At 35.3% G+C, this 288,358-nt stretch overlaps 4 protein-coding genes across 18 annotated transcripts; 2 read left to right on the plus strand and 2 right to left on the minus strand.

The window, feature by feature from the left end:
* Window positions 1-40,505: 40,505 nt before the first annotated feature.
* Window positions 40,506-71,526, minus strand: CUNH12orf50 (chromosome unknown C12orf50 homolog). Of its 4 annotated transcripts, none has more exons than XM_032874148.1 (13): window positions 71,461-71,526; window positions 68,470-68,589; window positions 67,992-68,112; window positions 53,287-53,445; window positions 52,760-52,837; window positions 52,564-52,677; window positions 50,554-50,664; window positions 49,277-49,384; window positions 47,795-47,911; window positions 46,254-46,358; window positions 45,784-45,987; window positions 43,843-43,935; window positions 40,506-40,738 (listed from the first exon to the last, which is right to left on the minus strand). In XM_032874148.1, the coding sequence occupies exons 2-13, from the start codon at window positions 68,479-68,481 to the stop codon at window positions 40,713-40,715; spliced, it is 1,248 nt and encodes a 415-aa protein (XP_032730039.1). In that variant the 5' UTR covers window positions 68,482-68,589; window positions 71,461-71,526; the 3' UTR covers window positions 40,506-40,712. The 4 variants fall into 4 exon arrangements, with proteins under 4 accessions (XP_032730039.1, XP_032730037.1, XP_032730036.1 ...); XM_032874146.1 differs by lacking the exon at window positions 71,461-71,526 and adding an exon at window positions 71,203-71,448 and having other exon boundaries at window positions 45,784-45,984; XM_032874145.1 differs by lacking the exon at window positions 71,461-71,526 and adding an exon at window positions 71,203-71,448.
* Window positions 71,527-74,897: 3,371 nt separating this feature from the next.
* Window positions 74,898-86,804, plus strand: CUNH12orf29 (chromosome unknown C12orf29 homolog). 2 transcript variants are annotated; one of them, XR_004384650.1, is made up of 8 exons: window positions 74,898-75,087; window positions 78,570-78,687; window positions 81,259-81,354; window positions 82,288-82,404; window positions 83,707-83,904; window positions 84,901-85,070; window positions 86,099-86,231; window positions 86,348-86,454. XR_004384650.1 is itself a non-coding variant. In XM_032874173.1 (7 exons), the coding sequence occupies exons 1-7, from the start codon at window positions 74,998-75,000 to the stop codon at window positions 86,537-86,539; spliced, it is 981 nt and encodes a 326-aa protein (XP_032730064.1). In that variant the 5' UTR covers window positions 74,898-74,997; the 3' UTR covers window positions 86,540-86,804. The 2 variants fall into 2 exon arrangements, 1 of the variants encoding a protein (XP_032730064.1); XM_032874173.1 differs by lacking the exon at window positions 86,099-86,231 and having other exon boundaries at window positions 86,348-86,804.
* Window positions 86,805-87,068: 264 nt separating this feature from the next.
* Window positions 87,069-182,126, minus strand: CEP290 (centrosomal protein 290). 10 transcript variants are annotated; one of them, XM_032874176.1, is made up of 53 exons: window positions 182,030-182,126; window positions 181,116-181,245; window positions 180,887-180,964; window positions 179,763-179,832; window positions 179,456-179,502; window positions 176,437-176,580; window positions 172,496-172,549; window positions 171,604-171,756; window positions 171,034-171,216; window positions 170,319-170,408; window positions 168,059-168,181; window positions 167,098-167,221; window positions 162,661-162,833; window positions 161,214-161,376; window positions 158,876-158,976; window positions 158,718-158,805; window positions 157,397-157,509; window positions 155,769-155,853; window positions 155,103-155,245; window positions 152,117-152,281; window positions 151,596-151,745; window positions 150,018-150,133; window positions 148,862-148,964; window positions 148,541-148,771; window positions 144,531-144,704; window positions 134,526-134,637; window positions 132,807-133,012; window positions 131,709-131,860; window positions 128,433-128,544; window positions 127,345-127,800; window positions 126,677-126,841; window positions 125,393-125,500; window positions 125,038-125,172; window positions 123,771-124,037; window positions 123,028-123,135; window positions 122,172-122,371; window positions 119,133-119,346; window positions 118,070-118,207; window positions 116,093-116,314; window positions 115,635-115,757; window positions 108,969-109,114; window positions 108,270-108,425; window positions 106,030-106,153; window positions 101,556-101,690; window positions 100,337-100,423; window positions 98,782-98,946; window positions 97,932-98,054; window positions 96,779-96,951; window positions 93,453-93,594; window positions 92,269-92,342; window positions 91,738-91,832; window positions 88,604-88,683; window positions 87,069-87,456 (listed from the first exon to the last, which is right to left on the minus strand). In XM_032874176.1, exons 2-53 carry the CDS (start codon window positions 181,215-181,217, stop codon window positions 87,226-87,228), a joined length of 7,422 nt encoding a protein of 2,473 aa, XP_032730067.1. In that variant the 5' UTR covers window positions 181,218-181,245; window positions 182,030-182,126; the 3' UTR covers window positions 87,069-87,225. The 10 variants fall into 10 exon arrangements, with proteins under 10 accessions (XP_032730067.1, XP_032730069.1, XP_032730066.1 ...); XM_032874178.1 differs by lacking the exon at window positions 182,030-182,126 and adding an exon at window positions 181,863-182,004; XM_032874175.1 differs by lacking the exon at window positions 182,030-182,126 and adding an exon at window positions 181,815-182,004.
* A 104-nt stretch (window positions 182,127-182,230) lies between these two features.
* TMTC3 (transmembrane O-mannosyltransferase targeting cadherins 3) lies at window positions 182,231-233,397 on the plus strand. Of its 2 annotated transcripts, none has more exons than XM_032874185.1 (14): window positions 182,231-182,405; window positions 195,799-196,015; window positions 200,074-200,292; window positions 202,031-202,130; window positions 205,023-205,138; window positions 205,572-205,744; window positions 211,356-211,608; window positions 216,185-216,333; window positions 218,115-218,235; window positions 220,203-220,314; window positions 226,409-226,512; window positions 228,082-228,251; window positions 230,109-230,335; window positions 231,491-233,397. In XM_032874185.1, exons 2-14 carry the CDS (start codon window positions 195,827-195,829, stop codon window positions 232,303-232,305), a joined length of 2,748 nt encoding a protein of 915 aa, XP_032730076.1. In that variant the 5' UTR covers window positions 182,231-182,405; window positions 195,799-195,826; the 3' UTR covers window positions 232,306-233,397. The 2 variants fall into 2 exon arrangements, with proteins under 2 accessions (XP_032730076.1, XP_032730077.1); XM_032874186.1 differs by lacking the exon at window positions 182,231-182,405 and adding an exon at window positions 182,428-182,513.
* Window positions 233,398-288,358: the final 54,961 nt, after the last annotated feature.

Here is a 288,358-nt window from a genome sequence, read left to right on the forward strand (position 1 = left end):
ACCTATTATATTAATTTTCTTTGTCCACATAATATGACATATTTAGTGGCTTAAAACAACACCCACCTGTCTCTATGGATTAGGAGCTTACACATGGCTTCCCTGGCTCAAGGTTTTATGTGGTTGCAGTGTGTCAGCCGGCTAGGTTCTCATCTGGAGACTAGGGAAGGATCTGCTGCTTTCGTGGTTGTTGGCAGTCTTTAAGTCCTTACGGTTATAGAACTAAGAGCTTCTATTTTTGCTGACTCATGGCTAGAGATCACCTTTGGCTCCCATAAGTTCCTTGCCATGTGTAGTTCCCCAATATGGCTTGGGTGATAGAGGCATCTAAACATCTATCTACCACACCTTAGTTAAGAAAAAGTCATTAAGGATGAAAAGCAGTGGATAAGTTCAAGCTGTATGACATCATCTTGAATAAGATCACATTGTTTACATTAATTATCATTACAACTGAGTCACTCATTAACCTGCATCATATTTATTAAACCTAAAACCAAAAACACATCTAAACCATCTTCCCCTCTGAGGGATATTTTACTCTGTTGGATGCAACTGCTGGGGTTATAGAATAAGTGGCTTCAGCACCATGCAATGATTATAAATTAGGTTTTTCTGTAAGTAGAGAAATAGACTTGGGGAGAAAAGCCCCCGCCCCCCGCCAATGGACAGTGAGTTTGAAGACATTCTTTTATTACCAAGAAAAGATGCCCACAGAATGACATCCTTTCCTAGCAATACTAACAGCAGGCATTAGTCACAGTCTTGGCACATAAGCAGATGCTAGAGTCCTGGAATTTCACCTGCAAGCGGTTAAAACCAAGCACATCATTTCAACATGTTACAGTTCTTTGACATTTCAGAATAGGGACTACCAGTTAGCTTAACCACGTTAGCCAAAACCTTGGGAAAATTTTCCAAATTATTTCCACCTTGTAGTTGTGTCTCCAAATTCTATTTTTCCAATATATGTCCCAAATGTAGAGACGATCAAAGCCTGTTCAAATCATTCACAGAAATCCCATAAGCTCTGGAGTATCCTGGGTAGTTAATAGCGCTAAATTAGAAATCCCTTATTTATCTTCAGTGCCGCAAGTTCAAATTCTTGAGTGTTGATCTAACAATAGATTACAAAGTATCAGTTACACAGATCAAGTATTACTCTTAACTGACTTCCCATAGCATTGTTAGTAAATAGGAATGCAAATGATTGTTTCATTAGTCTTGGTCTTGCTAGATGATGTCAGTTTAAATTTGAAATGCCTTCTTGATCACCAAGGTGTTACATACTTCATGCAAACTAAATTTGTCCCCAGTAAGCATCGCCCCAGCAGGTAAGTTCAAACTAGAAAGAGAATGTTGCCCACTGATGCGTTGGCATTATTCGGAGCAGCTGTGGAATAGCCTTGTGCTCACTTCCCTTAATAGAGTTTTATTTTTCTCCAGCTTGCTGCTCCTTCAGGCAAGACACATGGGCAAGGAAAGCAAGTCATGCTTTTAGTCTACAAGTGTAAATTAGATTGTAGAGAAATAACAAATACAGCTAATAAAATAACCATAACAATGCTTGATATTATTAACTGTAATACTAATCATGATAAATACAGTATGATAATTGTAATTACATAATGCTAGCTAAAAATACTAATAATAGCTAATATTGTGGTGCACATATGGGCAAATCAGGATGTTGAAGTAGTTAACCACCCTAAGCTTATTCTTATCCCCATTTTAGAAAAGAAACTGAACTCTAAGCCAAGCTCTGAGATTTGTTTTATCCAAAGTACCCAGAGGCAAGATTCACACCCAATTGTATCTTCCTTAAAGTTCTTTGAAGTTCTTATACAATATAGCCAATTCCATTCCAAGCATGTGAAAAAGTAAAATAAAACAACAATCTGAAAAAACCATGGTTGAGAAAAAAAAGCAAAAATTTTTGAAGAAAAATATATTGAAGAATTCCTGCCTACTGTCCATATCTCAAAGTACATTATGCTGTCAGGAAAATATAGCACTGTTTCCTAGAAATCATAATTTGAAAAAGAGTGCAATCCCGTGCCTCTTCAATGCTGACAAACAAATCTGGTGTTCTCTAACTTTAATTTGGTTATTTATTCCTTCTGTTTTCTTAAGGTACATTATTTCCTTTAAATGTTTGACATAATGTATTTCACAGGGTTTAAATAAGGTTGGTCTATTGGGTTGATTGCACCTTGCTCCTCTCTGTTTTCTCCCCTCATAAATAGCATGCAAGGGTCTCTCTGTTATCTGTAGCAAACAGTGGTGGCCAGTGAAACCATTACCTTCTAATGGCAACAGAGTCTAAGGCGAAAGCACTCAGCTCAGATTTTTTTTTTTTTTTCTCAGTTTGAATTCTGGACACATAATTATGCCATTACAAATACCGCCTGTGGGAAATGAGGAAGCAAAGCCATTTGTGTGCTATACCAACTGACATACCAGATGACAGCCAACTGCATAGCATTTAGCCAGTAAAACAAACAGAAACCATGTTGAGGCTTCCATGCGCGGAGGAGAATTGCAGGCATATGCTCACCATGCCTTTCTTGATGGAAGACGCTCAGCTTATTCCAGGTACTTTATGTATCACGTACCACCCAGGGCATGACAGAGTATGAGAGGATCACGATAAATAGCATAGAAAAATTGTACGGTGTTTGGAAGGTGGGGATGACTTCTCTGTGAAATGATTGTTTCTCTTTTTACTCACTTTCTCTCCCCACCCCCCGCCTTTTTTTTCCTGTTCCCTACAAATTGAGAATGTGCCTAATTGGCCAATAATGTCTCAAACGGAAAGTGAAGTCAGTGTCTAGCACATTATCTACAGCTTCCTCCTCAAAACCTTTCTTCTTTCTCTTTTTCACTCCTGGATAGTCTAAATGGTCCACAGCCCAGCTGAGAAAATCTGGGCACTTCTTAATACCCACCGTCATTTCAATACAGTCAGTGAAAATGGAACAGAGCTTTATGGGGAAAACAGTTTTGCCTGATTAAGGTACTGTCTCACCTCCAAACCAACCTTCTCCACTTTGTGACGGGGCTCTGCAAACCACTTTTTTCATACACCCGCCCCCCTGCCTTCTAAGCTCTGACAATGAGGGGAACTAGAAGGAGCCTGCTGGGTGGGGGAGAAGGAAAAGGCTTACACTTCCCTGTTCTTGGCTGGTTTCCAGTGAGCTTCCTTACTGCTCTGTTGCCTGGGATCATCCTATCAGCAAGATGTCTTCACCTTGGCAGTGGCAGTTCTATTCCAAAACAGCAAGTGAGTCCAGTTTTCCGTTTCTCTCCACCACTTGCAGAACCAGCTCCATTAATACCACCTCCATTTCACTGGTGTGCCCTCCTCAGAAGTCTGGCTTACAGTCCCTAGGACCCCTCCTCGGAGCTCAGAGATGGCAGCACCAACTGAGTAGCACCCCTTCTTCAGAGGAGTGTGGCACACTAGGTTCTCTCTCGCCGAGGCCCAGATGAAATATGGCTTAATGACAAATTCTTAGACTTTCTGTGAACTCTAAAGAACTTTAAGCTTTGTGGAACATTCTCACAGAGCAAATGGGAGATCCAGGCTGTGACTTCATTTTTTTTAAGATTTTATTTATTCATTTGACAGAAAGAGAGAGTGTGTGCTCATGAATGAGCAGGAGGAGGGGCAGGCCGAGGCAGAAGCAGGATCCCTGCTGAGCAAAATGCCCAATGTGTTGTGGGACTCCATCCCAGGACTCCGGGATCATGACCTCCGCAGAAGGCAGCAGCTTAACTGACTGAGCGACCCAGGTGCCCCAAAGCCATGGCTTTAAAGCTGAAGAATTAATTTTTCAGATGCTCTTCACTGAGCATTTTTGGACTCCATTTTTAGAACCTATTAGTATCACTGCCTTCACTGATTTTAGCTGCTCCCTCTTCCCTAAGAGATTATATATCACACTGTAAGCTCGCAGAGGGCAGGAGGCTTCTGTGTTGTATGCTCGGTTCATTGACAGTGCTCAATATGTTTGAAATGACAAGGGAATTGCTTGCCTTCTGTAGTTTCTATAGATTTGTGAACAGCAAAGTTCACAAAGTGCATGGAGATAGGGTTATCCCAAAAGAATAGAATGGTAACTTAATAACTACCTTAATTCAGAGCATTAGCAGGAGAGAAAATGTAAGCAGCCACAAGAAATGGCAAATTGTAACTTCTACAGGGCAAAGGGGAAAAAGAGCCAAACAAAACTTAAAAAATCCCCCAAAACTCAGGACAGTTATATTAAGATTGCTCCAGTAAAGCTTTCTTAAAACAGCTGTACCTGAGTCCTGCCTGCTGGCATCATTAATATCATGGGCTCGGAATAGGTGCTGTGAAACCCTAAGAAGCTACAAGAGAGTGGAGAGAAACTGAAGGGGTGAATGATACAGTGAAAACACAGAAGTGCTAGGCTTATGAGGCTCTTTATTCTGTAGCAGTTTTATCCAGAGCAAGCTGATGGCTTTTCTAATGCCTTAAATCAAACAGCAGGTATCTACAGCCTCAATGTAAGAAATATTAAGCATTAGCCAACTTTCAGACTTGAAATGTTGCCGAGGTGAAGCTGGAAGATTTCTCAGGGTGGTTTCTCTCCCAATTTTTTTTTTCTTCTTTTTTTTAACCTTCATATCCTAAAAACTGATAGAAATAAAATTCCAATTCCATATCCCTCTGTTGTGGATTTCATTGCCATCTAAAGAGAACTCTTTCCATATGAGTCATGGTTTCAGTCCAAACCCATGGTAAGTACTTTGGACATGTTTACACTCAAAACACTTCTGTTCCTTTTTTTTTTTTTTTTTTTTTAATAAAGTACAACGTAGAGATTCAAGATCACAACAAAAATAACTATGGTCCTCTTACTTTCTCTTTACAAATAATAAATCTTAAGAGATTTTGGCATTAGTTTTAGAGAAATTTCCAGAGGAAAGTGTCCTAGACTCTAGAATCATACAGTCAAAATCTCTATATTATAAAGGAACCAAGAGATCATCTACACCAAGAATCATAAACTTTTCCTGTAAAAGGCCATATAATGAATGTTTTAGGTTTTGTGAGCCATATAGTCTCATCCCTGAGATGAGGCTATATCAGTGTTTATTGATATAAACATTGGGGTATAAACAAGGGGAAAGGTGCCCCTTACCCATCATCCAAGAGCCATAAGGGCTTATGTGGTACAAGAGGGGTGGGCTAGCCTTCCTTTCCCAGGCTTGAAAGAGATCTGGTTACCCATCTGCAGCTTGTCCTCCCAACCTCACAGATGTGCTGTGCAGAGTAGTGTTTTACCCTAGCCCTGCCAGCTCATTCCATAATCAAGTCTATCCCAGGTCTGTCCAGGTCTCTCTTGCTGAGCTCCCTCACCATGATCTATTAAAGGAGGCCCACTCTGCCAGCAACTACACTCTCCATTTTAGGAGAGGCCATAGATGAGCCTCATTTGAGGTCCCAATAAGCATTCACACAGCTATTTAATTCCTCAGAACACTGTCTTAGAGGAGAGTCAGGACTCTGAGAGTTCATATTCAGACACCTCAAATTCAATTTCCAGATCTCTTACTCGCCAGCTGTGTGAAATTTGGTAAGATGCTTAGCTAATCTGTGCTTGTTTTGCCTGTGCAAAATGGTGATAATAATACCTACTTCATAGGGTTGATATAAGGATTAAATTAATTAATGTTGTAAAGTGATTGGAATAATGCCTGGCACATAGTAAGCTACATTACAGAATGATAGCAGTTAACCTGGAAAGGCAAAGCCTTCCCGCTCATCTCCTTTGTATAATACTGTAGGTATTATTAGTCTAGCCCCCATAGTAATAAAACTTAATTGCCCAAGTAGGTATAGTCAGAGGTTCCAAAATGGACTGATGCAGAAATAAAAAAGCTAAATACAAACTGAATATATTATGATCTTTAACTGTAAAAAGATATACATAGGCGTAGAAAACATACCGCGTGGAACACATGTCAAAATACTGATAGTTATTTTAAGACTATGAGATTATAGATTATTTTAATTCTCTCCTTTATATATTTTTATAGTTTCCAATACAATAAGCACATGTAACTTTTAATTTTAACAGTAAAACTGTCTTCGTGTGTAGCTTATTTAAAATAATATATATAAAACTTAACATTTGAGTGCTAGAACTTCATATGGTAGAGGCATAACCATAAGGTGAATCAACTGGCCTGTCCAAACTTTGGTTTGCTGGTAACTAAAAGAGAAATAATATCCCCACTTCAGTTGGTTGTAGGAATTAAAGGAGAAATCACATAACGAAATCACATTTATAATGTAATGTGCTATATACAAATATAAATTTGATTTCTTTGATTGTATTATTAGGTTTAAAAGGGCATATAAGGTCATATGCTCAGAAACTCTAGGTGTTCATTTATACTCAGGCCATTAGGGGAAAAGTGAATAAAAATTCCAGCTAAGAAAGTGATTTAAAAACTTATTAAACCATTCTTCCCTCACTTTCTTTGTGCATGGTAACAGGAGACAGTGGCTGGTTGGTTTACCTGCTTATAAGATAGAAAACCCACATGAACACACCAAGAGTGCTAAGTAGATTTCAGTGCTATAAACACTGAAGTCTGATAGGAGCCTACTTATTAAGGATGAAAAAATGAATAAGACAATTATCCTAAAAAGTTTCACAGTATAGAAAATTTAGAGATAATCACATTCATTTTTATTCTACTTAATCTCAGAAACACATATATTTTAAATTCTTCTGAAATGTATCTTGATTATTGTAGTTTCTGTTGCTTTTCATAAATTTTAAAGATTGACTTGGATTTTGTTCACGTGCACACACACACACTCACACACATCCCTATCATTTGACTGTTAAAGCTGGCAGACAGATCAGGAAACATGCTCTGTTCCTTTGATTCAATGTTCAGTATTCAGCTCTTATAGACACTAGTTTGTTTAATTAAACGGTGAGTCTGGAAGGCTGTTCCTAAGATAAGCTGAATAAAACGAAGTTCTCAATTCCTTCTCTAATTTTCTAAACTCTTCAAAGGATTCCTCCATCTTTCTCTTTCCCTTCTTCTCCCCAAAGGCAATTGCTGAGACTAACACACTGAAATTTGACTGGAAATTCGAAGAGGGATTAAAAGAACAATTATTCTGTGTTTGTTTTACTAGTCATCGCACCACTTTTTGTCACAAACACAGGGTCATCAGAAGTAGGTGGATCTCAGGAAAGTATGGTCAAAGTGTGGTCAGAGAGCTGCATTTCGCTGTCTGGGGTGGTAGCTCCAGTTAGAGGAATTCATTTTGGATACAGTCAGTCACAGATCTCCGCCCTAGTGCGGTGGTCCCATATTGACCACTCACTAGCTTTGTGAACTAAGTGGTTTCTACATGGTTTCCGATCCTCATCAACTTCCCTACTGTAAGGTGGAAAGCTTAATAAACATGGAGCTGTTACAAAGCACAAATGGGTTTATCCTCTTTCTTTCAGTCTTATCCAAAGCAACCTTAGGCAATGTACATAAAATACAAATGATCTATTTCTTTTATAATGGAGTTACAAAAGTCATGACGTGGTTAAAAGATTGAATTGGGATCCATTCACCTCTTTCATGGGGGAATGCCCCTGGGAAAAAGAAAAAGAGCAGGTAACCCACTAGGTTTAAAATTCTTGTCATTGAGATTTCTGGGTAAAAAACTATTAGTATATGCCAGGAAGTAGTGACTTTGTCTCTGAAATATCCTTATATTTCATAGATTTCCCTGATACCTCTGGTTAAGGATTACCTATAATGAATAAGACCCAGGATCTAGGAGGCATTGCTCCCTGAGGGATATCATGTAAGCTGTGCAGTTCTATGGGGTATAAAGTAAAGGTATTTCATAATTGTAGCACTATGATATGGTATGAAAAGCTAGCAAACCTCACTCAGGGACTTCCTCTGTTCTGGGCTACAGGGCCATATCTGATGTGGGAAGCACTTTGCAAATTATGCATTATGTCCCAGACCTTCCTCTGCTGCATCTGAGCCTTTTGATACCTTCATCCTCATTATCGTGTAGCTAAACATTGATATCTATTAAGATCTCTGATTCCTATGAATCTGTTTGGACAATCCAGTCCTATCTGTGAGTACAGCAGTATTTCAGAACTACTATATTAGTGATAATAACCACTCGATCATCATTTCCTCTGAGAGAACTCTCTGATCTAACAAATATTTTGACATCATCCTATAATCATGGATGTGTCCCTTCTTTTCACCAGGCCCTATATTAGTTAGCTCAATTACACTATAATAACAAATGCTTCCAAAATTTAGTGGTTTGAGGATCAAGAAATAGTTATTTCTTTTGTAAAAGTTCCAGGCAGGTGTTTCCTGTTGAGGTGGGATGGGGTGGGAATGCTGCTTCATAGAACTGTTCAAGGACTTGGACTTTTGGAGGCTTTTCCATCTTCACAGGATGTGGCTTCCAGATTCACCCTGGGGGTTGTGACCCTAGACAGCCAGAAAGGAGAGAAACCAAGGAAGAGCAACTTGGGGTATTTCAGTGCATTCATCACTCCAGTCACTGCCATGGCCCAGAGCTTGGCTACTTGGCCTCACCTAACTGCAAAAAGGGCTGTTCAGCCAATGTGGCCTTATGCTGGGAAAGAAAGAGTGAAAAGGAGCATGGATTTTGGACAGCTTAGTCTCTACCACAGGCCCTAACAGATGGACTGATCCTTTTCTAAACTTATAAATAGATCACTAAAAGGGGTCAGACAAAGGGTTTTTTGACGAGTCTTTTCTTTTTCTTTTTTTTTTTTTTAAGGTTTTATTTATTTATCTGACAGACAGAGATCACAAGCAGGCAGAGAGAGAGAAAAGAGGAAGAAGGCCCCCTGCTGAGCAGAGAGCCTGATACAGGGCCAGATCCCAGAACCCCAGGATCGTGACCTGAGCCGAAGGCAGAGGCTTAACCCACTGAACCACCCAGGTGCCCCAAGTCTTTTATTTTCTATCCAAGATAACATCAAGTAATAAATGCTTTCTTCACTGATTTCTCTTCTCTTCTGATTAAGTTTCTTCATTTGCTTAAATAGCTGGGGAGTAGGAGCTCTCCCCTACCCACTACCATCTTAGACCAAAAAGAGAAATATAGCAACAGTCACATTCCACAGATATTCTCCAGAGCTGCATCCAAAGACTGAGTGTATACTCACTCCTACCAATGCCCAAATCTGTCTTTTATAAACTGGTCATTTAGGGGTGGGAAGGTCCAAGAACAACCTCTCTTTCTTATACTCAAGTCACTGAGAGGCAGTGGCACTGTTTCTGTTCCCTACGGAAAAATCAAAAACTAGCAAGGAGCAGATTCCAAAACAAATTCCAAAAAGAGGGAGATAAAAGAATTGGGGGGAGAAAAAAAAACATTGTTCATTCCTATTTTCTCTCCTTGTAACATGTATAAATTATTTCCTCAGATGGAAAAGTCAAAATCTACAGCCCCTCACCTTAGGAACACTAGTGACCATTTTTCAATGATGAGGGTAAAGAACTGTCACAACTCGAAGATGCAAAAGGTTTCTTAGCCCATGAGTAGGAGTTTCAGAGGGCCGCTTGAGATCCAGAGGGAGTCAAATTCCTCAGTTATATGTTGTAAGTCCACTTAGCTCTCTTTAGGACACCCACAAAAATATGATTTATTTGTGTGGTTATTTGGTTTATGTTTTTCACATCCCCTCAACCATAAGCTTCATGAAAGCAGAGACCTAGTTTGGTGTTTGTTTGTTTGTTTGTTTGGCTCACTATATTATCCCCATTGACTGGCATAGAACTTATCATATAAATGGAGCTTAATAATATTTGGTAAAGAGCAAAAAAAAAAAAAAGAGAGAGAGAGAGAGAGAGAGATAATGGTAGTTAATATTTATTGAAACTTTCCTATATGCCAGACAGTGCTGAGCAGTCTGCATACCAATGCCCTGCGGATAGACACCTCATTACGTCCCTTACATAGTGATGAAATAGAGGCTTTGAGAGGTTGAGTTATTTGCACAAGGTCACACAGCTGGAAGGATGCATAGCCACTGAAATTCACAAGTTGGACTGGGTTACTCCCGACTCACATCCTATCTATTCTCTTCTTTGTTCTTATTTTTCTTTTAATCTTTTAAACATCCCCTTTTCTACTGTAATAGCACAGTGAAGAAAGAACTAATGGTCGCATTTCCTACGTAGTCTCACATTGAGAAAAGTGATTTCAAGCTGCAGGTTCTTTCTTAGCTAACTGTTCTATGAGTCCAACCCTGAAGAGTGAGGAAAAGAGCTCCGTACACCTGACATTCTCTCTGAAAACCTGAGGCCATAAACACAGTTGGAGAACACCGGTACAAGGAAATTTTTTACAAAAAAAAAAGGAAATCTGAGTGTGTCGCTAACTATTAGCACTTAAATATAAAGAATAAAAGCAAAATTCAGGTACTATCCCCAAATTACTATAACTTGCAGTTATAAAAGTGAAATATTTGGAAGTTCTACTCTTTCCTGTATTTTGTTCACCGGGTTCAGTGTTCATAAAATTACAGTCATCCCAGGCCTAACAATACCTACATTGTGGTTTATCTGTTCTTGTGTAAATAACAGTTTACCGAGGGCTTTTCAACATCAGCATTGTTGACATTTAGGATAAGTATGTTGCGGTGGGACTGTCTTATGCATTGTAAGATGCATTTAGTGTTATCCTCTGCCATCTAGATACCACTAACATCCCTTATGACCATCAGAATGTCTCTAGGTATTGCCAAATATCACCTGGGGGGCAAAATTACTTCTGGTTGAGAACAAATGCCCTTGCAAAATTTTTAGTTTCGTTTTTCTTTTCCACAAAATCAGGAAAAATACAACTAAACTTTGAGTCTGTGGCAGTTACCAGTCTTCCTCCCATCTGATGTGAGGTCTATCTGAAGAATACTCAACAATAGCTGTAGAGCTCAGTACCACCTACTTCTTTTCTTTCCATTTTATTGAGGTAGAATTAATGTACAACGCTGTTAGTTTAAGTTGTACCACATAATGATTTGATATGAACATATATTATGAAATGATTACCACAATAAGCTAACGTCCATCAAATCACATGTGTACAGTTTTTCTTTTTATAATGAGAACTTCTAAAATCCACTCTTTTAGGGGTACCTGGGTGGTTCAGTTAGTTAAACATCCAAGTGTTGATTTCAGCTCAGGTAATGAGCTCAAGGTTATGAGATTAAGCCCCATGTTGGGCTCTGTGCTAGGAATAGAGCCTGCTTAATACTCTCTCTCTCACTCCACTCTCTCCCCCTCCCTTTCTAAAAAAGTAAATAAATAAATAGTAAAATCCACTCTTCCAGCAACTTTCAAATATATATAATTGTATTGTTCAAATATATAAATATTTAATATTGTATTGTTAATGATAATTGCCATGCTGTACATTACAATTTATTTATCTTCTCATTGTATTTATGAATATTCATGGGTCTGTGAGACAAATGTGCTAATAGCCTTTTTCCAAGGAGAAGGGATAAGCATGTGTGATACAGAAATTCCTGAAAAGAGTACTAGTGTGGATCTATAATCCTTTTCTTCTTCCAACAAGCTAAGTTGCTCAATAAATATTTACTGAATGACTAGACCAATGAAAAAACTATCCAGGATCTCAAAGGATGTTCAGGGAGTATATTTCCATAAGACATTAATGTATGTTATTCAGGGAAATAGGAGAATCAGTTGTTAACTAATTTTCATTTCATTTTGGGTAAATCAAAGTAAACAAGTTTCTTTCAAGCTCCTCAGAGTCTTTAATGGACTACACTGGAATTTTCTGCTCTGCAAGAAAGTCAGTCATAATATGTGGAATTTCCTAAAATTATTTGACACAAAATTTTCACTATAATAATTTTCTAGACTTTTGTTTCAGTTTGGGAATACATTCAGTTTGGGAATACATCCAAATACATTTAAAGTAAAACAGCAATATTTAAGATCACCTGAAGTTAGAATTTACCAAGAATAAATATTTTCAGAAGACAAATTACATAAGCACGTTACAGGAAATATCTTGTAATTTACTCATTCTGATGGGAAATCTGAACCATCATAACCAAGAAGTGAATCTGGTATAAAATACCTCCTGTTGTTACCTCTCTCCCCACCATTGACATTTTGCTTCCCTATTCCATCATTGTTAAAATATAAAATGGCTTCAGGTTTCCAGTCTGCCATGTAAGGAATCTAGAAATTGACATTCTATTTTAACAACAAGTAAAGCTGAACAAACTGAAAATAGCAGCAACTCTTCTTAAAGTGAAATCACAAGGCAAACCACTGGCCCCCAAACTGGAAAGACATACAGGCAAAAACAAAGCAGCATAACTCACCAGAGCAGAAACCCTCTGGCAGAAACCTCCTCAAGAATCAGTAACCAGTAGGGGCGGGTGGAGGGAGGGGCGTGAACTCTATATGATTGATTAATTGCTCGATGCTCAGTGTGGGCAACTCTGAGAGCTAAATACTCCCACGGGAGTTTACCTTCAGAAGTCCTACTAGGTCCTCACAGTGAACATTAGAGAAAATGCTTCCAACAGGGAAAGAGAAGAAGTAACCACTTTGAATACAGCAGAGCATTCTGTATTCAAAGGAATACAGAGGAAACTATTTTACCAGAGCCTAAAAATCAGGAAAGAGGGAAATCGCCAACTCCAGTCCCCACCAGAAACTATGTCCCATCTAAAGGGTGAAAAAGCTGAGAAGCTTTGATGAGACTTGCAGGCCAGAGGCACAGACTCACAAAAACCCTGGGACCTAATCATAGCTTCCCTTTCTCCACACCTGTTCTGCAGTTGCTCTTACATAATACATCATGTCCGCTTTTCAACAAAATTTACAATTCACACTAAAAGGCAAAAACAGTTTGAAAGACTCAACAAACATGTCAGATATGGGGGCTGCCTGGGTGGCTCAGTGGGTTAAGCCTCTGCCTTCAGCTTAGGTCCTGATCTCGGGGTTCTGGGATCGAGTCCCACATAGGGCTCTCTGCTAGGCAGGGAGCCTGCCTCCTTCTCTCTCTCTCTCTCTCTCTACTTGTGATCTCTCTCTCTGTCAAATAAATAAAATCTTAAAAAAAAAAAAACATGTCAGATATTACAGAAATGGTCAGACCAGGAATTTTAAAAACTGTGATTAATATGCTAAGGGTTTTCATGAAAAAAGTAGATAGCAACAAGAAACAGGCAGATAATGTAAGCAGAGAGATAGAAATCCTAAGAAAAAAATCAAAAAGAAATGGTAGACTTAAAAAAACATAACAGAAATAAAGAATACTTTGGATGGGCTCATTTAGAGACTCGAAATGGCTAAAGAAAATCTCTGTGACAGGAAAGAAGATAAATACTGTATAATCGCATTTACACATAGAGTCTTAAAAACAAACACAGTACACACACGCACACACACACACACACACACACACACACACAAGACAAGCTCATGGATACCAAGCTCATGGTTACCTGAGTCAGGGGATGAAGGATAGGTGAAATGGATCAAGGGAGTCAAAAGTTATAAAATTCCACTTATAAAATAAGTCATGAGGATATAACTAACATCTAGCATGGTAACTATACTTAATGACACTGTATTTGAAAGTAGTTAGAGGAGATCATGGAAGTTCTTATCAAGGGGCGCCTGAGTCACTCAGTCAGTTGAGTGGGCTACTCTTGATTTCCACTCCATTCATGATCTCCAGGTCCTGAGATCAAGCCCCACATTGGGGTTTGTGCTCACAAGGGAGTCTGCTTGGGGTTCTCTATTTCCCTCCCTCCCTCCCTCTCTCCTTGCCCCTCCCCACTACACATGCACTCTCTCTCTAAAATAAATAAATAGATCTTAAAAAAAAAAGTTATAATCAAAAGAAAAAAATTATAGCTATGTATAAAGGTGGATGTTAACTGCACTTATTGTGATGATCACTTTTGCAGTACAATTAAATCATTATATTGTATGCCTGAAACTAATACAGTGTTATGTCAATTATACCTTGATTTAAAAAAAAAAAGAATCTGTGTGTTTGATGATACAAGAGAAACTTCTAAAACTGGAAGGCAAAAGAAAAAAAATGAAAAAAATAGAATATCCAAGAATTATAGGACAACTAAAAATGTGCAACATATGCATAATGGGAACACCAAAATGTGAAGAAAGAAAAAAATGAACATGAGCAATATTTGAAGCAATAATGACTGAAAATTCCCCCCAAATTAATGTCAGGCACCAAACCACATATCAGGGAAACTCAGAGAACATCAAGCAGAGTAAATGCAAAACAAAACAACCACAACAAAAAAAACTACAGTTATTTTTTTAAGATTTATTTGAGAGAGAGAGAGAGAGGCAGCAGAGGTTCAGAGGGAGAGGGAAAAGGAGAATATCAAGCAGACTCCCACCCTGAGCAGAGAGCCCAACACCGGGTTGAATCTCACGATCCTGAGGTACTTATGTGATCTGAGCCAAATCAAGAGTCAGACACTTAATCAAGCCACCCAGACGCCCCCCAAAACTAAACTTATGAATGTCATATTCAAATTTGAGAAAATCAAAGGTAAAAAAATCTTTAAAGAAGTCAGAGGGTGAAAAAAAAAAAAGCACTTTACATAAAAGGAGCAAAGATGGGGCACCTGGGTGGCTCAGTGGGTTAAGTCTCAGCATCCAGGGATCAAGCCCCGCATCGGGCTCTCTGCTCAGCAGGGAGCCTGCTTCCCACTCTCTCTCTGCCTACTTGTGATCTCTCTCTCTCTGTCAAATAAATAAAATCTTAAAAAAAAAAAAAGGAGCAAAGATAAGAATTACATCTGGAAAAGGAAAAAAATAATTACCTGTAACTTCTCAGAAACCATGTAAGGAAGAAGAGAATGGAATGGAATATTTAAAGGGTTGAGAAAAGAAAAACACCAAACTAGAATTCTGTATCCTGAGAAATTATCCTTCAAAAAGGAAGGAGAAATAAAGAATTTCTCAGATAAAAACTGAGGGAATTTTTTTGCCAATAGACCTATCTTGCAAGAAATGTTAAAAGTTCTTCAGAGAGAAGGAAAATAAAGCAGAATAGAAATTTGGATCTACATAAACAATAGAAGCACATAAAGGAATAAGTAAAGGAAAAGTAAACTTATTTTTCTTATTTTAACTTAACAGATAACATTTGTTCAAAATAATAATGGCAACAATGTATTCAATGTACTTATGCGTGTGGTGTGTGTGTGTGTCTGTGTGTCTGTGTCTATGTATGACAACACTGATACAAGTGACAGGAAGGAAGAATTAGGATTATTTTATTTTCATAAGTTACTTGCACTACCCATGAAGTGGTATAGTGTTACTTGAAATGAACTTTGATGAGTTGTAAACATATATTGCAAGCTTGGTGAAACCACTAAAAAAAGTTTTAAAAGAAGAATAATTGATTCTAAAAAAGGATAGAAATTGCCAAAACTTTGAAGCAACCAAGTGACCAAAATGTCCTTTAGTTGGTGAATGGATAAAGAAGTAGTGGTACATCCAGACAATGGAGTATTATTCAGGGCTAAAAAGAAATCAATACATGAAGACACACAGAGAAACCTTAAATGCATAATGCATTTAACCTTAAATGCATAAGTGAAAGAAACCAATTTGAAAAGGCCACATACTTTATCATTCCAACTATGTGGAATACGCAAAATTTTGGGGACAATAAAAATTGCAATTCTGGAAAATGCAAAACTATGGGGACAATAAAAAGATCAGGAGTTTGAGGGGAAAGAGGGATGAATAGGTGAGCGCAGGAACTTTAGGGCAATGAAACAGTCCTGTATGATACTGCAACAGTGGATACATGTCATTACATACTTGTCAAAACCCCCATAATATACAGCACTGAGACTGAACCCTAATGTAAACTGTGGACTTGGGGTGACAGCAATGTTTCAATATAGGTTCATCTATTATAACAAATGTACCACTGTAGTGTGGGATGTGGATAGTGAGGAGGGGGAGGGGAGAAGGGAGGAGACAGGGGATACATGGGAACTATGTACTCTCTACTCAGTTTTGCTGTGAGACTAAAATTGCTCTAAAAATTAATTTTTAAAAAATTGATATAAACCATAGCTCATCCTTCAAGAGCTAGGATCTCTGTCAGAAGGGTGCAAACAAATCTAATAAACTAATTTGTACCACTGAAAGCATTCTGTATGGTATTGAATAGCTGAACAATCATCAGGGAAAAGACAGTCACTCAATTCTTTATTGAAAAAAAGAAGTAAGCTACATTGGTTACAGAAAAGAGGTCTAGCAATGAAGGTGACACAAAGGAGCTAGAAGGGAAGTTGGAGTCACAGAGAAAAGAAGTAATGAGAATGTTCTATCCACCCATGAAAAGGGACATAATGAAGGATGAGAATGAAGTGGCAGCATGGGCATTTTGGAAACAGCACCTTCATGCTTGTTTGAGAATTGTGATTTTTTATGTGTATCATTTACATCTCTAATCCTTTTATCATACATGTAAAATGAAAATAATATATATTCTACTTTCCTGGGTTATGAGCTTTTAAAATTGAGAAAACGCACATTTTCAATATAGCATTTAGTGAACAGCACTTTATTTGTTCTCATACCCATCTAAGTGAACTTGAGTTTCTAGAGGGCAGGGACTTTGTGTCATCTTCACCTCTCTAATCTTACCATTTAACATAGTGTCTGCCATACAGTGATCTTAATACATACTCATTGAAAACAAGAAGATGGGAAAAAGAGAGGGGGAGACGGAGAGAGGAAATAAAGGGAAGGGGGAGGCAAGAAGGGAGACAATAAGGGAAGTAATAAAGGAAGATGAGAGGGAGGGAAGGAGGAATTAAGAAAAGGAATGAAGGAAAGAAGGAAGTATGGCTTTAACAATCTAAGAAAGAAAAAGTGGGATCAAATTCATCAAAACCCAAAGTCCTTTGTCTAGAAGAGATAAGAGACTACAGCTGAAAGGAGCAAAGCTATGTAATTGATCTGACAGATGAGTGAAGTAAGGATAAAAAGGGAATTTCAAGGGGTTCAAATAATGAGTTGTATTTATGGAGCTTTGTAAGCATGTGTGCCTAATTGGTCTTAATAGTGCTTCAGTCCATTTACCCTATTGTCCTTCAGGGGTTCAGGGCAATAAATTATAGAGCGTTTGTCCTGTCTCCCTAGAAAATGATATAAACATGTTTATCCTTCTCTATTCCACAGAGAAAGTGAGGCAACAATTTTGACATATAATAATGTCATTCTTTGCATCGTATTTTTAAATGCCATTGCAAAGAAACATATCCTGGCTGAATTTATTTCTAGCTATACATAGCAGTTTAACAGAGGGTGAAGCAGTCCATGGAAAAACAGATATTTCGTCTCTTTCTTTGTCTCTCTCTGATTCTGTCTCTGCCTCTTGTACACACACGCCTTTTAATTTGTTTATCAAAATAATTGAATTTCTCCAATTAGATAATCACCCTTTCCCCAAATTTAAATCTTCTATATTAGATTCTAACAATTTACTCATCTATATCAACACCCACTCTATTTTCTAACCAAAAAAAAAAAAAAAAAAAAAAAAGATAACCTATTTTACACAAGTCTGTGGTATCCCTTTTGCTGATATTAAATAAATAAATGTTTCTTTTTTTTCTCATCCATTTTGGAAGACACTAACGTTTTATTATTTTGGCTTTAACTCTGCACTTTCTTCCTTTATGCACTATTTCTTTTCTTGTTTTATTTCTTGCATCCTCCTCTATTCCCTGATGGAAGGAAGATTACCATCCCTGACTCAAGCACTCATGACTGACTGGCCCCAACAGCTACACCTGATTTAAGGAGGGCCCAGGCTGCAATGTCACCTTTCTTAGGAGGCACATATACCAAAACTGCAGCCTGGTCCTTGAGAGGAATACCAAATTTGAACTGGGGATACCCAGGTTGCTCTCTTCTCTATGCTAATGCAATTTATCACTGCCAGCGTGATTTCAGCAAGAGCATCCAGAAAAAAAAAATATGCCCCAGTGTCCCTGCCTCCATCTGTTTTTCTGCTCGTATTTTCAAATACTATAGAAGCCTCCAAGCTACATTATAGTTTTTCTGGACCCTTATAATCTGAAATAATTATTTTTTCTTTATATAAAATGTCTTCGATGAAAAGGTTATGCTTTGTTTATTTTCATTACTGAAGACTTCTACTGCGAGCATCAGGGAGTTAGAAATAAATGTGCCCAAACAAAATGTCTTACTGTGAATGCTTCCTAGATTCATCTTCTATTTCAGTGATACTGCTGACCTCTGGCGTTCAGATCACTGATATTTTCTTTAACTTCCTTTACATTTATTATTTTCAAGCTTTCTTCTGGGGTTTGGCTCTTTTATTAGGGAAATCTGATAAAAATTCTATATTCAGTAATAAATAACTCTTTTAATGAGAGAACCAAATCTGAGAATTAGGGATTGGGGACTTTTTAAAAATCTGAATTTTTAGAAGAGATACAGATATTTTCAATGATCATCATAGACATTCCCTTTGAAACATCTCAAACTTAACGCAATCCTAAACCAAACTCCCCATTTCTCTTCCAGCCTTCAGCCTTCCATTTGCTCATGCTAAAGTCCTTGGAGTTAACCTTGACTTCTCTATCTCTCCCTCACTAAAAATCCATGAGAAATCCTTTGAACACATCAGAATTCAGCCACTCTTTACACTCTTGCCACCACTACTCTGTCCCAAATCCCATACTCTCCCACTGGGATTATGGTGCTAACTTTCTAACTGGTCTCCCTGAGGCTATATATAGCTTCCCTCCTACATGGACTTTGTTCCCTTTAGCGACCATCATGGTCCTTTGGAAATGGAAAGCAGATGATGGCATTTCTCTCCTCTAAACCCGATGGCTTCCAGGGCTCTCTGAGAAAAGGTTAAAGTCTGGAGATACCAACAAATCCCTATCTAACCACACCCCACCTCCCTAACTTCACTTCATATGTCAACACCACCCCAAACCCACACACACAATCTAGCAACACGGAATTTTTGGTTATTTCTTAAACAAAGTCACTGACCAGCATGACATGAAGGTTCTCAGCTTCATTAACCTTTAAACTGGATTTTCTTGACTTGAGGGCCTTGACTTCATTTTTCTTAGAGTTTTTACTTTAGAAAACCTGTAATTGTACTTCTCTTCCCTTTTGAGATGCAAATAGTTTCCTTGTTTAAAATCCAGAAATGTCTGGGGTGCTGGGTGGCTCAGTTGATTAAGTGTCTATACTCAATTCAGGTCATGATCCTGGAGTCTTAGGATCAAGTCCCAAGTTGGACTCCCTGCTCAGCGGGGAGTTTGCTTCTCCCTCTGACCCTGCCCCTCTCATGCTTTCTCTCTCTCTCTCTTTCTCACTTAAATAAATAAATAAAACCTTTAAGAAAAAAAGAAAAGAAAAGAAAAAAAAAAAACCCAGAAATGTCTTTCTCAAGGACCTGAGAGGCATATCTTTGAAATGTGACTATCAAGGAGGATAGTGCCCCATCTTCCAGTCTCTGTGGGATAGTAAGAGACTAACTTCCATGTTCTACATTCTAAACTACCTCCTGTCCATGAAGATGTGAAGAAGTTTACTTTTCCTTTGGGTAAAGCCAATTAATAGACACGATGGCTTCTGATTTCCCCACCAACCAAGCTCTTAAAAATCTCCAATTCTTTGTTTGTAGATTTCAACCTCTGACTCCTGTTACAATAGTCTTAAATAAAATCTTTGCCTGTTTCTTTGTAGGGTGTAATTTTCCAGGTACACAAATTCCTTAGGCACTGACTATTTGTTGTTCCATCTCTCTGGCATATGTGAATACCTACTTGTCTACATGACTTGTGCACCCATTTCCTTCAGACCTTTGTTCAGAACACTACCTGATCTGTGAACCCCTCTACTCTACATAAAATTGTAAATTCTACCCTCTCAAATATCCTATACACTTTAATTTGCTTCATCCTTCTCCATAGAATTTATCATTATCTAAACTTATTATATATTCATTTTCTCTCTGTCTCTTTCCCATACAGTATAAGCTCCATGAGGGCAGGAATTTTTTTTTTCCTTTTTCAGGTTTGTTTACTGCTATAATCCCTCACATTTTGATAAAGGTATTGAGGATATGTTTGAGTAAGTATTTGTTGCATGCAAGAAGAAAAATGAACTGAGAAATCAATAGCCACGGTATCTTTTGTGTCTTGAGAGGCAAAAATCCAAGTTCAAACTTTAATAATTCAGTTATCCCAAACCTGTCAATTTCTGATATAAACAGGCTGAGCACGTTTATTGGTATAGTCTGTGAAATAAATATGTGAATGCATTCCAAATGCGACTTTACCTAGGATGTAGACAAATATGAGGTAAAATAAAAAAAAGTAATAACTGAAAGAGGATTTCATTAGAAAAAAACACACACTTCATAGGCTTATCACTTCTCCTTTGCTTTCCTGTATTTCCAATTCAGCGACTATTGAGGAATCTACAAAATAGAATTTTAAAAAGACATTGCAATGAATAAAATGTAGTTCCTATTATAAAAAGTTATGTTCTAATAAGAAATAAAACAACTTTGAAATGGAAATTAGGAAGAAAGTTACTAATGATAATTGAACATCTGAAGAAAAATGGGACTATATTTTTAAAAAGAAACCTGTGGGTCACCTGGGTTGGCTCAGGTCATGAGTTCAGGGTCCTGGGATTGAGCCGCACACCAGCAGGGAGTCAGCTTGAGATTCTCTCTCTCCCTCTCCATCTGCCCCTCCCTACCCACCCTCCCACACCCCTCACTCCCCCCCACACACGCATGCACACACATACACACGTAGTGCTCTCTCTTTCTCAAATGAATAAATAAATCTTCAAAAAAAAAAAAAAAAACAACTTGTAAATTGTCAGTTTACTGGAATAGTTGATAGAATATGTACCTTCTGGAGAGAGGACCTTTACTGTGCCCTGGCCTTCATTGTACTCCTCACCCCACCCAGGCCCTGTAAAGTAATGCCATACTTCAGAGTAATGAACAGTGGTCAGCCGTCTGTCACCTAACTGGTGAAATGCTGAAAAGTTATTCTCTCTTAGCTTAGATCTCTCCAGTATTATTCAAAATAACAATACTAAGAGCTAACATACAGAAAGTGCTTACCATGTGTGAGGTACTATTTAAAACACTTTACATGGATCATCTTATTTACTCCTCTCAACTCTATGAGGTTGTATTATTAATGTCCCTATTTACCTGCCAAGAGTCATACACCAGTAAGTGGCAGAATCAGGACAGCTACAAAAATCAGGTGAAGACATTGGATAAATTATCATATAAAAATCGTACAGCTACTAGCTAAGGGAATAAGTAGTAGTTGGCATAAAAAATGTATAATACCCTGCTTTCCACCAAAGGCCCTAAAATACCTATCTAAAGGGAACTACATCATTAATATCTATTCACAGCTTGCCAGTGGGTTCCTCAGACCCTTAAGAAGAGAGGATTATATATGACTCCATCCTTTCACAACCTATAATGAACTCATTTAAATCCTGTGGCCAATTTTAAACATTTTGTAGAGACACTATTGCCAATGGTAGAGCATCTTTCATTTGTAAAAATAATCCTAATTGCTGGTCTTACAGCTGCAGATTGCAAAACATAATATCCAATAAATGTCATGCTACATTTGAACCTAAATATTTCTGATTCTAGATGCTGCATTCTTAACCTCTTTAAAGGTTAACACAAATTTCCCTCTTTTTTATTTCAAAATAATCTTGGACAGTTCATATTTTCATTTTTAACTTGAGTAAATTACTGAACTATTTGGAACTGAAGTTTTTTCGTATATTGGAAGATAAATGTAGTGCATGTTTAAAGAATATTTTGAGAATTAAATTCAATAATACGTATAATTCAATGAGTATATGCCTATCATGGAAAAAGCACTCTGGAAATTATTGTTACTCTTGGTGTTATTGGTGCTATATTTTGCAGAATCACAATAACATATAGCACTTCAATAAAATATAATTTTCACCAGTGATATAAATTATTAATATCATAGTATCATAGAATTTATTATAATTTAATTTTCAACTTTAGAAAAATACTAAAGTTTCTTAATTATACTCTGCTCTAATTTGGTTTTCTCTTTCAAATAGTATTTTTTTGTTTCCTTTTCTGATAGACTATATTCTCACTGAAGACAGAGATTGAGTCTCCTTCATTTGATTCAACAAATTTTTATTTATTGCCAGCTTTGTGTCAGCCATCATTCTAAGCTCAGAGAAATAAATAATTAACTAAAAAGAAAAAGTTCTTACCTTCATGAGGCTTTTTTTAGGATAAAACCTGGCAATAAACAAACAAATAAATATACTATATATAATATATATTTAGAGGGATACTCCCACTATCTGAATAGGAACTGGTTCATAATAGGTATTCAATTACTCCAAATTAATTTAATTTTATTATTTTAATATGTCTTTATAACGTGGAAAATATATAGAGGTATGTGGGAGTGAGTTCTTTCAAGCTTAGTAGAGCAGATTATGTGCATTTCTTCCTAATTCTGTGTTCGGTGACAACTTTTGTAGCTTTAAATTAGCCTGGTAGAAGAGTTTTTACCCTACAAAAATCAGCAATGCTACAAACTGCAGCTGTTTTTTCTGAGACCCAGTTGTTAAACATTTATCAGCACACTCCCTGATTGAGGCTGACCAAGTGTGGAATCTGAATTTTATGTACTTCTGAAAATAAATAACACTTAGTGTATCACGTGAATATATTAACATATGTTAATATAACAACACATTAATATACTAATATATTTCAGATAGTAAAATTTACAAATTATGTAACACCATGTTAGTCTGAAGATGATTTTTAAAATATACTTATAGAAATAGAATGGATTTCTCCCAATAATAAGTAACTATCTCTTGATTATTCAGACCAATGGAAGATATAGAACATGGATAACCCAGTAAATCAATCAACTAATAAATGTCTCTTGTTTAATATTAAGTATGCTTTTTAAATAAACAATTTGTGTTTTGAATAAGAATTTATTTAGTATGATATTAAGCATTTTATATACCTTGAACATAATAACTCTCTATCTATTGAGGGAAAAAAGAAGCTTCTGGGTGTTAGAAGGAAGCAAATTTAAATTATTTTTATGTGGAAAATCCCATGAAGGGCGCCTGGGTGGCTCAGTGGGTTAAGCTGCTGCCTTCGGCTCAGGTCATGATCTCAGGGTCCTGGGATCGAGTCCCGCATCGGGCTCTCTGCTCAGCAGGGAGCCTGCTTCCCTCTCTCTCTCTCTCTCTCTGTGCCTGCCTCTCCATCTACTTGTGATCTCTCTCTGTCAAATAAATAAATAAAATCTTTAAAAAAAAAAAAAAAAGAAAATCCCATGAAAATCATTCAGAAAAGTATGGAGAGCTGCAATGCCCTGGGCTAGAAATTTCCCAGGACCTCATGCCTGAGGAGTATAAATTATTAAATCATAATTTTAAAAAGAAAAATGAAAAAGCACTTTAAGTTCTGCTACAACATGTGATTTATTTTTTAAATTTTGGTGGTATAATGTATAAAATTTATTTTATTATGTTTTAGGTATATATTTCTACTAAATACTGGATATAGATTTGTTTCTGAATCAAAAACTTAAGGAAGGAAAACACTTATGCATCCTTAGTCACCCAGAGATCTCATAGAAGAGGAATAAGTGAGTCTGAGAATTACCAATCTGTTTTCCAAAACCACTTCAAATTGTATTTCTAGCTTATGCCCCACCTGCAACATCCAGATTGTATTGTATTTAGTTCAATAGTAATAAATGCTTATCATTTATGGAAAACTACCCATATCCTAGAAACAATTCTTGGCACTTCATATATTATCTCTAATGCCTCAAACAACCCTGTCAGGAAACCCAAATATTACAAATGAGTAAATTTGTGCTCAGAGGCTAAGAATCTCCTCCTGAGTCAAACCACTAGCAAATGATAAACCCAGAAGTCTAAAAAAACGCACTTCTGGCTCCAAAGCTCGTGTGAGTTTATTGAACTTATTGGTAATTACCTACTTTTCCTGCTAATCACCCTTAATTAGTTCTATGGCAGTCTTTTTCCTGGGGAAAAGAACATACACATCAGTTTGGCAATGGGGGCAATTGTTTCCATAAACACTACCATCCAAAACCAACTCAAAGCAGATTGAATTGGAACCAAAAGTTCTCCCAGCTTCAGTGTGGATGATCTGTTTTGATTAGCTTTACAAATGGTACAAATGTCCTTTTGAGTTCATTCCAGGAACAAAGTAGAAGTTCTGGCCTTTTTTTCCCCTGCCAAGCAGTTTATACTTAAATTTGTGACAAAATAGTTGTAAGTAAAAAGAAACTGTCTAGCTAGAACTTCATTTCGAGGTCAAATGGCAGCTTTTTTTTTTTTTTTTTTTTTAAGATTTTATTTATTTGACACAGAGGGAGAGAGAGAGATCACAAGTAGGCAGAGAAGCAGGCGGGGGCGGGGGGAGCAGGTCTTCGCTGAGCAGAAAGCCCAATGCGGGGCTCCATCCCAGGACCCCAGGATCATGACCTGAGCTGAAAGCAGAGGCTTTAACGCATGGAGCCACCCAGGTGCTCCCAAATGGCAGTTTCTATTAAAGAGGCCAAAAATCATGTTCAAAGAAAGACTTTCTACAGTAAACTTTCCTTAAAGGTAGCATACACATACGATAAAATTTGAGTGGAAAACAAGCTATTTGCGTCCCTCAAGTAAACCTAAGGAAAAAGAATGTAGGTAAAAATAGTTGTATTGTGAGACAAGAAGTTATGTACAATCCAGGAATAATGAATTAAATAAAAAGAAAGATACTATGAATTACACAGTCACCTAAGTCATAAATGATGAGGGATTGGAAAGCACTCTGAGGGCAAAGCACAAGCTGACACCCTGCTAACTCCCCTCCCCCCGCACCCCCTTACCCCCTACGTGGGATATGTGTGACATTCCTCAGGCACTCCTTCCCTTAGGGAAGGGAAAAACAAATGGTTAACTAATAGAGCTCACATTCCAGCAAGATAGGAATCTCCCTCAGTTTACAAAGGTCTTAGTGATTTACAAGAAAAAAGCATTCTTGTCAATAACCTAACTTCCAAAAGGAAATTCCCAACTATCTTAATGTTAATGCTTTACCAGAGGGAAAAACAACCTTGACAATGGCAAAGCCTCTGGTATCGCCTTGATCCACTTTGGCATTTGAAAGTTCTTTTTGAAAACCTCCCTTTTTCCTTACCCCCAACTTCCATATATAGTCTGTCACCCTTCACAATTCCAGTGTAGCAGCTCTTTCTGCCCATGGGTCCTGTCCCTGTGCTTTAATAAAATCACCTTTTTGCACCAAAGATACCTCAAGAATTCTTTCTTGGCCATCAGCTCTGGACCTCACCTACATTCAAAACTACATCAAAATTTGTCAGAGGACAAGGGCCTAATTTCTTTAAAATGTGCCGTTATTTATTTACAACATATATTTAGAGCGTTCTATGTGACTTAAGGAGTGAAACATACGTGCCAATCTCTCTTTCTGCCTTCCTTTATTTACCCAAATTTTGCAAGCATCAGTTAGTTAAAACATATCAAACTTTTCAGTCAGTGGTACATTTCTATAAGTGCTATGAATCATGTATGCATTCAACTTATACATTCTGTAAATTTTAAAGGATTGTCTGTGACATTTAAGTGTTTGATTTATCTGAAATTTACTTTTTGCATGATGTTAACAGTCCATTATATTTTTTTCTTGTGTGGATGCTCAATTTCCTGAAACATTTTTTTAATAGCCTTTTTTCTCCATTTGCCTGAAGTACCATTTCTGCTATGTATCGGATTTATATAGACTATAGATTTGTTTTCTATTCTTTTCCATTTTTGCCTCAAATATCAATACTATGTGGTAACAAATTTAAAATATAGCTTTATAATATTAGATAGCTTTATAATAATAAATTTTAATTTCTGACAGGGCTACTCCTCTTGTTTTACTTTTCTCTATTAGTAGGGGCTTGACTATTCTTGAGGCTTTGATATTTCATATTAATTTTAAAATAGGCTTCTCAAGTTTCATGAAAAGAACTTATTAGAATTTTTGGTTGACATGATATTGATAAGCCAACTTGCAGACAATTGACATTTTTAATATATTATGTCTATCCATGAGCATGGTATAGCATTTAATTAATTAATTTAGGTGTTGTTAATAACTTTTATTACAGTTTTATGGATTTCAGCACCAAAGTCTTACCCATTTGTTATTTTATTCCTAGACATATTTTTGTCATTTTTATAAATATATCCTTTCTCACCTATTTGCTTTTTCTATGTATGTGTATTAGTACATAAAAATACAATTTATTTTTGTATATCAACTTTATATCCCAAACTAGCTAATTTCTCTTAACAGTTCTAATAATTTGTAAATATTTGGAGATTTCTCTGTAGATAGTTAACACCTAGGAACAATGACTTATCTATCTCCTTAATTCCAATTATTATTTTTTTCTTATTCTTACTATGACTACTAAGACCTTTAGGAAATTGATAAGGCAATGATAGTGGGCACACTTGTTTTGATCTTCAATTTAAAGCAAATTATTTAACAATCACAAGTGAATATGTTCATTGTAAGATTTTATGAATAACCAGTTTAAAGAGATTCCTCCTGTTCCTAGTTTGCTAAGAGTTAGGTGCATTTCACAAACTTTGACACACAGAACTTTATCATTCATTGCTGAGTGTATTTTAATTACATTTCTTTCTTTAATTCATGAGTTGTTGAGTTTTAATTTCCACATACATGGGTATCTTTATTTTTTGTTGATTCTGACCAAATTGTGTTATCAGAGAGGATGTTACACACGTAACACATTTTTTGAAATTTGTTACAAATTGCTTTATGACCAAATCTGTGGTCATTTTTCATAAATTACCAATGTGTGTTTGAAAAAAAAATGTGAATTCTTTAGTTGTTGAATATAGTAGTTGTACAGTTTTCTATTGCTCTATAACAAATTACCATAAATTAACCACTTAAAACAAAACTCACTTTTTAGCTCATAGTTCTGGCTCTGATCAGAAATCCATGGTATAGCTAGGTTCTCTCATCAGAGTCTTAAATGGCAGGACTGTATTCCTTTTGGAGTCTCTAAGGAAGAATCTACTCCCAAGCTTATTCAGGAGGTTAGCCAAATGCAGCTCTTGCAGTTGTAAGACTGAGGTCCCTATCTTTTTGTTGGATGTCAACAAAGCTGGGGACCACTCTCAGCAACTAGGTAAGACCCACAAACCTTGTCATGCAGCCTCCTCCATATTCAAAGCCAGCAAGAAAGACTCTCCTATGCATTGATTCCCTCCCATGGTTTTAATTCCATTCATCAGGTTAAAAATTCAGTACCTTTTGGTGGAGGGGTAAGATTTTTTTTTTCTTTAAGATTTTTATTTATTTGTTTGACAGACAGAGATCACAAGCAAGCAGAGAGGCAGGCAGAGAAAGAGGAGGAAGCAGGCTCCCACTGAGCAGAGAGCCCGATGTGGGGCTCTATCCCAGGACCCTGGGATCATGACCTGAGCTGAAGGCGGAGGCTTTAACATACTGAGCCACCCAGGCGGCCCAAGATTTTTTTTTTTTAATTAACATATAATGTATTATTTGTTTCAAGGGTACAGCTCTGTGAATCATCAGTCTTACACAATTCATAGCACTCACCATAGCACATACCCTCCCCAATGTCCATCACACAGCTGCCCCATCCCTCCTATCCCTCTCACTCCAGCAACCCTCAGTTTGTTTCCTGAGATTAAGAGTCTTTTATGGTCTGTGTCCCTGTCTGATTTCATCTTGTTTCATTTTTCCCTCCCTTCTCCTATGATCCTCTGTCTTGTTTCTCAAATTCCTCATATCACTGAGATCGTATGATAATTGTCTTTCTATGATTGACTTATTTCCCTTAGCATAATATCCTCTAGTTCCATCCATGTCATTGTAAATGGCAAGATTTCAGTTTTTGATGGATGCATAATATTCCATTATTTATTTATGTGTGTCTGTATACACACACACACACATAGACACACACATACATACATATGTATGTGTGTACATATACATATATGTACATATACATATGTGTATACATATATACACATACATACATATACATATATGTATGTATGTGTATGTTATATATATATATATATATATACACATCACATTTTCTTTATCCATTCGTCTGTCAATGGACATCTAGGTTCGTTCCAGTAGTTTGGCTATTGTGGACATTGCTGCTCTAAACATTAGAGTGCAGCTCCCCCTTCAGATCACTGCATTTGTAGTTTTGGGATAAATACCCAGTAGTGCAATTGCTGGGTCATAGAGTAGCTCTATTTTCAACTTTTTAAGGAACCTCCATACTGTTTTCCAGAGTGGCTGCACCAGTTTGCATTCCCACCAACCTTTCTCTGCACTGTTAAGGGTTTTTATCATGAATTGATGTTGTACTTTATCAAATGCTTTTTCTGCATCTATTGAATAGATCATATCATGTTCATCCTTTCTCTTGTTGATGTGTGAGTATTGTTTGATTTGTGAATATTGAACCACACTTGCAACCTGGGAATAAATCCCACTTGATTGTGACAAGTGATTTTTTTTTTTTTAGAGTATTATTAGGTTCAATTTCCTAATATTTTGTTTAAGATTTTTGCATCTATACTTGTCAGAGATATTGGCCTGTAGTTGTCTTTTTTTGTAGTTACCTGGTTTTGTTATCTAGGCCAATACTGGCTTTATAGAATGAATTGGAAGCTTTCCTTCCTCTTTTATTTTTTGGAATAGTTGAGAAGAATAAGTATTAGCTCTTTTTTAAATATTTGGTAGAATTCACCTATGAAGCCATCTGGTCCTGTACTTTTGTTTGTTTGGAGTTTTTTGATTACTGATTCAGTTTCATTTCTTGTTATTTTGCTGTTCACATTTTCTATTTCTTCCTGATTCAGTTTTGGAAGATTGTATGTTTCTAGGAATTTATCCCTTTCTTCTAGGTTGTCCAATTTGTTGGCATGTAATTTTTAATAATATTCTCTTATAGTCTTTTGTATTTCTGTAGTGTTGATTGTTATTTCTCCTCTTTCATTTCTGATTTTGTTTATTTGAATCCTCTCTCTCTCCTTTTTTTTTTTAATTTTTTTTTTCTTTTAAATTTTTGATGAGTCTGACTTAAGGCTTTTTTCTATTGGGAAAACTAGCTCCTGGTTCTGTTGGGGTTTTTTTTGGTTTTTGTGTTTGTTTTACTTTCTATTTTATTTCTCTTCTAATTTTTATTATGTCCCTCCTTCTACTAGTTTTGGGTTTTGTTTTTTTCTTTTTTCTAGCTCTTCTAGGTGTAAAGTTAGGTTAATATGTGATTTTTTCTTGCATCTTGAGGTAGGTCTATATTGCTATAATTTTTTTAGAACAGTTTTTGCTACATTCTGAAGATTCACTTTCATTTGCCTCCATCATTCTTTTTAATTTTCTCTTTGATTTTTTTGGTTGATTCATCCACTGTTTATAAATTTTTTATTTTATTTTATTTTATTTTTTATTGAGAGAGAGAGAGAGAGCCCACCACATATGAGCAGGGGTGGGAGGGGCAGAGAGAGAAGGACAGAATCTTAAGTCCAACACCAGGCTTAATCTCACAACCCTGAGATCATGACCTGAGCCAAAATCAAGAGTCAGACATTTAACTAACTGAGACACTCAGGCACCCCTCATTTATTGTTTAGGAAGATGTTATTTGACCTCCGTGTATTTGTGTTCTTCCAAGATTTTTTCTTGTAGTTAATTTCTAGTTTAATAGCATTGTAATTAGAAAAGATGCATGGTATGACTTCAACCTTTTTTAATTTTTGAGACTTGTTTTGTGGCCTAATATGTGATCTATTTGGAGAATGTTCCATGTGCACTTGAAAAGAATGTGGATTCTGCTGGTTTAGGATGGAATGTTCTGAATGTATCTGTTAGATCCATCTGGTCCAATGTGTCATTCAAACCCACTGTTTCCCTGTTGATTTTCTGTTTGGACACTTTATCCATTGATGTAAGTAGCGTGTTAAAGTTCTTTACTATTATTATATTACCATCAACTACTTCCTTTATGGACATATTAGCTGCTTTGTGTATTTGGACACTCCAGTGTTGGGTGCATAAATATTTACAATTATTATATGTTTTTGTTGGATTGTCCCCTTTATTATTATTTGGTGTCCTTCTTTGCCTCTTGTAAGAGTCTTTGTTTTATAGTCTATTTTGTCTGATGTAAGTACTGCTACCCTGGCTTTCTTTTCACTTCCATTTGCATGATAATTCTTCTCCATCCTTTTACTTTACATCTGCATGTGTCTTTAGGTCTGAAATGAGTTCCTTGTAGGCAGCATATAGATGGGTCTTGCTATTTCATCCCTCCCATCACCCTGTATCTTTTGATTGGAGGTTTTAGTCCACTTACATTCAAAGTAATTCTTGATAGGAATGTACTTGTTACCGTTTTGTTACTTATTTTATAGTTGTTAGTGTAGTTATCTATTTTTTCTCTCGTAGTCTGCTGGCTTTCTTTAGTGATACACTTTGATTCCTTTCTCTTTTTTTTTTTTTTTTACATATCTATTACTGGTTTTTGACTTGTGGTTATCATTAGATTTGTACATAATGTCTTATGCATATAGCATTCTATATTAAGCTGATGGTCACTTAAGTTTGAACCCATTCTTTAATTCACCCCACCCCGACCCCATACTTTAGGTATATGTCATATTTGACATCCTTTTATTTTGTGAATTCCTTGAGTGATTTTTATAGATATACCTATTTTTACAGCTTTTGTGCTTCCTACTTTTTCTTTCTCCTACTTACGTTCTTTCCTTTCCACTCAAAGAGTCCCCTTTGACATTTATTGTATATTCTTCTTCTCATATACCCTAGGTATTTTTCAAACTGCAGCCTCTGTTCTGTATCTCCGTTGGGCTCTTCATTGTGTTACCCTGATGGTTGCCTGTCATCCTCCTGGCTATCCCGGAACTGAGCCCACTGATTTTTAAAGGTCCCCCACTGATTATAAGAACTCACAAAATCATGTCCCTTGGTTTTCAAAACCAACTGTTATGGGGATTTGTCTTACGCCTGAGAGTTCCCCATTTGTGGGGTTCCTGGTGTGCTCTGTTTCTTTCTCTGTTTCTTTCCCTGCTTCATGCCTGTGGCCTCTCTCCCTCCCTTGGATAACGCAGGTCCATTTCAATCCAGACTGCATTTTCACCCCTCCTACCCTCTTCCAGTGTGACCTCTTCTCTACATTTAGCTGTGGAGAGTCTGTTCTGCCAATCTTTGGGTCATTTTCTGGGTTACACTGTTGTGGGCATTTCTACTTCTATCCGTAGGATAAAGCCAGCTTAGGATCCACCAACTCTATCATCTTCCCCCTGTATGCTGAAATTTTAAGTGGATGTCTTTGGAATTTATTTTTGGTGGTTTATTTTTTGTTTTTATAGCACTTTTCTCTCTCTTTCTCTCTCTGTTTTACTTTTTAAAAATTTCCCTATTCCATTTTATTCCCTTTACCACTTTGGCAATAATATATTTTCTCTTTCCTTGTAGTTATCCTAGAAATTTTAACATGCATAATTAAGTAATGTCTAAGATTATACCACATCTTATTCCTTTATGCTGAGTACAGCTATACAGGTGGTGGACTTGCACTTGGATTATGATTTGAATGATGCCCCTAGAATGTATACAGCATATTGTACATAATCTTACATGTTTAACAAATCTAGAAACAGTTTTCCTTAACTCTGGCCACCCATTCTTATAACCTATGTATAATTGTTGTATAAGATTTTAGTTTTATCATGATTTTTTTGAACTTACAAATTAGAAAACATTGTCATTTATTTATACATCGTTTCCTTAGATTAAGCCATAAATTCATGTTCTTTGCTGACCATTCTTTTTGCCCATCAGATTATTTTTAAAAATCACTTTCCTTCTTCATGAAGAATTTCCTTCAGAAGTAAATTTAGTAACTTGGCAAATATTTGTTTTGATTTGTTTCAAAGATTTTTATTTATCTCACATTCCTGAAAAGTGACTGGGCATTCTTGTCTAGAGTGATAAATATTTTCTTCCCATGATTATTTCACTGTTGTCTGGATCTGCTGCTATATAGAATTCTAATATGAACATAATATTTTCTTCTTTTGTTCATAAATTGTCTTTTTTTTTTTCTATTTGCTTTAAGATGTTGTTTTTGACATATACCAGTCCAAGGTAAAAGATACAGCTATGAGTTTCTCTTTGTTTATTCTTTTTTGATCCAGTGGGCTTCCTGAATCTGATGGTGGTGTTTTTCAACAATTCTGAAATACTTCCAACCATTCTCTTATCTTTCTCTCATTTTCTCTTTTGCCACCTCTGGAATTCCAATTCTCTTTATCTTTCTTTTATATTTTTCATTTTTTAATCTCTCTGTGATATATTATGAATAACTTATCCATCCTTATTCATAACTTATTCAGTTTATACTTTCTTCAGCAATTTCTTATCTTTGTTTACCCTATCCTTTATTTTTCCGCTTTTAACTATTTTATTGTCACTTTTAAATTTTCTATATGGTTCCCTTTCAAATATTTTTGTCCAGTACTGATAGATTTTTGTCAATTCTTCATATTTTCAATGCATTATTTTTATTTTTTTAATTATTAAAAACACTTCCAGTATTGTTGCAAGTCTTATTCCATATATCGTTGCTACTGTTGACTAATGGTTGTTTGCATCTGTTTAATTTTTTTAATCACAAATTTGCATCATTTGGAATTTTATCTTTGGCAATTTCTTAATATCTGAATTTAGAGACCAGACACCAGAAATTATTTACTTTTACTTCATCCACGTGCCTGGGGTACTACCAATTTGAGAACACTTTATACTACACTTTTCACTGGAAGTTTGTTGGGACATTTTGGTAATGTAAATTCAAACCCCAAATTCACCTGAAAAAAAAGTTAGGTCTTTAAAATTTTAAGAGAAGAGGTATCTATTCCTGGTGTCTCTGTCTACAAGCTAAGTGTTCTTTTTCTAGTTTCCTCTCTGAGCATATCATCTTCAGTGTGTCCTGGCTTTTTGTGATATTTCTCATCCTGTCCCCAGCTCTGTTCATGCCTTAGACATTGTTTCTTATTGTCCAGTTTGTGGACCCCTGAAGACCAGACTCTATGGCACCAGGAATCTGCAGATACCCCAAGGCAAATGCCAGCTTTTACGCTTCTTTATTCTTCTGGATTCCCCCTTTGTCATTCTGGCTTCTGAGAAAATCTTTTTCTTTTCTTCTTGCTCAGACATGCACTGAAAGAGATGTTTTTGTTTTACATGGTGTTGTTTCCAAATGTGGCATATTTAGGTGTGTTCTTACAGAAAGGCTATTCTCTGAATGAACATTTTACCATACTGCTAGAAACTGAAGATGTATATTTTCATTCTTTACAATGAATTAGGTTTTCATAGAAGCTACAATTTCCTGGGTAGTCACTGTTTTTAGGCACTATACTAAATTCTATGTATCACCTTATTTTTACAACAATTAATAATGAAATACTGGAACAACATAGCATGAAAATACTTGAGAAAATATGACCACTTAAGAGATGCGAGTGCTGCCTTTATGACGCTATTCTAGATCTTAGGCTTACTTTGCTTCAGATTCTTAGTATTAAAGGTTAGAAGATAGACTAAACAAGCTTGATAACTTTCCTAAGTTGTTATTTGGTTAATAGCAAAGAGCAGTGGTATGCATTACTATTCACAGAATAGGTCACAGAGCTTCTGGTTTTGCCCAAGGCTTCCTTAATATCCACAACAGTTCTGCACCACAGTAAGCCCCTGAATTATCTAGGCAGAGTAGAATGAAGTAATTAGAAATTATTTAGGGGTCCCGTATTTGTCCAGTACATTCTCCATCTGAAATATATTTAAAAATGTAATTAACACTGATCCTTCTGCTAACCCGGCTTCTTCACTGCAATGACAAATCTCTGGCAAAAGGCCAGATTCCTGTCACAGCTTGTACACTGTTTGCATAAAAAAAGAAACAATTAGTGTTAAGATCCCACCTGTTACTGTTGCTTCTTGGTGTGTGTGCTAAGTGGGCTAAGACTATTCCTAATATTTGCAGAGCCTAGAGCAAGAGTAGATATAAAGATCCACATGTCATTTATTTAAGTATTTGAAAGTTATAAATCGAGCTAACAATTAACCCCACATAATAACTAGAAGACCAGGTTTGTGTTTAGAATTCTGGGCCAATTCAGAGTTCTGCACTAGAAACTAGAAGCAGGAAGAGCCTCACTCTCCTGGGAGATGCATCCCTCTTTTCTTTCCATTCCCTGATATGTCCTAATGCTCAAAAGACCCTATGCACACGTATGGACAGGACAACTCACACTCTCCACTTCCATCAACACCCTGAAAATAGCTTCCTCTTCTCCAACCCTTTGATAGCAAGGATCCTTTGGAGTTCTGTCTTAGCCGAGAGATCCATATAGCTCAAGAAATGGGCTCAAGATGATTTGAACAGTGAAATCTGGCATCTGTGATACCAGAACCTACTCTAAAAGGAGAAGCATGTCTCCATGGCCCTGTGGAGTCCTTGCCTAGTGTAAGTCTTTACAAAACATAAGGACCTCAGCAAAGGTCCCTCACTTCTTTGTTAAGGTCTTTAATGGTTGAGGCAAGGAAAAGGAACCTCAGAGATAGGCATTAGAGTGTTCAACAAATATTGACTATTATATGCCAATGGAAGGGATATAAAGAAAGAAAGAGACTGTTTTTTCCTTGAACATTCATCACCTAATAGAAGAAATAAGCTAATCACTCTGCATAATATAATATAATTGCATAATGGGATAGTTTTGTGTCCAAGTAAAAAAGTTCACTGCAAAACTGGTATTCTCAGTGACACCTCTCTGGAGAGCACAAAGAGTTTCTCTCCAACCTAAAGCAGAAGGTAATTGCTCCTGAAAAGTTCATCCTTTATCCTGCAGTGGTGCCAGTATGGGGTATAGGCCAATACCTCATCAGTGCTATAAATTGGCACTCCTGCTCATAAAAAGGAACACTAGCAGCAAGGAAATATTTGAGAGAACTTGTGACCAGTCAATGCCGAGCTAGATTTTCACTTGAAATATCTGTGAAGCATGCCTTTTCTATATTCCCCTAGCACCTATCCTGTACTTCTTCTGTGGCACACCTCATATTATATAAGTGCTTTAATCACTATTTGCATTACATGAGAAACATTTAGAGGGAAAGACTTCATTTATCTTTGTGTCCATAACCTCTAGCAGACGGCTTGATGTTAGTGGGTGTTCTTTCAACATGTGTTCAGTGAACTGAACTGCTGCTATAGACTGAGTATGTGTTTCCCCCACATTCATATGTTGAGATCCTAACCGCCCCCCCATGCGGTGTCTTTGGGGAGTAGGTTGTGAGGGTGGAGCCTTCATAAATGGGATCAGTGTCCCTGAAACAGGGACCTCAGAGAGTTCCCTCTCCCCTTTCCACCATGTGAGGACATAGCAAGAAGTCATCCATGAATCAAAAAGCGGACCCTCACCAGACACCAAATCTGCAGTGCCTTGATCTTGGACTTCTCAGCTTCCAGAATTATGACAAATAAATGTTTGTTATTTAATACCTCCTAGCCTATGGTATTTTGTCATAGCAGCCCAAATGGACTAACACAATTATAGTTATTTTTACATAAAATAAATTATCTTTAGAATGTAGTGCTATTAAAAAAAATTATCCTGGGAATACTAGTATAATTTTCTGATATAACTGTGTTTTCTTTCTTGCCTTGGTTATCAGAAGACTCAACTGTAATAAAATATACATATTTTGATATTCACTTTTTCCTTATTTTATGAGGAAAAGACATGGATATGATACAACATACGACATAGCTACACCACTCTCAAGGGAGGGCAAAAAGACAGAAATGGGAAAGAAACTTTGACTATGAGTTTTACTGTCATGGCTCTGAAGTTATTATTGGTCCAGAGTGGTCCAGTGTGGCTTTAGAGTAAGTTGGGCCCTGAGGAAAAAAGTATAATCAGATATTTAACCAGTCTAGTAGAGTGAAGAGAATAATCTAGAGTCACCGACACAGGTGGTACCATCCTGCCTTTGTCACTTACAAATTATATGACTACTCAGTGCCTAAGTTTCTCATTAATGGAGGCTTTTAATAACTCCTCTTTTTTTTTTTTTTTTTTTTTTTGTGGGTTGGGGTACTAATGTTTCAGTGAGTTATTTCATGTAGTATAGTGCCTGCTATGTAGTAACAACTCTACATAAGGTGCATAAGGAAAGGTAGTTGTGATAGGCAGAAAAGTGGTTCCCCAAGAAGCCCACCCCCTGATCCCTGGAATCTGTGACTACATTAGCGTATATGGCAAAGGGGAATTAAGGTTGCTACTCACCTGACCTTAAAGTAGTGAGACTATCTGAGGCTATCGCAGGGAGATTAATTAATTATTCACTTTGGCTAGGCCACATTGCCCTGATATTTAGTCATACAGTATTCTAAATGTTTCTGTAAGGAAAATTTTTGTTGGTATTTACACTTAAATTGGTAGATTTTAAGTAAAACAGATTGCTCTCCATAATATGGTTGGGCCTCATCCTAAATAGCATAAAAGGTTGACCTTCTCAAGCGAAAAGGAATTCTCCATCAGACTGCCTTTAGACTCCACTGAATCTCCAGCTTGTTAGCTTCCTCCATCAGATTTGAGACTTGCCAAGCCTCAACAATTGTATAAGTCAACTCTTTAAAATAAATCTATATATAAAAGTATATGCATTTATACAAAATATAACATATTAAAATTATATATATATCCTCTATCTATTCTGTTTCTTTGGAGAATCCCAGTATGGATTTTGGTACTAAGAGAGGCTCTATAGGAACAGAATCTTAAAGATGAGTTTTCCAAAGTGGCTCTGGGATTTCTGGAATTTGCTCTCTAATCTGATTAGACTTAGAGACTCTAATGACTCTATTTTTAGTAGTAAAGAGAGCACTGATCATTCATGGTGTGATATGGCACTAGAAATACACAAAATATCACCATTGTATACTCACAAACACTTGAGAAGCAAGGATCTTGAATTCGTAGCTCACACATCACAAAAATGATCTGAAAGCTGCCCTGAAAAAAAGACCCTTATCTCTCCTAGGCACAGGGCTAAGATTTCTGAAAAACACATATCCTGTGAGCCACTAATTACAACACAAATTGAAATCCCAGGCTCCCAGGTTATTTACTGTTAAAGTGAGGACATTGACTAGGGAGAAGCATCATCCTGAAAGTTGGAATGGAGAGATATGAGAAGACCCTCATGAAGCTGGGAACATTTGAGCCTCTATGTTCTGATGAGTCTTTGCCAGTAGAATTAGCCTCTCCACTCCCAGTAGTCCCACCACCCTCATCAGATTAACTGAGGCAGTTGCCATGCAAGACAATGCTGATTTCCCTCAGGACTGACCCCTACCACTGCTTTTGGTACTAACCCAGCAGGCTACTAAAGGGATAGTATGAAGTGTACTTCCATGAAGAAGTACATTGCTCTCCAAAAGAGGTACTTGAGTTTGCTAATTTATACAAACAAAAACCCTGGGACTGTGTGTGGGAGTGAGTATTAAAGATGTGGAATAATAGTGAAAGAAGTAGACACTTAACAAATTCACTATGATCTGTCTACTAAGCAGAGGTTCTACTTTTAATGTCACAGCTCAGGGAATTATAAAGGGCTCCAACAGTTTGGTTGGTAGGTTGGTTGGTTGGTTGGTTGGTTGGATGGATGGCTTAAATATAGACTAAAAGGTGGCCCAGAGTGAGCGAGCTAGAAATACCAAACTTGCCTTGGTTTCCTGTCAAGGAAGTGATTCAAAAGCTTAGGGAGATGGAAATGTTAGAGTGGATTTGTTATTTAAGACCTACCTACCCTGGGAAGGTCCAGGAGACATCTTTACAGCCTCCACACACCCTGCCAATTCATACACTGCAGTGCTTACCCCCATTACCTTAGAAATTGACCTTATATGGAAAGTGGGTCCTTATAGCGGTAATCAAGTTAACATGAGGTCATTAGGGTGATTACTAATCTGACTGATGTCTTTGTAAAAGAGGAAGTTTGAATACATACACACACACACACACACACACACACACACACACACACACAGGAAAGGTGATGAGGAGAAACACAAGAAGTCAAATCAACAAAGCCAAAGAGATAGGCCAAGAACAGAGTCTCCCTCACAGTCCTCAGAAGGAACCAGTGCTGCCAACATCTTGATTTCAGACTTATAGCCCCCAGAACTATGAGACAATAAATTTCTGTTGTTTGAGCCACCCAGTTTGTGGTATTTTATGACAGCCCTAGCAAACTAATATACTAAGCATTGAATACATGCTGTTTTTGTTAACATTTTTATTACTGCTGCATTTTGAAAAGAGTAGAATCATAGTACACCCATCAAATTCATTGAAAGCTTTTGGAAGTGATGGAAAAGGCAGTTGCTTTTTCCATCAGCTCCAAAAGCTGGCCTCATAAACTTAGGCTTCAATGCCTTACTTTTATGTTCAGGAGTCAGCAGGCATAACTTCTGGCTGGCTTACCACATTTTTGGTTGTCCACTTATCTTTGTCATCCTCTATCCTTTCTTATTTGGGGGCTTGTTATCTTCTTCTTTCTGGGTTATTAGTTTACCACATTTAAGCCATGGCTTTTCCCTGCCTCACAAATATGAAAACTGAGTTGGTTAATGCTACCATCCACTTGGTCCTCTTAGACAAAGTTTATCATAATAAAAATGTTCATTTGATCAGGGATGATACCTGTACATATTCAGAAGAATGACATTCAAATCTTCTTTCAGATTTTTCTCATTCCTCATTGAGTCTTCAGCAGTTTGCATGTAATAAAGATACACACTGAGAATCTGTACTTTGAGAAAGATACCTTGAATTGCCTTCTGAGAACCATTCCTTCTTCACCACTAGATGAACTTTCAGAAGGACAGAGGTCTGTTAAGTGGAATTACAGATGTTTCCTATTAGCCTCCCTCTAGAGAGCTTTTCAACCCAGCTCTTTTCTTCCATCCTGCTCGGATCTATCTCACCAAGACATTTTACTGGCACCGTTTCCATTTCTGACCACTCTGTTTGTGAAAACAAAAGGACTGTATCCCTATGTTCTTCAAAGTAGGTAGACAGAGCACCATTAGAAGCTAGAAACTAGGACTTACTACTCCACAGGCTGGAATCAAATCTATAAAATGTTTTAAAAATAAAATATTTCTAAACTCACACTCTGAGATCTCCCCAATAATATCGAACAAGTGGTGACTAATAACCACGAGATTCATGTAAACATAGACAAGGTGTCCCAAAGTCTTAGTGAAATTCTGAGCTTTAATAAACTCAGAAGTATAAATGCTACAGACTTACAAAAACAGCATTTGAAAGGTTAATCACATATATTGCCGTCATACTGGTCTTTGAATTTGAAGAATAAATTCTCAATTTTAAGTTCTTGTTTCAGTCATTCTGCAGATGAATTTTTTAGAACTCATTAAAAATGTATTATTCTAAACAAGTGCAAAAGACACGGAATTAAGTTTTCAAATGATATCTCTGTTATAAGCATTAATACTTCTAAAGTTACTTAAAGCCTTAAAATCTAGTACTTTTGAGACATCACATTATTAACACACTTCTTTCCTTTTACAAATCCTTTTCTTTAATATGAACATATAATTTTTCTGTTCTTCATAAGAAAATGTTTATTTTTCCGTTTTGAATCTCACACGTCTCAGCAGTTAGGTTTTGTAGTTGCCAATTAAAAGACATTGTTCAGCACTCCTCTGCATAATAAACCAATCTTTTTTTTTCCTTTTTACAACACATTGAAGTGTATTTCTATTGGAATTCCTCTAACATTCTCATCACCAAATTATAACTCTGAGACTTCACTGAATTTGTTTACTTTATCTGTTATTATCACTGAGGACCCAGCTTAAAAATCTAGGTTAAGAAAGAAAATGGGAGGTTTCTTCTGTAAAGAATATTGCAAAACAGAGATCAAAGACACGATTTCACTTTTCAATCTGTGCACTCTAACTCAGTTTACAATTAGAGAATGATTTTAATTGTCAAACTTTTAAATTTTATTAAATGTTTGTGGCAATGCATCGAATGAATTCCAGACCTATATAAATACACAGGCAGCTGTTTGCAATTTGCATTTTTATCAGTTTTGAAAGAGCACAATGTACTTCCTGCATCTTATTTTCAGAATTTGCATTTTATCATCTTTGGCTACCCAGTATATAGTATGGAGTACTTGAATATCTCATTCTTTGAATTTTCATTTTTGATTGTAAATCAGATGATATCTGGCACGTTTCTCTTTTCTCATTTTTCTCTTCTCTCAACCTCCAGATTTACTTGCTCCCATTTCTTCTTGGCTCTAATAATAAAACACACAAAATACTTAAAATTATTTTCTTTTTTGGCATTCTTCAAGATACCGATGTTCTGAATTTCTTTGGCTAATTGCTTACCATACATCTAAAGGCAAAACAAAGCCCAAACACATTGTTTTAATTCACATATTTTCAAAATGCTATTCAAACTAATTCCATTTCTTTCCAAAGCTTATTGTGTTTTGAATTTGGATGGAGGGATGAAAAGGGATGGAAATGATACTCCATATAAGGCTGTACCTTAGTGTACTCAGAATGAACAGAATGAATGTTGCATCCTACAGACAGGCACCTCCAGTCCCACCAGCTATATCCGTATCGGAAAGGACACGTGGCCCCAAGGGAAGGCTGAGATCTCTAATCACCTTCAGCTCCATTCATTGGTCCCCACACATTTTCCTCTCCTGCTGCATTATCCTCATAGCATCGGACATTTTCCCAAAAGGCTCTTCTCACCCATTTACACTTCTATGGCCTTCGCTCTGAGATACTCCTTAGTGGAATAGACTAGTGGCAGCTTGTGCTTTCTGCCTCCTCTCTCCAGCAGTCCATCTGTCCACTGGGAAATGGGAAATGGTGAAATCGCTCCTCTGTGCCCTAGCAGGAAGTGTAGGGGGAGGAAACACAAGCTAATCTTTCTCTAGCCTGATGATGACAAGAACAATTGGAAAGGACAGGAGTTTACGGGTTGCAGATTTCCCAGTCAAAAGCTCAAGGTAAATAAGAAAATGATTTTTATAATTCTTTTCTATTTCTTGAACCTAAGTCCCTATTCTGCCTGATGTAGAAAATTTATCTGGTCCTTTGCACATAAACTTAGTCCAATTCAGTGATTTCTTAGTTATTTCACATTTATATTTCAACCACATTCAGATTTGAAATTCTTTCTCAGGATTTCTTTCCCTCCCTCTCCCATCTCCCTCTGCTTATGTAGATTTCTGGGGTTGGAACAGGGGAGAATGGTTGCTGCTTTGTGATGGCTAGGAAGAGAATATTATCACAACAGTCATGGGTTGGGTCTTTAACATGGCTTGGGTCTGGTGCTGGTGAATGGTGGCCCAGATAATATAGCCTAAGGTTTCTCAAACTTTGATGTGCATCTTGATCATCTGGAGAACTTGTTAATATGCAGATTTTAATTCAGTAGGTCTGCTGTGGAGATTCCACATTTCTAACAAACTCCCAGGTGATGTCCTTGCTGGTTCCCCTCAGACAATACTTCAAGTCACAAGTGACAAGTGGATGATTTGGGTTATAATCAGCTACCCAGCAGAGCCGTCTTTTGAGATTCTGATTGAGTTCTCCCCCGATAGAACCCAACCACAAAGGCCATCTTTCTGGTGCTGTGCTTTCAGCCCCAGCCAAGAGACTTTGGGTAGACTGGCCGGCCCTTTCCCAGGAACTGACTCTCACTTGAAACTCACAAGGATATGTGATGCCTTCCCAAGCAAACCTGAGGCTTGGGAATCCCAAGAGGCTGTCTCCAGCCCTCTCTCATGTTAGACATGACTTGCTCCCCCCCACTCCCACAAACACATGGCATTGATAAATTCTCTCCAAAGCTTCTTTCCCCTGTCTGCATCTGGGACGTGCAATGCAGATCCTCCTTATGCTCAGAGTATCATAACTTCAAAGGGAAATCCATCCCTGACTTTCTTTCCCTGGGCCCTGGCACAACTGGAGGTGATAGAAGAGCAGAAGGGGACTTGTCTAGAGTAAGTGACCCCACACTGTAGCTGGTCACTTTCTGCCTCTCCATGCCCTCCTCTTGCTCTACACATTGGACCAAAAAAGTGCTTTTATGAGCTCACATCCCCTGTCACATTCCCTTTCCTGGGCCATACATGGATGATACATGTTTCATGCCCTGAAGTGACCCCCTTTCCCCCCAAATCCTTCTGTAATTCATGTTCAACTCCCTGGGATGAGAAGTGAGAAGGGTGCTGGGATACAAAAGCAGTCGCCGGGAGAGGAGCAGGGATGAGGGGTGAATCCTTAAATACTCCAAATAATGTCACACTCACAAGGGAAGAATGGAGAAAAAGATGCAGCTCAGGAATTTGTAGTTTTATCTAGGATTTCTACCAATTTTCATTTCCCCCCAAATTAAGTGCAATCACATGTGAAAACCCACAGAAAGCGAAGAGAAAATATAGTCAGTGAAATAGCATGGCAGCAGCATTCTCTTAGAGTACAATATGATTTGGAAAGATATGGTAAAAGAAAAGAAAAGCAACTGACTTCACAGTCAAAGTAAAGAGTTTTGAGAAATACTAAAGATCTCAGCTGTTTTTGTTTTTGGAAAGTAGACAGTTTCTAATCTGGATGTCCTTGGGTTCATTCTGGGAAGCTCTTGTATAAAAGTTTATGGATTTCAGATGATTCTGGAAGTTCTAGGCTAAAGATATAAGTAGGAACTCTCTATTTAGAACTTTTTTTGAAAGGTTCCTTTTTGTGGAGTAACTGAAACCATTTTATCCTGTATGGTTTTCCAAACCTACTTTGCCAACCCTAGGATAAACTTGGAGAAGACATTAAGGTTTTTAGCAAAAGAACCACCTGAGGTCAGATCTGCTTCAAACCTCTACCCTGGGGAGGTTCCCAGGATTCCCATATTCTCCCAGAGAACAGAGCACAACAAGGGGGACACCATAGTCACTCAGAAACTCCTGGCCTGGAAACTTCATCTTAGGTGCCCTGTTGGTCTGCACCAGCCAGTATTTGTCCATGGTGGATATAGTAAGGCTTTAATATTTTGTGTCCAAATATGGTTTTATATATTTGCTTTGTAGTTCAACAAAGAATGAATTTTAACATATAATTGCTGCAACTACTAAGCTTGTATCTAAGGAGAGAAGTATATCAAAAAGATTTCTGATAACATAAAAATAGGCAAAGGAGACCACAATAAAACAAAGTAAAATTAAATTGCTAGTAGACAAGATATCTACCAAACTCCAAGTAACTGTGTTTGTAAGTATCATTAAAATTTCCTAAATTTTTCTAAAATATGTTTCCTGATCTTACAACTTAAAAGATTGTCATTCATTTTTAGAATGCTACATTAAAATTACTAGTAAATATTTACCTGTATATATCTTTTCAGTTTTTGAATATGTTTTTGAAAAAGGAATTCTTTTTCGCCAGGCTGAACCATTATATGATGTTGACGTATATTTATCTGAGAAAAAAGGAAGACAGGAATTAAATATTTTATAACTTCAAAATCATATTCCAAGAGTATCTCAAAGTTATAAATATCTCAGAGGTGAAGCTGTTCTCTAAGTAACTTATTTTAGCATTTCAAAACTAAAGCATCAGGGACCCAAGTGAGTTTATTAAGACCATTTTATGATGGGGCACCTGGGTGGCTCAGCAGGTTAAGCCTCTGCCTTGAGCTGAGATTATGATCTCAGGGTCCTGGATGGGCTCTATATCAAGCTTCCTACAGTGGGGAGTCTGCTTGTCTCCCTCTATCCATTTACCCCCAAATCCCCGCTCGTGCTCTCTCTCTCTCAAATAAATAAAATCTTAAAAAAAAAAAAAAAAAAAGGAAAGACCATTTATGTTATCAATGAACATGGATGGTTATGTACCTCTTAATTGGCTGTCCAATTCTTCAAATAAGGCTCTCTCCCATGAGGCTAAGCTATATGTGAGAGTATGCTATCTAGATGTGACCAAAATATTTCATTGTCTTGCTTTACCATATAATTCTGCTAATGCTTATAGAAGAAAGAAGAGAAAGAAAAAAAGACCTGGAAGGTCCCACCAATTCCTTTTCCCTTCCATGAAGTAACTCCCATGATGGCAGGGAATATTCTACCATAGTGAATGTGCTATCCCAGGAAACCAAAGCCTTGATATGCTGACTTGGTTCTTTAATATCTACTTCCCTCTGACAACTGTATATTTGAACTATTATCTAACAATGTTGAATTTGTGTTTTTAAGTATTGCTATGCAGCTACAATTCTCAAAGCATGGTTCATAATAATACTAAGAAGTTATTTGCTTTTTTTCCTGTGTTAACATTTGCACTAATGGTGCAAAAGCAATAGTGAGCATAATTCAAATGCAGACACCTTAACACAAATCCAGACAGCCATTCACTGCCAGTAAAATAATAATAAAATAATAATAGTAATAAATAAGAATATTTCACCCAAGAATATCCTTATTTTTGTATATAAACCCATATACCATTTTATTCTAAAACTAATAGAAGAAATACAATTTAAATAGAGCTAACTTCTATTTAAAATATAAAAGAAAGGTCCTAAGAGAGACATTGAATTTTTACTTATGTTTCAGAAAGTAGAGAGCATTCAGAACTCCACAAACTAGTCTGCGAACACAGGAAAATAGAAGCATGAAATTAGAGGGAATTAAGTTGCTCATGTTAAGTTGAGAGAATTGAAACCCAACTTCAAAAGAGCAAAATTCATCTGAAACAGGAAGAAAAGATGTAGTTCCCTCCTCCCTGGTGGCCTTGTACTTAATGACATATACTGTGACTTAGCCTATTACATGATGAAATGATTTAGAAGCAATCTGTACATGGTAGGAGAGATGAGAGGTTGTCAAAAATATTGCAGTTAACCCCCAAACTAACCCTTCCAGAAAGTAATCATGAAGGCTTAAGGATAAGCCAGGGCACTAGCCTGAAAGTGATGGTTGAACAACACAGTTAGTGGAATGAGAAAATGTCAACCATTTGAAAACAATCCTTAAGAGTGAAATAAAGCTATCCAGGGGGAACAAAGTGCAGTGCTGTGAGACAAAACTCTAGGGAGGTTCAATGTCTAGTTGTCTGCACCCAACACGTTTTCTAACATATCCTTTAAACCATATGCACTCCTGCTCATGGAAGAAATCCTCTCACCAGTTTTCTAAGACGTCCTGGTGTGGTGATGGCCTGAAAACAGAAGAGGAGGGTGGGTAGCAATGAAGATTAATTGGACCATGACGTAATTCCACGGGGATGCAAACCATGGACATGAGTAAACGACATAAAGAAAGAGCTTTACCTGGACAGAGGTTGAATTTGGGTTCCTTGTTAACATCAACTTTACTGTAGGACCCGCTTGTGGGCCTGCTGCGGGGGGGTGCACTCAGTGAGACAGTCCTGATAGCATCTCTCTGAACGTGGATATAGGATGCGTTCTCAGCATTTCTGTTTTTATTATTGCGATGGTAACTCATCTTATTTTTGGGATTTGGGGCCTGTACTGCTGTAAAGGAGAGGGGGAAGGGAGTGAGGGCTAAAACAAACTGGTATCATACCCATAAATAACATACTGCAGGTTAAATGTTTGACAGCGCTATGGAAGGCAATGTGTGCTAAGTGAACTAAATTGATAGGAGTTGGGTTGACATCTAAAACAGCATGTTGTACAACAGTAATTTGTTTTTCAGGTAGGAAATATTAATTTATATTTAATTTCTTAATTTCGTTTCAAATTATAGTTTAGAAATACCAGATATATAGATACTTTACCTCTCCGCATTCCTGGGCCAGGAAAATTCTTTGGTTCATCATAAATCCATTTTCTTTTTTTCACACCTTTAAAGTGAGGCTTCCTCACTGGTTGGACATCATTCACTTGAAGAAGATACAAAGTTTTACAGTTTTTTAAAGAGATGCTTTCATCTAAAAATTACTGTAGGTGATAATTACATATCTGTGCATTCACATGTCAAGCCAGAGAAAAAAACAAATGCACTCCTCTAATACTTTACTTTTTAGAACAAAGGGTGACTTATTTCTTAAAGCAGCGCCCCCTTCCCCCAAAAAAATCTGTCCTGGAAATTGACTGATGAGAAAACTTTCAATATGTAGCATTCCTCAGGGAAAAAGTGCTCTTTCCCAAAGGAATGTGTAGATTGTTTAAAAGACTATAAAATTACGTTCCAAATATAATTATTTATCTCATTGTGTTATTTTTTAAGTAGTTTTAGAATTGTTATTTTGAACATAGATCTACTTCTTAAGAAATTGGATTAGTGTAAAATGCATTTAGTGAATATTACTTTATTCTTTTAAGTTTTAAGAATTTGAGTGTGTTGTTAGTTTTGGAGAAATAAGACTAAGTAGTCAGAATTTGTAAGTGCTAAGATCACTAAATTATTCACTTTTTTACTGGCATGTTTTTACATTTAAAGGTTTATATACAAACTCAGTTTTCTAGGAATTTATAAAGGACATTTCTGCAGAGAATCTTAAAACAATCTAGTAGACAGGGGCACTCATGACTTCTCTATGTGGAGATCCTGAACATGAATAAGTAACTATTGCACAGAGAAAATGAACAAGTTCACTATGTAGATTACATTAGCTCTCTCTAGTGGACTACTAAATCTGTCTTTGCCTTAGCTCTCAAGACCAGTTTCAGTGTTAAATTTGAATTCTGATTCACCACCTGCTCTCCAATTATTGTGCTCCACCTTTACTCTCAAGTCCCCACTTCTAGGATTTGGAAACCATATTTTTAACAAATGTCACCAAACTGAGGTTCTTAGGAGTAAACCATCATGGTTTCCTTCAGGGCCTGGTTGGGATCCAAGAGCATTACTAGGACTCAGGAAATGAAATAAAGGAAAGAAGGAAGGAAGGAAACAGAAAGGAAGATTCATGAGTCTTAATTGTATTAAGAGAAGTAGCTTAGAATACTGAATGGCATGGAGAAGTCAAATCATGAAAAATAATCCAAAACATAATAAAAATCTGTCAGTGTATCCCATGTTGCATTAAATTAAAAATGCTATACTAAATACTAATGAATCTTCCGAGAAGGTAGTATATCATTAATTTTAATACCTAAATTAAACTAGTGGGAGTGTGTGTAATTTACTAGGACCTACATCACAATTCATTGTCAGAGTTAGTAGAAGAATAATTGTTTTTAATTCTTAATCCTGAATAATTTTCAAACCATCATTTTTTCTTTCTTTTTAAAAATTCTATTTCAAATAAGCAAAACAAATCCATGATAAGACAAATATATCTAAGGCCAAAAAGTGATAGAGCTAATGTCTCACTTGAAGAGGGGTCCTCTCTGCACTTCATACTGATATTCTCAGTAGCATTTAATACATGCGTTGTAGGTACTAGTCGGGTAGTTAGGGAACGCTTTGGATGAGGACTGTCCGTGTTATCTTTTAAAGCAAATTAAGAAAATAAAATGTCAATATTAGTAAAAGAAGCTTTCAGTTGGCATTTCACTTTTCAAACATTATATGATGGGCATACCTCTTTAAAAATATATATATATGTATATTAATTTTTACAGTTCATCACTGAAATTCCCTAATCCCTACCATGAGTCCCCAAAATTTGCCACTAACAAAATATTAAAAATCTAAACTACAGACATTATCTTCAACATATAAATTATGTATTTGTGGCAATATTTTAATACCTTCATATAAAAGAATCAGAAATTTATTAATTTTAAATCAAATGTGCTTATTTAAATTAAGGTTCTAGAAATAATTCAAATGTAACAACTTTCATGTGTTCTATGCTTTGGATCAGGACAGCCAAGCAGAGCTTTATACAATGATGGAAATTATCTCAGTTTGTACTGTACAAAATGATAGCCGCTAGTCTCATGTGGATATCGAACACTCGAAACATGGCTAATGCAACTGAAGAGCTGATTTTTTTTAGTTTTATTTCATCTTAGTTTAAATTTAAACAGCCAAATGCGAATTGTAGCAACTGTTATTAGTGTAGTAAGAATTTTGTTCGTTTTTTTTGGTTTTTGTTTTTTTGATAGATTGGGCAAAGTGTTTGCATCTCTGAGAGCGAGGAAGAGACTTACATGTCATTTGCCATTGATCATAAGTGCCTTAACCTACTCTTGAGAACATTTATTTAACGGTGGGGAAAATGGTAGATGAAATTTGTTATTATTTGGATGGAGAATATGTAAAGCCCTCTAATTACAGGACAGCTATACGGTTAGTCTGAGAGAACTGCCTAGCAGAGAGGTACGAGCGGGGGGATTCTAAGCATGGTGTAACGGTAATCTAAAACTGTAAAGGATGGATTTTGTTATCATATCTCTTGATTATTCACAGACTAGTAATAATTATAAAATGGAGAGGTCACAGACATCATGAGATTAATACTCTTCACAGTCTTCACAAACAAATCTCCCTAAGAAAATTCAATCACACTGAGTATTTGGTTGGAAAAAGAAACTAAAGAGGACTTGGTTTTACTGTTTAACAGAACCAGTTAACAGTAGAGATAGCAAGACTCCTAGAAATTATGGAGTTCAACAAGCCAGTATTTTAGATAAGGAAACTGAAGCTAAAAGAGATGGTCTCAGGGTCAAACAATAAGGGACAGACCAGGACTGAAAACTTAGAGTTTTTGACTCCTGTTCACTGTATTCAATGCATATTTTTATTTATTATCTCGCCTCTTCTTTTGGTTTCTACAAGTGTCAAGTTTTGTATTTAACATACCTATCCAAATTATGAATGAATTAAAATTATAGGATGATTCATTACCTTTATTATTTGAACATTTTGATATGGTGATTTCCTTCTCTTCTGTTAAAGCTTTATTTTCATCTACTCCAAGAAATATGATCCTCTGTGGAACATAACAGTCACCTCCTATGACAATACCTTATGGTCAGTGGCCATGGTGGCAGAAAGTTCTACAGAACTATCTTCCAACACAAGATTATCCTTTTCTATAGTACACCTTTTTCCCGGTTTTTTTAAATACTTCTCAGTGATAATCACACACATCTCCACACATATTACATATGCTTAGATTAGAGTATGTATGCTTACATAGAGATAACTCCAAAGAAATTCACATAGACAACACAATTTTCCTTTAACATATATAAATCTTTACTTCTACCCTTTATCATCCTTTAGAGTTACTCAGAGTTAGTATAGTTTATCTTCAATATAACATCTTCAGATATATGAGAGCAATTTTTAGCTCCTTAAAGGTCTTCTATTTTCCAAGATAAATATCCATAATTGCTTTAAATACTACTTGTATACTTAATTTCCAGATTCTTCACCATACAAGTTACCCTAACATAAAATATGTTTCAAGTAACCTTCTTTTAAAATGACACACTCATGTGGACTACCATTACAGAAATCCGTAGAATTAGTATAATAATAGTTGACATTTATAGAGCATTTTTCTATATGTCAGACACTACTGAGAACTTTAAATGACTTACCACATTTAATTATCTTCCTATACTATTCCTAATAATTCAGTGTGAGTTTACCTGAGTTTTTGGTAACTGACACCCAGTACTGAATCATTTTTAAACCTTGTGGCCAACAAAAAACACTTATTTTTCTCTTCACAATCTGTATCATGTCAAGTCTTTCCCAACTTGAAGAAACCCTACCATTAATGTCTTGAACTTAAATGCAAGATTTTATGTGTATCACAGTTTGAGTTTACCTTGTTAAATTTCGCTCTTTCATCCAGCATATTAACGTCCAGTCATCTGTAAATTCTATAAAAATGTCTCCATTCATCCACTCATTTGATTGTTTAAACATTTGATTGTTTAAACATAAAATCTACAAATACTCACAGAGTGCACATCACATGTCATTCTCCTATAGGGATTCATCTACAGCAACTGATTACCTACAATTCCAGTCCTCAAGTTCCTTACCCAAAACCAACAATAAAAATGTCCAAAAGATTTTGAAAAAATGAAATTAGTTATGAGAGGAAATTCAGAATCATTTATTATATGGCGATACATTCAGAATCAACCAGGAATAACTTAACTCACCTCCATTTTCAAAAGCGGCAATGTCAGTCCTTGGTTTCCTATCCAACGATGTTTTTATCTCACCTTGCCTCTCAAATAGGCTAAATTTTGTTGGAACTGTAAGACCATCCCCTAAAAATTTTTTTTAAAAAATTAGCAAAGGAAAAAGAAGAGAAAATCACCCCACGAGCCATAGGCACTTATATAAATCTAAAGTAGAATTCATGATGACAGTATAAAGTCAAAAATTAATATAAGTATTATTTGCATAGTTATATGATGAACTGTAAATTGATAGGAATTTTAAATAAATCTTGTAATTATCAAGAAAATAACAAGCAAGTTTACTTTCCTATGTGGATTATTTATTAAATGGCAACTTAAAAATTTAAAGAATCTCACATTATTATGTATGTGTAATATATTTAACTGGTTTCATGTGTTCTTCATATAATTAATTTTATATTTCTTTTGATTATATCTATTTATCATGATCAAGTTGAGTGAAAAGTATGAGTCTACCACTGAAAAATGAAAATCATACTGTCAGAATTAAATAATTCTTAGTGTTTTTCTTATACATCTCTAGATAATTTTCTTCTAAAATAAACTAATAAAAGCAGAATAAGAGAGAGATGATAATCTAATGTACCATATGATACTATATTGGATTCTAAATCAGGAAAAAAGTTCATTTCGCCATAAAGAACATTGATGGTACTGCTGGTGAAATTTATTTCAAAAAATCCTGTAAATAATATGCTATCAGTGGTAATTTCCTGATTTTGATATTTATACCAATGTGAGAGTTATGTAGGGGCATCATATCTGCAACTTACTCTTGCACAAAGTGTTTAGAAAAAAACACAGTGTGTATATTTAGAGAAAGAGTGAAAAATTGAATGTGTAAAATACTAACATTTGGGGAAATCTGGCAAAGGCTATCATGAATTAACTGAAATTATTTAAAAACAAAAGACTTTTAAAACCATAATATAAAGTGAAAGTACGTGTAATTATCTTTCTAATCTGCCCTTCTTATATTCCTTGCTAACTTGTTTTGTTTTCTTTTTCCTTGTCTAGTTAATGTGGGCAGTGTGCCTTTCTCCGGCTAGGGTGCCCACCTCTCAGCTGTCTTGCCAGTCATTCCAACATCTAATGGTCTGTTGCTGCCACCTACCGCCATATGTTTAGTTTGCCACATCTGTACTTTAAGGGCAGGCATTTTACTCTTGATCCTCTATTTCATTATACCCTCATCTTGATGTTGAGAGATTTCCCCCAACTATCTTTTTTTTTTTTTTTAATTTTTAGGGAGAGAAAGGGATTCAAATCTCCTACTGCAGCAAAACTTTTCAGCTCATCCTAGTGGCAAGACAACTGTATAAACTCGTGGCATCCATGGGTTTTCACTGAGTTTCTGGTTTTATATCCAGAAAATAATGCATTTATCTTGCCTTCAAGGGCAAATTGTTTACCAGCATTAAAACAAGATTCACCAAAACACAAGACCCATGAAAGGCCCAGCCTTGGAATCATCCACCTGCATTGCTTCTGAAATTGCCTGGTACACAAAAGGTACTCATTCAATGAACAAATGTATCCTTGTTCTGCCACTAACATCGTTCTCTGATCTCCTTTTGTCCTTCTAGGGCTAGGTTGTCCTTTCTATTCACAGAGAAAAATATGCACCTATTTCACAGGGAGATTTATTTGCAAAGAAAAATAAATGGTAGAAGCAAGTTATTTACAGAATGACTTGCGTGGTCAGGGCGGGGGTGGGGGGGGAAGTGCCACCATGCGCCTATGAAGCTTATTCGTTCTTTAGCTCCTTGAGGAAAGCTTAATTACATTAACTGCAGCTTTTCTTATTAAATATAGGTCATCTGATGAAAGCACTTCCTCCTCATTCTCAATTCTGATGTATTCTTTATCATTTAACTCTAGTTACATCTTACTAAATAATTCACAGCCTATCACACCAAGTATCTCTTACACAGCACCTTGAAGTGCTGTCTTTTCATTCCTTACCTTCTTGCAATTCACTGCCGTTTTCCAAAGGCTTTTCTATTTCTTTGTCTGCTGTAGAGGCTATGCTTTTTGATGATGAAATATCTGGAGGAGTATGGAATCTGTAGTATTCACCTAATCTCCCATTAGAAAAGTAGGGGGTTAGTGTTTTTGTCACATCAAGCATTTGAAAATCCACAAATGTTTGATTTCTTACCAGATTTGTAACACATCTCCTTTATTGCTCTTTTTTCTTCAATCTCTTCAGGAGTCTTTGTCCATAAACTAGAAGCATCTATAGGATATATATTTTTTTAAATAAGTTGTCCAAAGACAAATAATATGAAAATATTTACATCAGAATGAAAAACCCCAGACATTGTTCTCATGGATTTTTTTTTTAATTTTTAAAATCAATAATTTGCATACTGGTAAATGTGTCGAGTTACTATATTTCATGTATTAGAAAAATCAGTTTAAGTAACTGTACAAATTTAAATGAAATGTATCTCCCAGCCATCATACAACAAAAACCCTCCAATCCAAATGATCATAAGCATGTGTAGACATAGATCAAATTGGAACATAATGAATTGAATATACTTAATAATATTTAATCTATTTTCTTACCAAAATCTACCTAACATATTATGTTATGAACCTCTCACAGTTAAAAAAAATATGTAAAAAAAAAAAGTAGGGCTTTTGAGTATGCGTTGTAAATCTGAGAAAAGCCTTACTAACCATTTTGTTCATCTCCTTCCTCCTCTTCTTCCTCAAAGTTAGTTTTTAAAACTAAAGGATGGTGAATGGGTCGTGATATATTCTCCTGAGGTTTCAGGGGTTCCTGACTCTGGGTCAAGGGTGGAATTCCTTCCTGACTCTCTTTCTGTGGTGTGATACCTACAGAGGAAATGCAAAATTTCAGTCTTTTTAAGATACATTTTATGTGCATGTTCAATGATCGACAGTGTCCTCCTAATTTACTGCACATTTTATTAAAAGGTGTCTTATCTTATTTCTGAAAAGGTTATTAATCTAATAAATATCAACATTTTGCCTGGAAGGTGCAGAAAATACACTAATTCATAGATTTTAGATAGGAATTATAACCATGACTTGGCATATCACAATTTTGGTATAAATGCCAAGTGACCAAAAAGTATTACTGTATTCTTACATTGATTGTACCTATGGAATAAGAGTAAATTAATCACTTTACAACAAATTAACATAGACAAATTCAAATAAGGCATAGCTCATAATGGCAAAGTATATATGCCCAAAAGAGAAAAACATCCAATGGTTCTAGTTTTGTCGGGCTGCATGATTACTTGGACATGAGAAAGAATGATACTTTCAAATTTCTCTGTTGGTTGCACATTGGTTAAACTGTCCAAAGCTCTAGGTCATATTTAAATGTCCTGTAACTTTAAAACTAGAAAGCAATTAATAGAAAAATTTAGCGAACACATGAATCATCTATTATCACTAATTCGATCCCCTTTGTTTTCTAAATGAGTAGTTACCAAATTTGGCTAATTATCAGAATCAACTAAAGAAATTATTCAAGACAGGGGCACCTGGGTGGGTAAGTAAGTTAAGCATCTGCTACTGGACCAGGTCGTGATCCCAGAGTCCTGTGATCAAACCCTACATCGGGCTCCCTGGTGAGTGGGGAGCTTGCTTCTCCCTCTTTCTCTGCCCTTATCCTCCCCTCGTGCTCTCACTCTTTCTCAGATAAATAAATAAAATCTTTAAAAAAAAGAAATTTAAAACATCTTTTGGGTCTCTGCTTTCTGAACTTTGATTTAGAAGGACTGGATTAAAGCCTGAAAATCTAATTGCATTTTTTAAAAGTCTCAGGTAATTATGAAATCAGCCCCATTTGGAAACCACTACCCCGAATGAATGATCATCTAACTAGGGTCCTGGGTTATAGGAAATCTTTAGGTGTGCCATTCTAATAATTTGAAACCAATGAATCCTATTTCAGATCCTTAATTTCCACATTTATTTTTCCCCTAAAGTTGGTTAGCCTAAGAACAGGCTTGAGTTCACAATAGCCTTCTCTCCACTTTGTACAATAAAGGCCCTTCATTCATGCGAGAATATACTAGAATACACTGCCCAAAAGACAAATCCTCCTTTATTGATGAACCAAACTACCTCAAACCCTCTGTTACCTTAATTTATACACATTTCTACCAGGAGAAAATCATGATGTGGTAGGCAGAATAATGCCCCCCTAAGGATGTCCATGTCCTAAATTCCCAGAACCTATGTATATGTTATATGGGAAAGAGGAATTAAGGCTGCAGGTGGAATTAAGACATAATCAGCTGACCTTAAAAATGGCAGATTGTTTGTTCTCAGTTATCCAGGTGGGCCCAAGGTAATCAAAAGGGTCTTTACTAATGGGAGAGAGATGCAGAGGAAGAGAGCCAGGAAAGTGGTGTGACCATGGAAGCTCTGTCGAGTGATGCAGTTGTCAGGAGGACTTGACTTTCATTGCTGATTTTGAAGGTGGAGGAGGGAGGATATGAACCATGGAATACAGAAAGCCTCTAGCAACTGGAAAAGGCAAGGGAACAGATTCTCTCCCAGAGTCTTCAGAAGAAATGCTATAATATATAGATGTCTGTTTGGTTGTGCTATTTTATAGTTGCTCAAGTCTTCTGTTTCCTTGTAGTTTGTAATTGTTTGCATAGGATATCTTTTTTCATTCTTCGCTTTCAACTTATTTGTGTATTTAAATCCAAAGTGTATCTTCTATAGATAACATATAGTTGGATCCTTATTTTTAATCTGGTAATATCTGCCTTTTTATTGTATTTTAATCAAATCACATTCAATGTTATTATTGATATAGTTGGATTTTTATCTGTCATTTTACTTGCTGCATTCTTTTTTGTTCCTCTATATTTTTTTAGTGTAACATTTTAATTATTTTTATGATTTTTCCATATTTTTAAAGGTATCTTCTGGGGAGTTGCTCTAGGGCTTACCAAATAGTTCCTAACTTTTCAAAATATACTTCAGATTTATATTATTTAATTCCCCCTAGAGATAATAAGGTTATTCCTATATAGCTCTATTCCTTCTTCATTCCTCCCAATTTGTGCTGCTGTTGTTCTATCTATATGTGTTACAAACCCAAAAATACATTGTTATATTACTTTAATTTTGTATTTTTTAAAGAAGCTGAGAGAAGGAAGAGAAAATGTGTATCTATAGGGTTTGTCATATTAACCTTCTTATTTATCATTCTTGATTCTATTCATTTATTCCTATGGATTTGAGTCACCACCTGGTATCATGTCCTTACCATAATATAGGTTTGCTCTCAGATGCCTCCTTTATGCTCTTATTGCCAAAAACTCAAAAATACAATTATATACAAATGCAAGTGTATATGGTTTTTTTTTTTTTTCCTTTCAGTATTTTGAATATGTCCTACTGCCTTCTGGATTAACAACGTGTCTGAGAAATCAGCTGTTAATCCTACTGAGGTTCCTTTAATATGTGACTAATCATGTTTATTTTGTTCTTTTCCAAAATTGCTTTTGTTTTTGGCATTTAACCCTTTAACTATGATATGTCTGGATGCAGATATCCTTGGACTTATCCTACTTAGAATTTGTTGTTTCTTGAACATGTAGATTAATATTTCTCATTGAATTTAAGGAATTTTCTTTTTTTTTTTTTTGAAGATTTATTTATTTATTTATTTGACAGAGATCACAAGTAGGCAGAGAGAGAGAGAGAGAGAGAGAGAGAGGAGGAAGCAGGTTCTCCACTGAGCAGAGAGCCCAACATGGGACTTGATCCCAGGACCCTGAGATCATGACCTGAGCTGAAGGCAGAGGCTTAACCACTGAGCCACCCAGGCGCCCCTGAATTTAGGGAATTTTCAACCATTATTTCTGTTTTCTCTCTTTTTCAGGCTGTATAATCTCTATTCTATTTTTAAGTTTGCTGATTCTTTTGTCATCTCAAACCTGTTGAGCCCTCTAATATTTTTTTCAGTTATTATACTGTTCAGTTCTTTTCATAGTTTGTATCTATTTATTGATATTCTCTATTTATTGAGACATTATACCTACCTTAACATCAAGCATGGTTTTCTGTATGTCTTCGAACATATTATAACTGCTTAAATTATGTTTGCTAACTCTAACATCCAAGCCATCTCAAGGCATTTTGTTGCCTACATTTATTTCTTATGTATGGGTTACACTTTCTTGCTTCTTTGTGTGTCTCATAAATTGCTATTCATTTTTTTTAACTGGACAGTTTGCACAATGTATTGTAGCAACTCTAGATCTTGATTTCTTACCCCTAGCCCCAGGATTGTTGTTGTTTGATTTTTAATATGTTAATGACTTGGTTGAACTATTTAAAAAAAAATCTATTTTCTCCCACAGTGTGCAGCACCTGATGTCGCTCCTCAGAGGATGCAGGCTTGATAAATCCATGGATGACAATGGTTCCACCAGTACTCTCTTTGTCTCTTTCCCTGGTTTCTCCGTTAAGCTATCTACCTCTGTCAGTTTCACTCCCAGCTGTCAGACTCCATTACTTGCGGGTTGATTCCTCTGTTGTTTCCATCAGTGCACTGGGGCATAAACTGCTTCACCGTTTGATTCAGTTAAGTTCTGATCCCTTTGCAGAGGTAGTCTTTGAGGCCAATCTTTCAAGTATGTTCCAATCTCAGGACAGCTCTTCTTAACTCTTCCCTTGGTTGTATTTGTTCAACTCTTATCTGGTCTCTCGTTTTAGCTTGTTGCTCTTATGGAGCTACCAGTCTCTTCATCATTGCTTACCCCCAAACTCTCCATTGTTTTCTAGAATGCCATGATAAACTTTCCCATACTCTGTTCTGTTCCAGATAAATTCAGATCTCTTTTGGAGAGCTTCAGAGTTCTCTGCCCCTACAGCTTATCTCTCTTGCTCAAGCAAAACCGCAGTGCCATTATTGGGAACAGGGACAGTCACTCACTTCTCTTGGAGTGATACCCCTGGTTTATAAGCAGGCACTGGGCAGGATTGGTAACCTCTGATATTTATGGTTTGCCCCTTTCTGGCAGTTGGACAACTGGGGGCTTGTAATTCTCTGCCTGCTACCTCTGTAACAGAACTTCTGCTCTATGAGTAGTCCTGGATAGAAGACCCAGAATTCTTAGCCTCTCTTGCCTGAAAAATACAGTTCTTTCAACATGAAGCTGTAACTGAGGAGTATAAGAAATGCTAGCTGCCTGCTCCTCCCAGGAAGATACCATAGTCCCCAGTAGGGAGCTGGAGGTAGAGTGTACCCTGTGTTCTTGGCTCAACCCACATAGAGTAGAACTTCTTTCACACTGTACTGGGGGTGGGAGAGGAGTGGGTGGTGACTCAAGTACCACAGATGGGCTGTTCTTTTTTTTTTTTTTTTTTTTTTTAATAAGGTTTTTGTGAGAGCACAAGTAGAGGGAGCAACAGGCAGAGGGAGAAGCAGGATCCCCACTGAACAGGGAGCTCAATGTGGGACTCAATCCCAGGACTCCAGGATCATGCCTTAAGCTGAAGGCAGGCACTTAACTGACTTAGCCACCCAGGCACCCCAAGATTTGTCGTTCTAACTGATATTTAATACTAACTGATATTTAATAAATTTTCCTTTCTTTCTCTCTTTCCTTTCTTTCTTTCTTTTTTTCTTTCTTGGTGTGTGAGAGAGAGAGACCATGCTCAAGTCCGGGGGGTGGGGCAGAAGGAGAGGGAGAGAGAAAATCTTGAGTAGGCTCCACACTGTCTGTGCTGTATATGGAGCCTGATGTGGGACTCAGTTTCATGACCCTGAGACCATGACCTGAGACAAAATCAACAGTTGGATGCTTAACTGAATGAGCCACCCAGGTGACCTGAATAGATTTTTTAAATAAATTCTTGCTTTGTGCCCTTAGGACAATTTCCAGACACTTTACTTTTTGTTTAATATATAACTTGCATCAACTATTGTTGTTTAACTGAGGAATATATCTATGAAACTCCTTATGATACCTTTTTGAACATCAACCTACAATCACAGTTTTTTAAATTCAGGTGTAATTATTTACAGGACTGCCAAATTATTCATGATATCTTAGATAAAACCCATGCATAAAAAATATTTTGAAATTATTTTCTTCCAATTGAGTGTTATTCCACCAGGTAGTTAAAACCCATTTTATCGAATAATGTTGTGAAATGTTCTTATTAAAATCAGGCCTTACTTTATTCCAGCTTATAAAATATTAACTATCTCCTCACTCTCTTAGAAAAGTTAGGATAATATGCTAGCTCTGGATATTACTTTTAGCTATATGCCTTTCTGCTTCATAAACAGATGGGAATAATTTTGATCATTAGCTCATTAATAGATACCTTTCCAATAAAAGTCTACTCTTATGTGCAGTAATTATCAGTGTGCAGCATAATTATGTTGTTTTAATAAATTATGTATTAATAATAACTATAATAATAACAATCCTAAGGAAATGTGTTTTAAAATGTGTTAATGACTATGAGATTTCATAGTGTGGAGCCTTACTGTCCTAGAAAATAAAACAAAAATTTAGATTTCAACTTATATGTACATTTTTATTATACTTAAATTTGACAGGTGGATCAATAAACTCAAGCATAAAAATACTAGTTTAGGATAAAAATGTGAAAGAGTAGGGGTGCCTGGGTGGCTCAGTTGACAAAGCATCAGATTTTGGCTCAGCTCATGATCTTGGGTGATGGCATGCACCCCCATGTCAGGCTCCCCAGTTAGAGGGGAGTCTGCTTCTCCTTCTCACTCCGCCCCTCCTGCCACTCATGCACTTGTGTTCTCTCTCTCAAAGGAATGGATGAAATCTTAAAAAAATTGTGAAGGAAGAAAATGAAAATAGTAGTTTTAAGAAAAGGAAAGTTTTCTTTTAATTTTTAAAGAAATGTTTAAAGTATTTATTACCCTTTGAAAACTGTCAAATATAACACATGTACAGAAGTGTGCACAAATCATAAAATATGCAATGTAATAAACATCACAAAGCCAACACTTATGTCAAAAAGTAATAGTCCCTGTCTTCAGCACTTTATATCACTTTCCTTCTCCATTGCCCACAATAAGTATCTTCATCCTGATTTCTAATAATCGCTTTGTCGTTTTTCTTATAGTTTCACTACTAGGTGTGCATCTCTAAAAATAAAGCTTAATTTTGCTTATTTTTTAAAGATTTATTTATTTATTTATTTATTTGACAGAGAGAGAGAGATCACAGGTAGGCAGAAAGGCAGGCGGGGGCAGGGGAGAAGCAGGCTCCCCACTGAGCAGAGAGCTCAATGTGGGACTCGATCCCAGGTCCCCGAGAGATCATGACCTGAGCCGAAGGCAGAGGCTTAATCCACTAAGCCACCCACGTGCCCCTAATTTTGCTTATTTTTGAACATTTTATAAATGGAATCAGGAGTATGTGTTCTTTTTTCTGTCTTCCATCATGCAACATGTTAACTCTGAGATGCATCCTTGCTTGCATATTTCTTTTATTCATTTATTTTCATTACTTTATAGTATCCATTGAATGAATGTGCCACAATTTATTTATATATCACACTATTATTGAACATTTAAGTTATTTTCAAGCCTTTGGACATTACCAAAAAAAGGTGCTGTGAACATTCTTTTACATGTATCCATGTACACATGGGAATGAATTTTTCTAGGATATATGCTTAAAAAACAGAGTTGGTTGGCCTAAATTATGTCTAGCTTTTTCTTGATGAGATCATGCTAGACTGTTTTTCCAAGTGCCTGTTTCAGTTTAAACTAACTGCAGTGCCCAAGAATTCCTAATACCCTTTGTTTTACCAACAGTGGGTAGATTTAAACTTTTTGCCAAGATAATGGGTGTGCTTCATTTGTTGGTTGACATTTGGATTTCTTATTTTTCAAAATCTTGTTTATGCTTTCTCTACATGTCCTAGCGCAGTGGTTCTCAACCAGAGATGATTTTACTCCTTCCCCTAGAGAACATTTGGCAATGGCTGGGTATATTTTTTGTTGTCACAATTAGGAAGATGCTCTTGCCGTCTCAAGGGTAAGAGCCAAAAATGCTGCTAAACCTCCTATAATGCATAGGATAGTCCCCACCGACATTCCTAACACCACCTCACAGCCACTACCACAAAGAACTATCCAGCCTGAATGCCTATAATGCCTGTACAGAGAAACCTGTTTCATTAGGTTCTCCAGATTCTCTTTCTTTTGATTTTTCTTCAAATATTGAATTCAAGTCTTTGTTGCAGTCATGTAACAACATATGCTGCAGTCATGTAACGACATACGCTGCAGATATTTTCTTCCCTTCTATGGCTTATCTTTTCATTCTTCAGTGGTGTTTTTGGTGAATACAAATTTTTATTTTAATGTATCCAAATTTATACATCATTTCTTTAATAGTTAATATTTTTGTGTTCTTATTACCTTCTGAAACCTTTAAAGATTGACCTTTTATATATTGGCTTATAATTTACCTAGAATTGATTTTTATCTATGGTGTCAGAGGAATTCATCCTACCCTCATTAACTGAAAAGATCATCCTTTACCTATTGATCAGAGCTGTTATAAATCAGGTATCCATCTCTGCAATGTATAACAAATCTATTCCATTTGTTAATTTGGCTAGCCCTTGGTGAATAGGACACTCTTCTAATCTCTACCACTCTGTAGGCCCTGATATCTGGTTAAACAAGTGCTATCATTTTCTTGTTATTCAAGCAGACTTGACTGTTCTTGGCTCTTAGAATTTCTACATAAATTTTAAGACCCATATGAATTTTGATTGAGATTATTTTTAAATTTTAAAAAATATATCATGAGTATCAAATCATATGGCAATTAAATTTTAATTGCGAGGTGTCAGTATTGATAAAATGTTGGAACTTTTGCAGCTATTTAAATTTATGATGAGTCTAATCAAAAGTGTTTTAAGGAATAGTTCATCAAAAATAAAGACTAAAGTTCATTATACCTTTCCATTGAGGGTATTAAAATATACCTCAGAAGAAGAAAATTACAGTATAGGAAAATATATTTAGTGATCAGAAACTATCCAGTTAAAATATGGAACAAATAATTCAGGTGAATTACTTGGTAATCAAGTAATGCAAAAAAAAAAAAACAAACCAAACTTCATTTAGACAGTTAAATTTACCCTCTCTATAATGGTTAAAACAATGGTATGCTAAGAGTTTTGATACTTATTATTATACCTTTGCTGTTTTACTATAACTTTCCCATGGGATTTGCATTTCAAGGAAGTACTGTAATGTATTTTCTATGAATTTACAGAAATAGATCATTTTGGTCACCTTGATTTTTCTACCCAAAGCATAGTTCCATGCCATTAAGACCAATTTTGGTGTGATCAGATAAATCTCGTCTAACACTTTGGAAAAAGATTTTTTTTTAATATTATGTAGTAATATCAGTGTCTGTTTGCCGCATAGTCATTTCGTCCCTCATTTGAGGCAAAGAACATTAGTTTTCCCTTGGGAAAATTTTCCACATCTTCAATCCATTTAATTTGAGTGATGATGACATCCTAGACCTCAGGATTAGCTATTCCCTTGGCCTGAACCATTCCTAGGAATGAACATGTTTTCCATGTCATTAGATGAGGTTCAGTGTTAAGGCTTTAGCTTTAGCTTGAAAAAGATTTCTTTCTTTAGAGGTTAATTTAAAATGATGATGATGATGATGATAATGATGATGATGATGATGATGATGATGATGTTGATGATGAGACTACCGAGTGCTTACTCTTCGCCAGGTATTCTGGCAGATATCTGAACTATTAGATATTAATTCATCAAATATCCAAAAATATCCAAAACAACCTCATTACTGTCTCTATTATATAGATGAAAAAACTGGGCCACAGAGGTATTCCATTGCCTAAGGTTATTGGGAAGTACGTGGCAAATTGAGATTTTAACCCAGTCTGACTCAGGGTTCTCCATCCTTGCTTATTCTGCCTCCAGGATCCAGATGTGAGCTTCTGGGGCAGCCCCCACATATGAATGGCAAGAAGTGCAGAGCCAAGAGTTGGTGAAGGAAGCCCTGGATCCAGCGGGGGTTGAGGTCCCTTCTGGGCTTATCTCTTCAGTTACATGAGCTAATAATTTCCAGTTTTCCCTTAAATCCAACTGAGGTGGGTCTGTCTTCTTAAAATCAGAGGTGTGCTGGAGTGGGCTCAGATCAGCAAATGAGAACCAGTTGCTATTTTTGCAAGCCTACTGATGTTACATTGGTAACTGAAAATTGTTCATGTAGGAGTGTTTGCTCTCTGGAAGTTAGCAAATGCTGCTTTTCGTTTTGTTTTTGTTTTTGATTTTGGTGAAGTGGGGACAGGGAGGGGAACGAGTTTCTTAACAGTTAACAGGACATCATTACTTTTCAACCAAGAAAGTCTTGTTTATTCCATATGATAAACTGCCATGTCATGCCCAGGTATTTCTAAAATAAACAACTATTGTCTGTGCTTAGTCAATTTTCCAAAAAAAATCCAGTTCTTTTCACTTAGGTGACATGCATCACTATAATGCACTACTTCCTGCTATAAATCCCTTCCTAACTAAAACACAAATGCACAGGCAAAACATGGAGGTTATAAGAATCTTCTGGTTGAATAATTTAGTTATTTTTAACCAAATAAGTTGTTTTTATTCATGTTCTTTGGGAATCGGGTACTATCCTTCCCTTTGCTTGAAAGAGTAAAAATGGTGATTATTTTTGTATAATTCACAGAGCAGAGGCTCCTCACCAATTCTTTTTCTTCACTTTTCACTAATTCTTTGGGAACACCCTCATGCAATAGTTTGATTAGGACATTAAGAACACTTGCATAGCTTTTACAATATATTGTATTGTTCTTGCAAAAAATGTTTAATCTAAATCTGATTAACAGAAAACAAATGAACATAAATTCCCATTTAAAGGGTATTCTGCAAAGCAACTAGACCAAACTCTTTAAAATGTCAACAATATGAAAGAAAAAAAAAACACAAAGAAATGTAGATATTAAAGAGATATGACAACTAAGCATTAAATGATGCTTAATTGGATCCTGGATTGAAAAAAAAAAAAACAAAACAAATAGTTATAAGGCAATGCTCTTCAACACATAGTTCTGGGAACACATTGTGTGACAGCTTGTTAGAAATGTAGAAACTTAAGCCCCAGCCTGGACATACTGAATCAAACTGCAATTTCACTGGATTTCTGGATCTCTGAGTAATTTCTGTGAATATTAAATTTTGAGAAACACTACTATAATAAACGTTTTTGGCAAAGTACAAACTGTGGATTGACTCTCAGACATTAGTATCATATCACTGTTAGATTTCCTCCTATATATGATAGTTGTATATAGAGTATTTATGTATGAGATAAATTTGGAAGACATATACAGAAGTATTTAGGGATGAAATGTCTAATAGTTGCAACTAACACTTGAATGGTTCCAAAAAGGGGGGATAAGTATGTATTGGTACAGTATATGCATGTATATAATACAATACTTACATGTATGTAACAACAATAGAGGGAAAAGAGAAAGTAATCTGACAAAATGTTTATTTGTGCATCTGGTTAAGAGCACATGGATGGGTGTTCATTGAACTATTCTTGCAACTTTTCTTTTAAAAATTTTTGAAATAAAATGTTGCAGTAAAAATGTACACTGAAGGCTGGCTTAACACTGATTGGTTTAATTGGTGGTCTGGGTGGTGACTGGGAACTTTTTTTGGTTGTTTTTATTGTTAATTTTTGGTTGTTATTGTTTTTTTTTAAGCTCCCACAGTAATTATAGTTGGAAATCAGAGCTGAGGACCTCCAGATAAGGTGAACACCAGATGATGGTACCTCAGCTTCTAGACTTCAGATGACTAAAAAGAAGAGGTTCCACTGTGTGGCCACAAATTAGTGGAGAAAAGAAGAGAAAGAGGAAACCTTATTTATGGAAAAACACCTAACTCAGAAATGCTAGAAGTCCACTGTTTACTACAAATTAAAGGAGAAAAAAAAGGAGTTTTCTATTAAATGCAAAGGATCTTAATAGCTTTAAAAAGAAGGCTGCAGGGTAGGGTAATAGAATTAGCCTCTCAAAAGGAAGAAGCCAGATGAGGAGGTCTTATGGTTGAGTCCATTAAAATGGCCAAAAGAAATGACATATTCTTGAAATGCCACAGAGAGTCTTAGAGTCTGACAGAATTGTTTTTGAATTCAAGTACAGTGCCTCAGATACTTAGCTTCTCTAGGCCTCAGTTTCCCCATCTGTATTTGGCAGGTTTCTGTGGTGAGGCATGCAAAGTGCCCAACACAGTGCTGCCACAAGGATATATAAGAAATTATTTGAAAGTACTGAATATGAGATTTTTCTTGTTTCTCGTAACCTTACTTCATTTTTTGTTAAATCATAAAATTTTAGTTTATACAGTCCTAAAGTCTGTGGAGGTCTCAGACCCAAATGAAACTAACAAATGTTAGGTGTAGAGAACTGACATTTCAGTACTTGCCTCTATTTTGTTGTACTGTTAGAAGCACTTTGGACCAAAGATGCAAACAGATACAGTGTCTAGTCAGGATAAACATCCCAACACAAATTGTTCCATGCACCACCACTGTGTGGCTTATGGCATTTTCTCTACTCACCCCCCTCTCCCCAAAAAAGGAAAGAATTGAGCTGAACAGGTTTTTCCTCCCTCTTATAACCATTAACAATTATTTTCCACCCCCCTCCACAAAAAATTAGTCTATTTTACCAACTCAAATATTCAAGACGAAGTGTTTATTAAACTACTTAGGAACCATCTAGTAAGCAGTGGTTTGCCAAGACTTAGAATAAAAAGATCATGTACATATATCTATTCAGGCTAGACCTTCTAAAGTGAGCTGATCTAAAGTTCATTTCAACTGGCCAGATAGTCAGCTATCCAAGGTACCTTAAGAACACTGACTTAGAAAAAAAATAAGAATCAAAATAAGAATCAAATTATTCTGATCAGTTTTTCATTATAGAATGACATGGCAATTAGGCAAGAAGGTGAGAATGTGCTTCAGTGTTTGAGCAACTGTGTTGTGAATAAATTGTCATTAACAAAACTTGAGACGTTTCACCACAGAGTTTGTCTGAATACACTAACCTCTCACATATACCATGAAAGAAAGAGTACATACCATCTTGCAAAGAAAATATGAAATGTACTCAGATATGTCCACCAAATATCAACTGAATTATGTTTTCTTAGCATTATCTTTTGGTTTTGTAGTTATTTACTTTTAAACTTGAGCATGGTAACCAGAGGGATTAAGCTTCTTTTTTAAATGACTGGTTTAGCAATATTTAAATGAAGTCTCTTTCAAAAGAGTCCAAAACCTCTTTTAATTTGCAAGCAGATTAAAGTTTAAATTGCAGGAAGACTAACTGGCAGTTTTATATTCTCAGACAAAAAATGTAGAACTCTTGATAATTGCACTTAGTGCTTAGAGATGACACACAATGGCAAATCGACTATTGAAAAATTGCTTTTGGCAAGCACCTCATTCTGGGAGAGCACAGCTGGTGACTTAGATAGCATTGCCATGGCTCCGATTCACGATGGGTCTCAATTCCTTGAGCAGAAGCCCTAGAAATTCTTACAGGTTGTGTATTTAAATGTCTCAATTTTATTTTATTTTAACCTAAGGGACAAAATTATATATGAATTCCACAGTGCTATATGTGAATTGGTACTTCTATTTTGCTATCAGAAAACTGTGATAACCCCACCTTGAATTTATCAATTCCATGCACTTACTGAAACATAAAACAGGTTGATTTCAATAAAGGCTCAACCTTATAATGTAAACTTCATTTAAGGTGAGAAGATTTATGGGTCCTAGTTTGGGTTAATGTGAATCTTGGTAGATAGGTATTCCTGGAAATACTGTAGGAAAGATCAGGTCTACAAAAGATCAAATTATACTTTCTGAGGTGTTGAGGTAATTTTTGAAATGAACAGATGATATGGCAGTTCAATACATAATTCGAACAAGCTCATTAATTCCCTGCCATCTGGAAGCTGAATCCTTTTTCCTAGAGCACAGAAATGTGTCTGGACAGAAGGAAAAAAGTTACTGCACAGAGGTACAGGATGTTTTCCTCTAGTCCTGAAAGAACTAGTTCCAAAGATTGCTAATTTTATCATAGACCATTAAGAAGCAAACTATTGGTGGAATAGAAGGAATTTAATACAACATTCCTAGTAAAATAAAATTACACTGTGTAAACCAATGAAGCCAAGTTAATCAGTTAGTAGGTGCAATCACTTTCCCTGCAGTGGGTCCCCAGTAGTTTCAGTAGTCATCTATCCATCCCCATCCATCTATGTCTTCATCCAGTTTTACTGAACATCTGTGCTCTAGACACTGTGGAGAGGATTGCTAAAGAAATTAGTTATAAACTCCATCCTCATGATGTTTACAGTCTAGTGAGGAAGAGAATCACTGATTAAGGTATTGTATATATGATGAACACCATGAGGTCAGAGTTTTCCAAAAGAACATAATAAGGGGACCTAATGTTTACCATTTGCCAAAGGATCACCTGAAGCCAATTTTTCAGATCCCAAAGGACTGACATCTTGTAAGCTTGTTTCTGGAAGGATTCCATCTTGAAAAATATGAGAGCCATAGCAGAAGAGTGCTATAGCTATAGCTATAGCACCAGGGAAATAAGTTCCAACTTCTTAAGCAGGCTTCTTGCCACTGACTGATTGAGGGAATGGTGTCTTTTGTAGCCTCTTCCCAGTATCTAGGCCAAGGATCACCAAAAAATAGAGTCTCAGTACCATCTAGGAAGACTGAATTGTGCCAGAGCTTTTGCAGCAATGGGATTGCATTTTCTCCGCAGTTGAAGCTTAGAAAGAGCCACATATATAGCTCTTCTTCTAGAAGCTGAACTGTGATCTGTGAACTTCTTCTAGAAGCTGAACTGTGTAGCTCAGATCATACCCTTGCTCTCCCTACCTGCAAGACAGGTTTCTGCACATCCCCAGGGAGCAACAGCAAGGGGTGACCTCTAAGCTTGGCTCCCAGCTGTATGACGCTTTGCAGAGACACAGTTTCCCTCTGCCTAGTGAGGTCGGTAGCCGTTTCACGTTCAGATGAGTAAAGTCCACTTTCAGTATGCATGGAGAAAATGTAACTTACTTTCTTCACTTCATCTTGTGGCTGCTTGATGGCTCATTCTAAGCTTTAACTTATATTTCTTGGCAAAATCATCCCAAACCATCCATTGGCTATTAAACCACACTCGTTTTGCCATACTTTATTTAGTGTATCGTTCTATGCTGCTATTCCAAAACCACATTATATGGCATGTTATTTGAAAAATATACTCACTGCTACTTGGTGGCAAAAATAATCCATTGATATTGCGAGGTTTGCTGTGATAAAAGATACAACTGATCTTCACACAACCAAGAGGCTGAGTTTCCCAGAAGCATGAAATGCTGCAGTTTTGCTAGACAAAGGAGGAGGGGGAAATGTAATGATCAGATGCCACATTCAAAATAAACACAATGTGCTACAACACAGTACAATGTGACAAAACTATCCCAATTACTAACTTAGGATCATGTGTGTTTCCTGAGATTCAGTATTTCTAAACTATGCTATGTAAAATATACAATAGATATTTCTAAAATATAATCTACCATTTTTTATAAGCATTTAAGTTGAGCAGCATGCAAAACGCCTAAAAGTAAGTAGTGGAAGAAAGAATCATTTTTTTTTTCTCTATTGTGTTGTAAGAGTACATAGCTCAGTCTTATTGAAGGGAGATGCTTTTAAGAAACATGATGATGGTGAGTAATTCTACCTGCATTTCCATGTGTCTAAATCTGCAAAGTGGATCTAAACATTTTCCCTCTCTCCATAATGAGCACACAGTGTCACTGCCAAGGGCCTCTTCACAGTGTCGGAATCGGCACTGGGAACCCTGCAAGGAAAAAGTAAACAGTATAGAAAATTCAGTGTAGTAGTGATAGTCTTCAACAACAGTAAGTTGCTAATTAATTAGGGAAAATATGACATCAAATTAGAATCACAAAAAAATACTTTACAAAATAAGGTCATGAGTCTAAATTTTAGCAAATTTGTTTAATTTTGGTCAGAGACTGAGAATATAATATAGCAGAGCATGCAACAAGTCACTGATAAAATGCTATTTTTTGTTATCAGTTAGTCCATATGATTCAGAATAAATATATGATACCACTGATATTCTTGATCACAATCCAGTGACAGAACAATTTCATTTCTTTTTCTGGAAAAGGCCAGTTTTTTGTTTTGTTTAAAAATCACAAGCCAGGGCGCCTGGGTGGCTCAGTGGGTTAAGCTGCTGCCTTCGGCTCAGGTCATGATCTCAGGGTCCTGGGATCGAGTCCCGCATCGGGCTCTCTGCTCAGCAAGGAGCCTGCTTCCCTCTCTCTCTCTCTCTCTCTCTCTCTGCCTGCCTCTCCATCTACTTGTGATCTCTCTGTCAAATAAATAAATAAAATCTTTAGAAAAAAAAAAAAACATTAAAAATCACAAGCCACATTCAAATGGTGGAGATGATCTCTAGTAATCTTTATTAGATAATGTTTTCTTAGTCTATTGGAGATATCGTTAAGTGTGTTTTTACAGGGAAAGTGAATGGAGCTTAAACTTTATATTACTGTGGAATTTTAAGTAATTAGTACATTATGCTACATTAAATGTATATCCTTTATACCCTTGGTCTATAAGATAAACAATTGTGCCAATATATATACATATACCAACAAAAGCAGATGTTGATTATTTTCATGGGCTGCTATTACATTTTTTTTTTTAATTCTATGTATTTTACACATAGGCCCACACTTGGAAAAGCTGCAGGCTGCTGTCTTTCTGACAGAGAGATGCATGACATACAATAAAAATATTCCAGGAAGTTCTGTCTTTTGATATATGTTCCATGTTTTTTTCTTATTTTTTTCTCACCCTCTTACTCCTGTCTTCACAATTTCCCCCCTTTAAAAGTGGATCTGTGGATCACATAATACAAAATACTGGACAAGTGGGACACCTGGGTGGTTCAGTGGGTTAAGCTTCTGCCTTTAGCTCAAGTCATGATCTCAGGGCCCTGGGACCAAGCCCTGCATTGGGCTCTCTGCTCAGCAGGGAGCCTGCTTCCCCCCACCCCAACCCCACTGTCTCTGCCTGTCTCTCTGCCTACTTGTGATCTCTCTCTCTCTGTGTCAAATAAATAAATAAAATCTTAAAAAAAAAAAAAAAGATACTGGACAAGGCTAGATAAACCCATATTTGAATTCCTGGTTCCATTATTTGTCCACAGTTGACAAAAGTTAACAAAAATTAACACATTCCTTACCCTGTCTGTGCTTCAGTGTCCTCATCTGTAAAAAGGGAATAAATGCCTCCCTCACAGATTGTAAAAATTATATGAAGAAGGTATTGTGGTTGCTATTATTATTGTTATGTATTCATTTATTTATTGAGAATTTAACACCCATCGATCATGGTGCTGGGTACTTGGGGATACAGCAGTAAAACAGACAAAACTCTCTGCATACATAGAATATAAATTCCATTATTATTTATCATCTCTAGGTTTAATCGTAATAGGACAGGCAAATAAGTGAGCACTGTGTGTTATAAGAAACATAAATTATTGAACACTACATCTGAAACTAATGATGTACTGTAAGGTGGATAACTGAATTTAAAAAAAAAAGTGAATCAAACTCGAATGGTCAAAGAGATTGACTCCATTCAGGCTTCCTAGCAGAGATAAAATACTTTAAATCAGACACAATGTGTCTTTCATTTAGGCATGAACATGAAGCTCCAAATTTCTACATTTGGTTTCATTGAGATCCATTAATCCTAATCTCTCTCTCTTTTTTTTAAAGATTTTATTTGACAGAGATCACAAGTAGGCAGAGAGGCAGGTAGAGAGAGAGAGGAAGGGAAGCAGGCTCCCCGCTGAGCAGAGAGCCCGATGTGGGGCTCAATCCCAGGACCCTGAGATCATGACCTGAGCCGAAGGCAGAGGCTTTAACCCACTGAGCCACCCAGGCACCCCCCTAATCTCTTTAATATCTTTTTCCCATTTAGACTTATAAACTTGAATTCATATTTGGCCAATTTGTTTATAACATTTCTTTTCCTTTTTTCCATATTATCAAATATTTGCTGTTAGACTGTTAATGGGAAAATTCAGTAACTGGGTTAATGAATTTCAGATAAGGAATCAATTCGATTTATTAAAGTAAGTTTGATAGCTGAATTTAACTTTTTGAATTAACATGATTGGAATCATATTAACTAACAGTATGATGTATCATATAATGTTTCAATATGTTTGAAACTATAACAATTTTAATTTCCTCAGACAAAGTCAGTATGTCAAAAATACATGATAAGCTTTTACTTCAGATTTTAAATATGTATTTTTCAGGAAAAGAGTAAATTTTGACTCAGCAATACAAATTATTGCCATATCCTCCTTCATTCTACTAAAAAGCTTAAGTATGTGAAGTACCGTAAATTGTATAATATTTACCTTTATGCATGTGGAATTAAAAAAGAAATAGCAGTCATTCCCAACTTCTGCCATTTTCACCTCTCTTGCTGCTAATCCAATGTTTTTTAATATGAGAATTGCAGGAATGCAAATATAAGAACTATCAGTGTGTAAGGGGGAAAAAGAATTTCTTTTCCAGTCTTTCAGGCTATCAGTAGTATTCCTTTAAAACTGACCTCCTGTCGACAGTATATTACACAATAGATAATTCTTAAAGAAATTTAAATTAGAAGATACCTTCTCTAGCTTTGCAGAAATGTTGAAAGTGGTTGCTAGTAAGCACACAAACTCAAACTTCCAGAATTTTCCTGATTGTTACCTAATCCATTGTTTGCTCATCATAAATGACCTCACACGTAACTGTAACTCTAGGCTGGCCTACCTTAGCAAATTTTGTGTAGTATTTCTCTTCCTCAATTCTAGTATATTAACCAAATAGGCTAGTAAAAAATAAGATATTTTATCTTTTAATGTTCTGGTTGACTTTGGGATATAAGCTAGTTCATAATTTCATAATTAAAAAGCATTAAGTATTTCACAAGTAAATAGCTGTTTTCTAAATCTCATTTCCATATATGGTTTGGAAACAAACTCAAATTTTCTAATAGGTAAATATACTATCTATACTCCAAAATAATAAATAAAATTATTTAAATATGTACTCACTGCTATCCATTGAATTGGGAAAAAAATCATTCAGATTGTGTTATTTTAATAGGTACCTGAAAATAATTGGACTATTTATTCATCTTGTAGCTATATTCCATTCATTTTTCATCCATCATAAAAGGAGGAATAGCTTCTTCCTATAGCAGAAAGATCCAGAGTGTGTATAAATTTTGAGAATTTGTTGAAGACAAAGTGAAGTACTCTGATTCCCAGAATGAGACATTTCAATCAGCAGTTACTGAGGTCTTTCTTCATCTTAATATCTTTACTAAAAGAACTAAAACCTGGCAGAAATTAAGAAAATTACTCATAAGAGGTGACTTAGAAGTTGCCATAGAGATGACAGATTATAGTAGATCAAAATGCATTTTTAAAATGCAATGTACTTTGAATTGGAAATTAAAAAGATAAAGGCATATGGATTCTCACTTTAGTTAAGTAAAACAGGCTAACTGGTAAGAACTTTCTGAATACTTTAAGGTAAAAATCTAGGAAATAAAATAAGGAGCTAAAATTTAGAAGAGTTGTTTGCCTGTAACTGTAAATAAGAGAAAAAATAAAAAGAAATAGGCAGTATTAAAAGTAAGTGAAGAAGTAGAGAAAATTTGGCTAAACCCTTGAAAATATTGGCAAAGATATATATCTATATGTACATATAGAGATATATATATATATAAATAAAAAACCTTAGTATCTTGCCTTCTGTTTTGCCCCAACTTCTAACTCTAGAACAATAAAGTACTCATTTTAAGCACATAGGTTATGTAGAAAAACACCTCTAAGAAATATCTTTAAGTGGTCTTTGCCTCCAGATAAACTCCCTCTCTGCCTATGAGCTTTTGGCTACAGGGATTATTTCCAAATACTGTTACCAAACACCATTATTGCATGATTACATGTAACATCACGATTAAAGCCATTGTGGGAATCCCTGTTTTACATAGGGGAAAGGCTGAAAAAAATGTTTTTACCTTTTGGGGTATGTTGGGAATAATTACATTCCATTAGAGACAGCAAAAAAAGGTCAAACTAAAATGCGGATTTTTTTTTTTTTTTTTTGGTCTTTGCAAAGTGCAGTTTTGTACGTTTTGGTAGTCTTTAGACTGCATGGAGCCTTAATTTCTTCTTTCTCTCTTTTTAAAACAAACTCTATTTTCCTTTATTTTTCTCCTTCCTCCCCTCCTTTTCTTATTCACTTCTTTCCTGTTGTGAAATTCATTCTAGTCTTTCAGGAAAAGCTATGACCATTTTCATGAGGATTTTTATTCCCTGTAATGAGCAATAGGAAATTTGCCTCCACAGCTGGGAGTAGGCCTGAGAATTCTGTAAGTATTTTGGGTTGGCCGATGTAGACTCACACTGAGTGTCTTTCATCTTTGATGCATGCTAGAATACTAGCACATCGGTCAGAGAAGACTTTGTAATCCGATTATACAACTTTAAGTACAGGGACTGGTAGTAACTCATTGCTGGCGCTTCAGGTTTATGAAAAATGAGGCAAAGCTGTTGGCTGCTGCCCATTAGAATAGGAGCCCTGTTTGCAACTGTGAATTGGACCTCTGGCTCTCCCCTGACTTGGACTCCTTTGTTTCAGCCAACTGATGAAATCAAAGCACTGGAAATAGAGAGTTTCCTGAGGAATGGTTAGCCTTGCTATTACTATTCAAACAGCAAGTAGAATGTTTTAGAAGATGATCTCTTCTCAGAAATGACAGAATGTTGGACCTAGAAGATTCTGTGGCAGTTTGGGAAATGGCGGTTGATAGTTGTGAGGGTTATTTAATTGTTGTTCCCTTGAGACCCATGAAACAAGCTGCTTGCTGGGATTCCTCTGGAGGAACAGAAAATCACTGGTGCTTGATTATAAAGTACTAAGTGTCTGGTCCCCATTACTGACAACCACTATCAGCATCGGGTATTCTTAAAAAAAAAAAAAAAAAAGTGGTTTGGTTTGGTTTGGTTTTCGCCTTTTTTTGTGTTTTCCTAGAAGATAGCAGAACAGAAAAATAAATGAAGTGGCAAAATCTTTCTCCTCTCTGAATCTGGCAATTAAATACAGTGCATTTTTTTAAGGGATATTTATTCTTTGGAAACCCTCTTATGGGTAAGTCAGGAAAACACTGGACTTTGTGGTACTTGTAGGTAACACAGTTTTAAAAAGGATACCTGGGCCTTGTCTAAGCATCTGGTGATTGTCAGAACTCCCCTGCTGAAGACTACTAGCTTCAATAAGATAGAAAGTCACTATTACTAAATATTTAATATTTTATTCGATCATTGACCATCTCATTACTTACCCTCCAATATTCTTTTAAGCAATAAGTCAAAACTCTTGATTGACTAGCTCTGTAGTTGACTGACTCTAACTACTCAAGCCATTTGAATTCTGTTGGAGCTCATATTTACGATAAATGAGATTCCTATGAAAAAAATTAAGATTGAAATCCGGTTTTGGATTAGTCTAAGGCTAAATTTTGCACTTAGAAAAGGACATTAGAACCAATTTCGACTATGTTATGCGGCACAATGAGGTGCAGTCCAAACGGTATTACAATTGTCTGTGTGTGTGGGAGGGGTGTCCCAGGTGTTTTAATTGTAGCGTTTTCTAGCACTCTTCCTGGGAAATCTGTTTCCGTCAGGCTTTAAGAGGTCTCTGAATATTTCTAAACTTCTACAGGAATTTATGAACGCGAACAGGCAATTCCTTTTCAACAGAGTGGTGTTAAGTCGCCACCTGAAATAATTCATTACTTATAACTTGCTATTCTTTAATTTTCATAAATATCATCGGTTACTAAGGATGGTTAAACACACACAACCCAGAAACGGATCGCTCGTTTCACGGTCATCACACCCCGGACTAAGGCTCGCGGGAGTGTAAACGGCGTTACCTCGGCGCCCACACTACAACTCCCAGAAGGCGCCGCGGCAGGAGGCCGTTTCTGCGCATGCGTCCCCGCCCCACGCTTGGTGTGGGGGCCGTGTGCGCGCTGCCGCCTGGCAGTGTTCGTGGTTTGAGCTGTGTGTGTGACTGTTGGGGACGCTCTCCTGGCCGGACGCTGCTTGGAAGCGTGCTCTGCGTTCGCACTGCCTGTTGGGCCCACCATGAGGCGCCTAGGTTCGGTGCAGCGGAAAATGCCGTGTGTATTTGTGACGGAGGTGAAAGAGGAGCCCTCCACCAAAAGGGAGCATCAGGTACCGAGGAGTGTGGGGGCCGGGGAGCAGCCACGCAGGACTTCGGGGGTCGTTAGAGCCGCCCTGCAGGCAGGGAGCTTTTTGCAGATTTCGCTGGGGAGGTCTGGGGTAGGGGGCTCTTGCTCCCTGAGCTCCAGGTTCTTGTACCTCTTTAGTTGCAAGGGAGGGAATCGTTGAGAGAATTTTTCTGATAAGGCGATTCAAACTTGCCGTCGCACGGAAATTGAAAACCCACGTCTTAAGTAATAGCCCTTTTTTCTACCACGTTTTTTTGGGGGAAGACCCCTTAAGTATTCACATAATCACCGCAATCCAAACTTTCCTGCTTTTCAGGAGTGTGCGACAAAGTGGAGATTGTAGAAAAACTTGGCTATTAACAGTTCTCAACAGGGAACCGGTGGTGTTGACCACTGCCCTAATTAGGTCGCTAGAGATCACACCTCCTGTGTCGTTGCCAGTAGTTACCTGTTTGATTCTGACTTTGGTGTTCCCACCTTTGGTGTTTCTCTCAGCACCGGGTTTTAGTCGTAGAGGGACTTTGTACTGGTGAATGATTAGTAACCTGTATCAGGGTAATTCTTTCATGTGTAGCAAAGTCCTTGATAGCAGAAACCCCGGGTATTCGGTGCTTCCAACTCATCATACAAAATTCTTCGTGTGCATATGGTATAGGCCCCCACCCTCCTTAGGTCATTTGCGTTGGAGGCCTCCTTGTTTTCTAGACTAAAAGACCTTTAAGGTGGAGACTCCCCTGTTACATCTAGTCCCAGTTTCTAGGAACCGTCGTGCAAGTAGGTTCTGGTTAAATATTTGTTGAATTAAAGAATGAACCGTGGAGTACTTTCATGCCAATTTTCCATTTACCTTGACCCTTTTTACTTTATTTACTTCTTTAAAAAATTATATTTATTTATTTATTTATTTTAGAGAGCACACGCAGGAGTAGGGGCAGAGGAGAGAATCTTCAAGCAGACTCCACTGAGCTGGAGCCCGTCTTTGGGCTTGATCCCAGCACTCATGAGATCATGACCTGAGCTGAAACCTAGAGGGGTCAATGGACTGAGCCACCCAGGCGCCCCTCACCTTGACACTTTTTACTTTATAATAGAACATTTCTAATGCCACAGCAGTTATAGTTCTCAATATTTATGTGCTGCTTACTGCACTGCCTGATTTTTCTTCCCTGCCTCCCAGAATGATCCATCATCCTGTTCTTTCCTGGTCTAAACCCCACAGTTACTACTAAGTGTCTATAGCAGTAGTTGCCACATTGTGTTTTTTGTTTTTGTTTTTTGGGTTTTTTTTTGTTTGTTTCTTTTTTTTTTTTAGTATCAGTAAGAAATACTGATACCACAAATAGTGGATCACTTTAGTTGTGATTCTCAACTTTGTGATTCTCAACTTTGTATGTTGGTGAGAGTGGATAGTTTGTAAAAGTACCCTCCAGCAGGAAAAATAAGCCCCTGCTCAGGTCCCTCTGCAGTTAAGATTTGCTTACACTTTTATTTATACCACAGTATTCAAATCCTTAACTGTAAGTCAAGGCTTCCCATTAACCAGGCCCAGTCTACTCTTGAAGTGCCTGTTGTACCCACCATGGGGGCCTGGGCTCAGTGCAGCAGAAAATGCCATGTGTGTTTGTGACAGAGTTGCTTGCTCAAAGCGAAATCTGTTTCATCCTGTGAACATACTAGGCATGGTCCTATCTTTATTTTTGCTTAGGCTTTCCAACTGTGCTTGGATTACTTCCACAATTTTTAATTTTTTCAAATCAGACTTTCTCTATGAAACTTTGATGATGTTAGTTATCCCAGTGATCTCCTCTGTCTGGAAATTGGAGGACCACTCAGTTGATATTCACTATTATTTTAAACACACATGCCTTGTTTTTCCAGTCGTAGTCTTTAATGAGAACTTTGTGTACCCTTTGGTATCTTACATTGTCTTTTAAACATGTTGGTAGCAAAGCGTGGTAGAATGGTAGACAATTAATTCTTATAGAAGGAGTATTTGGAGCTCATCAAGAGCTCTATCGGGTGGTGGGCTGGGGTGGGGGTTGTCTCTTGGGTGGCTCAGTTGCTTAAGTGTCTGCCTTCCATTCAGATCATGAGCCCAGAGTCCTGGGATCAAGCTCTCTATCTGGCTCCCTGCTATGTGGGGTGTCTGTTTCTCCTTATGCCCCTAACCCCACTCTCATGCTCTCTCACTCTCTCTCTCTCAAATAAACAAACAAACAAAAAAAAAAAACAAAAAAAACCCCTCCATGGGCAGAGTAGTCTCCCTAGGATTTCTGGTAAATTTGAATCCACACCAGCACTGATATTAGGCCAAGCCTTTGTTGCTTTGTTTGTTGCTGGTTTGTTGGTTAAACTGATATCCTCTGATGCTAATTGCAGAAGTTAGTGATGAATCCCCATCATTATTTTATCTTGAAAGTACTGAATCAGGGGCGCCAGGGTGGCTCAGTGGGTTAAAGCTTCTGCCTTGGGCTTGGGTCGTGATCCCAGGGTCCTGATCCCAGGGTCCTGGGATCAAGCCCCACACCGGGGGTCTCTGCTCAGTGAGGAGCCTGCTTCCCCCCGCTCTCTCTCTGCCTGCCTCTCTGCCTACTTGTGATCTCTCTTTGTCAAACAAATAAATAAAATCTTTAAAAAAAAAAAAAGAAAGAAAGTACTGAATCAGTAACAGAATGGTGCTAATTTCCTAAGTCTCCCTGACTCAGAAACAGTACTTCTATGTATTAGTTTTAAAACCTGTACACACCAGTATTGTGCAGTGTTTTTTACATTATTTGTAATGAGTGTTACTTCAGATAATTCATACTATAAAATGGTGGCATAAGTCTTCCTCAGAAATAAAAATAAATTACAGATAAAAAGTTGGTAGGAATTGTAGAAACTCTTCTCCATTCTTGATGGTCTTGGCTTCTCTTCCTGACAACAGAAGAACCATAAATCATGAGTTTACTACTGTGAAAGCTCAGAGACTCCCCATTTGTTTTTCTCCTTAACATTTATTATACTTAACATTGTATGTATGTATTACTTTGCTCCTGTTGTCTCGCTCATTAAAATAAAAGTTCCACCAAAGACAGGTACTTTTTTGTTAATTTCTATATTTCCTAGTGTCAAGGATGAGAATTAACCCATAGAAGACATTTAGCAAGTGATTATCAAGTAAATGATTGGACACACTGTGCTACAGAGACAGTGCTGCATAGGACATGGTTCCTATTGTCAGCTCATGGTGGATAAAGAAACAGAATAAAAATGAAGTGTGGGAGAACAGGTGTTGCTTTGATAGCATAGAAGGGAGGGGGGTAACTCATGAGAACTTGATGGAAGAAATATTTTTTAATTGTGAAGGGTAAGCAAGAAATTGTACTTTAGAAATAGTGAAATTAAGAACATTCCAGGTGAGAGTATGGATGAAGGCATAGAGGCTGTTTATCTAAAACCAATTTTCTTTCTCTCTTTTTTAAGCCATTTAAAGTTTTGGCAACTGAAACTCTAAGTCACAAGGCATTAGATGCAGATATATACAGTGCAATTCCAACAGAAAAAGTGGATGGAACATGTTGTTATATTACTACTTACAAAGGTAAAACAAAACTGTACTACAAATATTATTTGATCACTTTACAAACTATATATATCTGAAGTAGGGCATTTATCCTCATCAGCCCTAGGCAGTCTAAATATAAGAGCAAAATGATAAAGTCCCAGTTGTTATACTTATTTATTACATCAGTGTATCTCTGTCCTGGGGGGGAGGAAAGGAAGATAATTAACATTTACTTAATACTCATTAAAGGCAGGTGATAGGATAAATGTTTTATACATGTTATCTCTAATTTGCACAGTAAGCCTCTCTATTGCAGAGATAGAGCCTCAGAGAACTTAATTTGTTCAAGACCAGCTAATTAATGAATGACTAACCTGGTAATAGCACCTATGTATGATCCTAAAACTTGCTCTGATTTCACTGATTCCAGTGCTGACTCCATAGTTTTTATTACTATTGGCAGCATCTCTAATTTATTTCAATTTAATGCACTTTAAGAGTTAGAAACTGAAATAGAAATTGTCAATTAAGGAAAACAAATGCATCAAAGAGAGAAATAATCTTTATGATTTCCTTTTACCTCTTAATTCCAGCAAGAGAAACAGAACAGTTAAATAAATGCAAATTAGACATATTCCTGGTACCACGAAATCTCTTCTGAAATGCATTTTTTCCAGTATGAATTGTGATTAACATACACTTAACGTACCTTACCATCTTAACCATTTTTAAGTGTACAGTTCATTGTTGTGCTCCAGTCACCACCGTCTGTCTCCTATCACCACTTCATCTTGCAAATTGGAACTCAGTACCCATTAAATAATTCACCGTTCCCTCTCTTGCAGCCCTTGACAACCATATTCTACTTTGTCTCTGTGGTTTCGGCTATTCTAGATACCGCATATATGTGGAGTCAAACAGTGTTTGTCTTTTTATGGCAAGCTAATTTCTTTTAGTATAGTGTCCTCAGTGTTCATGTTGTAGTACCTACACGGTTCCCTTCCTTTTCATGAGTAACAGTTCATTATGTGTATAGACCTCATTTTGTTTGTTGTACACACCACATAATTTTATGTCCATATCATATCACGTAGTTTTTTGTCCATACCATTCATCCATCAGTGTATACTTGGACTACTTCTGCCTTTTGGCTGTTGGAAACAATGCTGCTATGAGCATGATGAACAAATATCTTCTTGACGCCCTGCTTTCAGTTCTTTTGGGTCTATATCCAGAAGACATATATTGTTGGATCGTATAGTAATTCTATTTTTAATTTTTTGAGGAAACTGCCATACTGTTTCTCCACAGCAGCTGCACGATTTACATTCCCACCAACAGTGCACAAGGGTTCCAGTTTTTCCACACCCTCACCAACACTTGTAATTCTGTTTGATAGTAGCCATTTTAATGGGTATAAGTGAAATGGATTTTTGTACTTAATAGTAAAAAGAACAAAAGGTCCATTCAGCCAGAAATAATGGGATATAATTTTAATCTGGTTCTTCATAATATTTATTGGGATAGTTAATAAGTAATACAGAAGGTCTGAACTAAACTATAATCAGTAATTTAAAAATCTAATATATTTGAAGAAACTAAAAGATTTTTCAGGCTTTCATGTTTATATTAAGCAGCTTAAATGTGCATCATTATGTGATCATGTATAATGGTGGCAGATAAACATGACTGGATTGCTGAAGAAAACTTATAGGGTCCAGAATGGCAGTGCTTGCGAATCCAGTTTATTACAGGTAAAGGATACACAGTATTAGCAAGGGCATTAAATGTAAGGATGTACATTGCAGCAAAGGGTCTGGGAGTCCAGGTGAAAGCGCCTGTTGTTACCCGCCTTACCCCTCTCCACCCCTCCCAGCCCCCAAGGTTCTGGCAGGACATACTTTGTCAAATCAAGAACCACTGATGTATGCAGGGAACACCTTGTAAACAGAATCCAAAATGGAGTGTCAACTGGGGATTTTTATATTCTGCGGGTCATGGAGATCTCCTCCTGCTAAGTAACCAGTCCCAACAGCAGAGCCCGCCGGGAATCTCACTCAGACCAGGTATAAGACTCATTAGTCTTAGTGTCATCAATAGAGAGTGTGGACACACTGCCCTGAAACTTCGCAGATCCACGATTACAGATCATCACTAATAATCACTCGACCGGGGATCAGAGCCATGCAAAATAGCTCAGTCTAATTCCACATTTTTGGGAATTAACCCTTACGGTACACCATCCTGTTTCTGGAAAAGTGTGACTACAATTCTCTGGGTACGTTTCCATTTAGTATAGAGGTTTCAGTTTCTCACAAATGCTCGTTGCTGATAAAATCTGGCTGTGGAATGTCCTTATGAAAGGGTCACATATTACTTTTTAATCTCATCCTCAGCATTCTTGAACCAAAGACTTGGGTCTTCTTACAGCATCAGGTACAGCTGGGCAAGATGGATCTGTTAGAATGTGTCTTACAGGGTTGGTGTTTTGGGGGAAGATGACCCTGTTATTTATTGAAAAAACTTTATACTGAAATGTCTTTCAAGATAAGTTTTATTGTTTGCTCCTTAAACTTTTCTTTTCCCTACTATTATTATTTTTTTTAGGTCAGCCATACCTTTGGGCTCGGCTAGATAGAAAACCTAACAAATTAGCTGAGAAAAGATTTAAAAATTTTCTACATTCAAAACAAAACTCAAAAGGTTAGTGGGCTTCTTTTTTTTTTTTTTTTTTCTTTTTAGCTTCTTATGATTTAAATAACCTGCAATTTTTGGCTTATTTCTTGCTATGGTGGTATTTTTATACATTCTGTCCTTCTTACAATTTAAGTACTTAGGGGAAAGAAGAAAATTATAATTGAGTATCTTTGTATGTAAAAGAATATTCTTGAAAAATATTTTGAGTCATTTTCCTAACATTTTTATAACTCATTAGAGTATGTTGATGTTATTAAAACATACAAAGTACTACACATATACTGTAATGAGCAACACATTTTGATTTTGTTGCCTAAGAGACAAATACGTAATTTTATAAATCAGGCACAAAAATATCAAAGGATTATCAGTGTGCTTAATTAAACATTAAAATTCCTCTAATATAAGCAGATGTATACATTAATTACTGTATCCACTCATTCATATATGTATTTATATGTTTATGTTTATAGTGCATTAAAAATTCATCATAAATCTACACATATTAGAACATTGGCTACTTTAGACTTTTATCCACTGTTTACAGAGTGGTGAGTTCAGAATTGAAAAATTGTTTTTAAAGATTTTATTTAATTATTGGACAGAGAAAGTGTTAAGCACAAGCAGAGGGGCAGCATGCAGAGGGAGAGTGAGAAGCAGGCTCCCCACTGAGCAGTGCACCTGATGCGGGGTTCAATCCTAGGATCCCGTGATCATGACCTGCGCCAAAGGCAGACGCTTAACTGAAGGAACCACTTAGGCTCCCCCAAAATTCTAGTGCCCTAACCCTGAGAAGTGCAGTTACATCATGGTGATAATGGAGAATGATTATATAAGACCTGATATTAATGGGGTTTATTAGCTCTTCCCACTTTGAATTTGTTCATCTTTTATATTTTTTAAAGTATCACCACATTTAAAATTACTTAACTCTTTTAGAATTTTTTTGGAATGTTGAGGAGGACTTCAAACCTGTTCCAGAGTGCTGGATACCAGCGAAAGAAATAGAACAATTAAATGGGAATCCGATGCCTGATGAAAATGGACACATTCCTGGTATCATAAAAACTTTTCTAAAATGCATAAGTAGTTTTTCTGGGAATGGGGAGATTTTTGCAAGTGTGCTGAGTAGAAAGATACCCCAGAATAAGGTTCAGTTCAGCAGGTGTATCTTGAGTACCTATAATATGCAGAGTAGTCTTAGGTTCTAGTAATACAAAATGAAGATTAGAATCTTATCCATGATCTTTTAGACACTAGGGGAAATCTATCAATATTGGTATGATTTAAGAAAGAACTAAAAGGAAAATATACAAAGGGGATAGTCAGGAAAAGAGGAAGAATTCTTGTTAGCCTGTGGTAGTTAGAGGAAGCTTCTAAGCAGAGAGGACATCTGTACCGAAGCATAAGAACCAGGAAGTTAGCTGGCAAGGAAGAGGGAAGGTCAGCTTAAGCAAACTTGCCTGAAGAGGAGCAAAATGGAGTTGTGGGAATTTTAGGTGACATTTCTCTGTGGCTGGAATGTTTAGGGTTGGAGGACATTAATAAAACTTGATGCTGGAGAGGTGGAATGGGCTCAGATCTTAAAGGAGTTTATATTCCATTTAGAGGAGTTTTAAGTTCATCCTGAAGATGATTATTAAGCAGGGGTACAGCAGAATTAAATTTAAAATTTTGAAGCAAGATTATGATAAAAGTGTGGTGGGTTTCCCTGGAGACTAATGGACTAGAAAAGAGGTTATTACAGTTACCTGAGTGAGTACTGAAGGTCAAAGATGTGACCAAAGATGGTCACAATGGCATATGTGTCCTAGTTTTTGTTTGTTGATAAAGAATTGTTCACATGAGGGAGCCTATCTGGTAACATAAGTTAGGAGAAGAATAGCAATAACCTTCAGTACATGTGGAATTAATACATTGTTCAGCAGATATTGCAACGGTACAATAAATTGTAGAACATTTACTGCATAGGTCTATTGTTCCTGAAACTGGAGAGATGGTAGAGAGAAACCTTTAAAGAAAAATGAAAAAGAAAAGAAAAAAAAGTTTTAGTGCTGTGTTTTAGAATGGTATTCGGTTCTTACTAAAAAATTTTCTAGAAAGGAATGCTGAATATTCTGTAGTGAACTGTCAAGCAGGTTGATTTCTCAATAGAGTAAAAAGTAAAAATAACCTTAGGATTAAAAGAATGATTAGGATTAAAAAAGTAAAATTGCTAATGCTTCCACTGATTAAAAAAAAAAGTTATCTGTGTGATTAACATCCAGAAAACATGGAAAATCTATAACAAAATTAAAATTGCTTCAAGTCTCAATCCAAAGAAAAGCAGTGTCCTGACAGTTTTTCCTTTACATGTAGGTTGGGTACCAGTGGAGAAAAACAACAAGCAATATTGCTGGCATTCCTCTGTAGTTAATTATGAATTCGAAGTTGCCCTGGTACTGAAGCATCATCCTGATGACCCTGGGCTTTTGGAAATTAGTGCAGTGCCACTCTCAGATCTCCTGGAACAAACACTAGAGCTTATAGGAACAAATATTAATGGAAACCCGTATGGTGAGTGAAGCCTTTTTCCTGCTCAGTTATAGTAACTGTCATTTATAAAGAGAACTTCCTAGGCTTAACTTAAAACACATACACTAAAGAGATGACTAATTTGAGTTAAACAGCTTCCTAGAATTATAGCCATTGCTGTTTATGTCCATGGAGAAATTGATGCGGGACTCAAACCATTTTATTAACCCAAAAAGTTGATTTTAGCCTCTCATTCTTTCACATAATAACACTATAAAACTATGTATGAAAGGGAAATATTCAAGTGTAACTTTTTGTTGCTTATTAAAATTTAGGTGAAATGAGTTGAATGAAAATCCTGTGTTTTTTCATGGCTAGGTATTTAGCATTAACAGCTAAGAGTAAATTAAGTAAAGAATTGACCATGAATCGAGTATTAAAATCTGTACTACAGTGAACTGAGTGCAAGTCCAGAGAGCACTGTGGAAAACACTGTTGATAGGAAATGGAGACAGACCCAAGGACATTAAAGCTGCGATAGCAAAGTCCTATATAGGGATCAGAAGCCGACTGATTGGTAGTTGGAAAGAAGATAGTAATTATACAAGTTATCAGAGGTACAGAGTGGCTGTTTGGCAAACACTGAATGATAGTTGAACTTGGCTAGTGGTATAGATCAGGGATTGGCAAACTTTCACTGTACAAGTCCAGTAGTAAATATTTAGGTTTTGTAGGCTGTAAACAGTACTTAAAAGAATGGGTATAGCTGTGTTCCATTGAAACTACAAAAACAGGCATCTGGTTGGATTTAGCCCACGGGTTATAATTTGCTGACCCTTGGTACACATTATATGAAGGTGAAATTTATATTTAATGGGATATGGTGGCAGTTTTGAATGACATCACCACTTAGGAAACCAACTAAGTTTTTTGGTAAGTTAATTGCTAAATGTCTTCAAAGGCTTTTTTTTTTTTTTTAAGTAAATTTTCTCAGTTTTTAGAACTTTTGTATGGCTAATGAAAATTTTTAACATTTAGGGTTAGGAAGCAAGAAGCATCCATTACATCTTCTTATACCACATGGGGCATTTCAAATCAGAAATCTACCTTCCTTGAAGCACAATGACCTATTATCCTGGTTTGAAGGTTGCAGAGAGGGTAAAATTGAAGGAATAGTGTGGCATTGCAACGATGGCTGTTTAATCAAGGTAATGACAGAAAATAGCTTGTGGTATGATATTGTCCTCCTAAAAGGAGGTAGAAGTGGCACTAGAATATTCTCTATAGATTGCAGAAATTCTGATGTGTCGTGAAGAAATTTAAATTCCTCATCTTACAGGCCACCATTCTTTATATAATAGTGTTTCCCAATGTGTATTCATTCTCTGGGGCATTGATTTTCCTAATGTACTTCAGAATTAAACTGATGAAAATGTTTGGAAAGCTCTGCATATTACATACTCCCTTCTTGGAAATTAATGTTGCAGATGAATGCCCTCTGAGATAATCTGTACCAGCTTATTTTAACCCAGCATTCCCCAAACTTACTTGACTATAGAATTTGAGTTAAAAGTGCCAAGGTAACAGTTAATATTTACCAAATGAATTTTTAGACTTTGTGCCCTTTCTGGCACTTGGACTATTTGATTTCTCACAGGTTTCTGAAATTAGTGATGTTCAGAACTGGACCTTAAGTCATATCAACCCCCTGACTCCCAACAGTTCAAAAACGGAAATGCCATTTTTAACCCCTCTCTCCATTACTTCATAGATAAAATTATTTAAAGATTCTGATCTGTTGAATCTATACTTCTTCCCAACCAGCTGGCAGTTAATTTTCATTTTAATTGTAGCCAAGATTCATGCTTGACCTGTTTATCACCCTCCTAAATGTTCTTTTTCAGTCTTATCCTTATTCTGTCCATTCTTCATAGTAAGTTAAAATGTTACTTTGTTGCATAAAAGTGCTTAGTGACATTAAGAATATTCATGATCTGACCCTTGCTTCACTTTCCAGAACGGCTATATACCCCTATCTGCCAAATATACCCACACTGTATATGTTCTAAACATATTTACATAATTGTAATCAGAGTAAAAAGCACCATTCTGTCAACGTGATATTTAGAATGCCTCCCACTCATATTTTTTAATTGGCTAGCTTCTGTACTCAGCAACAGACTCTACTCATTAAATTTTTATGGAGCCCCTGAATATGTTCCTGGCATGTTTCCAGGTGCTGGAAATACAGAGTCAACAAAACAATGTCTCTGCCTTCATGAAGCTCACATTCTAATGGGGAAGATAGACAATAACAAGTAAATATGTAATATGTCAGGAGGAGAACAGCTATGAAAACAAGAAAAAGGGTAAGATAAAGTGGAGCCTTAAGTAATGCTTGGCAGATGGTAGGCATTCAAAATACATATTTATAAGTGAATGAAGGTCAAAAAGTCTAAAGCTAATACCTTTTTTCTCTCTTCAGGTTCACCGCCATCATCTTGGTTTATGCTGGCCAATTCCAGAGACTTACATGAATTCAAAACCAGTTATTATCAACATGAACCTGAACAAGTATGACCATAGCTTTGATACCAAATGTTTGTTTAGTCTTTTTTCAAAAATAGATAATCAGAAATTTGGTAGACTGAAAGATATAATACTTGATATAAACTAGAAATGCAGTTAAGAACCAGCTTTATTGTTATCTTTGAATCTTGAAAATTCTGCCATATATGGAAGGTAAAAAAATCTCAAGGTTCCATGTCTAATAGAGCAGTAATCTTCTAGCATTTGAAGAAACGAATTTCTCAGTTGCAAAGGTCTATTCAAAATTTTATTTAGAACCAGCAAATGAATTTAAGCCACTACTGCATTAAAAATGTAGTAATAAGCTCCTTACCTTAAATGCAGCAATTAAACCAAAAATTCTGGATCATCAACTTTAAAGAGTTCAAGATGAATTTATTCTGACACTTAACAAAACTTATGGCTATAACATCATACCTGTTTATATACATGTACACATATATAAAACTAGAGTCTTAACACACATATAAATAAGTATATTTATAAACCCCAGCTTTAAATATTAAAGTTCACCCCTATACTCTTTAAAAAACTTAAACATTAGGTATAAAGAAATTCATTGTTATATCTAGTTATATGATCTAGTTATACCTTACACTAAAAGTCATCAAAAATACTTTAAAATTTCATATAACTTTATTTACTAAAACTTCAATTTAATAAAGGTACAGGGTATGAAGAAGGAAATCATATAGGTCAGAAATCTGTGTGATTTCCAGATGGAGTTTTGACTTATAAAGTAAATAGTTAAATAAAATTACAGGTATAGGTAGTTTAATAAATGGGAAGATCAGCAGGACTTTCCTCTTCATCTTCAAACTGTTCAGAATCAGCAATAGGACTAGTTAACTCAACTCCACATTGTTCAGAAAGTTTTTTTAACTTCTCTTCTAAGAGAATATTCTTCTTCACTTCTTCTTTATAATTATACTTGAGATCTTCAATTTCTTCAAAAAATGAAGGATCAAAGTTTTCCAGTTCTTTTTTCAGCTTTTTTATTTCCTCCTAACAGAAACATAGTATCTTTGAAAGGTATGTAGGAATATAATATATTCTTTAGATTTGAAATAAAGAGACTTAATTATAAACATAAAATCCAAAGTAACCTGAATAATCTAATACATTTATATACTATATAGGCAGAAGTATGTTTTTAGAATTTCGCAAACAAGGTTTCCTTGTACAGCAAAAATAACTAACTTGTTCGCTAACAAATTAAGTTATCCCGTAAGTTATGTCCTACTTTTTGACTAAAATTTATCAGTTCTTAAATGGAGATGGTGTTTAATCTTTCTCCAGAAGTATATCAGATACTCTCATTGAGGCAATCAAAAAGACTTGGCCAATCACAACATAGGTTATTTTGGTTAAGATTCTTTGGTTTAGGGTTCATTTATGTTTTCTTCATAAACACTTATTTTTAAAAAAATGAATAATAGTCAGTTTCTTATATTTAGAATTAGGGAAACTCTAGGACTTCTACCTGGCGAAGAAGCATCTGGTGAAGAGACAATTTGGACTTTAGAATAGCGAGTGATCTACTAGTTAATTCTTCAGCTTATGCTCTTTTATTCTGTTTATAGATTCCTTAAGAGATAAAGCATGGCAGATATCTTTCTTTAATAAAGGGAGCTATTCCTGAAAAGAATTTCAAAAGGAAATAAAAGGGGGCGCATGGGTGGCTCAGTGGGCTAAAGCCTCTGCCTTCGGCTCTGGTCATGATCCCAGGGTCCTGGCATTGAGCCCCGCATCGGGCTCTCTGCTCAGCAGGGAGCCTGCTTCCTCCTCTCTGCTTACTTGTGATCTGTCTATCAAATAAATAAATAAAATCTTAAAAAAAAAACAAAAAATAATAAAAAATAAAAGTTTTCCCAGTATGACCCAAAACTTATATTAAAATAATGAGCCATATTTGTTGAGAATCAAAAAATAAACGTCTCTTTAATCCTATTTGTTTTGTCTCGCATTTTTGTAGCTCTCGTTTAATATTTTTAACACAGATGAATATAATGAATTCTGCAGTATCGAGGTCAAATGTATACTCAGGAATTTTTAGGATACATACTTAAAACTCAAGGGTGGTGTTCATAGAAGTTGTCTTTAACAGTCTTTAACACAAAGCATTTATAATATTATAATTAGATAAAATTACCTTCAAATGCTGCTTTTCTAAATCTGAAGTTTTGAGCTGTGTCTCTAAATCCTTTACCTTTTCCTTGAGTTGATCAGGATCTGCCAAAAAAGTTAAAAAATCAGATTCTGCTTTCCCTCACTCTGACAAAGAGTTTATTTTAGAGCGTAAGTAGAAAACTAAGAAACTAGAGCCTAGGAAATACGCATTTTATGGCTAAAACGCTTTCCAGACTGAATACTGTAATCCTACCTCTATCCGGTATTGCAATTCCACAGCAGACCAAGAGAAAAGGTATGTACTGGGTATCAGAAGTATAGAATCGGGTTAATTTTTTACATGGAAGAAATTATTTTCAGAGAAAAAAGGACAACAAAAGAATAAGTAGACTGTTAGGTAAGTGGCTACAACCATAGCTGGCTAAATGTTCCTGGTCCCCAACAGTACTGGCTGTTCATGTAGGTCAGTACACCTTTACTGTGTAATTACTACGTGAAATACATGCCAGACAGGGTGGATAAAACAAAGACAAATAAATCCTGATACTATGGTCAGGCAACCCTGAGTTACACAGAGCACAAGGGCTTTAATTTACTGGATCCTTAACTACCCCCCTTTGGAGTTAACATCTCTCTAATTTTATAAGAATCAGTGGATAAATGGGATTTTTTAATTTAATTGCCATCTTTGCTAGAAACATTTTCTTTAAATTAAGCAAAATATAATGTGTCCTGTCATATTTTGTAGCCACTGGAAGGTAAAAGTTAGAAGTAATACTAAAGTTTGAGAAAATAACAGGCAGCAAGACACATTTTGATGAGTGAGACAGGAAGGTTTCTGTTCTATTAAGGTTCCCTTGATAGCATTTCCTAATTAGAAGTTGGAGACAAGAAATATTTTCCTCATCCTTTTCCTTTAGGAATAGTCACCAGAACCTATCTTCCTTTGGAAAGCAGAGCAAAATCATATTTTTCAAAACTTCCCCTCACCTTTGTAGAAAGTGCTAATTATTTTTTATAAATTTGGTTCTTAACCACTGTAATGCTATGTTGAGTTGACTGTCTTAATCAAAGGGATGCTATATGTTACACAGATTAGTAATGACATAGTGCAGTAAAAGTGATAATTATGTATTTCACTTTCTGAAAGTTAGCTTAATGGTATCTGATTGCATGATCAAAATGGCAAATTCTGTTTCAAAAGATTACACCAATTTATACCTGAACAACCTTTGACTATTTCATACAGCTTTTTCAATATTCTGCCAGTCTTGTTGCTACTTTATTTAAATAGTGCTTTAGAATTACCAAGACAGTCTGGTTTGATTTTGAACCTTAACAGTCTTTGATAGGTATCCTTAGTCTCCTTTAAATAGATGAGGAATACAGGGTTCTGAAATTCCCTCTCAGAAAACTGAGATTTAGAAAGAAAGTACTTGCCGAATATCAACAGCATCAACGGGTCTTTGGGAATGTGCTAGTCTGGTACCCTGAGCTGGCTGCTGTAAGAGATACCGTTGAGAGACTTACATGACTGTTTTAGTCACCAAGAGGTAGGTAAGGCAGTTTCCGTGGTCAAAAGCAGGACCAGGGAGGGGCTTTGGAGTTCCACAGATTGAGGTTTCATCCTGCCTCTCTCACTTTCTAACTGTTGTGATCTTGTTACTTAACCTCTTTAAGGTGAAGATCATAGGTAAAATGGAAACAGTAGTACCCACCAAACAGTGTTTTAATGGTTAATTACAAAATGCTGGGGTGGTGGTGGGGGGGGGGAATACTATAAAATGCTTGTAAAGCACTTAGCATATTGTCTGGTATAACTCATACATGATAGCTTTAATACAAAGTAGCAACGAGAATACATCCTAGGATACTGAGAAAGGTATGTGAAATAATCAAAGATTGTTCAAGTATAAATTGATATAGTCCTTTGGAATAGAATTTGTTATTTCCATCACACTTATCAGATATATATAACAAATGATTCTTGTTAACAGTGATGTTCTCAAAAGTCAACACGAACAATGGATTTGTGAATACTGAACCATTCATTGGAAAAACATGTACATATACACATACTCATATCTCCACACACAGTGTAATTTTAAGTCCTGGAAACAATTCATCCTGGTAGATTCTATCCTTTGATGAAAGAGAAAACAAAGTTCAGAAAACAAGTGACTCCTGAGGCCCCGCTCATAAGTGTCCGAGAGTTGGGATTTAAACCCAGTCCAACTGGCCCCAGAACCAGAGCTTCTTGCCCTGTCCTGCACTGCCCTGTCCTGTTTACATCCTCTAGTCATCTGTATGAGAGAGCTGAAATAATTCAAAGCCTCACTTTGTTGGATCGCATCTGGAAAAAGGTGAATCAGAACTTAAATTTTTCGCTGCTGTTGTATCTGCAAAAGCACCAGGAGTACTGGTTTTGGGGTTATAAGTAAATTTTAGTGAGTGGTTGAATTCACAAATACAGACTGAAAATAACGAGGATCAGCTGTTAATTATGTGTATGTGTATGTAATTCATATATATGTATACATATGCATACATATGCACATAGCAATAGAGTGATTAATCACTTCTGAATGAAAGCATGGAGAGGATTAGACTGTCTTACTTTGTAAAAGGGAAAAAAAAAGTAGGCGAGTTTACTATATGTAGTTTTTAAGTTAATAATAAGAGGATGGGGTACCCGGATGGCTCAGTCGGTTAAGCATCTGACTTTAGCTCAGGTCATAATCCCAGGAATCTGCAACAGGCTCCCCACTCAGCAGGGAGACTCTCTCTCTCTCTGCCCCTCCTCCTGCTCGTGCTCTCTTTCTCTGTCTCTCAAATAAATAAATAAAATCTGAAAAGATAATGTTACAGAGGGCTTAAAAGGGCCTATACTTAGAAAATGGAAACCACAGACCTAGTTTTCTTTGCTTAGCCCTGTATCATGATTAAATGTAACACCCACATGGAACATAAAAAGAAAAAACTTGAGTACCTGCTATTATAAACAACTCTGTTTTATGAAGGAAAGAGCTCTGGAATCATGCTATCAAGGATCTGAGTGTATAGGAAGACAATCATCAGACATCTGAATAAATAAAAAAGGCAAACCCTAATTCAAAAACAGGTTAGCTAACATGCTAGAAGAATAAAACACTTTACCAGATACAGTGCTTTCAGCTCCACTCTGGTCTTTGTTAACTTCTAACTGATGGATTAATTCTGCTTTTTCTTTTTCCAGCTGACTATTAGCTAATCTAGAACACAATGATTATGTGTTAAGACAACAAAAAATAGACATTGCTTCACAAAATATATGGTTATTTCTTATGAACTTTGTAAATTGCTTAGAACTTGCTGATAATCTATAAAGGTAAACATTTATTCATTTACTCTCACTGTTGCAATGCTACCATTCTCAAACTGAGATCAGAGAATGAAAATTCTTCATGCTTCTTAAAAGTGTGACCAGAAAGTTTAAATTAGAAGCTTGAGACTTATATTAGGATCTGGTTTACCCTTTTTTCAGTATCTGTTATGTTAGAGAGTAATTGGAATTAAAAGGATGAAATAAGACTGATAAGCTTGTTAGGCCACAAGATTAAAAAATCCTAATCTCTAGATGTAGCAAACTTGGTTATATTATTATTATTATTATTATTTTTAAGATAGCCTTATAAACAGACAATGTACCTTAGAACTTGAAGCTCCCGCTGAAGGCTTTGCTCTGTCTCAGCACCTTCAGGAACATGTTTGAGAATCTCAATCTTTGGGCACAATGAAAAGTTGGAAGATAAAGTCAGACATGGAAATATGTTTTATAAAGATGCAGATTTTTAGTAAAGCATATTAAAAGTTGGGTTTTCAAAAGCATGTAAAATATGAGTACATATCTGTCATGTTCTATTCACTATTCATTCCATAATTACTGAGTGCCGCATGCAGGCACTGTCCTAGGCACAGGGAATATAGTGATGGCAAAATCCCTCACGGCAGGGTCCTTATGTATTTAGAGGGGGGTACAGGTGGGGGAAGACAAAGATAAATAGTAAGCTTGTGATGTAATAACAGTGCCAGATGAAAGGAAGGGCTATCAAGAAAAATAACTCAGGGTAAGAGGATGGAGAGTCATGGAAGGTGGTATGGGGTTAAGGAAGGTCTGAGGAGTCTCTGTTTAAGCAGAGACACTGTGAGGCAATGAGCTGTGAGAATATTTGGGTGGAGAGTATTCTAGACAAGGGAAATAAGTCCAAGATCTTAAAGCTTGAATGAGTTTGGCCTATTCGAAGGACTGAAAGAACATTCATGTGATTAGAATACTGTGAATGAGGGGAAAGTAAGGATGAGGCTAGAAAGGAAACCAGATGCCAGACCATGTAGGTCCTCACAGGCTATGAAAAGTACTTTAGAATTTTATTCTGGGGTAATGAGGAACCACTGGAACACTGACGCTGTGATATTTCTTTTTCTTTTTTTTTTTTTTTAAATGCTTAGAAGGGTGACTCAGCAGCTATGTGGAGAATACATTCAGGGATAGGGAGAAGGTAAAACAAGGCAAGAGTGGAAGCAGGGAGACCAGTTAGGAAATCACTGCAACAGTTCAGGTGTGAGAGAATAGCTTAGACTAGACTGACAGCGTGGGAGGTGCTGCAACATCATCATATTTGGGATATATTTTGGAAATATAGATCTGATGTGATTTAATAAAGACAGTAGGGTAAGAAAGATAAAAGAATTGATAATCTAAAGGTTTGGGCTTAAACAAATGGTTGAATGGTGGTACCATTCACTTTGATGGGCCTTTTAGGGGAGGTGTTATCAAGTGTTCACTTTTATCTACATAAGACAATGCCAAGGAGTAGCTTGAAATTACTTGCCTGTTGCTCAAGGTCTTCCGTGTATTTCTTAGCTTTCTGTTCCCTCTCTGTTGCTTGTCTTACAAGCTGTTTAAGATCAGTAAGGCTTTGGGTTTTTTTGGCAATATCAGTCTCCAGTTCTTTCAACTTGGTTTCGTACATTCTAAAAGTGAAGGGAAAAAAATAGTGTAGACATGGAAAGTAATTTCTCTCATTGATTTAAAAGCCAATTCAAATTATTGCACTAAAAATAACAGATTATCTTACACTGTTTCTTCTAGTCAACTCTAGTCAAATTCTAGTCAAAACTAGTCCATTTCTACATATTTATGTAGCATTAGGTGACAAGGATTAAGTATCCCTAATTAACAGGCTAATTAAAATAGAAGATTTAGGTGTTACCAAGGTTTTAAAGAAGGATGGAGCCTGAATTTGCCATTGTCAAAAAGCTTAAATATAGTATCTTTTTCAGTCACAAAACAAAACAAAAAACAGTGTGATTCATCCATGAGAATATCAAATTCTGTATTATTGGGTACTCTTATGTATTTAAAGATCACAAATTAAAGTATTTCATATATACATCATGTATACACACACAGAAGCATAACCAAAAAAAGGACACTATTGGGAGAAGAAAAATATGTGGAGGCACATGGGTGGCTCAGTGGGTTAAAGCCTCTGCCTTTCGCTCAGGTCATGATCCCAGGGTCCTGGGATCGAGCCCCAGATTGGGCTCTCTGCTCAGTGGGGAGCCTGCTTCCCTCTCTCTGCCTGCCTCTCTGCCTACTTGTGATCTCGCTTTCTCTCTGTCAAATAAATAAATAAAATCTTTAAAAAAAAAATGTGTGAAAGCATGGGTGAAAAATTTGCATATGATATAAAAATCTGAAGAGATTTGTAACCTTTAAAGAAATGACCAATAGTTGAAAAAAAAAAAAAAAAACCCAGACTCCAAAAGAAATTTTTAAAACATGAAGTCAAAATTTTATAAGCAAATCATTCCACCTTAAAGGGAGACAATGCTTATAATATTCAAACTTCCCAGAGAAAGGAAAAAGAATGCTTTGGCAACAAAACTAGGTAAGGACAGTACCAGGAAGGGAAATTAGTATTTCAATACATTCAGTTTTTGATAAATCTTGGAAGCTATGATTAGAAAGCATTGTTCTTAATCTGACAGACTGTCCACCAAAGGGGTGACATATCAGAAGCTTACTCCTTCAATTCTCTCTCTGCTCAAATGCCCCACCCAATCAGAGGGCTCCAGCATCCCCAGCCTGTCTTAACAGTCCATGTCTGGCCTGATAAAAACAGATGTCATTAGTTTGTTGAGGAAATAACAGAGTAACTGTAAAGATTTCAGCATGAGGAAGACCTAATGTGTCATGGGTCCCGAAGAGATTTCTAAACTACTTTAATGAGCTGGGTGTATAATGCCAGTGGCAGATCTTAGCAAGTTTTCTGTTTTGTTTTGTTTTTGGGTTTAGGGAGCCTTGAGGCCAAGGAAGAAGAATAGGGAGGATCATCTCCACAGATGAAAAAACAAAACAAAACAACACTTGAGCTCACAGAAGACATGTAATTTACTTAAGGTCATAGTGAGACTTAAGTATTTCTAAAGCCATGGAAACCAGCTGGCTCCATGGGAATGAGGCTAAGTAGGCCATTTAGAGGTACACCTAACATGAAGCAGAGAATCTGGCATGTAGCATGAACTGAGTAAATTATCTGTAGAGTAAATCTGAAGTAACTCAAAATCCTTTCTGAACCTACATGTGATTGTAGAAGGAAATAAAAGACCAATCAAGCAGTCCACTGAGTCCACTCAGTCCACTGAGAGTTGCTGGTTGAGAGCCTCTGCTGGGGTCCAAGCAGACGAGAGAACCCCTTTTCCCTGGTATTGTCACATATCGTTTCATTTAAGCCTCACGCTAGCTGTCCTGCAGAGTTAAGAGAGAGCTAGAGAGGGGAGCAGTGGACTCTGAGTACTCTCAGGATGGTGTTAGGAAAGGGACCACCTAGCCTGGCCACCTAGGCCACCTTCTAATCTGCCTGCATAGCCTTCCTCCTTGAACACGTACAGGGCAGGAGACCCACGTGGGACTTGCTACAGCCTCATGGTGCTAAGGCTTGCATCCTAGTGGTGGTAGTGATGGTGACTACTGATTCACCCCTCAGCGAGCCCATTCTAAAAAACAGGGAGACATTGAAGGGGAGACTGGAGATGCACAGACCTAAAGAACTCTGTGAATATGCTAAGATAAAGATGAGTTTGCCTTTAGAAATGAGGCCAGCAGATGTAAAGAACCCAGCTTTATACAGGATGACTTTAATGGGAAGACATGGATAGGCTCTTATTATTTTCCGACTTCTATACTCCTTGAAGCAGCTGCTTAAGACTGGAAATGAGAATGGCACCAAAGCCTTTAAATGACTCACTGGAGTCATTACGAGCCACCCATGATGACAGTGGCAATAAACAGGAATGTTTACTAGTGAGTTTCTAACACCACTTTGACAGCTACAAAGTTTACATGACAGGTGAGAATTGCACCTGTAGGAAAGGGTCACAGGACAGGAGAAAGTCTAGTGCCAGAAAGCAGAGGCCAGTGACACACTGAAGCTACCATTAAATTCATCCGTCAGGGCTGTCTGAAGAACAAGCTGCGTACAAGAGAACTCCAAAATCGGTGCCTGGGCAGCTCGGTCAGTTGGGCAACTGACTCTTGATTTTTGGCTTGGGTCATGATCTCGGGGTCGAGATCAAGGCCGGCATCAAGGCAAGGCAGACTCTGCTCAGCGGGGAGTCTGCTTGGCATTCTCTCTTCCTCTGCCCCTCTTCCCGCTCATGTGTGCTTGCTCTCTCTAAAACAAATAATCTTAAAAATATATATAAACCTCTGAAATTGCTGTAGAGCCCAGATCTAGTATGCCACAGGTTGTGACAAGACAGGTAAACTGTTCCTGGCTTATGCTTGAGGTAGAAAATGAATGTAATACAGAAGCTAAATCACACTGGAGAAAAGCAACACCCAGGAGAAGCTGGGCCCCATCACGCCCGGCTCAACGATGCCAGCTGCTTCCTGATGTCTACCAGCTGCGACACCCTGAGCCCAGCCCCAGCTCTGCTTTGTCCTATGCACTGCCACCCAAACTAAATACATGAAGGAAAAAAAAAACACTTTTCCTGTCCTAGCATCAGCAAAAAGTATCATATTAAAGCAAACAATCAAACAGTTCATCAAGGAAAGAACTAAGTTAATCAGAGTAGTATCATATTCTTTTAAAACAATGACATTAGAAATGATTAAACTTTGCGCAAGTTTTAAACTATTTGTTCTTACCTTGTGACAACAATTGATTTCCAGCTCTTGCTGTCAGCACCTTCAAGCTGTGGGCCTCTACTCTCTGCCAACTGTAATCTCTTACCAGTCTCTTCTAGTTGAACTGTCATCTTCTCATTTAATATCTCTAAATTATTCTTAGCTATCCGTAATTTTTCTGCAGCTTCAGTCTCCTACCATTAAAGACTAATTAGTACAGGATAACAATACTGTTCTCATAGATGCAATATATTCAAAATTACCACTACAAATTATAAACAAAAGCAACCTGGCACTGTAAAGGCTGATTAAAATTCCAATAAAAATCTAATGTTTTCTTTAAAATAGCAATATGATCATAATAATTAGAACAACAGATCATGTAAGCAAGGTTAGAAGAATGCATTGCAAATATTTGACACTAGTGGTTACTTTACATTTGTCATCTTTGTAGTATTTACAAATAATGGGATAGTTTATGTCTTAATACACTTTGAAGATGTTTTGCTTTGACCAATACTTGAGAGATCTAGCTATGAGCATCAACTATGTGTAAGTACTATGAACTATTTCCACTATTAAACATCCATTCAAAGCACACTATACTCTGGACTCACGGTATATTCTGATACTATTGTAACTAGTTTAAAAATCTCAATTTCAATTTATTCCCTGGATCATCCCTATAACTAACAACACCTATTTGTGGGGCAAGGAATATATTTTGCAACTTAAATAGAAAGGAATTTTACTGTTTAACAAAACAATTTCACTCATTCCTTACTTTATATCAATCATTGTTCTGAGCCATGTGCACAAATACTAACTCACTCAACTCTTGCAGCAGCTCTGTGAAACAGATATATTTATTACTCCCAAATTGATGAGCAAATTGAGGGATAGAGAGGGGTCAGTAGCTTGCTCTTATTTCCACAGCCATTAAGTAACAGAGCTAGGATCCGAATCCCAGATGTGTAACTTCTATACTATACTGCCTCTTATTTTTTATTTTCAATGTACCTCATGGCGAAAGGATGGCAGCCATAAAAATGGAATTCCTACATCTCTTAACATCTACTCTAAATAGACACTCTCTTCAACTTTTTCATTTTTTCGAAGATACATTAGTTAATTAACATAAAAAGTAATTATTAATCAGTAATGAAAGTCATACTTTCTTAAGTTCTTTACGGAGCCTTTCATTTTCAGCAACAATCTTCTCTGTGCCTTTGGTCTTGGATTCATAGTGCATGCTTAACTGACGTCCAAGATGAACTTTAAGTTTTTCTAATTCAGCCTAGTTAAAAAAAAAAAAAAAGCCTTTATCAAAACCAGGAAATAAAAGATGACCCTATAAACTCATAAAACTTAATTCAAAGCAGTTTTAGAAGCCATTTTTCATAGAATGAAAGCCTTCCCTTTCATACTGGTCATCTAGAGCAGAGGTTCCCAACCTTGCCTACACAGTAGAATGAGCTGATGACTTAAAAATCACAATATCTGGGGCGCCTGCATGGCTCAGTGGGTTAAAGCCTCTGCCTTCGGCTCAGGTCATGATGTCAGGGTCCTGGGATCAAGCCCTGCATTGGGCTCTCTGCTCAACAGAGAGCCTGCTTCCCCCCCCCCGCCTCTCTGCCTGCCTGTCTACTTGTGATCTCTCTCTCTCTCTCTCTCTCTGTCAAATAAATAAATAAATAAATCTAAAAAAAAAAATCACAATATCTATGGTAGGACCCACCCCAAAAGATCAATGTCAGGACTGGGGGCTTATGTCTGTATATTTGAAAACAGAACAGGTAAGTATTTATGCTTCCAGAGTGAGAACTGCTGGTCTTGAAATAATAAAAAGACCAGTGGAGCTACTCTAATTATTCTCAGCCTTGTCTCCAACAAGTTCTTCCACATGTATAAAACAGTCACTGCATCCATTAAAGCCATTTCATAGTAGGAGTATATTTAAAATCTTCCTTAAAAAATAAAAACAGTAAAAACATTCCATGCAAATGATCACATTTAAAAATTACCTTCAACTTTTCATTTTCCAGTTCAATATTAGCCATTTTTTCACTGGTCAGTATTCCTGATGCTTTCTTCAACTGTTCATTTTCCCTTTGGACTTTTTCAACTACTTTTTTCATTAAACCAATGGTTTTTTCTAGTTCTGGGATTGTCTTTCCACTTCTACCAGACTACAAAAGAATATATTAACTTTTTATCTAATCAAACATCTTAGAGTATATAAAACACCAACAACATAACAGGCACAGTATTATACTCAGTGTTGATTCCTAACATTTGAAGCCAAAACCTGTATTAAATTCATCACTACAATAACCCTATGCAATAGGAATTATAATTCTTACTTTAAATACAAGCAAATCAAGACACAAGAGAATTTGATACTCCTACTCATGCAGCTAATAAGTAACAGCTCAAATACTCCAGCCTTGATGTCTGTTCCAAATGAATAAACCTTAGAACCTAAATATTCTATTTAGCTAATGTTCTTTCTTATATAGCAGAATTTCCTTTATATGAAAAAAACCCACAAAAGTTGTGTCATTGAAGAGTTCATGAGTTACCAAATTTGAATTGCAGCATAATAGAAGTGATTTTCTCTAATAGCCATTGATTAGAAATTCAGTTTCTGTCCAATATAAATACAAGAGACATCTGAAATAAAAAAACCTAGTGTAGTTATCAATAGAGATGGGTCACCAATTAATAACTTTAACTGCCTAATGCTTTAAAATAAGGTTTTCAACAGTTGAGCAAAAGAATCTGCTTACTTTTTTTTTTTGCAATTTAGTCAGTATTCGCACTATGCAATGAATAACCCTACAGTACATAATATATACTTTCATAATTAACTTGGAAGAGGTTGAATTAACATTTTTAATTATGAAATTAATGTTGCTGTCAGTGAAAGGTTTGTTCTGAATACTTTTCTAATAATAACTGTTTTCAACAAATCTGTCATATATTTCATATTATTACTTGATTAAGTTTTTATTATCGATGGCTTCCATTGTGCCACTTGCTAATGAAATCATTAGGGGCTTAAATCTTTGGTCGGGGCCTCAGAAGCAGCATTTATTCACTGTAAAAGGTGAGTAGAAAATAACGTGGGAAGAAAAATACAAGGATAAAAAAAAATTTGGGAAACATATGTACAGAGTGTTATACTAAGAAGCTCCAAGGAAAATAATAAAAAATAGTTATAAAATGTTAGAATTGGACTAAGAGCAGCTAGTAGTTACCTTCATGAACAGAAGGATTCCTAGAACTTAAGTGTTTTCAAGGGGTGAAGGGATATACAATGAAGAAAGATGATGTCGTATCCCAACAAATAAAATGCATGTAAGGTGTAACAGATGATAAAATACACTGACTTGAAACACAAAGAAAAGCTTTATGATGTTTTACATTGTAGACACAGCAGAATAAAAACCAAGACTACAGGGCCTGGTAGTAAAAGCATATCACTACTCTTAGGACATATACAAACTTGTTTTTTTTATTACCAACTTGGCACTTCTGAAACCCAAACAAATATATGGTATGTTCTCACACACTCACCCCTCTAACATGACCAAGTTTCCGCTCAACTTCTGCTTTTCCTTTCTTAAGAAATTCACACATTTCCTTCAAATCCCTTACTTGACTCTGAAAAATTAAAGCACAAATGTGTAACAGTTTAACACAGCTATAGTCTCTGAAAAGGAAAGGCAAATATTTCACATGAGCTATCAATCTCTTCAACTATAGAGCCAAACTGAACAAGATGGTCTCCACAGCAATAAGGATTTTGAATTAAGATATATGTTAAGTTAAAATTTAATACAAGGATATTTTACATATGAATTTCAAGAAATATTTTTCACATTACTGCCTTAATATAGAGTTTAGAATTCTGATTTTAACCATCCCATAAATTACACTTGTAGATCCTTAGACAGATGATAGAAACAGTATTGGTTCTAACAATGTAAAACTCAGAATGCTCTAGAAGCAGGACATAATTATATCATTACCAGTGAAATTAACAGATTGTTACTATTCTAGGTTAGAAAATAGAACTGAAAGAATTAGCCAGCCAGAAGAAAAAAGATTCCCATAAATAGGATGAGATTTGGAAAACCAAAGATAAACTATTATAAACACCAAAATAAAATTCCTAAAAGAGATAATTATCCTAATTGTTTTAAATGTAAAGACTTATTTTTTTTTAGGTATCTTAATATTTTAAAGATTGATGATTGTTACTGAAATACAACATCCACTCTCTTGCCTCAGGGCTTTGAACTTGCTATTTCTGTTGTCTAGAACTCTTTTTCCAGTACCTATATGACCCACTTCCTCATCTGTCCCCTAGCTCTGCTAAAATATCATTTTATTAAGAAAACCTTCCCCTATACCCCAGTTTAAATAGCTATTCCATACACTCCCAGATACACACACACACACACACACACACACACACATCTTTCATACCAACTGTGCTTTTCTCCTTACCACTTAACATCAGCTGACATTCTGTATATTGACTTTTTACTTATTATCTACTTCCCCACTAGAACATAAGTTCTACGACTGCAAGAAATTTTTTGATTGCTAAGTGCCTCACAATGAAGTAGGCTTTCAACGAATAATTGTTGCGTGAACAAATGTAGAAAGTGTAACACTACCATATTTTATGAATGTGAGTTTCTGACATCTTCATAAACTAATATGAAGAGGGACAAAAAGGCTTTCAGGCATTAGGTTTCCTAACTAGAGTAAAGAACATTAAATTTACCTTTAATCTTGGCAAATCTTTATTTGCTTGTTCAAGCTGAAATTTTAGTTCAATATTTTCAGATGACAACTTCAGATTTTCCTTCTGAAGCTCTTGTTCTCTTTGACAATGATCATCTGACTCTACCTCGGAAGTCTTCGGGAAAGTAAAGTTAGAAATATTTTTAAGTTTTAATAATAAAGTAGCATAAGACTTAACAGGATAAGAAAATACTAGCTAAAAGGGAACATTTTTTTTTGAGGAAAAATATGGAAAGTTGGAGAGCTCTAGAAAAAAATTGCCCCAAATTAATAAGTTAGAATATAAAAATGGCAAAGAAAAGGTAATGCGTTTTAATTAATAGAGAAAGCAAAATCAAGTATGTCTTAACATCCACAGACATAATGTCTCCATGTATACTCTCATAATGACTAAACTAATTTGTGCTAATTTTCCCCGTCGAAAATTATGGTTATTATTTGTTATGGATTATATTATGTCCTAAACCCTACCCCACCCTCAAATTCGTATGTTGAAGTCCCAACCCCAGTACCTCAGAATGTGACCTTATTTGGATACAGGACCTTTTCAGAGGTACTCAAGTTACAGTCATTAAGGTGGACCCTGACCCAGTAGGAGTGGTATCCTTATAAAGAAGGGAAATGTGGATACATAGGTATGCATAGAACAATGTGAAGAGACAGCGAGAAAATGGCCATTTACAAGCCAAGGAGAAGGGCCTGGCATAGATTCTTCCTTCACAAGTTAAAGAAGTCATCAACCCTGCCAAGACCTTCTTTTTGGACTTCAGGCTTCCAGAACTGTGAGAATAAAATTTCTGTCAGGCCACATAATTTGTGGTGCTTTGTTAAAATAGCCCTAGCAAATGAATACACAAACCTATAAAAAGAAATGCCATAATTTCTCTCTCCTTCTTCGGAAAGCTCTTCTTCATTCCTTGAGCAAAAGCAATTACTCCCTCCTCTGAAACCCAATTACACTATGTCTGCATTTCTCTTGGCACAAATTCACCTTGGGTTATTATTTATGTTCATTTTTACTTCTCGTTCTAAGCAACAAGTCATTCAAAAGGGAAATAAGTGCTTGATTACTTTTTTCTATACAGTGGGTAGAATACCACCTACCTCACATGATTATTACGAGCATCATATGAAATAATTTTGTGCAAGCACTCAGCATAGCTTTAGTGTGTCCTCCCCTCATCCCTTTCTCTCTCTACTGGTTTGATGGACTATCAAGTCAATAACTCCACAGACATTATTGTTTAAAAAATACAGTATTAGAAAAATACATCCATTATACATGGCTCTATACCATCTTTTTAAATTAGCAGTATGTTGAATATTTCACATTCTGATACACTTCCCCTTGAGTAATAAAAACAAAAGTAAAATAAATTAAAGACACTAAAAAACAGGATACAGAAGAGTAAAGAAACTCTAGGCTGTTGGGTTCTGACCTGAGGGCACAGAACACCACACGCCTCCCCCTGTGTCTATTTGTTCAAAGCAACGTGCATGTATATGCACATATACAGCGGCAAGAAAAAGAAGACAGATGTGTTTGCTGGTGCCTGTAACATAGGAACATGTCTGCGCTTATTCTCTGTCAAATCACCCCAGTATACATTCTATTCTGCTGCGGTTAGGTTAACACCAGGCAAATCATGCCACCTGCAAGGTCCTCGGTTCTTCCATCTTATAAATGAAGGCATAAGATGGGGTCATTTTTAAGGCCTCTTCAGACACAGAAATCTGTAATGCCCTGTCCCTGAGCGCTTCTGTCCCCCTCACTTCATCTCTTCTGTCTGTGGTAGTTGTTTAACAACTGATAAACACCTATCAGCACTGCTGATAGACAGACATAAACCATACTAAGTATCACTCACAGAAGAGAGTACTTCTACATTATCATCTCAAATCAGGGTTTTTGGTTTTTTTTGTTTTTGTTTTGTTTTGTTTTGTTTTGAACACGATTCTCTCCTCACTGCAACATGGTGGCAATTATTTAAGTACATATGGATCATTCTTCCCATTTCTCAAAAAACAAAATTAAAAGTATTTGTTGAAACTGTCCAAATGTCTGGAAAATAAATTCTAATGAAACTCTATTCTGTAAAAATAATATGAATAAAACTCTTACATATTGAATTTTATGAGATTTCCAGTTCTTGTACAGAAGAGGAATCCTGCTAAAAGGGATACACTGCTAGGGGCATGTGGGTCGCATTGTCAGCAAAGTGTCAGACTCTTGGTTTCAGCTCAGGTCATGATCTCAGGGTTGTTGAGACTGAGACCCGCTTTGCTCTGTGCTCAGTGCGGAGTCTAAGATTCACTTTGCCTCTGCACCTCCCCACCGCATGCTCTCTCTCTCTCTAAAATAAATAAATCTTAAAAACAAAAACAAAAACGGATGGGGGATACACTGCTAGAAACCAAATTCTTAGTGGGTGGGAGTTAAAGAAACACACAGTGGATGTCTCAAACTTTTAATTATTTATTATCAAGTAAAAAGAAAAAGTTTTATGAACCTGGATAAAGAAATGAAACAAGAATTAAGTCACTTTCATCCATTTTCTCCTCACATTTAAATGTCTGTTTTTATTGATGTTTTTAGGACTTGGGTCTCTGGAATATATAGGTGCAAGGGATAAAGAAAAAAAAAGATAACTGCTATTTGATTTCAGCTGGGGGCAAACATGTCTTAGCCTGTACTGCACTGTGAATGGACCAAAAAGTAGTGTGTCAAGAGAGATCATGAACTAGAGAGTCAGACCCGTGTTTAGATCCTGGTTCTGGATCACTAGAGATATTACTCATGCTCCAAGTTGCCCATGTAAAACAGAAATAATACTCCGCAAAGCGCTATGAAAATTAAACCTAGGCACAACATTGCAACACAGGCAAACTCCCTTCTTTCATTATAAAAAAGTGTATGTCATAAACTATGTGGCAAAAAGATGACCAAAGAATGTCATACGGTATCGTAACATACTTTTACTGATCGTATTCACTGTAGTAAAAGTCTGTGATGAGACTTCAGAGCAACCTACATTAGAAATTTCTAAGGCAACATGAACATCTCTATAGGGCCAGATTTTTGTCACCCCATAATGTAATCTAATTCTTTTTAAGTGAGTACTAGTGGTAAAACAGTGAGTACTAAAATGAATTAGGAAATGCATAACCATTAATTTTTGAAGGAACCAGCTTAAGACACATTTCTTAATATATATATTACATATAATATATATATATCATTAACAATATAGTTAATATTCTTTACGAATCCTATACAACGTATTTCCATTTGTCCCACATGTGTATACCACTTGCTACAGGAAGATTCCGCTAACACACACACACAGGACCGCCATGGACTCAAACCTGGGACACTTCGTCTCTTGGCCAGACTGGTCCGTCGGAGTCAGAGTTTGCCTGTGCGCCCTCCTCAGCACACCGACTCAGTGCGGCCGCAACTGTGGCATAATCAGGGTCCTCTCTGGTGGATTCCTCTGGATCCCAGTGGTGGTTGTGACCCACAGCTTCAGCTACTTGTCCCTCTCCTTCGTCATTCTTGCCTAGCTCATTCTCTTCCTCGTTTTCATGTTCCTGTTTATTATTTTCACAACTGTCTTGATTTATTTTCTCAATTTCGGGATCTGCTTCATTTTCAAAATTGGACTTAACATCTGCCAAGGTACCATTAGTTGACTTAAATGGACTTGACTTATGTTTTGGTCTTGTCTCAGATTTATTTAACTCCGTAGGCTCTACAGTATCTTCTGCTGTGTGTTTTTCTTCATTACTGGGATCCCGTAGAATATCTTTAGGTACCTGATCATGTAAGTCGTCACTGGCATCTATTCCCTTCCCATTTTTAATTCTGAAAACTGTTACAGGTTTTTTTTTGTTCCTGTGTAAAGTGTTCTTTTTGTAAAAAGTATTGTGCCTGTATTTATTAACACTGGTAGCAAGGGTAGAAAGCGTAGTTGTGTCACATAACAGATTCTGCTTGAAGCAGAAGAAAGAGAAGAAACATGAAAAGAAGAAAGAAATAACAAAAACATACACACCAATTGTTTTAAAGTAAGACACAACAAACAATTCTGTATTAGTGACTTTTTATAAAGAAACCTAGAAATATATAACATGTCTGAGTGGAAACAATGCTAAATAGACATATTTTTCTAATTTACCCAATTGTATGTTCTTGCCGCAGCAAAACTCAAAATGATAACTTCATTTAAAAACACATTTGTAATAAGATTTCATACAAAGCCTAAGAATCTTAAGTTTACTTATGTAAGGAGGATTAAAGAAGTTCACATACATCACTACCTGGTAAAAATAAAAGTTGAATTTATTGCATTAATATTATAAGAGGGATCTAATATTCTGGCTCAGATAAAGGTTTCTACCTTTATATCACTTTTAAACTTTAAAAACAGAAAAACAAAAAGGTGTATACTTACTGAAGTTCTAGAATATGCCTCCTTTGAAAACTGTTTTTCTAAAACATGAAGTTTTTCTTGGAGGTATCTATTTTGTAAACGTAAATCTTCAATGACAGAATCTCTAGGGAGAGCTTGGCGTGTCCTATGAGAAACAACAACAGACTCTTTACTATTCAAACTTCAACTCTCCACAGCTTTACTCTACCAACATATAGAAAAGAAAGAAAATATGTATTATTAATACAGTATTTACTTGAAATTCCACAAAACTTGTAAGCTTTGCAAAAATCAAGACATGACTCTACAGTATAAGTGATCCTCTACAGAGGATTCGCTGCAGGGGTCTTTTGAATTATGAGTTAACAAGTGTATTTTGATTTATGGAAACACATTTTATCTTTAAAGACCATGCATCTACTTATATGGAACTGTGTAAGCCAAATCAAAATAGCCACTATTTTTAAAACATTATATAACAATTTCATAACATCTGTGTGCTTCTTGAAAAGCTCAAGGATTCACAAAAGGCTCTTAGTGGTGCCAGATAATCTGTTATTCCAGGTCTCATGAGCGTGGCCTCCAAGGCCCTCCATAACCTGGCCCCACTACACCTATTCAACCTAATTGTCCAGGAGTCTACCTTTACTAAGGCAAAAAAGTCTACCCTTACCCACACATGAAAGCTTTACTCCTGCCACTATGTCTCTGATAGGGTTCTGCTCTCTTGGAATGTCCCTCCTCCTTTTAATATCTAGATCGATTCATTCAACTTAGAAATTCAAATTGAGCTGAGAAAGTAAGTTCCATCTCTTCTATCAGATCTTCTCCAATTACTTCAGCCACACAGATTCACATTATTAGGAAAACAAAACAAAGCCTCTAAAAGCATTAAGTTTCAAAACTAAAATATTTTGATCCTTGTGAAAACTGCAAAGGAGAAAAAAGGGTTTAATGTTGTTTTGAACATATGCTTAGATCAAGACAAAGAAGGGAAGGCTGAGATCAAACAGTATCTGTACAAGAGGTGTCGAAAGAAAGAATTCTTCAATCGCTTTTTTCTTCTCCATCATGAAAAATTCTGAGGGATTTAAGAAACAATGACTTAGGAAAAAAAGAAAGGAAATGTAGATGCTCAGGAGTGTTCCCTTAAAGGAGTTCACATTACATTAACACTGACACAATCACAGGCATTAATAAAGAAGCACTAATGGTAATTTTTGAAGATTAACAGAAAGGAAAAAAAGTATGATAAATTTAGGAACAGCAAGTATCCTCATATACGAATATGACAAGTAGGTAAGACCTTAAAAATGATCATTAAGATGATTCTGGACATCTTGTAAGTACTTAGTAGAGAAGTGACAGATTATGTAAAACTAACTGAAGTTCATCTAAGAATAAATGAAACAGATCATTACAGTTTCAGTTGTTGTTAGAAAATGATTTTATTTGGTTTTGCATGACTGATTATATCAGCATGGAAAGAGAGGACAAAACAAAAAAATTTCAAAGACTCTGCTAAAGAAATGACATGGCGGGGAGAGGGAGAGCTGGTTCTAGGTACAGGGGAGTAAACATATCCAATCTTGCCTCTCTCAAATGCATGGAACAGCTATTTGAGAACTCTGAAAAGTTAATATTTTACAGACTGGGATAGCATACCAGAATTTGAAGTATCAGCAAATAGGCAGTGATTTACCTTTCCTTTTCCTCTGGTGTTTCTTGGCCTGAATACAACACTGTTTGAAACCTGAAGATGAGTGTTAGTACTGAGGGAAAAAGCCCCAGATTTCCCTCAAAGTACCAAAAAGAGGAGCCCTAGGGAAATGGAAAGTATTAGGGAGATCAAAGAAAGGGAGGAACTAAAAAAAGGGATCTTATAAAGTCATTTATGAACTTCTGGGCTCACCACAGAGCGGTGTGTGCATGGATCTGATCTTAGGGTAGCAAAGACTCACCCCACAGAAAACAGTTCGGAATGTAGGCCTGAACCTATCCAGACTGGCTGCCTGCTAAAACAAAAATATCCACATTTTCTATAGAATTTAACCAAGATCCAAAGTTTCACCACATAATATTCAGAAGATTCAAGAATACAATCCAAAATGAGGCGGCATACCAAGAACCAGAAATATCTTAACTCACATAGGAAAAGACAATAGAACCCAAGCCTAAAGTAATACACATTCATTACATCAATTACTGTGGGTCAGTTTTTGTCCTTATAATGGGTACCACATTTTCATGAAACAGCCTACCTCATATATGAAATGTCATTTTCTAAGTCAAGATTTCTTTTTTTCAATTCTTCCAACTCCTTTTCTGACTCCAAAGCTCGCACTCCCATAACTTGATCAACAGTAATGCCAGTTGTTTTTAGTTTCCTCTGCAAGGTAAGTTTCTCTTTGTCAGCTCTGTGGGATTTAATGTAGCCTCATGAAAATATTTCACTGTTTTGCATTCAATTTATTAAACCACAGCTTACTCAATTACAAGCCCAACATAAAAAAATTAGATCTTTCTGTATTTGCTATGAGCTAAGTTATTTCAAAATTATAGTAAGCCCATTTACAAATTTTTTAAATACCCTTTTTTTTAAAGATTCTATTTATTAAAGAGAGAGAGAGAGAGAGAGTGCATACAAGTATGAGGGAGAGGCAGAGGGAGAGATAGGCAGACTTCAAGCCAAGCAGGGAGCTGACGTGCCACTCGATCTCAGAACCCTGGGATCATGACCTGAGCTGAAGGCAGATGCTAAACAAAGTGAGCCACCTAGGTCACCCAAGTTGTTAAAATACTTATAAACACATTTTAAAGAAAATAAAAAGTGAACTATAAACAATAACTGATAATTAAAAGTAGGAAAATTTTCAAGTATGATATCAAATATGATAAAACAATATAACTTCCAAATCAAGATTTTGCACATAATTAATTAGACTTATCTTTAAACTCACTTGGCAAAAAGATCTTTCAAAGTAGTCAACTGCTTTGTTAGAATATAGACTTCTCCCTCTTTTTCCTTCAACTTGTTTCTAATTCCCTCTATTTTGGTTTGCCATTTTTTACCTTCTTCCCACCTAATTAATTCTTCTTTAGCACTCTGTGAATAACAATGGAGAAAATTACCAATATTGTTTTTTAATTTCAAGATGTATCAATTACAATTTACTAGAACAATGGTAAACCAATATTTCTTAGAGATTATGTAAATACATTCATTTTGCTATGTAACTTCTAGACTCTTTAGACATGCCAAGCTATTAACAAAAATCCCCTTCAGTATAGGGTTCTGTATTCTATTACTTGACAGATGATATTCTAGGGAAAAGTCTGGACTAAGGCCAACAGACTTAGGAGTCTTTAAGATTATTTATTTATTTATTTACTTACTTATTTATTTTTCAGTGTTCCAAAATTATTGTTTATGCACCACACCCAGTGCTCCATGCAATACATGCCCTCCATAATACCCACCACCAGGCTCACCCGACCCCCAACCCTACTCCCTCCAAAGCCCTCAGTTTGTTTCTCAGAGTCCACAGTCTCTCATGGTTTGTCTCCCCCTCCAATTTCCCCAAATTCACTTCTCCTCTCTATCTCCCAATATCCTCTGTGTTATTACTTATGCCCCAAAGGTAACTGAAACCACATAATTGACTCTCTCTGCTTGACTTATTTCCTCAGCATAATCTCTTTCAGTCCCGTCCATGTTGATACAAAAGTTGGGTATTCATCCTTTCTGATGGAGTCATAATACTCCATTGTATATATGGACCATATCTTCTTTATTCATTCATCTGTTGAAGGGCGTCTTGGTTCTTTCCAGTTTGGCGACTATGGCCATTGCTGCTATGTACATTGAGGTACAGATGCCCCTTCAATACATTTGTATCTTTGGTATAAATACCCAGTAGTGCAATTGCAGGGTCAGAGGGTAGCTCTATTTTTAATTTCTTAAGGAATCCCCACACAGTTTTCCAAAATGGCTACACCAACCTGCATTCCCACCAACAGTGTAAGAGGGTCCCCCTTTATCCACATCCTCTCCAACACTTGTAAACTGTCCTGTTAATTTTGGCCATTCTAACTGGTGGAAGGTGGTATCTCAATTGGTTTTGATTTGAATCTCCCTGATGGCTAATGATGATGAACATTTTTTCATGTGTCTGTTAGCCATTTGTATGTCTTCTTTAGAGAAGTGTCTATTCATGCCTTCTGCCCATTTTTTGACGTGATTATCTGTTTTTTGAGTGTTGAGTTTGAGGAGTTCATGACAGACCTTGGATATCAGGCCTTTGTCTGTAGTGTCATTTGCGAATATCTTCTCCCATTCCAAGGGTTGCCTCTTTGTTTTGTTGACTGTTTCCATTGCTGTGCAGAAGCTTTTCATCTTGATGAAGTCCCAAAAGTTCATTTTCGCTTTTGTTTCCTTTGCCTTTGGAGGCACATGCCTTGAAAGAAATTGCTGTGGCTGATGTCAAAGAGGTTACTGCCTATGTTTTCCTCTAGGATTTTAATAGATTCCTGCCTCACGTTGAGGTCTTTTATCCATTTCCAATTTATCTTTGTGTATGGTGTAAGAGAATGGTTGAGTTTCATTCTTCTACACATAGCTGTCCAATTTTCCCAGCACCATTTATTGAACAGACTGTCTTTTTTTTCCACTGGATATTTTTTCCTATTTTGTCAAAGATTATTTGACCACAGAGTTGAGGTTCCATATCTGGACTCTCTACTCTGTTCCACTGGTCTATGTGTCTGTTTTTGTGCCAGTACCATGCTGTCTTGGTGATCACAACTTTGTAGTAAAGCTTGAAATCAGGCCATGTGATGCCCCCAGTTGTGTTTTTCTTTTTCAACATTTCCTTAGCAATTCAGGGTCTTTTCTGGTTCCATAAAAATTTTAGGATTGTTTATTCCAGCTCTCTGAAAAATGCCGGTGAAATTTTGATGAGGATGGCCTGCTTAGGAATGATTGGACCAACCAGGAAATCAAAGAAGAACTTAAACAATTCATGGAAACCAATGAGAACGAAGACACTTCAGTCCAAAACCTATGGGATACGGCAAAGGCAGTCCTAAGGGGGAAATACATAGCCATCCAAGCTTCCCTTAAAAAAATTGAAAAATCCAGAATATACCATCTCTCTTTACACCTTAAAGAACTGGAGAATCAACAACAAATCAAGCCAACCCCATACACAAGAAGGGAAATAATCAAGATTAGAGCAGAGATCAATGGGACAGAAACTAGAGCTACAGTAGAACACATCAATGAAACTAAAAGCTTGTTCTTTGAAAGAATCAATAAGATTAATTAAACCATTGGCCAAACTAATCCAAAAGAAAATAGAGAGGACCCAAATTAATAAAATTATGAATGAAAAGGGAGAGATCATGACTAACACCAAGGAAAAAGAAACAATCACCAGAAATTATTATCAACAGTTATATGCCAATAAGTTAGGCAAACTAGATGAAATGGATGCATTCGTGGAAACCTATAAACTTCCAAAACTGAATCAGGAAATAATTGACAACCTGAATAGACCAATACCTAGTAACAAGATTGAAGCAGTGATCAAAAACTTCCCAAAAAAACAAGAGCCCAGGACCTGATGGATTCCTTGGAGAATTCTACTAAACATTCAAAGAAGAAATAATCCCTATTCTCCTGAAGCTGTTTCAAAACACAGAAACAGAAGGAAAACTTCCAGACTCAGTATGCAGCCAGCATTACCCTGATCCCCAAGCTAGGCAAAGACCCCACAAAAAGGAGAATTTCAGACCAATTTCACTGATGAATATGGGTGCCAAGATTCTCAACAAGATCCTAGCTAATAGGATCCAACAGTACATGAAAACGATTATCCACAATGACCAGGTGGGATTTATCCATGGGATGCAAGGGTGGTTCAACATTCACAAATCAATCGATGTGATAGAATAAATCAATAAGAGAAGAGAGAAGAACCACATGGTCCTCTCAATAGATACAGAAAAAGCATTTTACAAAATACAGCATCTGTTCCTGAATAAAACGATTCAAAGTATAGGGATAGAGGGAACATTCCTCAACTTCATAAAATCTATCAATGAAAAACCCACTGCAAATATCATTCTCAACGGGGAAAGGTGACAGCCTTCACTTTGAGATCCGGAAAGCGACAAGGATGTCCACTCTTGCCACCGTTGTTCAACATAGCACTAGAAGTCCTAGCAATAGCTATCAGACAACAAAAAGAAATAAAAGGTATTCAAATTGGCAAAGAAGAAGTCTTTAAGATTCTAATAAAGATGATCATGACCAAAGTAAGCTTCTAACAAAGAATGTATATGTACAAAGGATCAACCCAATTTTAACCAAAACAGCAATCTTCTAGCATCACAGCACCTTCAAATCTTCAATCCACATGACTTCTCTTATCGAATATATATATAGTGCTACTCATCTGCCAAATATTACTCTAGGTACTAGAAGTAGAAGCAATGAATAAACCAGAGAAAGAGCATTATAGTCTAATTTATGATGGTTGGGTGGATTAGAGAAAGGGAACAAAATATAGACAAAAAGAAAAAAATATTTTGTATTACATTAGCTGGTGATAAGTGCTTAAAAAAAAAGAGCAGCGAAGAGAACTAGCTAGTGGCATTAACAATGCCATTGGGACATACAAACTTCCAATAGGATACATTTGTATCAGTCTGCATTTGTAGCTCTGAATTTCTACTAATGCTACACTACTTCATTATATTTTCTAATGTAGCATGTCAGAGCATTTTCATGTTGAAATATGAGGAATATAGAAATATCTATTATTTTATAAATTATTTTTTCTTTCTCCTTTATATTTCATTTATAATGATTATTTTGAAATTACACATGTAAGTAGATTCTATTAACTATAAATTTCATGTGGAATAGCACAGAGGATGTCATGAAACACTGTATTTATTACAAAAGGCAATGCCGGGGCTGAAAGAGTTAAAAGACATAGTTTAAAGTCAAATGCTCAACTAAGATAAGTTGCCCTATCAAAACTGTCTTCTTTGACACTGGCCAATTTTTTGCCTTATTTATTTAGTCCAGTTAACAAGTATTCTTTTAAAAAATGCAAAAACTTCAGTGTTTGATCATTATTAATTTCTTTTTTTCCTGAAATATATACAAGGAATTTTGTGACTTCCAGAATTATAAGTATTTGTTTGGGCGTAATGGTATATAAGTAAATAATTCTGCAGCATTGGCGTGCTTTGTAGGGATTGGGCAATTCTATCCTATCTGACATTACCCTTTGAATTAAGACTGAGCAAAACAAGGCTAAAACAACTTAAAAATGAACCACAACAACAATAAAATAACAAAGACAAATGTCACCAAGGATCTGTTCTAGATGGGGGAAGAAGAGAGGATACAGAGAGAACTTCTCTTTTCATATTTTCTGTACCAATAGCCACTCAGGCATGGACTTCAGAATAATGTAATTGCATTTTAAATTTTTCTTTCGTTTAACAAATACCAAGCATCTAATACATACCAAGTAGTGCTGTAGGTGGTGGGGATACAATAATAAACAGAACAGGCAAAATTCCTGCCATTAAAGCTTATAGTCCAAAAGATGAACACATAGATAAGTACATCTCTAGTATGTCAGATAATAATAAATGCTATGAAGAAAAGTATAGCAACAAAAGAAACAGGAATGCAAGGCATGGGAGTGAGTGTGGTATCTCATATAGATAGGCTATAAGAAATTGACAGAGAAAAGGTGTAGAAATTCCAATATAAGAGCATTTTTTTAATATAAAAGCATTCATGAATTCAAAATACCCCATACAGCAGAATTTGAAATAATGCTCTTACTAGATTCCTGGATACAAATTTGATTAGGGTTGCTCTTTGTGTTCTCTTTTCATAATAAGTAATAATACTATACAGTGCTATGGACTGGATGGCTTACAAAGGACTTGCACATATTGTTCCATTTGTTTTTGTTGTTGTTGTTGTTTTTAAGATTTTATTTATTTATTTGACAGAGAGATCACAAGCAGGCAGAGAGGCAGGCAGAGAGAGAGGAGGAAGCAGGCTCCCTGCCGAATAGAGAGCCCAATGCGGGACTTGATCCCAGGACTCCGAGACCATGACCTGAGCCAAAAGCAGAGGTTAACCCACTGAGCCACCCAGGTGCCCACATATTGTTCCATTTGACTGTCAAAATAATCTTGGGAAACTGGCAATGCAAGATGTATCATTTCAAATTATCAGGAGAAATAAACTGAAACACAGATGAGGAATCCAGGCAAAGCCACAGGCTACTGAGATATTCTTTAGGAAATGGCATCCAAGGATTAGACCTATGCCCAAGTGGGGAGGCAGCAAAGAAAGCAATCTGGTAGAGTAAGGACATTTTACCTTGTGATTTTTAAGAGCAAAGCTTCTGACAACGAGTACTGTGTGGTTCAATGTATACAAACACAAACATTTTAATAATAATTATAATAACACTGGTGAATTTTCATAGGTAAAATGAATTTTGGAATATATTATATTAAGGTATTTTAATTCGATTACTAATCTCTATTCAGTGGCATTAAAGACACTTTATGTTCATGTTACTGAAAATATTTTATAGATATTGACATTTTCTGGGTAAATTTTACAATAAAAATTTCCCTAATCTTAGCTCCTTTATTGTGATTTTCTACAGGGGCAAACATTACTACTAACACCAATATTTCCCAGGTCTCTCACGATATTTCCAATGTTACCCATATAAATCTTCAGCTTATTTGTAATAAGTTATATGCATTTTAGCAACCGATAATTCTTGTTAGTAATTTTTATTACAAAATAGTTTACTAGTTAACCTGTTAGCTAATTTTAAGCAACTTTTCTCACATTTCAGAGTCAATTTATGAGTAGTTTGGTTACTGATTACTACAAATATTGAAAGTGAAAAAAATTTTATTCCAAATTATTTTATTTACCCTGAACTAACAGTCCAGTCTACCGAAGGATAAAAAGGGCACATTTGGGTCTAGGTAGCAGACTAAAAACGCCCAACTTTCTTTCCCAAAATCAAAATCACCAATTTATATAAAAAATTAGGTTGGGGAGAAGTTGGATAGGTAAAGTTTGAGGGGATTTTAGAGGTACTATAATGTCAGGAAGAGGACATGGAGACATTCTAGTAACTTCTGAGTAAGAGTTACATTTTAGGAGTCTCCCATAAATACCTTTAAAAAAAAAAAACTTTATTTATTTATTTGATAACAGAGAGAGAGATCACAAGTAAGCAGAGAGGCAGACAGAGGGGGTGGGGGAAGCAGGCTCCCTGCTGAGCAGAGAGCCCCATCTGGGGCTCCATCCCAGGGCCCTGAGATCATGACCTGAGCTGAAGGCAGTGGCTTAACCCACTGAGCCACCCAGGAACCCCTGGAGTCTCCTATAAATTCTTAAAGGCAGAAACTTGTTTTAGACTGCTCTACACAATTTGATACATTTATAGTATGTATTAGGCCCACAAATTAATATAGTTGATCCTCTGTTCATTAGCTATATAATCGATCTTATTCTATCATTACTTTAAATATATTAATCAGTATGTTTCTTCACATACCTTTTCTTTCACAGGCTTTATTTCTGCCTCATCCACCTTTCTTTCCAGTTGGCTTTCTAGCTTTTTAATTTTCTTTTGGAGTTCTTCAATTAAACTTTGTTTATTATCTATTAGATGTTTCCCCTGAAATATAAGATGTATTTTTACATTTTACAAGTAAAAAGCTATCAACAAAATACACAATAAATATTCCAATTACAGAAATTTTCTGAGGCTATAGCAATCTCTTCTAAATGCACTACTGATACAGATCATACTTGCTACCTCTGCATTTTAAAGATAGGCTACTCTAAAATAACAGATATGACAGAGAGTCACTGAAGGAATCAGCTATATAATCAAAGTGATCTGGAAAGCTAGTTTTAGCAAATATTATAAATGAAATTAAAAAGGTAGAAATAAACCACTACCTATATATTTTAAATCAAAGACTTCATCACAATTAAATATAAAATCACCTGTAATCCACTGGTTAGTCTTTTAATTTGCCTTTTCAGCTCATCATTCTCTTGATCAATTGCATCTTTCTCTCTAAGTATTTTATTATAGGCTTTTTGTTTCTTTTGCAGTTCATTGGTTAAGTCATTCAAATTATCAGTTAGTGAGTTTTCTTTGTTTTTACTTGTTTTAAGAGCTTCTCTCAATTTTAAAAGATTTTCACTTAAATCCTCAATTTGTGTCTGCAAGAAAGGTTTAATTCATAAATCTTCATCAAGTATCAACAACAAAACAGAATATATCCATTACTTAATAAAAAGGCTTCAATCTAAGTATTTATTAAATTATTAATAATATTTATGAAAAGGGTTTAATGCTTATTAAATTAAAATTGGTTAAAACTAAAGTTTCAATCTAAATTTTGAAAGTTCACAGGGGGTAGAAAAACCCACCAACTACATCTATTTATCTAACTTCATTTCAAATGAACCAAGTCTACTTTGAGAAAAACAAAATGTGACAAAATAATCTACAGCAATTCATCTTCAACAAACACCCAGAAACAAAATTTTATCAAATAAGCAAATGTTTTATTATGGCTAAACTAACTTATTAAAGGAACAAGTACATACGAATGTACATGGTTATGTTTTAAGTGCTATGAAGCCTAAAAGTAGAATAAACAAATTCTCTAACTTGTAGTAGTTTTTAACCCATTTTGTAGAGACAAGACATAAAAGGGTAACTCCCTGTATTTGACAGTATATTTAAAGCCACTATATAGGAGTGTCCAGCTGTTCCATATAGTAACTGTGATGGAAATACTGGTACTTGGTTGTTTTGTTGCATAAATGACTACAGGTCAAAAGTATTACTAATAACACTAACAAGAAATTAGTACTACTATAATGCAATTAGAAGAAACACATAAGCTGTCCAGGAGTAGTCAGAAAAGGATTTGAGAAAAAGGACTTTAAGGCTATTAAGAATTTAGAGATGATGTTTCAGGCAAAAAGAAAGGTAATGAAGAAGATACCAATAAAGGGTAATTCCTGTTTATATATTTATTTACTTAATGAATTTTTGGTACTAACTATGCTCATGAACTTGATAGGTACAGTGGGAGATTTAAAAAGGCTAAGTAGAGACACCTGGCTGGCTCAACTGGAAGAGCATCTGACTCTTGTTCTCAGAGTCGAAAGCTGGAGCACATGATGGGTGTAGAGATTATTAACTGAACAATAAATGAAAACAACAACAACAACAACAACAAAAACAAAACCCTAAGTAAAATCCAGTCCCTACACAGTTCAATGGTGGTGAAGAGGAGAAACAAATAAATTCAGTAAATCAAAATTACAAACAAAACATAAAACGTGACATTTTCATTTATGCAGAATGTACTATGTAAAACTGTGTAAAGAAATATAAAACTCACTATGAAACACATATGTTTTGTAAAACGATTTTAAATTACCAAAACTAATGATTGCTCGGTAATGAAAACAGTAAAGTACATTGCCAAAAAATAAATAACTTCAAAAAAGGCTTCAGAGTCAGGCAGCTCTATGAATTACATGTCAAGGACTATATAATCTCCCTAAATTACTGCAGGGACAAAAAAAGGAAAGCTAATTAACTCATATTATGAACTAGCAAAATTAGAAAATTCTGACAAAGCAAAAGAAATAAAACAAAGAAATCTACACACCGACCTCACATCAACATAGAAACAAAAATCCTAAGTAAAATGTTTCTTAATTCTGTTAGGAAGAAGTAATTAATAAGGGCCTATCCTTTGCTAATCTCTAAGACGATAATCAGCGTATGAATATTATAAAGATTCTATTGTTAAAAAATGAATATATATATATCCACAAATAATTTATTAGAATAAATTCCCTATTCATTATCAAAACTACTATATGTCAAAGAGGCTCCTCTTCCAATAGCAATTATAAGGTATTTTGTTATATTGATGCATGTGTTACATTCACCTTTAGCTCTTTAGTATGTCGATCAATAATTTGTTGAACATTGAGATTTGCCTCTTTCTGAGATGTTGCAGAAATAATACGTTCTTCTGCTGCTGCCGTCATTTCTGCCCGGAGTTCCAAAAGTGCTCGACTAAGTGCCTGAAAATTATAACATACATGGTTTTTAAAAAATTAATATTTTATATGCGCAACACGTAATACAAAAATTTAATATGCTTCATCACTTTTAAAAATTTTCCTAAAATACCATGTGTTTAAGCAAACATAACTCACAATCTAACTGTCCTAATTTTTCCAAATGAATGTCCTTTAGTAACTGCATTCAGTTCATCCCAAACTGACAGTGAGAAACTTCAAAATCTTGACAATAATAATTTTGAGAACATAGCATTAAATCAAGACATTTATATTACAAAAACCAATGTTTTGTTTCACTATCCAAGTTTAGGTATTTATCTGAATTACTCACTTAGTACATACTTCTGTGTGAAATTAACCGAATTTATACAGACAAGGAAAATTATAGGATTAGAAAAGACTTAAAATTTGTCAATAAATTTCATAAACTAGCACAGAAAAATAGCATCTTCTAAATCAACTGAGTATATCAAATCTGAGATCAATTTTAAAAACTAATACATCAGATAATCCACTGACCAAATACTTCTCAAAAAACTATCTCTGTGACCTCCTCTTTAAACTTTCCTCCTCACTGTCATATCTCCCCCCAACTCCCCAGAATTGTTTGAAATTATTCAATTATTCAAACTGTTCAAAATAGCTTAGTAGCATAAAATCCAGTTAGAAAAGGAGAGAAAAGAATGGGATTAAGATCTCCCCTTATTTCCTATCAAAATCAAACTGATAACATAAAAAAGTGACACCACCAAATGGCTATTAAAAAGAAATATCTTGAAAAATTCTGCTTAACAGCCTAAGACAAAGCTCATACTTCTTATTACAACAGAGAGATACATGCTATCATCTTTTACTAGTCTTCTCTAAAAGCAATCTATTAGTACATGTATTTCCTAAACACTGGTAATACTCTCTTGTTACTTACTTTTTGTTGCTTCTCTTTCAAAGCTAACTGGCTCTTTAGCCGTTCCACTAGATTTCTCATTGTAGTTGTTGGAGCTCTTGAATTTGCTTCTTTTTGAGCCTGAAGTTCGGATTTTAAACTCTGTGACTCCTTTTGCGAGTGGGCCAGAAGACACCTTAAATCCTCTACTTCTGCCTTCACTTTTTTCACTTCATCCGCATGGTCTTCTTGGAGCCTAACATAAGCAAACATATGTATTTAAGGGAGTGGTTGCTGCAATTAACACTTAGATACAAATTTTATAAAGAACAAATGTTTGGTCCTAAGTATACATATGACCTAAGTCTTAACTCAAATCAAAACAAGAACAATTCTTTGTTTCACTTAACTAACTCTTAAACTTTACATAAAATAGACTTTTCCTTTTAGTTCGTCTACTCTTGATGGCAATGACTGCGTGAAGTAATTTTGTGGTCTAGACAATGAACAAAATTGCACTTTAAATACTGTGTCCTACAAGATGTACCAAAAACTGAAGTTAACTCAAATAATCAAACTGTGAAAATAGGAGGTTTTACGCAAGAAAATACACAGATCTACAATTTCCTAGGACACATTAAAATACACATGTCAATATACACACAGAATAAAAGAATAATTTTAGTTAACATGACATGGTAAGGTAGAAAATGACTCAAGTACTTCACGTGGCAAAAATTTATATATACAAGGTCATTTGAAAGGAAGATTACTTTCTGCATCCAGGAATTATATTCAAAAGTACAAGCAATTTCATATACCAAAACATGACAGAAACTTACTACACCAAAAATAACATTTCATGTATAAAATTTAATATAATGGGGAAAATTAGAGTGAAAAGATCCAAAATAGGTGCCTGGGTGGCTTAGTCAGCCTCTGACTCTCGATTTCCGCTCAGGTCATGATCTCAGGGTCATGAGATCAAGCCCCATATCAGGCTCTGCGCTGGCGTGGAGCCTGCTTAAGTTCCTCTCTCCCCCTCTAGCACACCCCCTCACCCTGCCCCGGCTCGGGTACAGGCGCATGCTCTCTCTCTCTCTCTCTCTCCTATCTCAGAAAAAAATAATAAAGAAAAGAACCAAATGCTATTGCTGATTCTCTTTTCTTTTCTTTTTTTTTAAGATTTTTTAAATTTATTCATTTGACAGACAGAGATCACAAGTAGGCAGAGAGGCAGGCAGAGAAAGAGGAAGGGAAGCAGGCTCCCCGCTGAGCAGACAGCCCAATGCGGGGCTCGATCCCAGGACCCTGAGATCATGACCTGAGCCGAAGGCAGAGGTTTTAACCCACTGAGCCATCCAGGCACCCCACTGATTCTCTTCTTTTAGGGAATAATTTCTTAAAAGTGGCAACTTCTTAATAAAGCAAAAATAGTGTTAATTTTATCAGAGACATACTGGATAAGTAGGTTAAGAATAAAAAGTTCTACTGCGGAACTTCAGAACTGGAATGGAATTACAAAGTCAAGTAGATCAACTTTCCCATTTTTTTTTCAGATAAGAAACTGAGGTCCAGAGAGACAGCTCTGTTTTTGTTGTTTTTTTTTTTTTTTCTAATTTTTACAATTTTTTAAATTATTTGTTTTATTGTGTTATGTTAGTCACCATACAGCACATTATTAGTTTTTGATGCAGTGTTCCATGATTCATCGTTTGCATATAACACCCAGTGCTCCATGCAATCTCTGCCCTCTTTATACCCATCACCAGGCTCTGTTAGGTAGAAGCCAGACAAGAGCTGTGGAAAGAATGCCCTCAGGCAGAGTCCCCAGTGCCTGAAGGGGAATGACTGAGACGTGAGCTGGAATAAGGATGGTAATAAAAATGAACAAAACAAAACAAAAAAGGCTATACATTGTAAGCCTGGGAGCTCAAATCCTGATTTTGTGGCTTCCAAGGCCTTGGACCTGGCGAATCACGAGCCACAGGTGCAGAACCTGTGCTCTCTTCTCCTACCTCTGTCCCAGGGTAACCCCTAGACTCACTATAATGTATTTGTATTGTGGGCACAGCTTCCCCTCCTACAGCCCCTTGAGAAGGGCTGCCAAGACGGTTCTGGTACAAACCTCACAGGGTCAAAAATTCCCCCTCCCAACCTGCGGGAGGATTTTCCCAAATGATTGGAAGCAGCCTCCATTAGAGACCGCCCCACTTACGTCACAGCACCTCCAAGCCCAGAGAAACCCAATAATATCCAATTTCAAAACAACCTAGGGGAACCTGCCCGCTCTCCCACTTTCACTTTAATAAACTGCTTTGTGCTTGCTACTTTCCTTGTGGGGGCCTTTATTCAACCACTGATCCCCATGCAAATCTCCTGGGGAATCCCAGGATGGAGACCTCCACTCAAACAATGCAGACACTCTCTCATTCCTAACAGTTTTACAGTGATTACAAAATATATAAATTATAAACCTATTTTAGGTTTAAAATCTATATCCTGATAAATTGGTTGAGGAATATTTAGAGCATCTAATACAGAGAATGAATCTACTGTCACTATAATTAATTAACAAAATAATGTTTCATTCAAGAAATATTTACTGAACCTCTATTATACACTAGAAACTGTAATAGGTGTGTAAACAAAAGTTTTTATATTTATATATTACTTTACAATTTTCAAATTACTCTCACACACAGTATCATTTGGCCTCCATAAAGGAGCCAGGGTAAGAACTGTCATTTCCATTTATAGATGATGAAAAGGATGCTTTAATTAAAGAGGTTAAAAATCAGATTCTAGAACAAGAATCTTGAGTTGGCTTTTGGGTCATACTGACTAGATTCAAAACATGGCTTTTCCATCTCCTCCTAAGGTATGTTACTGAGCATTCCTGTGGCCTACTTCCTATATGAAAAATGGGAAGAATAACCTATGTCATAGTCCTGAGGATAAAAATGAGATCATATACATAAAGTTTTTAGAACAGTGCACGACACAGCAAATGCTTGCATTTCTCCTCATTATATCATTATTACCATTTGCCTATTTTTATAATATGTTCCTAACACTTACCGTAACTTGATATTTTCAAATTCTTTGATTTTTAATTCAGTGATTTCTTTTTGTCTCTCTAAATCTTGAGATACTTTTTTTAGTTTGATCAAAAGTGAGGAGAGAGAATCATCTTGTTCTGCTACTGTCTGTTCCATCTCAGCCAGACGAATAAAATGTTTGTTGGTTGGAACTGGAGTAGGGGATTGTTTTATTAAATCCTAAGAAAAATGAACAATGTAGCCATGAGCATGTACAACTCAATACCATACTTATTCCATAATTTTAATTTGCTTCCTCAGATGATCAAAATATAATATCTAACCTAAAATGTAATGATATTTAAGAGCCAATATGAAGACTTAAAGAAGACAGGAAACAGAGATCTTATTCTTTGTATTCCCAGCATGGAGCAAAGCACCTCCCTGAAGTGAAGGATCAATAAATGTTGATTGGGTTCATGAGTTAAGACTCAGGAATGCCAAGATTTGCATGTTAGGAGGTGAAAGATGGGCCTTTTCACACATACAGAAGACAGAGACCAAAGGAAGCAAGGATGAACTGAATTCAGAACATGAAAAGCAGTTAGATATTGGTAAACTTACAATGAACACAACTTGAAAAGAAAGCCTGACGTCACCTTATGCAAGGTTCTGAGTACATAGCTAAGGAATATAAACATGATTTTGTAGGCAGCAGTGAGCTACTAAAGATGGGGATGTAGGGAGAAAAATGATCAGACCTGTGTTTTTAGAAGATTATTCCAACAAGAAAGGCAGAATGGCTTCTATTCCAAAAACAAAAACAGAAACATGAAAGCGAAATTTTCGATTATATGGTCTCAAAAATCAATAAAGAGTGGAACAAAGAATCTTACCCAAGCTGTTTGTTTGAATTTACTGAGTGAACTCTCAGACTGTAGTTCTAATTTATGATGAAGAATATGAAGGTCTTCCTCATGTTTCTTAACAATTTCTCTTTGCTCCTGTTTATATCAAATCAAAACTGCATTTTAAATTATGACTTAAATAAATACACATTCTAAAGATCTTACATATTTTATTACCTTTACTCTTCCAAAATCCTCATGAGATCAGGAACAATATCTGCACACAAACACACATACACACACACCAGTATGCATTCCCCTAGTACATGTTCAAGTTGATAAATCTAGCCTTAAATCACAATTTATTCTTAATATTAGAATAATATGTATCCATCACCTTTTAACTTGTTTCTAGGAAGTTTTTTAAATATTAGATTTTCCCATCAACGTTCTAGCAAACTGGATTGCCACTGATTACTGGTGTGATGGATTTCATTCTAACTTACTGCCTCAATCTTTACCTATAAACTCAACTGATTTTTTTCAAAATCAGAATGGTTGCACCAAGACAGCTATTCCTGGTTTAGTTAGTCCATGACAGTAAGACAGATATATACAAACTGCCAGTTTTACTGACAGATCTGTAACCCAATCGTGTGAAAGGAAAAATTCTGAATAGAATCCTCCGAAAGCAAGAAATGAAACTACCACTTCAGAGCAGAATAGTATTTGGCATTTGACTAAAAAACATGGTAATAAATAAAATAGCACAACATAATATAATAACATACCTCTCTGGCTTTTTCCAGGAGATGTTGATACTTCTTTAACACTTCTTCCTTTTGATTCAACCTTGCTTGCATATTTGCAATGGTCTGCTGAGCAATTTTCAGTGTGTGATGTGACTTTGGCTCTATCTCTCTTCTGCCTAGTTCAGCTATCAGCTTTTCACGTTCTGCAGTGGCAGGCAATCGAAGTCTCAGCTCATTGATTACTTGGTCTCTTGACAAAATATTTTGCTCTGCTAACCGTAGAGCAGATTCTTTTTCTTTTAGTTTCTGCAATGGTCAAATCATAATAAAATTATTAAGGTATATTTTTTCTTTTAAAAATGCTTCCATCTGAATTTTGGTCAGAGTAATTATAACCAAAAAAAGGAGTTTCACTTTATTTTCCACATCGTACTAATACTGATGATACTATATTGATATTAATAAGATTATATTTCTTATATTTCCATGGGACAGCAGTTATTTGCACCTACATTTATTTAGGAGATTATCACATGTGTTATAAACTTCACCGTTATGATGAAAATAAAATTTAATTAAGGTAGTTTATTTGGCTCTTAGAGCTTTAGAACTAGAAATGCGTGATGGTACTAGATTTAGAAAGGAAATGTAATAAATCATTCCTTTTATTTTGGCCCTAGAAGATTAGTCCATAAAAGTCAGCTGAATATGAAAATTGGAACTTCAGTGGGCTAAGTCAATAAATCACCATTATAAAATATGTAGCTTATTAAAATAAAACAGGAAAAATTATTACTCTTCAATAGGATTAAGACAGATATTTTAAATTAAGTAACTCAGTGGCAGTTCACGTAAATGTCAAATTTTACAATTATTGAAAGAAATCTTAGGTTTCTTCAACAGACTAAAAATGGACAATTTCACTTGCAAAATTTGTTGAAATGCATTTATAATTACTTTGTTTAGATGTAAACCATCTTCAGATGAAAATCATAGATGAAAGTCTTAGATGAAAATCATCTTCAGTTTATATTATTTTCTGTAAGTATAATGTAAGTGTAATGCTTACTACTACTGATCAGTGTGCCCAAAAGTGACAAGCAGTGATTAAATAGGCAGTAAATTCAAATTAGCCATAGCTGCTGTTCTTTACTGGCTATTAAAAATATTATAGTAGAGTATAGAAGGAGATTGGAATTAGCAACAGATTCATAATTCTATGCTTTACCTCTGTTGGCAAGTATTGAGAAAATTCCACAAGCATATCCAATAATATACAAATAAAAATTCAAATTCTTCTAATTACCTCTTCTAGTGATTTACAAGTTGCCCGTGTTTCTAGGATTATTCGAACATTCTCCTTAATTTTTCTTAAAGCAATCTCAAGTTGATTTGGAAGGGGCAAACTAGGGTCTGGCATTGATCCTGTAGCTTCTTCAAACTATTAAGAAATAGCATTTTTTGAAAAAAAAAAAAAAAAAAAAGGCAGTTACATCATTAAGAACAATACTGTTACAACTGTGTGACAAGGACATGGTTAAACCCCACTTATATTTGAAATATAAGAAGATAATATCAATTAAAATTCTATCTAACTTTAGAAAACATTTCATTGGTTAACACTGTAGGTCAGAGTAGCAAACAGAATTAATCATTCATACCTTTTGTGCTGCTTTTAGTATTTCATTTTGTTGATGGTCAAAAATGTCCACTTGACGTTCCAGCTCAACTTCTCTTTGGTCCCAGGCCATCTGCCTTTCTTCATGAAACTGTACCAGACACATACAGAGACACTCACCAAGCATATAACAGAAGTGTTTATATACATTTTATTTAATCCTTACAACAACACTTTGGGGTCACTATGTTCTCATTTTATAGAAAAAGAAAACACAGAGAGATTTAAGTAAGTAAGTTGCCTAAGGTCACAGAGATAGAAGATGAGAAGTCAGGATTTCAATCTCTCCAAGCACCCATCCATCCATAACATTTAATGACATGTACTATGTGCTAAGCACTTCGAGGTTATGTGAACATAATAATGAACAAAATCAAGTCCCTTTCTCCATTTCAGCATGAAACTTATATACTAGTGAGGGAAAGACAGTCAATAAATAAATGTGTTAGAGGATGGTAAGTGCTGGAGAAAAAGGAATCCCTACTTAGGGATTCTTGATGGTAATAGGATTTACAATTGTATACTGGGTGGCTAGTGAAGGCCTCACTGATAAGGTAAGACATTTGAGCAAAGACTTGGAAGCAATGAAAGCATAAACAATACAAGTATCTGAGCTAAGAACACTCCAGGCGGAAGGAACAACATAATTTCTAAGGCAAGCAAGCATGAGCTTGGTGAATTTGTCTGTCTCTAAAGTATATGTGCTTTATTCTACACCAAGCTGCCTTCTACACTCCATCAGTGAGAGCCAGTTGAAACTCCTGTGAAAAGTCAAATAACTAATATTAAAACAATAATTAACTTACCAACTAAATTTATGTATTGTTCCTTTTAAGTTTAAAACTACCATTATGGGGCGCCTGGGTGGCTCAGTTGGTTAAGTGTCTGCCTTTAGCTCAGGTCATGATCCCAAGGTCCTGGCATAGAGCCCCGAGTCAGGCTCCCTGCTTGGCAGGGAGCTGGTGCCTCCTTCACCCTCCCCACCCCAAACCCTATGCTCACACTCTCTCTTGCTTTCTCTCAAATAAATAAATAAATAAATAAATAAATGAATAAAACCTTGAAAAAATAAAAATAAAAAAAATAAAACTACCATTACAACGTAAGTAAATACCAGTTTTTTGAATGCCTTAGAAAATAAACAGTATTTTATAAGAATAAAAAAATGGGAGCTACATTCAATTAAAAAAATAATGCAATTGCTCAAGCAATATTCTTAGGTTTAATATCTTAGCAATGGAAGAGCAAAATATATATAAAATGAAACCTTGTTTTGCTGCACAATTTCCTCCTCCAGACTGCAGATGGTATTCTCATATTCAGAAATTATATTATTCAAATATTTTATTTCTTCTTTATCCTTGACTAATTCTCGATTTAGTTTAAGCTCTTGAAGACGAAGTTCTTCTATTTTCATGTGCCAATTGATTACCTAAACATTTACAAATAATAGGTACACTACCTATTTAAATATTTCTCCATTGATCCTAATAATTTTAACTGAAATTAATATATATTCTATAATAAGATAAAAATTATCCTTTGTTGAGGCACAGGTAAAATTCATTTAGAATTTTCATACTCTTCTAAAAAATATGTGTGATCTTAATATAACATTCTTCAAATGCTTCTATATGTTTACAAATAACTAAAATTACTATTTAATTAATACATATAAACTTTTCTAGAGTGTTTAAAGTTCTTCAATAGTAAACAATCTAAGCCTTTCTACCAAAACTATTATTTGGAAGAGTCTATTTTATTCTTACAAATAGACATTTAAAAAGCCAAAACTTTTAACTTACAAAATCGACATTAATAACATAACTGGAATTTTTGCCATTTAGTAAGCATTTTTCAGATAGCTACACATTAAGAACTTAAAATTACTACGTAACTCCTTTGGAAACACTGAATTGAAAGTCCATGTTTTACCTTTTGGGCTCCCCTGGCATCCTTTAGAGTGCTTATTAACTCTTCCAGGCCCTTTAACTTTAACTCCATTTCCATTGTTTTGTTCTCCATATTTCTCTGCTCTTGTTGAGATTTTTTCATCTCTTGCATTATCTTCAGTTTGTCATTTTGTAATTGAATCATTGTTTTAGAGAATTTTTCCTGTTGTGCCAAGGGTAAAGCTCCACTAAACTGTCGTCGTAGAGACTGAATTGTTTGGCGCAGATGTTTTGCCCGGTTTCTCCCTTCCAAACGGGCGTAATAGAGAGCCTGTTCTTTTTCATCAAGTTTCTGCTCTAAGCGCAAATTACAGGCCTCTGTCTTCTGCAGTTTAGATGTAACTGACTCCAACCTACCAAGAGCAGTGGCCTCACTAATTTGAAGGGAGACGATGTGTTGATGCAACTTGGCAATCAGTGCCTTTTCATCAGATTGCGCCTAACATAAAAAAGTATATATTTACAGAGTCAGTTTCAAGTTCTTCTAATGACACTTATCATGGATTTAAAAACACAGCTTACTAAATAAAATTTTAAGAAGTGTGGTACATGAGATCCTATAAAAATCTAGCCTAGCTTTAATTAAATTTTAATTATCAAAGCTTGTTAAAAAAACCACAGAACATATTTTAAATCCAAATATGGCTTCTAACTTTAAATAACAGTTGGCATTTTACTGATTTTTTCAACTCCCATATGTAAATAACAATATTGGTATAACACTAATGTGGAAAATTTTTTTTATCCTAAAAAATTTATAATGGGAGAATATGTGTGTGAAAAGCTACATATTAATACAAGAGAAAATATTGTTATCAAAGACTTACCTATTTCTCCTCAGGTCTCAACTTTGATTAGCAACCAGCACAATGTATTTGTAGGTATTTAAATGCTTTTCTGTATCATGAATGATATTTTAAATTAAAGAGTTTTTCTAATCAGGTTACAATGAACAAGCATAGGAGCTTCTGTCTGATATATTCTCTGATTAAAACTGTAAAATCAGCCAATATCTAATGCGAATTCAGTAAAAAGAAAAAGTCTGTTTAGAAGAGCCAATACTGTACCTACCTGATAGTCTAACAGTTGCATTCTGACAGACTCTATTTCTTTTTCCCTGGACTGCTGCTGTGCATTCAGAATTTCAACTTGTCTTTTGGCAATATCAGAAATCTCTCTCAGTCTAGGACGTGAAAAGATACTTTAGGAACAATTAGATACATTTTCTAAGTAAATATCAGTATTTTATATTTCCAGACTCTTGGAAAAGCCACTAATTTCCAGCATCTTAATATCAAAACTAAAGCAAAATTTCCTCAGCTATTTCATGAAATACAATTCCAGGAGAGGTTAACACATGCTCTGTTAAAATATAACTCCATTCCCAACATCCCTCTCCCCTGAAAATTCATAATACATAGTATTGTATAAAATGTTCTGAGAAATTTTAAAGTAAATTATCTCAAAGTATACATATACATACATATACAGCACTTATTATCCTAGTTTGGCAGAGTTAGAGTAAGGTATTGAGTAGGTTTATTTGACATAATTGTATAGTTAAGAATACAGAATTTAAAATTCCTGGGTTCCCTAGATAGATTAATATATGTTTTAATTTACAAGCTATCAGAAATGTGAAAAAGAGGGGTGTGCTTGGGTGGCTCAGTCGGTTACATGTCTGCCTTTGGTTCAGGTCTTGGGGTCTTGCCCCCCCACCCCCCACCCCCGGTTAGCAGGGACTGTCTGCTTCTCTCTCTGTCCCTCCCTACTGTTTGTGCTCTTTCTCTTTCAAATAAAATCTTAAAAAAAAAAGAAATGTGAAAAAGAGAGATTATATGGTTACTACAATTTAAAAAATGGGGGAAATGTGATAGTAAATAATGAATTTCCTATAAGACTACTATTATAAGAGCACAGAGGTAAAGTAAAATGCATTTTACTCTGGGCAAGAATAATTTTAGTTCACTGTGAAAGATAAGTCAGGTTTCCTCACATTGATTAGAAAGTCACACTGCCAGTTACATAAGTTTTAAAAATTAAAATATAATAAAATGAATAATTATAAAGTTAGTTTATTTCAAAAGGAGAGGTTGATGAGGTAAGAGGAAGAATACAAAATGGAATTTTCCATAGTGAAAGGGGCTGAGAATAACAGATATTCCCAAAGGGCTATTAAGGCTCCAAAAAATAACTTTATCATGGCCAAGCCATAAAACCCTTTTTATAAATAATTATTTGTACTTGACATATCAACTTATGACTCCTATTACCTTTCTACTGAATTGACAAAAATTACCCAGGAGAACGAGTACACAGCATCTACTTGGCACACAGTATTTATTCCTTACATATATTTTGTGTTCCAAGTGAATAAACGATTTCCACATGTAAAATAAAAATCACAATATTACTTTAGGATTATTAAGCATAATTACATGAGTTAATATATGTTTAATACCTAGCACAATACATACTATTCAATAAATGCAAACTGAAGCAAAATCTGAATTTTTCATACCTTTATAGCAATCTTATAGAAAAGTAGACTAAAATCTATTCTATTTCTTATAACTAAAAAATATTTTATTGCAGGGGTGCCTGGGAAGCTCATTGGTTAAATCTTTGACTCTTAATTTCAGCTCAGATCATGATCTGATCTGATCAGATCATGATCTGATCATGGTCATAAGATTGAGTCCCACATTGGGCTCCACGCTCAATGAGGGGTCCCCTTGAGATCTCTGTTCTTCTCTATCTGCCCCCACCCCCCGCTCATACTCTCTCTAAAGAAATATTTTATTTATATTTTATTAAATAAAATAAATATTAAATAAAATTAAATAAAATATTAGATAATTTAAAATTAAAAATTAAATAAAATTAAATAATATATTTTACTGCTAAAAAATGCCAACCATCATCTGAGCTCTCAACGAGCCATAATCTTTTTGTTGGTGGAGGGTTTTCCCTTAGTGTTGATGGCTGCTAATTGATCTGGTAGTGGTTGTTTAATGTGGCAATTTCTTAATATATTAATTTTGCTTTTATTTTGTTTATATTTATGTTATTGTATTTTATTCCACTATAGCTAACATACAGTGTTATCCTAGTTTCAGGTGTACAAACAGTGATTCAACACTTCATACAACACCCAATGTTCATCACAAGCTCTCTTTAATCCTCATCACTTATTTAACCGACCCCACCCCCCCAACTCCCCTCTGGCAACCATCAGTTGCTCTCTATAGTTAAGAGTCTGTTTCTGGGTTTGTCTTTCTCTTTTTTTCTTCTTTTGCTCATTTGTTTTGTATCTTAAGTCCCACAAATGACTGAAATCATATGGTATTCGTCTTCCCGTGACTGACTTATCTTGCTAAGCATTATACTCTCTAGCTCTGTCCTTGTTGTTGCAAACGGCAAGATGGCAATTTTTTATGGCTGAATAATATTTCAATGATTGGAATACTGGAATACTACTTCACATACCACTTCTTTCTCCATTCATTTATCAATGAATAAAAAATGGGCTGCTTCCATAATTCGGCTATTGTAAATAATGTTGTTATAAACATGGAGGTGCATGTATTCCTCTGAATTAGTGTTTTTGTATTTCTGGAGTAAATACCTAGTAGTGCTATCACTGAATCATAGGGTAGTTCTACTTCTAACTTTTTGAAGAACCTCCATACTGCTTTCCACCATTTGCATTCCCACCAACAGTGCAAGAGGGTTCCTTTTTTTCCACATCCTCACCAATACTTGTTTTTTGTGGTTTGATTTGCATTTCACTGTAGCTTTGATTTGCATTTCCTGGATGATAAGTGATGCTGAGCATCTTTTCATGTGTCTACGGGCCATCTGGATGGCTTCTGTAGAGAAATGCCTGTTAATTTCTTCTGCCCATTTTTAATTAGATTATTTGTATTTTGGTGTTAAGTTGTATAATTTCTTTATATATTTTGGATAACCCTTTATCAGATATAAGAAACTTAAGTTTAAATAAATTAAATGACCATCACACTTTCCTCCAAAAAAATATCACTATGTGGAAGAACTGGGCAGCATAGGGTCTGAATTCCAAGTTCAGTTCTTCCTGCACTACTATTCCTGGACTATGAGAAATATGAATCTTGGGACATTATTTCCTCTTTAGTATTATCATTTATGCCTGTTAAAAATTAATCTTTTTAATCTTATGTAATCTTGTTCTTAAAAAAAAAAGAAAAATAATGACAATCAGTATCAATTCCAAGAAGAGTATTATCCCAAACTACTGTAACTGGGTTTCTTAAAGACAAATTAGAGTAGACACATCTAATAACTGAAAAGTTTACATGAACTTACTTTGACACTTCAACTTTTAGTTCCATTTCACTCTTCTCTAATTCTAGAATCCGTTGCCTATCAGCATCACTTACTGTCTTGCTCACACTATCAGCTAATTCATCTCTTAACATCTGTTCCACCTTCTGTGCTTCCAAATTGATTTTGGTAAGCTAAGAAAAAGTAACAAAAAATGTTCAGGTTTATTAGTTTTGGGTGAGGTTTTCCCTTTCAATTTAGCTTTTACCATCCATACTGCTATTCTCTTTACTTGGCATTAGTCAAGTCATACTGAATTAGGTGTGATGAAATACTAAGAATAGATTAAAGAGGGTAAAGAGAAAGAGTGAGGAACAGATTATAGCAACTCTGGTTATATACCAACCCACCAAAACTCATTTATATTAGACAACTCAAAGTCTTATATTTGAATCCCTGATTTTCTTAAATTTCTTTGAAATGTGGTATACACATTATACTTTACTTCACTTATATTATCTATAAATATGAGTTAGTAAAATCTTCTTAATATATATTTAGTGACTCAGTTAAAATAAACAAATGGCAGGTTTAAAATACATACTATTTCTCAAAGTAAACATTACACGAGTTCTTTTTCATCATTAATTGTTGAATATTTGCAAACTGTATTTATTGCCATCCAATTTAATATTTCTGACCATATCAAAAAAGTCTAAAACTTACTATTAAAATGTAAAGTCCTGAGAGTAGAGATTACTGTCTATTCTGTTTCCTGTCCTAACACTAGCCCCCATACAGTATCTAGCATGTGATAGGCACTCAATAGATACTTGTTAAATGAACTGATGATAGTGGAAGGCAACATTGTTATTAAGCAAATAATACCTTTTTGCATTAACTCTAATGTAATGACTGCTGAGAAAAAAGAACTCATTCACAGAAATACATGCTTTCTTATTAAACATTTCAGATTTAAAAATACATCTTTTATTTACATATTACATGGAACACAAGCACTATATTGTTACTTCAGAAGTACAAACTAGTCTCCCACAAAATACAATGTCTAACAGACATGGACATATGTCTAACATGACTAATTCTTACTCTTATTACGTGATAAAAATTGTATCAAACCTCAGCAAATTTGGTTTCCAATTCAAAATTACGTTCTTCCATTTGCTTTAATGAAGTCCTGACATGTTCATACATTTTTTGAGAGTGTTCAGCCCGCTGCCTTTCATTTAATTCCTTCATCTCCAGCATAGTGATTTTTTTGGAAATAGAAAGAATTTCACTGTTGGTTATTGATTTCTTTGCCTTATCCATGTTCGATTCATTTCCTATATACAACAATACTAAGTCAATCTCAAGCTATTATCAAAATCATATCCCAAATATTTTAGCCATTATAGACAAGGATGCAGTAATAACATGGTTCAGTGGAAAACACAAGAGCCTTATGAATTATGACAGACCTAGATTCCAGCCTTAGCTCTATTCATGTTTGGATACTGTCTATCCCATTTCATCTCTCTGGAACTTATATTCTTCATCAGTCAAGTGATCGTAAAAATTATTCCTCATAGAAATTTAGGAATTTCTATAGGAAATCCAACACTTATTAAAGAGGGATAAGGTAAAAGGTACAGAGAACTTACCACAATTGTATGTAATACCTTTTTTTATATCTTAGGATATAAGATAACTTCTTTCATGTGGAAGCTACATGAAAGTCAATTCACTTTCAATCTCTTAATGAATTAAAAAGACTGCATTTCTAAAAGTAGCTTATTTTAGATAATGTTAGGCCCAATGTTAGCCTTCACTAAAGTACATGTCCCAATTGCTAATTAAGAAAAAAAAATAGCTCTGTTTCATAACAGAAACCTTGAACAGCATTAGAGCTCTAAGTGCATTAGAAAACATATGAAAACACTTTATCCAAAGGAGCAAATTTATGTGAAACTTATAAAGCACAATGCTAGTAAGATAAAAAATTATTTAAGTGCCATGAACTAGGATAACCATTTGAAAAACTGATACGGAAAACCCTAGCAGAAGCCACAAAGATTTTAAGATCTTGTGAGACAGTAATATCTATGTTAGATATACGTGAATATGTTCACTACAGTACCATAAGCAACAGAAAAATAAGAAGACCTAGTGATTTAATCACTGAAAGAGTAAGATACTGTGTGAATATACTATACAATGTTAAATACAGTTAAAGTATATATTTTTTTTCCATTAGAGTCAAACTTATACTTTATTTAAGTTTTTATTTAAATTCCAGTTAGTTAACACACAGTGTAATATTAGTTTCAGGGGTATAATATAGTGATTCAACACTTCCACACAATACCCAGTGCTCACATAAACATGTATAAAGTGATCTAAAAAATAATAATAGTCAAACTAGGGCTATATAAATTCTCTGCAAATTTTTTTGATGTTTTATGGTGACCTTTTAACTTAAATCTATCAAATGATGCATTCCCAATAGTACTTTAACATACAGTGGAAAATTCCACACACTACCACCAAGATACAGGTATTTAAAAATTATCACCAATCTTGATTTGTTAAATTGTTCAAAATAGCTAATGCTTAGACATAATTTTTTAACATATATGATTTCACTTGGAACAAATCTAATTAAATAACTAAAAACCAAATTTTGGTAGAGATTAGCACAGGATATTACTCATCAACTGCGTGCTAAATTAAACTGTTAAAGCATAGTTCATTTTTATCAAAATACTTCCTTTTCACCTGATATAGAAAAGGAACTATAAAAAAAATATTCATTATTAGGTCTTCATTACTTTATATTATCAGAGTCCTCATACTTACCTACTTTAGTTTCTTGCTCCCAGGCTTGTTCGATAGTGTAAAGCTTTTCCTTGGTAATCTCCAGTTCTTTATTTATAGACTCCATTTGTTCTTTTAGGGATGCATTTTCACACTGAATAAAACAAACATCACTGAGAAACTACATTGTAATTCAGACTAATACCATAGCAGTGATATTGCTTTATATAATATCTCCTTAAACTCACAATCTAAAATTTTTTAACAAAATTAGGAGCTCCCCTACATGTAATATATACATACGAACACACACACACACACACACACACATACATATAGAAAATAATATTTTAAAATAATCATCAAAATCTCTTGTGTATCCGATCTGTGGCTTCTGAGCATTAGTTTCTGCTGTGTGCATTTTGCCCAGCTGGAATACTTAGAATTTCACAACCTTCACAATGAAGGTTGCTCACGTCCCTTTCTCACCCAAATAGTTACTGAGCATCCCTAGCATGCTAGCAGTGAGGTGCTGCATGTCTACGGTAAAAAGAAACATAAAATTTTGGCCTTCACAGGCCTCACCATTTGGAGTCTGTGGGTACGTTTGTGTGGCAGGAGCTGGGGAGGGTGTGGAAGGCAGCAGTGAACAGGTAAGCAAACAAAACAATCATTAAAAATGTAAAGATCTGAGAAACAAACTGAGGGTTTCAGAGGGGAGGGGTTGGGGGGTGGTTGAGTCTGGTGGTGGGTATTACGGAGGGCACACATTGCATGGAGCACTGGGTGTGCTGCATAAACAATGAATTTTGGAATACTAACAAAAAAAAAAAAATTAAATTTAAAAAAATGCAAAGATCTAGGGGCGCCTGGGTGGCTCAGTTGGTTGGGCAGCTGCCTTGGGCTCAGGTCATGATCCCAGGGTCCTGGGATAGAGCCCCTCATTGGGCTCCCTGCTCGGTGGAAAGCCTGCCTCTCACACTCCCCCTGCTTGTGTTCCCTCTCTCGCTGTGTCTCTTTCTCTGTCAAATGAATAAATAAAATCTTTGAAAAAAGAAAAAAGTAAAGATCTAGAAAGATACAGAGTATGAACCCAGAGAAAAACAAAAGAAATCAAATCAAGATAAAGCAGTTGAAGAAGGTATTAACTCCTGAAGAGGTGGTATTTAAGCAGAAAGCTAAGGTATTAGAAGGAGCCAGTCTCGAAAAGAAACCAGCCAGGGAAAGAGCTGATGCACAAACAAATCCAGATGCTCTGATGCAGGACTGAGTCTGGGGCGTCAGCAAAAGTGAAGAGTGCTATGATGTAAAAGGGGAGAGATAACAGGGCCAGGCATGGTATGTCAAGTTAAGGAACTGGAATTTAACTTAATATATAATAGGAAACAAGTTAAAGATTTTAAGGAGGAAGTTTTAAATAATCATTCTGAAGGCAATGTAAAGAATATATAAAGAGTGCAAAGGGAAATCAGAAATTAGGAAGATACCGCAAAGTTCTGATGAATAGGGTCCCAGCAGTGAAGATGGGAGAAAAAAGGACAGATATGAATGAATTTTATTTGGGATATTAAAATGACAGGGGAGAGAAATGACTAGAAAGCAACTCTAAGGTATCTTCCCTGAGTAGGTAATAGTAGCACCTATTGAAACAGAAAAGACTGGGAGAAAGACAGACATCAGGAGATTATTTGGGATATGTTAAATTTAAGATCCCCTTGAAACAGGAGTTGTAAAGTAGGTAATTCCATTGCAGCACTGAGAAGTCAGGCTGGACACATAAATGTAGGAGTTGGCATACAAATTTAATATGCTCATTTTTTGTTATAACAAACAAAATGCTTACTGTATGTCAGGTATTCTATGCCCTGGACTTTAATGATAAACAAATGCTATCCTAGAACTTGTGTTTTGGTGGGGGAGGGGGTGCGTAGTTGGTAAGGAGCCAATATATAATATAATGTCAGGTAATATGTGCTAAGAAGAATGTAAAACAGGATAATGAGGTTTTCTTTAAAAGAGATGTTATAATAAGAAGAAAGGCAAGATAAGGGAATAAAACATGACTTTCTGGTAACAGGCATAATTACAACCTGGTCTAGGTCCTATAAATACACAGGAAAACAACAAAATAGGGATTAGTGTTTTGTAACATCTTTCTACCCTTTTTCCTCTTACTTCCTTTTTTTTTTTTTTTTTTTTGCTTTTTAAAAAAATTTTATTTTTTCAGTGTTCCAAGATTCATTGTTTATGCATCACACCCAGTGCTCCAGGCAATACGTGCCCTCCTTAATACCGACCACCAGGCTCACCTATCCACCTACATCCTTCCCCTCTAAAACCCTCAGTTTGTAAGAGCCCACAGTCTCTCATGCTTCGTCTTCCCCTCCGATTTCCCCGAATTCACTTTTCCTTTCCTTCTCCTAATGTCCTCCATGATATTATTCCTTATGCTCCACAAGTAAGTGAAATCACACGATAAATGACTCTCTCTGCTTGACTTATTTCACTCAGCATAATCTCTTACAGTCCCGTCCATATCGATACAAAAGTTGGGTATTCATCTTTTCTGATGGAGGCATAATATCCATTGTACATATGGACCATATCTTCTTTATCCATTCGTCTGTTGAAGGGCATTCTGGCTATTCGCAAAGTTTGGTGATTGTGGCCATTGCTCCTATGAATATTGGGGTACAGATGCCCCTTCTTTTCACTACATCTGTATCTTTGGAATAAATACCCAGTAGTGCAATTACAGGGTCAGAGGGTAGCTCTATTTTTAATTTCTTAAGAAATCTCCACACAGTTTTCCAAAGTTGGCTCCACCAACTTGCATTCCCACCAACAGTGTAAGAGGGTTCCCTTTTCTCCACATCCTCTCCAACACTTGCTGTTTACTGTTTTGTTGATTTTGGCCATTCTAAATGGTGGAAGGTGGTATCTCAATTGGTTTTGATTTGAATCTCCCTGATGGCTAATGATGATGAACATTTTTTCATGTGTCTGATAGCCATTTGTATGTCTTCTTTAGAGAAGTGTCTGTTCATGTCTTCTGCCCATTTTTTGACATGATTATCTGTTTTTTTGAGTGTTGAGTTTGAGGAGTTCTTGATAGACCTTGGGTATCAGCCCTTTGTCTGTAGTGTCATTTGCGAATATCTTCTCCCATTCCAAGGGTTGCCTCTTTGTTTTGTTGACTGTTTCCATTGCTGTGCAGAAGCTTTTCATCTTGATGAAGTCCCAAAAGTTCATTTTTGCTTCTGTTTCCTTTGCCTTTGGAGGCACACGCCTTGAAAGAAGTTGCTGTGGCCGATGTCAAAGAGGTTACTGCCTATGTTCTCCTCTAGGATTTTGATAGATTCCTGCCTTACATTGGCCTTTTACCCATTTCCAATTTATCTTTGTGTATGGTGTAAGAGAATGGTCAAGTTTCATTCTTCTATATATAGCTGTCCAATTTTCCCAGCACCATTTATTAAAGAGACTGTCTTTTTTCCACTGGGTATTTTTTCCTACTTTGTCGAATATATATTTTTTTAAGATTTTATTTATTTATTTGACAGACAGAGATCACAAGCAGGCAGAGAGGCAGGCAGAGAGAGAGAGGAGGATGCAGGCTCCCCATTGAGCAGAGAGCCCGATGCGGGGCTCGATCCCAGGACACTAGGATCATGACCTGAGCTGAAGGCAGAGGCTTTAACCCACTGAGCCACCCAGGCGCCCCTGTCGAAGATAATTTGACTATAGGGTTGCAGTCCATATCTGGACTCTCTGTTCCACTAGTCTCTGTGTCTGTTTTTGTGCCAGTACCATGCTGTCTTGGTGATCACAGCTTGTAGTAAAGCTTGAAATCAAACAATGTGATGTCCCCAGTTTTGTTATTCTTTTTCAACATTTCCTTAGCAATTTGGAGTCTTTTCTGGTTCCATACAAATTATAGGACTGTTTGTTCTAGCACTTTGAAAAACGCCTGTGGAATTTTGATCAGGATGGCACTGAAAGCATAGATTGCTCTAGGCAGTATAGACATTTTAACAATGTTTATTCTTCCAATCCATAAGCATGGAATGCTTTTCAATCTTTCTGTGTCTTCTTCAGTTTTTTCATGAGTGTTATATAGTTCCTCGAGTACAGATCCTTTACCTCTTTGATTAGGTTTATTCCCAGGTATCTTATGGTTCTTTGTGCTATAGTAAATAGAATCGATACTCTAATTTCCCTTTCTACAGTTTCATTGTTAGTGTATGAGAAAGCAAGTGATTTCTGTGTATTGATTTTGTATCCTGCCACATTACTGAATTGCTGTATGAATTCTATTAGTTTGGGGGTGGAGTCTTTTGGGTTTTCCATATAAAGTATCCTGTCATCTGCGAAGAGAGAGAGTTTGACTTCTTCTTTGCCATTTTGAATACCTTTTATTTCTTTTTGTTGTCTGATTGCTGTTGCTAGGACTTCTAGTACTATGTTGAATAACAGTGGGAAGAGTGGGCATCCTTGTCATGTTCCTGATCTCAGTGGGAAGGCTCTCAGCTTTTCTCCATTGAGAATGATATTCGCTATGGGTTTTTCATAGATGGATTTTATGAAGTTGAGGCATGTTCCCTCTATCCCTGTACTTTGAAGAGTTTTAATCAGGAAAGGATGCTGTATTTGTCAAATGCTTTTTCTGCATCTGTTGAGAGGACCATGTGGTTCTTCCCTCTTCTCTTACTGATTTGTTCTATTACATCAATTGATTTGCGAATGTTAAACCACCCTTGCATCCCATGGATAAATCCCACCTGGTCATGGTAGATAATCTTTTTCATGTACTGTTGGATCCTGTTAGCTAGGATCTTGTTGAGGATCTTGGCACCCATATTCATCAGGGATATTGGTCTGAAATTCTCCTTTCTGATGGGGTCTTCACCTGGTTTGGGGATCAGGGTTTAATGGTGGCTTCATAGAAGGAGTCTGGAAGTTTTCCTTCTGTTTCTTTCTTTCTTTTTTTTTTTTTTTAAAACAGCTTCAGGAAAATAAGGATTCTTTCTTTTTCGAATGTTTGATAGAATTCCCCAGGAAATCCATCAGGTCCTGGGCCCTTGTTTTTTTTGGGAAGTTTTTGATCACTGCTTCAATCTTATTACTAGGTACTGGTCTATTCAGGTGGTCAATTTCTTCCTGATTCAGTTTTGGAAGTTTATAGGCTTCCAGGAATGCATCCATTTCATCTAATTTGCTTAACTTATTGGTATATAACTGTTGATAATAATTTCTGGTGATTGTTTCTATTTCCTTGGTGTTAGTTATGATCTCTCCACTTTCATTCATAAGTTTATTAATTTGGGTCCTCTCTGTTTTCTTTTGGATTAGTTTGGCCAATGGTTTATCAATCTTATTGATTCTTTCAAAGAACCAGCTTCTACTTTCATTGATGTGTCCTTCTGTATCTCTAGTTTCTATCTCATTGATCTCTGCTCTAACCTTGATTACTTCCCTTCTTGTGCTGGGGTTGGCTTAATTTGTTGTTGATTTTCCAGTTCTTTAAGGTGTAAAGAGAGCTGGTGTACTTGGGATTTTTCAATTTTTTTTGAATGAGGCTTGTATTGATATGTATATGTATTAGGACCGCCTTTGCCGTATCCCATAGGTTTTGGACCGATGTGTCTTTATTCTCATTGGTTTCCATGAATTGTTTAAGTTCCTTTTGATTTCCTGGTTGATCAAAACATTTTTCAGGAGGATGGTCTTTAGCTTCTAAGTGTTTGAATTCCTTCCAAACTTCTTCTTGTGGTTGAGTTCCAGTTTCAAAGCATTGTGGTCTAAGAATATGCAGGGAATAATCTCAATCTTTTGGTATTGGTTGAGACCTGATTTGTGACCCAGTATGTAGTCTATTCTGGAGAAAGTCCCATGTGCACTCGAGAAGAATGAGTATTCTGTTGTTTTAGGGTGGAATGTTCTGTATGTATCTATGAGGTCCATCTGGTCCAATGTGTTATTTGAAGCTCTTGTTTCTTTATTGATTTTTCTGCTTGGATGATCTGTTACTGAGAGTGGCACGTTAAGATTCCTCACAATTAGTGTATTCATATCAATATAACTCTTTTTTAAAAAAATTTTATTTACTTATTTGACAGACAGAGATTACAAGTAGGCAGAGAGGCAGGCAGAGAGAGAGAGAGGAGGAAGCAGGCTCCCCGCTGAGCAGAGAGCCCAATGCAGGGCTTGATCCCAAGATCCTGGGATCGTGACCTGAGCCGAAGGCAGAGGCTTAACCAACTGAGCCACTCAGGCACCCCATCAATATAACTCTTTATTTTGGTTAACAGTTAGCTCTACATAGTTGGTTGCTCCCATATTGGGGGCATAAATATTTACAATTGTTAGATCTTCTTGGTGAATAGACCCTTTAAGAATGATGTAGTGTCCTTCTGTATCTTTGACTACAGCCTTTGGCTTAAAATCTAGTTTATCTGATATGAGAATCACTACCCCAGCTTTCTTTTGAGACCCGTTGGCATGAAAGATGGATCTCCATCCTTCACTTTCAGTCTGGATGTATCTTTAGGTTCAAAATGTGTCTCTAGACAGCACATGTCACTTTTTGTTTGTCACTAGATAAAACACTTGTTGTTTTATCCAGTCTGCAACGCTGTGCCGTTTTATGAGAGCATTTAGGCCATTCATGTTGAGAGTGATTATTCAAAGATTTTATTGACATCATGTTGCCTGTGAAGTCCTTGGTTCTATAGATTGTCTCTGTGAATTTCTATTCTATGTCACTCTTCAGTTCTTTCTTCTTTTATAGAACCCCCCTCAATATTTCTTGTAGTGCCGGCTCAGTGGTCACATACTCTTTTAAACCTTGCCAGTTCTGGAAGCTCTTTATCTCTCCATCCATATTGAATGTCAGCCTTGCTGGATAAAGTATTCTTGGCTGCATGTTCTTCTCATTTAGTGTCCTGATTATGTCTTGCCAGCCCTTTCTAGCTTGCCAGGTTTCTGTGGACAGGTCTGGCATTATTGTGATGGACCTTCCTCTGTACATAAGGAATCTCTTCCCCCTAGGTGCCCTTAGGATCTCTTGTCTAAAATTATGATTTGTGAATTTCCACAATTAAATGTCTGGAGGTCTTTCTAGATTCATTGATCTTGCAGGGTGTCCTTTCTGCCTCTAGGCATGAACACTTGTTTCATTCCCCAGATTGGGGAAATTTTCATCCAGAATTTGTTCAACTATATCTTCTAGTCTTCTCTCTTTCTCCGCCCCCTTGGGGATCCCAGTAATTCTGATGTCGGAACGTTTCATGGCATCATTTATTTCCTTAATTCTGTTTTCACGACTTATAAGCTATATGTTCCAGACCTCCTCCTGATCCTTCTTTTTTATCAGTCTGTCTTCTATATCACTAATTCTATCTTCTGCCTTGGTTACCCTAGCTGTTAGAGTATTTAGATTAGATTGGATCTCATTGATAGCATTTTTAACTTCTGTCAGATTGGCTCTCATTTCCACCCTTAGAGATTCTATGTTGCCACTAATGGTTTTCTCCAACCTAGCCATTGCCTGGGTAATTATTACCTTGAATTCCCTTTCATAAGTCCCTATGGACATACAGTTTATTTCCATATCCAATAATTCTGTGGCAGAGGGCATGGTCTCTGAATTTCTCCTCTGTTGGGTGTTCCTCCTCCTAGTCATTTTCGTGAGATGTGGTTGAGGGGATATATAGCTGAATATATCAACCACGATCCAGCTGAATATATCAACCACGATCCAGGCAAGGTGTATCCAGAATTCCCATTCTCCTCTCCCTGTGCCCGTGGCCAGAACGTTTCCCCCCACTTCCTTTCTTGGAGAACTTCGGTCTTGTTCCAGATCCTATTCTCACTCCCCTGCCTTGGCAGCAAAGGCACACTTTTACCACCCTCCTCTCCAATCTTCAATCATTCTCTCCCTATTTGTTCTAAATTTTCTTTCCCTCTCCCCTGAAACTTCACTGGTCTCCTTTACTTAAAAGAAAAAAAAAAGTTGATAAAACAAATCTTCCTCTCGATTCTACCTCAGCCCGTATCTACTTCTCTTTTCTTCTGTCATCAAATTTCTAGTTTTTCTATTGCTTTATCAGCCATTCATTTTTTGCATTTCCTTATCACCCACTCTATATTCTGAAATTTGATTTTCATCACCTTTACTCTCAAGAACTTCACTCTTCACAGGCATCAATGATTTCCCAATCAGCACATCTGATGGCCTTTGCACCATGGCTCTACACCATTAATCACTCTCTCAAGGTCAACATTTATTAGGTTTAACTGTGTGCCAAACAGGAGGCACTAAACACACAAAAATGAAATAAGTAGAGTTCCTGACTCAAGAAGCTTATATTCCAGCTGGGGATGCAGACGATCAACACTCACAATATGATGTGATATAAAGAGCAGAACTACGTATAAGAGAACTAATAGAAACAGAGGAACTTTATTCAATAAAGAAAGATGTTTCTGGAAAAAAAAAAAAAGATAATGTGTGAACAAAGTTTTAAGCATGAACAGAAATTCACTGAGCACATAAGCTGAGAGAGGGGGGAGAGCTCCTAGACAAGGAAACAGCAGGTATGAAAGAACATATATAGGGAAAAACACTGTGTTCCAGAAAACTAGTAGTTCAATGTCAAAAACCTAACTTGTAAAAGTACTTAGAGCATCACAGGAGATGACATGAGTTAAGTGGGGCCTAATCATGAAAGAAATTTGATTTTTACTGTTTAAGTGACTAGCAGCTGTTGATAGGTTTGAAGCGGGGCATTGCATGGTCAGGTTCATGTTTAGAATAATCACTACAGTGGTAGTAAGGAGGAGGTAATATGGGAGATAGGGATAGGAGTAATGGCTACACACAATACACATAATAAAGAATAAAATTAAGACATTGCCAATAGGGATAAATATATATTCATAATTATAATCAAGATGCGGGAAGGAGAGGAAGGGATATAATTCAAATACAATTTTTTTTTTTTTAATTTTAAAGGAAGACAAAAACTATTCTTTGCAAAAATAAGTAAACGTTAAAAATTACTTATTGCTGTGTTAACCTACCTAACACATTGCTATACTGGATTTTCAAATGCTTCAGAGGAAGAGGGAAAGGACATGAAAAATGGGGAAAAAGTAAAATAAATTATTACCACACCTAAATATTCAAATTTTCTATAAAAATTAACATAATAATCTCTCATTAGCAAAAATAGTAAAAAGTAAACTGATCGTGATTACTTATAGTTAGTATTAGTAAATAACTCAGATACTTTTGTAGGAGTCATTCAAAGCTGTTAATGACATTTGGGTGTTCTATTGATTGTGTCTCCCTACACAAGTACAATCTAAAAAGCCTCAAAATTAGACCTCACTCCTGTCCTAGGAGAGGATCACAAAAGAGAGTAAGTCAAAAGACATAAGCTCTTATTTTTTATTTATTTTTTTTTAGTATATGTGCTGCCAAAGCAAGCACATAAGCTCTCATTTTTGAAGAAGAAGATGAAAAAATCAGGAGCTGGTTTTGCCTACTGTTAAAGGTATGGAAGTCAAGTGGCTAGAAGAGAACTAAAAAGGACTCTGGGCCAGATTCACATATTATTTGAAAGAAACTTATGATACCTTATCCCATTTTTCTTATCAGTACAATAAGAAAGGATGGGAACTTCCAGAGCTCATCCATGGTCCAGGAAGAGCCATTCTTGGCTACATCATCCCAAGGAACATAATAAGCCAAGGACTATGAGAAAATAATTTGCACTGGGATTAGGGGAAGAGAAAGGGGTGGGTACTTAATGATTCTTCGTCTTTTGGTTATAATTTCCCTATTTGGTTCATGCTTGTCTTTTTCTTTTTTAAGTGACTGGAAAAAAGAGGCTTGATTCAATAAAATTATGCAAGTGGACTAAGGAAGGATTGTCATCCAAGGAAGGATTGAAATCATCTGGAAGTCATTCTGCACATACCGGTACCACCACCCAAGAAAAACAGCTAATAGTACAAGGTTCAAGGACCACATAAACTTACCTCTAAATGTTCCAATTTATTTGTTCTTTGAACCAGCATATTATCTTTTTGCAAGATATCCCTGTACTTTGCAGTCAACTCATTGTATTGTTTATTGGCCAATTCTAGTTCAGACAAAGAAACACTATTATCTATAACTTTTTGGAGAGCTGCGATCTTGAAAATGGCCATCTCCTGTGTAAATAAGGATACACTGAGTTAAGTTAGTGTATTTTTTTCTGGTGAAGCATAAGACAATACATCTAAAAGCAGCACACATTTTAGAATCATTTTTTTTTTAAAAAGATTTCTCATGTATTAAAAATTTAAAATAGTTATTTTGTTTCCTATAAGAAATAATATTATTTAGAGAGTTTAAATAATAAAAATAAAGGGAATTCCTTCATAACTATCGCAATAAAACAAAATTCAATTGATTTCAGAAAAGCACCATACAAAAGAGCAAGAAAATATATCACTCAGAGTATATCCCTGGATGGCTTTTCTAAATTTTGTAAGATTAAAAAAAATTTGCCTTTAGTTAGCTGAGTGGTAAAATTAGCATCACCACATTATGATAGCTATTTCTCCTTATTACAGTTACACAAAGTAGCTTTGTAATAAGAGAAAATCTTTTGTTCACATGAAGCAAACAATACTTGATGAGAAAAAAATTTCTCTCAATCATAGCTATCTCTAATAAATAATATGAAAGACTTTCAGTTACTTGTTTCATGTTCTACTCAGCTATACAACTATAAAAAGTCACAATACCAAGACACTATTAATACTAAGAAGAAGTAATCTGAACTTTTATCTCTCTCTAAAGTAAGTTGATGAAGTAGTGTAAGGAATAACCAAATTTATAAAGTGAGGAAGATAAAGAATTTACTGTTAAAATTTCTTCTGAAGTACAGTAATGAGCGAAAAATATTCATTAATTGCGCTTCACATCTCATTTTGACAGCTTTTCTTTTCCATCTACATAAGTACACATTATTCTACCATACCCTTGGAGTTTGGTTTCACAATTTCTTTGGATGGGGAGGAGTTTCCGATTTCCAATTCCCTAAAAATACCCAATTTTGGCTTTCCAGTTGTCATGCACCAGGCCCCAAATACAGGTTGAACAATCAGGTTAAGGAGAAGAGCATTCTAGTTCTTTTTTCCTTTCTACCCCATGCACTAGCTATATGTGCAATACTCCAAGAAAAACACAAAAATAAAAACAAGAACATTTCTTAAGACTCAAAGTTTCCTTATTACATGTCCAAATAAAAATAGCTTTCATTATTCAGTAAGTTCCTTTCTACATCAGGGGTCAGCTTTAAGATCACATTGACAATGTTTGCTAGCATGACAATTTCACCTATTACTATTTTTAAAAGTGAATAGTAAGGAACTCAATTTCATTTTAATTCTACTTTGAATTCTTTTGTGTTTACATGATCCTATGTAAATTTGGACATGTAAACTCAAAATGTACATGCTTAAAATAGGCTATCTAAGACAAGATTTATTACATCTTTTTTTTAAAAAAGATTTTATTTATTTATTTGATACACAGAGATCACAAGTAGGCAGAGAGGCAGGCAGAGAGAGAGGAGGAAGCAGGCTCCCTGCTGAACAGAGAGCCTGATGTGGGGCTTGATCTCAGGACTCTGAGATCATGACCTGAGCCGAAGGCAGGGGCTTTAACCCACTGAGCCACCCAGGTGCCCTATGCATTACATCTTTTAAGACATAACGCACCTTGTCTTAAAATAGGCTATCTAAGACAAGATGTAACACAGGTGTAAAAGAGTATACAGAGTATGCAATCATTAAAAGGATAATCAGTTATATAGAGCAGGGAGGGCAGAATGGAGTCAAAAGTATAGAGACAGAAGTAAGATTTCTCTGACTATATGTTTGAAACATGCAAATGTTTTATATATTCAAATCAAATTAAAAAAAGAAAACAAAAGTACCCTCCGAGTTTGAAGACAAATGCAAAACAAATGAGCCTAACTTATATAGCAAATTTATAGCATAACCACACAAAGAAAATTATTTCAAGTTACTGTAGAATAGATTACCTTGACTATACATCCTATTGAAAGATATTCTAAAGAAAATAAGAACTATAAAGAAATTCTAAACTAAATTTGGTAACACTGCTGCTGCTGTTGTTAATACCGATGCAAGATTATCTTCAAATTAATGTGTGAATACTATAGGATAGAGCAATTATTTTAATGTTAATAACCGATTTCCACATAAGAAAAAGGAAATATGAGTACTAAATCAAAGTTAATAACAGCTCCATACCATTTCGTAACCCTACTATATTAAATCTGAATTGGAGATAACAATATGAACTTATGGTTTAAATATACACATGTTTTCCCAATTTGTCCACTGAAGGGGACCAGTAGCAATGAAACTTCAAGAACAGTAACATCTAGTGACCAGTTTTTGGTATCTAAATGCCTTTCCCACTAAAAAGAACCAGGGTTCTTTAGCACAATGGTTTATTTCAAATCTGGATAAAAGCACATAAGGTAAATCCTGAACATCTTGTGCCAGAAAACAAACCAACATTTGAAGCTTGGCTCAAAGACTACTGGATTCTCATCAAAAGGAAATGAGAGCTGGCTTTACTAAGAATTCCCACTGGCCACACTTAAGACTAACAAACAACAACTAAGTGTGTGAGTCTGTAATGATACTGAAGGAACAGAAAGCTGGGGAAGTCAGGCAAACAGGTAGAAGCAGAGTACACCAACTCTGATTTCTGAAGACTAGTCATTCAAAAGAAAGAATGAAGCTTTTATCTTGTCTTTCTAGTAGGACTATACTTTAAGATAACTGAATATGCTGGACTAATGAGGAAAAGCTCTTTATTTTACAAAAGACTATTGGATAATACATGTAGAAAACAATATAACTAGAAAGTAATTTTTGCAACTCCTAATGAAATAACTGAGTCAGATAACAACAATCATCAGTGGATCCTAAAGCCTGGCAAACAACTGGTTATTTGCATGGTACCAAAATATCACCAGTTAACTAAGTCACTTATTAATAGAAATATATGGCTATTTGCCCCTTAAGACAATAATCATGCATGAAACATGGGACTACCAGACATTCCATCTCTTGAAGTGATGCAACATAGGGTATTAAAGTACAATGGATTATGGATGGAGTATTCTTTTTATTTTTTTTAATGTTTTAATTTTTTTATTAATATATAATGTATTATTAGCCCCAGGGGTACAGGTCTGTGAATCGCCAGGTTTACACTTCACAGCACTCCCCATAGCACATACCTTCCCCAATGTCCATAACACAACCACCCTCTCCCTACCCCCCCCCCCCCCCCCCGGCAACCCTCAGTTTGTTTTGTGAGATTAAGAGTCTCTTATGGTTTGTCTCCCTCCTGATCTCATCTTGTTTCATTCATTCCTTTCCTACCCCCTAAGCCCCCCACATTGCCTCTCAACTTTGGATGGAGTATTCTTATCAATAATGTTTAATCTGACATATCCAAGGCTTCAAAGCTTTTAGTAAATACAATGAATAGAAGAATAAGCAAAATTACAAAAAAAAAAAAAAAAAGGTAAATTTTCAACATTTTCACAGAGGAAAACAAAACCCAGGAGATTCTATGAATATTAAAGACTTACTGACATATAGCATATAAATATAATGCAGGGTCCTTGACTGGATCCTGGAACAACTGAGGAAATGTGAATATGGCCTGGACATTAGATAATGTAAGGCAATTATTGTCCCTTTTGTTAGATGTGATAAAGTTAGTGTTATATAAACAAAAAAAGGCTTTGTTTTTTAGAAATGCACACTAAAATACTAAGGGAAGAAATGTCTGCAATTTATTCCTACAAGGAACAGATGAAGCAATAATGCAGAATGTTAATAAATGTTAAGTATTAATCCAGGAGATGGCTGTTCATTATATTATCCTCTCTTCCTCATATTTCAAAGTTTTTATAGAGCAAAAAAAAAAAAAAAAAAATCAGATGTACCTTAAATCGTTGCAAACGTCCAATTTTTTCACCAACTTCAGCTTCCATTGCTATCAATTCATTCTTCTGTTTCCCATTTTCTTTCCTAAGCTGTCGCTCCATTTCTACTAAAGTAGTATACTGTCTTATGAGTGACTTTTCATTCACTTGCAGGACTGTGATTTTTCTACTATTTTCTGAAATTGTTTTTTTCATTTCATCTGAATCCATCTGAAGAGCACTGAGCAAATTCTGCACAAAGACACATTTATATTACTTGTTGAATGTAGCTATCTTAGTTGGTACAATATTGTACACTGATTTTAAAAGAGTTTTACTTACATTATATTCTTTTACTTTTATAGCATCTTGTTGGATTTGATCCTCTAGTTTTTTCTTTTCCTCTTTTACTGTTTCAGATTCTATTTTCCAGGCCTCCTTTTCACTTCCAAAAAAATAAAAATGACAATATAATAAAACCTAATAAAATACTTAACTACAGGAAAATAAGAGGCATCACAGCTCCTGGTATCTGGTAAGAGAGTATCTCAAAATTCCATTTGACAAGGATTTAGCCTGGAAGTTCTATTTTTATTAAATAAATGCAGTATAAAGAAATTATTTTATCTATCAAGTTACTTTCATTATTCCATGAGTCACAACTCTACAACTGTTACAGTAGAACAAATGAAGCTGAATCTTACAACATTTTATTAAAAACAGAAAACAAATAGGAAAATAATCAACACTCCAAACTAATTCTGGAAATCAGTTCTCAATATTCTGACCCTACTCTTAAAACTTGAGGGTTAACCAGTTGCAAAATACTTAGAATATAAACAACAGTAGTAATCATTTGATTTAAATGAAGGTGTGTAAGACACTGTTCCTTACCTGAGAGACATTCTACAGTCACCTACAATCTGGCTGGCATAAACAAATTATAATGGCACCACTCTCTTTGCCACTGAATGGTTGAGACTTGAACATATGACTTGGATAGCTCATTAGCCCAATTCTGGCTAATGTGACCTGAGTCAAAGTCTGCTATGTTAGAAGGTTCTGGAGAAAAATTTTTAAACTAAAAATAGAAAGTTGTGTGGAAAAAAAAAATATGTCTCTTCTACAGTGGGCATGGTTTCCTCTTCCTTGAACTCCTGCATCTATTTTATAAACTGTAACAAAAAATAATGACAACCCTTAAACGTGGCCTACCCTATAATTAGCTTTGGGTTTCTTGTTAGATCACATAATAATTACACTTCGTATTTAAATCACCGTTAATCTGGTATTCTAACGACTTGTAAGAAAATTATTTGGTTGATATAGATGAAATAGCAGAGATAAGGAGAAAATATTAGTTACCAATGAAAATATATCAATAATGATGACAGTAATGATGAAGAATGATGCTAGCTGCTGACATTTACAAAATGTTCATGTGCCAGGACATTTGCAAAATATTCATATATTACAAAAGTTTTGCTAACACTTATACCTTAGATATTCTTTATATAATAAGCTTTGCTGATGACGAATTACTGCAAATTTTCTGTTATAGTCTTCAAGAGAATCTTCTAAGATCTTTAATTTATTTTCTTTACATTCTAGTTCCTAAAAATTGGTTGAGAAATAAGAATGCAAAAAGAATCAGAATATATTTTAAATTGGAAAGTATAAATTCATACTTTGACAAGGTTATAGAAAAATATATAAAAGAGAATATAGTTATCCACTTCATTAGCAGCACAGGTAATTTCTATAATATACGGAACATCTTAGTTTAAGGCATATTAAAGGAGGCAATATGTATAAAGAGAAGTACTATAAAACTGGTAAAATTATTTGTATCATATTTGATAATTTCAGTACCCACATAAATGATCAGATCCAGTGGTTATGAACTTCCTCTAGTCACTCAGCCTCACATACTTTTTGTGAACATACCCGTTCATGCCTCCATTCAAACAACTCTTTGCAATTACTTCATTTTATAGACAAAGAAAGGGACTTAGAAAGATTAACTCAACTTTAAAAAGCTCATAAAACTACACTTGGTAACCACTGCTGAGCACATATGGCAATCCTGGTGTCAGGTGCCTTATACACATGCAAATCCAACACTTAAAAAGTTAGTCTTGCATGGCTCCAAAGGCCTTGGCTACATCTATCACTCTTAGGGGATTGGGAGTCCAAGTACATGTTTTGTTTTGGTTTTTTTTTTAGTACATGTTTTGCTATGAACAGGTTTTCAGATCCCCAATTGGTGCTCTCTAATCTGCCAAAATGCCTTTCATTTTTTTTTTATATAAAGATGAAAAAAAGCAATGTTTTTCAAATATACAAGTACAAAAACATTTTTCAAATACAAAAACAAGTAGTATTTAGTAATCATCACTCAGGTATATTCACAAAGGGATCATCTAGGAGATGGAAACAGTAGTGCTAATAATCAAAAACATATTTTCATTCATTCCAAACACATTTTCGTAATTATATTTCAAATGAACATGATGTTACGGGCATTCACACTTCAAATGAAATAATGAAAAGTATCTCTCATTAGGCCATTCATAATGACCACAATATAGGCAGCAAAACCGACAAACCCAGGGCAAGCACTACCCTTTCTAATTTACTCATGAATTAACCAACACAAGTTTAAAGGGAAGAAATACATTAAAGACAATTTGATTTAAAAACTTTCTCTTGTAGTTAAAATAAAAAAGGAACAATTTAATCATTTCACTAAAAATTGTATCAGACTTTATTCACTTGAATTGCTTTTCCAACCAGCACTAAATAAAAGGGCTCCTCTATTTATACATTACCACCTTAGCTACATGTCATTCTACCTGTTAATCATATATTTCATGACACGTATGTGCACAAAATATGTCAGCATGCTTCTTATACAGATGAATGGAACAAACTGCTTTCATTCATAATATTCCATTTAATATCAAAATCCAATAAAAATATATCTCAATGATAATATTCTAAGAACACTCAAATGAATATATGAAGAAACATACTATCAATAGCTTTTGTTATTGAGATGCAAAATTTTTACTACCTGTAAGATATGTATTAAATATTCATTTTGAGAATTAATAATATTGGCACTAGATGGTGCTATCCCATCAGGTAAGTCCACTCCTTTAAAAACAACATTTGATCCTTCTGATTGCCGTAAAAGAATGATCTCTTTTTCAAGATGATCTACCTGGAATCAAACAGTTCATAAATGAGAGTCACATCTCTCAAAACCAAAGCCAAATTTAAGAGCCGGTAACTTTTTCTTCCTACTGAGTATTTTCAAAAAGTAAATGTATGAATGCCCTACCAGACATCAGTTAAACCATACTTTAAATTTTATTTAGAAACACCTATGTATAGACTTAGAATTTTTGTATCTTTTATATTATAAAAGGTACTTATTTCCCACTTATTTAGGAAAAATCCAAAAAGGAGTTTTCTTAATGTTGAATTAATTCAAGAAGCATTTTCTCAGTCTTTTAAAAGAAAATTAAAAGTTTCATATTAAGACTATGTTAGTAATGCTTAGCATTTTCTATTATTTATTCATATTCTCACCTTTAAATTTGCTTTTGCCAACTGCTGAGAATAACTGATCGCCTCCTTCCGAGATTCCCTGAGCTCCTGCCTTAATTCTTCATTTCTTCCAGTAAGTTGGTCAACTTGGGCTTTCAAATGCAGATTAGCATCAAAGATTCCTTCTGCGTTCTTTGATTCTATAGCCTAATAAATTTAGATTATATTGAAAAAGTGTGAAGCAAAATACTAAAATCATAATAAGAAAAAAAACTACCTTTTAAATAAAATTCACATTTAGGCATTTTACTCTTCACTGACAGGCATAATTACAAAATATGCCAAAACCATTTCTTATTTGCGAATCTAAATTCATAAAACTCTGGATTAACTTACATCAGTATTCCAAGCATAGTAATTACCTCGCTATAACATTTAACATTTAGCTAATTTTAGTAGACTGCTGGACTAGAAAAACAACTGGAAGGCAGTAAGAGGATTAGGGTTCAAATCTTAACCAATCTCTTACTAGCTCAGCAAGTGACTTAAATTCTTTAAACCTTAGTTTCCTTATCTCTAAAGAAGAGGAAATGATGTCACATCTGCCCACTTTAGAAAGTTTTTATGTAGTCAAAATGAGATAATTTATATGCAGATACTTTGAAACTATGCAGCACCCTTATTTAAAGCATGATCAGAGGACTGAAATAGTTACTACATTTAATTAAGTGAATTCTTCATTGCTTCCTCTCCACACAGTTGAAGCATATATGACAAAAAGGCAAAGTATGGTAACAAAGTATTATCCAAAACGGCTGGATAAGCAAAAATAGTATGTCAAATATTAAAATATTACCAAAAATGCTTCATTCATCCTAATTCGCCAACAATGGCATACATAACTATACATACACCCCAGTACACATCGACAGAGTACATACATATAAATATATTTGCATTTTAAAGAAATTATATATAACAAAACTGCTAACTGCAAAGTAAAGAAAGCTTCAGAAAACAAGGCAAAGACAAAGAAGGTTAGTGATCCAGTCAACTTGAGGCAGAAGTTTTATGGAAGTAAGCTTTAACCCTCAAGAGACTGAGGCAGGGATCATATGGAATAAGAAATTATACTAATTCAAAGGGGATACCAGGAAGACAGAAGTAAGTAGAAGGAGGTACTGTGACAGACATCAAGGTAGCCTTGTCAGCTGTCTTGCTGAGAACAAGCACCATGTTGTCTATGTGCCCTTTTCTTAAAATGAGATTAAAGGGTGATTAGAGGTACTGAAAAATAACCTGTGGCAACAGAAAGTGAAATGAAGTACATAATCAAGAAATATCTCAACTAAAGTGTCACTGATTCTGAAGATTTCTTACAGCAGGAATTGTTAGGTCATTTGTGAGTTACAGACAGGGCATATCAATCAGAAAAGAATGACAACCGAGGATAGAAGCAGGTGAAATCTCTAGAAACAGTGGTCCTGGCAAGACCAGAAACTCAACTGAAACAGAAGAAGTTAGAATTTCCTGCTCTATCTGTTCTGTTTGTATTTGGTCACTATGTGAGTTTCCCTTGGAAAATAGTTTGAGTTAGATACACTATCAATAGTGAGTAGCATCATAGATGAAAGATGTTCACAGAAAAAGCATAAAGAATCATTTTAGACACACAAAACAGCAGAGGCAAACAAAGTCACCAACAGGAGAAGGAACATAAAAATGAGTAACATATAAAGAGAATTAAATGGTTCTTATAAATTTTGTCAAAATGATCTTCCTGCCTAAGAAGTTTTGAACATACCAGTATCACTCTTCCTCTCTGCTACAATACAGTGCTGCTTAGAACAAGTGTTCAACTACTGACTAATTCACCATAAAAAAAGCAATTCAACAAATAACATTTTCTTAGGAAGCACAAATTTGGGAAGCAATAATATATGCTAAGTATATTCAGATTATGTAAACAATTTATTTAAATATTAATAATTTAAAATGTATATATTATTCAAGTTTATGTAATACTCAATACTGTAAAATGCTCATATCTCTATACAGTAGATATAAATAGACTATTATTTGGTGGCTAATATTTTTCCTGTACCAATGCTTAAGCATTCCTTAAGGAATGCTTAAGGAATTTACAATATTCCTACTACATCCTGTTACACTTCTGGGTTTCTGGCATAAGGTCCTACCAGACTACCTTCCCACACTTAACAAGGTTCTAGAAAATAAACAAAAGAAAGTAGATTTTGGAGAGGACTTAAAACTTGGAAGACAGAACCACTGACAAGTGCATTTTGCATGTTGGGGGAGGGTGGTGCTATAGGGAAGGGACAATCTACCATTGCAGTGACCTGTCATCTTTCTGGCCAAGAAAACCAGAGACAAAGCCCAAAGTCTGGAAAGACAGGAATTCCAGAAAGAAAATAACCAGCAAAAAGGAACTCCAAATTCTGTTAAAAACTCTGCCAGGCTGACCTTTTAAATGGAAGAATTGAGACGTTAGAGTAAAGTATCAGTGATCTTAAAAAAGATAAATAGCAATTATCCAATCAGGAGGAGGAAATATAAAAAAGATAGGGGGAAAAATGAAAAAAGCCTCAAAAACCTGTGGACACTATCAAAAGATCTAATATGTGTCACTGAAGTCCCAGAGACAATGGGACAAAAGAAATAACTGAAGAACTAAAAAGGAGGAAACTTTTCAACTGTAGTGATTAGCACAAGTAAACAGACTGAAGAAACTCAGCAAACCCCAAACAACATACACACATACAAATATATGCAGGCACACACATATCTACACACACACCAATGCACACTATAGTGAAGCCGATGAAAACCAAGTAACAAAGGAAGTTCCGAAAGCCTGATAAATCGACATGTAACAAACAGGGGAACAGTGAACAGTAACTCGAATGACTATAAATGTCTCACCAGAAACAATGAAAGCCAGAGAACAGTTGAACAACATCTTTAAAGCAGGAAACAACAAAATAAAACCTATGTGGCAAAAACTTACATTAACTAGTCTTTCAAGACTAGGGATGATTAGAGATGTTTCTCCTCCTTTAACATCAGGATCTTTTTGCATTTCCTTAATAGCTTGCAATATTTCTTTCATACCTTCTTCCAGCTGCTTATTTTCTTCGGCTAATTCTTTTACTAAAATGACATATTTTTCTCATTCAATGAGTACCTTCTTCACAACTTACACTACTCTATACAAATAACATATCACATATAGAAAAAATACCCATTTGGAAATGCCAAAGTAAATAAATGTGCAAAAAAATCACCTATAAATCCAATGTGTGATTAGTTGAATTCAATGATACACCTATTTAAATCATGTGCATATATGTTTCATTGTTGAAAGAAATCATAAACATGCTTTGTCTTCCCTTCATTAAACATCTTTTAAATTCATTTTTTAACTCCAAGTTCATTAAACAAAAAAGAAAAACGGACTCATTGATCACCACAAAAAATTCCCATTATAACTTTGACAATGAATATAGCAAGGTAAACCAAATACATGAATGAGAGACACTGAAGCTTATATATTACGGAGGTAATTAAAGTTAAAACAGACTAGAAAATAAGAATGTTTTAAAGTCCTTCTAGATCCATAATTTTTGGTATAGGATAAATAAGTACAGAAAAATAAGAAACAGTAATAACTTACATTTATTCTGAAATTTGGTTATTATTGTTCTACCTCTTTCTAAATCTCTTTCCTTTTCAATTAGTTCTCTTGAAAGAAATTCATTCTGTATAGAACACAAAGAATAAGATTGATTTTTTTAAACAAAATATCACTATAGTTTTCAAGTTAAAAAATTTTGACTAATTGAGTTATAACACACCAAAGATAAGCTATTACAGTAATAATAACAATAAAACCCAAAAGGTAAAACAGCTAGTGGTCTTGCTCCCACTTTCTCCCTTTACCCACTCCCACAGCAAAAGGCAAAGAAATATAATGAAAGTTTTTGTCTTTAGTACCACAATCATCTTTTAATAGTCTGCCTTCATACTACCTGTTCTGCCTGGGTTCTATGACGTTCAAGCTCTATTTCTGCACTTCTATTCTGTGCTTCCTTGACCAATAAATCCTGTGCTATGACTTCATTCTAAAGGAATAATTAATAAATTAGGCAAGTCAATGATTTCATGTCAAACTCGCTGCATTTTTAAATTTTTAAGAAATGTGTATAAATTTATGTTATGTGCAAGCATAAAAAAGTTCTTATTACAATTATTACTTAGAGAATTTTGTTAGGAAGTCATTAAAAAAAAAAGAGTTAATACAAAAGGTGATCTCAGTAACGGAATCTGGAGGAAAGCTCACCTGAGATCTAAGAAATACTAGTTCTCTCCGTAGCTGTTCTATAAGATTTTCAAGTGGATCTACCTGAGATGATTTTGATTGTGTAGTAATAGGCACATGGTCCGGAAGATTAACATCAAGTTTACTTTTCAAAATCTCTGTCTGCAAAGGCACTTCACTCTTTCTTAGATCTTCTTTCAAACTGGTATCAACATATTTTATCTGGTTATGAACCTGTTCATCTTCTGATGTTGCTACTTGTGATTCATCCATGTCAGCTCTATTATCATGAATTTGTTCACAAAATATTGCAGATTTCTGCCTAAGTGATAACTTCTGGATTAAGTCTGAAGCTGTTGATAAGGCCTGTAAAGATGAACTGCTTTTCTGTGTGAAACTAGTCTTCTCAAGTGCCTGACAGCTTCTTGACACTTTCTTCATAGAGTAGTCAGAAAGAGCGTATAAGTAGTCATCTATTTCTTCATGCCTCTCCCTATTAAAGCTATTGACTAATGATTCTAGATTTCTTAAAGATTGTAGACATGGTGCTTTAAAAATCTCCTTTATTGTAATGGTTTCTGGAGGTGAATTATTATCTTTTACTTGTACAGATGAAGAAGGTTTAGTTAGAGAGACAAAAGGATCCACTTCACTTTCTACACTATGTTGAAATTCAGATAACATTCTTGATAATGATCCTATGGTGACATTCTCCTCTGGTTCATTCTGATATGACTGTGGAAAACCAAATGACGGTCTCCTATGCGGCAGCTCTATTTTATCTGAACTCCTAATCTGTATTTAGAGCAAATAAAATCTCATTAATCAATCTTTGGATCAACGGGTTATTTAAACTTAAAAAAAAAAGTTATTTAACAACTATAAAAAGAAGCAATGTCTAAACTCAGGTAACTGGGGAAGAAATGAAAGCACTAATAGTAACATTTTTCTTCTATTCTCTCTGCCGTAACAACACTGTTTACCTTCGATGGAGCTTCACTCATATTTTTGAGGCTTGCAAAATCGAATTTCCTTTCTCCTATTCTATTTTCTTGAGAAAAGTTTTCGGTTAGGGTCAGGTCCTCAACAGTTAATCCTACATATAAAAAAATTAACAAATTAGAAAGATAAAGTAACTCTCTTATTATTCTAATTCTTAGAAAGTAAAATCAAGGGCTTTTTAAAAAGATTTTATTCATATATTTGTCAAAGAGAGAAAGTGAGTGAGCACAGAAGCAGGGGGAGCAGCAGGCAGAGGGAGAAGCAGGCTCCCTGATGAGCAGGAAACCCAATGCGGGACTCAATCCCAGGACCCTGGGATCATGACCCGAGCTGAAGGCAGACACCCAACCGACTGAGCCACCCAAGCATCCCAGTAAAATCAAGTTTTAACTCAAACAAAAGGTAGAATATTTCCAAAATCCTTGATCCCCATGTAGCCTATACAACCTCCTGATTTAGCTCACTTTTAATATTAATAATATGAGAAACTAATATGACTTTTATCTTCTCTTTAATTCTTTACACATTCTATACTTTAATATAGTAAGTACTGAAGTAGTTTAGAGACATATAAAATAGATAAGAATCATGAATGAGTAAACTGGCTAATACATTAACAATTTAGGAAGTTTTGCCATTCTAGAAATTTTTTGATATATTATAGAGACTGTGATGATTTAAAAAACATCAAAATAAACAAACCAAAAACAGAACAAAGCAACAAACAAAAAGCCCTTCATTATTCAAATACTTGTGGACTTGGGTGAAGTTAAAAAAAATTCCTTCTCTATGGTCTTCTTAGAAAAAGGCACTACAATTGCTATTACAAAACTTAACCAACTGTTCCCTTGACATCAAATAAGATAAACAAAAATGTTAATTTTTATTCAATGAAACATTGCTTTCACTTAATAAAAAATAATGTACAAAGAAAGTTTTCAATGTACTGCTTAAGGAAGATATTAACAGCAACATATACCAATATAGAAATTACTAAATATCATCATTATTGATCATAGCATATTGGGATTGTGTGGGAATTAAAAGACTATACTGTAAAGTTTTCAAAAGTCGATGATTCTGAAGTTTTGTTCAATTATTTCATGGTGTTTTTTTCTGTTTTTGCCTGTTTCAGATTAAGGACAGAAATCAATGATAATTAAATACTCTTCATCAGGCCATTATTTCATTTATTAAACTTGCAGCAGAACCATTATAATATATATAAGATACAAAAAATTTCAGCTCCAGACAATTCATTTTCCAATGATTCTTTCAAGGATTTGGAGTAACTGCATATACCTGAAGCGGCAGCTCTTTTTCCTCTTTCTTGAGCCATCTGGCGAATTTTTTTTTTCAGATCCAGTCGTTCTTCCTCTAGACTTTCAATCTATAAAGTACAAATTATTAGTATTTCTTTTGGTTCAACCAGAAAATAACTAATTGACTATCACACTTGCCTCTTTCAAAAGAATCTGGTTTTCAGCTCTGTACTGCTGCTGTTTTAAGCTTTTACTATTTCTAAATTCAGTTAAATCAATCATTGTCTTCGGTTCGAGGCCTAAAATAAAAAGCAATATAATTAAAAACTTACCAACATTCAAATGAGCTATAAAAATTCACAAAGCAATTGGTTATCATCAACCAAATGGTTACAATTTATTCAGCCAGCATCACTCAAGAATGAGGTACTTTTTGTGCAAGAATTTCCAGATATTTGAACTATAACCTTATAAGTCAACATAATTTTATCACAATTATTAATAGAAACCCTGACAAAATATATCAGGATCTGTCTTCTTCTCCATGTTAGATTGTCACGAAAGTACTAGAATGTATTAATTCAAAATAGAAGTTATGGAATAAAAGACTTGCGCTCAATTCCCACTTTCAATTATTAACGAAGTTGTAGGAATAATACTGCATTTCTTTTTCTTTCTTTCTTTCTTTGGCTTGTTGTCAAGGTGTTAAAAAATCAATCCGTATAAGGTACTTAGTTCAATGCCTGGGACATAGTAGTCATTATTAATATCAGGATCAACTGTATTACCACATGAGTCTGATGCCGCCACTTTTCCTGTCTCTTAACTTACTATAACTAAGTAGATATGAAGATTGTCTTAAGCAAGTATAAGACAAGATCTGGAAGCTTTAAAATACAAAAGGGACATCTGGGTGGCTCAGTCAGTTAATTAAGCACCTGCCTTCAGTTCAAGTCATGATCTCAGGGTCCTGGGATGGAGCCCACACTGGACTCGTGGCTCCGCAGGGAGATTGCTTCTCCCTCTGTCCTTCTCACTGCTGGTGTGCGTGCTCTTTCTCTCTCTCTTTCTCTCAAATAAAATCTTTTAAAATAAAATATACGAAATCTGGTGTTTGTGGGAGCTATCTAATTGGCTCAGTCAGCTTCAGCAACTTCCAGTTTGAAGTCAGCTGTGATCCGGTAGGTAAAGTTGATCAGAAGGCTAACTTGGGGTATTGGCATGATTTCTGCGTCCTACTTAGGTATGTTTTCATAAATAAATCATCTTCATAAAAATTTTATTTTTCCTTCCTATAGATCAGTTTTCACAAATGATCACTTAACTCTAAGAAAGCATTAATTGGTATTTACCAAGTATAACGAAATCAATATTCAGATTTTTATTTTCACTTCAAAGTAGCAATTTAGATTGGACTGTGTAACCATCCCTCAGAACTACATACTGCTTAAAATATAACCTATGAGAAATTATACTAGTTACCAAGCATGCTTAGATAAAGCCTTAAAAAAAAAACGTACTGGCAATTGGCCTCTGGGGGACAGGACCATACGTCCTTGAAGCCCAGCAGCTGGGGATGCCTGGCTTGCTCAGGGCGAACGCCGCCTGCTTCATTTTTCCGTTATCTCCCCTTCCCCGGAGCATCAGCAGTTAGACAGACAGAATCCTTTCGTTTGGGCTTAGCTCACTATAGGTCATGTACTACGTAACCAGACATATTTCGCCTTTCTTCTTACATATTTACAAGACTCATGGTCAATGTGTAATCTACTCCAGCTTTGTTGGTTGTTACCCACTTTCTAATAAATATGAGACTGAGGAGTTGTTCGGGGCGACAGTCTTTTCTACTGTCGTCCCCTGCTACCATTCTCTTGCAGCTGACTTGTTTGTGCCTCCTTCTTCTTCCATGTTCTGTCAGGAGGCGGCAGGACTGTCATAATTCAATATGCAAATGAGTAACACTAAATGAACTATTTATTGAAATCAATAAACTCTCAAGCTATATTTACTAATTACTTCTCAGAATCAACAGTAGCCTTACAATACTCAACCAAAGTTAAATTTAAGCAGCATAAATCATAAAAGTACTTAACCAGTACTTCCAAATGTCCTCATGAATTCATCTGAATGAGAGTATTTTGCAAACCAAATGGGTCATACAAACCCTAACTTTGTTGAGAAAAAGGAAGGGGGGAAGTTAACTTCTAATATGTAGTATTAGTTTAGTAGACTTTCAGTTTTTAAACAAGGAATTGTTTTTAGGCAGTTTTTAAATAAGCAATTACTTGAAAAGATGCCAGACTGAATAAAGCAGTGCTCCAGGCCAGCCCACCCACATCCCAAACCCATTAAATCCCTAGTCCCACTTCAATCAGAGCAGCTCCACTTTTGTTTTAAATATGTTTACAGAAGGGTTTATTTGGGGGCGGGGGGAAGTACACTCAACTATTTAAAAATAATAATACATGAACAAAAAAATAAAAAATGACTTGACAATTAGGATTGATCAAACTATGGATCGTAAAGGATGACTTACCCACACGCTCCCTAAGAGCCTCATTTTCATCAAGGAAATCATTGATCTTCAACTCAAGTTTATTGATTTCCTTTGTCAATACTTCAAGCTCTCGATCTCTTATTTTAATTTGGTTTTTACAATTCTTTATTTCAATCACAGCATCTTCTAAACCATATATTCCCTGAAAAATATCCAGTCTAAGTATAATGTAGTTTATTTGAATAAATTATCAAACTTATTTTCTTATTAAGTATGAGGGGAAGTACACATATATGTAAGATTTGTGTCATGAAACTGTGCTTTTTATGGTGCTTTTAAAAAACAAATCTAGTAATATGATGGAAAATGGAACTGCTGGAACTTCCCAGTATAGCATCCTAATGACAAAGTGACTCAGAGAATGACATATAAACCATTTAACAAGGGGCGCCTGGGTTCAGTGGGTTAAGCATCTGACTCTTGGTTTCGGCTCAGGTCTGATCTGAAGGTTGTGAGATCAAGCCCAAAGCGAGTTCCACACTGGGTGTGGAGTCTGCTTAAGATTCTCTCTTTCCCTCTTCACCACCACCACCCTGCTCGCTCGCTCTCTCTCTCATTCTCAAAATAAATAAACAGATAAACAGACAAATAAATAAATAAATATAAAATTAGTGAATGTTGAGGGAAATTGGAAGGGGAGGTGAACCATGAGAGACTATGGACTCCGGAAAACAACCTAAACGTTTTGAAGGGGTGGGGGGTGGGAGGTTGGGGGAACCAGGTGGTGGGTATTAGGGAGGGCACGGACTGCACGGAGCACTGGGTGTGGTGCAAAAACAAGGAATACTGTTACGCTGAAAAGAAATTAAAAAAAAAAAATTAGTGAATGTTGACTGTCTATAAGACCATGCTAGGTAATTCTGGGGTTATGAAGATAAAGCAAATGTTCATGCCATCTCCAGGGAGCTTCATACCCACCCCCCAAATAAACAAACTAAAAACACTTAACAAAATATAGGACAGGAATACTAAGAGTGAATCAGTAATAGCATTAGAATATACGAGTCATTAGTTGCCTGAGTGGTAATGAGATTTAAAAATACAAAAAGTACAAAGTAAGTACTGCGTGTTGGCACAGTAGGCAGCAAAACTGTCCCTGAAATAACTTCTGGCAAATAAACCAGTGGTGTCACATCTATAATGCTGGCACAATGACACCACTTACAAAGAAACTGAACGTGTTGCCTCAACAAAGCCGATGGTCTGGGCACAAGGTTTGGATCAAGCGGCCAGAAAACAATTCTCCGGCTGAAAAGTAAATGCTGCTCTGACGTTTGAATGGGGTAGTACGAACCAACCAAGATAACCTTTACCATAAAACACTTCTGGAACGTTTCTGAAGGCAAATGGTAATGGCACAGAACAGTCTAACTGTGAGTGGCAAGAATAATCTAAGCTCCCTGACCGACGAGATAAAAATACATACCGATTCATAATCTTTTAATCGCTTTAGCGTCTCAACTAGTTCTTTATCCTTTTCCCTAGCATCAGCCTCAGCCAGTTCAGCTGCTCTCTCAGCCTCTTTAGTTCTCTCTTCTAACATCTGAACCTTAGACTGAATTTTCCTATAATGAGTCTGCTGGGAAAGAGCTGAAGCGCCTACAGAGTGAAACAAAAACAAAAACAAAACCGCACGAATTAACTGAATGGATTACTTATTCCTTTAAATCCCTGATTCCAATACAAGACGCAGGAAAGGTGGTATGTCACTTAAAAAGTCTCTTTCTTGTTATTTTTTTATATTTGAGAAATAAAATTTGTTTTCATCTTATTGACAGGACAAGCTTAAAAAGGTCGGATTATGTAAGATCGCAAAACACAATGCTTTCCAAAGAATGATCATTGTGGCAAAAACCACTCGCTCTCTGTTCCTACTGTTCAAACTTTGTCCACTGTAACAGAAGAATGCAATTTTGGTTGGACACACGGCCACATGAAATAAAGACTAAATTTCCAGTCACCCCAGCAGCTAGGTGTGGTCACGTGACCAATGGGATACAAGCAGACAAGCTTGTATTTCAGGAAATGTTTTTAAAGGAGAGGAGTGAATCTTTTCTCTTTCCTCCTTCCTGCTAGATGGAATCCAGATATTAAGTCTGGAACTCAAACATGGAGAACATGAGCTGGATACCACATGCTGAGATAGGCAGGGCAGCAAGATACAGGATGCCTGATATCCCATTATTTGGGCAGCTTATCACACCAACCCCAAACTATTCACCTCAACTTTATTTATATCATGGAAAGATACATTTCTATCCTGTCTAAACCACTGCTACATTTGATTTTTTCTGTTGCCTGCAGCTAAACTTAGTCTTAATAGCTAAAAAATCTCTACTTATATTTTTTTACCAAACCGTTGCTAGACCAAAATATAGCATCCCCATTATCAACACAAATCATTCTTATCCAACAAAAGTGTTCAGTGATTTATAGAGCATGTACTTATGTATAGGCATTGAGCTAGTGTGGGAAAGCATGCACATTTATAAGAAATGGGCCCTGTTTTCTGGAGTGAAAAGCCTAGATGGAGCATGTCAGAGGCTCAAGTGTCCCCAGTGACCCCCACTCTCATTTCTTCCATGTGGCCTGCCACAGTATATTTACCTGCCTATCCTTTAGTGTGAGCCATTTGTCTCTTCCTGCCTCCTCCATCTTGCTGTTTGGGATGCAGATGTGAGGGTAAAGTTCCACTTTGGATGAGACAGATGAGGGCAACACCCTGGATTGCCTAATTCTATACTATCACACAAGTGAGAAAAATAAACTTTTTTTTTTAATTTTAAGAAATTGAGAAAAATAAGCTTCTCTCTTGATTTTGCCACCATTTTTCAGATCTCTAGTTCTGATAGCTAAAGCTAATCCTAACCAATGGAAAGAAAACACCATTAGCTGTCATATTTACAAGTTAATTTCAAGTATAGAGTATTTCCTAGTAGCCATACCTTCTGTGGACTTTAGGGATCTATGACTAGGGACTGACTGAAATGTCATTAGACAAGACCTCTTTCTTATCTGATAGAAGAGATCAATGGCCACTTTTTCTCCTAGTGGCTGGAATATGCAAAACCCACAGTATCGGTTACCCTTTTAAACAGTTTAAACCATGTCAAAGTGTAATTCTAATAAATACATAATACACACTTATAGAAATAAGTATAACAAGTGGGCCTCGTTAGCTCAGCAATCATATTACATTTTTCTAGTCTGTTCACTCTTTCAGATGACGATTTTATAACTTTGTCTTTTCTTCGTCTCTCTCCTCAAACTTCTAACACATCTTCCCCTATCCTTTCAGCTAAGAACCTTACTTTCTTGTTTCCTGAGCAAAGAGAAGCAATCAGTACAGAAGCTCCACCTGCTCTCACCATCAGGTCATCTCCAGTCACCTGCATCTGTATCTATGCACTCCACCTCCCTTCCTGTCACTATGGATGGATTCTTTGTGTTCCTAAGACCCACTACCCCACTGGAACACTAGATGCCATCCCAAGGCCTTCTCAAGGATATTGCTCCAGCAGTTCTCTCTCTCTCCTGCTTCATCGATGCGTCAATTTTCTTCTTTAATGGATCTTTCTTTTCACCCAGAAGTATTATCTCTTCCATTTTAAGGAGAGAAATAGTTTTTGTCATGCCCCTTTCCCTTCAAGTCACTACGCCATTTTTCTCCTTCCCTTTATACAGTCCTCCTCAAAGGAGTCTCTAGATTGTTCTGTCATCACTATCCATTTTCTCTTAAACCAAAAGTGACCAATGCTAAATCCACTGGTTAACTTTCAATGCTCATCTTGATTTATCAGCAGCACTGAATACAGCTCTGAACATGATTGCTTATTCTCTTCCTTGATGACATTCCTCATGTGGTTTTTCAGGACCCCACACATTCCTGATTTTCCTCCCATCTAGCCTCCTTTGGTTGCTTCTTTTCATCCCCTCAGCCTCTAAAGTAAAAGCATCCCTGGGCTCAATCTTTGCATTTTTCTTCTTAACATTTGTTCCTTTGATGATCTCAGCCAGCTTCAGGACGTCATTTACCATTTTTAGGCATATGGTTCCCAAATTTATATCTTGAGATATAAATTTTGAGATATATAAATAAATATATATATATATAAATATATAAATCTTGAGATCTAAATCTTGAGACTGGACTGTTATCCTAAACCTCAGACTTCTATATATACAAGTGCCTATTTATTATTTCCATTCAGATGTGTAATGAGCATCTCAAACTTAACATGTCCTGTTTAACTAAGTACCTGATCATTTCTAAACTTGCTGGAAACAGTCCTTCCCAGTGTTCAGAACAAAAGTTCTGGTAACTCTCTCACACCCTACATCTGATCTGCTAGCAAATTGCGTTTCCATCACCTTCAAAATATATCCTGAACTGACTGCAACAACCCTACTGCTACCCACACACTCTAAGCTACCAGCACCTCTTCAGATTACTCCAACAGTCTCTTAATAGGTTTGCCTGCTTCTGTCCTTGCTACTCCTATGATCTATTGCAGACACAGTCTAAGTCAAATTATTTCACTTTCTTTGTGAAACTTTCTTTGGTGCTTCTTCTCACTTAAAATAAAAGCCAAAGTCCTCACGGTGAATTGTTAAGTCGCTATATGACCTGGCCCCTGGTTACCTCTCTGATCTATCTCATCATGTAATACTGCCCCACCTGCCCACTGTTCCAGCCACAAAGGCTTCTTTTTGTTCTTCAACACACTCGGTATATTCCTACTTTATACTATATATGCCTCTCTCTATATATATGTATATAGAGATACGTATATATATGTATACTATATATGCCTTTATACTTATTCCCACTGTTTAGGGACATCTGCTTGGCTTACTACCTCACTTCCTAAAAGTGTTCAAGTATCTCCTCAATGAGGCTTTTGCTTCACTAAATTACAACCACATCTCCAACGACCACCACCATTATTTCACTTACACACACACATTAGCTATTTTCTTTTGTGAGAGTTACATTAAATATGTCATGAACTTGTCATGAATAGTTAGCCTTAATGTGTCCTGCTATAACTACAGTATGTAGTGCTGTGGAAATATAAGACCACTGATGTTTTAGGGGCTTATGTTCAGATGTATTAGGCAAGGTACTATGTCCCAGGGTAGGGAGAATAAGATGAGACATTAAATTGGGTACAGTTCATTCAAATGCTGACAAGTCAAATGACTTCTGAAAACTACCTACAATGCTGCCACATTGATCAAAATTTTATTCTATTCTTTGTTAATTATTTAAAAAGGGGATAAATAACTATACTCAATTATATCGTCATTTTTCATTTCTTTCATATAACTAAGATGGTAATAAAGGTTAATGTAATTTTCATGGCAGAAAAATTACAGAAAGTATCTCCAACACTAATAAATTTAAACACTAGTAATATATGCAGTTAATAATATACAGTTAATATACATAGTCATTTTTTAAAACAATAAAATTCAAAAAAATCAATAATATATCTATTGACATAATTTAATAAAAATAAAATACTTAAAAATTGAATGGTACATAAAATAACTTTGTATGCTTATTTTTTTATTAACATAAAATGTACTATTTGTTTCAGGGGTACAGGTCCGTGATTCATCGGTCTTATACAATTCAAAGCACTTACCATAGCACATACCCTCCCCCAATGCCCATCACCCAGCCACCCCATCCCTCCCATCCTCCTCCCCTCCAGCAACCCTCATTTTGTTTCCTGAGACCAAGAGTCTCTTAAGGTTTGTCTCCCTCTCTGGTTTCATCTTGTTTCATTTTTCCCCTCCCATCCCCTATGGTCCTCTGTCTTGTTTAACTTTATATGCTTATTAAACATTGAATTACCTTTGTTTCTTTGAAGCTCATTTTTCAAATCTTCAATAATGAAAGTATTTTTTTCCATTTCTTTTGTATATTGTTCTACTTGCTCAGTGAGCATCTTAATTTGACTATCTCGTTCTTGTACACCCTATAAAATATTTTTGAACATTACATATTATTTCTTCATGGATATTAACATACAATTTAAACGTAAGGAAAAAAGTAGATCTTATGTTTATATATATATATATAATATACATATGTTATATATATATTTTTTGGGTCAAAACTATGTCCTTTACTACTTTGTATACCTCAACTGCACAACGTTAGACACACTGATGTCACTCTAATACTTACAGATAGATATAAGAGCTAACTAACATCCTGGCAAAGGGAATTCCAGAACTCTCTAATATTCATGGCTTCTTCTGACTCCTTTCATGTTACCCTTCCTCATGACCCACCCATTTCTATCTTCTGCCCTGTGGTACTTCTTTCAAAGTACTGTCTCTTGCAATTGTTCTTATCCTCCAAATACTTCCCAAATTTCCCCCTTTCTTCCAGACTATAACTATAAAGCACAGATAACGGAAGTATAACTTCTACATGAGTATATTTGTACTAAAAATAAAATTTAATGTAATACAGTCAAATTATAACGACACTTTTAGCTTTTTTCCCATTACACAGGATATTTCAGCACCAACATATAATATAATAAATGTTAACAACAGTGTATGAAGATATACTTGTTTCTAAAAGTTTTTAAGTTTCTTATTAAATAATTCCCAATCAAAACAATGTGTCTATTATCTAAATCAACATAGAAAAATACACAAAATAATTCTATTCCTGACTCTAAACTTAATTCTAATTGTTTCTGGTGACTGGACTTCAAAAGACTATTTATATACCCCATAGTGTAAGCCACTAGGTTAGACACATTGTCTACTTCAATAAACCAAATTTTGAAAGGTTTTACCTGTTGTAGAGCCATAACATTACTTTTATCAGCATCAAGCTGGGCATTTTTCAATTTCTCCCTCAGGTTATGTAACATTTGCTGATATTCAATAATTTCATCATCTTTAGAAGACAAAATTAACTAGATATAAACAACATAGGATCTGTTACATAAGAGGAAAATTAGTAAATCACTTTTTACTTATAGCAAATACTCTAATATATATCATTAGCAAGAAAATACAGGAAATAAAATTCACATTGAAGTGAGTAAGTAACAGCAACTATTTGCATAATCATTGTTCTTTTTGGGTGTACAATCTTAAGTTCAAAGAAGAAATGATTTAAAAATATACAGTATAATTTTTGCTGTTTTAGAAATTCAATCTTTAAACAATCTCAAGCTTTCAAAACTCATTCCTAAATAAGAATTATAAATGCCTTCGTGAAACTACCAGGAAGTTTTGTACAATTAATTTTTATGGAGAAAACCTTAAAATGTCACTGAATGAAGGTGTCTTGTGTTCTTTGCTAGAAGAACCAAATACCAAAATCAACTTATAATTTATAAATTTACCACAGAGCTAATAAAATAAGATTTTCAAGAACTATTTCTAAAATTCATATTGAAAAAACATGTTCACAAGTGTCGAAAAACTGAAAAATGAATGGTTTTTTCAAATATTTAAACATAACAATAACTAAAACAAGGACACATGTTTAGAAAATAGATTGATCAATTTAAAGCAGAGAGTCTAAAAATAAATTCAAATCCAACAAGCATGTCAAATGTAATAAAAATGAAACTGTACTTCAGTAGGAAAAAGATAAAATGTTAAATAAATAATGTTTGGACAACAGACTAGGTCTGCTGAAACCATACCTCTCCATGCTAAAACTAATTACATATGCTTCAAAGACTTAAATGTAAAAGATGAAACTAGGAGGTACTAAAAGAAAATAGAGAAAACAACTTTATGCTCAGAACACTAATTATGACACAAAGTTCAAAAGTCACAAAAAAAAACTACAAAATACAAAAAAAAAAAAAAAATTTCATAGCAAAAAATACCATAGAGTCGAAGACAAGTGTCAAACTGGAGGTATGTATTTGGATATATATGACAACTTGTAGCAATTTAATCTACATCTTTGCAAAATAACAAATACATGAAGATATTCATTATAACGTTGTTTCTAATAGCAAACATCAGTAACCTATTAAATATCACACCATATGCTATCTATTAAATAAATATCTACAAAGAAAAATTACAAAGCCACTAAAAAAAACCAAAGCAATACTGTATATACTGATATAAATAATTCTTAAAAATATTAAGTGAAAATGAAGTACAGAAGAATACATATACTACCATCTCTCTCCCCAAAATTAAATAGGATGTAAAAACTTTTTTTTTCCCCAGGGGTCAGTAGACTCAATCAACAGTCAAATTTGGTCTGCTGCTTGTTTTCGTCAAGTTACATTGCAAAACAGCCTTGCTCATTCATTTATGTATGGTGTATGTCTGCCTTCATGTTATATAACAGAGTTTAATTACACCAGAGACCAGATGGTCTAAAATATTTACTCTCTGCACTTCTTATAAAGTGTACTGACCCCTGATTGATTCGATAGTGCATCATTGCCACTGCTACTGCTTTTGTTTAAAATATAGGTTACCTGAACTTCCCAGATAAACAAATCCAAAGAGCCAACAAGATTTATGAGCTCTGTTAGAAACAATGACTACAAAAGTGATAGCTTTTAAAATTAGATTTATTCAGAATTGTTTTAGACTTTTTCCAAAATATACAGTCATCATAATCCTAGCTTCTGACACAGTAAGGTCAGAGAATTTGGTTGGGGTTGGAGAGTGGAGAGAAGCAAGAAAGGTATATTATGAAAAACTTCTCAGATGATTCTAAAGGTCCCTTTCTTTATTCCCATTCCCACTGAAAACTAATAGTTGTATTGGTCTGAAGGAATTGAACCAGGAACTATATATACACAATACATGGCAGCTATGAGTTATGTGAATATATTTTACTTAGAATTATTTATTTTAGATGACAAATAAGTTTTAGACTTAGACTACAAATAGGCTAAAGGACTACACAGGAGAGAGAGCTTAGTGCTTTTCTAACTAGGACATTTAATGCACTTTAAAATTGCCTAATAAAAACATCACTAACTACCATAAGGCCTTTAAAGAAAACTAAGACTTTGAAATCAAAAATACAAATGAAAAACCCATTAGATCAACTGAAAAAAGCACCTTCCATTCTTCTACTTTTGCGTTGACAGCAGCCATGACTGGATCATCTTCTTCATTTTTTGCTTTCAGAAGATCTGTAAGCTCCTGCACCTAAAAGGCAACAATTATTTCAAGAATCGTTGCAAAATAGTGCAATATATGCATATTTACCCACACATTACACATATGCGGCATACATATTCATACACATATGTATGTATACAGTACCAATGCATATTCATTATTGGAGCAATTCTGTATTTAGAGGTGATATTTAGTGGTTTCTGTATCATTACAGATGCATAACTGTCATTACTAGAGAATTATATTTTTGAGTATTATTCTATTTTTTACACTAATTTAATACCAAGTAAAACATGAACAATGTATTGGTTTTCTGATATTTATAGCATATTTATTTTATAGTAAAAAACTTAACTTCAGGTCCACAAGACTTCTAGGCATTTTTATTAGGAAATTCCCCATATTTATGAGTTTTCCAGGACCCGTATCTACACATTAATTCAGGTATCAATTACAAGGTATGCATAAGGGCATTAGAGAAACACATAGGGACAAACCTATCAGCATGGCAACATGTTACAGTAAAGGATATATTACAGCATAAGACAAAAATTCATATCCTAGAAAGTTAAAGTACTTTTTAGTTTCACATAAATAGTAATGATATGATATGAAGTCTGCGTGAATGAGATAATCTAACAGCAATTCTTACTTGAAGCCGGTAATGATCATTTTCTTTTTTTAATTGGTCCATTATGTTATCTGTTTGATGGACGATAGCTTTCATCCTATTATACTCATCAGTCATCTTTTCCATCTCCTGTACAGACTCTTCTAGATTTTTTCTCATTTCTTGATTCTGAACTTCAATTTTTTCATTAGCTTCTGTTAAAGTCTAATGAAGTTAAAGACACTATGGTTAACCTAAGAAACTGTAATTTAAAATAAATTAAAATTAAATAGAGTCATAAGTACCTGCTGGCAAAGAGAGAATTCTTTAGAGATCTGTAGTAGTGATTGCTCTTGGCCAATGAAATCAAATTAACTATCAACAAAATTATATCTAAAAAGCTTAGTTCTTCTCAATACGCAAGACAGACATATGAAATGAATGAATTTGCAAGATTTATTAACTTTAAAGATGCAATTTATTTCATGTTTCCAAATGCATAGTTGCAGATTTCTACTACAGAAGTTAACTGTAGGACCAGATACTAGGTTTACATTATAATAAAATGGAAGTTTTATAAGAATCATTGCCTTGAACCGACTTCTATTTTACCTGAATTTCATCCAGATACTGGACAAGTTCATAGTTTTTTTTAGACAATTGTGATCGGTAGTCACTGTCTTCTCCTCTTCTTGATAAAAGTGTTTCTTTTTGTGAATCTATTTGTTTCTGATAGTCAATAATATCCTGACGAAGTTGCTCATTCTGAAGGCAGAGCAAATACAATATTCAATATCAAGAAACTATGCAGAGAAACAAAATTTCATCATCTAACTAGTTGATCTCAAAACGTATCTTTAAATTCCCAAGGTCTCTCCACCCCTAAACTCTCACCTTTTTCTTTAGACGTTTGTTCTCCAGAAAAGAACAGGAAAAAGATAATTAGAAATGAGAAAGGCAATCCATAATTAAAATTAAGAATTAGAAATTAAAAAAGAGAAATTTTAGAAGGAGATATTATTTTGGATAATCAATGAAAGCAAGAATATTAATTATCAACCAAAACAAAGATTATTTTGGTTATGTTAAAAAGATAAGAGCTTCTATAAGGATAAACAATGTACAAACATTATTTGGCTCAGAAGAACCAAATAATAAAGAACTTATAAGATTTCATGAGAAACAAAACATTTAAAAGAATACTGGGTAAAATAAGAGAAGACAGAAATCCAGTTTTTCAGCCAATTAGCAAAATAACAAAGAATGGCTTATGAAACAAAGCAAAATTTACCCACATAAAGTAAGAGATGAATGTAGTACTTAGTGGCCTCAACTTTCAATTTATTTTCTATTTCCCTGAGACAAATTCATATCGCAAAATTAGGCAGCTTAAAAGCACCAGTTACTTAGAAGATTCCAGTTCTGGTTAGAGTATAAATTTATGAAAAATTTTTAATAGGTAACTTTGTTGAACTACCACAACTACTAACATTTTTTTACCAACCTCTCTTCTTAATTTGCTGTTTTCATTTTCTGCTTCCTCATTTCGAAGAGCCAACTAAAACAGAAAAAAAAATAAGGTTCAGCAGTAATTCAATATAAAACTAGGTTTTCAGCTGATCAATTTAAATTCTAAATTCTCTCCAATGAAGTAGAGAATGATTAACTACTAAGGATTTAGTTGATCATGTTGATCAAACATGAATAACAAACCAAAATTTGTGAAATCTAAGGATTATGAAAACAAAACAGGTTGAGTCTAAGAAATAAAAAAAAAAAACCCAAAAAAAAAACTAAAACCAAAACTCTAACCAAAGGATACAGAAACAAAACAACACACACATTATCCCCCCACCCCCAAACCCTAATGAGTAATTTTCTGTCAAAGACCTTTAACATTCTGCAGTTCTTCTATATCAGAGCTAGAATACTCTGTGCTCTAGTGAGCATTTAAATTACTTAGAAATATAAGGCAGCACAACATAATGGTTAAAAAGAAGCAATCTGAAATCAAACTGGCCCAGGTTTATATTCTTTGTCCACCAATTTCTGGTGGAGTATGAAAAAGTGATTTACCATCTCTTAAATCCAATTTTCCCATCTCATACGTTGACGTAAAAATTAAGTATGATGTATATGAAGTCCTTAGCACAACGTTCAGTGCATGAAGTAACAAAAAACTATGGAGTGTTTTCTTTTCCTCACATAAATGATTTCTTTGTGACTCTTTTGTTTCTCAAAACAGGCAAATACTATACCTATCATCACATTTTTTTTTCATCCATTGTCCAAACCCCATCCTTCTTATGGCCTTTCACTTTTCTCCCTTATTCAAGGAGAAAGTAAAATTCTCAGTGGCTTGCAATTAAAATATAGTTAAATGTCTATAATAAATAAGCAAATGCAGTATGTGATCCTTGATGGAACGTTGGATATTGGGCGAGGGACTATGAAAGGCAGTATTGGGCCAACAGAAAAAAAAATACAATTACAGACTAGATATAAGGGTATTGAATAAATATTAAATTTCCTGCATATGGTAGTTATGTAGCAGTTATGTTAGGGAATACTCCTCTTTTTCAGAGAGACATGCTTAAATATTTTAGTGTACAGTATCATGATATCTGCAGTTAACTCTCAAATGGCTCAGCAAAGAGAAGAAGAGAAATATGTGTACAAAGATACTGATGGAGAGAGAAAGTAAATGTGGCAAAGTTTTGACAACTGGTGCATCTATATGAAGAGCATATGAATATTTATTCCTTATCTTACAATATTTATGAAGGTTTGATAGTTTTCAAAATGAGAGGTTTAGAGAAAGTTTATTAATAAAATGCAAAATGCTATAAATCTCAAGAGTTTACCTATTACTACTATCATCATCAACATGGTCACCTGAGAATTAAGAAATAGTCCCATTATGTTTTGAATTGGAAAATTTTAACAAGACAAGAAATGTGAAGAACTTAACACTGAAGCATTTAGCACTATTGATGCTCTTTTCCCTTAGTTTTTCAAACATTACATTCCTGATTTTTGTATTTTCTTGTGTTGTTCCTTGAAGTACTTCTTCCTATTTCTTTAGACATTTCTCAGAGATCTCCCTTACAGTCATTTCTATGGCTTCATAGCTATGCTCTTAATTCACAAATCTTCATCATCCACCCAGCGTCTTTCATGAATTCCAAATCCAGTTCTCCTTTTTCAATACGCCCACTGTGACCTCAAACTCAACATGTACAAAAGTGAAAACTGAAGTAATAATTACACACCTTCTAACTCCTCTTGTGTCTCTACTTAGTGAATGAATGACACTATCTCCTTATCCAGCAGCCCAATGCAGAAAACTCTCCATTCCTCCCTCTCCTCTGACAACCAGTCATTCACCACATCCAATTACACCTACATCTCTAAAGTGTTTATATCTCTTAATCCCTTGAATCATGCCTTTAATTAGCCCATCATCAGCTCCTGCCTGAATTAACACAAATGTCTCCTTACTCATCTTAGTCCCCTTCAATCCATTCTCTGTAAAGCTGAATAAACTTCGTAAGTATAGATCTGATCATGATATTCTTTATTCAAATTTTTCATTGGCTCCTTTTAGGAAAAAGACCCAGAATTTCAGGAATCAACCTGTGCTTACCTCTCCAGAGGATCACAAATGTTTAAACAATAAGGGCAGGATAGTACAGTGGTTTAGAGCATAAACTCACTGAAAAAATTTGGATTCAAATCCTGGTTTTATCACTTATTGTTTCTGTAACCATGGACAATTACTTATCCCTCCTGTGTCTCAGTTTCCTCATCTGTAGCATGGGGAAATGTTACCTATCTCATATGGTAAGTATGAAATGAAGAATAATGAATTAGTCCATATAAAATATCTGGCACATAGTAAGTATTCTACACTTGCTATTTTTACCTATATTTCAGCCAAAATGAGTAACTGTAGTTCCCTGAACTCACCATGCCATCTCTTCCCTCCAGATCTTAGCAAACGCTTTGTCTTCAGCCCAGAATGCCCTATCTTTAACCACCATGAATGTATACCCCACCCCTTAGCCAGACTAACTCCTATTATAGGTCTCAGTTTATAAATTACTTCCTGAACCTCAAGACTGATTTAGGTATCCCTCCCCAGAATATCCTCTGTATTACATTTCTTATTGACAATGAATATAAAGAAGCAGGGTATCATTGACCTCTGTATTCCTAGAACCTAACAGTTTCTGGCAAGCTATAAATTCTCAGTAAAGTGAATGACTGGTTAAGGGCAAAGAAGAAATTTCCAACAACTCATATTCCATCTCAAGGACTCTAGCAATTGGAATAGTACATGGACCATATATTCAAGTTTTCTGCATTTGTACCTATGAAGAAAGATAGTAGTCTAAGAAGAATAGACAAGGTAGTTCTGATTAGCTAAGGTTACATGGTATGAATGAGAAAAAGTTGATTAATGTATGGGCTACACAGAACAGTTCAGAAAACCAACAGTTCAGAAAACCCCTAACAAGCAATTCTATTACTGTATATCACAGTGATTATTAAGAAATCCATAAGTCTGCTATGTTTTATTGGGTCAACTAAACAGACAATCCTCTAAGAACTTATTTCTAACCTTTAGGTGCCATCAATCCATACTTTTTCACCACAAAAATTGTATGGATAAATCACTTTTACAAGAGTCTTCTAAATTATATTAAAAAAAAAAGATACATAAAGAAAAGGTATGTTTTTCCTTACAAATCAATTTATAACAAATTCTTTAAAACAGCAACAACACCTTATAATCATTGACATCTACTTAAAATTTACCAAGAGAACTACTTAAAATTTCTAAGAGAACAATGGACAAAATAAAATTATTAGGATATAACAAGACATTGACCTAAAGGACAAAAAGGTAGAAAAAGCTTCTGGGAATCAGGGATGGGACAGTTACAACACTTAGGCAGCAGATTTGTGTAAGTTTACTGACAGGTGAGGCAAAATAAGAAACATTGTTTTCTGACAGGAATTAACAAAACCATCTGCGAAAAATTTTTTTCCTCAAACTAAATTTAAGTGACTACTGCATGAATTATTTTATACATAGCAAGGAATAACATAAAAAGTACTAACTATATTTGTATAAAAGATGAAATGTCATACTTTAAAATATACATTGATTTATAAAATGCTGGCATTAACACAACTTGTTAAGAAACTATATTTTTTTACATGTAAGTATTTATTGCACAAAGCAAGGTACTTCTGAAAACAAGAAATTTGATTTAAAGATGTGATGACAACATGAATAGTCATATAAAGCCTTAGCAGTAAGTATACATCAATTCTCACATAAAACATATAAATTGATAGTTATCACTATAAAAAGTATAATCAGGTATTTTTAGGTAACTCAATCAGTTAAAATTCATTGAGGAAAGTGTGCCTTACTTGTTCATTAACCTTCTTCTCTTTCTCTAATTCCTTTTCCATGTCCTCCAATTCTCTATCTTTTTGCTCCAACTGTTTTTCGAGTTGGCGAATTTCATCACGTAAAAACCGAGTGTCACGTCCACCTGCAGACTGCTGGGCCATCTTAAAGTAATAAACCAAAAGTATAAATCAATCCCATTATAATTAGAGAATCAACAACAAATTGACTTTATATTTGTATTAAAATCAGCACCAGATATTTAAAATCATGTTAGCCTAAGAACCTGTTTTTTAAATTTTTTACTTATGCTTTAGTCTGTAGACTGACATGCCCTTAAGCTTTTTCTGAGCCACCCACATCTAGGAATTGAATGTCAATCGCTCAGCCTCAATTATAACCACTATGCCACAGACACCAGACTAAACTGCACAAGCAGAGGACACAGGCAATGAACTACCAAGCTTTGTCTTAGCGTCAGAACTCTGAAACCAGGCTACAAACCAACAGGGATTCCACCCAGTCATTGACTTCTGGTGCTTTTTTTTCTTTTTCTTTTTTTTAACATGTTTACTTATTTATTTGAGAGAGAGCCTGAGTGAGAGAGAGAGGGAGAGAGAACCTGAAACAGACTCTGCACTGAGCACAGAGCCCAACACAGGGCTTGACCCCACAGCCACGAGATTATGACCTGAGCCAAAACCAAGAGTCGGACATTCAACTGACTGAGCCACCCAGGGAACCTGACTTCTGGTGCTCTTTACCTGCCCTTTTCCTCATACTCTATTTAAATCAGTGCTGTCCAACAGGACTTTCTAGGATAATGGAAATGTTCCTGCACGCCTGAATACTGTAGCCACTATCTACAAGTGGTTTTGAGCACGTGAAGTGTGGCTACTGCAACTAGAGAACTGAATTTTTAATTTTTTTGTAATGAATTTAAGTGTAAATAACCACAGGTGATTACTGATACTGTACTGGATGGCTCAGGCTAAGATTACCTTGAAAATCTTGTGCCAGACTGGGGTACCTGGCGAGTTCAATAGGTAGGAGCAGTCAACTCTTGATCTTAGGGTTATGAGTTTGTGTCTCATGTTGAGGGTAGATTTTAATTAAAAAAAAAAAAAAATCTTGTGGCAGATTAAATCCATTTCGCTTCATATTCCTGTTATTTGGGGTCATGGTCCAAAATAAGTCTTTATTATCTACCTGTCTCATATTCATGTCTTTACCATACAGTTGTTAATTCTACATATTAAGTAGATTTTTCTTACTCTTTTCCTCCTTCAGAAAACTTTCCTTTGTGCTCTTAAAAATCTTTCAAGATAAATTAATATTTTACACTCTTAGCTCTGTTACTGGATCATGGTCTCCACCTCCCCTCCTTAGCTGCAATTTGGTTTCCTTAGTTTACTAAATCCTTTGAAACTCTTTTAATTGGGAGATACTCATTCTTTCATATCCCAAGAACTCATGGGCAAGAGAAGATGTTGATTTACCTCAATCTGCAACTTCCAGGCTATCATTCCTCTACCATCTTGTGAAAATTCCAGCTGCTATGAATTCCACATGACATCCAGCTATCCAATCCCTACCTACTCATGGTAACAGCAAACTACTAACTTCCCAATCGCTCCCTCTCAACTGAGAATTCTTGGCACATGGCTCATAGTGTTCCACCAAAAGCCCCCTAAGCAGTTTCCACATCCATAGAACTTTCATTCTAGTCTCTCTCTTTTTACATGCTTCTTGAATTCACTGTAACCTCCCACTCTCATGCCCACATCAGAACCTTGTCCTAGAAGAAACGATTTCTCATGATTCCTTCGTATATCTGCCCTCTGACCTCATAGGACCCTCTGATTCTTTGACTCCTCTCTAACCTTTCCTATCATTCGAATCTTGATTTACCCATTCAGCTGAGATTTCATAATAATCACTTATCACTTCAACCCCTTTCTTACCAATATCTCCCACTGCCCTGTCCTTCTCTTCTACAGTAGCTGCCTGGATAAACACTAACAGAATCAATCCAACTTCATAAGTCATTTAGTAAGTGTATATTTAGAATGGTTGATATTTTTCTAGAAGACAGATATACAGTACAGAATAAAAAATAACTCATCCTAGTTCATTGAGTTAGTAAGCAAAAGAATCAGGATTTATTCAAATTGTCTGAGTCTAGATCCCTTAATCTCCAGTTCATTCCCCACTATATTTCAAGCTTAAGCTTTGTTAAACTTCCTTCAACTTTGACTACACATCTTCCACTCTTATTTTTGGCAAATGGGCCTTCCCTCTAACCTTTCAACTTCCAGGTTCTACATAAAAGCTTCTGTATACATCCATATTTCCTACTACAAAGGAAGAAGGTCTTTTCTCCTCTTAAAGGCTAATTCATTTGTATCACATTCCTTCCCACATTCTCAGGAATGTCAATGTATTCAGTTCCCTAGCAATATATTCACATTTTGGCTCTTAGCTTTCTCAAAAGCTACTTCTTCTACCATATCCTTCCATCACTATTCCTCAAATTCCCATGTGCCTCCACTCCAGCTCAGTTACTAGTAATCTTCTGTATACCTCTCTAGACTCTAAGCTTCAGGTTACTGAATGTTCTTTTTTTTTTTTTAGATTTACTTTTTTTTAATATTTAGATTTATTATTTTTTATATTTATTTATTTGACAGAGAGACACAGAGAGAACACCAGCAGGGGGAGCAGCATGCAGAGGGGGAGGAAGAAGTAGGCTCCCAGCTGAGCAGTGAGCCTGATGTGGGGCTTGGTCCCAGAGCCAAAGGCAGCTGTTTAACATACTGAGCCACCTAGGTACCCCTCCTGAATGTTTTTATTTTGTTCACAATTGGATGCTCAATCCTAAGAATGTATATAACATGTAAAATACATGTTGAACAAACAACTAATTAGGAACACAGTGTCATTCTTGTGATTTTTCCAAGCAATAATAAAAAATTTTGAAAATAGTAATTCATCATGATAAAATTAACAAGTGCACCCTAGTAATACAAAAGGACATACCTCCAGTTCATTTTCCAGTTTCATTACTTTAGTTTTTAATTGATTTTCTATTTAAAAAAAAAAGTTTCAGTTAGATTTATCTCAAAACAAATTTTTAAATAAACTTCAAAGTAATAAAATTGTTATTTTTAAAGATTCAATCATGATTATAATAAGGTAACGTAAGAAAAAATAACTTTTACACCTCATCCATGAAACAAGAGTTCTAGAAATGTCTTTCAAAATAAAGTGAGTATATAAATATTATGGAGTATACTAAACAGAATCTCCTATTTAACATCATGATAAACTTTTCTAGGGCATTTACCAAATTTTGCTTGTTCTTCTCCAGCTTTTTCAACTTCCTCCAAAGCTAGCTCTACTTCTTGAGCTTTCATCTAAACATAAAAAGAAAGGTTATTTCAATATGCCTTTACATAAGCATTGAAAATGAGGATTTTTTTTTTTTTTTTTCATTTGCTTTCCCAGTATTTAGTGCATTCAATCCCTGGGATATGGAGAGTTTCAGTAAATATTTGTTGAATGAATAGATGATGTTCTTACTTAAGGATATAATTCCTAGATTCCTAACAGCTTGAAATATCTTTGATTCCTCTTTTTCCTTCTGTTTTATATCCAGTAGTGTAACTTTTCCCTTTGTATTGTTTTCTACTATTTTTTTCTATTACATTTGTCTTTATTTTAGTCCATAATCTTATATCTAACCTTCTTCACAATGTTATCTCTAAATAGCTTCAATTTCTTTCAGTTTGTTTTATTAACATATCTACTTTAGCCTTGTTGAGCCATAGTTTACCCTAGTTTAGCCATACTTTTGTATTTACCAACTGCGGGTCAAAAACCTCTATCGGATCCTCATTGCTCATAGCATAAAATACACCTGTAATACCCTTGACAGCCCCCTGCAAGCTATACCCAACATTTGTTTCCTCTATAATCTATTAACAATTTTCTGCACGTATCCTCAACTGTAATGAATAAGCATATTTTCTACTCCAAGTTTTATTTAAGGTGATTTCCAGCTTTAGAAGCTTTCTAAAATTTACCACTGACTTTCATTTACCTAAAATTACTCATCAGTCTTTGCCCCTTCTCTCACCTAAACCTTTTCCCCTCCCAATAAATCCCTATACAACTTGTTCACATTTTTCATTCTGACTTCAGGATTATGTTAACATAATTACAAAAGACCTCGCTATGTTATTTTTAAAAATATCCATTCTGTTTCTCTTAAACATTCTTTTAGGAACTTCAGAGCAGAAACCAGCAATGTTTTGCACACTAAAATTTTCAATCCACACTTAAAGAGATCTCATTTTTGAGTGATTTTGATATTACAAAGTATTTTCTTAAAGATTAACCTATTTAAGAACAGTTCCTTAAACGTCCTCTAATAGTCAAAACCATTATTAAAACCTACTGTATACAAACCTTCATTAGTGATTGAGTAATTCTGAAAAGGTGTATCACATTTTCTTGACTTTCAGTTTTTAGCTCACTTATTTCCACCTAAGTAAAAAGAAAAGCAACTATGTTTTATAATCCTCGGGCAAAATATAAAAACTCTTCCATTTGTAACATTCATTGACTTCAGGAACAACTTAGATTAATAATAGTTGTGTGTATATATATGTGTGCGTATTGTTTATCAATTAAGCACCTTGGATAAGGAAATCAATAAATTATCTGCCAATTCTTCTTGACGAGGCAGGTCATCTGGGTCAACTTTTATTATTTCTTTCCAGTTTATATTAGGTGGCATCTTGAAATCTTTCACTGTGCTTTACCTTCTGTAACAAAACAGATGGGTATTAGCATTTTCAAGGTAAACAGCGTTACTATTTTTATAGATTACATCATTATAACTCTCTATGGTGTTAGCAAAGAGTTATGGCTCTTCGTGTAACAGGTAAGGGGGTTAAAATAGCCTTGATCAAAATTATAGCAGCTGGCACAAAACAACAAATACTGAACCGGCTGAATAAACTATGACGGATTCTCTCATACAGCTCATCTAGGTCAGAACTAAGATGCTGAGCCCCCTTCTCCACGCCCCCTTACCACCGAGGCGCGCGAACATCTAAAGGTGCTAAACGCGGGGGTACTTGGAAGGCTGAAAATGAACCCTGATTCGGTGAAGCAGGAACTAAGAGTAAAAAGAAAAGGTGTGTGTGTGGGGGGGCGATTGAAATGAGAGCAGGTAGGCCGGGGAAACCGGGGCTGAAGACAGGAGAAGGCAGACGGATTGCGGACCAAAGACTGAGGGTTGGGGGAAATAGGCTGTTACATTCGGGCCCTGAAGCTTAAAGAACCGGCTTGGGAAGAAACTGGCTGCTCCTGCTCACCAAGATCCACCCACCTAACCGAGCCTGGCAACCAGCAGAGGCCCCTGATCTGCCGCACGGACCAAAGTCAGCCCAGCTGCCACGCCTGACCGCTCCCCACCGCGGTTCCGCCCGGACTCTGGATCCCGCCAACAGCTCCTGTGCAGGCAAGAGCGGCGCGGCTGCTAGGCGACACCATTCCCCACCCAGCCAAGGACGGCACAAGGCCCCGGATGCGAGGGAAGCCTACATTTCACGACCTTGGGTGATGCTTTGCGTTTAGATTCTCCTGCAGTGTCCCTCGGACTCTCTGTTAAAGACGGGGAGAAAGTGAGGGATAAGGACTCCAAATCCCAGAGTGCAGTTCTGTCTGGAGTCTTTTGCATGCTGGGAACTGAAGTCTATGAGAAGTGGAGGTAGGCCGTTCCCGGCGTGCAATGCGGGAGGCTGCGACGGTACAGGGGTGGTGGGGGGAACGACCCAGAGGCGGGAGGCGCAGTGGCTGAGGCGCGTCTGCGCCGGTGACCTGAATGAGGTAGACCATGACTGTGCCTTTGGTGGCGTCACCAGCTGGGCCGCTTTTCCTGGGATTTCTCTAAGCCATCTGCTGGTGGAACCGCTCCCAGGTAAGGTCGGGCTGTGGGTCAGCAGCGGGGGAGGAGTTGAGGGGAGCGGTCCCGGCTTAATGAAGCTCGTGTTGTTGGCGCGGGAGGACTCGGTCCAGGTCTGAAGAGGTGAGAAGACCCCCTTTTCTTGGGCGTTTACATACGTTCCACGGGTGCTGCCCTCTGTAAGAAGAAAAAGAAAGTTTTAGTTCTTTGCTCTCAGAATCTACTCCGTACAGTGGAGTGGGGCCGCACGGCCAAGATCATGGTTTCGGGTTGAGTGAAGAATTGAGAAGAGGACATATTCTCTTCTGCCGGCCTTACCTGTAGCACCATAGCCTTCGCGGATTGGAGGACTTGAAGATTGAAGAACGGGTTTACAGTGGAGGTTCTAGAAAGGAGTGTTAAGAATTTGCCCAACCTAATGCTGGGGTGGAGAGACAAGGGGCCTCAATACTCACCAGCCTAGATGCTGTCACTTCCTTGGTTACCGAGGATGCCCTCATATGAAAGCGTTTCTCAGGTGTTTACAGTTCTTTCGGTCAAGTTTTGTTCATCCCGCTGTGTTTAGACATTCATGAATTCGATACACTACTAGATAACTTTGTTAAGTCGCTGTCGACTTGAAATCTAAATGACATTTTCAACTGCTAAACCAGTGCCTCCAATTTTTTTTTTTTTAAGACTTTTTCTTACCTACAATTGATAGAAGTTTTCCTTCTGAAAATATGGTTTCTTTCCAAACCAAGTATTTGGGTGAAACAAAAAATAAAAGGTACTGATTTAGTGAGCTACATTTTAAAGACATTCATCAGATTTGTAGGAATGATAATTTTGTTGTATCCTTTATTGAGATTATGTGCCACATATTGTTCATTATTTTTTTAACCATGCTGACATTACATCCCCAGAACTTACTTGTCTTGTAACTCTTAAGTTTGTACTTTTTGACCAGTCTCTTTGTTTCTGTGAATTTTGGGGGTGTTCTGTTTTGTTTTTGTTTTTTAGATTTTGCATGTGAGATACATATAGTACTTGTATTTTTCTGTCTGGTACTTAGCATAATCATAATACTCTCAAGATCCCTCCATGTTGTCCCAGATGGCAAGATTTCATTCTTTTCATGGTTTAATAATCCATTGTATGTACCCCATTTTCTTTATTCATTTGTCAATGGCCACTTAAATTATTTCCATGTCTTGGCTACTGTAAATAGTTATGCAGTGGATGCGGGGGTGCAGATATCTCATGCACATCGTGATTTCGTTTTCTTCGGATATATACCCAGAGATAGAATTGCTGGATAATATGATAGTTCTGTTTTTAATTTTGAGTAATTTCTGTAACTGTTTTCCACAGTGACTACATTAGTTTCCATTCCCACCAGCAGTACACAAGAGTTCCCTTTTCTCCCCAGCCTCGCTAACCCTTGTTATCTCTTGTCTTTTCCATGACAGTAAACGGACAGGTGTGTGGTGATCCCTTATGGTTCTGATTCACATTTCCCTGATTTGTGATGTTGAGCACCTTCTCATATAACTGTTGGCCATTTGTATGTCTTTGGAAGAAGTTCCTCTCTCTGTTTTTAAATCAAATTATTTCCTTTTTTGCTGTTGAGTTGTATGAGTTCCTTACATATTTTGGATATTAACCCCTTATCAGATATATGATTTGCAGGTATTTTCTCCCTCCTATAGGTTGTCTTTTCATTTTGATGTTAGATTCCTTTGTTTTGCAGAAGCTTTTTAGTTTAGCATACTACCACTTGTTTATGTTTGCTTTTTGCCTTTGCTTTTGGTTCCAAATCCAGAAAGTCATTCTCAGCGAGCATGTGGCTCTCCAGTTTTTCTAGCACCATTTATTAGACTCTCCTTTCTTCATTGTATATTCTTGGTATTTGGTCTCTTTTGTTCCATTAACCTGTGTGTTTTATGCAAATGCCATTCTCTTATGATTACTATAACTTTGTCACTCTATCACTTAATCTTCATAACAGTCCAGTGAAGTGGGTGCCTATATCATCCTTATTTTCCAACCAAGTTGTAAAACTGAGGCTTGGAGAGGTTAAGTACTGTGCTAAAACTTAAATGGTGTGATTGAAAATGGATTTTTCAGGCTGGAGGACATTCTGTTTAATGCCATACTGCCTCTTCAGTCATGCTAAGAACCAGTATCTGTGAAGTGCTTGTTCTTCAGCCTTGCTCTCTATGGTAAATGTCATATTCTAATGATGAAATTTTGTTTACTTAGGAATTTGAATTACGTATTTTTCATGTTCAGTTTTTAATTCATAATTTAGCAAGGGAAGGAAGATATGAGATCTCATTTCTCTTATCACATGAGTCATATGCTAAAAACTTCATGTTTATTTTCGTCGTAACAATCTGTTTTTACTGCAGCACCTTGTTTTTCTTGGTTTTCCTTTGTTATAACTATCCTATATATTCATTTACTAGTTTTGTTTTGTCTGTATTGGTCTTTACTGCCCTTACTTCCCCTCACCCTGTTGTTCATATTTTTATTCCCAGCAACTCAAGGTACCTGGTATAATGATGAATTTTATTTTCATTTTTCAGAAGTGGAAATAGATTCAGAGAAGCTAAGTTATTTCCTAATAATTAATGATTCCCAATTGTAACCCAGATCTCAATTACAGTCCTGACTTAAATTTCAGTCATTTACTTAATCTAACAGTATTTTTGAGCTTTTACACTGTGCTAGTGTTGGTTCATAACCTCCTTGGGAGCCTCCTAGATAAAATCGGAAACTGGCTACTGAATGTGGAGGGCAGAGAGACCAAAGAAATGGGAAGGCCACTCCAGCTTGGTACATGGCAGTTTCACTAAGCAAAGGGGTCTTGCCTAGGAGGCTTGTCTTTGACAGCCAGAAGAATAATGGATCCCTGCACCCACCACACAAATCTTAAAAGTTTATGTAGAAAGAGGCCTTAACTGGGTTTAGTCAAGTGTATCATGGAAGTATTCTCAACACCATATCATTCTCTCAAGGCTATGTGGTTGCAGCAGCCTTGGGGAGCAGGAAAAGCAAACAGAACCACATTCCAAGGGGAGGGGATAAGGAGACTCAGATCACCTGGGTCCAGTTTATAGATCAACTGGCAGTCTTTTTGTGACCTGCCCCAACAGCTATATGTGGGGGATACAACGGGACACAAGTTTGCAGTGGTCTAGATCCTAGTGCATTGTGGTAAATTTGTACCTAACTGTGAATCAAGAAATTTAATCCAAGTTCTAGTTCAAACACTCACTATGTAATTTTGAGGAAAGTTGCTAAAACTCACTGTTACTTTTCGTCAGATTGTCTTCATCAGTCAGTTTTCACCAAGAGAAGAGATTTATGTGATAATTTTATAAGTGGGCTTATTAAAGGAACACTTGCCTGAACCTGCCTTCTTTCTTCTTCCTGGTTTTATGAGCAGTTTTATCTGACCAAAATCATCTCACAAGAAAGGCTTCCCTTTTATAATTACTACCTTTATTCCCTATATCAGGCAACTTATTTTATTTAAATGTTACTTCCATTCCCTTTTTAGCTGCCTTATAGAGAAAATGAATGGTAACTTATTTTTCCAGCATCTGTAATAAAATATGGCCATGAGAAATTTAGTATCCACTGTGTGTAATAAATGTTTTGTTTTGTTTGTTCTCCTGAAGAGGATTCAGTGTGCAACAAGCAGATACTTGTCATTTGACAGGAGACTGGAAAGATTAGGAGAAACAAGTATGAATGCAGACTTCACAAACTTTATGTGCTTTAAAAAAGTCATGAAATATAGATTATTTTTACTGAAGAAGATAACATCATGAAATTATTTTATGGAGAGAACTTTAGTTTTCAGGCTAAATAGTCCCAGGTTCATACAAAAGTTTCCTATAGGTTTATTTTTTCCACAATTATACTGTTGGATTTTTAGGAAAAGGGGTTCATGGTACAGTTTTGCTGAAGGAAGTATATTAAGTTTTGTATCTCTATGTTGTAGCTCTTAAGTGCTCTTCCATTGCATTTAGGTTGTTTGTGTGTATGTACAACATACATGACATGCCATTGTTGTAACACAAATCAGTAGCATTCACTCAGACTGTGAGCCTGTGTTGAATATGTTTATATGGCTAGAAGAAGTACTGGAATTTGCCTTAGTCTATTCATATTGCTTTAACAGAATACTCTGTGCTAGGTGGTTTATAAAAACAGGAATTTATTTCTCACAGTTCTGGAGACTAGAAAGTACTAAGATCAAGGCATGAGCATTTTCAGTGTCTCATGAGGGCCCACTTCCTGGTTAGTGGATAGTGTTTTTACTATTTCCTCACATGGCAGAAGGGACAAAAGATCTCTCTCACACCTCTTTGGTAAGGGCATAATCTCATTTGTGAAGACCCATCCTTATGACCTAATCACCTTTCAAAAGCCCCACCTTCAAATACCACATTGAACATTAGGATTTAACATGAATTTTAGGAGTACACGAACATCTACTCTATACTATTCCCACAGCTAACATTTAATACTAATGTGGTACGTTGTTATAGTAGTGGCCCCCAGTGAATCATGCCTCCCTCTATATATTCCTTTATGTAAACCTTTCTGTTTCCCTTAACTTCTACCCTTGCAAGTAGTTCTTTTGGGCAGAACCTAAAATGACTCCATAGCTGAGCTCATGACATCCATGAGAACTACTAGCTCTCATTCCCTTTCTCTCGTAATATGCTCCCTTGGAGATTCTTCAAAAATTCTATGATCTTAGCCCTTGTATAACCTCTCCTTCAGTGACTGCGATTTAACCTTGCTTGATGGGGGGGCAGGGGGAGATACACACACACACACACACACACACATATGTATATATTTATATGCCTTAAGTAAAGATATGAAAAGAGTTTGTGCACTGGGACTTGCCCCCCTTCTCTCCTGAGATCACCATTTAAGGAAGTTTAGGTTAATCTGCTAGAGGATATGACCACACATAGCAGAAACTAGCTTTCCAACCTAAGACCTCTACACTTCAGCAATTTTTATTTAAATTCTAATTGGTTAACATACAGTGCAATGTTGGTTTCAGGAATAGAATTCAGTGATTCATCATTTACATACAATACCCAGTGTTCATCGTATCAGGAGCCTTTTTTAATACCCATGACCCATCTAGTCTATGCCCCACCCACCTCCCTCCATCACCCCTCAGTTCTAAGAGTCTCTTATGGTTTGTCCTTCTCTCTTTCTTTTTTCCCCCCTTCTCATATGTTCATTTGTTTTGTTTCTTAAGTTCTGTGTATGAGTGAGATCATGCAGTATTTGTCTGTCTTTGACTTATTTTACTTCATATAATACACTTAATCTCCATACACATGGTTGCAAATGGCAAGATTTCATTCTTTTTGATGACTAATATTCCATATTCCATTGTGTATTCCATACACAATGGAATTCCATAATATTCCATTGTGTATATATATATATATATACACACACACACACACACACACACACACCACGTCTTCTTTATCCATGCATCAATTGATGAACACTTGGGTTCTTTCCATAGTTTGGCTCTTGTTGATAATGCTGCTGTGAACATCAGGATGCATGCACACCATCAAATCTGTATTTTTGTACCCTTTGGGTAAATATCTAGTAGTGCAAATTGCTGGATCATAGGGTAGTTCTATTTTTAACTTTTTGAGGAACCCCCATACAGTTTTCCAGAGTGGCTGCACCAGTTTGCATTCCCACAAACAGTGTAAGAAAGATCACCTTTCTCCATATCCTTGCCAACATCTCTTGTTTCCTGTATTGTTAATTTTAGCCATTCTGAGAAGTGTGAGGTTGTATCTCATGGTTTTGATTTGTGCTTCCTTGATGATGAGTGATGTTGAACATCTTTTCATGTGTCTGTTGGCCATCTGGATGTCGTCTTTGAAAAATGTCTATTCATGTCTTCTGCCCATTTTTTATTGGATTACTTGTTTTTTGGGTGTTGATTTTGGTAAGTTCTTTATGGATTTTGGATACTAATCCTTTATTGGTTATGTCATTTGCAAATATCTCGTGCCATTCCATAGGCTTTTAGTTTTGTTGATTGTTTCTTTGGCTGTGCAGAAGCTTTTACCTTGATGAAGTCCAATGGTTCATTTTTGCTTTTGTTCCCCTTGCCTCCAAAGATGTGTGTAGTATGTTGCTACAGCTGAGGTCAAGGAGATTGCTGCTTGTGTTCTCCTCTAGGATTTTGATGGCTTCCTGTCTCACATTTAGGTCTTTCATCCATTTTTGAATTTATTTTTGTATGTGGGTAAGAAAGTAGTCCAGTTTCGTTCTTAGGCATGTTGCTGTCCCATCTTCCCAACACCCTTTGTTGAAGAGACAATCTTTTTTCCATTGGATATTCTTTCCTGCTTCATTGAAGATTAATTGACCATAGAGTTATGAGCCCATTTTAAGTTTCTCTTATCTGTTCCGTTGATCTATATGTCTTTTTTTTGTGCCAGTACCATACTGTCTTGGTGATTATAGCTTTGTATTATAGACGGAAGTTTGGAATGGTGGTGCCTCCAGCTTTGCTTTTCTTTTTCAAGGTTGTTTTGGCTATTTGGGGTCTTTTGTGGTTCCATACAAATTTTCGGATTGTTCTAACTCAGTGAAAAAGCTGGTGTTTTTTTGATAGGGTTTTCATTAAATGTACAGATTGCTTTTGGTAGTATAGATATTTTAACAGTGTTTTTCCAATCTGTGATCATGGAATGCTTTTCCATTTCTTTGTGTCCTCTTCAATTTCTTTCATCAGTGTCCTATAGTTTTTTAGAGTACAGATCTTTTACCTCTCTGGTTACGTTTATTCCTAGCTATCTTATGGTTTTTGGTGCAATTGCAAATGTGATAGATTCCTTCGTTTCTTTTTCTGCTGCTTTAGTATTGGTGTATGGAAATACAACAGATTTCTGTATGTTGACTTTATATCTTGCAACTGCGTGTATTTGTTCTTGAAATCTTTTGGTGTAGTCTTTGAGTTTTCTGCATGAAGTATCATGTTGTCTGTGATAGTGAGAGTTTGACTTCTTCCTTGCCAATTTGGATGCCTTTTATTTCTTTTTGTTGTCTGATTGCTGAGGCTAGAACTTCCAGTACTATGTTAAATAACAGCGGTAAGAGTGGACATCCCCATCTTGTTCCTAACCTTAGAGTAAAAGCTCTCAGTTTTTCCCCACTGGGGATGATGTTAGCTGTGGGTCTTTCGTATATGGCCTTTATGATGTTGAGGTATGTTTCCTTTAACTGTACTTTGTTGAGGGTTTTTATCAAGAATGGATGTTGTATTTTTGTCAGATGCTTTTTCTGTGTCTATTGACAGGATCATATGGTTTTTATACCCCTTTTTTTATCCTTTCTTTTGTTAATTTGGTGTATCACCTCTATTGATTTGTGAATATTGAACCATTCCTGCAGCTCAGGAATAAATCCCATGCAATTGTGAATAATTCTTTTAACATACTGTTGAGTTCAGTTTGCTGATATCTTGTTGAGAATTTTTGCATCCATGTTCATCAGAGATATTGGCCTGTAATTCTCCTTTTTAGTGGAGACCCCCTACACTTTAGATTTCCTGCTCTAATCAAGAGGATAACTATAAGCAATAGGGACCCCAGGCACAACCAGCAACAGTAATATATATGTATAGTTATATATTTATATGTGTATATATATATATATATACCTACATATACTTGTGTATATGTATCAAATAAATATATTTATATCAAGGAATGGACTTAAAAAATTATGGGGCTGGTAAATTCAGAATTTGTATATGTAGAGTTTGTAGATGTAGAGTAGGCTGGAAAAGTGGAAACTCTCCAGTAGGATCTGATGCTGCAGTCTTGAGGTAGAAATTCTTTTTAGGGAAACTTCAGTTTTGCTCTGAAGGTAATTCAACTGATTAGATGAGGTCCATCCACATTATGGAATATAATCTTTATTTAAAGTCATTGGATTGTAAACGTTAATTAACCACAGCTACAAAATACTTTCATACCAACACCTTGATTAGTATTTGATACTACTCTCGCCTAGCCAAGTTGACATATAAAGCTAACCATAACAGTACTCATCATGAATAGTAAGCATTTTATAATGCCATTTACTTGATGAATAGCATTTCACTGGTAAACCCACATGATGCTTCTTAAACCCCTCACCCATACCAAGTTTGTAGAATTTTAAAGATAATCCAAGGGAGTTTAATGATGAAACAAAGGGAGTGAGCTAGTTCTAGTGCATGCTTGTGAGCTCAGTTGTGGAATCATCTGAGGTTCTGCCCCCAAAGCCACCTGTGGGAGTAGAGGATGGAAGTAGGGGTCATGATTGTAAATAGATCTCAGTGAATAAAAGCTGGATATCACGTTTCCAAGGAGGGACTAAGGGTCTTCCTTCTAATGAAGGAAGTTGAAATAGAAATAAAAGGAACTTGAGGTGATGATTCCCAGTAGTATGGGGTTTTGTCCCATACATGTCAAGTAAGCATTTTTGTTTTCCTTTCTTTCACCATTTTGCTCTAATGCTGTAGTGTTCGCAAACTATGTTTAACAAGAATGTAAGGTACTCTCATATCTAAAGAAGGAAGAGTAGAACCCCATTCCATGACAAGAGGCTTCTTATTTGCAGTGATCCAGAGCTTGGAGCAGAGGACAATCCCCAAAGTTAAATCAAGTTGAGAGTTTTGATTATTATGTTGGAATTTAGTGTTTCAGTTACTGAATGAACTGCATTGCAACTTAATGTGACTGTATAACTCTTCATTAACTATTTAGAAATCCTGGGAACTGTCCAAGTTTCTTAAAGTTGCATTTTATAACCTTAAGTTTTTTTAAACCTTTAAATTCAACCTAAAAAAAAAAACAAACTTATTTTATAAACTTACCCTTTTTCTCTATAACAACTCAAATTGAAAGGACTAAGTGCCTTAGTCAATTTGTTTCAAAGTTGATCAGGGCATCTGGGTGGCACAGTCAGTTAGGCATCCAAGTCTTGGTTTCCACTCAGGTTGTGATCTCAGGGTTATGGGATCAAGCCTGATGTGGAGTCTGCTTGGGATTCTCTCTCTCCCCGCTCTACCCCTCTGCCTCCCCACCCCCTACATGTGCGCACATGCTCTCTTTCTCTAAAATAAATAAATACGTCTTTAAAAAAAACTTGTTTAAATTCCCTTAATTTAAAATTGTATTTATAGGGGCGCCTGAGTGGCTCAGTCGGTTAAGCATCTACCTTCAGCCAAGGTTATGATTCTGGAGTCCCAGGGATTGAGTCCCATTTGGGGGGGGTCCCTGCTCAGTGGGGAGTCTGCTTCTCACTCTCCCCTGGTCCCCCTCCCTGCCCCCTGCTCATGCTCTCTCTCTTTAATAAGTGGATAAAATCTTTAAAAAATTATATTTACAATTTGAATGTATTCATTCGTATTCAAGGACTTCAGATACCTGACTTAAAAAGCAAAACTTTCTCAATACTTAAAACAATTTGTATAAACAAGTAAATTAAGCTTAAAACTATAGCAACTCCCAAGTCCTTACAAAATTCCAATAATATCTGTAAACTTTGCTAAATTATTATACTTTTCAACTAAAAAGTCTAAATCCACAAATTGCATGGTTTATAATTTAATATAATATATGTTATATATTATTGTATCATATAAAATTGTACTTTATGGTTTTGAAGCTAATATACCAAGAGTCTACGGTGTATGTCGAGTCTCTTAAACATGATTAATACTGTAATAATCATATGTATATTGTTCCCCAATATAACTTTGAAGTAGTAGAGGTTTAATTTACTGTTTTTCTTCTAGTAATTTTAATTTTTCCTGTGGTGAGAACACTTAAGCAAACAGTTTGACAAACAGCAGTTTGGGGTAAGAATCCCAAATGTCCCCAGATCAGGGTCCTGAGATTATATATGGGAGAGAGATTTGTGACCTATACACAGGACTTGATTTTCACCCACCTAGTGGTGGATGTCCTGAATTGTTTTGTTTTTCTAAATTACAATCACATACACACACACACACAATGGGAGAATGAAATGGTTTTTACACATTAGGTGCTCTGTTTATATCTTCCTGAGAGTATTGCTCAAGAACCTTCTGACCTGTTCTAGTGCTGGCTAGTGGACCTGCTTGCATGGTTCTCATTCTGGGTATTTCTTTTGTTGCTGTCTTGCATTGGATCCCCTGTTTCCTGATTTCCCTCCCTTTCTGTTTCTTGGTATACTCCCTCATTTATTGGAATATGTCTTCTGTTAGTTTCCTGAGAAGAGGAGACACCAGAGATAAGGTTTTTGAGAACTTGAATATCTTAAGATTTCTTTTTTGTTCTGGAAATTTGTGTTTATTAATATCAAATTTTAGGTTAGAAATTATTATCCCTCCGAAATTTGAAGCATTACTCCTTTTTTTCTGGATAGCTCCCCCTCCCCACCCTATCCCCCAGCTTCCAGTGTTAGTGGGGAAAAAAAAGAGAGAGATTTGTTTGAATTCCTAATCTTTGCTATGAAACCTGCTTTCTTCTTTTCTGGAAGTTTTTAGACGCCTCTTTTTTGTTTGTTTCCAGGGTTGTAAAATTTTATAAGATTCTGAGCCTAGTTGGTAGAAGATAACTGGAAAGTCTCAAAATACAGACTTTTAGTTAACCTTCATTTTCAGTTTGCTACCTTTGTTTTCACTTGTATCCCCTTTATCAGTCACCCTGTGTTTCATCTATTTCGGAGAGGAAGTCTCTAGTCTTCTGCCGTGCTATAGGAGAAAAGTTTACTTGCCTGTACCCAATGACAAAGGAATCTAAATTTTAACAAATACATCTGTTCCTTTTTCTTGAGATTCTTGTCACCAGTTTTGAGATTGATGCTGGCAGGGATGCAAAAAAACTTTTTAGCTTTACCTCTTAAGATTAAGATGCATTTTCCTGAGCTCTGTTGAATCGCCACTAAACTTTTGTTTTTGGAGCTTCCAAAATCCAATGGTCTTTATCCTTGTGAATTTTTAAATTTTTATTTATTTTATTATTTTTTTGCTTTTTGCTTTTTAGTACCTTGAGTGTCATTTTAGTATGTGATTGAGAAGAAGTGAGGCAAATGCCCGTTCAGTATCTCCAATCTTTAAACAACTGCCACTAATTTTTTCTGGGGTAAGGTGTAAGTTCATACTCTTTAGAGATGATAAATCAGTTCTGGATTCTTATAAACTCTTAGATCATTTTTCTTTTACTTGAAAACTATTTCTTCAAAAGGTACAGCTTACTTCCTTTTGTAATTTCTAAGACTGGATTTTGCATTTCTTTAAGTATTATATTCTAAGGTTTTCCTATCTGATTCTAAACGTACTTTAATACTTTCTTATAGGCTTTTGTGTGTCTGTATCCTTATATAAAACTTTCACCTGATTTTAAGTCTCTCTGCCCTCCCTACTGTCTTCTTCTCTCATCTAGCAAGAACTCCTGTAGATATATATCAGGTCTTAGATCTTCTGGCTCTTTAATTAGTTTCTTCTTGCTGCTGTAATAGATTACCACAAATAAAGTGACTTAACACAAATTTGTTATTTTATAATTATGTAGGTACAAAATTGGTTTCCCTAGACTAAAATTGAGAGTCAGTAGGCTGTGGTCACTTTAGAGGCTCAAATGAAGAATATGTTTCTTTGGTTTTTCCAGCTTTTGGAAGCCAAAATTCCCTGCCTTGTGGTCCCAGCCTGCCATCACATCACTCCCATCTCCTTTCCTGACTCTCCTGCCTCCCTCTTTAACTTCTAAGGTCTCTTGTCATTGAATTGGCCCACCCAGATAATGAAGATATAATCCCCTCATCTCAACACCCTCAATTTATTTTAATAGGTTTTTTTTTAATAAAGATTTTATTTATTTATTTGTCAGAGAGAGAGAGGAGCGAGAGTGAACACAAGCAGACAGAGTGGCAGGCAGAGGCAGAGGGAGAAGCAGGCTCCCTGCCAAGCAAGGAGCATGATGTGGGACTCGATCCGAGGATGCTGGGATCATGACCTGAGCTGAAGGCAGCCGCTTAACCAACTGAGCCACCCAGGCATCCCTCAAAACCCTCAATTAAATCACATGTTGTAATGTCTCTTTTGCCATATAAAGTAACATTATCACAGATTCAGGGGATTTGGTTATGAATGGTTTTGGTGGGCCATAATTCCGCCTTCCACAGATAATGCTAAAATGATACTAATGACACTACTCAAGCTGGAAAAGTGTATCATTGGCTTGTTTTTCAAGAGTACCCTCCAACCTTATTTTTATTATATGGCTCATTCTTCAGTATTGTCCAGTTAACACATCTTCTTTTACTCTAAACCGTTCTCTTAAATTCTTTCTAAAGCAGTGACTTAATTATGAATTGTCATGTATGAAGCCTGTTCTCTAGATTAAAATCATTTGTTGTAATGAGAAATACACTGATTTAGATCTGGGTTTTAAGCTCATTGCTAAGCAGATAACATAAATCAATCAAATAAATCAGTGTGAAAAAATAGGGAGACTATAGTTAAATGGCTAGTATACAGTTAGCTTAGGCTTAAAATGCCTTTAAACACATTTAAGATATTTTTAAAAGGCTCTAACCAAATTAAACAAGGCTGCAGGCTAACAGTTTGGATGCCTAATTAATAGTTGATCTTCAGGTATATAAGATACTAAAATATATGCTTCATCTACATTTCAGAAAATTCATGTTCAGTATCTTCTATTTTTTTTCTTTCTAACAAAAATTTATTTACTGCTTCTGGAGTATACCATACTCGGTTTTTTGTTTTGTTTTGTTTTTTAAAGATTTTATTTATTTATTTATTTGACAGACAGAGATCACAAGTAGGCAGAGAAGCAGGCAGAGAGAGGGGAGGAAGCAGGCTCCCCACTGAGCAGAGAGCCCAATGCGGGGCTCAATCCCAGGACCCTGGGATCATGACCTGAGCCGAAGGCAGAAGCTTTAACCCACTGAGCCACCCAGGCATCCCCCCCATACTAGGTTTTTAAAGTGTGTGTGTGTGTGTGTGTGTGTGTATATGTATATATATGTGTTTCCCTGAATAACCTGACCTGTGACAATTGATAAGGAGTCACTGTTGTTAGCTGGAGAGGTAAGTCCAGAGATTAAATGGTGTGATGAAGATTCTAATAGAAATATGAAATACATGAAGGAGCAATTTTGTTTTAAGTTAGGAATTTGGAGAGGTGGTTAGCTCATGCTTTTCAGAGGTGGATGAAATTTGAGCTGAGCTTTGAAGAATTCTCTGGGAGAATTAACATTCACTATTTTACTTATCTTTTGATGAAAATTTTATTTAGATGAAGAAACAAAGATGCTTATTTCATCTTATCTTCATGATTTTTTCCCCCAGATTTTGTCCAAAAGTGCTTGTGGAAAAGATGGCTGATATTAACCTCAAAGAAATAACCTTAATAGTAGGTGTGGTTACTGCCTGCTATTGGAACAGCCTCTTTTGTGGTTTTGTTTTTGATGATGTTTCAGCAATACTGGATAATAAAGACCTGCATCCATCTACACCTTTAAAAACTTTATTTCAGAATGACTTCTGGGGAACTCCTATGTCTGAGGTAAGTAGTTATTTATCGGTTATATGCATCTTAGATTTTAAAATATTCTAAGTTTATTACTCCTGATTTCTTTTATCAACATTGTCATCATAGCACTTATGAATTTGTTTCCCTAAAATGTATATGTTAGATAGGAAGTAGAAGATGTGATTATCTTTTTCTTCTTCTTCTTTTTTTTAAAGATTTTATTTTTTATTTATTTGACAGAGAGTTCACAAGTAGGCAGAGTGGCAGGCAGAGAGAGAAGGGGAAGCAGGCTCCCCGCTGAGCAGAGAGCCTGATGTGGTGCTCAATCCCAGGACCCTGGGATCATGACCTGAACCAAAGGCAGAAGCTTTAACCCACTGAGCCACCCAGGCACCCCAGTGTGATTGTATTCTTTAAAGCAGTACATGATTCTTTCCTTGGTTGTGTACCTTGGTTTAATCTTTCTAAAAACAACATACGTGTGTGAAAACCAAATGTGTTAGGATAGCAATAAGTGTAAACAAATCTATTTCTTGATAATTTTTTTTCATGAATCAGGCAAAAGAGATAACCACTTATTATACATTTAACCGTCTAAAAATATGTGACTTCAGTATAAATAGATTAGACTTTAAAGGTAAAGGTATTGAGTTTTTTTCTGCAGAAAATTTTAAATTTGTGTCATATTTGTTAACTACTAGTTATTTTAATTTTATATTGAGAATCCAAAAGTTCATTTTTTAATGAAGATATATTTATTTTGTCAGTATATTTATCTTGAAGGTCATTATTAAACTTTTGGGAATTAAACTTTTGTCATTTTGGGATCCCATAGATTGGATCCTACTGTTATATTACATAATAGTTGTATGAAATTGGTGAGACTATAGCTTTTAGATGGCAAGATGTATGAAAAATATGATCTATAAAAGAATAATACCTCAAGGATAAATAAATGAATTAATCTATAGTACCTGGCGCATAGTTGAACTGTAACATACAACAGTCTTTCATAGTTTGTCAGTTGTCATTCATGGTCCCTTTCCACATTCTTTAAATATGGAAGCTTCTCAAGAATGGGAACAAAGTCTGTCATTCCTCTAGTCACAAGCACCTAAGTATTTTTTCTTGTTAAATAAGCAGACTTTATTTTCTTGTAACCTTCCTCTTCTCACCCAATTCTAGCCTTTAAAAGAAATGAATATTTGATAATGAGAAAAAGATATGATTCTGTATTATAAGATACATTATGTTCTAGGCATTTTCTTTCCTTCTACCCTTGCATTTTTTTCCCTAGTGGGCCTTAGAAAAATGTGTCCATTTCCCCAACTTAAGCTAGTATCTGTCGTGATTTTAATCATGACATTGAGATTTTAACTGAAAGATTAGCTGGCCAGATTAAGGGTCTCATGAAAGTTATCATACCATGGTGTCAGTGGCTGTGTTTTGTGACATCCTCAGCTTTACAGATTGAAAATTTGATTTTGTTCAGAGGACCTATAAGTGGACAGATTAAGAAAAATACTTATAATAAACACAGATTAAGAAAAATACTCATCATAAATACTCAATAAAATACTCATAATGAATGAACAAATTTGAATAACAGTATATGGTGGAGATGGCTGCTTACTCCTTTTTTCTGAGGGGTATATTCTCTTTCTGTAGGGAAATGCGCCATTACTCTTTCTTTTTTTTTTTTTTTTTTTTAAGATTGTATTTATTTATTTGACAGAGAGAGGGAACACAAGCAGGGAGAGTGGGAGAAGGAGATGCAGACTTCCCGCTGAACAAGGAGCCCAGTGCAGGGCTCCCTGGGATCGTGACCAGACCCAAAGGCAGAAACAGAACAACTGAGCCATCCAGGCATGCCCCAAGGAAGAATTATTCTGAGTAGTATTTAGGTATTACAGGTTTTCTTGACCAGCCTGGAATTAGCACATTCAGAGATCTAATGGTTGGTATCATCAAGTAATGATAGCCTGGAAGCCTATCTGTGAGTGCCCAAACCTTCATAAGGATTTTTGTAGATCTTAAAGACACCTTTTGGGCTTTGGACATACTCGTGAGCTGCACAAATACTGGCATAGTAGGGATCTTTGGAGTCCTCTGGGCCTCTTGGTGTTTAGATTATCTCTTTAGTAAACCAATTCTTTGGATAACTAATACTCTGTTTTTGAATGGTTCATTGGATTATAAGTCTAGCGACAAATTAGAATCTGCTTGGGGCACTTAAAAAGTATTACGAAGGCTCTGTTCAAATTTGTTATAGCTATCTCAGAATGGGATGTGGACATCAGTATATTTGTCTTGTTATTTTTGTGTGTGTTTGCTTTTTTATTTTTCTTGTGGGATTTGAGGGGTGGGAGGAGTAGAGGATTAGGTTTTTTCTGTTTATCCAAATAATGGATTTGAGTTGAGAACCACTGAGCTGTAATGAGCCATCTCTTCTGGCATTTGGCTTATGAAATATCTTTGTTAAGGTAAATTTTGCAAATTCCCATTTCACTTTGTTTTACCATCACTAGATGGAGATTCACATTAATAGGAGACTATTAGCCTATTCATTATATTCACGCTTATGTTTCTATTGCCAACTAATACTATGAGTAATTAAGTTTTTTCTTTAATATACCTGAATTTAATAATGATCTATGTTGTTTTGTTTGTAACAGAACTAGCTATTTTACTATATTTTCACAGAGTAGTCTACTGTTGTGTACTACACTGATGACTTTTTATCACAAAGGAGGCTTAGATTACTAATGTGTTGTGTGAATAATTAATTATATTAATAATTTAATTTTTAATTGGCCGTTAGCTGTGACTGTACATCTAATTGACCTAACAAAACATTTTTGCATATTGCAATTAAAAATAACCTGTTCCCTGCACTTTCGGACTTCATCCTTTTGACTGGCAAATATGTCCCACTGGAACTTCGGTAACCTTTCAGGCACTCAAAAGGTTTCTAGGCCTTTTTTTCCTTTTATATGCACATCATGGCAGCTCAGTATAATGCCTTAAAAATAATTTTGTATAGCTGAGCTCAATCAAATGATGTACAAAAATTAAACAGCCAAGAGCATTCTAGTTAACATCACTCATGGTGTTCGTAGTCCATACAGAGATATTAAAATGTTCCTGTCTTCAAATTGAGAAATGTTTGTTCCTCATGGTTCCTAATGTTCCTTAGTAAGGATGAACAGGCTTAAGTCAACACCTGTAATATCAGAGTTATAGCAGAATATGGTAAGGAGTAGGAGAGCAAAGAAGGTGAGTGTGAATGCCCTTACATAAAACTTAAAAAAAATAACTAGAATATTTTACGTGTTTTTGTCCTGTGTATTTTATTCTTAAATCTGGTTTGATTTTTGTCTTACGGTAAAAATATTTCTGGTTAAATGAAACTTCTAACTGGTAAAGAAATTCAGCAGCTTCACCTAAAATTTGATTTATTGCCAGGAATACTACCATAACAAAGGTATCTATTCTGTTATTCTAAGGAAATTTTTGTTCTTGTGTTATTCTGTGTGTAGTACTTGGGGATTTTTTTGGCTTAATATATTCGGGTTTACATATGAAGAAGGTATTTTTCATAAAACAATTAGATAGTACTTTTCGGAGTCTTCACTATTAAAACTGACCTGGTAAACATTTTGTTTTATTTCCTTTTGAGAATCTGGGCAGCAGTTACATAAATGCTTGTATTAGTAATAGATTGGAAAGGAGGCTTTGGAGAGAATCCTGTGTTCTAATTTGATCAATGCCACTATTGTCTTGCTTTATTTTTGTTTAAATTTTTTGTATTGAAGAGGAATTAATAGTCATATGTTCTTCCTCTACTGTTAATGGGATGGGATATTTGCAAAAGGAGGAAATTGCCTTTGTTTTGGGACTAAGGAAATAGGAAAACACATTATAAAACTATCTTTTAGGTTTGTGTTATCCTTGGGACATTTCTTTATTTATTTACTTTATTGCTATATCTCAGCCAAACGTAGATTGTTTTAATAGTAAATGCAAGGATTAGTTTATGTGCCCTGAAGGACCATGGTACTTTAATGATGATGGTTTTTTTTTCCTTTTAGGAAAGAAGCCACAAGTCTTACCGTCCCTTAACAGTGTTGACATTTCGCTTAAATTATCTGTTTAGTGAACTGAAACCAATGTCATATCATCTCCTAAATATGATTTTTCATGCTGTGGTTAGTGTGATATTTCTTAAAGTCTGCAAACTTTTTCTGGACAACAGGAGTAGTATGATTGCTTCTTTACTTTTTGCAGTGCACCCAATACACACAGAAGCAGTAAGTAAAACTGTAAATCAGTGTTCTTTTCTTCTTTTTTTTTTAACAAAGCTTACATAGTGACTATAATGGTATGTTTTTAAGAAAAAAATTTAACCATGGCCTTAATTAAAATATTTGAAGATTTTTAAAATTGGTATAAGTCTTAACTTCCTAGTGTAGAGTCTAACTTCCTACTACATAAAATTTTTAAATTAATTTATTTTTAAGATTTTATTTATTTATTAGAAAGAGAGCACACAAGCAGGAGAGCCCACAGGCAAAGGGAGAGGGAGAAGCAGGTTCCCACTGAGCAGGGAGCCCAATGTGGGGCTCGATCCCAGGACCCTGGAATCACAAGCTGAGCTGAAGGCAGGCACTTAACTGACTGAGCCACCCAGATGCCCCTAAAATTTTTAAATTTAAAACAAATTTTGGAACATAAACATTTGTTATTTAAGGACATAAGATATAATTGCTCAAGATGAATAACGTGAAGTATAAATGAATGTAGTCCTTTGCTAATTGGTTTTTTATGAATATAGATTTAAAATATTTGTCAACTTTGCAGTGTGTTTCAAAGGACAGAAAATAATAAAACAAATTTAGTTAAAAGAATGAAAATATATGTAAATATATAGCAAAATACATGTAAATATTATAACTGATGAAAATAATCAGTACTTTCATGTTGTCTGATGCCCCATGTTTTAAAATTGTGAACTGTCTTTGCTGTGCCAGTATGTCTGTCAGCCCCTACCTACCAAGACGTATTACAACTTTTTCTTGATAACCTTGAAACCCCAAAATTGCCTCTCATCAGAGCAAAAAGGACTCTTTATTGCTTTGTTATAGGCTTTCAGTTGTAAGCAAAAGTATGTTTAACCTCTGTTGTACTTGAATGGGTCTGTGTGTATTGGAAGGGATTTGTGTATCTCTCTCACTGTCTTGAAACTTTTTATGTCTAGTTGAACAAACATTTTTCCGTGCACTTAAAAAAATGATAGGTGGTTTTAAATTCTACAGTGAGTTCAGAATAAAGGAAAGGGTTTGAGGGTTTTATATTTAAAATTTTAGAATTAAAAAAATGACTTTTATTTATTTGAGAAACAGACAGAACACAAGCAGCCAGAAGGCAGAGGGAGAGGGACAAGTAGACTCCCTGCTGGGAGCAGGGAGCCCTGTGTGGGTCTTGATCCCCAAGACCCTGAGATCGTGACCTGAACTGGAGTCAGACTCAACTGGCTGAGCCACCCAGGAACCCCAAAAAAGAACTTATTTAAAGTTTATTGTCTTGAGTTTACACATTTATTATGAGATAGAACTTACTGAATTTATGAGTATTTTTATATTTTAAGAATACTTGTATTTTAAGAAAATATGTAAGGTCTTAGGTTTTTTTTTTTTTTTAATTAAGAACTATTCTAGATGCTATACTAATATTTAAGATGTTTCTGTTGAGCGAAGATGGGTAAATAGTACGCAGGACTTCTCCGTATCTATTTTTGTAACTTCCTGTGAGTCTATAATTATTTCAAAATAGTAATCAAAAAACTATTGTAGAGTCACTGGTAAATTTATTTTTATGGAAGTTATACAAATTCACCACATGAGGGCACTCAGAGAATGTCTAAGAAACTGGAATGTGTGCTTTAAAAATTACGGTAATTTGATTTTTGAAGTGCTGTTATTATATATGGCAGTTAAATTTTCAAGAGAGTCTTCATTAATATGAACTACCCTCCCTTTTCCATTTTAGGTAACAGGTGTTGTAGGAAGAGCAGAACTTTTGTCCTCTATCTTTTTTTTAGCTGCATTTTTGTCATATACCAGATCAAAAGGACCAGATAATTCCATAGGTGAGTGTCTAAAATTTAATTTTTTTCTCTATATCTATAAAACTTGATCAAGTAATGTTTATTTACTCTGTTTCTTATAAAATATATGCCACACTTGGGTTTATCTTTATATATTTTACTACTTCAGCATGTATGGACATATGAACATGATATGCAACATTATCAATATTAAAAATTTTTTTGCATGTAGTTTATACTTCATTATGACTAACAGATTCTGTATGTTTTAACTTAAAAATGTTACCCTAGAATATAGGAGTTTTAGAGTCATTCTTAGTTCCATGTGCTGTTATCTATAAATGATACAACTACTAATACTTAAGTTGTCTTTCTATAATAACACCTGTGAAGGCTGTGAATTGTATTGTTTAGGTAAAGTTGAAAGCTTATTGGAATATAACTTTCATTATGTGTTGATCATAGTTCAGCTACTTATTGAGTCCCTACCGTGTGGCCCACCCTGAAAAATGCTTTGTACAAATTAGGTTATTAATCCTGCAAATTGCCAGCTATTAGCATAAAACAAGCTCCAGGCAATAAAAATGATTTTTTAGAAGTGTGGGAACAGTGGGTATGAAAGAGTTTACATGATGGTAACCTATATTTGGTTCATCTTAAAATTTAACTCTGAGTTTTTTTCCTACATTTCTGGACAATTTTCTCACTATAGACCCAAAGTACTGATGATAAGGAGCCTAATTTTGTATTAATGTAAACTAAGGCTCAAGAAATAAGTGATTTAGCCAAACACTTATAGTGTCTTCTTAGATTTGCAATATGGGTACGTTTCTGTCTCCATTTCCTAGAATGGTTCCTTATATACAGTAAGTGTTCATTATATATGTATTTAGCAAATGACCAAGTGAGCAATTAAACAATTCTGATAAAAAAGATGCTGACCCTGCTTTTGAACCTCTCTCTATCCTCTTAGCTTCCATAATACTTCATATTCCACATTATGTAATTTTACACTTGAGACAATAAACAGTTTTGTTATCATCTTTGTATTCACTGTTTTCTAATGTATATTGTCCTTTGCAGGTTTTTTCCAATTTGTAATTATTTGATTACTTTAAATTCTAGGCTATTAATGACCCATCCATAACCCCCTTCTTTTTTTTTAAAGCATGATCTACTTGAGGGCCTTTGTTCCTTTCTGTTAGCTTGGGTTTCTGCCCAAATGTCATCTGTACACCATTCATCTTCCCCATTCCCTTCTGTTTCCTTTCACCTTCTATTTTTCTTCATAACACACGTCATTTGACAAATACATCTTTACTTTTTTGACTGTTATCCCTCCCCACAAAATTTAGCAGTTACTCGGAATAATGGTCTGAATATGTGATTGCTGGAGGTTTATATCTTTACGCATGTAAAATCAGTTTAGAAGCTTATTTTTTGAAGTTGGAATGGATTTTAATTATTTAAATTGAATCTATACTTACACATGTATCTATTTTTAAGTATTGTTAATGTATTTAGCTGGGAGACTTGTTTTGGACAAAATCACACATGGTAGCTTTAACCACAGAGAGCTGTTTATAAAATCGAAGTTTATGTTCACACGGTAATATAGCCACCAAAAGTTGAAGAACTAAAGTGACTGGTTTCAGTAAAGCTCTTGCCTTTATTAGAGCTATTAGTTGCTAAGATTGAATCCCACATTGCATAAGGCAGCTGTTTGCTTTCTCTGTCTTGGAATGGAATTACAAACTAGTAAGAAGCTCTGAATTTAATGTCAGAAGAACCAGGTTAAAGTCATGATTTCTTTATTGTGCATGACTTTTTTTTAGACCTCCAAAATTATTTCCTCATCTTAAAAATGGGTATGATTATATCAGTTATCCTATTGGTATAATCTCCTACTTTTGTAGTTTTGATGGTTTCGATCTAACTAGAATATAAGGGTTTTTTTTGTTTGTTTTGTTTTGTTTTTTTGAGGAAAGGAATACTATTATACAGAGTATCTCCAATAGTGTTTCAAAGTTTTTTGAGTTGTTTAGCTTTTAGTAATTTAATCTATAAAGTATTTTAAAGTTAAAAGCAATTTCAAAAATAAATGAATTTCTGTATTAAACTGAATGAGAAAAGAAAATATATTAGATTCATAGATTGTTTTTTATTTATACCTGGGATTAATTGAGTTTTTACTTTGATTAATGTTCTTAATAAATAAACCTAAGGTCACACAATCATACTATAATATATCTTTTAAACTGGAAAAGAATTAGAGATTATATTTTCCAGTAGGTAAACTGAAACTCAGAAAAGTTGCCCAAAGTCACAAAGCAAGCTAGTAGTAGACCCAGAATTACTCTCACAATTCTTCTTTAATCAAATTACTATTCTACTAGTAGATGTTTACTTAAAGTTGATGAAGTAGGTTTTCTGTTTAAATAGAACTTATAAATATTCTATTGCAAATTTTTTAAAAGAATAGTAAATTCTTACCATGAACCTGTTTCAGTTTTTATACTTTTTTTTTTTTTTAATAGATGTTAGTCTACTTTGCCCAGTAGTTTTCAGTTTCAGGTTTTTAATTAAACATACAGATGTCTGTGTAATAAAGTATTTGTCTTCATTACAAACTGATAGTTCATTAATCACTTCATTAGTCACAACACTCCAGCCTATGAGTTTCTCTTCTCCACAAAAAATTTTAGTGCAAGTTATACGTCTTGATGTTTTGTTTTCAGTATGTAAAGGAAAAATCACTTAAAACATTTGAATACATTTTAAAGTATAAAGTACAGGTTAGTGGGAAATAACATAAATTTGAATATAGAATCACAAATAAAGTTTATTATAATAGTTGTCTAACTTAAAATATCTGTTTATGATGTTATAAAATTGTTTTGTGTAGTTCTATATTTTTGTGTTTTTAAATTGCAGTATGGACTCCAATTGCTTTGACGGTGGTTTTAGTTGCTGTTGCAACATTGTGTAAAGAACAAGGAATAACAGTTGTCGGAATTTGCTGTGTGTATGAAGTATTTATTGCACAAGGGGTAAGGAGAAATATGTTTTTTTGCTATCCTTTATCATACTTGAATTCTCTTGTAATAAACTTGTTTTCTAAATATGTCATTATGTAATTTAATCTGTATACCAAAAAAATTTGCAAGAAACCAGCATGTTTTATCTTCAGATCCATTGAAAATTACTGAACATTTTATGACTCGTTCAATTTTTTAAGGACAACTCTTTGAATTTCAATAATGGAATCATGAGGCAATTTGGAAATGTGTACAGTAATATTATACAATATAATTCAGTATTAGATAAGATTATTTGGCTCAGTTTTATTCATAATCAGTTTCACAAATTGCTCCATATTGATTTTATAATTATAGTCAATTTATAACTAAATTGCATTTTGAAAATCCTGCATTGGAAACATTATAGTATATTGTTATTTAAAACTCTTTTTTCCTTTTACAGTATACTTTGCCATTATTATGGACTACTGCTGGACAGTTTTTCCGTGGAAAGAGTACTATTCCATTTTCAATGTTGCAGACACTAATAAAACTCATTGTTTTGATGTTCAGTACACTATTACTTGTTGTAATTAGAGTCCAGGTTATTCAGTCCCAACTTCCGGTATTCACCAGGTATGAAATTCAGTTTTTCTTTTTTTTATTCTTTCTTTCTTTAACTCTTAAGATTAAGAGTGTTTCAGAAAGTCTTTGATTTATATTGAGGTTTTTTAACCGCTTCATTGAGGTATAATATTTTTTTTAAAACCTGTATATATTTATAATGTACAAATTAGTAGCTTTTGACCTATGTGTATACTTGTGAAACCACCAGAATGAAAATAATGATTTTTACTTAATGGTACAGCGATTTTAACTTGATCAGTTAAGTGGCAAGTCTTTTATATTCTTAGTGATTTTTGTCCACTTGTTCTAATAATTATTGAGAAGAGGATGTTAAAATCTGTGACTATAATGTCTATTTCTACTTGTAGTTTTATCAGTTTTTGTTTCATGTGAGTTAAAGCTCTGTTACTAAGTGCATAACATTTAGGCTTGTGTTTAAATGAGTTTCTTTATCTCTGATGATACTTTATCTCTGGTCTTTACTCAGAAATTCGCTTTATCTTCTTTTTCTTAGTGTTACATTGTTTATCTTTTTTCATCCTTTACCTTTTTATCTATCAGTATATTTATAATATATTTATATTATATTTAAAGTTGACTTCTTATAAGCTGCATAAAGCTGGATCTTCCTTTCTTGTAATATTTTTAAATATTTTTTTAAGTGAACTGTTTCAACTGTTTACATTCAACGTAATTTTCATCTTGTACCATGTTTCTTTGTGACTAAAGGACTTTCTTTAACATTTCTTGACTTGTAGGTCTGCTGGTGCTGAATTGTTTTAGCTTTTACATATAAAAATATCTTTATTTTACATTTGTTTTTTAAAAATAATTTGAATTCTGAGTATAGGATTCTGCATTGATTGTTATGCATTCAGCACTCTAGTAATGATACTCTACTATATTCTAGCTTGCATTATTTTCACTGGGAATCTTCTGTCATTTTTATTTTTATGCTTCTGCATGTAGTGTGTCTTTTACTCTGTGCCTGCTTGTATTATTTTCTCTTTGTCATTTTTTCTCTATTTTTTAAAAATTGAGGCACAATTGATATATAACACTATTAGTTTTAGGTATACAGTGTAGTGATTTGATACATGTATATTGAGAAATGATTATCATGATAAGTTAATATCCATCCATTACCACACATAATTTAAAAAAAAAATTTTCTTGTGATGAGAACTTTTTAAGATCTATTTTCTTTGGAATTTTCAAATACACAATACACTATCATTAACTATAGTCACTGCTGCATATCACTACCCTAGGACATATTTATCTTATAACAAAATTTGGGTGAAGGTGGTTATATAATGCGAACGTCCAGTCACTCTTTTTTTTATCATCATGTGTCTTGTGCCTAGGTTAATTGAGCTTAGGATCTGTAGGTTTTACTTAATGTAAATTTTGGAAATTTTGTATCTATTACTTCTTGAAATATATTCTCATTATTTTCTCCTTTTCTAGGACCCCACTTACGTGTATAAGCCTTTTGAAATTGTGAGACTAATGCTCTTTTTATTCCCCTCCAAGAGCTATTTTCTTCTTTTTTTTCATTTTGGATAGTTTCTTCTGCAATGTATTCAAGTTCAGTAATCTTTTTTCTGCAATGTCTAATCTGCCTTTAATTTTTTTCTAGTTTTTCACTTCAGATATTGTTTCCATCTTTGGAAATTCTCTTTAAGCCTTTTTATGTTTCATGATCTCTCCATGTTCTAGGGCTTTAATTTCTTTGTCTGCTTATTTTATTGTATGTGTCATTTCTTAGTCACTTTAGATTGAATAATTTTCCTCCTCATGGATTATATGTTTCTGTTTCTTCACATGCCATGCAGTTTTTTAATAGATGTCATATATATTCATTTTACTTTAATATATTACTATAAATATTTTAGAGCTTTGTTCTGGGATGCATTTATTTGAGAAATTTGTGTGTGTGTGTATGTTAGTCACCATACAGTACATCATTAGTTTTTGATGTACTGTGTTCCATGATTCATTTTTTGTGTATAACACCCAGTGCTCCATGCAATCCGTGCCCTCCTTAATACCCATCACCACGCTCACCCATCCCCTACCCCTCTCCCCCTAAAACCCTCAGTTTGTTTCTTGGAGTCCACAGTCTCTCATGGTTCATCTCCCCCTCCGATTTCCCCCTCCCTTTCATTTTTTCCTTCCCTTCTCCTAGTGTCCTCCATGTTATTCCTTATGTTCCACAAGTAAGTGAAACCGTATGATAATTGACCTTCTTTGCTTGACTTATTTCATTTAGCATAATCTCCTCCATTCCCATCCATGTTGATGGAAAAGTTGGGTATTCATCCTTTCTGATGGCTGAGTAATATTCCATTGCGTAAAGAAGACCACATCTTCTTTATCCATTCATCTGCTGAAGGGCATCTCAGCTCTTTGCACAGTTTGGCTATTGTGGACATTGCTGCTATGAACATTGGGGTACATATGGCCCTTCTTTTCATTACATCTGTACCTTTGGAGTAAATACCCAGTAGGGCAATGGCTGGATCATAGGGTAGCTCTATTTTTTATTTTGTGATGAACCTCCACACTGTTTTCCAAAGTAGCTGCACCAACTTGCATTCCCACCAACAGTGTAAGAGGGTTCCTCTTTCTCCACAACTTTTCCAACATTTGTTGTTTCTTGCCTTGCTGATTTTTGCCATTCTAACTGGTGTAAGTTGATATCTCAATGTGGTTTTGATTTGAATTTCCCTGATATCTTCTAGCCACATTTAATCTTTGATATATAAGACCACAGCAGCATTTACAATAGGTCTAATTTTCTTCTGCTACTGACACAAGACCCTTCTGACTGACTACTCTATCTGATAGACTGTGACTTATGAGGATTTTCATTCTGGCTGCTGAGAAACTATTCCCGCCTCTGTATGGTATTTGAGAATTTTTATCTAATCCTTTTAAGAGGTACTTTCCTAACTGCATTATTTTTCCCAGGTCTACTATAACAAATTGCCAGAAATTGGGTGGCTTAAAACAGCAGAAATTTATTCTCTGTCAGTGCTGGAGGCCAGAAGTCCAAAATCGAGGTGTCAGGCACAGTTGGTTCCTTCTGAAAACTCTCAGGAAGAATCTATTCCATGCTTCTTTCCTAGTTTCTAGTGGTTGCTAGCAGTCGTTGGCATTCCTTCCTTCCTTGTGTGTTTCTCTGTATTCTCTCTTTGTATGAGAATACCTGTCATGAGATTTAGAGCTCACCCTAATCCAGTATGACCTCATCCTGACTTAATTAATTACATTGGCAAAGGAATAGGTTTCCAAATAATGTTACAGTCTGAGGTGCTGGGTAGATATGAATGAGAGACATGGTTCAACCCACTACGCTGACCTTGAGTATTTCTTCATATACATATGCTGAACAGTTCTCATCAGTACTAAAAACTGGAGAGAGATGCTCTACAGATATAAGTTCGCTTTCTCAGTAGCTTTGTTCTCTCTGGTGTTCTGCCAACTGACCCTAGTCCCCTGGGCCTCTAGGGCTCCCAGTTCAGTTTTGCAGTCTAAGGATACTACTAGGCTCCACTAGGTTCCCCCTCACTGTTCCACAGACTAAAAACTCTGTCTAGGTATTGAACTTTCCAGGTAGGGTTTCCCTTATTTGTTTTTCTTCTCTTAGGTATCATTGTCCTTTTTTGCCTGATGCTTAGTGTGTTAAGACAAGTTTTATATATCTTGTCTGGTTCTTTGCTTGTTTAAAGCTAGAAGCAAAAGTTATGCTGAATTTAACAATCTATATCTTTTTTTTTCCTGCTTTAAAATTTAGCATTTTTCCATTTCACCTTACTCAGCTAAAATTTAAAATGAAATTCATACTAGTTCCTTATTCATTTACATTAAAGTGTCATTGAATGCAAGAACTTTTTTTTTTTTTAACAACAAAAGTCCAAAATGTTGTTCATGTGTCATCCAGAATAGTGCATTGCTGGCCCTGGTTAGAATAAAGTTTTATTCAGATAATTCTCTTACCTTAAACATTATCTTTGTGTCATTTTATGTATAATTATTTTCAGTAATTTCGGTGCATTTTTTCTTTAAAGAGTACTTCCTAATTTCATGAATTTTTACTTCTGAGTCTTGCCATGCTAAACTGAACAACTCATTTAAGTAGTAAAATATGGGAAATAGATTGAATAGTAAATATATACTATAATTTGCATTTCCTTCTTTACCCTCAGTTTCAGTGTTACTGTTTTTGTTATTCCTTTTAGAGAATTTCCATAGATTGTTTTTCATCTCCAGTTCTATAGTGTGAAAATATAGTTTATAGGTATAAATGTATTTGTTTTGTGTAAGTATGTGTGGATGGTTATATGGGATATGTTACATCTAAATATATATTTTCCAAATAGGGGCATTTTAAAAATGTATGTATATACATTTTCTTCTATTACGTTACCCTGTGAATTGACTATAATATTGCTTGACTTGCTTTGACATGTGTTCTTTCTCTAAAGTACAGTTATTAAATAAGCTGTTCTAAATAAACCATGAGTTATAAAAATGAACTCTGAGTGGTGGATTATAGGAAAAAAGCTTTGTATTCATTCTCTTGGTTATTTGAGAATTCAAGTCCTGACTCAAGATTTATTATTTTTCATACATGTAGATGTTCAAATATGAAGGTTTTTTAGATATTATTTGTTCAAATAATATTTGCTTTTTCTCAACTGTTTGAGTTTTTAAGAAGACCAAGTCAAATGTTAGGGGTTGATTTTTCATTAACTTATTTTAAAATGAGAAATTGTCTTTTTATATATTAACTTAGCCAATAAAATCTTGAACATAGCCTAAAAAAATAAAAATCTGAAGCTGTTTGAAATATACTTTAAAAAGTGATTTGACTGTGATTTGACTTAGTTTGCAGGAAACAGACTAATTTAATGAAATGTACATGTACATGTAATATGTCATGGCCTGGACAAATGTAAATTCAGATATGTTTATATTAGTATGTATTAGGAGAAAAAGTAGGACACAGATAAAATGTTACATAGGCCTGTACAGTTACTATTATGTGCTGGAAATTTGGTTTTTGCCTTCCTAGAAGTCAGAGCAAAAGGAAAAAGCTCATAGGTAATGCACTTTTTTCTGTCCACAGCAAAAGAAAAACATAGTAATTCTTTCTAGGAAACATAATTTTTATTAGCGTTTAGTGCTGAAAGAAGCCATCTCATGTAGAAAAAAACATTGGTTAGTGTTCTCAGAAACACTCATACATCACATACAACAATCAATTCTTTAAAACTTTTCTTTTTACTTTTAATCAGAAGGTTATACTTCTGTAGAATATCATAATATTGTAGTGATTTTGTCTGAATTATTCTAATAATAAACTATAAATAGATAATCTAGGTCCCCTTTAAACAGCTCTTCATAATTTGTCTCAACTAGAAGTTTCTTAAAGATTAGACAGTTTGAACTCTAGTGAGGACTGACAAATCAGTAAAAAATATTTTTCTTTTTAATGAAATTACATGTAAAATACTGCTTTTATTGTTCAGCGTTTTATTTAAATATTATATATTTTGTGTTTACAAAGTGTTTTAGTCTAAATAACTTTTTTTTTTCATTCGTTATACAGGTTTGATAACCCAGCTGCTGTAAGCCCAACTCCTACAAGGCAGCTAACTTTTAACTATCTCCTTCCTTTGAATGCTTGGCTTCTGTTAAATCCTTCCGAACTCTGCTGTGATTGGACCATGGGAACAATACCACTTATAGAGTCATTTCTAGACATTCGAAATCTTGCCACATTTACTTTCTTTTGCTTTTTGGGGGCTTTGGGAATATTCAGTCTTAGATACCCTGGTGATTCCTCCAAGACTGTTTTAATGGTAAGAAATTCCCTTAATTTTTCAGATGTAAAACATTCAGTTGATTTGAAGACTGCCTTTAATTTGTCAGAGCTGCTTCTTAGAAACAGCATCTTTCTTGTTCAACATCAGCTTGATTATTAGTTTTTTTTGGGCTATCCTAAAATCATATATCAGAATTCCATATGCAGGCATAACTTGACATTCAGTATGTAAAGTAAAAACTGGTTATGAATTTTCTTGATTTGATAGGAATTCTGAAACCGTGAAGCATGCCATTGGCATCATTTTCTTCTATTTCTTTACCCAAGTAGGTTGTATATTTGATCATTGTTTTCTTGACACAGAGAAGAGTGTCATGCAAGATAGACAGCTAGAAATATTTAGTTCTTTAGTTCTCATTAGCAAGGTTTTCATTACACCCCAAGTTATTTTTTACTATGTTCAGAGAACTCTGATTATTTACAGTCTTTTTTTTTTTTCCTGAGGTGTATTTCTTTGTAATTTTCTTACGCTGCTGTCACTTCTTTTAGTGGTTTTGTTGTCTTTCTTTAAATTACTGAAGACAGTAATAATCTTTAACATTTTCTTGAGCATTTGCTATATGCCAGAAAGTGTTTTTAATACTAAAGAAATACATCATATCTGACTACAGCCACTAGGTTCATTTATTCGTTCAGTAAAAAGGTTTTCTTGTAGCCTATGTACCAGGCAGCCTTTTAGGCACTAAGGATATGATAAAAAGAAATACAAGGCCCCAATTACCAGGGAACTGGCATTTTGGAAAAATTTGAAGCTGATCTCTGAGATATAGAGAAGACTGAAAAAATACAGAGTTTGGGGGAAAGGTCATATTTACTATTAGTTTTCAATCTCTTGAGTTTGATCCTAGTAGTGATTTTGAATAGCACTTGATGCCTAGAGTTTCGGAGGAGAGTCCTAAGCTCCACATAAAAATTAGATAGATGGCATAGAGATAGTAATTGAAACCAGGATGTGAATAAGAAGGGCTAAGGAGAGGATATATAGAGAGCAGCGTTTCTCAACTGGGGTTTTGTGACTTTTCTCAAAGATGGTAGCCAGCTATTACCATTCCAAATACATAGAATAGAAGATAATTCATACACATAATGAATGTCTTAGAGTATTTGTCTTAATTCTCCCTCAGAAAATAGTTGAAGGGGCTAGCTAGATAGAGTGGTAAGAGAAGAAACCTACAACTAGGTCTTGAATAAACTTCTATAGAAGGTATAGGAGTTTATATACAGTAAAAGATAACTGTGTAGAGGAGAATGAACCTAAATAGGAGATAGACCAAATGGACAGAAAGGTGAGTATTTCAAGAAAGATGGAATGGTTATCACTAACAGATGCTCTGAGGCAGAAAAGTGAGATCAGTCATATTTGACCTATTTTAGGAATATTAGTTACTTAATGAAATTTATTTCTGTGGAGAGATTGAATTAGGAGATGTGGATATGAAGAATGATAGTATAGATAACCTGTAGGGTTAACTTAACTTTGAATATTTCGAAGGAGGAGACAAGCTTGAATTTATTATCAGTTAAGTAAGAGAAGAAATGCCAGCGTAAAGCATAACAGACTGCTGATCTCATGTAGAGCTTGGAGGAAGCATGAAGATCTAGAATTAGTGAACCTTCAGAGGTAGAAGAATCAATCACTTTCATTGGAGAACTCAGTTTGCTGAGAAGAAAGGGAAATCACTAAGAGGTTGACTTGCAATGTTGATTTGAAATGTTGATTGGTTAAGTGGGGTTAAAACCAGCTACTTATTACCTTGGCTGTAAAGTGTTTGCCTGAGAATGTGGGACCTTGTTTTATACCTAAGGGACATAATGAATGGGTAAGGTAATTTAAAGATGTGTTGTCAAAGGAGAACGTTTAAGGTTGAAGAGACAAGAGCATATTTGAATATGGATAGGAACGATACAGTTGATTAAAGTGGTCAAGTAGATGAAAGAATGGTTAATTGTGAGATTTGCGAGGAGCAGGGGCAATGTAGAGCTCAGGTTTGGCCTGAGAAAGATGGAAACACACACTTCTTATGTCGCAGAAAGGATGGAAATTACATCAGTGTGGATGTTGGTAGGTTTAGTAGCACAGAATTGAAAGAATTCTGGTTTTATGGCTTTAGTTTTCTCTAAGTTTGGAAGTATGGTCACCCGCTGAAAGTGACATGAATCAGAAGCCTAAGAAAAGTAATCAAGATTCAAAATAAAGGAGAGAGGGAGTGTGTGAGCCTATCAAAGACACCTAGAAATTCTGAGGAGTTTTAAGGATCAATTTGAAGTTGATAATCATTAATTTATGATAATACTAATATATTTTGCTTTGGGACTGTCTCTAGTAGAGCTTTGCTGTTCAGGTAAATACAGACAAAGCAGCTGCATGGTAGAATACATCCAAAGCTGAGGTTCTGCCGAAAGAAAGGAAAAGTAAGGAAGGGTGGATGAATGTAAAGTTTTGGCATATAAAATAATGATTTCTATAATATAAGCTGAATAAAAACAGGGAGGGTAGTACCAGTGAAATAAGCAGAGATTTATATAAATTTTATTTTATGTATGTAGAAAGGAACAATTGTGATCTTAGGTTAACTTCTTTAAGATAGTCCTAAACATGCTATTTTATATAGTGATGTTTTGTGGAGATCTTTTAAAGGGATAAGTAGATCAAAGGACTACCTATGAAGTATCAGATGCCGTGTTAAGCACTTATTAAAATGTCCTGTGTATCCTGACAATATAATGTCAGTAGTTATTAACCCCAATTTGTAGAGAAACACAAATTGGGAAGATGATTGATTAGTTTACTTTATATTACCTAGGAAGTAAGAAACAAAACAGATTTGTTCCAAACTCTTTGCACTACCACCTTTCCTTTTAAAGAGTTTTATATCACTCAAGAAGGAAATTATGGTAGCCATAGTTAGCTAGGTTGGCATATATTGATAGAGAGTGTATTAGAACTTTTAAATAAGTTAATCATTAGAGACATTCCTTTATCCAAGAACCAGTAGATTTTTGTGAGGTTGCTTTTTGTGTATGTAGCATATGCATCAGTCCATGATATATCTTTGAATGAATTTAACACTTTTAATTATTTCAAATAAAATAGCTTTAGAGCAGCCATGAATTAATAAAAAATATGTTTGCCTGTTTGTTTTTAGAAAAGGACTATAGGGTGCCTGGGTGACTCATTCAGTTAAGCATCTGACTCTTAGTTTTGGCTCAGGTCATAATCTCACGGGTCATGAGATCAAGCCCCAAGAGAGGCTCTCTGTCTGTGGGAAGTCTGCTTGAAGATTCTTTCCCTCTGCCCCTCCCCTAACTCTCTCCCTCTGAAATAAATAAATCTTAAAAAAAAAAAAAAATGGAAAGGACTGTATATGTGGGAGTATCTCTGTTTCACAGCTAGCTGGTTGTTTTATCAATCACTCTTGGGAAATGGAAAATTAATTATGTATTCTTAATGTTTTACCTTTTTGATCAAAAAGAAAACATTAAAATTTCAGATATATGTATTAGTATGATACTTAGTAGTTCAGTAGTGCTTTTCTTTAGATTCATTATTTCCTCATTACAAGTTTTTAATTTATCATACATGGTGAATACACATTTTTTTTCAATGTGTATACATTTTTTCATCTATATTTTACTAATAAAGTATAATAAAGAGGAAACAATCTTTCAAACTGTTGAAAGACTCTTAAACTTCTGAAGCTGAAGGAACAACTTGCATAGTTATTTAATTAAGTACTATGAAACAAATCAGGGTAACAAAATACGGACGCAGATGTCCATAGAAACAGATGTTCTAATAACAACCAACTTGGTTCCTTTCATAGGTTATTTGTGTGCTAGTTGTTGGAATACTACTTTTTTAATGGATTTATTGTCTGGGAACCATATGCTATCTCATTTTCAAAATAACAAAATCTAAGCATTTTTATGATGTATTTCAATGTGTAGTGTTAGAATTTTAGAAATTTTTATAGAATAAAAGACTACTGTTTAAAGGGGGCAGTTTTATACTTATACTAAGCCTCTTAAATATACATGACTCATCAGAGTATTATGCAAAGGAATGCTGGGGTACAGACGTAGTAGTCTACTGTCTTGCCTAAAGGATACCTTATATCATTTTTCAATTTCCAATATAATATGAATATTTACAATAATAAAAATACTAAAACTTGCATGAATGGCTTTTTTGTCACCCATTACAGTTTTGTAAAACCTGTTAACATCTCTGTCAATGTATTTTTACCATATATACATAAGCTGGGTGTATACAAAATTATTAATGTCTTATTTTAGATATATTTTCAAAAAATATTTATTTCATTGGATGAGCCCTAATTATAATCTCACCTTGATCTTACCTTGTGACATACATCCTGATGTTTGTTGTTACTGTCCCTAAGTTGCCTTCTTTATGTTTAAATTAGTATTGTTTACAGGATTATTAAAACTGGTATCTATACATTATTCAAATTAAATAAAATATTTGGTTTTAACTTTTGAATGGCCATTTTTTTTTTGAAGTTATTAAAATACCTTATTTTTCTTTGTAGGCCCTTTGTTTGATGGCGTTACCATTTATTCCTGCATCAAACCTTTTTTTCCCGGTTGGGTTTGTTGTTGCTGAGCGAGTATTGTATGTTCCTAGCATGGGGTTCTGTATTTTGGTAGCCCATGGATGGCAGAAAATATCAAATAAAAGGTGAATTAAAATGTTAGTTCATTTAATGCTTACTAACTGTAGAATTAATTGTGATACATTTAAGTATTTAAAATGTTTAGTTCATTTATATAAATCCTACTTCTATGTTTTTATTTTTCATCTTGATAGTCTCCTCATTCTTCTGTAATTCAGGTTAGGAAAGCTCCATAGCACCCACCTCATCCTATGTTCTTATTAACATAATTTTATTGTACAGCCTGTGACATAACAAACTTTGAGTCAGACCCACGCAAAAACAAGGATATTGTTGAGACTAGAGTTATGAATAACCATTGCCACTTCGATGTGCAATGACCTAAGATATAGTCTTCTTTCTTAAGTGAGTTATATTGAGTTTATTTATATATAAATGCATATAGTAAGCAGGCTATAATTACTTGATATCATCACTATCTGCATCATAACCATCATGTCCTAGTTGCCTTTAACAATTAAGGAACAGAATAGTCACACTGTATGCAAGAAATGACTGCTTTCTCACTTTCCAGTCATCCTTCAACCCTCAGCATTCTGACTTGTCTCTACCTCATTGCCTCCGAGTAGCTAAATCCAGTCAGTGCTTGTATTTAAAATTTATTTCCCTGGTGTCTGTAGAAAGTCTCTCTCCTAATTCTCTTCCATTGCTGCTCAGTCCCTTCTCAGAGTCTTCTTGCTGTATTTGCTCTTTAAATATTTATTTGCCAGAATTTTACTCAGCCATTTTTCTCACACTGCATATTCTCCCTGGGTGATCTCATCTGTGTCTACAATTTGCACTAATATCTAGCAGGCCTTTTCTCTTAACTTCTACCCATATATCCAGTTTTAATCAATACCAATTTTTGAATGCTTACCATGTGCCAAGAGCCATGATAGACCCTTTAGATTTGTTTTCTCATTTAATCTAACATTCCTTAATTCTTGTGCGCATTTGAAAATTAAAGCTCATACAGATTACTTGAATCAGGTTACCTCAAGATCACATAGCTGGTAAACAGTAGGATTTTGCTTCAGATTTATATCTGACTACTTCCAACGTCCATGTTTGTTCATTCTCTCTCTCTCTCTCTCTCTCTCTCTGTCTCTCCATGATCCATGTTCTTTCTGATCCATGCAGTCTTATCCTAAGTGGATCTCTCAAAATGAAAGAAGTTGAACTGTGTTATTAGACTCAGAGAACATTAGTACCAAATGAGACTATAGGGGTAATTGAAGTATAACCATTTTATAAATGAGGAATTAAGTCCCATATAATTAGCCTAAAGCTGTTTAAGTAATTTGTATCTATTTCATAAAGAGTTAGTTTTACTATGACTTGTAATAAATAATTCTAGCTTTAAAATACGAAGTTATTCAAAGGATATCATGATAATCTGTGGTATCGATGCAATCTGTATAAGCCAATTTTTTAAAAAAAATATAGCCAGTGACAAGATTGGCCCTTGATAAACACAAGAATATTCAAATTGTAAGTAAAGGCCCCAAAAAGGAAAAATCGCAGTTAAAAACTGGTATGTCTCCTTTTTGCCATTATGTATAAGCAGAGTTTTTGAAATATTAATATAATTAAAGACTGAAATAGAAGGTAGTATGCATATTTAATTGTTTTGGTGTTGCCTTCAAAGTTAGATGATTACTAGAATGATCCTCATTTCTTAGAATAAACTCAAAGATGGTATTTGGGGATATTTAACATTACTTCTTACCTCTATTCTAAAAGATAAAATGCTTCTGGTGATGTAGACAATGGTTTCTTTGTTTTGCTTTTTTCTCTTAAACAGTGTATTAAAAAAGTTATCCTGGATTTGTTTGTCTATGGTGATATTCACTCATGCCTTAAAAACACTCCACAGAAATTGGGATTGGGAGTCTGAATATACATTGTTTATGTCAGCCTTGAAGGTAAAGTATTATCCAGAATGACAGAAAAATATGTCATTAATGATTTCTTATAGTCATGTCTAAGATGTTTTTATATTTAATTAGACATGTTACTGTCAATTTTAAGTACTACTACAAAAGATCAGTAAAAATAATTTGTTCTTTATATAATATATACCATAACCAGTGCTTTGAATCATATTTAGTTGGTATGTCTGTGGCATATATGAATAATTCCCTAAATGCTATACGATTATTAGAAGTTCAAATGATAATAAAATGTTTAAATAAGAATATTATATATAGTTCATAGTTCTGAAGGTGAACTTTTTTTTTAACCTTTTAATGTCTTTAAAATTAGAATAAATCTTACAGTGAGAGGCATCTTACAATTAATTAGTGGCTTTTTTGTTTTATTAATGGTGAGTCTTAGAATTAATGGCATCCTAGATTGATTGAAGTAAAATATGTAACTAAAAATAGCACCTGACTATGTGGAAAATAACTAAGGTTACAATACTGTAGGAAAGATAGGAACTAGCAAAAAGTAGTGATAAAGCATTTCTATAGAATGGACAACATACCAGGAATAAGGTCTTTTTAAAAAATCATAAAATATTGGTTTCTGTAAGTTATAAGCAATGGGTTTGTGTCAGGTGCTTCTCTTTGAAACTATAAATTCTTAACTTCCTTTGGCCATTTTCTGTACTCCCCATTGCTTGGCTTTTCTGGAATATTGCCTCATTCCAATAGTCTGTGTGACTTCTTGATTTGGCATCAACTTAAGGTCATGTGACTATCCTTTTGTCTCACTCAGTAACTGCACTCCCTCCTCTAGCTCAGAAGTCTGTTAATGAAAGAGACCTCATTACTATTCTTCTCAAGCTACACTCCTGGAATACCAGTGGAGACCTATAATTTTCAAGAGTTTTGCTTATCGTTATTCCTAGAACAATCTAAGAACCGCAGCCCCACTCACTGACGCTAGTTCCTCAGCCGGATACTATCCTCTCCCTACAGGAACATCATGCCCATCTGTGAATTCATAAAGCACAGATTAATTTAGAACTTTAATCCCAGGTTTCCCATTACCATAATGGACTACATAAATAACTTTATAACAGGCCTAAAAATAAGTAATCAGTGCAATGTTAAATATATTCTTATGTTCAAATACCTTCTCTCCCAAAAGAATACAGATAGTAGAGCTGAAGTTTTCAAACAACATAATGCGGTTTTTTTTCTATTTTTTAGTTAAGTTCTGTGCCCAGTGTGGGGCTTGAACTCATGACACCAAGATCGAGTTGCATACTCTATTGACTAAGCCAGCCAAACACCCTGTGATACTTTGATCAAATAAAAATTTTAGCAAAATTCTAATACATCAAATAGATGAAATCAGACTGCTGTGGTTTTAGTTTATGTTAAAAGGAGGGAGAGTAAATTTGGGGAAAAACTTCATTTGGCTCCTGTCGCATCTCCAGGGACACCTCCTTGGAACACTCCATTCCTAACAATATACTAAACAAATGTCTTTGTTAATTGGAGGTATACATACAAATTTTTCTTTTCTAAGAGAAAAATCTGAATTATTTTTTCAAGTTTTATTGAGGTTAATTGACATATAACGTTGTATTAGTTTAAGATGTACAACATAATATCTGTATATATTAAAAAATAATAAGTTAACTTCTGTCACCTTACATAGGTACAGTTTTTTCTTTTGATGAGAATTTCCAAGATCTACTATCTTAGCAACTTTTAAATATACATTACAGTATTGTTAACTATAGTAACCATGCTGTACGTTGTATTCACAGAACTTATTTGTCTTATAACTGAAAGCTGGTGTCTTTGAGCACCTCACCCATTCATGGATACCTCTGTGGAACACTCCATTCCTAATGTATACCAAATAAATATCTGTGTTAATTGGAGTTGTAATTAATTAATTGTAATTAATTTCTATCTATGCTTATGTATTGAAGGTAAATAAAAATAATGCCAAATTATGGAATAATGTGGGTCATGCTCTGGAAAATGAAAAGAACTTTGAACGAGCTTTGAAATACTTCTTACAGGCTACCCATGTTCAGCCAGGTAAGCATTATTAATTAATAAAACTATTTGAATAGCCTTTTTTTAAAAACTTGATTATATTTGGGGATAATAAGGTAGAGTTTCATTTTCAGTCTTCATTCCAGGTGATATAAATACTATAGTGTTTGATGCTGGCTTATTTTGAATTAGATTGTATATTAGATCTACTTAGACATTTAGGATTTTTTTCTTTACTATAAAAGAGTTGGTGGTACTGATGAGCAATTTTGGTGGAATGTTAGATGCAAAAGCCTGATAGGAATGTGTTTAGGAGAGAGGGGGAAGAATAATTGGAGACAGCTGGTGTTGAAAACTCTTAAAGAGTATCAATAGGAAATGGTGGTATTGCTGGGAATGGAGTCAAGAGAAGGTAAGTAGGATGATAGGGGTTTTTGTTTTCAGTTTTAAGGTGGGAGAAACAAAGCATATGTACAGCTAATCCACTGAGGCTGGGAAAAGTAATAATTCAGAAAGGAGGGAACAAATTATGGATTAGTTGTCCTTAAATAAATGAGAAGAGATGAATAGAATTTGGTGCACAGGACTTCATTCAGTCATAGAATTGTTAATGTATGATAAGGAAAGCAAAGTACGTAGATATGGATATAGGCAGTCGAATAGATCATCTGGAGGAAGTTTCTGGAAATTGTCTTTTGTTTGCTTCTATTTTCTCATTGAAATAGAAAGCAGAGTCATCAGAGTGAGGAAGGGTTGAAGCTCTAGAGATCTAAGAATAGGAGTGGGTGTGAAATAGCTGTCTAGGACAGTGCTTCACAAACTGAAATGTGCCCTTGAATCACATGGAGATGTTATAGTGGATGTTCTGATGGATAGAGGTTTAGAATAGAGCCTGAAGTTCTGCACTTCTAATAAGTTCCCAGGTAATGTTTAGCCCATGGATTACACTTTTAGAAACAAGATATAGGAAAGTGTGTAGACTAGGAAAATGTGCAATTGCCAAGCATTTCTAACATCCTGCTTGAGGATAGATACAACTAGTTGATGTAGTTGTATGCTTTTCACTTGTTTTTTACAGCTGAAATGGCACAGGCATGGAGAATTCTGTTAAATAAAATTATTAAAAATAAAATTCTGTTAAATAAAATAACACATTTTAAAATGTGTTATTACTAAATAAGAAACAGATAAGAGAATGATTATAATAGATGAAGAATCTAAGTTAAGAAGGGAGGTGAGGCAGGGTGATAGGATCAATGATTTATAGGTGTGAAGAATTGTTGGTGTCTGAGTAGGATGTAGCTACAGCATCAGTATTTTTCAAGAGGAATACTATTGGTATTTTGATTGTACAAAACTGTATTTCAGGATATGTACCAACATGGCCCTCATCTGCCAGATGCCATCATTACTTTCCATTTACAATGATGACCGAAAGGTACTTCCCTCAACACATATACACCCCCAACACCCCGGTCACATTGTAAATATCCTCAGAGAAGCGGGGAGTGGCAAGCAATACCCACTCTTTGTTAGATATGACTGTGGTCATTGCACTAACTAGTTAGAGGAAGATGGAGGTGAAAATCTTGGAAGAAAGGATATCAAAGCCCAAGTATTAGAAAATTTGTCTTTGTAGATTTTGAAATCACTAAGAATTATGAGAACCATAAGCAACCAGGAGATTTGACTCAGAGAATAGTGACTGCAACAAAGAAGGATGGTCAATTATAATTATCCTCTGATATCAGTCCATGCACTCTCAACTCCTCTGTACCTCTCCACTGGTGATCCTCTGCCCCCATATAGAGATCCAGAAGTGTATAATTTTACATCTCAAGCTGATTTCTTGGGTGTTCAGAGTGCTCTGGTAGTTATTTAGGTCAATTGAGGGGACCAGTTGAAAATGGGTCTCCTCCTCCTCTGCCATCTTGCCCCTCCTATCATATGGCTTCTCTTTAAAAAACCTTGCTATCACTCCAATTAGAAGCAAATATTATTAATCTTTAAAACCTCTTACAACTTCTGTATCTTTCCTATGGTATTTATAACTGTTTAATACTGTATTTATTTGAATATTTATTAAAAATATGTATTTTTTAAGCTAAGGAACTCCTTAGAGACATCATGAACATCTGATTTATCTTTATACCCTCTGAATCATCTAGCATGGTTTTATGCACAGTCAACATTCACTTATTTTATTTTAGAGAGAGATAGGGCATGAGTGGGATGGGGTGGGGAAGAATGAGAGGAAATGAGAGAATCTTAAGCAGGTTCCTCATTACCCTGAGATCATGACCTGAGCCAAAATCTAGAGTCAGATGCTTAACCAAGTAAGCCACACAGGCACCCCAACATTCACTAATATTAATTTATTACTTTCTAAAGCCTTTTAAGTTCATTCTAGGAGTCTTTTTTTATTAAGATGTTTAGTTAGCCAGCATATATACATCGAATGAATCATTGAATACTACATCAAAATCTAGGAGTCTTTAGAGAAGCAGAGTCATCTTTGATATCAGACGTACAGGGAATTTGAAACTTAAGAAAAGATGTAGGCCTCTTATTTTTCTCATTTCTAAACTAGAATAGTAGTTTCTATCTCATTGCATTGTTTTAAAGAGTAAATGATGTGGGTGAGTATATATGTTCATGTTTAGTTTAGTCTAATAAATAGTGTGCATATCACTAGCTTGTTGCCATGATGAGCACTCAGTTTTAAAATATTTTTTCCCCTCATTGTCAGTTATCACTTTTTGCTGTTTTTGAGATACATGCTGAATTTTAGTATGACTTTCCTACTATACTTCTCTCAAAATTGCTTTTTCTCATAAGCCAGTGACTAGGAAAAGAAGTAAACCCATTTATTTATTGTGGAAAAATTATGTAAAGTTAGAAACATTGAATTTGGTATTCAGAGGCATCTTGGCTTGTTCTGTTTTTTAGTCATGTTCTTCTTAGATTTGATATATGAAATGACATGTATGGAGGGACATAAAGAATCCCTTTTTTGTCACTGTTAGGCATATACAGATTTATAAGACTGGAGATAAGGGAACTGGTCAGGACCAAAGGTAAAAATTTGAGGTAACAGATTTATAGGTATTTAAAAACTTGGGACAGTTTAGGAGCACACTGAATAGGGATTTATAGCATTTTATTTTTTATTTATTTATTTATTTTTTAAGATTTTATTTATTTATTTGACAGAGAGAGATCACAAGTAGATGGAGAGGCAGGCAGAGAGAGAGGTAAGCAGGCTCCCTGCTGAGCAGAGAGCCCGACGCGGGACTCGATCCCAGGACCCTGAGATCATGACCTGAGCCGAAGGCAGCGGCTTAACCCACTGAGCCACCCAGGCGCCCCGGGATTTATAGCATTTTAAAGTTAATTAAAAAAATTAATTCTGAAGGTTTTTCTTGCTTAGCTAGAACAAGAATATAAACTATGCAGTGGTCTGACCAGGTGACCTGCATGTTGCATTAAAAGGATAGTGATTTTTTTTTTTTTTTATGATTTACAAGTGTTTGAGAAAAAAAATCCCAATTCACAAAGATAAAATTTTTGCAAATGGAATTACAGTTCTCATAAACATCATTATAAGACAAGAGTAAATTTTTGTTAAGGAACACCAGAATTCTGCAAGGTTTGTTTTGCCTTAAAATCAGTGATTTCATTTTTTATCTAAGTCCAAATTTTAAAATTTTTCTCATGGACCTCTAGTTGAACTTTGATGCTCTCAATATGGAAATGATTTTTAAAGAGTTTTTAGGAGTTCACATATAGTTTTGTAGAGAGGAAATACTGGAAAGCAACATAGGTAGGTGCCTGGCTCATCACACTGAAAATGCTTCATTGGTGGTGAATAAAGAGTTATCCGGCACAAGGTTGCCTAGTACTTGCCAGTCTTCATTTACATTAAATAAAAGACAGACTGCTGGATTCATGCTGCTGTTGGCTTGGATAACACACTCATAAGAATAATCGTTGAAATTCTATAGATTTTTAGTCTTCTAAATGTCACTGGTTTTTATATCTTGCCTGGTTTTCTTACCCTTTTTTCCCCCCCCTAAATTTAAATTACCTTATCCTAGTAATGGTTACTTCCTTCTCTGGAATCTTAAAACTTTGTAACTTAGAAGAAATTGCTTAGAAATTATGTCTTTCACTTTATTAGCTGTATTGTATAGTCCTTTTGATGCTTAAGATTATCTAATTGCTATCTTAGTTCTTTGAGAAAGTAGAGTTGCCTTACTCTAGTATCTGAAGTCTTCATTGATGATATCTCCTTGCCATAATTTTAAGACCCTGATTCCAGTGGATATTAATTTGCCTTGTCTTTCATCCAAGTAGATAACTTATTTCTTTTCTAAGATTTGTTGGTACTGATATGAGTGACATTTTAAATACTTTGCCAGTAATTTTATTTATCTAAACTTCTAATTTCTTTGTTCTACCCTTAGGTTAAATTCTTACTATATAATTAATTTTTTCAGGTTCTTAGTTTTATCTGAGTAGCTTTCTGATCTTTATAATAAATGGTAAGATTTATCTGATGTTGAAAAAAAATGAGCTATGTAAGAGCAAAGACTACCCACTCTTTTTCTACACATTTGGTAATATAGTGAACTTCAGCCTTGGGTCTACTTCAGAACTGCCTTTGAAACTTTTTAAAAACTTTTACAGGTCCTATTTCTATAAATTCTATTTTCATAGAGCTAGGTGGCGCTAAGGTTATCTGAATTTTTAAAATTCATAAGTATCCAGATTTGCCACTAAAATTAGGAATGTTTTGCCTAAGCAATCTTTTTTTCCCTTTCTTTTTTTTTCCTTGCCCTCTCCTGAAACCCCATGAGACTCAGCAGTATGTCAACCAAAATCCAACAAATAAAAAAACAAACAGTCAACAGCAACAAAAAAATCAACCCTTTTTACCTGAGCTTGTCTGAGTTCTCTAACCAAACCTGTACTGCATGTGACAGTTTCTGTTCAGTGCACACAATTACTAGCCTGTAACATAATGTAGCAGGATGTTAGGACTGTTGCTCTCCTCCTAGGGCAGTGCCTAAGATATATATTCTTGGCTTTTGTGTGTCCTAGGATTTGCAGACAGGGAATTATTCCACAATTGTAAAATCTGTGGTGTCACAGGCAGGTAGTAATCGTGTCTTATCTGTTAGAGATTCACATTAATACAATTTGACTGATTTAAGATCTTCTCCCATCTTTCTGTTTTTATTCCAAACCTTTGAAATAGTTTTTAGGAACTGTGTCCTAAAAGTAGTGTGCAGTGAACCCTAATATTAAATCTTTCTTATTTAAATAGGGTATTTTTCTGTCCCTGAAAAAATTTGCTGAGAATTTGAATCTCCTTATCAAAAAATTACACAAAAGTTCCTGGCATACTGATAGTAACACAACTTTTTTAACCTTTAAAAAAGTTAAAAAAACATAAATGTTAAAATATTTAGGAATTTATCATTTAAGAGAGATGGGCTGCTGCATCTTAAGTAATACTGGAGAATCCTGGTATTATGCTTGCATTCCATCCACATTCACAAAAGTTTTAAACAAAATCACAGGGGTTTTTTGTTTTTTGGTTTTTGTTTTTTTTTCTTACAGTCTCTTTGCAGGTGTCCACCCACCATGGTGCATATTTGTTGGTTTCAACACTGGAAATAGCTCTAAGAATCATGATTATCTTTTTCACTTTTGGATATTTTCACTTTTAGAATTGAGCCATACTTTTTGAGTCAATTCCAGAGCTATGCAATCAAGGAAATAGAAGCCAGCCTTAGTATAGTATAGTATAATAAAATCTAGTGAAGAGAAATGATACACATTTCTTTATTACCTCTGTATCTCTTATCATGTCTTAGCCTTTCAAGGATTCATTCGGATAGTTTTTTTCATGTCATATGTGTATTTTCTGTCCTTACAGTACTTTATTAAATAATTTTCTGTTGTAGCATTGATCATAAATTATAACAAATTGTGTTAAAAGAACTTTAAGGAGAATGCAGGATCTGTTGACTGCTTTTGCATTTTTTGCTTAGTGTTTTTTTTGCTAAAAACTTGTAGTTTACATTGAATACTGTTTTGTATTCAACAAATGATTTTTTTAAAATTTTAGATGATATTGGTGCCCACATGAATGTAGGAAGAACTTACAAAAATTTAAATAGAACCAAAGAAGCTGAAGAATCTTACATGATGGCTAAGTCACTGATGCCCCAAGTAAGTTGTCGTGATACATTTCTGTTGTGTTATATCCACTGTATGTCCACACTGAATAGAATTACCTGGGTGGAAAATCTGTATCTTTTCTTTAATTTGTTCACCTTAAAGTAAAGTATCCAATAAACCATTTATTGCTAAAGGTTTTTTTTAAAGTTTTTATTTAAATTCCAGTTAACACTGTAATATTTAGCTTCAGGTGTACAATATAGTGACTTGGCGCTTAAGTACAAGTGCACTTCTTAATCCCCATGCCTATTTCACCCATCTCTCCCCCCAGCCTTCACTCTGGTAGCCATCAGTTTGTTCTCTATATTTGAGTCGGTTTCTTGGTTTGTCTTTCCTTCTCTTTTTTTCCCTTTACTAGTTTGTTTTGTTTCTTAAATTCCACATGAGTGAGATCATATGGTATTCATCTTTCTCTGAGTTACTTCACTTAGCATAATACTACAAGTTTTATAAAGGGTTACATTTACTTTTATAGCTCAATTGAAATGTTTAAAAGATTTGATAAGCTTATGAATTTTAGATATCCTTGATTAGAAGTTATCATTGAATTAAATGACTTTAAATAAAGAGAATTTTATATATGTACATTAAGCACTAAATTCAACATTATTCCTCTCAAAAAAAATGAATAAACAAAGTAATAAAATGAATGGATAACATCTCTGTTGTTATATGGTGTTCAGTTGTTGCAATGACACATGCACAAGATTCATTGGTTATTACAGTATAGCCTAGAAGCTGGAAAGCCAGATTCTGGCCTTGACCAGCTATGTTTCATCAGAAAAGATAGCTTACCCTATACTAAAGTTTTCTCCATAGTAGTATATATTAATATTATGTTAATAATGTAATGTTAAAATGATTGGTTGTAGTTTGATAAATGTTTCAGAAACAGAGTTGGACCACATGATGTCTTAAGCATTATTTCAGTCCTAAGATACTAAAGTTAAATTGTGTTCAGTATAGATTTTTATCAGACACAATTTATTATTTTCACTGAAAATTTGGGTCTATGTATATTTTATAACCTTTGCCTAACCTGAATAATCAGTTAATAAGAATTTTATTTCCTAACTCTACCAGACAAATGAGACTTTAGTATAACTCTGAATAAAATTAACCACCCTATTATCACAACCAGAAATATTTTGCTGACAACATGAAAGTTGACATGGTGTAACAAATACACTAGAGTGAAGGGAAGGAGACCTGAGTTCTTTCTGTTATGGGTCTGATGCAAATATATTAACAGACCTTAGCCTCAAGAGTTTAAATTTATGGGACTTTATAAAATGATGCATATAAATAAAAAGCTAGCAATATTGTGTTGAGCTAGTATGAATGAAAAACATATCTTTTAAAGCCACAAAATATTAATTATTTCATTTACATTTTGTAAATACTATAGGTGCTTTCACATTTTTATGACTTATTTTAATTTGGCAATAAAACTAGTACCATAACCTTTATATGTCATGTATATTTTAAATAAGCCGCTAGGAATACTTATTTTTATTTTTATTTGGTACCGAAATAATCAGATTATGTTCTTTTGGACAGATTATTCCTGGTAAAAAATACGCAGCCAGAATTGCCCCTAACCACCTAAATGTTTATATTAATCTGGCCAATCTTATCCGAGCAAATGAGTCCCGGCTGGAAGAAGCAGATCAGCTATACCGGCAAGCAATAAGCATGAGACCCGACTTCAAGCAGGCTTACATTAGCAGGTATTGTAGTTCTCTTTAAGCTAACATTATAGAAAATTGAAACTGCATCTGCACATACATTTCACCATCGGAACTAAATTGGCTTTTTTTTTTTTTTTTTTTTTTTTTTAAGTAATCTTACTTAGCAACCAAAAATATAGAAACATAGCCTAGTTTAGACTTATGAAATTTAATTGATTTGATTTGAAATTGACAAGTCTATTAACATATAGTGACAAACCTAAGTTTTATAGGAAAGAAAGGGTAGAAGCTCCATTTTAGTTTCATTTGGTTCTTATGGTCACATTCATTTTTACTTAAAACACCTGAAACTTGGGGTGCCTGGGTGGCTCAGTGGGTTAAGCCTCTGCCTTCAGCTCAGGTGATGATCTCAGGGTCCTGGGGTTGAGCCATGCCTCAGGCTCATTTCTCAGTGGGGAGCCTGCTTCCACCTCTCTTTCTCTGCCTGCCTCTCTACCTACTTGTGATCTCTCTCTCTCTCTGTCAAATAAGTAAATAAAATCTTAAAAACAAACAAACAAACACCTGAAGCTTACATTTTATAAGTATTTCTAATATCCAACTCTCAAGAGCTTTCTGACAATTGACTGGTTATTGATGCTTTTACCAAAAAGAAACTTTTCAGTTGTCAGTAAAAAGAAATTTGGCATCACATGTTAGAACCTAATACATTTTCCCATGTAAGGATCATCATTTGTATTACACTTGAGGAAAATTGTATGTTAAACTTGATTTCATGGCGTGGCCCAGAAACCTAATCATAATTTATGACATTGCTCCTATGGGGAAAATGTATCCAGAATTTAATAAGTTTTTGAGATAAAATCTGTTTATAATTTGGAGGCTGTCTTTGCTCAGCCTTATCCAGTAGTTGTTGAAATTAGCTAAGTTTAGTGGGGTTGCATTTGTAAATAAAACCTGTCATGTGTTAATCTATAAAGAATTATTCAGTAGTCTGCATTTTAAAAAAGCAATTTGTACAAATACTCATTCCAGAAATTGCTTTAATTGAGGATATTAGTGGTTCATTTGGTATCATTCCTATGCTAATATTAAGGAAATAATAGGATCATAATAAAAATAGCTCTCCTATCACTAGTCAAATCGATTTGCACATATTACTTTTTTAAGCTTTCTAACAGAAAATAGAACCATATTAGAAAGATTTGTAAAATGATTTTCATACTGTGATCCTTAGTTCCAGATGTGTACCTCATAGGTATCTGCTGGTCACACATGTACCCTCCAATCCTTCCTTACCCAGTCAGCTTTTTAAATTCTTTTTTTGTTATTTGGGGGGAGTTTTTTGTGTTGTTTTAATGAGCGGCCATTTTATAAGAATACATTGTAGAAGACTGAATTTATATAAGAAAAGGCAAAACTTTTAAATGTTCTGCACTTTATAAATGAGACTTAGAGCATAGACTTGAATACTGGAATTTCCCCATCACCACCGTATTGGTATTCATTCTTCAAATGCTATTACTTGGTCTCCTGAAAAATTGATCTCCCGTTCTTTTTACTGTCATTTTTTTGATGTAGTCTAGTCTAGTCTGCCTTCTTTCAAGATGTACATAAAGAATATTTTTTCTCTGCCTCCCCTTTATTGGATACCTCCTCATATCTTACCCTTTAAAGTTTCTTCTCTAATAATATTTGAAAACAACCAAATTTGCTAAACTAATGAGTTCATGTTTGAGGACATATTCAAATAGTTACTTTTGATAGAAAACTTTAAAAGCTTTGGTTAAAAGGAAAAAAGAAAGCTGTATGTGGAAAAGCTTAAAACTTGTGAAAAATAATGTCTACAAAGTGACACAATAATGTGAATAAAGCTTGCGTTTGGTTTTTCCACAGAGGAGAATTGCTTTTAAAAATGAATAAACCTCTCAAAGCAAAAGAAGCATATCTTAAAGCACTAGAGCTGGACAGAAATAATGCAGATCTTTGGTACAACTTGGCAATTGTTCATATTGAACTTAAAGAACCAAACGAGGCCCTAAAAAATTTTAACCGTGCTTTAGAACTAAATCCGAAGCATAAACTAGCATTATTCAATTCTGCTATATTAATGCAAGAATCAGGTATGTTTTCTCAAAATGTTTCTATATTTAAAACATACTGTTTGAAGTATAATAAAATCTGAACTTATATTATGTGAGGCAGATGTTTTGTAAATGGATAGTTTATATCAAAACTGTACATAAATGATTTTAAGAATATTTAAAATACTTGAAGTACTATTTTCAAGTAATATGCTCTAACAAAATTGTTAGTTCTTTGGGTATATGTTAAGACTTATTTTTCAGGCAGTGCCGTTAATCTATTTTGTCATTTTATGTACAGAAATAATCTCTTACATATACATATTATACCATATCCAAATAATCAGAACTTGCAATATTTTTTATATAATTACTTCTAGGGAGACAAAAGCATTATATATTTTAGGAAAAATGTATTTTCTCTTGATTCATGTGACCAAGTGCTCTTGGTATCATGTAGTTTTATTTTCTGAGATACATTAAAAAATCTAATTTTGTAAGACTGAAGCATTTTGTTTATCCAATAATAGTTACTATTTCCTGAACTTTTTTACATAGATCTCATGTAATTCTTAGAAAATTCAGCAGGCTGGGGCGCCTGGGTCCTGAGATCAAGCCCTGCATTAGGATCCCTACTTAACAGGCTTCTCTCCTCATTTGTGTGTGTGCACACATGCGCTCTCTTTTTCTGTCTCTCTCAGCAAATAAATAAAGAAAATCTTTAAAAAAAAAAAAAAAAGAAAGAAAAGAAAAGAAAAAATTCAGCAGGCTAACCCAGAGAACTTAAATGATCTGTGCCTAAAGTCATAGTGTTAACAGAATCAAGATTGAAGGCGTGTCATTGTTGGCAAATCCAATGCCTCTTCCTCTTAATTGCATAATCTTCCTCTCCTACTCTCAGTTTGATTCTAAACTATAAAGAGATATTTTGCCCCTTCAGGTTTTTGAGGCATTCTTCCTGTCTTAAAGAAAGGAAATGAGCTATCATTTCAGTGTTTGAAGCACATGATCTTTCCTGTGAAAACTGAGTTTTTTGCTTTCTACTTTTTGATTTAGGTACAGAAATTAGTTGTTTTGATGCGGTCTTTTTCTAATCTAATTAGATGAATACTGAAAGTGACTTTTTGTTCCTCAGACTTAATTCATTTGTTAACGATATGTGTTTTTTTTTCTTTTTAAAAAAATTATTCTTAGGTGAGGTTAAACTCAGACCAGAAGCTAGAAAACGACTTCTAAGCTATATAAATGAAGAGCCACAAGATGCTAATGGTTATTTCAATCTGGGAATGCTTGCCATGGATGACAAAAAGGACAGTGAAGCTGAGATGTGGATGAAGAAAGCCATAAAATTACAAGCCGATTTCAGAAGTGCTTTGTTTAATCTGGCTCTCCTGTATTCTCAGACAGCAAAGGAATTAATGGCTTTGCCAATTCTGGAAGAGTTACTCAGACACTATCCTGATCATATCAAGGGTCTTATTTTAAAGGGAGACATTCTGATGAATCAAAAGAAAGATATACTTGGAGCAAAAAAATGTTTTGAAAAGATTTTGGAAATGGATCCAAGCAATGTGCAAGGAAAACACAATCTTTGTGTTGTTTATTTTGAAGAGAAGGACTTACTAAAAGCTGAAAGATGCCTGGTTGAAACATTGGCATTAGCACCACATGAAGAATATATTCAGCGCCATTTGAATATAGTCAGGGATAAAATTTCCTCATCTAGTTTTGCAGAACAGCCAATATCCCCAGCTGGTAAGACTTCAGGTGTAGAAGGAGACAAAATTCCAACTGAAAATGTACAAGAAGTAAAAAGTGAACCTAGACCTACACAGATCATGAAACCGAGTGATAATAAAAGTCAATCTAAATCCAACAACCTATTAGGAAAAAATACAGACAAAGAGACCCCCCACAAAACAACAAAGGAAATCAAAGAAATTGAGAAGAAAAGAGTTGCTGCTTTAAAAAGACTAGAAGAGATTGAACGTATTTTAAATGGTGAATAGTAATATTTATCGTGTCACAATGTCCTCAAAGAACTTCAGTCTATCTTATGTGATTGCTTATTCTGGGAGCATTGAAAAATAGCAAGTATACACGTAACAGTCTGTCATGAGCTGCCTCTACATACGATCAAAATGCGATTTTCATTAAAGACCTATCGTACCCCAGCGTATGTATTGTATAAGATGTGACAGTTTTCTGAGTTTTGGTGACAATGGCAGAAATACCAAATTACAGTTTGCAAATTTGTATCTTTTATATGGAAGGAAGATTTCTTCTGTAGAGTAATCTTGACTACTCACAATTAAAAATAATCTGAAGCCTGAATGATAGTCCCTTGCAGGCAAATTTAACATATGCTGGTTTATTCTATGAATTGACATTTATTAGTTGACTTCATTACCTTATGTTGGAATCTGATTATGGATTGAAAACTCTTATTGAACACATTCTTTTTTCTTTGGTAATTTTTGTTTAACTGAGAGACTTCACACCATAAAAGAATACTGGCTTCCTTTATGTTGTATTCTCATGTTGATTTTTAGAAGGAATGCCAGATGAAACTTATTTAAAATAAGTCCTGTGACATGTTAGCTTAAGAATGTATTTTCATAGTTGTGTGCTTTGTCCTTAATTTTACTCTGAAATGCAATTTTTAATCAGGTAAAGTTTTAAGTATAAATATCCATATACATACACGCACATTTCTAATGGTGCTCATATATACTCTGTATTTTTTTACATACTAAGAGTTTCACAGCATGAATCACATAATCATGACTATCCTTGAGTTTTTACTCCCCAAATTATTCATGTTTATTAGGATCTTAGTCATACTGAAAAGGTCCCAATAACTGTAACTTTAAACCTTTGAGTTGAAACATATTTTCTCTTTCTTCTTGGTGTTATCCCTCTAGTGTTGTTTGAATTTTAATTGTTCCCAAAACACACCTTAATCATTCTTAGATACCTTAAGCAACAAATTGTGTTCTATTTAACTGAAGGAAAAACAATATGACAAAGTTTATTTTTAAACACTAAGTTCTTGTTATCTTCCTATGGTGTATATTTTTATTAAATATTTATTTTGACTACTGAGCTTTCGTAAAAATTTTAAAGCTGTTTAAATTCCATCAACTATGGAAAACAAATTGCTATTGCATTTTCCTATATATGCATCTATTACAATTTAACCAAAATTTCGTCATTTTGGCCTGCTATCTAGCTATGAAAGGTAATTAGCCTTATATGGGATTAATAGTCAGTTGGTTTTAGCAAATTTAAGTCTGAAAACTGTTAAGTTGAAGACATAAATCAAATTTATTTATATCTGATTTTTTCTTGAGTTAAAGTACATTTCAGATGAATTTTATAATACCTGATTAGTTGGTTTTAATTTAAACTGTTTAAAGCTCAAGCTATCATCCTGGGGTAGTAACTAATTTCTAATTATGTAGAATTTCAAAAACTGAAAAAACTAATTTCTAAATATGTATATTTCAAAAATCCTATTACTGTAAGTTTTTATAAAGAAGTATTTTATAAATAGGTCACAAGCAAACATGGTCTACATTAAAGACACTCTTACTAGGTTCTCTGAGGTTGTGTCATAAATTATTTTTTAGGCAATTTATATCAAGCACTGACACCAGTCAGTTCATTTTTGATTTAGAGATTCTGTTCAGCATTAAAGCAATATCCAGTTTCAGTTTTTAAATGATGGCTTTGCGACTCCAGATATAAGATGGAGAATACCTCATATACTATGACTTGAAAAACAAAATCTATGTTAATCTTGGGTTCTGTCCATGTATCTTGAGAAAAAATTTCTGAGTTTGATCTCTTCTGTTACAGTATCAAGTGAAGATAAGTCAGAAAAGCAGAAGGGAATCTTTTGTGGCAGAAGATGGTAATAAGAGCTTTGAGTAATATTTTAATAAAATTATGTAACTATTCGAAAGTTAAAAAATATATTGTTACCCAATGATTTTTATAGGAAAAAGAATTCCTCCTTATTTGCACTTAGAACAATGCCTATCATGTAGGAAGTGCTCATATTTGAATTTTAAATAATTTATTTAAATCAAATCCACCCTGATTAGTAATTTTTCCAAATTAATGTTCCTCAAACCTCACTTCATATTAGAATCATCTGGAGGACTCTTTAATATGGACCCCAACCAACAACAGTTTAATCTGAATTTCTTAGGAAGGGAGCTATGCCTCCATTTTCTTGAAGTTCTCAGAGTGATCCTAATTTGTAGTCAGGTTTAATGATTACTGCTCTAAATTAGTTCAAGGAAATCCTCTTATCTCTCCTGCACTAACTTTTTAAATTAGTGTCATAACCCAGTTGAGTTTTGATATTCTAATGAATATGCTCTTCTGATAACTAGTATTTATTTCATCTTAAGTACCATCAACCTTGTTTATGTGAGATTGATTATTTTCTTTAAACTCATAGTAGAATTTTATTCAAGCTGTTCAAGTGAAAAAAGGTAATAGATTTTCCCCCATCTTTGGAACTGCCTTTTTGGGGAAATGGATGGTAGGGATATTTTAACCCAGCTTACTACCTACAGTTCAGAGTTGTGAGCATCTGAATGTTTGGAAAGAAAGCATATTACAGGTTTGTGTGCTGGTAAAGGGATGTAGTTTTAGGTCTCACTGTTTACAAAAGAATCTATTCCCTAGGAGTTCTGGGAAAGCTTTGACAATCCCCAAGGGGCAATTATGTTACTTTTTCCACTACTTCTCAGAAGGAAGAATTAAGTTTTTCTCCTGTTGCTCCTATAGTATTTCCTTATTAACATTCATATTTGGGAATTTTATCTTGTAATTATCCCAGTAAGTAATTTCATGAAGCTAATGACTCAGAGGATAAAACAATTATGTTTGCAATTTTGTGTTTACTTTTATGTAAATATTTGGTATGTGAATTACACAATTCTAATAAAACCTCATTGCCTTTTCATTACATCTGTTTTGAGCTCTCAACTTCATGTTACTGAATACTAATCTGAAGATCTTTAATGAAAACTTTTACGAAAATATATAGATTTGTATGTCAGTTTCTACTTCAGAAATCCATATATTTGTCATATTTATTTTTTTAAAAGCCTAATTGTTTGCATGACTAAATGGTATTTAAAAATAACCCCCCCCAAAATAACTGGTACCTTTGTTCGAAATTTTGTCTGTTGGGAGCTGTCAGCCATCCATGTTAAGGGTTTATAAGAAAATAGTTTAAAATTTTATGAATTTTTATTATTGTCATTTCTGTGTGTACCATATTTCTAAATAGTCGGTATAAAATTGATACTTTTTAAAACCTTCACCTGAATTGCCTTTTAGTGTTCAGATGAAAAGTAAAATAGTGTGTCAAGAGATTTCTTCCTCCTTAAAGACAGAAGAGCTGGTGTGTAGTTTTATTAGCAATGATCTGAGAAAGGCATGTGTTAAATTAGTTCCAACAGTGATACATTTTCAATCCTTAGTGAGAGAAACTAAAAAAAAATGAGACAATTAAATTCAAACGTGGGATTTTATATACATAAGTATAAGTCAGTATTGTGAAATAATTAGGAGTCCAAGTTATGGATCTGCCTGTATTCAAATCCTGGTTCCACCCTTACTAGTGTAACTTAGGGGAATTGTTCAACCTATAATTCCTTGTGTATACACACACACGCACACACACACACAAATTATATATATTGTATATATAATGTGTATTGTATATATACACACACATACACACTCTATGTATACATACATACATGTATGTGTGTGTGTGTGTGTGTGTGTGTGTGTGTATATCCTATTGTATAAACTGGCAGGTATCTTTGTAACTATAAATAGTGCATGCTCAACCACATGCATTGTAAATAGCCTTTACCAAACATGTTTGACAAGGACCTTAGTTAACATCACTTAGTAAATTGTGATAAACAAAAAACCATGATTTATTTTAATGTAATTGGCCTTATTGTTTTCCATGTGGCACCAAGAACGAAACAATTTGCAGCTATAACCAAGCCATAGTATTGATCTATCCATTCAGTGTTGTCTTTATTTTATTTGATTGTGGTTTGGTAATATTTCATTGTCAGATTGGAAAACATAAAAAAAAATGATTTTCATCTTTCTGAAGACTGACCTTATTAATGGGCAGCTTTCCTAACAAGTGATTATTAACTTTTATCAGGTGTTAACATCTGTTTCAGAACCATGGTAGTATGTTTACATGTCAGAAGTTTTGTTTAACTCTATTACATTTCTAAATTGATTTGTTTAAATAAATTCAAATGGAAAATACAAATATTTATATTAAACATATTAATATACTTAAATTGCTTAAAATAGTTCTTGCTATAAATGATAGTTGTTAACTATTAATGTAATCATAGGGCTTTGGTATGTAGTAAATAATAGATGTTAATCGTTAATGTAATCATAAGGCTTAGGGTTGCATTTGATTGGTTTTATGTATGTGTTAGCAGAGATAATGTCAGTGATGGTCATATAGCAGACAAATTATATTTAATATTAATGCTTGTTCCTTAGCCATCTAAACCAATTGGTATACAGATAAAATAATATAAATAAAATCTATTTATTAAATACTAAATTTATAAATTAAATTAAATTTTTAAATGCAGTAATGAGAACTCAGACACCTTAAAATTATAGTACTTTGTTTTGCTGTTCATTGCCATCAGGGAGGTAGCATAAGATAAAATATTAATGCCTAAAAGTCTCTGAAGACTTGATCTCAGGTAAATTCATGTCCTTTGGAATCTGCTTTCTTCATGACTAACATTTCTGTGACTATATGGATGGATAGCATATTTCCCATCAAGTAGTATTTTTATTCTATAAGAACCTGATAACTTCAGTTTTTACCCTAAGTAAAATACTCCTCACCAAACCATTCTAGTTTGCCCTTTCTTACTGATTTTCATGGTTAAAACTCGGTCTTCTTTACTCCTTCCTTTCCCCGTTGCTTTAGTTTCTGATATTAGGAAAGTCATCTGATTAATACTAAACTGGAAATGATAGGTAGTGGATCTTATTAGTCATTCCAACAGTTAATTCAAGTGCACCTCTTTCTTTGTAAGTTGCAGGCAGTATAGTGGGAGTTATTTGAGGGATGTAGAGTTTCCACCATTCTGCCTATCTAAGCAAAGAATTGCGAGAGACCGCAAAAAGGCTTTGTAACTGCAAGGCCACTTTGGACCAGAGTCCTGTTTTTGATGGGCACTGGCAGGCCAGGTAACTGCCTTTGAGGAGTGGAATCAGAGTAATCAAACTGTCAGAAGAATTAGACTTATGCCCAATAGTGATATCTGTAAAATTAATTCCTGGGCCGTGAATATCCAGATGTTGGTTGATTTACAATGGGGTTACATACCAATAAACCCATTGTAAGTTGAAAATACTGTAAGTTGAAAATGCATTTAATACATCTAACGTACTGATCCTGGGATCAAGTCCCACGTCGGGCTCCCTCAGTGAGGAGTCTGCTTCTCTTCTGTCCCTCCTCCCACTTGTCCTCTCAATCTCTCTCTCTCTGTCAAATAAATAAAATCTTTAAAAAATTAAAGGACTAATATATAGCAGTAGTTAAAATGAAGGTAAAATAAGTAAAATCTAACAAAAAAGCTCTTAGAGTTCTATTTTTTATGTTTTAGTTACGTTAGGTTTTATAAAATATTTATTTACATTGAATTTTAAATACGAGATCCAAAAAATAGTCTATGAAACACTTGTATAATAGAAAAGTCAAAGAAGTTCAAAAAGTCTTAAGCAATCTGGGGTATCAATTTTAATACATGAAAAAACAGAATTCATGCCAAAAGAAAAGGGAAAATGAATGATGAATACTATTAAAAGGAATAATAGAATAAGATGCCCATCATTTTTTTAAAAGATTTTATTTATTTGACGGTATAAGCAGGGGGAGCAGCAGAGGGAGAGAGAGAAACAGGTTCCCCCGTGAGCAAGGAACCCAATGTGGGGCTCCATCCTAAGACCCTGGGATCATGACCTAAGCTGAAGGCAGATGCTTTACCAACTGAGCCACCCAGGTGCCCCAGAAGAGATGTCTACAATAAACACATGTCAAAGATAAAACCTAAAAATAAGCAAATACTTTTCAGCAATTAAAATTGTACCTTTGAGCAAAAAGAATCCATACACAAAAGAGTACACTATATATGATTTCATTTATATGAACTCCCAGAACGGATTAATCTATCATGGGTATCTTTGCAGAAACAAAGGAAACCAAGGGAACTTTTTAGGATGATAAAAATATTCATGGCCCAGTAATTCCACTCTGAGGTGTGTTGATATAAGAAGTACATCTACAGGTGCACTAAAAGATAGAAGAATGTTCTTAGGGTTAATTGCGTAAGTCCCAACCTTGAAGTAATCAAAATAATCATGAAATTGGGATTCCTGGGTGTTAAGCCTCTGCTTTTAGCTTAGGTCATAAGCTCATGGTCCTGGGATTGAGCCCCTCTCGGGCTCCCTGCTCAGTGGAGAGTCTGCTTCTCCTTCTCCCTCTGCCTGTCCGCCTGGCTTGTGCTCTCTTTCTTTCAAATAAATAAAATCTTTTAAAAAAAACTTCAAAATACTCATGAAAAACAGATATTTGTTTTATTCATACAATGAAATGTTATGAATATATAATGAATATGCATGAGCCACTACTACATCAAGAAACATGGATGGATCTCACAAATATGGCTAAAGTCAAACACAAAAGATATAACTGTTAAAATTCTATTAATATGAAGCTCAAAAACTGGCAGGATGAATTTGGGCTATTATAAGTCAGGACAGTGGTTACCCTAGGAAAGGAAATAGGACGTTTATTGGAAAGGAATGTGAAAGTGGGCATCTTTGTTCTGGTATTGTTCCCTTTATTTATCTGGGTTATATTTGCACAGATAGTTTCAATTTTTGGCAATTCAGGATATATGCCTTTTTCCAGATGTATATAATAAACTTGAAAAAAGTATAATATTAAAAGATATATTTAAGGAAATGGAAAAAATAGAATAAAAATTTATGCAGTCCAGGGGCATTAGGTGAAAGAATACTACAATCACAATTTGGTGATAACTATCAAATACAAAGAATGACTGAAGAATGTTCAATAGCATATTTTTAAAACAACTTTATTGAGATATAATTGACATAAGGAACTGCTCATATTTAAAGTATACAGTTTGTTAAATTTTGACACATATATACACCTGTGAAACCATCACTATAATCATGATAATGAACATACACACTTATCAAAGTTTCCTCATGCCCTTTGTAATCCCTCCAGTCCCACCACTCCTTTCCAGCCCTGTCCCTAAAACCATTGATGTGCTTTCTGCTTCTATAGATCATTTACCTTTTCTCCAGTTTTATATAATGGCATCATTACATTATTTGTCTGGCTTTTCACTCTGCAATAGACTAAATGTTTGTGCCCACCCCCCATTCATATGCTGAAGTCCTAACCTTTAATAGGATATTCAGAGGTGGAGCCCTTGGAGGTGGTTAGGTTTAGATAAGGTTTTAACAGTGGGGCTCCCGGGATTAGTGTTTTTGTAAGAAGAGGAAGAGAGATGAGATTTCTCTCTCTCCCCTACCATATAAAATGGCCATCTACATGCCAGAGTTAGTTCTCACTGAGAGAGTACCTCTAGCATTTCATTCTTGGACTTCTTAGCCTCCATAACTATCAGAAATGTCTATTGTTTAAGCCACCCGTCTATGGCGTTTAGTTATAGCACCCCAAACTGAGACACACTCAGAATAATTAGTTTCATTCATCAAGAGTTTATTACCAAGTAGTATTACATTATATGGATATACTATGGTCTTTATCCATTGTTTGGTTGATGGACATACAAATGCAATTTTTTTATCTGGTCCAGTGATATTTTTTTCTCCTGTAGGCATTATGTATTTTTCAAATACAAATCAATAAAAATGTTTTAATTCTATTTGTAATGCACATTTTCTGACTGTCTATATATTCAGTTTACTCCACTTTTACTAATGGTCATTTGGGGATTTAGTCTTTCCTCGTAATTAGCTCATTTGTTTTTGGAGGTGTGGGGAACAGAGCATAGGGCTCAGACCAGCCGTTAATCACTTGATATTAATCCATCTACTGTGATTCATTTAGGCATGAGAATAACCAAATCAAAGCCAGTGAAATGACTCGTGATTTTGTTAACACTTTATTGACTTAAAATGAGAAAGAATGTAAGTTTAACACTGGCAACCATTTTCTCACCAGAAGGAGAGAGCCTGTATAAAAAAGAGCCAGGATAGAGTAGCAGGTCAGAAAGGCCAAAAATTAGGGCACAGTAGGTATTATTCTAATTAAAGGCCTGGTCAAGCTACATCTCAAAAGACAATAAAGTAAAGGGGAATCAGCTTGAGCCAAATTTGAATGGTTGTGCCAATTTCTGAAAGGAACTATACTTTGTATGTAGTCTGGCCAAGCTCATGAAGGGCAGTGTCTATCTTTTCAATCCCTGACTTGAAAACAGTTTTGATTAAGTGTAAGCAAAATAACTAGTTAAATTGTGTGTGTGTTGTACTGAAGAAGGCAACGAGTAAGGGAATTTGTTGTGAAAAATTCAGCTTCGTAGAACCTTCAGTAAGGTCAAATAAGAATGAAAAGGTTTTAAGTTGGATCTGTTCCATCTGAAAACAAATCAGAGAATATTGTTTTGTATAATGGGTCTTCACCTGCAGTCTGAAATCTGAGATAGCTACAAATATAATAACAAGGTTGGAAAAGCCAAGTTTTTTGCCCCAGGCCACCATTGATTCAAGCAAAATCAGAGGTGTGAGATTTAGCAAGAATGTTGATAAAAGATTCTAGTATCTCAGGCCTCTCCCACATACTTCCATTTAAGCCGTCATTGTCCAAGAAGGGGATGAATTACTACCATTGAGAATATGAAGTCCAGGGGCACAGATACAAAAAACAAACAAACAAACTAAAAAACAAAGACAAAACCATCCAGCTCGGGACTAAAGTGATTGACAGTGCACTGTGTCTGTATTAATGTCCTAGGACTGTAATAAGAAAATACCACAAACCTGGATGGCTTAAAACAAATTAATTGTCTCATAATTCTGGAGGCTCGAAGTCTAAAATCAGGCTATTAACAGTGTTGGTTCCTTCTGGGAGCACTCAAGAAAGAATGTATTCCATGACTTTATAGCTTCCGGCAGTTGTCAACAATTCTTTTTATGTTCTTTGGCTTGTAAATGTATCATTTTAATCTGCCTTTATTCATACAGCATTCTCTGTGTGTGTCTCTTCTCACCTCTTATAAGGAGACCAGTAATACTGGATTTAAGGCCCACTCTACACTCTCATGACCTCATCTTAACTAATTATATCTGCAATGGCCCTAATTGCAAATAAGGTCACATTCTGAGATACGGGGAGTTAGGACTTCAACATATTTTTTAGGAGGACATAATTAAAGCCAAATAGTAGCCATAGTCAATTTCTAGAAGACAGGAAATTCAAGGGTGATTTTCAGATTTAAACACAAATTCTTCATATCTCTCTTTGTTTACTACCTGATGATGCAGAGCAAATGAAAATAGATTAAAAGTATACCAAAAGTTTAAATAAATTTTACTATTTGTGAAATCTCATTCTATACAAACAAGAGGCTCAAAGCTGAGAATAATCATCAGGCTCCAGAACTTGAGGTTAAACAAAGTATACTGATAAAGAATTACATTATTCATCTCAGTTATGGTCATGGAAAACACTCGTGTTTACTTAGTTAATTGAATTATCAAAGCAGACCTACTAAAATCATGCACCTTACCTTACATCAAAATTTACTAATAATTCAAAGTATACGAACAAATACCAGATACAAGCAAAATCCATAAATCTCAGAGTTTCCAGTAATAAGAATAGATGGATCAGAAATACCCTGTTTTATAGATAGGGAATCCTATGTGCAAGAAGAAAGAAGTCGTTCTTTCCCCATTATCCCCACCAGGAAAAAAGTGGTTTATTAACTTGTCATTAATCATTCCCTTCTCAACAATGAAAGAAAGATCTTTGTGGAGAGCGGAGTTAGAACTACCAGACTTGTTGACCAAGGAACAACATTTCACTTCTAGATTGAGGTCTTTGCCTTCTCTGTCACACAAGATATGATGAGTTACATACTAGCAACTACTATATGTTGTATTTCTTCCACAATGGCAGGTTAGCAAGGTTAGCAAGGAAATGTGTATTGGATGTTGTGGTATTTATTAAGCTTAATACTTATTTAGCATTAGTTCTCTGGGCCAAGAGGAGTTAGCTAGCTATGGGTCTGACTGAGAAGACTGTGCACCGAGCAGATATTTTGGACTTACAGCATCATTTGTAGCCAAATTCAGGAATTTGTGTGTGACATAATCAGAATTAGTAAAGTGCTGGAACTTCCAGAATCTCTCTCTCTCTTCCCCCCGCCCATTGGATTTGGGGAATAATTCATGTCTGGAGATAGAACAGCCACCTCAAAGAGAAGTCATGAAATCTGACAGTAGAGGAGCATGATAAACAAACAGAATCAAAAAGAATCTAGGTCCAACTGACATTGTAGTAGAAGCCAAAAAATGGATTTTTAAAAGTTTTTATTGAAGTATAGTTGACACACAATGCAGCATTAATATCAAGTGTACAACATAGTGATTCAACAAGTCTATACTTTATACTGTGCTCATCACCAGCATAGGCCCCATGTGTCACTATACAATACTATTACAGTACAATTGACTACATTTCCTATGCTGTACCTTTTAACCCTGTGACTTACTCTGGAGATACTGGAAACCAGTATGTCCCACTCCCCTTTACCCATCAAATAATTGATTTTTTTAGATACATGAAGCACGCACTTTCCTTTTATTCTTAAACCTTTTTGGATTTAGTTTCCTGTCACATGAAATTAAATAAAACCCACTGACACATAATTTGCTTATCTTTATGTTCAATTAGCCGGCATATAGTGCATCATTTGCTTTTGATGTAGTGTTCAATGATTTATTACTTGCGTATAACACGACGCATAATTTTTAAGCATTTAAACTTTCAATGCTTTGTAATCCAAGAAAAATTTTTTTAAAGCAACATACTGTTTTCCTGAAGTCAGTCTGACATTAATGAAAGACAGATCGGGACTGATAAAATTGCACAACAGGAGGGAATATCGGGATTTTTTTTTTCACATTTTCTGGGTTTTGTATCCTCTTTCAAAAAAATCTGCAAGAAATAAGCCTAATTAATGTGCTTTTAAAGATTTTATTTATTTATTGGATAGACAGAGATCACAAGTAGGCAGAGAGGCAGGCAGAGAGAGAGGAGGAAGCAGGCTCCCCACTGAGCAGAGAGCCCGATACGGGGCTCGATCCCAGGACTCTGGGATCATGACCTGAGCCGAAGGCAGAGGTTCAACCCACCGAGCCAGCCAGGCATCCCATTAATGTGCTTTTAAAAACCCTATATGATGCTTCTGGCTTAGCTCCTACCTCTCTGGTCCTCAACCATTTCACTCCATTTGAATCAGCCTCCTTGCTGAGCTCCCACATAAGGGCCTTCATGCATCCCATTCTCTTCCTAGAACACTCTTCTTTCAGATAGCCCTATGGGTTCGTAAACTCATTTAGATTACTTCTCAAAATTGAACCCCAAATAAGGGTAAAAAGCTGGGAAGGAGGTAATGATTGGTTATAGGTCAGAACATTTATAATAAATAGCAAATCAATAATTAAGAGAGAATTATTGAAAATTTAAAAAGGAACGAAATTAACTACCATGGAGACCATGTCTTCAAGTCCATTGTTTAGGGTACTGCCATCCTAGAATGGATATACCTAGTGTCAGCAACATACAAGGTTAGTTGAGGTAGGTTGTGGGGATCTCAGGGAGTGGCCTAAGGGTATGAGTCCATAAAATGTGTTCTTTTAATTGTTATCTCCTGTGTGTGGTGCTCTCTTCCTTTTGATATGTTTTCTTTTGATAATTATTTCTTTTCCCTTAGTTAACTCCCTTTGTAGATGGTTTGCATATGGAATCACATCTAAGCACTCCTCTGAAGGCCTTTGAAAATCTCGAGTAGTAGATTGTAGCCAAGAGGTAGCTCAGAGGACGGAGTCTGTGAGGTAGACAACATTTTACTTGTTACCTTCATGCGTAGTTGGACTAATGAGGCATTGAAATGTAGCCTGAATTTCCATGCAGGGACAAGTAGGAAAGGAGCAGGCAGTCTCTGTTCAGATCTTCAAGCAGAAAAAGGCAATTCATACATAGTACAGGGCTAAGACATGGGATGGGCAACAGAGATAATCCCTCACATGCAGACACATTACAAAGATAGATTTTTTTTTCCTTTTGTAATCACCACTGCTCCTGGTATGAATTGGATCAAAGATGTACAGGAGTACGAGAGAACTTTAAATTAGCTCAACAAGAAGAAACTCAGGTAAATTTGAGGGAACTTGACAAGTTTGCCAAATTCAAGGTTTGGTGAGAATAGAGAAGTTGAGTCAATCAAGCCACACTTGTTGAGTGGAAGAATATTTAGTCGTTCATCTGCAGAGCCTGATATATTTTCCGGTCACAGAAGCCCTAGAATACAGGATGATTGTGCTGTTGCTAACATGAAGAACTGTGCTACTAGTGGGCACCTGGATGGTTCAGCTGGTTAAGCATCTGCCTTCGGCTCAGGTCCTGGTCCCAGGGTCCTGAGCTCGAGTCCTGTGTTAGGCTTCCCTGCTTAGTGGGGAGTCTGCTGCTTCCTTGTGCTCTACCCTTCCAACCCCCACTTCTGTCGTCTCTTTCTCTCTCAAATAAATAAAATCTTTTAAAAAAAAAAAGACTATACTACCAGTATTTCCTAGTATCTTTGTAAACACCATCATTGGAGGCACATGAGCATTTGTGCATGTGAGCATACATGAGACCCTAAACAGCCTGATGACTACTAGTATTGAAAATGTATTCAGGGGCACCTGGGTTGCTCAATCAGTTAAGCGTCTGCCTTTGGCTCGGGTCATGATCCCAGGTCCCTGAGTTGGGCTCCCTGTTCTGGAGAGCCTGCTTCTCCCTTTCCTCCCTGCTCGTGCTCTCACTCTCTTTCTCTCAAATAAATAAACAAAATCTTTTAAAAGAATGTATTCAGTAGCAAGCAATTTGTAATGGGCAAGTGATCCTTTAAGTTTATATACTTCAGAAACCTGGGTGATCAGATGGAATTTAAATAATTTGTTTCTACCTATAATCCCATATTTTTTATTCAGGAAGTTATATTCTAAATGTATTTAAATTAAGAAAATATTTATTTACATACTAGTAATTGCTATTTATTGCCAGAAATTATTCTTGGAGCCTAAGTACATCTTCTCATTTGATCCTCACATCTAAAGGGATAAAATTGTAATTTCCATTTTAAAAATGATAAAATTGAGTTTTAGAGAAGTTAGATAAAATAGCCAAGGAAATGCTTAATGGTAAATTTGGGATTTGAACTCAGATGTATCTGACTTTGGAACCTGTTCTTTGAATCTGACTTGGAACTCTAGGGTGTTCTTCATTACATGTTGCCAGTTTATTCAGGAGCATTCATTTTTTTTAAAACAAGTATTTCTTTGCCTAATAATAATAGCTATCACATACTGAGCACCAACTACATGCTTGGTATGGTGGGAAGATAATGTTCTTGTCAGCTTTACTTAATAGTGTAAAAACAGATATGTCAATGATAATTATAATAATATCTGAAAGAGTACATATATTATACAGTTAATCCCAGCAGGCTCATGCTTTGAGTGGTATGAGGAAATTGAGGTTTACCAAGGAAGAGCAGATTCAAGTAACTCATTACATTTTTACTCTTTCACGTGTCCATTGGATGGAATGATAGGTAGCAAGGCATATATTTTTACACTATTTCTCTCTCTTTCCTCAAGCATGCAATTTAATTCAAGTAGTTTCAGTGTGACTAGAATAGAATTCCAGTGTACTACAAACATGCAACAGTAAGTGCTAAATGTATCCCTCTGCAATGAAGACTCACTTTTTAGCACAGAGTGCCCACAGCACTCTTGTACGATGGAGTGGGAACCGCTCTTTATACACTATGTCATTTAATCCTCAGGACATCCCTATTATGGAAGTAGGCATTTGTTCCATTTTATAGGTGAGGGACACAGGGTGCAGAGAACTGGCACTTGCCCAAATGTGCATCCATACAGTGAACCATTTTTATTAAAGTAGCAGGTTAGAAATAAGAAGTTATGAATCAGCTGAGTGACTTCTCTAGCTATGAATCCCCTGGTGCAGTGATGGTGATAGGCTGAATGATGGCCTTCAAAAGATGTCCATATCCTAATCTTGGGAATCTTTAAATATGTTCGCTTATATGGCAAAGGGCTCTTACAAATTAAGGATCTTCAGCTGGAAGTTTATCCTAGATTATCTGGGTGGATTCAGTGTAATCAGAAGAGCCCTTACAAGAGGGAGACAGGAATGTCAGAAATAGAAAGGAGATTACCAATGGAAGCAGAGTTTGTGATGTGCTGTGGAATGGGGAAAGGAACTGTGAGCCATCTCTGGGCAGATCAACCTCTGAAACACTTTGATAATGGGAATTTAAGAGTTGCAGGACTATATAAACTTTCTTTTTTTGCCTTTTCATTTCTTGATTCCTGTGTCTTGTTGCAGGGTCTATTTTCTTGGATAACATCCCAAAATGATGTTTTTCTTCATCGGCAAGTTCTATGTAAACTCATGTTGATAAATTAAAACACCTTTTAGTAGTTAGCTATTTCAACATAAATAATAAGATTGGATTACGGTTCATTTTAATGAGCCGGTAGATAAAATCACTTAAGCTCCAAGTTTGTTCTAGTGGCTGAATAAGCAATGTTTCTTGACTCTTGCTGTAGTTAGGCTACTAGCTGATACTGATGAGCAATTTTAAGAATAAGAAATTTGGGAAGTTATTCGGCTGAGGTTTTTAAAAACAAGATGTCGTGTTAGGGCTTGTTAAAAGTTCCTCCATGACAAATTAAAAAATACACAATATTATCAACTGTGTCTTGGCAGCTCATTTTCTTCTTTTATAAACAGTCAAAAAAGCAGCTCTGGTTTATTTAATTCCAAGAAAAGAAGAATTGGAACCATTTCGCCTGCTTAGTATCAAAACCTATCTGACCCAGAGAAGAATCAGGAGGAATTTCACAGAACACAAACTCTGACCACAAATAAAATAGAATTTTTTTAAAAGCCCTAATGCAAATTTTCATAAGGTTCATTTTTTTGTCCCTATTATTTCTCTCCTTAGTGCTCCTTCTCCGATTTCTTTTTTTTCCTACTACCCTTTAGAGATTTCCAGGAATTAATCCTTTGTACTTAGCTCCTTTCCCTTAACACATATCTCTTTCAGAAGGTACTCCATTCTCATGTTATGAATTTCCAATTTTGCATGGCTTGATTGTGAAATATTTAAGTCCCAAACTGTTGGTGATTGTATGTAGATCAATTGGGCTCATCGCAAATGCTAAACTGTTGTCTTTCTTTCCAGAAAATGGTACCTCTCAAAAATATATACATGCACTCATGCTCCATCGTATCATTACCTACATATCTCTCATGTGGGTGTTTTACCAGGACCTCCAGACTTCATAAAAGTGACCAAGCTCAGGTCACTTCTTAAACTACTCACCAGGCCTGCCTTACCTTTTCTTCATTTCACTTCAGCTATTCTTTTAGGACCCTGAAGAATTGGGCCACTTGGCAGGTAAATTTTGAGTAGTAATCAGTAACATGAGAAGATAAGGAGAATTAAGATTTTAGAAGATAGCTCTAGGTATAGTGTAGACATTGGGTTGGAACATAACCTAAAAGGTGAGTGTAATTCTTCAGTGAAGTTAGGAACGAAGGAGGAGAGGAAAATGAGGGTCATAGAATGTGATAATGACTTTCTATGTTATCTTTTCCAGAGAACAATCATATTTAAAATGGCCCAAAACTGAAGAAAAGGAAAGAGGAAGAAAGGAAAATACTTAACACTGGAATGCATGCAACTTGGTGTGTGGTATTCAATACATACTTTCTGGTTAGATTAATGGCTGACGGGTCTGATTAATGGTGAAAATTTAAGTCATCTTGAAGGGCTGGTAGGGGACATATTTTTTTCCACTGAAAGTGGTTTTCTCAGCACATCTCCATTTACATTGTCCACCTGGCAACCAGAATTATTTCTGGATATGGCTGCCCATCTCTTATCTTCCCTGACTAATCACATTTTAATCCTATCAGTCTTCTCTGTCATTTTAATATTGTGTGCTCCTTGATAATTGTCATGTAGTAATTCTACATGGTTTCACTTATGTTTACCTAGAGTCCTAGGGAGTATTTAGATTCCTTAATGTCAGAGACCAGATTTTCTGAAATACCTCACAGTAGCTAACAGAGCACTCTGTACAGCAGAGATCTAAATATGCTTGGTGCCTTATTCTGGAGTAGTAATTAAATATGTTAACAAATATCATGTTAGTTTAGAAAATATCAGAGTATTCTATGTTAAAGGAATTTCATTTTGAGTATGGTAAGTTGTTTTGTTTTTTATCTATTCTGTTTTCATATCTAAATCATAACGTTTCTCATGTTAGAGAAAAATTACCTTTATTTTCCAGGAAACCAACATTTCCAGAAAATGAATCATTTATTCCTTTGTTTCCATTATCCCATTTCTCTCACGATGTAAATTTCCAGTTGTCGAAGTATTTTTTTCTATTTCTGCTTGTGAATCTTTATATTTGGTTGTATTCGTATACAAAAGTCCTAAAATTGTAATATATTTAGTACACATCCCCAAACAGCTTTATAAGTCACTTCTTAAAGCCTTAATAAGAATGTTTGATCATCTGGGATTTATCTATAACTAGTATAGATTCTGAAACTTAGAAAAAATTATTTGGCAGCTCCTTTGTGGAAGAAATATTGTGTATTATTTTTAAAATTTACATAAGATTAATTCTTTGGTATTATAAAGCATTTTTAATATTTTCCAGTTTTACTGAGATTTAATTGAGATGTGGCATTGTATTAGTTTAGGGTATATAACATGATAATTTGATATAAGTATATATTGTGAAAGATTACCACAGTAAGTTTATTTAACATCCATCATTTGATATTGTTACAAAGGTTTTTTTTTTCCTGTGATGAGAATTTTTAAGATCTACTCTCTTAGCAATTTCAGATAAACAGTACAGTATTTTTAACTACAGTCAACATGCTGTAGATTACATTCCCAGAATTTGCTTGTCTTATAACTGGAAGTTTCTTTTTTAATTTTAGAATTCATTTGTCATGAAGATAGCTGTTTGCCTTGTTGTAAGTAAAAATTTGGTGTGTAGTTATTGAATCTTAGAGTTGTCATATGAAATATTGAAAAAATTTAATTCCTTATCCTCTCTATGATAGAAAACATTTTCATCAAGGTAATTTTTATTTTAACACAGTTGAAATGCTAAAGAAATACTTAGATTACAAAATTTATTGAAGTTTGTATTAGTTTTCGATGGCTGCCATAACAAATCACCACCAACTTAGTATCAAAAAACAACAGAAATTTATTATCTTATAGTTCTCTGAATCAGAAGTCAGACACATAATCTCACTGGTCTAAAATCAAGATATTAGCCTGGACTCTGTTCCTTTCTGAAAGTAATAAAGAAGAATTTGTTCCTTTGCCTTTTCCATATTTTAGAGCTCACCTACATTCTTTGTCTCGTGCTCCTAGCCCTCCTCTCCAAAGCCAGCAATAGACAAAGTCCTTCTTATGCTACATCTCACTGATCATTTCTCTGTTACATTTCTTTCTCTGATGACAGTCAGGAAAGGTTTTCCACTGTGAACGACTAGTGTGATTAGATTGGACCCCAAACTCTAAAAGACACCAGCATGATTTCCACATATGAAAAATTTAAGATTATAACTTAGTGTACTAAAATGCCTCTGCCTTCAGTCTATATCAGACATCAAGAAGATAGTAAATTCAGCCTCAAACCAGATCCCTTTTCTTAAATGTTTAAAGGCTCTCTTATCTGTAACTACCTCTTAATCATTTTCTCCTTGTAAATAACAGAAGACAAAGTACATTATTAAAGATAATGAGGTGGAAAATCTAGAATAAACAAAAGATTGTTTCTCTATACCCAGAGGAAATTTTCAGTGTGTAAATGTGGCTATTAATTGAAGGTATTTAAAGAATAAAAATGTATGAATTCTTATTTATTTTAACGACATGGAAAATGGTTAAAATAAAATGTGTTTGTATGTGCATACAGTATTATTTATTTAGGAAGAGTTTTATGCATATGCAGAGCTCCTCTCTTTTCCTCCCACTGAAATTTTTAGTATAAATTATTTGAAAAATTATTCCAACATTGATTCTGTTACCATGCTCAACTTAGAATGGGGAAGAAAAACTTTAAGCAAGAGAATTACTTTAGTAACTCCATGATGGTATCAATGGAGAGACAGAGAGACAGAGATGGAGAGAGAGAAGGAAATAAATATATTATTATATACTAATAATTAATAATCAATAGTATGTTAATTGTATAGTATATAATCATATTACATATAATATGACCAATATAATAAAAAATTAATTAATAATTAATTAATAGCATTGATTATATATTAATATATATTAGAGGCTGATTTAAGGACTATTTGGCTTGAAAAATTATTGAAACAGATTTTAACATTTATAATTTTCCTTTTGCTGTTTCAGATTTAGATCTTAAACATATTTGATTTTAATGAAAGACCAGCACATGCATTGTTCTCAGGTTTTCTCTGCTGGATTTGAGATCCTTGAGCATCTCAAGCAAATGCCAAATCATGATACCATACATTTGATCCCTGGTCATTGTCTCTAGTAGAAGTTTGCCTGTGGTTCTGAAGACAGACTTATGCTAAGCCCAAAGAAGACCAAAGGGAAAGAGAGAATAGAGTCTGGAAGAAACCAGGTGAAGTGTCAGTTCATAACATCAACACTTTGTGACACTCAGAAGTTTAGCTCAACTGTAAATTTTACTCTTGTTTCTCCTGGCATAGATCTAACCCATTCAACATCCATAGGGGAGCTCAGTGGATAACTCAGAGCAACCACCACTAGCAGAAAATATCTCTACAATGTGGAAGGCAGGTAGAGTAGAATAGGAGTAGGTGACTTCAAAGATGAAACTTTAGATTCTGGTCCTTCTTTCTGTTTCTGGCTTCATCCCTCTTCTGCCAGAGCCTCTTCAAATTGCTCACTCATATTATATACCATAAAATACACTCATATGCTGTAGGATATATTTACTATGTCTACTATACACATCCTATATAAAAATGATAAAAATAATGGTGGTGTAAAATGTAGAACTCTTCGGGAATACAAAATATTGTGATGGGTAGCCAACATTAGAAACTACCATAGAGCACCATGTTTGTGTGAGGTATTAGATTAAGCACTTAATATTATCCACTTCAGGCTTCACGAAAACCTTGTCTTAGGCACCAGTTGTCCTTGCTTTACAAAGGAGGAAGCCAAGACAACTTTTTCTAAGTCACACAGCTAATAGGTGGCAGAGTCCAAATTGAATCCATATTTACTTAACTCAAATCTTTTCTTTTACACATTAATCAGTGTGGTACCATTTAATAATTAAACTCTCCATACCCGTATTATTCCAAGTTTCATTTCCAGGTCAGCTGGAACACTTCCTAATTCTACTTTCCTTTGTCACTGTAGTCTTTCCAGTTTACTCTTTAGTCTACACTGAAATTTTAGTTCAAAATCATTTGATGTGAGCAAAACTTCTAGTTTTTTTTGTTGTTTTTTTTTTCTGAGAAAGAGAGGAAAACTTAGTTAAATATTATAGATGAATCCGTGCTTCCCCCTTTTAAAAAAACTATGTAAATGAAGAGTAGTGTATAAAATATAAGGGGGAAAATGGACAGGAGATGATAGTATATAAAAGATGTCAACACATTTTTGAAGAGGGAAAACTGATGGATGAATAGGTAACTGATTTAAGCAAAGAAGAAAAAGTAGATATCTAAGTTTTGTAGAGAGAAATGTCAATGACACAAGAGGGTGTCATAGAACTATAGAGTCTCGAGACTCTGGGGGCAATAGGTACCCAGGAAGGCAGAAAGATTGTTTGAAAATCTGTTTAAGAAGCAGTTAGGCAGGGCCACCTGGGTGGCACAGTCAGTTAGGCACCTGACTCTTGATTTCAGCTCAGACCACGATCTTAGGGTCTTAAGATCAAGCCCTGCATTGGGCTTCATGCTGAGCGTGGAGCCTGCTTAAGATTCTTTCTCTCCCTCTCCCCCTCCCCGCACAACCCCCCTCAAAAAAAAAAAAAAAAAAAAAAAGGCCGCTAGCCATCTTAATTCTATCCTTGCCTTTTGCTTGTATCTACCTTCCTACATCCTGGTAGCATAAAATAAATTTGTTCTCTGGAGAAATTGAGTCATACTGGCACTAGACTTAGAGACAGATACTGAAGACTTGATTAATTGAAAATATACAAGTGAACTAGGAGACCCCGACCCTCTTCCCATATTTAGCTGTGAGAGTACTGAGAGCTATGTCTTTGCTGTCCATCAAGTGCATTCCTTAGTAAAACATTGGAGCAGTGCTTCCTGTAGAAACAAACCAGTCTAAAAGGAAAATTCTACAAATTCTATAATTTGGAGGTCCTAAAATAAGCATCTGTGTCCACAACTGCTCACCAGATAGTTTTCATCCCCCAATCTACACATCTCACCTCTGAACATGCAGTATCCAGTCAGCATTTCAGTGCCCCATTCTTCAATATGAGTGAGGAGCCAAAAAGGAAGACGCATGGTTTTCCATGACCCTTTAGTGTATACATATCATGTTCCTGTATTTCAAAATGCGGTCATGCATAGCATGTATTTTACCAAAGTCTCAAAACAAAATATCATTAAGCATACCTGCTTCAGACTGAATGCCTGACTGAAAGTTGATTATTGGTCTCATTCTCCACTATTATTCAAAGAATTGCTTCCTGTACTTTCCTCCACTAACCACCACCAACTGTTAAGTTGACTCTTCTCCCCTTGGTGAGTATCATGAATGTTTATTACCTTAAATTTCAAACTATATATATTTATTTTCAGATTGTTATAGTTTAGTTATATAAAAACTAATTTTTGCTCAACCGATACGTGTTTCTGTGAAAATCTTTTGGGCATTTTGCATTCGTAAAGAAAAGCATCAAAATGTTTTCCCTTTAAAATTAATGGAACTTTTTAAAACAACTTTTTAATTAGGAGCAGGTTCTCAGAAATAAACTAAAACTGTTACTTGAGGGATAAGTGTATAATAAAGACATTTTCAGGTACCCAAGATCTTTCCTCTGAAAACAACAACAACAACAAAACCCTTTTCAGGAGATTGCTATGCTCCAGAAAATAATGCATATGAAAACAAATATGGTATTCAAAAAATAGTGTTGCAACCCAGGAATAGTGAAAGGAATTCCCAGATGACGTTGGGAAGAGAGTTCTAGATCACTGTGGGGGAGGCCAGGCTACCATCTGGTCCCAATTAAAAACAACCTCCAATGCTGGTCTAATAGTGTAAGTAATGTTATTTAGAAAATGATGCCTATTGTCTTAGCCAGATTTTGACAGCAGTCCCTAGATGACTTGATTTCTGGCTGGGTGTAGACCCATGAGGCTCTTCTGTGTCCTCTGATTCTCAAACCCTCGCCTCTGCCAGAGATCACTGTGCTTCTTCCCATAAGCCCTCCTATTCTCAACACTCATTCACATCATTGAAGTCTTGAAAGCAGCTTGGCAAAGTTAAGCACTAAAGCCCCTCTTTCTTGTCTCATAGAACATCAAGGAAGTATGGCCAAGCCCCAGTCTAGCACAAGAGCATCGTAGAAGGTGAACTCTTCCTACATCTTAAATAAGATATTGGAGAACAGTCACACTATCTACCCATGTTACCTTCACTTTTCTAGATTACCTTTTCCTCTCTCTGAAAATAAAGTGAGAAGGGGGAGAGAAGGTGGTCAGACACTCACCTCATGCTTTTTTTTTTTTTTTTTCCTTTCTGTCACTTCCAAGTCTCCCCTGGGACCAGAAAATGGGCTTTTTGTTTGTTTTTCTTTCCGTGCATCATATCTCCCTTCTGCCATTGAGCAGAAGCAAGCTTGGGCACTTTTCTGTCATAGGTTAAAAAGTATCTCAGTTGTGAGATGAGTCCTTCGAACCCTTGATATTTGAATGGAGGAAATGAAATGATCTGAACAGTTTACTCTGTCTGTAGCTTTGCTTCTTCGTTACTGCGGAACCCTATTTTGCATGTTAGTGGCTGAATGTGACCTCTTCACTTCTTGTATTTCTCTAGTAACAAGTTCTAATTTCTTTCCTGTTAAACAGATATTTCAAGACAACTTGGAAAAAGAAAGGAAAAGAGAAAAATACATTAATAACTTAAAAATTATTACCTGATGTCATTGATTTGTATAAATTCTTTTCTTAAAGATTCCATTATAGCACACACACAAAATGCATAATTTGAATTTTTCAAATGTTTAAGTTCTTTTTGCCAGCAATATGAACATTTTAAGGAAGAAAGTAAGGATAAGATAAGGTTGTGTGAAAAAAGAATAGAAATATGGAGGGATTTTAAAAATAATATTTATTTTCTAGTTTGTCTATGTAACATATAAGGAGAAATCTATACCAGCTCAAGTAACACAAATTCAATGTATATGTGAGGAGGTGATTCTCTGGCTTAGTCAGACAGGAATGAGGCACTTTGGAACATCAGTTGCATAGTTAGTTTCGTTGCCCAAGTTATTCTGTATTATAGTATCAGGTTGATAAATGTTAAGACCATCAGACTTAATTATATCTAATAATAATAACAACAGTTGCCATTAGTTGAGAATCTATTCTGTGCTAGACATTTTATATGCATATATAATTAATTTCTTACTCTAACATTTTTTTTAAGATTTTATTTATTTGACAGAGCGAGAGAGATCACAAGTAGACAGAGAGGCAGGCAGAGGGGGAGGCAGAAGGAGAGGGGGAAGCAGGCTCCCTGCCGAGCAGACCCTGAGATCTGAGGACCCTGAATCATGACCCGAGCCAAAGGCAGAGGCTTAAACCACTGAGCCACCCAGGCACCCCTTACTTTAACATTTCTAGGTAAGTGGGTTTTGTTGAATGAGGAAATTACAACTCAAAGAGGTTGTATCATACATAGCTCAGCTTTCCACTGTTAGTGCAGGTTCTGGCATGGAATTTAAGTCTTCTTTTCTTGGATAAACTCCAGAGACTGTGATGTTCCTTTTTTTTTTTTTTTTTTTAAGGTATTATTTATTTATTTGAGAGAGAGAGGAAAAGCATAAGCAGGTGGAAGGGTACAGGGAGAGGGAGAAGCTGACTTCCTCATGAGTAGGGAGTCTGTCACGTGTCTCAATTCCAGGACTCTGGGATCATGACCTAAGACGAAGGCAGATGCTTAACAGACTAAGCCACCCAGGCACCACAGTGCTGTTCCTTCTATATACTAGAAACCCCCTGTGAACTGGGAACACTGCCTTTTCTTCCTCTCCTAACACTCACAGATTCACCATTATTAATATGCTCATTTATCTGAAAATACTTCAAAATTCTGAAGGTAACCTAATCAAGTATACTAACTATAGTTTACTGATATTGACAGGAGCTAAGTATCAAGGATTGTTACTGAGAAAACATAAACACGGTTACCCACAAAGGTGAAGTCCAGATTAGGCAGCGTAGTGTTGGGTTCCAGGGTTCCAGGGAAAGGTTCATGTAGGCTGAAAGAGGAGTTTTAGAGTCAGATTGATAAACCTGAATGTCATATGATGTTCAAGATTCCAGAGTGAGAAAGCAGATGAAGTAATTGGTGTCTTTATTGTTGCCATGGCAATGACATGAATATAGCCTCTTTCCCCTTTATTTCCTCTTCCCAGTTGCTATATATTCAGGGCTGTGGCAGATGGAAGAACTTCCACTGGAGATTTGGGAGTCAAGGGAGAAGGGCCATCAACGAACCCTTATGTAACATTAAACAAAAGAAGCCCCTGTTTTTAAAAAATTTTGCAGCTCTGCCACCCCATAAAACTTCTCAATGTGTCCTCCTTACATGTGATAACCTGGACTTTCAATATTTCTCTGGCTCCTCTTCCTCCTCTCCTCCTCCTCACCTTTTATCCTCATCTCTCCCAGTAGGAATGTGCCATTCACTCCATCATATTCCAGTTTCTTCTCATTCTGGCTTGTAGAGCAATGAAGTTTTCTTCAGACTTTCCTGAATCCAGCATTCCACAGCTGTATCCAGAACCCACAGGGATGCAGTTGGAAAAGGGCACCAATGCTAGTGAGACTCTACACTCCTTTGGTCATATGTCACTAAGAGCAAAGTGATTTTTCATAAAGTCCCAATATATACCAATTCATTTATAAATTATATACACACACTACTGTCAATTCATATTTTAGATATAAATGTATCTTACTTCTTTCTGTATAAAAGCTACATGATAAGTAGAGGTAAATGAATATTTTCTTCCCATTCACCAGTGGATTGCTTTGCACGACTACTGGAATGTGACCATCTCATTTTGCAGACTACTGATTTACCATAATTTTGTCAACAGAAAGGACCAGGAAGGATCTAGGGTTATCTTTCCTTTAACAAAAACACAAAATAGCCCTTTCACAAAAGGAATACCTTCCTTTATCTAGAAATGTAATCCTTGAGGCAAATGGTAAATAATTGGTGGAAAAGAATATAAGAAAAGATATTTTTCTTTGATACAGGAATGATACTCTTAGCAAGAAGATTTATTCTCTTAAAAAATATCCAGAGAATCGGGGCGCCTGGGTGGCTCAGTGGGTTAAGCCTCTGCCTTCGGCTCAGGTCATGATCCCAGGGTCCTGGGATAGAGCCCCGCATCGGGCTCCCTGCTCAGCTGGGAGACTGCTTCCTCCTCTCTCTCTCTGCCTGCCTCTCTGCCTACTGTGATCTCTCTCTGTCAAATAAATAAATAAAATCTTTAAAAAAAAATATCCAGAGAATCAACACGCTATGTTATGGAGGGGAGATATCTTTTTTTCATTAATGAGAAAACATTAGTTTTTGCTTGGTTTGGTTAGCTTGATACGTAAATACATGTTTTAAAAGATAGTTCTGTTTCTCATTATTTGCCCTTATGACATAAAAATAGTTGGCTATGAAAGATAATTGTTTTATTTATCCTCAAAAATATTTTTTTATGGATACACAATTTCATTTTGTTCTCCACAAAGATGTCTAAACATGAGTCTGAGTCTCTTAGAATCCAAATAAAGGCTTTTTCTCTAAAAATTCTGATCTTTAAGATACTGTTTGCAAAGAAAAACTAACAGTAATAACACAAGCCCCTGCAATTTGGAATATGATATACATCTCCTTTCTACACATTACCAATAATTTAGTTTTTGAATCTATAGATGACACTTAGAAAGGTAAATGAATTCAAATGACCTGTCAATTCATTCAATTAGTTTCCTTCAGAAATTATCTTGCCCTCACCAGTTGTTTGTTCTAAGTTCATTAAGTCATCTTGTTAATTTTGTAGAGACACAATCAGAATCTTTACTTCAACCGATAATATGAGGTAAATGCTTATTCTGAAGCCACAGGAAAAAAATCATCGAGAGTATTTTTTTTAGCAAGAGCACACCCTCAAAATATTGGGGACAATAATTTCTGATCTTTGTTAAAATACTGGCATTAAATATCAAATGATAATTTTTCAAACAAGTCACTATTTCCCACTGTCTTCAAAAACTACATAAAAAACCTCTTGTAGACTCTCAATAGAGAAATAGCCAGCTTTTAAAAAGTAAAATCATTACTTACCAAAAAGATAAAATCAGAATATTTTCCCAAGCCCAAACACATTAAAGAAAAAAAGTCTCTTGTAGTCAGTGTACATCTTTTTACCACATGTATATTTTAGTCAGATTATATCTCTATATTTTAAAATAATGACTTTAAAACAAAGAGTTTTGGGGCATCTGGGTGGCTTAGATGGTTAAGCATTTGCCCTTGGTTCAGGTCATGATCTCAGAGTCCTGTGATTGAGTCCCACATTGGGCTCCCTGCTCAGTGGGGAGTCTGCTTCTCCCTCTGTCTCTCCTCTCTCCTCCTGCTCTCAGTCTCTCTCTCTCTCAAATGGAAACATACAATATTTAAAAATAAATAAAACAGGGACGCCTGGGTGGCTCAGTTGGTTAAGCAGCTGCCTTCGGCTCAGGTCATGATCCCAGCATCCTGGGATCGAGTCCCACATCGGGCTCCTTGCTCGGCGGGGAGCCTGCTTCTCCCTCTGCCTGCCATTATGTCTGTCAGTGCTCACTCTCTTTCCCTCTCTCTCTGACAAATAAATAAAATCTTTAAAAAAAAAATTAAAAATAAATAAATAAATAAATAAAACAAAGCGTTTTTCAAATGTGCCACAATGATCTTTGTGGTAAATACAAGAAAACGTTTGGTTAATATCCTAGCCAACTTCATGTAAGTCAGTGTTTTCTCAGCCTTGATTTTCACCTAGAATTACTTGGAGAACTTTTTGAAAAATACTGATGTCCAGAACCCATCTTAGAGCAATTAAATCATAATCTCTGAGGGCAGTTCCTGGACTTTGTTGTTTTGTTAATGATTCCCATGGACATTCAGAATTGGGAATATCTCATCTAAATAAGTAATTGTAGCTGTGATAATAATAACCATCCCCACCTATGGAGTGCCCCTCTTTGTGTCAAATATCAGGCTATATGTTTGACCTACATCACGTGATTTGATTTCTACAGTAAAAATGGTTTTATTCTCTATGTAAGAAGACTTACCCAAACCCACCATAGTGAGTATCAGTGCCAAGACTCAGACCCCACACTGTCCCTCTGAAGCACCATCATTCTCCCCTCTGCTCTAAGACCCCAAAGCAAAGATTAAACAGACAACACTCAGATCAGTCAGAAGCTGGCCAAAAGAAAGTTATTTCCTTTGATTTTCCTACAAGTTCTGAGCAATAACAACAAGAAAAAAAAATAGATTGGAATACTTAATGAAATGTTTTCAAGGCAGCCCTCAGTTTAGGATGTGGTAGGCAGAATAATGGTACCCAAATATGTCCACGTCCCACTCCACAGAAACTGTGAATATGCTACCTTACAGGGTAAAAGGGACTTTGCAGATGTGGTTAAGGAGAGGATTTTGAGATAAAGAGATTATCCTGTATTATCTGAGGGGGTCTAATGTAGTCACAAAATCCCTTATAAGGAGGAGACAAGAGAGTCAGAGAAGGTGAAGAGACCATGGATGGAATCAGAGTGATACAGGGACATGAGACAAGGAATGCTGGTAGTCTTTAGAAGCCGGAAAAGGAAAGCCAGAAGGAAGGCAGCCCTATCAATACATTTTGAACTTCTTACCGCCAGAATTGGAAAACAATAAATGTGTATTTTTTCAAGCCTCTAATTTGTGGTCGTTATTACAGCAGCAGTGGTAAACCAATACAGAAGATACTGGATTTGCTATGTAAAGTCATGAGATTATGTAAAGGTGCACCTACTGAGATAGTTCAGGATAGCTCACAGAGTATCTCAGTGTTGTGGAAAAAAGAGAAGACGCAACTCATAGATTGCATTAATTGGCCTGATATTTGCAAAGCAGAGGAAGGGAGAGAAATCACACAAATATTCAGGGGTCAGCCACCTCTGTGATGTTTCTGGAGCCCAATGGTTTGGAACCTATGAACATATCCCCTCAAAAGTAGAAGGCATGTTTTACCTTGTACCACCTAGCACTAAACGGGGCTGTGGTACTTGGTGGCCTTTATGGATTTTGGAGACAGCATATACCTTATTTGAATGTATTAATTGAAACCATTTACCGAATAATTCATGAAGGTTCTGATGTTGAGTGGGGACCCAGAGCAAAGAGAAGACTGTGCAGCAAGTTAAGTCTTCAATATAAGCTGCTCTGCTAATTGGGCCTTATGACCTAGCAGATCCAGTGATACTCAGAGTGTCTATGGCAAATACTGATGTACTGTCAAGTCACTTGCAAGCACCAATAGGAGAATATCAAACCTCCAGAATTGGGGGGTAAACAATGATTTCTCTTTTGAGAAATACATCCTAGCTTCCTACTGGGTCCTGGTAGAGATTGAATGCCTAGTCATGGGACATCAAGCAGCCATGTGGCCTGAGCTTTCCATCATGAGTTGGGTGTTTCTGATTCACCAGGCCATGAATTTGGGCATATACAGCAGTATTTTGTTATTAAGTGCAAGTGGTATAGGCTCAGGCTCCTTGGACAAGGACTCCTATTGCACTGTCTCTTCTCTTTCAGCACACACCTGTGATTATAGAGAGCTCCTTATGACCAGTCAGCTGAGGAGGGGGAAAAAAGGCTGGGTTTATGGATGATTACCAACAATTTGCTAGCACCGGTATGTGCATTGCTGTAACATTATAGTCTCAGGGGTGATCTGGAGGGAAAGGGCGAGTAGAAATCATCCTAGTAGGCAGAACAGTGAGTGGGACATTCTATTGTCTACCTTGTCTACACAAAGGGATGACCAGAAGAATGGATCTACGTTGACTGATGGGAAATTGCTTTTCATTTGGTTTAATGATCAGGGACTTAGGAAGAATAGGGCTGAAAGTGTAGTGTCAAGGAGGTCTGGAAAAAATGCATGTGGATGGACCTCTGAAGCTTGACATATATTGTGAAAATAATTGTGTCTTGCAATTGTTCACCATATGGCATCTACTGTAGAGAAGTTTTTCAACAGTTAGGTATACTAAAGGACACATGCTCTAAATGTCAGATGCCTCTTTCTCCATCTAGTACTTGTTCCATGAGCTCATAGGCAGAGTGGCCATAGTGACAGGAATAGAGGTTATATACATGGGCTTAACAATCTGAATGTCCTCTTATCAGGGCTGATCTGGCTACTGTTTCTTAGTAGTTCTTGCTTATCAACAGCAAACAGAATCACCATACTCTTGATATGGCCATATCTTTATCTATAATAAAGGATGTCAGTCCTGCAGTACATATAAATTTTATATTTTTTCATGCTCTGTGATTTGCCTGTTGTCTTAATGATGTCTTTTAACAAGTCAAATTTTTTTATATTAATGAATTCTGTTATTTTTTGTTTTATAGCTCTTGCCTTCTCTTATCTGAGAAATCTGGCTACCTCTGGGTCACAAAGATTTTCCTATATTTCATTCTAAAAATTGTATAATGTTAACTTTTGGATTAGGTCTATGATCCATCTCAAATTAATTTTTGTGTATGGTATGCATTAGGGGTCAGAGTTTGTTTTCATGTGAATATATATTTATTTCAGCACCATTTGCTGAAAAGGCTTTCATTTCTCATTGGATTATTTTGAAGTCTTTATCAAAAACCAAATAACTAAATAAGTGTAAGTCAATTTTTGAGCCTTCTAGTCTGTTCTGTTGATCTGTTTATTTATGTGTATGCTGGACCCACACTGGTTAATTATTATAGTTTTATATCCAGTCTTGACTTTCCAGCTTTAGTCTCCTTTCTCATAAGTTTGGGTTACTCTGGGTTCTTGCATGTCCATATACATTTAAAAAATAGCTCATCAATTTCTATAAAAAAGCCTGCTGGGACTGAGATTGAGACGGATGCTATCTTTGTTGTCCTGCTGGTAGATGAGAAGTGTTTCACTTTTCCTAATGGATTATTATTTAAATAGTGAACATTACAGGATTTTGTTAAATTAGACTTCTATGTTGATTTAGTCAACCTTTCGGGTGCTGAGGACATGATGCTGGCACTGATAGTGTTGTCTTCTGTGTGTGGCCTGAACTGAAAAGATCAATGTAATCTTAAAGTAATTCTTTATCTTCTGTACCTAGCCAAAATTGCATTGTTTCCATCGAAACAAACACCAGTAAAAACACTACAAGAAGGAAATGATAATAAATGTGCTAGAAACAAATGGCCATAAACACAAAAAAGGAAAACCATGTTTCTGTTTAATGATTACCATCTGCTCATGACAATTGGTCCTGTCCCATAGTGAGATGGGTTTTTGGAAACAACTTCATTTGGGATATTTCAGAGTCAAACCACATTAGCAGAATTCAGGACTCCTTGTTGTAAGATACTATGTAATCACAATATATTATTTTATTCTTTCAAGGGTTATGAATGAGCTCCTTTAACAATTCAATCAGAAGCCTTTTGAAACCCTTTATAGGGCATCCAGAAAAACTCAACGTTCTTCAGTTGCTGCTCACAATCTCTTTATTTCTTAATAGTTGACTTGTTTCCAGATGGATCATATAGGCTTTAAAGAAAATATAGTTTATGGGGTGCCTGGGTGGCTCAGTGGGTTAAAGCCTCTGCCTTCAGCTCAGGTCATGATCCCAGGGTCCTGGGATCGAGCCCCGCATCGGGTTCTCTGCTCAGCAGGGAGCCTGCTTCTCCCCTCTCTCTCTCTGCCTGCCTCTCTGCCTGCTTGTCATCTCTGTCTGTCAAATAAATAAATAAAATCTTTAAAAAAAAGAATTAAAAAACATATATATTTTAAAAACTTGATCTAGGCATGTGATCTATCAGATAATATATTTCATAGTTTATTTTCATAGCTGTACAAAGGCACCAAATTCTGCGATTTGCTTAAAGAGCTCTTAACAGAAGGGAAGGCTTTAAGTCAGTAGATACTTTGTCTTTTGGCTAAACATAATCCACAGTTTTCAAAATGAAAATGTACATGGAGCATGATCTAAGAAACCAAAGAGAAATAAACTGAATGTAGAAGTTTTTTGGCTAAAAATGTTTGTGGCAGCTGCTAGTATAACTCATGTTTCCTTCCTTCCTTCCTTTTTCTTTCTTTCTCTTTCTTTCTTTCTTTCTTTCTTTCTTTTTCTTTCTTTCTTTCTTTCTTTCTTTTTAAAAGATTTTATTTACTTATTTGAGAGAGAGAGAAAGAGTGAGAGAACATGGTGGGATGAGGGGCAAAGGGAGAAGCAGACTCCTTGCTGAGCAGAGAGTCCGATGTGGGGCTCAATTCTGGGACTCCAAGATCATGCCCAGAGCCGAAGGCAGATGCTTGACTGACTGAGCCACCCAGGTGCCTCTCATGGTTACTTTTCACTAGCTGCATATGCACCATTCCACCAAACCCATATTTAATAAGTGACCACTCAGTTTTAGGCACTGTATTAAGCACTGGAGATAAACATACTAATAAGATGCCATCCATGCCTCAGATAATTTCCCAGCTAGTAGGAAAGGAATATGTAACAACTCACTCTAATAATAAATTATGACAGAGTTATGTACAAAGTGTTCTAAAAGCCCATATGGAAGACAGTGTGTACTGCTGGAGAAAGTGTCTGTATTTGCAGACAGAGGTCAAAGACAGCTTCACCAAGGAGACGGTATTTGAAATAGGACTTAAATAATTGAGTAGGCATGCCTAGTAAATCTGCATTTGGATGAAAACAAAGTGTGTCTTAAGTCTAGAATAAATTTTAGAATGTGTTAAATTTTCAGTTCCAACACTCTTAATATTTTATTAAAGTGCTTTTTAAAATACGTATTCTGAATCTGTATCTTTTAGGATTATACTAAGTATTGGCCATTTTTATTGTTATTTATTAGGGAACCAGAAATGCTGTCATTGACAATGGAGGAACACAAACATTTTAGCTCATTGGCAATCCAAAGTGTTGTAAAGCGTTTTCTCCTATCGACTGGTAGCAGTGTCTATAAAATGGTTGTTGTAGGAACTCTTTGCACACCTTGGTGGGAATCAGTTATACTGAAGCACTATTCTCTGAGAGCTGTGCATCCCTAGCCATTCAGGACATCTGAATATTAGCAATTCTTTTGTATTTATTGGATTGTATAATTGCCTTTAATAAAAACTTAAAGGGTTACTTTACTTGGGACTTTATAAAAATCATGTAAGGCTATCTTGAAAATAACTAAATATATACTAAAATTTAAGAAAATAATGTATTACTATGCAATCACCTTAACAATAACTATAAATACAGCCTGCTCTTGATAATGCAGTCCTTATATGAGCTATGGTGAGTACTGTGAAGTGTGTAAACCTGGCAATTCACAGACCTGTACCCCTGGGGCTAGTAATACCTTATATGTTAATAAAAAAATAAAAGAATTATTTTTTAAAAAAAGTGCATTCCTTAGGGGGTTTCTGGGTGGCTCAGTTGGTTAAGCCACTGCCTTTGGCTCAGGTCATGATCCCAGGGTCCTGGAATCAAGCTCCATGTCAGGCTCCCTGCTTAGTGGAGAGCCTGCGTCTCCCTCTTCCTCTGCCTGCTGCTGTATTTGTACTCTCTATCTCTGTGTCAAAATCTTAAAAAAAAAAAAAAAAAAAAAAAGAATGCGGTCTTTAGGAACCTGGATTCTCTGGTAAAACCCTTGGCATATGTGGCTAAGGAACATCTCTAAAGATACTAGCTCAGTTCTATTTGATTTCTTTTTTTTAATTCAATTTTATTTTTTCAGTGTTCCAAGATTCATTGTTATGTACAACACCCAGTGCTCCAGGCAATACGTGCCCTCCTTAATACCCACCACCAGGATCACCCACCCCCCACCCCCTCCTTCCAAAACCCTCAGTTTGTTTCAAAAGAGTCCACAGTCTCTCATGTGTCATCCCCCCCTCCGATTTCCCCCAATTCACTTTTCCTTTCCTTCTCCTGATGTCCTCCATGTTATTCCTTATGCTCCACAAGTCAGTGAAACCCTATGATAATTGACATTCTCTGCTTGACTTATTTCACTCAGCATAATCTCCTCCATTCGCATCCATGTTGATATGAAAGTTGGGTATTCATCTTTTCTGATGGAGGCGTAATATTCCATTTTATATATGGACCGTATCTTCTTTATTCATTCATCTGTTGAAGGGCTTCTTGGCTCTTTCTACCGTTTGACGATTATGGCCATTGCTGCTATGAACATTGGGGTACAGATGCCCCTTCTTCTCACTACATCTGTATCCTTGGGGTAAATACCTAGTAGTGCAATTGCAGGGTCATAGGGTAGCTCTATTTTTAATTTCTTAAGGTATCTCCACACTGTTTTCTGAAGTGGGTGGACCAACTTGCATTCCCACCAACAGTGTAAGAGGGTTCCCCTTTCTTCACATCCTCTCCAACACTTGTTGTTTCCTGTCCTATTACTTTTGGCCATTCTAACTGGTGTAAAGTGGTCTCTCAATGAGGTTTTGATTTGAATTTCCCGGATGGCTAATGATGATGTACATTTTTTCATGTGTCTGTTAGCCATTTATGTCTTCTTTAGAGACGTGTCTGTTCATGTCTTCTGCCCATTTTTTGACGTGATTATCTGTTTTGTGTGTGTTGAGTTTGAGGAGTTCTTGATAGACCTTTGGTATCAGCCATTTGTCTGTAGTGTCATTTGTGAATATCTTCTCCCATTCCGAGGGTTGCCTCTTTGTTTTGTTGACTGTTTCCTTTGCTGTGCAGAAGTTTTTGATCTTGACGAAGTCCCAAAAGTTCATTTTCAGTTCTGTTTCCTTTGCCTTTGGAGACATGTCTTGAAAGAAGTTGCTGTGGCTGATGTTGAAGAGGTTACTTCCTATGTTCTCCTCTAGGATTTTGATAGATTCCTGCCTCTTGATTTCTCTTTTTTATTTAATCATTAAATTCATTTCTCCTTGAGTCTGTGTCTATTTTTGTCTGAACTGGAATAGCCACTTCCTTGTATCAGGTAGGTGTGTCAAGGCTTTAAAATCAATTGCCAAGGCTTTAAAATCATCTGAATGTCTCTATCCAGCATTCTTCAGCATTTAGACTTGAAAATAGGCAGTCAGCATCATTTGTTGCTCAGTAATATTTATCTCAGAGATACAAGTGAAAGTAGGATTTAAGATTGTCTTCCTTCTGTAAAATCTTGAGAGCAACTTTAAAAATTTTTTTTTAATTTTTTATTAACATATAATGTATTATTAGCCCCAGGGGTACAGGTCTGTGAATCTCCAGGTTTACACACTTCACAGCACTCACCATAGCACATACCCTCCCCAATGTCCATAACCCAACCACGTCTCCCTACCCCCTCCCCCTAGCAACCCTCAGTTTATTTTGTGAAATTAAGAGTCTCTTATGGTTTGTTTCCCTCCTGATTCCATCTTGTTTCATTTTTTCCTTCCCTACCCCCAACACCCCCCATTGCCTTTCAAATTCTTCATATCAGGGAGATCATATGATAGTTGTCTTTCTCTGATTGACTTACTTTGCTCAGCATAATACCCTCTAGTTCCATCTACATCATTGCAAAAGGCAAGCTTTCATTTCTGTTGATGGCTGCACAGTACTCCATTGTGTATATATACCACATCTTCTTTATCCATTCATCTGTTGATGGACATCTAGGTTCCTTCCATAGTTTGGCTATTGTGGACATTGCTGCTATAAACATTCGGGTGCATGTGCCCCTTTGGATCATTACATCTGTATCTTTAGGGTAAATACCCAGTAGTGCGATTGCTGGGTCATAGGGTAGCTCTATTTTCAACTTTTTGAGGAACCTCTATACTGTTTTCCAGAGTGGCTGCACCAGCTTGCATTCCCACTAACAGTGTAGGAGGGTTCCCCTTTCCTGCATCCTCACCAACACCTGTCATTCTCTGACTTATTAATTTTAGCTATTCTGACTTGTGTGAGGTGGTGTCTCATTGTGGTTTTGACTTGTATTTCCCTGATGCCGAGTGATGTGGAGCACTTTTTCATGTGTCTGTTGGCCATCTGGATGTCTTCTTTGAAGAAATGTCTGTTCATGTCCCCTGCCCATTTCTTCATTGGATTATTTGTTCTTTGGGTGTTGGGTTTGATATGTTCTTTATAGACTTTGGATACTAGCCCTTTATCTGATATGTCATTTGCAAATATCTTCTTCCATTCTGTCAGTTGTCTTTTGGTTTTGTTGACTGTTTCCTTTGCTGTGCAAAGTCTTTTGATCTTGATGAAGTCCCAGTAGTTCATTTTTGCTCTTGCTTCTCTTGCCTTTGGCGATGTTTCTAGGAAGAAGTTGCTGTGGCTGAGGTTGAAGAGGTTGCTGCCTGTGTTCTCCTCAAGGATTTTGATGGATTCCTTTCTCACATTGAGGTCCTTCTATTTGGAGTCTTTTTTTTTTTTTTAAGATTTTACTTATTTATTTGACAGACAGAGATAACAAGTAGGCAGAGAGGCACACACACACAGAGAGGAAGGGAAGCAGGCTCCCTGCCAAGCAGAGAGCCCGATGCAGGGCTTGATCCCAGGACCCTGGGATCATGACCTGAGCCGAAGGCAGAGGCTTTTACCCACTGAGCCACCCAGGCACCCCTGGAGTCTATTTTTGTGTGTGGTGTAAGGAAATGGTCCAGTTTCATTTTTCTGCATGTGGCTGTCCAATTTTCCCAACACCATTTGTTGAAGAGACTTTTTTCCATTGGACATTCTTTCCTGCTTTGTTGAAGATTAGTTGACCATAGAGTTGAGGGTCTATTTCTGGGTTCTCTATTCTGTTCCATTGATCTATGTGTCTTTTTTCATGTCAGTACCATACTGTCTTGATGATGACAGATTTGTAATAGAGCTTGAAGTCTGGAATTGTGATGCCACCAACTTTGGCTTTCTTTTTCAACATTTCTCTGGCTATTTGAGGTCTTTTCTGGTTACATATAAATTTTGGGATTATTTGTTCCATTTCTTTGGAAAAAAAAATGGATGGTATTTTGATAGGGATTGCTTTAAACATGTAGATGCTTTAGGTAGCATAGACATTTTCACAATATTTGTTCTTCTGATCCATGAGTGTGGAACATTTTTCCATTTCTTTGTGTCTTCCTCAATTTCTTTCATGAGTACTTTATTGTTTTCTGAGTATAGATTCTTTGCCTCTTTGGTGAGGTTTACTCCTAGGTATCTTATGGTTTTGGGTGCAATTGTAAATGGGATTGACTCCTTAATTTCTTTTCCTTCTGTCTTGTTGGTGTATAGATATGCAACTGATTTCTGTGCATTGATTTTATATTCTGACACTTTACTGAATTCCTATAAAAGGAATTTGGAGTGGAATCTTTTGGGCTTTCCACATAAAGTATCATATCATCTGTGAAGAGTGAGAGTTTAACTTCTTCTTTGCTGATCTGGATGCCTTTAATTTCTTTATGTTGTTTGATTGCTGAGGCTAGGACTACTAGTACTATGTTGAATAGTAGTGGTGATAATGCACATCCTTGCCGTGTTCCTGACCTTAGTGGAAAAGCTCTCAGTTTTTCTCCATTGAGAATGATACTCGCTGTGTGTTTTTCATAGATGGTTTGATGATACTGAGGTATGTACCCTTTATCCCTACACTTTGCAGAGTTTTGATCAAGAAAGGATGCTGTACTTTGTCAAATGCTTTTTCAACATCTATTGAGAGTATCATATGGCTCTTATTCTTTCTTTTATTTATGTATTGTATCAAATTGATTGATTTGCGGATGTTGAACCAACCTTGCAGCCCTGGAATAAATCCCACTTGGATGTGGTGAATAATCCTTTAAATGTACTGTTGGATCCTATTGGCTAGTATTTTGGTGAGAATTTTCACATCTGTGTTCATTAAGGATATTGGTCTGTAATTCTCTTTTTTGATGGGGTCTTTGGTTTGGGGATCAAGGTAATGCTGGCCTCCTAAAATGAATTTGGAAGTTTTCCTTCCATTTCTATTTTTTGGAACAGTTTCAGGAGAATAGGAATTAATTCTTCTTTAAATGTTTGGTAGAATTCCCCTGGGACCCGTCTGGCCCTGGGCTCTTGTTTGATGGGAGATTTTTGATGACTGCTTCAATCTCCTTACTGGTTATGGGTCTGTTCAGGTTTTCGGTTTCTTCCTGGTTCAGTGTTGGTAGTTTATACGTCTCTAGGAATGTATCCATTTCTTCCAGATTGTCAAATTTGCTGGCATATAGTTGTTCATAATATGTTCTTATAATTGTTTGTATTTCTTTGGAGTTGGTTGTGATCTCTCCTCTTTCATTCATGATTTTATTTATTTGGGTCCTTTCTCTTTTCATTTTGATAAGTCTGGCCAGGAGTTTATCAATCTTATTAAATTTTTTTTTTAAGATTTTATTTATTTATTTGACAGAGTTCACAAGTAGGCTGAGAAGCAGTCAGAGAGAGGAGGAAGCAGGCTCCCTGCTCAGCAGAGAGCCTGATGTGGGGCTCAATTCCATGACCTGAGCTAAACGTAGAGTCTTTAACCCACTGAGACACCCAGGTGCCCCAATATTATTAATTCTTTCAAAGAAACAGCTCCTAGTTTTGTTGATTTGTTCTATTGGGTTTTTTTGTTTGTTTGTTTCTATTTCATTGATTTCTGCTCTGATCTTTATTATTTCTCGTCTCCTGCTGGGTTTAGGCTTTCTTTGCTGTTCTTTCTCCAGCTCCTTTAGGTTTAGGGTTAGGTTGTGTATTTGAGACCTTTCTTCTTTCTTGAGAAAGGCTTGTATTGATACATATTTTCCTCTCAGGACTGCCTTTGCTGTGTCCCACAGATTTTGAACAATTGTGTTTTCATTAGCATTTGCTTCCATGAATTTTTTCAGTTCTACTTTAATTTCCTGATTGACTCATTCATTCTTTAGTAGGATGCTCTTTAGCCTCCATGTATTTGGATTCTTTCCATATTTCCACTTATGATTGAGTTCTAGCTTCAGAGCATTGTGGTCTGAAAATATGCGGGGAATGATTCCAATCTTTTGGTAGTGGTTGAGACCTGATTTGTGACTCAGGATGTGATCTATTCTGGAGAATGTTCCATGTGCACTAGAGAAGAATGTGTACTGTTGCTTTGGGATGGAATGTTCTGAATATATCTGTGATGTCCATCTGGTCCAGTGTGTCATTTAAGGCCTTTATTTCCTTGTTGATCTTTTGCTTGGATGATCTGTCCATTTCAATGAGTGGGGTGTGAATGTCCCCTACTATTATTGTATTATTGTCGATGTGTTTCTTTGATTTTGTTATTAATTGGTTTATATAGTTGGCTGCTCCCATGTTAGGGGCATAGGTATTTAAAATTGTTAGATCTTCTTGTTGGACAGATCCTTTGAGTATGATATAGTGTCCTTCCTCATCTCTCTCTCTCCCTCTCTCTCTCTCTCTCTCTTTTTTAAACGTAAGTCCTTCATCATCTCTTATTATAGTCTTTGGCTTAAAATCTAATTGATCTGATATAAGGATTGCTACCCCAGCTTTCTTTTGATGTCCATTAGCATGGTAAATTGTTTTTCACCCCCTCACTTTAAATCTGGAGGTGTCCTTGGGTTTAAAATGAGTTTCTTGTAGGCAACATATAGATGGGTTTTGTTTTTTTATCCATTCTGATACCCTGTGTCTTTTGATTGGGGCATTTAGCCCATTAACATTCAGGGTAACTATTGAGAAATATGAATTTAGTGCCATTGTATTGCCTGTAAGGTGACTGTTACTGTATATTGTTTCTGTTCCTTTCTGATCTACTACTTTTAGGGTCTCTCTTTGCTTAGAGGACCCCTTTCAATATTTCCTGTAGAGCTGGTTTGGTGTTTGCAAATTCTTTCAGTTTTTGTTTGTCCTGGAAGCTTTTAATCTCTCCTTCTATTTTCAATGCTAGCCTAGCTGGATATAGTATTCTTGGCTGCATGTTTTTCTCGTTTAGTGCTCTGAATATATCATGCCAGCTCTTTCTGGCCTGCCAGTCTCTATGGATAAGTCGGCTGCCAATCTAATATTTTTACCATTGTATGTTACAGACTTCTTCTCCCGGGCTGCTTTCAGGATTTTCTCTTTGTCACTAAGACTTGTAAGTTTTACTAGTAGATGATGTGGTGTGGATCTATTCTTATTGATTTTGAGGGGGTTCTCTGCACCTCCTGGATTTGGATGTTTGTTCCCTTTGCCATATTAGGGAAATTCTCTATAATAATTCGTTCCAATATACCTTCTGCCCCCCCCCTTCTACTTCTGGAATCCCAATCATTCTAATATTGTTTCATCTTATGGTATCACTTATCTCTTGAATTCTCCTCTTGTGGTCCAATAGTTGTTTGTCTCTCTTTTGCTCGGCTTCTTTATTCTCCATCATTTGGTCTTCTATATGACTAATTCTCTCTTCTGCTTCATTTATCTTAGCAGTAAGAGCCTCCATTTTTTATTGCACCTCATTAATAACTTTTTTTATAGCTTGGTTAGATTTTAGTTCTTTTATTTCTCCAGAAAGAACTTTTAATTCTCCAGAGTTGCTCTAATAACTTCCATGCCTTTTTTGAGTGCAGCTAACACCTTGAGAATCATCATTCTGAACTCTAGATCTGACATATTACCAATGTCTGTATTGATTAGGTCCCTAGCCTTCGGTACTGCCTCTTGTTCTTTTTTTGTGTGGTGAGTTTTTCTGCCTTGTCATTTTATCTAGATAAGTATATATGAATGAGAGAATAAAATACTAAAAGGGTGGCAAAGACCCCAGGAAAATGTGCATTAACCAAATCAGAAGAGACCCCAAATGGTGGGGAGAAAAAAGGGGGTTATAAAAAGAGTTCAAAAAAATTTTTTTTATATTATATATTTATATTTATATTTATATTTATATCAGACTGGTAATAGAACAGAGCCACCCACTTGATTTTGGGTGTATTTTGGTCTCTTAGAAGAAACTACCTCCCAAAATTTTAAAGAAAGAATACACACACACACACACACACACACACACACACACAAATAAGGGTAAACATGATGAAGGGATGGAATATGACTGTAAAGATGAAAATTTTAAAAAAATTCTGAAAAAGGAGTTGATATGTTGGTTGGGAAAAGAAGGAAAAAGAAAGTGGAAAGAATTTTCTCAGGCTGGAGACTAGAACAAAGCCCTGTGCTAGATTTAGGTTATATTATGATGTATTAGAAGAAGTTGTATCCCAAAAATTTTTAGAAAAAAAAACCCTATATATATACAAAAAATAAAGTTAGATACAATGAAGGGTAAAATATGACTATAATAATGAAGGTTCAAAAATATTTTTTTAAGAAAGATTTTTTTTAAGATTTTACCTTAAGAAAGGTATTGTTAAGATAAACTAGTTAAGATAAACTAGTTAAAAAATGTTAAAGGAGGAAAGAGTAAAAGTGAAAAAAATTAGAATAAGAAATTAGAATAAGAAAAAAATAAAATTAAAAAACTTAATTAACTTTGCAAGAATAAAGAATCATGGGGAGAAAGCCATGAATTCCATGCTTTGCTTTCCCCTCCTCTGGAATTCCGCTGTTCTCCTTGATCAGTGAGCTTGGTCTGGCTGGATGTTCTTGCTGATCTTCTGGGGGAGGGGCTTGTTATAGTGATTCTCAAGTGTCTTTGCCTGAGGCGGAATTGCACCACCCTTGCCAGGGGCTGTGCTAAGTAATCTCCTCGGGTTAACTCGGGAGATTTTGTTCCCAGAATGCCTTCCGTAGAGCTCTGGAGGATGGGAATGAAAATGGTGGCCTCCCAATCTCCAGCCCAGAGGAGCCAAGAGCTCAGAGCCCCACTCCTCAGTGTGCACTCAATCCTCCCATCTCCCTGGTTTCTTGCCATGCTCTGAGCTCACCTGGCCTGTGACCAAGCGTTTCTGTCTCTGGCACATAGCCCTGTTTGGAGTCTCCAAACCCAGCAGATTCCTGTCGCTCTGCTCTTCTGGTGGCTCTCCCCAGATCTGCCACTTGTGGGGTCCCTGCTCAAAAAGCAGTGGTCTGATTGTGCCACAGATCACAGTTTAAGGTAACCCCCAAGCTGAGAGTTCACTCCTTGGTTCTGTCTCTGTAGCCGGCTTCCCTGCTCTAATACCTGTGAGCTAGCTACACTCAGATACCCACAATCTCTCTGTGACCCTATGGGACCTTAGACCATGCTGTCCCGGCGAGGGCTTCACCCCTGCTTAGCCTCTGGAGTGATGTCCCTCAGTGGAGCAGACTTTTAAAAGTTCTGATTTTGTGCTCCATTTCTCTGCCGCTTGCCGGGAGCCGGCCCCTCCCCCCGCTGTCTATCTTCCCGTCACCTTGGATTCACTTCTCCACGGGTCCTACCTTTCAGAAAGTGATCAATTTTCTGTTTCTAGAATTGCTGCTCTTCTTCTCTTCAATCTCCTCTTGGGTTTGTAGGTGTTCGGAATGGTTTGATAACTATCTAACTGAACTCCTGCAACCTGATATCATCTCAGCCTGCTACTCCTCCACCATCTTGACTCCTCCCGAATTTCCATAGTGAGAGCAACTTTTTATTGCCCCTCAATATTTTTCAATTAGGTTCTGTCTTTCCTCTCTTTTTCCTCTGCATAGTTCAACATTGCCATGACTAAGATTTTCTCAAACATTGCATTTCTCATAATCTTATTCTTTTTAGTAAAAATTATTTCCCACACTCTCATTACTCTTGCTTTGGACAGTGGTTAAATATATGAAGTGGATGCTTCATGGATACACAGTGAGATCACCATACTGGGATGAAGCTTTTTATGGGAAGAAAAGGGAACCAGAATTCCCTTTCTCCTGGATTTATCTTCCCTAGTAGAATGTTATGATTGGATTGGCAATTTTTTCTTGGAACAAGCCTCTGTGATTGAGGACTAATACTTCTTATAGGAGTATAAAATAGCCTGAGAGGACCTCAGCACTGGATGGTCTTTTGGAGCCCACATAGAACCAAGGGAAAAGGAACCAATGCGAGACAGACTAGCTGTGTACTAACTTTAAGAAATAGATTTAAAAGTGAGAAACACTTTTTATGTTTATGACTTTTCCAGCCAAATTCATTATAGCAGAGATTTGGGAAAGGAACCCTAGCAAGGAATAATGTACATACATGAAGTGTAACTAGTGTCATATAGCTCAACCATCTTAGTGGCAAGCCATCCAATAGAGTACAGATGCATTGCTGGAATGGAGCTTTAATATCTTGGAAACTTCACTAACAAAGGCAATTAGTTCAATAGAGAAACTGAAATGTAATACAGGATCTCAGAGAAATGATCTTTTGTCAGCATGTCTACATAAATTCTCTCTTCTTCCACCTCCACCCTCCCCAAATCATTTTTATAGACAATGAATACATTGTCTGTATTCATTGACAATACTCTAAATATAGGAAATACCTTCTTAGGACAAGCTAAATGACTCTCATCTCTATATTTTACTAGTACTTGTTTAAAAAGTCTTTGTAAATCAATTAGCACATTTCAGAGCTGTCTTCATTAAGGAATAGACAAACTAAGTTACTAATTGATCTTTTCTGAAGACATAGTCCAATATAAATGAAGAAATTTTAAGATTCATGAACATAATGAGGATGTGTTACTTTCATATTTTAGTAGTTAATATAATGTGAGTACTTAATACAAAGTCTGCTGACTGTAGGAATGGATGAATGAAGAGAGCTTAGAGATTTGGAAGACATCAACATGGACAAAAAGGCACAACAGTGCTTTTAAAAAAATAATATTTAAGCTTATAATTCCTAATCATTTACTAAAAGACCGTTCTCTTGACTCCAGAATTTCCTGCCAGTTTGATTCTGATTTAGAAATGGAAAAATCTCTCTTTTTGATGCCTCTAGCTGTCTTACCTGCATATTTGGAAGTATTCTGACCAAAACAGAAGAATGGAGTCCAGTTTTCCATTGGAGATTTATTAAACTTAATACTGGTATTAAAATAATATTTTAGTAAATTGAAAACCTTCTCTTCAATCAAATGCTTACTGAACTAGTTTATCACTTAGGGGGAAGAAAACTTTAGCCTACTAACAACCAACAAAGGATGCCCAGTTATGTTGTGTGGGGCATATTGTGAGGGGTATGTGCAGAGGGAAGGGCAAAGGCTCAAACCTCCCAGGAAGGCACAGCCGTTGCCACTTCTCATCTCTGGAGATGAAATCATTTCAAGTTTGGAAAACATAAAGATATAAATCCTTATTTTCCAGATGAGAAAGCCAAAAGGTAAAGCAGTTTAAGAAGTCCTATTTTGTCTAGCACAGAGGAAAAGAAAACACAGCCTTGAGGATTTTCAATGACTGGATCATAGAGATAGAATCAAAGTATTCATAGTTAAGGCTTTAGTTTAATTAACCAAAGTGAAATAAACAAGGAGAGTATTCTTTCAATTAATTCTGATGGTGTTATTTTATCTTCCTCTTCAGTTCTGATGAAAGGGGCATAAAAACCTTGACTTTTATTCCTATTGCTTAGTGACTGTGTTCAGAGAAATATGGCATTTTTGCCATCATTTTGGCAAACTTTGTTATTTTTGTATGGCCATCTGTCCCTCAGCTAAAGTATTAAGGATATTCTTAACTCTTCTTTCAATGTAAAAACAGAGAAGAAGAAGAAAAAAAAAAAAAACCAACAACACTGAAATGTTTTTCTGTGCAATACCTAGGTGGGTGGAAGGGGATAGAGGAAGAGAAAGAACACACAGGGATACGCTTTAAGTACTACTGAATTATAAGATAGGAAGTAAGCATTTAACTTTTACAAAGTTTAGTGCTACTTAAAGAACATGGCACTGCTATTTTTTTTTTCTGTCAAATCTTCTGGACTATGAATTCCTATGATTTGCTTCTAAAAATATTATACTTTTTATTGTTACTGATACATGCAATGGTGATCTTATTTAGAAAAATACTTCTTTACTATGAATAATTACCTAGTAATATCCTGCCAAAAAGCTATATATGTTCACAAGAGAATCTAGACATTACAAACAAGAAAAAAAAAAGAGATAAAATAAAAATCACATGCAATTTCACCATCTAGAGATATTTCCCTTATAGGTTAGTATAGATCTTTGCTGTTAGAAGGGATGTTTGAGAGGTTTGTGTAACAACTTCTTGATGAGTTTAACAACATTTGAAAACGTTCATGACATATGAAGTGAAAATAATCATATTTTAAAAACCCAGTTCTGGATCAGGTAGGCATACTTGCCTCCATTTCTCTTGCTAAATACAATTAAGTACAACAATCTCCTACTCTCTCTAGCCAAAGGAACAGGAAAGGGGAAACCTAGCAAAACAGAAAACTTTTAGACACTAACCACCCTACTTCACTCAAACACCACAGAAAATGAAACAAAACACTGCTCCAGGGGCACCTGGGTGGCTCAGTCATTAAGCATCTGCCTTTGGCTGAGGTCATGATCCCAGGACCCTGGGATAGAGCCCCTCACTGGGCTCCCTGCTCCATGGGAAGCCTGCTTCTTCCTCTCCCACTCCCCCTGCTTATGTTCTCTCTCTCTCTCTCTCTCTCTCTCTGTCAAATAAATAAATAAATAAAATCTTTAAAATAAAACACAACATTGCTCTGTTTTCACCCCAGTCAGCAAAAGCCAGAAGTGGGGTATAGATCTCTACCCTTACCTGAGTGTAATGAGGACTCTCAACATCTTCACCAGGGTGGTAGCAAAGAAGGTTGAGTAGGGAGCTGGGACTTTCATTTCTGTTTGGTAGCAGGCATTGTGCCCCATGGTTTCAGTGGAAGCCACATGAGGATCTTTTTTTCTCTATCAATTAACAATGGACAGAATAAATATGATAGTATGGGAAATAAAGTATACATAATAATTAGATCTCAGTTTGGAAGAGATATTAAGAGTAGTATATATAATTTTATATACTACTCTGTATATATATGTGTGTGTGTGTGTGTGTGTGTGTGTGTGTATATATATATATATATAATGTTATAATTTAGACAAATAGAAATTATTAGGAGAGTTAACCCAGTTATAAGAAACACCAGTTCTAATTTAGCTTTGCTCTGATGACTAAATAATTATCTAGAGTGTCAGAAGGTCAATAAACATTGCCTCTTACTAGCAAGGTATATTTACAGTTTTAATTTATGATCGAATTACTTCTGTTTTAAAGTTAAAATTGTTTTTAGAAACAGTTTTTTGTAAAAGTATTTAGAAGTGTATTATCCCTCTGATATGCTAATTAGAATTTCTAAGCAATTACATACATCATAGAGAGTAAGACATGAAAGGGAACTTTATTAACCTCTAACTAGTTAACCTTTTAATTTTGAGAGAGATAAATGTAAGCTAAGGAACTGATCAGATTTATAATGCAAGACAGAAACTGTAAAGAGAGTAGTAGGGAGAGTAAATTTGGTAATCACATTGGGTCATGAGACATTAGACAGCCTTTCTGAGGTGGGGGTGTTGGGGTGAGTAGGGATGAGATATAGATAATCCCACCAAGGAGGAGTTTCAGTTAGAGGCAAATTAAGTTCTAAGAAGTAGCAATATGTATAGTTTTGCTTATAGTAAGTCATCATTTGGAAAACCAGTGTATGTAACCTTGGAGGAAAATTTTGGGTGTTACATTATGTTATGCAGCATGCCAAAGTTAAGTGGGTGATAAGTTTTAGAAAGTGAGAACTCTAAATTTTTCCACAAATGGCACATTATCTACTTGAACACTCCAAGGATTTTTATAGAATTAAAATAAAATTCATTAGTTCTCTACTATAAGCCAACCATATTCAAACACAGTATTCTGCTAGAAGGAGATATTCTGTTCCTCAACAACAATCTCTACTAGGGAAGACAAACAATAATTCATTAATTTAGTCACATGTTTTTTATTGGGCACATTTGTATTCCAGTCACTTTAATATAGTCTGAGATACACTAGTAAATAAAATAAAGTACCTACTCTCATGGAACTTACATTTAAGGAGGAAAAAAGATAAGCACACAAAGAAATATATAATAAAGTATTAGTAATAAGTGTTATAGACAAAAATAAGGTAAGATAATGGGGCTATTTTATATACAATGATTTGGGAAAACATTTCTGAGAAGATTATATTTGAGCAAAAACTCAAATGAAGTGAGAAACATAACAAGCAAATACATAAATAAATATTTATTTGAAAGTGTTGGGGTATAAGCAAAGTGAAGGATATACAAATCATATCACCATTTATTTGACATACAAATATTTCCAAAGATTTATATAATCTAACCAACGTTAGTAACTTACTCTAGTGCCAGTCCTTTCTCAATTAGAGAAAATCTTCCTGTGTAACTTAAACAAACATTTTCATGTAAGGTGAATTTTTTTTTACATTTGCTAATGCTTGTATACCTTGCTTAATGAGATATTTATGTTATTCACTAGTTACTTACAAATAAACTTTAATTATAAATTAATATATTCTCCCTGACATAAAAATTAGACAATTAGAAATGCTACCATGGAGAAACATTCACCCAACTCTTTAAAAAAGGTATAGCATAGGGCGCCTGGGTGGCTCAGTGGGTTAGGCCGCTGCCTTCGGCTCAGGTCATGATCTCAGGGTCCTGGGATCGAGTCCCACATCGGGCTCTCTGCTCAGCAGGGAGCCTGCTTCCCTCTCTCTCTCTGCCTGCCTCTCTGTCTACTTATGATCTCTGTCTGTCAAATAAATAAATAAAATCTTTAAAAAAAAAAGGTATAGCATAATTTTATAAATCATACAAAAGGAAACTGTTTCATGGTAAAAATTATGACTTTTTACTTTTTTGTGTTTCTTTTTATTTTTGACTTTCAAAATAAAAATAATAGTACTAGAATAATTAAAAATTTTCCAAATAAAAGTAACTTTCCCAGACTGCTTTCCTCTGGAGAGTACTTCAAATTGGAAGAGGAAACACAAAAATTTGCATGTTTCTTTGAATATTTTCTAAGAAATTAAATAATCTTGTCAATACACCTTATGCTATATCCCAGTTAAGGGTATGTTTAAAATCCTCAAGACAAAAACTGTGGTGTATCATCTGTTTATTGTTTATTATCTTTGAATCTGTGTTTGGTTTATATTAAAAATTTTTTTGTTCTTGGTTTGTTTGTCTCTCCACATTTTGTTGGTTTTCCTGGGTCATTTTTCCAGTTGATTTTTCTCCCTACTACATAATTAAAGTAAGTATTTTCAGGTGTTTTTGAAAGCAAATATACCATTGAAGTAATATTTTGAAACTCAGTGATTTATAATGTTTTTATCAAGATTTTTTTTTAAAAGTCAAGATTTCAAAAGGCCATTCTCCAAAACAGGTGTTTCCTATCAGATTTTTTGGAAAAATTACTCTAAAACCCCCAGAGAGTAGGTCAAAAAGAGTCAAAACAAATTTTAACTTTGACCATATGGGTAAATTACTCAAATCTGTGAATCCAAATAAGTGTGCCAAATAAAGTTAAAATCCTTGAAAAGTGGTGATTTCCGATTTTCTTTTTTTTAATAGTTTACAGAATATGTTTTCCAACCATACTTGTTCTCTTATTTATGGAAGAAAATGAGATTCTTGCCACAGCATTTTTTTTTTCTTTCTAGAGATAACTGACCATTAATTTTATATTTTACAAAACAGGTGTGGTATGCTTGAATAATGGCATTTGAGATCTAATCATATACTAAAAATGTAAGAAAATTCAATGCAAGTGATTTCACTGATGCAACTCTTCCAGTTAGAAAATGATATAAAATTGGAAAGGAGCTCTAGAATTCCTAGGTTTGCTTTTTCCCCACTGTCTTATATTAGGAAACTGGACTGAGGAAATGTAATCATCATCAACAACATTTTGTTGAGGATTTACTTTGTTCCAGAACTTGATGTCATGGCATCATCTTATTCCGTCGTTTAATCCCACAAGAATTCTATATGGTATGTTGCAGTCATTATTACAATCTCATGAAGGCTCCAGTAGATTAAATTTCCAGTTCCTGAGCACCTGGGTGGCTCAGAGGGTTAAGCCTCTGCCTTCGGCTCGGGTCATGATCTCAGGGTCCTGGGATCGAGCCCTGCATCAGGCTCTCTGCTCAGCGGGGAGCCTGCTTCTCCCTCTCTCTCTCTGCCTGCCTCTCTGCCTACTTGTGATCTATCTCTGTCAAATAAATAAATAAAATATTAAAAAAAAAATTTCCAGTTCCTAAGTGTTAGAGCTAAATGCCTCTATTGTCTACATGTATTTGGTGTCAGAGCTCTAATTAGAATAGTTTATAACCAATTTTTTTTCTCCCTCCTATCCCATTGTTTAGTTTGTTGTCATTAAATTATAAATATTTTTTTCTCCTTAAATCCAAATTGGTTGAATTTATCATGTCAATCATACTTAGTTTTAGCATTGGTTTGTCTTGTTTTATTTCCTTTCTGACTCCAAAAGTTTCAGAGCTCAGAACTTTATTTTTGGTTTTAGTTGATTTTTATTTTGAGATGACGACTGGCTCATCCAAGAAACTCTTATCCAACACACTTATATTTTTTTATCTTTAATACTCAGGATGTTGAGGAGGACTAGTGAAACAGTTCTAACTTTTGACATTAAAAAAATACATATATATTTTTAATTTATTTTCAGTGTTCCAGAATACATTGTTTATGCACCACACCCAGTGCTCTATGCAATACATGCCCTCCACAATACCTACCACCAGGCTCACCCAACCTGCCACCCCCCTCCAAAACCCTCAGTTAGTTCCTCAGAGTCCACAGTCTCTCATGGTTCATCTTAACTTTTGACATTTCTTAAACGCTTTTTCTTTTAGCTTATCTGACTCCAGAAATTCTAGAGATCTGTTACTAATTGTAGTGGAATTCTATTTATCTGTTATTTATCTCTTATATAACGTTGAGCTAAAATTTAACTAAAACACATTTAGGAACATTTACCAAACAGAGAAATTTTGAGAAATAAATGATAGCAATTATTTTTAAAACACTCAAAAAAAAAAAAAACAACAAGTTGTTCTAAATGTTTTAAAGTGGAACTTTAATGTAGCCTACCAACCCTATAAATACCCCAAATCACATTTTTTCTCTCCTTTCTTTTTCTCTTCTTTCTCAAGCTTTTAGAGAGAATAGACTATACCCACTCTTTCTAAATAGGCTTTTATTTTCTTTTGCTACTAACCAACTGCTATCTACTTCAGCTTTGACACACTGAAACTTTTGTCATCACCAGCAGTTAAGAGCCAAAGGTAGAGGGCACATTTTTCTTTTTCTGCTGGTGTCTTTTACTACTTCTTTTTTGATCTTCGACATTGTGGAGCGCCCAAGTCCTTGAAAGACCCCATTTTCTCAAAGTCTGGGATATCATTCTTTCCTGGATTTTCTTCTACATAGACCTCTTGTCTCCTTGAGGTCTTTTCCTATTTTACTTAATAAATATGAGTGTTTCACATAACATCCTGTGCTTTTATTATTTTCTCCTTTTTTATACTCTCCTTCTGATAACTCATCCATATCTATACATTTTATTAATGTTTATGAGCCAGTAACTTCCAAGTCAGTAAATTCCAGATTTAATTGCTGAGCTTCAAAGGATTAGTCTAGACCTTTCACTTAGAAAATTCTCAAAACAGAATTTAGCTTTGCTTCCAGATCTTCTCTTCTCCTGAATCTGTTTTGTTGAGATTTCTACATATACCTACTCTTTAACCAAATACCTGGGATTTTTCGTAGTGTACTTATTCAACACAAACAATAGTCCATGTTTTTTCTATTCATCTTCTTTAATATCCTCCCAATTGTTCCCAACTATCTATTATTACTAATATTGTCTTAATTCAGAATCATCAGGGTTTATAAAACACTCTCTCAAACCAGTAGAAAAAGTTTGAAAACAAATGGCATATGGGGAGTCTATATATAGCAGATAAAAGCATATTTATTCTGATCAAGCCGAAGTGGAAGACTCAAAGTGCTGTTCATTTTATATCTGTCTTTACCTCCTGTTGGGACTTCTGTGATACCTCTATATCCTCTGAGCCTTAGCAAAAGTGCATTTAAAATACTGCCTTCATTTTGCTAAGTGAGAGAAACTAGACCCCCAAAAGGCTACACCTGTATGATTCCATTATATGGCATTCTGGAAAAAGACAGCTATAGGAAGAAAAGAAAAGACAGATAGAAGAAAAGACAGATCATTAGTTTCTGGGGATTAGGAAAAAAGGAGGAAGTGGCTATGTAGGAGCCACACAGTGGGATTTTTAAGGTTATAGAACATCGTACTGCTGAAGTGGATATGTTTTCTCACCGTGAAAAGAGGTATTTACAAATAAACCAGTAGGGGGAAGACTAGAATGAACCTTGTCCTATTGGGTTAGAATGGGAGATAACAGCAAAAACTCATGTCTACTTCATGATACATAAAGATAGATACAGAGGTAAACATTGATATATGTGCATAGGTCAGTAATTTACAAACACATATTTCCTAGTTCTGTCTGCTGAGAAGACCTATAAGCAGTGACATCTACTTGCAGTGAATGTATTTAGTGCCTAGATCTTGGTTTCTCAATATAGTTCTCCAATAAAAGGAATTTTGGCTCCTTGGACAAATGGTTGATACTAGGGTTGGTCAGGAAAAATTTAAAATTAATATAAAGCATTCTGTCATACTAAAAGGTAAGAGAAGTTCAGAGAGAGAGAAATGTAGAGATGGAGTCATAGCAAAAGAACAAAGGAGCCTAGCTGAAAGAGTCCCCCGTGACCCGTGCTAGAACAATTTGAGCAAAGTAGAAAACAATATTATTGGATTATACACACCTACCCGATATATGAATCTATACTTATATAAGTGAATGATTGAATAAATAAATAGAGAGGGAAGAGATGCATCTTCCTTACAGAAGAATATCAATTTATAGATGAAGAGAAAAGAGAGAAATAGAAAATCACTATTAGAACATCACAGTAATACTTACTGTAAACAAAACCCACTGATGAATGTTATACTTGGTGGGCAAAATTTAAGGAGAGACAGGATATTTGCATAGACTCAAATGATTAGGGTATGTTACAGTGGTCTATGAATGGGTTTCTTAAGAATATTTTCCAAGGCGCGAGTATAGAATTAGTGTTATTTGTACTGACATTTAGTTTTATATGTATAGTTTCTTGATTGTGACTTGTAATACATAGACTACTGGATTTTAGGGTTTCTTACATAATAGGGAAAAATCAAAACAATATAGAGCTTCATCATGTTTGGTTTAAAAATAAGTATATAAACCATTTTAAAAAACATTTTTTGTCCAAAACTATTTAATGATACTTGGAAATGATTATGATAAAATAAGTGTGTAAAAGCAAGATACAAACTATATATGTACTATGAAAACAATTTTATTTTTTAAGTATGCATACAAATAAGTAATTAGAAAAAACACTAGGAAGAAATCTATCAACAGGTTAACAGTGTTTATCTTGAGTCATAGAATTGCAGGTGATTTTTCCCTTCTTTTTATACGTTCTTCCAACAAACATTTGTATTTTCAGAAAAAAATAAATAACAATTAAACAAAAGTAATTTCCATGATTGACATCCAAAGCCTTGCTCATGTGGATCCACATTAGGCTGCCCTGGGTGCCAACCAATCCTGGCACTGGGAGTGGGTCCCAAAAGGCCAAAACAAAGAATCATCATGTGAGAGACAGTTTAGAGTGGAAAGTGTCATATGGTTGGGTATATGTCAAAAAATTATTAAGGAAAATTAATGACCAAAGGTAGGGAGACTGAATACAGACACCCAAATCCAAAAAGTAAAATATATAATTTCAATTTAGAGCCAGGTCTGAGTCAGAGCCAGATAGGAAAAAAAGGTGAGAATATGAGCAAGTTAAGGAATTGGGGAATTCACAAAAAGGACCGGGGTTTATTTTCATTTGGGTTTCAGGCTCTCAGGAGGTCAGGCTGTCTTAACTGCATAGTGTTAAAGTAGCAAGGAGAGAAAAAAAATATTTAAAACATCCTATTACAAAATTTTAGAATATTTAATGTGCTTTGAGAAACATCTACGTTTCTAATCCTTTTCTTTCTGCCACATCCTCATCTGTCAAAATTCATAATGGTCTATCTCAAGTTCAACTTTCTCTTTGACATCTTCAGTCCTCCAATTGGATGTGATTTCTCTTTCCTTTAAAATCATGCAGGTTTTATTTATACTGTTTGTAGAGAATACAAGTTTGTCAGCACAGTGAAATTGCAAACTGGTCTTAAAGGTTTGAAAATTTACAGAAGCCTGGGGTGGTATATATTATGCCCGTTTATGTGGCATATTGTGTGTAACTTTTAGTGAACTAGTTAAATAACAAAGTGCTATAAATGTACACATATCTATTAAGAGAAAAATGATAAGGAAGACTGTCACCCAGGACAAGTACACTCCTCTTGGAAGCTATGTTTTATCTCAGTAGCTAATACTTTGACTTAACTGCTAGGTACTTTCCTGCTTGCTTTTTCTTTAAAAGCTGGTATAGTTCCCACTGTGAGAGTTTACACATTAAATTTTAATCTAGAACATTTCCTTTGCATAGCTTGGTAAGATTTAAGTTAGGCCTCCAAGCCACCAACATTTTCTAGTTAATCATGTTTCATCAATGCTGTTGAGATTAAGACAGAAGAGGAAAAAAGGAAATGTGACAGATTGTCATTCTTTCATTTTAAAGAAATAAAGATACCAGTGCATTATTATCATTGCTGCTATTTCTCATATTTTACAGATTTTCAAATTAATGAAATTACTTCAATATTTCTGATTCCTAAAATTTTTCTTCTGGGATGTGATAGTCTTTTTATGTAATGAACTATTGCTATTTATGATTATGTTGTATTGCCTCTGATGTACAAATTGACTTTCTTTTCTTATTGATTTATGATCAATTTATGATATACTCTGAAATGAACTTTTGGTATCTCACATAATGAAGCTGTAACTCTTCTTATAACTTCTTACTTGACTTCTCCATTAGGGAACCCCACAGGTGCCTTAAGCTCAAAACCCAAAATCCTAGTGTTTACCCATTCTATCCCTTCTTTTGTAGGGATCTTCTTCTAGCATCCGGGGTTATTCTGGTTCTCTGTCCCTTACCTCCCACATCCAACCAAATACCAGTTCTTCTCAGAACACACAAAAAAATAATTACAAATAAGATACAAATTATTAGGACTTTAGTCCTAATAATCCATAGTCCCCCTTATTCTTTGCCTAGTGCAGAACCAATTGAAAAACGGTGTCAGGAGTGATTATAATATTGTGTTAATTGCTGCTAACTGCTTGAAGTCAGCCTTAGGAGAGTTAATGCCTAGATTGTCATGTCATGGTAGCCCTGGATTCTCTCATACCTCCCATTTGTGTCTTTAAAAAGTTCTGTGGGTAAATTTAGTGTTGAAAATGAACTTAAGCTTTTTGTTCCCACCGTTCTTTAGAGAGAGGAGAAAAGAATGAAATCCTCAGAGACAGCAGATAATGACATGAAATGTAGACCAATGACTTACATTGTTTGTCTTCTAGAATTTACCATATGCCAATAACTGTTTATACCTCTTTTTTTAAATGTAATTGTTTATAACTTTTTCCCTCCATGAGAGTAGGAACTCTGAAAGCACAGATGTATGCTGCAAGATAAATGACCAGTACATTTTTGCTTCAGGATGTTTATCACTACACGAATATCAAAAATACACAAAACAAATATTTAGGTTGGAAGTAACCTAATATCCATTATATATGAGCAGATTTGGTGAATTGTGTATAACCACAATGGAATATTACACATATTCTAAAAGTCATGTTTTTAAAAGTATATTGAGTAATAATAAATTTAAAAACCCTGGCATCATAGGTAGTTAAATTAAAGTTGCAAAATAGTTTATAAAAATTATATATCAGTATTTAAAATTTACCTACATATATTTATATGTAAAAACACATAATTTCTAGTAGGAAACATATCAAAATATTAACCATATTTATTATGGGTGATTTTATATTTTCTCTATGCTTTTTGACTTTTTCCAAATAATAAATATTAGAAGAAATAATGTAAAACATAATTCTGTGAACTATGGTTCACTGGCTTTCTACCTCTGGTGCACAGTTTTCGTCACAGTATTGACATGCAATAAATCTTGGTGAATTGCTAGGAATATTGGGGAAACCTGGTTTGTTGACATCTTTTTTAAAGCTTTCAATCATTATGTTCCTATAAATGCTCTAGTAAGTTAATCTGAAAATGTGTATTTAAAATTATTTCCCCATCTTCTCAAATAAGACACCAATGTATCATTATTAGCTTCACCTAGCCATTCTTTCTCTTGGGAAAACAAATGAACACACACATGCAAGAGAGCTTCCTATTATCTGAGAAATAAATCTTCAGGGTGATTAGTAGGGTAGACCATCTGCCAATTCCTAAGTAAAACATGCTATGTTGATTTTAACGTATCCAAATTGGATATTTAAGTTGTTCTTCCAATGTCTGTTAATTTTCCTTTTCTATGTTTATGTCTCAGCTACTCTACCCACCCCATATGACATTCTTTCTGGGTATCTGTATCTATATTCATATTTCATTAAGAAGATTAAACTATCTAAATATAGTAATTTTATGTTTTTATTAAGGAATTTGGTTATTCTCCTTGTTTTTCATAGGAAGAGGTATAATATCCTGTAGAACTAAAAGAGACACACAGCTGTTGAGACCTTTTGTCTCAAAATATTTTGTTTTTGTATTAATGTAAGTTATTGAATTTTTTCTTTCTGTGTATCTTTCTTGTAAGCATACTTTGTTAAAATTATGTCATTCTTTAAACATTTTTCTTGTATTGGCAAGAGTTTCTTTTATAAGTCTCTCTACGTTGCAGTATCTTTACTTAGCTCTTTGTACGGATAACCACAAATAACAATGGGCAGCTACTTATTGCAGAGGGTGACTAAGCATACCCTTCGAATTTGTACAGAAATCTGTGGCCTACTGAATGTTTGACACAAATATTTGGTATAAATTCTTAATGTTTGCCAATAAAAATCTGCCTTAGCAATTGAACCACTTTTCCTCTTGGTTTATAGAACAACAATCAAAAATGCTTTTCATTTTTACCCATAGTCTCTTTTCAGTTTTAGTGTTTCTTTATTGTTCTTTATGACTGTCTTCTATTTCCTAAATGTCAAAATATACCTGTATTTCCAATACTAAAGGTATCACAGATCTGGGTTTCCTTGATGTCAAATGCAGACTCTAAGAGAGCTCCCAATGATTTTTGCTTTCTGGGTGTTGTACCCTGAGTAATTCTTTCCACTTAAATGTGGATTAGACTTAGTAACTCCTTTCTAGTGAGTAGAATGTAGCAGAGAAGATGAGATGTCATAAGACTAGATTTCAGAAAGACTATGGCTTCTGTCTTGACAGTCTCTCTCTAGACATCATCCAGCAAAGAACTGAGGTCATCAGTTCAACAGCCCATGAAGAACTAAATCCTAACAATAACAATGTTGAGGGAAGTTGAAAGTGGATCATCTCCCAGTTGGGTCTTCAAGTGAGATTACAGTCTTAGCCAGCACCCAAAATACAACCCCATGAAAAAAGCTTGAGCCAAAGACACCAAGGTAAGCCACACTTAAATTCCTGACCCACAAAGATAGTGAGATTAATGTTCATTTTTTAAGGTGCCAAATTTTGGAAGAATATGTTATAAAGAAATAGATAACTAAAACACCCAGCCATATACCTTTTCTGATATTCTTACATAAAGGGAGTTTTATAAGTATAATTTTATAATTACTTTACCTTAAGAAGGGTGGGAATTCAAGACTTGCAAGATGTTGGACTATGTTTAAGTTCAGAATATACAATCTTGGTTAAAAGAGATAGATATGATCTTACGTTTTCTAGCATATTACTGCAATATTGTCTATTACTTAATGCAAGCAATGATCAGAGAAGATGCAGTCCTCCGTGTCAAAAGAGCTAAACACAGAATTGCTCAAGTCTGTGAGATATCAGTTCTCACTTCTT

Source organism: Lontra canadensis, unplaced genomic scaffold (genome assembly GCF_010015895.1).
Source record: "Lontra canadensis isolate GAN:19392208 unplaced genomic scaffold, GSC_riverotter_1.0 scaffold52, whole genome shotgun sequence".
Taxonomy (NCBI): Eukaryota; Metazoa; Chordata; class Mammalia; order Carnivora; family Mustelidae; genus Lontra; species Lontra canadensis.

Bases quoted from the DNA above. Each gene is read 5' to 3' on its own strand.
- CUNH12orf50 (XM_032874145.1), bottom strand. From the start codon at position 71,256: ATGGCAGAAGTTGGGAATGACTGCTATTTCTTTTTTAATTCCACATGC. The intron at 43,936-45,783 runs GTAAAGCTCTTT...CTTTTTTCTCAG, and splicing joins CAAATTCAACCTCTGTCCAG to ATAAATATACGTCAACATCA. The intron at 40,739-43,842 runs GTAAATATTTAC...TTTTATTATTAG, and splicing joins AACTGAAAAGATATATACAG to AGCCAAGAAGAAATGGGAGC.
- CUNH12orf29 (XM_032874173.1), top strand. From the start codon at position 74,998: ATGAGGCGCCTAGGTTCGGTGCAGCGGAAAATGCCGTGTGTATTTGTG. The intron at 75,088-78,569 runs GTACCGAGGAGT...CTCTTTTTTAAG, and splicing joins CCACCAAAAGGGAGCATCAG to CCATTTAAAGTTTTGGCAAC. The intron at 83,905-84,900 runs GTGAGTGAAGCC...TTTAACATTTAG, and splicing joins TATTAATGGAAACCCGTATG to GGTTAGGAAGCAAGAAGCAT.
- CEP290 (XM_032874176.1), bottom strand. From the start codon at position 181,217: ATGCCACCTAATATAAACTGGAAAGAAATAATAAAAGTTGACCCAGAT. The intron at 127,801-128,432 runs GTAGGTACAGTA...TTTTTATGTTAG, and splicing joins TGCAACTGTTAGACTATCAG to GCGCAATCTGATGAAAAGGC. The intron at 126,842-127,344 runs GTAAAACATGGA...GTAAATGTTTAG, and splicing joins ATGCCAGGGGAGCCCAAAAG to GTAATCAATTGGCACATGAA.
- TMTC3 (XM_032874185.1), top strand. From the start codon at position 195,827: ATGGCTGATATTAACCTCAAAGAAATAACCTTAATAGTAGGTGTGGTT. The intron at 200,293-202,030 runs GTAAGTAAAACT...TTTCCATTTTAG, and splicing joins ACCCAATACACACAGAAGCA to GTAACAGGTGTTGTAGGAAG. The intron at 211,609-216,184 runs GTAAGAAATTCC...TTTTCTTTGTAG, and splicing joins CCTCCAAGACTGTTTTAATG to GCCCTTTGTTTGATGGCGTT.